This window comes from Melanotaenia boesemani, chromosome 10 (assembly GCF_017639745.1).
Source record: "Melanotaenia boesemani isolate fMelBoe1 chromosome 10, fMelBoe1.pri, whole genome shotgun sequence".
In the NCBI taxonomy this organism is placed as follows: Eukaryota; Metazoa; Chordata; class Actinopteri; order Atheriniformes; family Melanotaeniidae; genus Melanotaenia; species Melanotaenia boesemani.
The window spans coordinates 15,182,101-15,470,458 of record NC_055691.1 but is presented as its reverse complement, the minus strand read 5'-3'; the positions used below and the strand labels follow the sequence as shown (position 1 = coordinate 15,470,458).

Sequence of the window (288,358 nt, the reverse complement as noted above, 5' to 3'; positions counted from 1 at the left end):
ATGTATCCAGTCAACTCACCCTGCTACTTATTCTCCAGCACCACACTCACTCCCTGTTGGACTCCTCTTTCCCTTCCCTGCTCCGTGGCTCCAGGAAAGATCTGCCTACTCCTTCAAGTCTACCAGTAATAAGACCATGCCTACTGTGTTTCCTAGTTTGTTAATCCTTTTCCAGTCTCCGAGTGGTCCTCAACGTAACACTTAAATGAACAAGTGAAATGTAAAAAGTTGTTAAATGGCTACCCTAAATGTTTACAAAACTGTATCCATGTTGTTCTTCAATAAATACCTATCGATTAGATCTATCCTTAGATTTTTATAATCAGGCAAAATCATGAAAAATGTCACTGAATTAAAATTCTTAGGGGGTCACACTGGAGACAAACCTTTGTTTTAAAAGTATTATTAAAAAAAAAGAAAAAAAATTGTCAGTGTATTGAAATTTAATCTATAAATTTATTAGACATTCTTTGACTCATGATGGTTCCAGCATGTTTTTTATGCATGTTTGTTTGTATTGCATAACATGCTGATCTCAGGCATGTCAAACATCTCTTAAAACTCTGGAATCATACAAGAGAGCACTCAAAATCTTTGACAAAAATCCTAGACTGTATCATCACTTTTACATCCTAAAAAGCATAACATTCTGAGTTGTGAAATATAACATATTTCAACAGTGATCTTGAATATAAAAATTATTTATAACTCTGCTGCTCCTGCTTTAAGCAAATTTTTATCTCTCACATCAGAGAAAACATGTAGAATGACGCGATCAGCGGCAAGAGGTGGATGTAGTGTGTGGAACACTCTTCCCACAGAATTAATTACATTCACTAAAGTAAAGATATTTTTATGCCTGACTAAAAAGCAGTGGCTGTCCAAACAAACCTGTACACACCGTTTTATTTGTTTTTTGTGTGTGTGTGTGTGTGTGTGAATGTCTGTGTGTAGTGTGTATTTAAGTGTGTTTTGGACATTTTAGTCGTAACTTTTTTTTTTTTGGTTTTGTTTTGTTTGTCTGAAATTGTTTTAAATTTTAGTGCATGTTTTAACAACTACCTTTCTAGGGACTGCAGGTGGAAATTAGCAGCTTTGCTAAAGCCTGGTGTAACCTTGGTTACAAAACCCTGTTAATATAAAAGCCTGTTAATAAAACAGTCGTTAAAGAAATGCATTGTAAGCCATAAATAGATAAAAGAAAAGAAACAAAAAAAAAAATAACTAAAACGGTGAGCAATGCTTTATTTCATGATGTAATCTTTAAAATGAGTTTAAAACCCTGAAGAAAGTGGTTAAAATGTGTGAATTCATGTTATTACTTCTTTTTCTTATTATTTAAAATAGCTAAAAAAAAAAAGGGTGTTGAGACTCTTATTTTGAAGGGCCGAATGGCAGCGTGACTCATGTGCGTCACTGCCAACCAGATTTGTTTAGTTTTACTTCCTGTTTTTTTTCTGAACGAGGAAGATGGGCAGACGGTTGTTACAGAGCTGCAAAAAGAAAAAACCACGGAGAAGAACAGAAAAAATCATCTACTTAAAGTTGTTTCCGCACTCTGAGAGGAGTCAGTTGTTTTTTTTCATCCTGTCCGTGACTTGGTGACGTTTCACACTGTGTTTGTGGCCGGACGGGACTCGGCTATTAAGGTTGGCCTGGAAATTCTGAGCGAGCACCGGAGTGGGATTCCATGTTCGAGATACAAGATGGCGAGCCACCCAAAGACTCCGTGAACCGTGCATCATACAGAAGCCAAGCGCCTCTCCTGGACATTGCGTGGTTTTCATCAGGAACTGGTAGGATTTATCCAAATCTTTATGCAGAGCCGCAGTGGATTCACAGACATTGGATTAACCGTTCGGGATATTCAAAGGATTGACAGTTAATGGGACAAAGACTATTACTTGTGATAAACAAGGTTATTCAGTCTTTTACTGAATCATTTTGAGTTTTGTAAATTTTATTTACTGTTGTTTTGTTAATCATATCTGTTAATGCTGTAATGGTGTTATCTGAGTTGTGATTATAAGCAGTTCTTTTGTTGGGTACCACAAAAGAAAAATATTGAGAATGGTTGAAATTTAAAGAAAGAGTTTAACTAGAACTTGAAACTAAAACTAAAACTTTATCCAGAATAAAGCTGAGTAACTTAGAGAAAAGACAGAACGTGCACTTAGTGCAAACAAGAAAAAACCTAGGTTGGAAAGAAATTATCCTTTAAACCAGAGAAAAAATAGGTTTAAATTAAACAGGATTGACAAACTAAATCACTTGGAAAGAAAGGGAAAAGTTCGCTTGAAAGAGAAGTGGATTGAAATTGTGTGTCAGCTGTATGTCAGAGTGTTGTTATACATTTTCTGTGTTCAATTAATATAATAAGCCGGCAGTTCAAACTTATTTCCTGGTCTGTGGTTATTAACGCACTACATACTTATTATTGCTCCAGTAGTCGAACCTTACACTGAGCCCAGTAAGCCGTAGACGATCTATAGGTGTTACAAAAAGTGGCGAGCCAGCCAGGAGCAGTAATTGAACCCCCAACGTTTATTTTCAACCCAGACCTGATAAATAGGCCAAGCCAAGAAAAAATGGACGTAGTTGACAGAGAAAATGTTAAGATTCCGAACTCAGTTATCATCAGTGGGATTACTGACACAGCTGCTGAGGAAGATTTAACTGACTTCCTGAACAGGTATGGGCGAACTGCGAGAACCATTAAAATAGATGACCCCCAGTCTCCCTACCACAAAAATGCCATTGTGGAATATGAGAGTGGAGCTGCTTTGGCAGCACTTGAACCCTTATTGCCCTATACACTCGAGAGTTCGAATGATGTCACTTATGAAATCAGAGCCCTGTCAACTGAGTATGCCTCTGCGGCTACTAACAGCGCCACCCACAGTTTTTTCAGTGAACTGCGGAAAATCGCCAGATTAAGTGGCAAATCTTTTGAAGCTGTTCTGCATGAGCACCTTTCTGAATGTGCCCAGTCAGTCGCAAGCAGCCCAGAACAATCTGGAATTTCGGGTTCAACCCAAGAGACACAGAGTGAACCCACAACTCCAGTCGCTAGCCCAGCCCAGACAACTCAACAACTTTCCCAAAATGAAACTGTAGAACCAATTGCAACTGATGTAAGCATCAGTGTTTCAAAATCAGTCAGCCAACCACAATCTGCTCTACCATCAAACGTACCAATGAGCTTTGTAACTCCTCCTGAGGTGCAAAGGGTCGTAGTGGAGCATATAGTCCGAAGTGAAGCTCCGGTGTCTCAAGTCAATGCCTCTTTCCGTCTAAGACAGTTCTCAGGCAAATTACCTTGTCCTAGTCATGAGGTGGATTTCGATTCCTGGCGCCACAGTGTTGAGCTTATACTTCAAGACCCTGATATGTCGGACCTGCAACGCTCACGGAAGATCTTGGACAGCCTGGTGCCACCTGCTGCAAACATGGTGAGACCTTTAGGTCCTCAAGCCTTGCCATCTGCTTATATCGAATTGCTCAATTCAGCTTTCGGCACAGTGGAAGACGGCGATGAGCTTTTCGCTAAGTTCCTTAACACCCTCCAAGACGCAGGTGAGAAGCCCTCACATTATCTCCACCGCTTGCAAGTAGCTCTCTCCAAAGCTTTGAAAAGAGGTGGTGTTGTAGCTGGTGAAGTAGACCGACACCTCCTGCGTCAGTTCTGTCGGGGTTGTTGGGACAATGCTCTTTTAGCAGATCTCCAGCTCGAAAGGAAGAAGGATAATCCACCCTCATTCACTGAGCTACTGCTGCAGTTGAGAGTAGAAGAGGACAAACATACTGCAAAGGAAAGCAGAATGAAAAAACACTTCGCTGCTACCAGACCAAAAGTAGCCTCACATGTTATTGCTGTAGACACTGGAAACTCCGAACCCAAAATGCAAGACGATTTCACTCAGATGCGAACACAGATAACTGAGCTACAAGGTCAGCTGACGCGAATGAAGTCCCAAAGGGTAGACCCACCTGCAGCTTCTCCAAATGATTTGGTCACAGAATTAAAAACACAGGTCGCTGAACTTCAGAGCCATCTGGCTAGACTAAAGCCACCAAACCCTAAAAAGAAAACTAAACTACTAAAAGCTAACGCTAATACCCACCCTAGGGTACCTGAGCAAGTTCCCTTGACAAACCAAGCTGCAAAGAGTAGGCCAAAGCCTTGGTACTGCTTCCAATGCGGCGAAGACGGCCATATCATTTCTGCTTGTTCCAATGACCCAAACCCATCTTTGGTCGCTGATAAAAGAAAACAGTTGAAAGAGAGGCAGTTACTGTGGGACAAGCAAAACAATCAAACACAGTCTTTAAACTGAAGCAAGCTCTCATTGTGGGACAAATGAGTGCTACTAATGAAGCTAGTCCCAGTGAACCTTCACATAAATCCAAAAAACGGGCTTTGCCCAACAAATCGGCTAATGTGAAAATACCCAAAGGCTTAGTTGGAGCTAAGTACACTGCTCAGGTACAAATTAATGGACAAGATTGCAATTGCCTTCTTGATACCGGATCACAAGTGAGCACCGTGTCCCAGTCATTTTATGAAAACAATCTCTCACACCTGGAAATTCATCCAATACAGGACCTGCTGGAAGTTGAGGCCGCAAACGGTCAAAATGTTCCATATTCAGGCTATATTGGTGTTGACATTACCTTTCCTAAGAACTGTTTTGGAACTGAACTTACTGTGTCCTCCCTTGCATTAGTTGTTCCAGACACGCGTTCTGGTGTTCAGTCCTCTCCCTTAATCGGCACTAACACTCTTGACATCCTCTTTGGCCGTCTCTCCTTGAACGATGCCGAGCTCAGTTCTTTACCATATGGTTACAGAGTGGTGCTGAGTGTATTGCGACAGAGAGACAAGCAGAAGGAGGATGGCCGAATTGGTCTTGTCAGACTGATAGGGAAAGAGCCTGAAACCATTCCCGCAGGCCAAAGTCGAGTATTGGAAGGGTCAATTCATGTGAACACCAAACCCTCCGACAAGTGGGTAGTAGTTGAGTCCCCCTCCATATCCTCCTTGCCAGGCGGTATCTTAGTCACCAGCTGTTTAGTTACCCTTCCAGAGGAACTCTCGAAAAAGCTTCCAGTGGTCCTGCGTAATGAAAGCAACCATGACATAACTATCCCTGCCAAGAGTGTCATTGCTGAAATACAGGCCATACAGGAATTATTGCCCAAATGCCAGAACCCACAGCAGTCTGAGCATGTTCTCAGTTCAGAGACTGCTAAGCTCAACCTCAACTTTGCTGATTCTCCGGCTCCTGCTGAGTGGAAGGAGCGGATCATGCAGAGATTGAGTGCGATGCCAGAGGTTTTTGCACTGCATGAGACAGACTTTGGTTGTACTGATAAAGTAAAACACCAAATCAAACTGAGTGATGAAACCCCTTTCAAACACCGACCTCGTCCCATTCGACCCGAGGATCTCGATGCTGTACGCAGGCATTTACAGGAACTCAGTGAGGCAGGAGTAATCCACGAGTCTGAGTCACCGTTCTCTTCTCCCATAGTGGTGGTAAGGAAGAAGAATGGGGACATAAGGCTCTGCGTTGATTTCCGTAAGTTGAACCTGCACACAATCAAAGATGCGTACGCACTTCCTAATCTGGAAGAGGCGTTCTCGGCTCTCACAGGATCGAAATGGTTTTCGGTCCTTGACCTCAAAAGTGGGTACTATCAGATTGAGGTTGACGAGGCCGACAGGCACAAGACAGCCTTTGTATGTCCGATGGGGTTCTTCGAGTTTAACAGGATGCCTCAGGGTATAACAAACGCCCCCAGTACATTTCAAAGGTTGATGGAGAAGTGTATGTGCGACATCAACCTTAAGGAAGTCCTGGTCTTCCTGGACGACCTTATAGTTTTCTCCGACACTCTTGAACAACACGAGACCCGACTTCTCCATGTGATTAGTCGTCTCAAAGAGTACGGTCTGAAGCTATCGCTTGACAAATGCAAGTTTTTGCAGACATCCGTACGGTATTTAGGACACATTGTATCAGAGCACGGGGTTGAAACAGACCCAGAAAAAATAGCTGCCTTAAAAACATGGCCAAGCCCCAAAAACCTGAAAGAGCTCCGATCCTTCTTAGGATTTGCGGGTTACTATAGAAGGTTTATCAAGGACTTTTCCAAAATAGTCAAACCCCTTACCAGCCTGACTGCGGGATACCCCCCGCTTAGAAGGAACCGTAGCCCTAAGTCAACCAATGTTCAGTACTTTCAGCCAAAAGCTCCTTTCGGGGAGAGGTGGACAGAAAGTTGCCAGCAAGCTTTCGAGGCTATAATAGACAAGCTGACTACTGCCCCCGTGTTGGGTTTTGCCAATCACAAGTTACCTTATGTGCTACATACAGATGCTAGTACGACAGGATTAGGAGCTGCCCTTTATCAAGAGCAAAAGGGAGAGATGAGGGTAATCGCGTACGCAAGTAGGGGACTATCAAAAAGCGAAAGCCGTTACCCTGCTCACAAGCTCGAGTTCCTTGCTCTTAAGTGGGCGGTGACCGAAAAGTTTTGCGATTACTTATATGGCAGTCCTTTCACAGTGATGACTGACAGTAACCCTTTAACTTACCTTTTGACCACCGCTAAGTTAGATGCGACAAGTTATCGCTGGTTGTCGGCCCTGTCCTCGTTTGAGTTCCAGCTCCGATACCGAGCGGGTAGACAAAATGTGGACGCAGATGGCTTATCCCGCCGTCCACATCCCGAGCCAGTAAATGATCGGGTCTCTCTGAAGGAACAAGAGCGGATCTGCCAGTTTGTACAACATCACTTACCTGGCACAGATCCTTTTACTCATGTTTCTCCTCAGGCTGTCAGTGCAATCTGTGAAAAGCACCTAGTCCTCCAGTCTCTTGATGCAGACCATATTACACTTACCTGCCCACTCATAACGTCTCTGTCCATGTCTGCAAATGCTCTTCCCGACAGTTTTGAAGAGTGCAACGCTTCTTCTGTCGTTCCGAGCATGTCAGAAGAGGAGTTGAGACAGAGTCAAAGGAATGATCCTGTTATGAGTGAAATCATACGCCAGCTTGAAACGGGAGAAATCATATCCCAGACAGTACGGCGAGAAATTCCTCATCTTTCCATATTTTTGCGTGAATTGAACAAACTTGAGCTTCAGAATGGGATTTTGTACCGAAAGAGGCTGGTAGGTGAAGGAACCCAGTATCAACTCGTTCTCCCTGAAAGCCTAAGACCTTTGGTGTTGAAAAGCCTTCACGATGACATGGGTCATCTCGGTTTTGATAGGACTCTTGACTTAGTCAGAGCCAGATTTTTCTGGCCAAAAATGGCTTCAGACATTGAGCAAAAGATCAAAAGTTGTAACAGGTGCGTTTGCAGAAAAACTCTGCCAGAGAAGGCAGCGCCCCTAGTAAATATACAAGTCACCAGACCACTCGAGTTAGTTTGTATTGACTTTTTGACTATCGAACCAGACTGCAGTAATACAAAAGATGTTCTTGTCATCACAGACTACTTTACAAAGTACGCTGTAGCGACTCCTACTCCAAACCAAAAGGCTCGAACTGTAGCCAAGGCCTTGTGGGAAAATTTCATCATCCACTATGGTTTTCCAGAGAAGTTGCACAGCGATCAAGGAGCGGACTTTGAATCAAAAACCATCAAAGAGCTGTGTGAGGTAGCTGGAATAAAGAAGGTCAGAACTTCACCTTACCACCCCAGGGGAAACCCTGTAGAGAGGTTTAACAGGACCTTGCTAAACATGCTAGGCACACTCACTGATGACAACAAGAGACATTGGCGGGACTTTGTTAAGCCACTTGTACACGCCTATAACTGCACCAAACATGAAAGTACTGGGTTTACGCCTTATGAGTTAATGTTTGGAAGGCAGCCTAGACTACCAATAGACCTAGTTTTCAATATCCCGCTGAACCATTGTCAGCAGCAGTTCCACTCGCAGTACGTTAAAGCCCTCAAATCTCACCTCCAAATGAGTTACCAACTGGCTACCAAAAATGCTGCTAGAGTTGCTGAACGGAACAAAATCAGATATGACAAGCATGTGACTGAATCTGTCCTGGAGGTAGGCGATCGTGTGCTTGTGAAGAACGTCAGGATTAGGGGAAAGCACAAGTTGGCCGATAAGTGGGAATCCACTGTTTATGTGGTTGTCAGTCACAGGGACCACCTACCAGTGTATACAGTCAGACCTGAGCACCACAGTGGTCCCACTAGAACTCTTCACCGAGATCTCTTGCTGCCATGCGGGTTGTTGCCAACTGTCCCTGAAACTTCCCCCACGGTTCCAGAAAGACCACGCCGGCCAAGCACACGTCAACAACCCCTAACTGATCTCAACGAAGCGGAACATGGGTGTAGTTCTGAGGAGGAGGATAATTACCCTCTGTATTATCTTTCAAGTCCTTCCAGAGAGATCTCCAGGTCCTTTGAAGAATATACAGTATTGATTCCTCCCAAAACTCATTCAGATCCTGCTATTGAGCAACCCAAATCAGACAATGCTCAAGCCTCGGAACCTGCTAGACTACCTGAACTGTATGGTGCTCCTAGAGAGGCTGGTTTTGAGAGATCTGCCAGTCAGGATGCAATGAGACAAGAGGGGGATTGTGATGTGTTGGATCATGCGACATTGCCTGATGATGTCCTGGAGGATACGGATATAATGGAAATGGCAAAGTCACCGGAAACAGAGAATGTATCTGAACCAGCAAGGGAAGGAGAACTGAAACCCCAAGGAGCTGAAATAGACAATGCACCAGTTTCAACTGAGGAAAGCAGTCAAACTCACATTGAAATGAACCAAGACCCACCTGTGAACACTGACAACCAAGAAGATGACCCTGAGACGGAACAAGCTCTGAGGCGATCTTCGAGAGAGAGAGTAAAACCCAAACTCTTGACCTACCCTCAATTAGGGAACCCTCTTGTTAGGATAGTTCAGTCCTTGTTCCAAAGCTTAAGTGAAGCTGTAACTAACTCTATTGAAGTTTCTGAGGGCAAAGTAGTCTAAATTATGCATTATGCAAAGGGACTTGCAAGGATTTTAGCAGGGAGGGTGTAACCTTGGTTACAAAACCCTGTTAATATAAAAGCCTGTTAATAAAACAGTCGTTAAAGAAATGCATTGTAAGCCATAAATAGATAAAAGAAAAGAAACAAAAAAAAAAATAACTAAAACGGTGAGCAATGCTTTATTTCATGATGTAATCTTTAAAATGAGTTTAAAACCCTGAAGAAAGTGGTTAAAATGTGTGAATTCATGTTATTACTTCTTTTTCTTATTATTTAAAATAGCTAAAAAAAAAAAGGGTGTTGAGACTCTTATTTTGAAGGGCCGAATGGCAGCGTGACTCATGTGCGTCACTGCCAACCAGATTTGTTTAGTTTTACTTCCTGTTTTTTTTCTGAACGAGGAAGATGGGCAGACGGTTGTTACAGAGCTGCAAAAAGAAAAAACCACGGAGAAGAACAGAAAAAATCATCTACTTAAAGTTGTTTCCGCACTCTGAGAGGAGTCAGTTGTTTTTTTTCATCCTGTCCGTGACTTGGTGACGTTTCACACTGTGTTTGTGGCCGGACGGGACTCGGCTATTAAGGTTGGCCTGGAAATTCTGAGCGAGCACCGGAGTGGGATTCCATGTTCGAGATACAAGATGGCGAGCCACCCAAAGACTCCGTGAACCGTGCATCATACAGAAGCCAAGCGCCTCTCCTGGACATTGCGTGGTTTTCATCAGGAACTGGTAGGATTTATCCAAATCTTTATGCAGAGCCGCAGTGGATTCACAGACATTGGATTAACCGTTCGGGATATTCAAAGGATTGACAGTTAATGGGACAAAGACTATTACTTGTGATAAACAAGGTTATTCAGTCTTTTACTGAATCATTTTGAGTTTTGTAAATTTTATTTACTGTTGTTTTGTTAATCATATCTGTTAATGCTGTAATGGTGTTATCTGAGTTGTGATTATAAGCAGTTCTTTTGTTGGGTACCACAAAAGAAAAATATTGAGAATGGTTGAAATTTAAAGAAAGAGTTTAACTAGAACTTGAAACTAAAACTAAAACTTTATCCAGAATAAAGCTGAGTAACTTAGAGAAAAGACAGAACGTGCACTTAGTGCAAACAAGAAAAAACCTAGGTTGGAAAGAAATTATCCTTTAAACCAGAGAAAAAATAGGTTTAAATTAAACAGGATTGACAAACTAAATCACTTGGAAAGAAAGGGAAAAGTTCGCTTGAAAGAGAAGTGGATTGAAATTGTGTGTCAGCTGTATGTCAGAGTGTTGTTATACATTTTCTGTGTTCAATTAATATAATAAGCCGGCAGTTCAAACTTATTTCCTGGTCTGTGGTTATTAACGCACTACATACTTATTATTGCTCCAGTAGTCGAACCTTACACTGAGCCCAGTAAGCCGTAGACGATCTATAGGTGTTACACTGGCACAAAACACGTTTCCCTTTAAGGTTAATGTAATGCTGTGCTTGTCTCTGTCAAATAAAACAACTCATTCAAGTGTGAAGGGTGAGCTCTGACCAAATGTCCCTAAATAGGTACAGCCTGGGTTTTTTAACAGAGGGTTTGTTAGTGTATATTTAATCGCTGAATTGTCTGGTTTTAACTTTTTTTCGGGCGCATTTTTCAAACCTGTAATTTTAACTTTAAATACTTTGTGTCAAGGGTGCGAGGCGGAGGTGAGAACCCATATGCAGACTAACAAGGTGGGAGGCAGACAGGTGCAGAATAAAGGTTTTGACCAGAGGACGCACAACAGTAACATGACATGAGGACTACAATGAACTGGCAAGGAGAAAAGGAAACCAAGGGGTATATATACACAGATGGACTAACCAGGAACAAGTGAAGTGAATAAGCAAATCAAACCAGGTGAAATAATGAACAGGAAATAGAAATTAAAACTGAATATGCAAGGGAAAGAACTAAAAAATAAGACAAAGAAACCAGACAAGAAAATGAACCCACAGGAACGTAAAACCAAACCAAAAACACAGATCATGACACTGGGAGAGAAACTCCTCCAGTTGGTGTGTCTTCCCTAAATTCCTTTGCTTTCGCCACATTGGAAAGAGTTTAATACAATGAGGATTCTCATTTGGCAAATTCAGACTAAATGCAAGTATTGCACATGAAGTTCATGCTGCTGGTAATAATACCATAAGACTATAACTACAGTTAACATATTCTCACTCTCAACACATACTGTCATTGGTTCAAGAGCTCGTCACATCAGTTACACTCAGTGAAGCTTTCATTAGTATTAAAAGTGTTATTAGTATTCCCCTTGTTGTAACTTAGAGAAGCTAAACTATGCAATCAAACAAGCCAAAATCAAGAGCACACTTGATAAATGGCTCCCTCAGTACTCAGGGTCCAGATGGTCAATCTCTTTTTAATGCATCATATTAGTCGGGTCACAAAGATGGGGGGAAAAAACATAAAGACACATAGTCTCACATAAAGGACAAGGCAGGCTTGTGACTGCTCGTCTGAATGGCTTGCATTTTAGATTTCTTCTAGCTATTTGGGGTAATGAGGAACCTATATATTGTATATTTGTATTTTCTTTCTTATCTTATAATTTCTGTAAAACACTTTGAGTTAAAAAAATGTATGACACGTCCTATGTAATTTAAGTCTGAATGAAAAATTTAATGAACTTTATTTCTATCAGAACTGATACTGATCAACTGAAAATGATTTAGAATCCTAATATGGGAAAAGGAAGCACTGTTACTGCACCCTGTGGGGAGGGGGAACTTTGGTCTCACTGAGGTGTTAATTACTCATGTAAATGTTCATGTAAATTATTCAAACGCTATTTCTTCTAGACTACTATGCTGCATATCAACACATGCAGTGATATAAGACATTTTCTTATTTCTGTCAAAATAAAAAAAACTGTCACAAACTGTCTTTGTTCTGTGAAGGGTACGGTATGTGCCAGCGTCTGATGAGCACTGTTGAGTCCAACACATGAACACCATCCCCAGGGACACATACTCACACAAACACTACATTTTGTGCATCATCTGTCAGTTGTCACATTTCATGACACTAACAACCTTATGAGCACATTTCTGTCACAGAAGAGCATATAGGCTGTTCCTCCTTTCTGTCATATGATTAAAATGGCTTTAATGTTGAGTGGCATTTGATTAGTATTTTTATGTCAGTAATTTAGCTGTTATTATTAAGGACTTAAAAGCATGCAACGGTAGAATAAGCCTCCATTCTGAGATCATCAAAGTTACCAGGGAGGGAAGAGTTAAGGCTGAGCTGCTCTGGCATTTTTGAATCCCTATAATAACCATAAATAATAGCAGGGAGGTACAAGGGAATGAAACAGGCTGATATGAAAGAATGGGGACAATGGATTATACATCCTACTGCTATCTTGTAAATTGCATGACAGAGATAAAGCAACAATCACAGTAAAAAAAAAAAGGGAGATTGACAGGATTATGTTTTTCCATGAGTTGTGCATCAGTTTAGAGAGCAGAGACAGCAATGACAAAGCAGCACAGCTAAAAAGACTTCAACTACCCCTCACAGCATGTTCGATTTCAATAACTGTCAAAGCAAAAGTGGACTGTTAACCCCTTACCACCTGAATTTACTTACAATTTAAAAAATAAATAAATAAATTAGGAAAAATAATAATAAGGGGAGAAAAAAAAGAAAAAGACTGGAATAAAATTTAAACAATTTAATATTGATTAAATCCATAACAATTAATAGATACAGATTAATAATAAAGAAATTATATTAAAATAAATACATAAATAAGAGTGAATATAAGCAAATAAATAAAATCAAATAGAATAACTAGATATAAAGAAATAAAATAAACAAATGCCACAAGTGATTTGATGGAAATTTGGAACACCAGGGGTTAAGTCTGAAAAAGTGGATGAAAAATAATGTTTCCCTGTAAGAAGACCAAGCTGTTTTTTTTCTTCACTGTATCCATGTTGAACTGTTGAATTTTTATTCAGTTTTAGTGTTTATCTGTAAATTTGCAGAATTTTTTTGCCTTTAAATGTATATAACAAACTGCACACACACACACACACACGCTTATGTACATATATATATATATATATACATACATATATGTAGCTAACTTTTGGTTAGAAAATCTAAGCAAAAAACCATCATCTGTTTTCACACACACACAACTAGGATGTGCAGACAACTGGTCCAGACTTTTTCTGCATTTGCTCTCCAGAAATGCAATTCACAACAGGTGCATCATCCAAGCACATATCTTTAAGTACATATTGTGTACATATCCATCTCGCATTTGGAAATTTTTCTAAACTGGCTGTGAAAATCTCCACAAGCACCTTTCGTACTATTCTAGATATTTTCAAGACTGCAGTGCATGTGTGAAAATTACTCAAGCTATGTTTAACTAACTTATCTTTGCCCCTTGATATCTTCCCTCATAACATATGAGTATTTGTAACAATATCACACAACTTAATTGTTGAAAGACATAGTACCATATGGGTTGCTTGTGTCAAAGTTGTTTGACTCAATCATCAGCATCCAATCTGTCTGCAAAAACCCAAAAATGGTCTACAACCCATGTACATTGGTGTTTCTGTTTGGCTGTATGAAGCCAAACCAACCATATACCAAAATAATAACAGAATAAATATATTCAGAAGTTAAATTTAAACATTAATAGATGAAGTAGGATTGGTCGCCTGTGAGGGGACAATCATGCTTTAGAACAAGGTTAGAAATGCCAATCTTACTACCATGCAACAAAGTGAGTATAGACCAGTAGGGTGTTTTATATTTTTTTATTCTCTTTTTGGTGGTCGGGCACTAACAGTGCCTCAGGTGGTGGAGCAAGTCATCCAAAAACCGGAAGGTTAGTGGTTCAAATCCTTGTCAGTCTGGTGATGTGACCCTGGCCAAGACCCTTCACCCTCCTTGGCTCCTGTGTTGGTATTGAAGGTGTATGAATGTTTGATGGTCAGGGAGTCATTGGGTGGATTGGCTTATGCCTAATCTGTTATAGACTACATTTTATAGATAGAGTCCACCCACAACAATCATTGCCTGGCCTGTTACTATCTCTGGATGCTGCTATTAGACAATGCTAAAAGACTGAACATCTGAGATGCTGGACCCCAGGCTAGCTACAGAAACCAACACCTAAGTTAGAAGAAACATTTGCAGATCCAGGAACAGTCCTCTGAAACAGAAGATATGAAGAACTCTGAGAATGGAAAGACAAGCTAATGGTGGGCCAGGTAAGCTGTCTCTAGAACTGAGGGTGAGTCAGCTGATTTCTCCACTTCCAAGCAGAAGGATAAACATCATCAGCCTCCTCGGGAGCAGGATGAGAGGCACTGATTGCTGAATTACTGAGATGTCAGATCATTGTTTGAGGAAAGGCAATGCCAGCCTTAGGATGAACAGAATGAGCACTGACAAAGTGAATGTTAGGGAAGGACTGCAGTCATTTACGGCATACAGCAGTAAATGGTAGATATATGTTTTTTTGTTTTTTTCACCAAGCGTGTACGCTATTTATGACATAACTAGTGAGCCTGTAGATGTGTACACAGGGTGCAGAGTGGAGAGGGCAGGTAGCAGCAGGTGGTGTTTTGAACAAATCACTTTGTTATTATAGTCCTCACATCCAACATCCTTAACATCAGAAAAACAGAGACGCATCTGCATGCGCAATCAAATCCATGGCAACATATCTGTTGCTGTAGCAACACTGTAACTTGTGGGTAGGCTATTACAGACTTATTAAAAGAGACAAATAAAAAATCAGCAAACTCCAAAGTCTGAGATATAAAAATTTATGATGCTGGATCCACCACATCCACCATCATAAACCTTAAAACACATGGAGAGGTTAGTCACTGTAATATGAAAGCTTAATATTAGCATCTATGTTAGCAACGAGCTTAGCGTCACAGTGGTGTAAACGTTGGCTTGTTACTACTGTTGTAATGAAATAATATTAATTCCACCAGATTGGTTCCACTGAATGTGTTCAGAAAAAAAATTGAGACATTTACTGAACATATTTTCCATAAACTGGGATCAGGGTTAATTTAAGAACAGATGTTGCTGATTTAGGAATGTAAAGAATATTTTTTGCCCCTGCAAGTATTGGATGTAAATTAATTGAAATATTGAGTTCTTTTTAAATCACATTTTAAAAAATTTAAGATGAATATTTTCAGTACTCATCTCACAGAGTTATTTCAAGCCCTTTAAGGAAATTACTAAGATTTTTCTGAGGCACTAGTGCAGGGATCACTAACTGTGGATGTCTTGAGCCACTGTCCTGCAGGTTATACATGTTTACCTGCTGCAATACACTTGAGTCAAATTATTAATGGGTGATTAAGAGGCCTGTGCAGAACTTGACAACAAGCTGTCAGGTGGATCAGGTGTGTTGCAGCAGGGAAATGTCTAAAACCTGTAGGACAATTGGTAATTCTGCACTAAAGTGCAGCAAGCTGGCAATCCTCTCTACATTGAGGGAAAAAATTACCACTGCACTGTTATTTTTGAACATTCTCTGTGGGTGCAGATGGATTTTTGTAGGAATTAAAAGCTCTCTGACAAGTTAGGTTAAGAGCATATTTGCAAATCTGAATTAATTTCCATGTTCATCTCCAGGTTTTCTACATTCAGTAAAGCAAAGAAAGACGGCAAGCAACGCATGGTGCAATTAATCATTACAACTAAAAGTAGGGATGGGCCGATACCGACACTAGCATCGAAAATACTCGCCGATCCTACCAAAAGTAAGGGGATTGGTATTTCTGTCTAAACACCATTCGATACCATAGAAACGGAATGATAATTCTTTATTTCCTGCCCAACATGACCACACACAGACACAGGAAGTTACACAGTCTTGCGTGACCATTGTTTTGAGTTGCTAGGTGGAGAAGCAGCTGCATTGTTGTGCTAACACTTAGCATTAATGGTATTGTAGTGATCCTCCAGTGATGTTCCTGCTAATGTTACATGTTAAAATGTTCTATGGGGTTTGGCAGACTGCAATACTGAGTGTGTGGGGGGTTAAGAGAAATATGTGGTTGGATCAGAAAGTAAAGGGGTGGGGTAGCAAGAGTCGGCAAAGGAGCCAGCTAGACAGAGTTGACGTTGTCACCTGGTTGTTTTTCCTGATGCTAGTTGTTCGCCGTGGTTACGACCAAGAGTAACCATTACTTGTTCAATAAAGCAGCTGTTCTCAGAATAACTCCACATCCATTCATCAACACGTTCTGCTGGACACTACAGTAATTAGGCATCATTACTCATTAGAAAATCTTGCTAGCAAAACATGCCTAATATGCAGGGCTGAAGTTTCCATAGGCGAATGCTTTATAAACCACTTTGGTTGAAATCACATGAAATAGCACAAGTTTATTGCCTTAAAAGAAATCCGCAACTAACCACAGCATTAACAAAACTTTGACAAATGCTTTTAAAACACATGAGGAATTTATAGAAGAAAGCCAGAAAGCCACAATAACAGATGTCTTAGAATTTATTGTCCTGGATTAACAACCCCTGTTCTTTGTGGAAAACGGTCACTGTACATCCAATCTCAAGATAGTTTTTAATACAAATTCTTTGGTCTGAGTTTATTTACTCAATAATTAAAACAGTTCTGTGGCCATTATGGATTTCATGTGTTAATAAAACATGAATTATATAAATAAATATTAAGGCTGCCAAAAATAACGCATTCACAGCAGTAACTAATGTATGTAATTAATTGCGTTAATGTTTTAACTGAAATCAACACTCCCTCATCCACCACACCTTTCTCGGTGAGAGGGTTCAACTCTTTCATTTGAAGAAAAAAAGAAAAGAAAACAATGTTTTTGCAGTTCTGTACTAATATGCCTTCTCCTCCTCCGCTTCTACTCCTCCTCTCTCTCCTGTTGTTCCGTGACTGGCTGTCGGTGATCAGCTGATTGGCTTCTCTGGTGCTAGCACCGTCTTTTCATCTTCTTGTTTATTATTCATCTGAGAAGGAGGAAACTATTATTGTTATTGGACGCACTAGCAATAGCAAAGATTTATCAGTCTCATGTCAATCACATCACGTGTAGCTGAAGAATGAAATAGAATTTATAGACCTCTTAATAAAACAACACTGGTATCAGATCCGTACTCTGTATCAGCAGAAACCTAAACCCCAGGTATTGGAATCGGTATTGGACAAAAAAACATGGCTTCGGAACTTACCTTACTAAAAGTGACTTGGGACTTGATGACTTGAAATTGCAAAAAAGGACTTGTAAATATCTCTGGTTAGTGTACATGTTGTTAATTTCGAAGGCATACTAAGTACATAATTCATGTATATGTAAATCTGCTCAATCACGTCTGCAATGTAGAAGCATGTTGTGTATATTACTATGTCACTCATCTGCTGGCAATTCCCTTTTTTCTTCTCATTTTATGATGTTCAGGGCTGCAATCTTAGGGTAAAAAGCATAATAATAGGTAAAAAAAAAAACAGGAAACAGAAATATTCTGCATAGCCTTCTTTTAACAATACACAAGGGTGTTGGCAGGTAACATTTTGGCCCGCGAGCAGGGAAAAACATGAATTACTGTAAACAAATAAAGTATACCTCAATGGTATACATTCAGATTCCTGTAGCAAAACTTGGGTCTATGCTCGTTGCAGCTGTGCAACCACTTTTTATAGTGCAGACCCTACCCAATCTATCCATTAACTGTTTAGAGCGGCTTTGGAAAAATGAATAGGATAATATGAATGGCACCCAACAGTTTCTGCCTGCACTTAGTGGACAGCCTGGGGTGTTAATCTTTTCTCTCCGTTTCCAGATGTTAGCTACTTTTTCAATCTATAGGCTACTTCTTACTTTGCTCAGATTGTCAGAACCTGTCTGCTGTCTTCCTACACCACACTTTTGAGTACATTAAGTGCTCAAATCTGACTAATCTATCATTATTTGTTGACCTTTATGGATTAAGGACAGCAGGATCAGAGGCATAATGCTACCTTCTCCAATTCAAAGAAAACTGGTCAGTATTATATACAGCATTTCATTGCGCTTCCTGAATTGAATATTCTAAAGCGATCTAAAGATGCATCAAGATGTGGAAGTGAACAATTTGGAATAGAGGAACGCAAAAGATTGAACTTAAAATCGAAGTGCAACACCCGGACAGAATATGGTGTACCCATAACAGACACAATGGCTGAGCATTAGAAGCCGTCATGTGGGAGTACTTTAGCTTCTATGGGTGGAGTTGTTTGCTCAGAATGTCCAGTTTGTTTGGGGAGGTGTGAATGCAAACTCACCTACAGAGTCAGATTAAAAATGCAGAGACCCTAGGCATAGAGTGGTGAAAGCCCCCACCCCCCCATCACAACCTGAAAAACATTGTGTACATTGTCCATCATACAGGATTTACACCACATTTCTTTATGTCTATGTTCCCTTCTCCTGTTTCTGTGTCTTAGGGCTCTTGTCTCTATCCTCCTCGCCTGACTCCTGATTTACATTTAAGCTTCTAGTTCTTATAACAAACCTGGTCATGTGTTGAGGGACTGTGCCAAGGAGCTCAAAGGTGTCTTCAGGGACATGTTTAACATCTCGCTGAGCCAGGCCGTCAACTTTGCCCTTGTCTTTTTAGTATTTTGTTTTACAGTATTTAGTTAGTATTTTTGTGTTTATTTTGTTTATTAGTTCATTTTTGTATTTCATCACACCTAGGTTTGAGGGAACCATAATTTCAATTCTGTTTGTCTTGTACATGCTGCAGAATTGACAGTAAACCAAACTTTGACTTTGACTCTTCAGCTTTCCTAGGCTCGCTCGCTTTGTCTGTTCATTTCCCCTCAACTTCTCTCTGTCACGGCTAGGGTTTAGCTGTCAGAATAATGGTAAGGACAGAAAAGCAGGCATGAGAGCTGAAAAAACAGACCAAGTTTATTTGTTCATAGGTGGTAGAGCAGTCAGAACATGGGGGGTCCATGTATTCGGATCTCTGGGAGGAGAGGGGAATAGTTAGTGGTAGTTCCGGTGAAGCAGAAATATCCAACAATCCAATCTCTAATGGGTGGCTTACTGTAACCTGGTGAAAATCTAGAATGGAGGGGGAGGTAGCTACTGTGGTTCCTGAGCAGGTAGTGGGGCGAGCAGGCAGGCAAATGAGGGTTGCAGAGATGAATGGCAGGTGGATAAAATCTGGGAGCTGAGGTGAAGTCAACAAAATCCCAGAGTAGCAAGGCAATGGAGAATGGAGAAAAATGCACGATAAGGCAAGCTGCTTGAAGCACAAAAGATCACTGGTTGAAAGCCTGATTTACCACAGAAACAGTGAAACAATCTGGCGAGGTTTGGTTACTCCTATAGTCCTCATAAAGGAAGTCTCGATGAGGGCAAAACAGCTGTGGAAGCAAGAGCAGACCGGACTCTGCCCAAAGCTTCCAGAAACCTGCTCTGCCCCACCTAAAGCTCAGGAAAAAGAAACACAAGCAGCAGAATTGTGACACTCTCCTCTTGCTGTGATAAAAAGGACAAACAGCACAGTTCAGTTTAACTAAAACTTTGATGTACCTCATGCTGAATGCTGAAAACAATGTAAAGCTGCCTGAGGTTTGTTTTCTCTTTAAATAGGACAATAAAACTGCTTTGTGTTGTTTGTTCTTGCATACCTCTGTAACCTCTCATGTTTCAACTCGGAAAGTAGTAGTAGTCGTCATACAAGAAAAAAAAGCATAAATAATTGTTTTATAATTGCATCACAGAGTTTGGGCATAGTTCTTTGGTCCACACAACCTCCACGAGATGGAGTATAGGCTGGAGGTTCAGGAGCTGAGGTGTGGTGCGAGGACAACAACCTGATCCTTAACATCCAGAAGACAGAGGATATGGTGGTGGACTTCCACTAATCTAGCACCACCCCTTCTCCTCTCTACATAGAGGGAGTAGCTGCGGAGATGGTTCCCTCCATTAAGTACCTTGGGGTTGATCTGACCAACACCCTCACGTGAAACATCAACACAAACGCTGTTAAGATAGCCCACTAGCGACTCTTCTTTCTGAAGAAGCTAAAGAGAGCAGGACTGAATGCTGACATCTTCAAGTTCTTCTACACCTATGCAGTGGGGTGTTTTCTGTCCTACTGCCTCACAGTTTGTTATGGAAACTGAACTGTGGCAGAGAAGGACATGCTCCAGAAAGTGGTAAAGCCCCTACAGAGGACTATCACATGCAGCTTACCAGCTACCGGGGACATCTACACCAACGGACACAGTTAAAGAGCCACCTGCATCCTCCTTGACCCCACCCATCCTGCACACAAACTGTTCACACCCTTACTTCTCTGAAAGGAGACCTTACTGCATCAGAGCAAAACCATCCAGATTAAAAAACAGTTTTAACCAGAATGCAGTCAGACTGCTAAACTGCCCCACCCCCAAAATACTGAACTCTTTGGTCTCTTAAAGCTTGTTATAATGCTACAATTTATTTACTTGCACTTTTGCACTATACACTGTTACTACTCTCTTTATTATATTGGACAATGCTGTACATTGCTCTATTCTATGATATTTCTATGTTCTGTGTTAATTTATTCTGGTTCTTTTAGCAGAAATACTATGAACAGAGTTTCTTTTTTTTTTTTTTATGAGTTTTGTCAAGAGCTTTGAATGACAGTGAAGCTGAGTCTGAGAGAAGTGCCTAACACTGTGAAGTGCCTGCTAAAAATGTCTTTTTTAAACAATCAAAGATGTTGAATATTTACGTTTATCTGTATTATCGTGAGGATTTTTGTTTTAGGAAAAATAATGTGTATGTAAACACAAAAAGATAGAAGAAGGCATTTAAAGAATGCTGTAATTATCAGAAAAATCTACGGTTGTTTTTGTGTGTGTGTGTGTGTATGTGTGTGTGTGTGTGTGTAGACAGAGGATCTCTTGTTGTCATCTCTTCTCTCTTGAAAACTGGTTTTAGAAAATCTGTTTGGAAAATGGGAAGCTTCAGTTTGACATGAACGCCAGAAAGTAGAAGGCTGCTTCCTTTATGTGTGTGCATGATAAATGCACAACAGTTGGCATTGATGTGGATGAAAGGGTGTTGTGCTGGGATTGTAATATGTTGTATTGTTTGTCGGCTTTCTTTGTACAGAAATTTGAAGGCTGCCACGTGAGATTAAATAAGCTTGTTTAAAGTCAACATCTGTGTATGTGACAAACATGTTTTCTCTACAGAAATGAAAATAGAAGTAATTAAGTTCCGAATCATCATCATGAAGCAGGTAATTGTCATTGACCTTATGAGACTTGTCCTCGGCGAAGTCACATTGTTGCACATTGACAGCTACATTGTTCACCAAATAAGTTACCATGCATCATTAAGCAGGAGTACAATGCAACATAATGACAGCCATTTCAGAACTGACACAAGCATTTGGACTTAATTTATCATAATAAACTTGTGGACAGATGGTTTTAAAAAAAAAGTGTCTCAGGTACAACAGCAAACATGCACAAGTCTGCACATGTTAATTTTAGGCAGTCTAACATTTGGCCAGTGGAAGTCATGAACAAAATAGATAAAAATATTCTACAATCAAGCAGTCATATTATCTCTATTTTGTCATTTTCGTTATTATTCCATCCCTTTCTGCTTTATAAAAGGTCAGATGTAGAAAGAAAACAGGTATTAAAGGATGTGTGTGTGAGTGGCACACCTCCCTTCACTGACTATTTTATTGTAATGGGTTTCCAGAGATAAAGGGACATTTTTGGGTGGGTGGGAGACCAACAAATCTGCCCCTTGGCAACTAACATGGGAGATTAATTATTACAATAAAATGTACTGCTTTACAAGAGATCCGTGAAGTGTAAAATGAATTCTCACACTGCAGAGATAGTAAAAAAGTTATTTTTACAAGGTATTCTGCCATTGGATATTAGATGTTGTAGTGAGGAAATTAATAATAAATAGTCCATTTTATATCTTTCAGGGTTTATACATCATAAATTCTATATCATATGGGAAACCAACGAGGTCACCATATAAAATTCACTTGCTATTAATACTGTGTGTCTTTATACTGCAAGCTGGTTAAGTAACCAACTGATTGCATTTTGTACAGAAATTTATCAGGCTACCTTCCCATGACTGCAGCTCCCATTCACATTAACACTTCAACATTTTATGGTTCCCTGACCTAAAAAAAAAGGCTGGTTTTATCTGAGTCCAGTTAGACCCAGATCAAAGTTTAGTTTTGTCCCCAGTTCTTGACTTTGTTGTGCATTAGTTCTCAAACAGAAATAAATGGAGCTTTTAAATGGATGATCCCCAATTTCCTATTTGGGGAGTTTTTTTCCTCCCCATTAAATCACGGTTCATTTTGACAGCAAATATTAATTTAGTTTTAGTCATTCTTCAGATAAATAATTGATTAGTTTTGGGTGTAATTTAGTCATCTGAATCATCTCAGTTTTAGTCAAATAGAATAATATTATAGAAGATTTAGGGCGCCTTTAGCGCTCTGTTTGATCTGCTTTAAACGAAACCTGGTCCACTTACACAGTTAGTACCGTCTGTTTGAAGCAGTGTAGATGCTCATTTGCACCATGGTGTGAACAAGAGACGTTACCTCTGATCCGTTTAAAAACTAGGGGTCTCGGTTCATTGTAGTTGATTCCTGGTGCGTTCACTTACAGTGTGAAAGCAAGCGGACCATTTAGTGAACTAAGGCAGGAAATTATGTAGATCAGTGGTTCCCAACTTATTTTCTTTGGGGCCTCTCTTGCAAATACTAAAAAGCAATGGACCCTCTGTCCTACCCTGTGCTGAAACCATGTTTGGTTTTATGCTTCAGAAGTGAGATTCTCATCATACATAATGTATTCTGGCTGAGTCCTGTCCTTCCATTAGAGCCTAAGTTAAAACAACAACATACAAGCTTACTTTTTTTTTCTTAAAATAGGGACAACGTGTGGAGATTAATCACAATGGCTTTGAATGTTCAAAGCTTCGGGGGACCTCTGTGCTCTTTGGGTGTCCCGGATCCCAGGTTGGAAACCACTGATGTAGATCATGTCATAGAGCAACATGCTAACTTGCTGCCTCTCCTGTGATTTCACTGGAAGGCTTGTGAAAATCTCATTAGGTTTAATCAAAAGCAGAAACCCCAAGACCGCATAACTTTATTATTGCTCTATTATTTTCTTGTGGTGAACAAGCTGTCTTCAGTCCTGTCCAATAGATGAGCTGGTTTCTCTTCTTTTTCATGCTTTTTATTTACTTGGTCACTGATCAATTTGGGGAATATCACCCCTAGTAGATGTTGTAACTGTGTGACATCAAGGTGGTTTGATTCGCTTATGTGAAATGCGAAAGCAAACCAAAGTAAGGTACAAAATTTCTTGGCATTCCCAGACCATCCTGGTGTAAATGGGCCCTTACTCGACTACTTCTTTTGTATGCTTAATTCTGAATAGATTTCAGCCAAATGTGTTTTGTTTTCACCAATGATGTTTCCTCCACATAGTGTCTTTTTGCTTAGATCAAATGTCAAATATGTCCGTATGTATGTATGTATGTATGTTTGTTGACATTTTGATGCATTAGTTTCAAGACATAATATCAAAGCTTATATTACATTAAATATATAAACCACTTCTCAACTCATCCCACACGACTGAATGTAATGTGGTTGGACCTTGTCGCTGCCAAGTATTCCGGTCTTGTTTTTATTTGTGGAGGAAAGTATCAATACGTATCATCGTTTTTGTCCTTGTACTTTAGGTTTCTTTTAGTTATTGCCTCATTTTTATCAGAAATGGTTGTTGATAATGCAAACTATTAGTCAACAAATTTATCTCTGCATTTAATGTCAGGAAGATGCAACTAATACTTAGCTGTTTGTTATCAAATGTTAAAGGAACATTTATGTCCATGTGGAAAACAAAGTACTCCCTCTTTAAATTCTAAAAATTTTTTATGTCAGGACATAATGAATCATCTGGTCCTTTGTCAGGTAAATACAACCTCAAATGAACAGCAACATATTTCAGGACAATAACCCTACACACTGAAAAAAATTACTCCAAAGAGTAATCAGTCATACCAATGTGACCCTGAGGACTCATACAGTATTTGTTAGTGACAAGTCAAAGGTTACACCTCCTTCACAGGAAATGAGGTCAGCTGAATAGAGTTAGTGAAAGGGACAGTCTGAAAATGAAATGAAATGAAATGAAATGAAAAATACTTTATTAATCCCAAAGGGAAATTCAATATTGTAGTAGTAGTAATTTTTAGTAAAACAATCACATTAATTAATTAAGGGCTTTGTTCTTCAGCCTGATAGCTGCTGGAAGGAAGGATCTTCTGTATCTCTCTGTCTTGCATCGGACTTGAACAAGCCTCCCACTGAACACACTCTGTTGTTTCGTCACGGCGTTGTGTAGAGGGTGTGAAGGATCTTCCATTATCTTCGTCAGCTTGTACAGTTGTAAAATCAGTCTGAGGGAAAAATGGTGCTGATAAGTAATGTGTGTAGTCTTTTAAAAAAGCAAAGTAAGGAGATAACATGGTAGATAGACTGCTGTAAACAAATGTGACAGAGGATAGAATGAATAGAAGTAACTTAAGTTACCTACTTTTGAAACTATCTAAAGTATGATTTAAATGGTATGTTTATTTTTTGTTTTTCAACCCAAAAAGATATGTGCTTTGTCCTGTTAACTTGATATCAACGTTAGATGGAGATGGAGAGAAAGAGTTATCAAAGACAACATGAAAACAACTCAGAACAAAGATTAAGATTAATAAGTGAAAGGAAGACTACAAGAAAAAAATTAGAAAGTCAGCTCCAGCAAAACAATGTGAGGGATGTGTGAATGAAAAACCAGCTTCAAGTTAAAGGGGGATCAGACTGATGGAGCTCTGGACAGAGCTAATGAGCTGAACATGTTCTTCAGTAGGTTCAATTCACCTCCTGCCTCCAGCCCAACAAACCACAGCTTTCCTGCCACACCTCTACTTTGTCACCCTGCAGCTCAGTCATGGACCTTAACAACCTCATCTCCCTCCACATCAGAACATACTGAGACCTCCTCTCCTTCAGTCTCTTCGAGCATGTCAAACAACTGGAGAAACTGAACTGGAACAAGGCTGCAGGTCCTGATAGTGTCAGCCCCAGGGTTCTGAAAACCTGCTTGGAACAATGTTGGATTCTTCAGCACCTTTTCAACACCAGTCTGAGTCAAAAAAGAGCTCCTGTGCTGTGGGAAACATCCTGCCTTGTTGTAGTACCTAAAAATCCCAACCATCCAAACCAAATGACAACAGATGTTGCCCTAACAGTTCACAAAATGAAAGTCTTTGAGAGGCTGTTATTGGCTCACCTCAATAAGCAGGTGAACACCTTTCAGGACCCATTACAGTTTGCTTTTTGTAATGGGCTTGGGGTTAAAGATGCCATCATCTGTTTTAGAGAGCCCACTCTCATCTGGAGCAATCAGGCAGCACTTCGTGTTCTTTGATTTGTTAACGGCTTTTAGTACAGTCCAGCTGCTCTGTTATGGGAGAAGCTCCATAAAATCCAGGTAGATGCCTCCACCGCCACATGGTTTTATGACTGGCTAACAAACAGAACAGTTTATTAAACTGAAAGGTTTAAGGTTTAATGAGATGGTGGTCAGCAACACAGGAGCACCACAAGGGACTGTACTCTTATCATTTCATTTCTCCTTACACTGTATACCTCAGACTTCCAATACAACTCTGAGTCCTGTCATCTGCAGAAATACTCTGATTTCTTTGCAGTTGTGGGGTGTATCAGGGATGGACAAGAAGCTGAGTACAGAGAACTGGTCAGTCAGTTTGTGAGATGTTGCAGAAACAATCACCTCATCTTAAATCCAAAAAAACAAAATAAATGACTGTTGACTTCAGACGAAACAGGAGTAAACAAAACTATTTACATCCTTGGAGAAGAGGTGGAGGTGGTTAAGGAATGCAATTCCCTTAGAGTTCAACTAGACAACAGACTAAACTGGAAATGCAACACAGAAGCATCTACGAGAAAGGACAGAACAGACTCTACTTCTTAATAAAGCTGAGATCAATCAATGTCAGCACCAAGATGTTGCATATCTTCTAGAAGTCTGTTGTAGAAGGTGAAATCAGCTTTGCAGCCATCTGCTGGGGCAGCAGCATCAGAGCCAGAGACCTAAAGAGACTGAACAAACTGATCCAGAAAGCTGGTTCTGTGTGGTGATAACTCTGGAGGTGCTGTGGCTGATTGTCCGGGACAGAATGCTGCACAAGCTGCTGAAGGTAATGGACCATTCTTAACATCCTTTACAAAACACAGAGGGAAAAAATGAACTGTGTTTATTGAGAGACTTCTTCAAGTTCACCACATTACCTTAAGGAATTTTCATCTAATTAAATATTATTGTTTTTGATTATAAAAAGAAAAAAAAATAATTAAAAAGAAAACCACATACAACACTGCAAATTCCCTCTGGGACTGACAAAGTATTTTTCATTTAATTAATTCATAAACATATATTTTTTCACTTGAAGCATGCAACATATTCCGGGTGAAAAACAAAGGCTGGAAGGATGATAGTAATTTTGGTTGGGTAATAAAACATGTTATTTAAAACAGATGATGTCAAAAGGTGTAATTATGAGTTGGTAGAAAAGCTGAGTGGACAAATGGATGACAAAATTAGTATTGACTTAAAAGCAGAGTTTCTCAAAGAAAGACTGGAGTGGGTTTGCATTTTCCTTCAGGGATGTGCACAGACATTTTGCCCTTTTTTCATAGTTAAAATCTGCCACAACCTTGACATACTGTCTTATATAGCGTGATTCAGCAGTTGCATGTGTCTCAGGTGTGTTTTAGGGGAGCTCATCTGCTTTTCAGGGAAGCTGCTTCCCCTTAAACTCCCCTGTAATTTTAGCCATGGTTATAGTGGCGGCCACAAAGCATTTTTAAACGAGCAGGAGTATGAAGGAGTATGGGGTCATGACAACATTGTGTTGCTGTGTTACCAGATTTCAGTTGATCCACAATAACAATGCTCTAAACTGAAATAAGACTAGTTTTTCTCAGATTATATGTCAGACCTATCCATTACCAAGAAGTGTAAATGTAGAATCAATAGTGAATTATGTGCTGGAATAGAAGTCATACCACCTGCCTTCATGGCAAACTATCATGCTATGGAGTTGAGAGCAGAGCCATCTAATGAAACAAAAGATTATAAAACACTGTATTGTATCATTCTGGTCACACCAAAAAACACCTCAGTCACCAACACTGGTGTGTTCCTTCTCACTGCAAGGTTAACTTTCAGTATCCAATAATCAACACCAGACCATGACCAGTGAGCATTTATGAAGGGCAGTTTGAAGCAGTCGTGCATTCGGGGGTGTCCCAGCCTCACACTTTCAAAGACAGACTGCTCTGATTCTCACCTGTCAGGAGGTAGTATGTGGTGATTTATGACTCTGCGCTGAGCGAGAGCAGGTAGAGGGGATTTCATTCCAGTGAGCTATATGGCGTCTGCCTTTAAACTAATTTCTGCATACTGAGGTACTTTCACTTCCTGCACTTGTGTCATTTTTCTTAATGACTGTTAAGGGGAGGCTGGGTGAGGTAGGCAAACAGGCACTGCTCCACCACAGGACCGCTGAAAAGAATATAATTAAGATGAGGGGAAGAGGAAGGGTTGGGCGAAAGACTTCAGTAGGTATCTGAATATTCATTGTAACCACACTAAACAGCTTGATGATTAATTGCATGGCTGAGGTGATTAAAATATAACTGACTGTGTGTAAAATACAGAACTTAGTCAAAGGTGGCTGATTCAAGTCAATTAACAAATGATAATCCTTCTGTTGAGCAGACGGAAACTATTTGAGTTTTTTATTTTGATTTGAGGAAGTCTGGGTTTGATACTGGCGAGAAAAAGAAAATTTCACTCACAGGCAAAACAGAAATAAATCATTTGCTTGTATAATTTGTCACTTTTGTGGTAAGTCACAATCTGTAATTGACCTGTAGAAATGCGATCAGGGTAACTGGATGCAGGAATAGCTTTCTACTGATGCCTGATTGCCCAGGGCATTATGTCTCGACCTAGTTGTGCAGCCTACCAACCTGTAGCGGTGCCCCACTTTCTGGCCTAATCTGTCACATTGAGACTCCTGGAGATTCATTTCCTATGAATCCCATTTATTTTTCCTGGGCCATTATCCCATGATCAAAGACTTACCTGTTACATCATGCTGGTAGGAGGCAGGCTGCATTTTAATGTTTCATTATGATATGATGATGCTTAACATATGATGGCAGTTAAAATTCATACAGACTTTGGATGGAGCTCAATTTTTTTAGCCTGATCACAAAGACCTGACACTGAGATAATTAACCTCAAAAGTTATCTGTCTGGCAAGCGTCTGACTCAGTCAATCTCAGCAAATACAAAGAAAACCTCTCATCTGCGTCCTATATATTACACAGAAATAATAACAAGAAAATATGACACAGATGGCCTTCATCTATTTCACACAGGCAGTAAAAACCTCCAAGAGGAATATCTTTCATCCTTGACTCCAAGTGGGAGAACCTGTGTTAATTTCCCTTCCTCTCCAAATTGATTAGTGGATCAGAGGGCTAATTCAGCCCTAGAGGAGCTACATACAGACACAAGCTTCCCACGAGCCCAAGAAGAAGTCATCCATAAACCTCACGTCAGCCCTGTTGCTCGCTAACTCCCCATCTCACACCGGTGAGCTCACAATCCTATCCTCAATGTCTGTTGCTAAGGTGCTGCACTTCTTTTCCCCTCAGTAATTTAAAAGTAATTGGATAGGGAGGCTTGCTTGAAATGGAGGAAGAGCAGCTGAGGATATAGCAATCCAACTGGAGTCCATCTGGCATTATGGCAACTAGGAAGTCATCAGTTTGCTTGTCTACACTGTTTGACAGATTCAAAGAAGAGAGGGCTGCTGTCAGAAATCATCACTAGTGAGTAAATCATCAGGAGGGTTCTGGAGACAAGCAGCTGAGCAGACTCCGTGTAGAAACGTATTATATACATCGATCAGCCATGAGATTAAAACCACTGACAGGTGATGTGAGTAACACTGTTAAACTTATATGCTGGGAAACTCCACATGGTAACAGTTCTCCTCTGCAGTACAATACCCCACCAGGGCCCCACAAAAACATCTTCAAGGGGCTCACGGGTTTTCACCATACTCCCCAAGATCAGTTAGGACCAGATGTCATCTGTTGCAAGTGAGCCCAATGGAAAAAAAAAACAACCCACAGGGCCCACAGGATCTACCATAGTTGTTCAGGTAATCCATGAGTCTATGGCAGTCTAGAATCTTTAATTAAATAAATGTGGATGTGTCTGGTAGTTATTCTGCTTTTGCAGTTGTAAATAGGATCATAAAAAAATAATCCTTCATATTTTGAACATATTGTACAGCCAAACCATCAGTTACTCAGTAGCTAAATGATCTGTGGTGAGAAATGTGAAATGCCGGTGTATTAAAGACATATAGCCAAAGCATTCTGTAAATGACAGATTTTACAAGGCTGTGCTTGTGAACAGAAGCAGACAATAGCAAGACGAAAAATATGAGCTTGGAAACTCTGGTTAGGATGAATCCCGGACACCACACTGATGAGTTGTTCCAGGAATGACCCACTGGGAGGAGGGTTCCGGGAAAACCGTGGACATGCTGGAGGGACAGCGTTGTGTGGGAACGCCTCAGGATCCCCCTGAATGAGCCGTGGCCAGGGAAAGAGAAAGCCTGGGCTTCCATTTAGAGACCTGCAATGGGCGGGGACCCACCACAAATGTTGCAGGATTGGGTGAGATTTACACAGCCTCGTGCGGGGGGAGACAGTCAGACCAAAACACATTGGATCCTGCCTCCTGCACACATCTCAACTGACTTATAGATGACAATTTATGTTGTTATTTACTGTCCAGGAGAAAAGCTAGCCCTGAGTCAAATTGTAGCCTCTTTAGCTCTCCAAAAGATTATAGTAAACACAAATAAGTATTTTAATAATAATATAGTAATGTTAAATATAGCACAACACAATTTAACAATTTAAATTATAAACGTAAAACAATGTGTTTTTTAAATGTTGAAAGATTGGAGGCAAGATGGGTGAAGTTTCTTGTCCAAGGACAGATGACTCATCAACTCCCTTTCAGGTTCAAGCTATTCCTTACCAATCAACATTCAACTTGAAGGCAACACACTGTTTGCCTTTTAAAACCTATAATCCTTTTCAGAATCCCTTCTAATAATGCTTAGAGGGGAGCTCAGCAGACCACCATAAACCCAAGACTGTGCAGCAGGGGGAGTTTTAGCACAACTCTGGCAGAGCGCAGAGTGAGGAAGAAATAGGTGTTCCTCAGTCAGCTAGATTTTACAAAAAAAAGTCATTATGGCTATGCCATAATAATAAAGGCATTTAAGTGACATGGAGATTTTTGTGAGAGCTAGTCCTCTCTATTCTATCCAAATAACTTCTCAGAAAAGAACCAATGAATCCAGGAAGCACTCCTACACAAACAATTGTTGGAAATATTTCCAAGGTGTTCCTTTTTGCTCACCGAACAAAAACCTGCACAAGCTAAGACTTAAATGAACTTGTAGTGATGAAGTTTTCTTCCAACTGAAACTTGAGATCATGCCCTTTAGGTATATTTCTGTAAGACCAGAACATGAACTGAGGTCATCCAAGGCCAAGAAGAGTGACAATGTCAAAAATGTGTCCAACAATTAACCATCCCTTATACCAGTTATCCCAAACCCTGGTCCTCAAGGCCTGCAGGTATTAGGACTGGGGTAAACTTGCTATGTATGCGAACATGCACGTCAACATTCTGCACCATCTGCGTACTTGATGCAGCACGACAGCAGCACAACTCAGCCAATATGATCAGTATACTGGATGTCAATACTAGGGTCAGTACAATGTTCCACCTGGCGCGAACAATGCGATCCCGCATCAATTTCAAATTCTATTGGCAAGTCTCTGCATCAACCCTCAAAATGATTTCAATCTCTTACCAACTGTTAAGGCAGGAGTGTTTGTCACAGTGCAACGGGGAGGAAAAATCATGACGATGCTTGTAGTTGTGGACAAAATCCGAAAGGCGGTCTTTACAACCACTCTCCGTTGTGTTTACCTGTGTCCGTGTGTCCATGCTCTTATTCCCATGACTGCCTCAAGCCAATATTGCAACTTGCACATGCAACACGTTACCTCATGTCAACACGAGTGGCCTATGTGCCAAACAAATGCTGCAGCCATGATACGTACATGGATGTACTGCTAACAACTAGTATATCCCAGCCCTTGGATGTTTCCCAGTTGCAACACACCTGATTCAAATGGAATGGATCTCTGACAAGGTCTGTAAATATCTGCTATTAAAGGGACATTGTGTAACATTTTCTGTTGTTTACTGGCCAAAATCGATGTCTGCATGTATATATGAGTTATTATTTGTGTATTATGACCTCCGCTAATGAGCTGACAATTTCAAGTAAGCAAAGAATTTTAGATTTGTTCATACACCTGACAGGTAAGCTGGTAGGCAGCGCCATGACGGTCTGCCATCTTGAAACTACAGCTGTCAGCAAGCTACGGATAGCCCCAACTATGCCTTTTCCCTGCATTGATTGAGACATGGGAGGAAAAGATAAACAAAAGGCTTAGTACCCTGGCAAGTTAGAAAATCCATTAAATTGTTATTCACAAAAATGCATGTGCGTACATATGCATCAACAGAAGGGAGCTGTTTTCACCATCACCAAAAAAATGCAATATAGGGGACCTAAAAGGCTACAGGATCAGACGATATAAAAGGGAGGATTACCATCGAACCAGCTAGCCTTCACCAGGTGGAAAGAGCTCAAGTTGCCAGCTTTGTCATCGACAAGTCCATGGTACTATTAGTCCATGCCTAAATCAGCCTAAAGCTAACTTTTTTCATTCGGTTTTGTTAGACAGTGTTGCTTGTTACCATGGGCAGCATAACAGTAGTTTCTGCTAAAATACACCAGCCTCGTTGGTACAGAAGTATGTCTCTTGGGTTTCAGTTGCTTTCATAGACACAGTAAACACCGGCTTTCAGTTGCGGTAATCCCGGACTAAAAGCCGGTGGCACGGCTTTGTAAGCTGGCTTTTACTATGACAAAAAGCCAGTGTTGTGTCGGCAATTTCTCCATTGAGATCCGTTCCTCCTGTGAGAACCATTCTTCCTTTTAAAAACAGAGGAATGATATCTGACAGTAAATTTCCATCCACCAGATGATTTCCCCATGATCCAGAGGAAACTTCTTCACCTGACTGTATTAAGTTAGAAATACAGTAACCCTGTTACTGGTTAATACATAACTTCTCTGTTCGTTTCATGGTGGTCACATACTGTTAACATACTGTTATTGTGACGAGGGAGGAAGTCTGGTTGCTGGTATTAGGTAGTAGGCAAACTGCATTGTTATGTATATGGCAGCTGTGAATAATGTTAATGTTTGATTTCAGAAGTGAGTCCTTTGTGTGTAACAGAGTAAACTCTATTAAATATTGGATGATGTGCAACAAGGATCTGTGTTGTTGAGGCGTTTTGACAGATGGTGACTACTGTAGTTGCGATACATGTTTGAGAAAGTGAGAATGCACTATATGTTAGAACGCAATACACAATTCCAGCGTTAGGTGGCAGTAATTCTTACACAATGTCCCTTTAAGCGATTAATTTGAGTTAGGATTTTGTTCCTTCACAAAGCAAATGCTTCTAAAAATTTCCTGAGCATTTGCTTTTGAATAATCCCAAGACACCCTGCACTTGTGTAAGAGATGCTTTTTATTTTTCTTTATTTATTTTCTTTGTTGGTTACAGCAAACTGCTAAAGTTCCAATTCACAAAGTCATCTCAAGGCACTGTTACAGATACAATCTAATTCAGCCCAATTAATTGTAATCCAGTCATAACCAAAATAAAAGCAAAAACTGTATGACACAACATTAATCCAATTTGTAATAACTGAGTTCACATAAGCCAGTTAATTAAAACTAAAGACACCAATGGATTGTATTAAATCTTTAGTTCTTTTTAATCTTCCATCCTGAGCGTGTATTGGGCAGGCAGCAACAATGAAAGAAAAAAACAAAAAAAAAAAAAACTCCCTTTTAACAGGAAGGCAAATCTCCAGCAGACCAGATTTGGGTAGGGCAGCCATCTGCCTTGATCATTTGAAAAGGGCAGGAAAGAGGGGTCAATAAGGACCCCAACTCATAGCCAGGTATACCTGCAACAAATTAATTACAATGCCATATAGTTAGAGGATAAAGAGATAGGAGAGAAAAGTGTGGGGAAGAGCTTGGTGCACCATTGGATGTCCCCCACTAACATAAGCCGGTAAAGGTATAACTAAAGGGATGACTAAGGGTCACCCAAGTAAGCCTAAACTGTAAGCTTTATCAAAGAGGAACGTTTCCAACCTAATCTTAAAGGTAATGAAGGTGTCTGCTTCCTGAACAAAACTGGGAGCTGAGTCCATCAGAGAGGGCCCTGATAACTCAAAGGTTTGCTTGCCATTTTACTTTTAGAAACTCTAGGAACTACAGGTAAACCTGCAGTCTCACAGCGAAGTGCTCTGTTGGGAAAATATGGAACTATAGGATCTTAAAAAATCCAACAGAGCTTGGTCACTAAGTGCTTTATATGCGAGGAGAGACATTTCAAATTCTACCTTGGATTTTCCAGCGCAGAGTCAGGCCTATTGATTATGACATGTCTGATTTACTCACTCCGAAGGTCCAGATGTAGCATTTTGGGACATCGCATTAATGCTCTGAACTGAAATGCTAACAGTGGAGGAAAATAAATAAAACTAAATAGAAGTTGATAAATGAGTTGCTCAGTAATCCCAGAGACCTCAAATACTTAGTCCCATATAAGTGGTACACATATTATTTAATTAGTAAGGATAACAGAACTGGCAAGGTTTTGAAATAACTTTTTTGCTTAATGTCTAACTTTAACCCACTGTGTATTACGTTTGTTTACTTAGGGTGAGATTACACAGGTAGGATTTCTAGCCCAGGCTCATTGTGATCAGTATTCAAATATGTCTCACTTTGAGCCTTCTTTTTATTACCAAATGTCTCAGTATGCCATATATCTACTAGTTTATTATTACCAGTAAATGGAGTAAACCATTTAGTGCCTCACACCTCCTGTATTTTTGCCTCCAGTGAGAAGCGCAGACATTAACCCACAGAGTAAGTCCTGGCTTCCATTTCATTATCCACTGATTTACACACATCTCTCTGCATTAGCAGTGCAGAGCCAGTGCATAAAAATCACAAATACTGACTCCCAAGAATAGTGATGGTTTGGGAGGATAAGGTGGGGGGATGGCAAGGAATGTGTGTAGATGTTACTACACAGCAATGTCACAGTTTCTGGGTTGTGGGGAGATAGCATGACTGCAAAGGTAGATGTTGCAGCAGGTGATTTGGGGTGCTTAATGACCCAGGAGTTGCATGATTAATGGAGGGGTTTAGACGATATTTCTCCGACTTCAGGGCCAAGCACAAACAGAAAGCCTGGGCGTGTCATCTTTTAAGAGCCACCAGCTCAAGGTCGGTTGAGCCTGGAAGAGAGCCCACAGAGACAACAGGGCTATTAGTGGAGTTTCCATCCTGGACCACTCATGCACACACACACACACTTACACACACATATGAAAAACCTGCATGTGCACAGCGTGAAGTGCACGCACATAAATAAGCATGCATGCACACATGCCCACCGCACATCCCTGCACATGCATTTACACTAGGGACCACCCTAGCATTGCAGGGACTGCTGGGATTGCTGTAACCTGCTTTGAAGAAGCAGATTTTGGATCACTTGTGAGGAGCTAAGTGCTAGAGGATGATCAAGTGCAACACAACCCGATTAGGCTGCATCCCAGCATTCCTTACTTGTTTCTTGCCATGAAATGTCCTGTAATTTTACACTTATGGTTTGGTTTTCTGAATAGGATCACAAACAAAGCGACTGATTCCTGATTAAAAACAACATGTGCAAGGTCACATCCCAACTGGACGACTTCTCTGACATATCTTTCATTGACAGAATTTACAAAACTTGAAAGCAATGGCAAATGTTGGCCTAAATCTCCCCTTTGGATTTGAGTAAGCTATACATGATGGCAGTTTTTACTTTAAGAGATAGGTTTAAAGGTATAAGGGAGTCGAAAGTGAGGCAAGAGTTTCTTTAGTCGGACACAAATGAAGATTATAAAAGAAGTATTTAGTAAATATGATGTCTGAACCAAACTTTAATGAGCAACACCCCTCCCTGGTTAGAGAAAGAAAGGTTTAAATCCAGACTGCAGTATTGGACATTTGTGTAACTCCATAATTTGTTTGGTAGGCAACAAATTTGGGTGACAGTTTTCACATTTCTTGAAATGTTTTTTTCAGTAACTGAAAAAGAAGTTTGGTTGTTTGATATTATTCAACTGAACAGGTTCAGTTTCTAAAAATCTGAAATATTAACAAAGACTATCTCTGATGCTAAAGTTTCCCTGCCTTTTAAAATCTCCAAAGAGCAGTTTAATAACTTTTCTAGGAACATGTAAGCAATTTTGTTGGTGCAAGGAGGTTTATTGCAAATACAAATTCTCATTAAATGACTGGTAGGTTCTACATGAAAGAGAAAAAAATGCTGCCTTGAGTAAGTTAATTACATTTTAAAGCAGCCAGGAATGAAAATAATTCATTAGTTATTCAAGCAAACAAAAATAACCTCATTGTGTACCCACTGACTTGTGGTCTATAAGGGAATGCAGATAAATCAGATGGAATTTCATACTAATTTGATTCACACAAGTCAGGATGAATTTTCTGCTACTATTACACATAATTATGTAAATGAATATGAATTAGCATACGGTGGTAAGACTAAATTAATTTAATCTTTGCATTAAGATGTTATGAAAATGTATACTCACCTGCCACTTTACACCTTGCTAGTACCGTGTTGGACCCCTTTTACCTTCAGGACTGCCTTAATCCTTGGTGTCATATTCAACAATGTCTTGGAAACATTCCTCGGAGGTTTTGCTCCATATTGACAGCATCACACAGTTGTTGCAGAGTTCTCAGCTGCACATCCATGATGAGAATCGCCCGTTCCACCATCCCAAAGCTGCTCCACTGAATTGAGATCTGGTAACTGGAGGCCTTTGGAGTCCAGTGAACTCATTGTCATGTTCAAGAAACCAGTTGGAGATTATTTGAGCTTTGTGACATGCTGCATTATCCTGCTGGAAGTAGCCACCAGAAGATGTTACACTGTGGTCATAAAGGGATGGACATGGTCAGCAACTATACTCTTGTAGGCTGTGGTGTTTAAACCATTCTCAATTAGTAGCAAGGGGTCCAAAGTGTGCCAAGAAAATGTCCCCCAAACCTACACCACCAGCAGCATGAACAGTTGATACAAGGCAGGATGGATTCACATTTTCATGTGGTGTCCATGAATTTCTGACCCTACCAACTGAATGTTGCAGCTGAAATGGAGACTCATCAGACCAGGCAAGGTTTTTCCATTTTCTATTGTCCAGTCTTGGCGAATTTATGTAAATTGTAGCTTCAGTTTCCTGTTCTTAGCTGACAGAAGGGGCACCCGGTGTGGTCTTCTACTGATCTAGTCCATCTGATTCAAGGTTGGATGTGTTGGACACGTATGATTTTCAGACCATTCTCTGTAAACCCTAGAGATGGTTGGGTGTGAAAATCCTAGTAGATCAGCAGTTTTTAAAACCATATCTATATGACTAAATGCACTGAGATGCTGCTATGTGATTGGCTGATTAGATATTTGTGTTAACAAAGCAGATGAACAAGTGTAATTTGTGTAATCAAGGGTATGTTCATGTGGTGATACCTACATAATTAATATGCAATATGTTTTCTTTTAGTTCTAAAACATTTGAAATCAATGACAGTTGTGTTTTTCAGTGCTTCGAACAAATATTAGATCAACTTAGAACTTGGATGTTTTAGGAAAAAAAATATCTACACTCATTTATTTGTGCAGCTTGTGTGTGTGCATGAGTGCAGCGATAGGTTTGACCTTTATTATGAAGATGGAAATGAAGATAATAATTCTCATCAGGAAACCCAGAGTGGAGATCAAGACTTCCTTTTACTTCATGCATAATCACATCTCTGCTCACATGGAAATTAGACTGAATGCAGTCGACTGTAGCAAGTTGGTGTACTAAAGCTAAACTTTTAAAATGAATAAAACAATAGCTGAAATAAGTTAACTGAGAACATGAACTGCTGCCAAACAGCAATGAAGTCGGAGCCTAGAGTTCCAACATATGAAGAAATCTTACCTGATCTTCACTGCTCTAAAAATTAATTTAAACAGTTAACGAAATGTTGCCATTGAAAGGAGAAAATGCTGAGATTGGTAGGTGGATGTAAGCAGATACTCTGACTCTAAAGAAGCAAGAAAATGTATGAGCCACATTTTTGCAGAGGTGAAAAAAGTATGAAAAGTATGCAAATAATGAGTAATAAATTACTATATAGTCATATTCAGTAAAGTGCTGTCATAAGGCAAAATCCTGCTTATTATGCTAACCCCTTTCATAAAAGAGGGTTAGATATACATGTTTCAATTGTCTCACAACACAAATGACTAATCATATTGCTACTGTTACTACTTCTATAGAAGGCAGGAATTTAATGCATTGACAAGGTCAAGATGACTTGCTGAAGTTCAAACTGAGCATCACAACAGGGAAGAAAGTGGATTTAAGTGAATTTGTATGTGGCATTATTTTTGGTGCTAGATGGGCTGGTCTGTTTATTTCAGAAACTGCTGATCTACTGGGATTTTGACACACAACCATCCCTAGGGTTTACAGAGGATGGTCTGAAAAGGGAAAATATCCCGTGAGCAGCAGTCATCTGGTTGAAAATGCCTTTTGTTATTTCCAAAAGAAATGATCCAGAAACCAGTGTCAAAGTAAAAACAGTACATTAGTGGGTTTAGTATTAATCAAATCTTAGTTTCCAAAAATACCCAGTTTGATCTGTCTGATCCACCTGTAATGCACTTCCTTTTTACAAATACACCCAGCAATCATCATCAATATTAAAAGCGCTATTTGGACCTCTTCTGCTCCCACAGATTTTTCAGTGCAACGTTTTCCACCCCTGTTGCCTCGACCACATCCAGAAACTCTTCTTTTTATTTGAATTCTGCCTCCCCAACTTCGGTTAGGTAAAGCCTCACAGTTACATTAGCTGCTTCAGGTACGTTATTATTGTGAATGGATGCTCCGTCATTTCCAATAGAGCCATCACTTTCACAGTCACTAGATGACCAGTCATCATCCTCAGGAGGCACATTCCCCTCTAGAATCAGAGACGGTTAATAGCTGAGAAAGTACATTACAATATGTTACATGTTTTCTCTGTAATCCACTCTGCATCACTGACTGAGCGCTTCCTCACCAGCTGCTTATGGTGTTTTTCAAATGTGATTTTCTCACAAACTTTGAATAGATCCCCCACCCTCCCCGCACATACCCATTGTGTTACATTGAAGAGTCACATGTCTGCCATCTAGTGGTGGAAAGTGGTAACAGGTTTAAGAGCTCTTTCTTAAGATATCGCAGTTGCTTGTCGTTATGTTAAACTTTTATTTAACCAGATTTTCTTTATATTTAAGGATTTTTTAAAGTTCACAGAATGGTTTAGAACTACTAGTTTATTACTAAGAGCCCGTAGTGATAATAACAGAAGAGATGGAGAGGGCCAGTTATGTAAACAGTACAAGCCTCTGTTTTTTTGTTTTGGTTTGTTTTTTGTTTTTGTCCTTTTTTTCCACATTACTTCAGCATCAGATGCTTCTATTTTTGGTGTCATTACAACTAGTGGGAACACGTGTGAAATTATCACCATGCTTGATTCTAAGTTTAATGAATGTGTAGACTTACACAATTAGATTGCTACATACCCTATGCTAAATGTTGTGGTTTGGTACATGATGCAGGATCCAAAACAAAAAAACAGTCAGACTGCAAATTAAAAGGGATTTATTGAGTGAATAGAGCCAAAGTTGCTGGGGCTGTGGATGCTCACATAGGAAGGAAGGGATTCCGGCAGACACCGGTGGAGAAAATGAAGCTGGTGAATCCACAGGTGAGTACTGGGATATTGATCCGAAGTGAAATGAGATTTCTGACCATGAGGGTTTTCCTGAGGCACATGAAATAAAACCTTCTAGGCAGGTGACTGTGGCAGTGCAGAGAGACAAGAGGATAGAAGCTCACAAAGCTGACTGATGATAGTGGATGATTTCCACTAACTTGAAAGGGTACAAAAATCCAAACTGAAGAGCTGGAACAGGCAAGGGGAGACAAACAAGATCAACAATTTAAACTTCTTTTAAAACCAGAGCAATTTAGTTTGGTTCTACGAGGGACTGATTTAAGTCCTGCAGTTTTCGATGTTTCTCTTCTGCAACACACTTGAGCCATTGTGCATAATTTCATATGCACAATGGCCTTATTTCATAGGCTGTGATCCATTTATTTGGCTCTGGATGCTTCTGTGTCTTTTTGGTGCATAGTTTGGTATGTTTATGTTTCAGAAAGCTTGTGGATGCATAGCCTGACGTAGCAAATGGAACAAGACCACCTGAAACCATAGAGGCAGCTTTGCCAGCGTATAGTTTATAGCAGTGTAAATAACAGCCGCACAGAACACCACCATCTGCTGCTGTGCCTCTTTTCATGTCTCTGAGAATGCACATCTCTCTCTTTCATTATTACAAGCTCCTCCACTGTCGCTATGTTTGTTATAGTCTGAAACTGACGTCAGAACTTGGACATGAACTCTGCACTGCCCTCTAGTGGATGTATTTCCAAACAACCATGCCATCATAAAGGGCCCGTGGGAGTATGTGGGCAGTGACGTTTGGCAGTTTGAAACGGGCGTACTGTTTTACAATTACAAAAGGAGCGTATATAAGTTTGCATTTTGGTATTTTTATAGCTTCATTGCTGTGTGTTTAGTGTGAACAAACCACAAATGACCATTTCTCTATCATGGCCTAGATTCTTCGTAGGAGCCCAGTATTTGTCCTCTTCATAAAAGAAAAATGCTATGACATCCTGATAAATGAAGCAAAGACTCAAGTTGAAAGTAGCTTAGCTTGCACGCTGTCCTCTGCTCCTTGTTTAGCAGTTGCATTATTGATAAGTAAAATATAAAAGCAGTTGCAACTTTTATCGCCCTATGTTTGAATTTACCCTCAAAATCCCGGCCAGTTAGCAAGCTTTGACTTGTCTCCTTTTGATTCAAGCAAAAAGTTCTCAAGCAGCTTGTCTTGTTGTCTTTTCATAGTCTTTGGCTCACTGTCCATTTTTATGACTTCAACACCAAAACTCACAAACCTACACAGAAATGCAGGAAAATGTATGAAGTTCAAAGAGAAAGACAAGACTACCCCTAAATGAGTTTGAAAGCAGAACCCAACAGATGACCCCGAAAGAGAATATCATCTTTAAAAAATTAGAGGCTTTAAAGCTGTTTTTCTTATTATTATTATTTCCTCCTTCCTCATGGGCATCAGTATAAACTCCTTTTATACCTTAAATTCAAGTTTGTGACATGGTAGTAGAGAATCATGTGGCAGGGATTTTTTTTTATTTATTTATTTTTTTCTTTAAAACTGAGCTGGTATGTCAGGAAGATAGTTTCTACCAGCGATGGCAAGGACCTCCTGTGGTGATGTTCAGTTTTACATAAATGGTTGTAAGAATCATTCATGGCTTTTTGCAATGTGACATTGCACAGCCATGCTGGAGGAATATCTTGTTAATTGTAATGCACACTAACCTGCAACCAGCAGCTCAAACTACTCCAGGGAAAATTACAAAGCCCAATCAATAGAAATGTGTCCTACAAAGTTAAAATACCAGCTCGCCTGATAAACAGCCACTTCTCCCTGTCACACTGAGCAAAAGCAATCTGGCACTGCAAGCTGTTCAGAGGGGCAGAAGGGGGGCAAGTCTTCATGCAAGGAAAATTATGAACAATTGGGGCCTTTTTTAATTTTTTTGAAAATGTAGCACTTCAGAGTTTTCCTGTCTGACTCATATACCACCCACATTGCTCATTTGATTTGATGTAGCAGTGGGTCATTTAGGCAATTTTGTAACTTAATTTGATGACTGATCTGTACTAAAAATATATAGTTACAGAGCTTTTCTGGCTTTTGGAAGGGAAGGATTACATCCTGAGCAATTGTCAGGGGGTAACAGGGAATTTGATAGACCCCCTTTTTTGTGGTAGAAATGTTTTAAATGAAAGCCTATACTGACATAGATCAGTCTCTCAAGCAGGAAAAAAGAGATGAAAAATAAAAAAGCTCTCAGTCGCTCATGAGTGGCAGACCAGTGGGGGATGTGGTTGTCAAAACACCCACACTTTTCATGGTAAAGGCCAATTTATGCTTGTTCCAGAAGAAGGATATGCAGATGAACGAACACTTTCGTCTGTCATCTGCATCGGTAATGCCTCTAATTTGATCTATTTTCAGAGAGCTTAGCTATCCTTCGTTTGAAGCAGAAGACGGAGCAATACCAGCAACTAGGGAAAGAAACAAACCAGAAGAATGAAAACGAATACAACAAATTGTGCAAACTTTTGAAGAAAGACTGTATGCGAGAGTTTAGGACTTGTTGGACAGTTGGAAACAACTTTATAGTGATACATTACTGCTGCCAAACGGTGTCTGAAACTGACGTCAGCTCGCGGGAGTGAACTCTGAACTTAGCATTGCCTGCTAGTGGAGGAATTGACCAGGCAAAGGAAAAGATGCATGGAAGTATGAGGATAGCAACGTATGACATTTGAAAGGGATATCAGTATTATTTACTGCCAGACTACCACCTGTCCACCATTTGTACGTTCTTTTGTTACACTATCTCATACCCCTATAGTGGGTCGTAACATTTACATATGTAAGTGAGCATAAATGGGCCCTAAGAGGGTCCAACACCCACACTTTTTTTTTTTTTTTTTTGCTGCTCCAGTCGTTTTGCGTCTCTATGCTACATGACTTTCCCTTCCCTCTCTTGTTGCTCCTTAAATCATGATGTGACTGTCAGTGATCAGCTGATCAGCTTTTTTGCCCCAGCACCTTCTCTTGTGTTGTTTGTTTATCATTAGGCTCGTGCTGAGGAGGAGGAAACTAGGAGGATGTTGATGTAGAATGGTAGCCCGTTTTAATTAGATAGCCTTTTGTAGAGGTTGAGGTTTGCATGTGACACAGCTGTAAAATCTGTTGGTCATGATACAGCCAGATGGATCAGGTTCAGTATCTAGCACAGGGCCTCCCAAACTTTTCCAAGCCAAGACACCCCAAACTGCATTAGCCTCTGGCCGGGGAACCACAAACCCACAGACAATGTTTCAAAATATGTAAAGACATAACTTTTAGAATGTATTGTCTTACTTTTATTCACTATTCAATTATATTCAATTTGTTTAGCATAAGAAAATCAATCTGGGCCATTTTTCTATATGGCTGTAAAGCCATACCTAATGTGTATTTTAGGATCTTAGTTGGCCATTAATTCATAGGATTTTTTGTACCAGAGTCCTCCACGGCAGGGCTGTTGGTCTGCTCCTTTGGTCGGTTTGTTGTCAAAAACTTGTCCATTTTGCGTTAGCTAGCCACACACTACCTTGAGGTGCAGAGCAGCAGTACGTAATCCTGAACTTGCTGCTAAACTTAGTTTTTTTTTTCTTTCTTTTTTTTTAGCCTCCCTCTAATTTTCTGAAGCCTGCAACACTGGCAGGTTGGATAAGCAGGTTTACCTTTTAGAAGCCACGAATGTGGTCAAGGAGAAATTATGAACAGGTTCTGGAATATAAATCAGAGCAGAACCCTTCTCTAACCACATGGTTGACAGGTGAAAGAAATGATTTCTATTTACATATGCAGGGGTGGTTCTAGAAAAGTTTTGATGAAAAATAAAATAAAAAAAAAAAAATAAAAAAAAGAAAAGTTTTGATGAGGAGGCCTGGCACGAGTACTGACCAGGAAAAGGTGGACACAAATGAGATTTTTTACAAATAATTAGTCATCAAATGTTAAAATTGGAAAGTGATATTTTTCAGTGTTGATGTAGAACAGGGGTGAATGACATGCAGATGAGGGAATTCAGCTGTTTGATTCAGGTGTTTTGGAAGGGTTGCATCTAAAGATTGCTCGAGGCCTGGACTTGGGCACCCCTCATGTAGAACAATATATAGAAATGCATTACATGCTGCATTCACTGACACTTGAGACATTGGAAGTTTGCCTAAGTGAAAGTTAGTTTACACTTAATATTTGTTGGCAATTCATAACTTCCAATCATGCCTTTCTATTCGGATACACAGCCCTGTGATGGGGAAATTGGTATTTTGCTCATTTATTACCCCCAAGCCATAGTTATGGTTCAGAAAGAAATCCAGACTGGAAGCTACTGAAAGTAGCTGAAAACACAAGATCTTTTTTTTTTTTGTCTTCCACCACAATGTTGCACATAATGCAAAATAATTTACTTCCACTTCATGCAGAACTCTGGGAAAGTGTCATGCATGGTCCTTACTAGTGATTTCTGACATCAAATGTAACACATCTCCCTTGCACATTTGCATGTACTGTGTAAAATCCAGAAGAAGGCTGTGACTTGTCAAAGTTGCATTAAAGTTTCTGTGATTGAACAAAATTGCAATGACATGCAGAATTTATGAAGATTGGCTGAATTTAGATTAACAGTTGTGACTATAAAAATGACTTTATTCGTAGAGGGACTGAAAAGAGAAAGTGACACTATACTAAGAAGTATAATAGTTATTTAGATTAAATGTAATATTCACATTTTATTCACTAAGTACCTTATCAAATATTGATCAGTGAGTGTTGAGTTATGGAGTGTGATAGCCACCGGCAGGAAAGATTTCCTGTGGCATCCAGTGGTGCCTCATGGTGGAATGTCCCCGTTGTTGAACAAGCTCCCGAGGCTGATCATATCATGGAGTGGGTGTGAGGTGATGTCCAGTGCAGTTCTTTACTTGGACAACATCCTCCTCTCTGACACCATTATGAGTTCTGCTTCAACCCCACAACATTGCAAGTCTTGCAAATCAGTTTATTAAACTTGTTGGCATCTTGTCTCAGAATGCTGTCAGTGTTTTCTCATCACATTAACATAAGTATATACATTAGTTTTATTAGAACAAAGCAAATGTAAACAATTCTGCATGTTCTTTCTGAGTTATGTTGCTAACAGACAGACATACTAACACTACGAAATACATGACCTCTGCCAAGGTGTTGGAAACATTCCTCAGAGATTTTGTTCCATATTGACATGACATCACACAGTTGCTGTAGATAGCAGTGAAATCATTGTCATGTTCAAGAAACCAGTTGGAGATGATTTGAGCTTTGTGACATGGTGCATTAAATAGCCATCAGAAGATGCTACACTTAGGTCATAAAGGGATGGACATGGCCAGCAACAATCCTCAGGTAGGCTGTGGTGTTTAAACCATGCTCAATTAGTGCTAAGATCCCAAAGTGTGCAAAAAAACCCAAAAAACAACAACAACAAAAAAAAAAAAAAAAAAAAAAATCCAGGCCATTACACCACCAGCAGCCTGAACCTCTGATACAAGTCAGGTTGGATTCATGCTTTCATGTTGTTTTGAACAAATTCTGACCCTACCATCTGAATGTTGCAGCTGAAATGCAAACTCAGAACAGGCAACATTTTCCATCTTCTATTTTCCAGTTTTGGTGAGTCTGTGTGAATTGTAGCCTCAGTTCCCTGTTCTTAGCTGACAAGAAGAGTTGGTCCTCTGCTGCTGCAGCCATCTTGGATGCTTGTTGGAGGCAACATTAGAAGCAAGCTGCAATAGAACAAATAACCCTGCAGTCTTTTTCCACTGGTCTGGATCAAGCAATGGAGTGCTGTGCACAAACACTAGAAAGACACGCCTGTTTGTTAATAGCTCACTCCAAAAGTCCAAACCCATTGCAGGACAATAAACAGATTTTAATAGTCCTCTCAGATCAAGACTGAAGATGAATAAAGGTGAAAAAAATATATATTTCTGTTAGTATTTGGGCGGAAATATGAAGGTGAAACAAAATCACTTAAGTCTTCAACTGAAAAATACATCTGATCTCTGTGTTTTGGGCTGCTAGTTGGTGTAATGCTGAAGGTTAGAAACAGGAGCTAGGGGGGCTAGCAAGGCCATGCATGTGAAAGCATCAATAAGTGTCAGGTCAGTTGTGCCCCCTGGGTGTGAGATTGGCCGTATTGATTTGTCTCTGAAGATTATATCCTGCCTTTCGCAAAACTCAGAAATTCAGCTACTTAAAACATTCGATTCTTCCTGAGGGAAAAACACATTCATTGAAAAACAGACACCTCAGAAACTACATCTCCTGCTTGTCACTGCGTTAGAGAAAGGTTCAATTTCCATAAGAAATAAAAAAATAAATGAAAAAATACTGGAAGAGGTTTTGATGTTGGTCAGAGATGTGCATGTATATGTGTGTTCCAGACTGTGGTGGGTGGGAGGGGTAGTTTGACAGAGGTGAAATACACTGCTGAGTATTGGAGTATCGATTGGAGACCATGTGATTCTCTTCTCCTCCCAGTGGACTCTGCTCCCTCACCGTCTGTATTCAACCACATCGATTGGCTGGCACAGGCAGACTCGACCTGCCCAGCGCCATGGTCACCCAGACGGCTGCTGCAGAGAAGTCTTCCCACTTAGCCTTTAACCCTTATTGGTATGTTTCCAGTTTTATTCTCAGCCATTAGTGCCCTGACTGGTGCATTCAGTGGATGCACAGTTTGTCAAATGCTGCTTTGTAAGTGTTGTTTATTTCACTCAGACTGGTTTGTTGCTTTAATAAAACTAAATCTCACCCTGAGAGTTGCATGTTTAATGCAATAAGTTTGCTCTTTAGTGTGATAATTGATACTGGCTTTTAAAAACTTAGTGATATAAAACTTTTTAAAGAATCAATAATCTCTTTTTCTGGATTTCATAAATTTATCATTCAGTCTCATAAACATCTTAGTTTGTTTTGTTTTCATCGATTGGAGGGCAGTAAAGGTAAAAGTCTTTATTGATCACAAAGGCAAATATAAATTTTGAGAGGTTGTACTCACCACATAACACAGTCATTTTGTATAAACTCAACAATGATCTGAAATACGTGACACAGAGCTTTCATGTTGTCTATGAAACTTCTTTCCTCGCTGTCAGTTGCAGTCTAAACATTTAGATATTTCCACAAAAGATGGAGGGAAATGCTCCTTTCCCCACCTATTTAAACTCTCAAGTCAGTATGTCCCTTCTGGGAAAATTAATGCAAGTCTAATTTCTTCCCAGACTGTGTTTCAAGATGCAGCGCAGAAATACCACACTGATCATTGAGCTTGTCATTCTGTTTTTCAGCCTCATCCATGCAGGCTGTTTCACTGCCTTTAGCTCTGAATTCAAAGGAAGTTTCCACTCATCATGCTTCTTTCTGGAAGCGTTTAGTGATTGACAAAGAAGATAAGCAGTCATCGTGTCGTTTTTTTCTCATATTGATATTTTTTGTGTTAATACAGCTGAATTCTCAGTAGTCTTGTCTTGCAATAGCTGTCATCAGATCATTCCTGCCATCAGCACTGGGAAATGAAACTTCAATTTATGTTTTTATTTTTAACCTTATTTCCAACTGCAGACACCTCCAAACTGGAAGGTTTATAAAACCTTTTTTCTATTTGCATAACGACCATGGAACACTTTTTTTTCAAGAAAGAAAAAAAAGAAAAAACCTATTTCTTTTCAACAGTGTATAATTTCATGTAATTTATTTGCTTTTGTCTCAGTGCTTCAACATGAGAGGAGCAGTCAGTGAGGTGGGCAGGACAGTTAGCTTAATGGCATTTGGTTGTGCATTTGTGATATTCAGCTCAATACCACAACACCAGATTACATGTTATTATTGCATAAATCCAACCAAAACTGGACTTTTAATATGCATGTAACTGTGTTAGTTTGATCTAAAACATACAAAAACGTTCTCAAAACTGACACACTGAGATCATGCAGTTGGAACTCAAATAACTCTTAACTAGACTGAAACTGGCCTTGGCACAATGCATATGCCTTTAAAGTTACATATTTCTGGATTGTTTTCCATAACTCCGGTCCTCGAGAGCTATTGTCCTTTTCAATCCAGTGTGTTGCAACAGGGAAACATCTAAAAATTCCCAGTGAGAAAAGAAAAGAAAAACAAAGAAAAACAAAGAAATTTGCTCCAAATATGGTCCACATGCATAGTTTAGTTTGGCCCATATTCTGCCTTGACTTACAACGTTAACTCCATGGCCACATAACCACAAAATGTGACCTATAAGGAAATTGCTGTTATCTATGTCCAGGCCAGCTCCTCCTATTTGGACCACTTCTGGTCTAATCAATACTTGTTGTAATCCATTTTCAAACTGACATCTGGACCACACAACACTTGCCAGTGCAGTAACTGAGCCATGAGTACCAGAAGTAGTCCAGATTAGGCTCAAACAAATCTCAGTTGGAGTTGTAGCAGAAATCCCAATATAACTGCAAATTATAACTGCTGTTTAGAAGAAGGCGACTGCTGGTGCCTCATGATTTAGAAAAACTTATAATTTGTTTTTAATTGGCTTGACTACTCTAATGGAGTTTTTACAAGTCTCTCTAAAACATTACCAAGACAGTTGCAACTAACCTGGAATGCTGCTGCTCATGTCCTCCTAAAGACCAGAGAAAGGAAACATATCACTCTGGTTCTCAGATTGTTACACTGGCCAAATAACTGATTTAAAATGGCGCTGAGCTGAAATATTTATCTGATTTGCTGATGACATATGAGCCACCAGGACTTCTAAGATCATCTGGGGAAAGTTTGCTTTCCATCCAGAGAGTTAAGACTGAACAAGGACCATTTGGTTTTTATGGTCCTAATATCTGCCATGTTGGGTTCCCTTATGTATAACGAATAAAAAATTTGCCTTCTCTTGACCTACAGTAACTGAAAAGCATTGCATTAGAACATTTCATGCTCTCCATTGGTCAGTTATTTTGCATAACTGTCCTCTGGATTTAACTGAAATTACCTGTGCTAGAATACAAAGAAATTCAGAAAATAAATCCTGTTTTATTCTGCCCTGCTTCTTAGCTTTTGTGCCAGGGTCCTGCCTGGTTGATGTTTGGGTTTCACACTAAGGCTGTTACTTCTATTGTAGCCCCAACATAACACACTACTTAAAAATAAGCTGTCTATGTGTGATTGCGTTGGGCAGGAAACAAAGAATTATGATTCTGTTGCATCAGATAGTTGTTTAGACAGAAATACTCAGCAATACCGATCCCCTTACATTTGGCAGGATCAGCAAGTATTTCTGATGCTAGTATTGGTGTCGTCCCAACCGTAGCAAGAACCACCAACAACGAAAGATGAACCTACTGTCTCATGTTGCTTACATGTCACAAAATTAGCACTTGAACACATCGCAAAGAAAACCATATAGGACTAATGAGCAAACTGAGCCTGGGAGGACATAACTGCAGTACAGAGGACAGCAGAGGACTTGTGTGCACTTTTTTTAAATAAGAGAAGCAAAATGAATGTGATAAAATAAAGTGCATTGCTATCTAAACTAACATATATAGATGTTTTCCTCTATTTATAATTTTGAAGACATTTTTTAGCTTTATGAAAATTTACAGTTGATGTCACATTAGCATATAAAGTTCTTTCGCTACACTGACCAATCCAAAAATCTCTCTTTTACTGATGGAGGTGACACTGAACACCAACAGTGCATCACATATCAGCAGATGTTGGTTTGGTTTGTCTTAAAACCGTTTCTGAACAGAACAATCAAGCAGGAAAGTTGTCCTTCTGTTAAAGCCATGCTGAAAGTACAACACAGACCAGCTTCTAAAAGCAGAATGGCTGAAACGGGCGGCTTTTTTAAACGTTCAAACTTGCAACAGGTATATACACTGAAGATCTTCCATGTAATTAATAATTAAAGTTGCCATGTTGTTAGTTTTCAGGAGTTACTTTGGTAAATGGACCGAATATTTAGGACTTGTCAAGGCTTAGTGGCCACTCATAGCACTTTACGGTACATCGCTTTCACCCACACAGCACTTTCCAATTATAAGCAGCTCTTTTTTGGTCATACACACATTTACACACTGGTGGCATGTTGGGCATGTAAGGATTTAGCATCTTACTCAAAATATTAATATGATAGCGTCACACAGTTGCTGCAGATTAGAAAATTGGGGGGGGGGGGGGGGGGGGGGGGGCATATAGCAAATGAAGTTTTAATTCTTAAGGGGCCAAATTCTAGATTAATAATTCACTATTAGGTATAGAATACCACTGAAGTATGGTATTTCCTTGACTTAATTTTTTAATATTGAAAAAAATTTTCAATAAAAATCTAAAATTAAAAATTTTTGCCAACAGCCTTTGGATACAGCTGATATCAGCAGTGGCCAACAGATATAACAGAAAATTTAACACTTCATTCATGAATAGCAGAGTCAGTCTAGTAATCTCAACCAATAATCAGACTTTATAAATAAACAACAGACTGTCTCAGGCTGAGATCAGTTAATTAAAGAACCTAAACAGTGATATTATGAGATACGTTCAGCACCATGGATCACAGTTCACAGAGAACACAGATGCTCAGCACAGATGTTTTCATCATGCTCTTTCCACTCAACAAACTCCTACATCCAGTCAAAGAGGAAACATGGAGGATCACTCAGTAACTAACCTGTACAGGTATAAGTCCATAATTTTAGAGAAAGGCTCCTTTTCCTCCATGTTTAATCATATGACAGTACTGGCATCATTAACGTATTTCTCCTCTTCTTCTGTCCTCTCCACCCCAGCAGGTTGAGGCAGATGGCCGCCCTCCGTAAGCCGGTTCTGCCAGAGGTTTTTCCTTCCTGTTAAAATTCAACAAGTCATGATCATGTCATGGCTAAATGCGCTGAGTTGCTACCATGTGATTTGCTGATTAGATATTTGTGTTAACATACAAATAAATAGGCGGGCCTAATGAAATGGTCAGGCACAACCAACTGAATTGATGACTGATGCAAAAAAAAGAAGAAAAAGAAAACATTCAAATTACAATCACACACTCATTTATCCAAATACTAGCAGAACATCATTTATTGGTCTACCTGAACTGTCAAGCTATGCAACAATGTGCTGTAATTCTTCTGCCCTCAGCTAAATGTGATTATTCAGCCTATGCAGCGAGCTAAACGGTTCCAGTAACCACTCAGGAGACGAGCTGCTTCTTCGTAGCTTTTCCTGTTGAACCACATTACTTTCTTCAGTTTTGTAAAACTGCAATACAAAAAATGAATAAAGGACATTCTGTCACTATACAAGTGCATAAAGAGAGGCATCAAATATAAAGACCATGTAAGAGATAGATCCAAAATCGTGTTAGCAACCAGAAAACATAACATTTACCCAAGGAGAAAGCAAATGCTAACATACAGCATGCTATCCGATACAACAGGGTAATAGCTTTCATCAATTAAGTACAAACCATATTTACCAAAAGAAATTTACAATGGTAACTTCCCTATGTTAACCTAACACACACTAACAATCAGACAGACTTACTGACTATGCTCTTTCCATGGGCATTGGCAGCAAGGACTGACAGAAAACAACATACATCTGCTCGCTCTGCGTTACCGTACGCAGTTTAGCAGTAGGAGGCAGTGTTAAACCATCAAACAGATTAAATCTATTATGTTTCTTATTAAAAACACATGCTCAATGTGATAGAACAAAAATGGCTTTCAACTCTACTTTAACTACCTTAAATTGCTAAATACAATGACAGGACATATCTGAGGGCAGAAAAGTAATCATAAGACAAAACATTTGCATTCCATCTGAAACCCATCTAAGAGCTGACCTTGGTTTAATTCGTTACCCAGCTTTTATCTGAAGATGCAGAAAAAAATGCAAACATTTTTACCGTTTTAAAAAATACTGATTATACGACTTTATCTGTAGTGTGATTTGCATTCATAAGAAGCACAACATCATTTGTACAGCATTACACAGCAGCCTCTGAAACAGTCTTGTGTTGCCTTCTGATAACCTGCACTGCTTCACTGAAAGAGGGATTAGCATGTTTTATTAACATTTTGCTATGTACACTGTCCAAGAATTGGCAAAACAATAACAATAAATCTATAGTATTTGCATTTAAAGAGGGAGAGGGAAGCTTATCTCACATGTAGTAAAATTAAAGGCTATTAGGTTGTTTAAGTAGCACAAGGAAACAAAATTAGTTGCTGCAGGATACTTTCTCATGTGTCATTATTTCCTTGGACCAGTGAAACTCAATGTGATCCTATTTTCTCCCAGATTGTAGAACCTCCAGGATGTTCCGGTTGGGAAGAACTGTCCACTTCATTTATGCCTTCCATTTGTTAAGACTGTTATGAAAGTCACGCACCATCTGCATGAAAACACGTCTGGTAACTTCTCCACATGAGTATCCTTGCTCCTGCAAAACGTCCACTGCTCAAGCTGCTGAATGGGATTCAGATTGTAGTTTTATGCTGTCTGTAAGACCTCTAATGGGGTTTATGGCAAAGGTCAAAGTTAACAAGTTCTCATTCATTCTAAAAAATGCATGTAGCATGTGTGGAGGTGTGCAGGCTGGGACAGCCTGTGGGTCATGTCTCTATTTTCTGAGAATGCTTTCATACTTTGTGTTTCAGCTCAGCAAGAAATTAGCTGCCAGTGCTGGAGGTCTTTATCTTCTCTGGATTTGATTTGTGTATCACACTCTGAAAGACTTCAGCAACCTGAAAAAAAAAGATGTTAAACAAGTTATTCCAAACAGTTACCTGTGATCTCCATTCAGGCTGTATGAGAATACAGGAAGCGATAGACTCCTGAATAATCTACCTGTGGAGTAAGCCAACGGCAACGAAGTGGTGTGAAGTAAAAAGGTTGACCTCCTGTATCTGAAGTTAGGCTGTAGTAATTTAATGTGCATTTATGGTGAGCCACTTAAAAGGTTATTTTACAGCTCGTTTAACTCATCAACCACAATGACCTCACAAGGAAATGACTTCTTTAAACTGCTGCCTTTCTACAAAATATTTAAACATCAAGCAGCGTAGCTCATGAAAGCCAGACAAACTTTTTCTCTGACTTTAACAAAGTGTCACGTTAACCTTCTGCGGTCCTGTGTCCAGTGACATTTTATGTGAGAACAGTCATGAAGGTGTGAATTGTCCTCGCATCATGTATTTTCTCAGCAATTCACACTTCAAATCACGTGACTAACAGGAGACATCACACGTTTTCAATGTGACCTCAACAACCCACAGGCATGAAGCAACCACAGAGGGTAGGAAAACTTGGTCTTTGTCAACTACAATCAAACCACAATATCTTAGGGACATGGGTATAATTTGCTTCTTCAAAGGTAATGAACTGTCACATCTTTGTCTCTTTCATTGTCAGGATGAAATTTAATCAGTTGGGTCAAAGTTAATCAAAGAGCAAGACGAATTTAATTTGAGCACGCTGAGGAAATGCAGCCGAGGCGATGAGTGCAGACTCCTGTGCGTGGATCTTCTGATGTATACCTTTTATTTTAACTCAGTACTTTTATGCAACACCAGAAATAAAAAATAAAATGATTAAGGTAGACTAAATCTGGACTTTTAAAATGCATTTAAGCAACTTAGTTTGAGTGAAATCATACGAACACACCCAGAAAACAGGTTTGTTAATCACAACTATAATTACTTCCTTTACTATAATTATTTATAAATTGTATTTACCCTGATTGTTACTATATTACACTTTTTATGTTGTACATTTTTACTCATCATGCTTTAAGTCACTTTTAAGGTTTATTCTCTTCATGTACATGCTCTGTTAAAAGTTCACTACAAGGGTAAGATGACCTTTATCTGGTCCTTCCTCAGACCCTTAGTCCGACTGGTTCTGGTGGAGACACAACTATGTGAGGTTGTTTTGACACCAGCTCTTGGAGTTGTGTGTTCACCCAAGGTCTTCAGGAAGGAGGATTCTTCCTACAGAAATGTATAACTATTGTTTTTTTCCTCTTGCCTCCCCAGAGTCTCTCTTGACTTCACGCGAGTCGGGACGACCACTCTCATTACTTGCAAGTAATTCAATACTTCTCCTGTAAATAAACCTTATATACTTTTACTCGTTCCAGACTCTTGGTAATTTTTCTACATCACTGAGTAACTCTGAAATAATAAACTCAAGTTGGCCCAGGAGCTCCGTATTTGCTCCAAAGTTACATTTTTTGGCATCGTTTTGTAAAAACAGTTCAGTATAATTGTGTACTAATGAGCCAAATTGTTAATAAATGTTTCATTTGCATATATTTGTTTTTCTGTCAGGCTGCTAAACACATTAAAAACTGATTAAAAAGTATTCCCATTTCAACTTGCTGCAACTTAAACCATCGCCACTGCCAGTCTACGCAAATAAGATCCTGATTTCATAATTGCAGTCTTTGATCAAATAAAATTTCAAGGTGGCTTAGATGTCTGTGCAGTGAGTTAACCTGTACGTACATGCACAATGATCTCCCACAGAGAAAGTTAATGAATATGCAGTCTCTCGTGGTGACCAAAAAGGGAAGCTCTCACTTTACCAGTGGAGCTACGTTCCTACCCTCACCGATGGTCTCGAGCTGTGGGTAATGACCAAAAGAACAAGATTTCAAATGCAAGGAGGTAAAAGAGTTTTCTCTGCAGGGCAGCTGGGCTCTCTCTTAGAGATAGGGTGAGAAGCTCGGTGATCTAGAAGTGGTTCGGAGAAGAACTGCTGCTACTCCACATTGAGAAGAGCCAGATGAGATGGACGTCTGCCTGGAGAGCTTTTCTGGGTGTGTCCCATTGGGAGGAGGTCCTGGAGAAGACCCAGATGGAGGGAATAAGTGCCTGGGAATGGCATGGGATTCCTCCGAGGGAACTGGAAGAAATGGTTTAAGAGACGGAAGTCTGGGCTTATCTGCTTAGGCTACTTCCCCGTGACCTGACCCTGAATAAGCAGTGGAAAATGCATGTATGGATGGAAAGTCTGTGTTATCAACTGATCAACAGCAGAAGGTGGGTAGAGAAGCCAAAAAATGTGCTCTGATCTAATTTTAGAAATGCTGTAAGACAGACAACTTATCAAAACCATCTTAGACATTTATAATTTGTATAGTTAGCTGACTCTAATTCACTCTACCATAGAAAACGTACAGTGGTCTGCAGTATTTAATGAAATGCTTACAAACACTAACAGGGTCTATATAAAACATTCCTTTTTAACACTGGGATTCTGCAACCTAACAAGTCTAGCATCCACTTTCGTTAATACTTACAGGCACATGTGTCCTCAGGTTAGACGTTAAATTCTTGCATGCTGAGACATTGGCGTGTTTAGTGAGACAGGAAAGACACTACTTCATGTAGCTGTTCTTTTGTTGTGTGAGTAAAACATGCTTTCTCTGAGGCCAGTTCATCTTATCTGCTAGGTGTAAAGAGTGTGTGGTCATGTGACCGCATGGTTAGGTTTGACTGGTGGACTAATGTGATAATTGTTATTACATGTAATTGTTGAAATTGGTTCCCCTTTTTCTGGGAAAAATAAAGCATATCTGAATAAATAAATGGTGAAGAGAAAAGAAGAGAAAATAATTAATCAAATGTTGCCCATTGTAGAGTAGCATTTCTTCTTTACAAATTTGAGAAAACAAATATAATTAATTTTAATTAACAAAACTTAATTCAAGTAAATGAAACAGAGTGAAAGTAACACTAACCACCTCTGGTGCTCGTGATCTGATGCAGAATCAGTCAAAATGGAAGTGAGAACATATTGTAATCCAATATAATGATATAAAAACAGGTGTTGCTTTTCTTTTGCTAACGATATGGCAACAATAACAATCACAATAATAAGAAGATGAAAAAAGATTTTTTTTCCTGGACTGAAGAGTTCCAGGAAATACTTTAATATTCTATTAAACACAAATAACTGATACACATTAAATTAAAAATGTTTCTGGAAACTTGATGGAGTGAGCTTTTGTGTTTATCTCCATTTATCTATGCAAACTGTGCCTTCACAACATGTATCTGAAATGAGACATCAGAGAGATCTGACATCAAGTCTGTAAAGACGATGCTGCAGAAGTAATACTGTGGCATGTTTGTGGCTTAACATAACAGCATTCCTTTTTGTTGACACTGAGCGAGTCTTCATCTGCCTTCAGACATGTCAACCTTTGTCATGTCTCTTGCTGCTATTTCACATAGCATGCTGCTCCTCACTTTTTCCACTCAGACTCAACAGGAACTCAGCTTCATGATCTCCGGAGGTCTCTCGTTCTCTCTGCAGTGCTCTGCACATTCTGCTGCAGGGATGCTGTGTTACATGAGCTCAGCCGGATGCAGGTGTGGCATAAGATCTGACACCACCGAGGAGGAAACACTGACAGCAGAGGGGAACCTTTAGGGCCCTTTAGGCACTTGACTAGAGGTCAAATAAATTACAGTGTCAAATGTTATGTTTATTTTATTTCATTAAATAATTATTCACTTCCATTTCTAATTTTGTGTGCTTTCTATAGATGTTGCTTCTTGGATGAAAAGGTTACCTTCTTGAAACATTAAAACTTCACAAAGAAAAGTTGGAAGATGATAAATCAGAGAAAAGATTAGAGCTTGCTCAGACACAGACTACTGAACGCTTTACAGCTGCACTGATCTACGGGTGGAATTTTATTCAAGGTTGTAGATCAATCAACTCTCAGGGAATATGAATTATAGTAATGAGAACCCACACAATATGACAGAGTAAAATATAAATGTACATTTAAATAAACTACTAAATAAACAGTTCCTCTGAGAGGTAACATTTACACATAACACTTATAAGCTTCATAAGTCTGTGTTGGAATGCTGATAAATAGAAAATTATCATGGTGATGAATACTGGAAATACTGACAAAAAGATGAGAAAAATAAATCAGACAAAAGAAAATCAAAGACTCACGGCTAAGAAAACACTAGAAATGACAAGAAAGAGCAGTCAAGATTGCAGATGTAAGGAGTCAAAACAGAGAAAAATCTTACCAAAATTATGTTATAATTATTGTTATTAGTTATTATTTATTTTTAACCTGTCCTGTCCAGCATCATGACAGCAGAATAATGGGCTGGCTGCCGTATTGTGCTGAACAAATTTACTCTGCCAAGAAGAGCCTTTTGGATATGAGGCTCCCCTTTGAATCATAGATGTTTTTTTTTTTTATTATTTTAACAAAATGGTTTTTCCCAATTCTGCTTTTAACCGCTGGACCAGACCAGGGAAACCACAGAAGGAAAAAGTTGGGTAAAGGAGAAACAGGAAGAGAAAAGATAGAAAAGGGAGAACCTAAACATCCTAAACAGAGAAACTCAGCAGCTGCTACATCTGTAAAGAAACAGTAAACATCCTAAAGGCTTCAACGCCTGATAGCATCACTGTTCGGGAGCTCTTCAAAGACTTTTTTCAGACAAATGAGGGAAGAGTTTCTTGGTAGGATGCTATCACACAACGAGGCAGATTGCATTGAAAGCTGAACAGAACTGCTCAACAAATACCTGCATTCTCTGATTATTTCCCAAACACATTAGTTATTGTCCTTTAATATTATGGTGCAATAAAATCAATTCTGAAAAATCAAATGCCTCTGTTATGCTCATTCACAGTGCAGAAGACAGATTTAATCCTTCTGAGTAATTACGGACTTTTGTCCTTTGTTGTCTTTCCTAGAAAGTTTGGCTGTACTATTTCATTAAAAAACTTTTTGTAATTTTCTTTTGTAAAGTGTTATTGTGCCATATTGTAATTCTAGGATCTAGCAAGTAATAAAAATGTGCATAAGGTTTCTATCAATGTTTTATATATATATATATATATATATATATATATATATATATATATATATATATATATATATATTAGTGCTGGGCACGTTAACGCGTTAATCGCGCGTTAATGCAACGCTTAATTAACGCAGTTAATTATTTTAATGGCGCGTTACTTTTTTTTTTTTTTCTGGCCGCTGGCTTTGATGACAGAAACATGGCGTCCATGTCTCCCTTCCCTGCTGCAGTGGTGCGTCTGACGTGTTTGGGAGAGAGCGGGTTTATTACAATAAAGAGATGTTTTCTGTCTGGAACAGGAAGAAGAAAAAAAGAACCAACGTTTCTCTTTGTCAAAGTACATGCAGATGGACAGAACATCGTAATTTTTGGACGGGAAACTTTTTTATTGTTATTTTTTTTAATATATGCAGTTTTAATTTATGTAAGACAGCAAAGGTAAGACATGCTTTCTGATTTTTACAAACGTGAAGCATAAATCGGGTCTTCTTCTACCTCTGGTTCGGTGAATCTTGGTCATAGCGAGATGAAACTTCCAGCTGTGGAATCTGTGAGATGTGAGCTTTCAGTGGTGGACACGGGGAGACATAATTTGTGTTTACATATTTTTCGGACTTTGTGTAGCTGCTCTTTAAATAATTTGTTGTCTTAACTGTGTTTGTTGGTGATTGAAATGGTTTTACTGAGCTGGTAGCTGAGATTCTGAAAGGCTGAAAATGAAAGTTTAGAGAAATTATAGGCCAGAAACCTGGATAATGAAACACTGAAGGTGCATGGATGGACGTTATTGTGCATATTGTGAATATTTCTCTCTCCTCACCATCTAGAAGCTGTAAGATTCTAATCCTGCTTTCTGTCTGTTCACCTGATGCTGATATTCATCACATATTGTTCCTTCTGTGTTTAGAAGGAAGCAGCTTCACAGCTTTAAATTCATCCTGCTGACTTTTTACCTTTTAGTTAGTAAATCCTGAACATTTCATCCTTCTTTGTCATAAATATTTGATTTTATAAATATATGAAGAAATATTTTATCTGAAAATAGCTGCTAAACCTGTTTATGTGTTTAGTGCAGGGGTCTGCAACCTTTCCAATCCAAAGAGCCATTTTTCCCTCAGCCAGCTAAATAAAACTCCTTTAGAGACGCAAATGTTACGAGACTTTTCACAAAGGCAAGTTAATATATATTTTTAATGAAGGGCCACCATAGGATATTTGTTATTTTTGAAGAACCACATTTTTAACGTTTTAAAATAAAGAAAAACATAAAACCTTTATTTAAAAAAAAAAAGATAGACAGACTTTCTGCTAAGGAATCTAGATATTTCTGGAAAATGATGTTAAAGAAAGGAGAAAAAAGCCCATGGTTTCCAACCTAACAACAAGAAAGATAGATTTAAAAAAAATATTTTAGCCACGTATTTAGAGGCATTGTGGAAGGTCCAGAGAGACACTTGGAGCTCCAGAGTTGCAGGTTGGAGACCCCTAATGTTGTGTTTGTAAACCAAAAGTTACTGCATTTTCTTTTTATAGCTGTAGGCCTTTTTTTAAAGGAAAGAGACATTTTGCGCGTAACGATGCAATTAATCGCGATTAATCGCATGACATGCTGCGATTAATCTCGATTAAAAATTTTAATCGTTGCCCAGTACTAATATATATATATATATATATATATATATAAGTGCACAGCAAACCAAAGTATATTAGGAAAACAAATTCACACGAACAAAGACAAATATATTCAACAAAGAAACAGATTAGGAAAGCATCCCTGTGCAAAAAGGCAGACAGGGTAGCATCACTATCTGAACCTCTTGGAAAAGTTTATTGGTTTGTGCTTCGGGTAGCTCCTGAAGCCGTTAACGTGGAGAATCTGTTTTTCTTTGTCTCCGTGTCTCTCATCTCAGCCAATCTCTCCAAAAGGACAGCGTCCACAGGATCTGGTTTATTGGTGCGCTTCCTCTTCCTTGTGAGACATTGGGTAGTGGCTTGTGGTATTGAACACTGGGGGTACGCCACAGCCGTGAAAGAGGGCTCGGAGGCGTATAGACTAAAGGTCACCTCTTCATTTTCCTCATTCCGTGACTACAACACAGAAGCTAGGAGCAACTGGCTAGCAGTGTGAAAAAAGCACAGTATGGTATGTGTCCAGCTTATTTACCAAAAAACATGTTGCATGAGAAACTCACCATATCATCACTGCGGTAATTCTTTTCTGTTAGTTGTTGGTTTATAAATGTTTTGAGCCAGCCAAGACAACGGAGGATAGGTTACTCTAAAGAGCCATCGGCTGCATCACCACTCCGTTTGCATGTGGCTTTGTTGTGTGCATGTACAAATTTGTTCCGGACACACCTCAATTTTTTCTTTGGCATCTCTGGAATCACTCCCAACTCTCAAGCAATTTCTTCCCAGTTATTATTTAACATATGCTTGTCCCTGTGCACTGGCGGCGTGACATCATAAATATGGCTGTAGTTTCGGACACACTCACACAGCTTCTCTTGAAATCCTCCAGCCATGTCTACAGTTGTGTCTATTGTGTCTCAAGTTGTTCGTCTTCGTCGTCTGCGTCTTCTTCTCCTTTGGGTGCTTTTTATTTGTTGGTTCTGAATAATTTTCTTCCTGTTCCTCTTCTTCTTCTCTAGTTTGTCCCTTTCGCTGGTTGTGTGTTGGCTCAATACTACCCCCACGATTTCCAGTGGTATTGCTACGTCTTCTGCAGCAAGCAACAGATAGATAAGCTCCCCGAAAATGAACCAAATTACATGCATAACCGACACAGAAGACCAGTGAAACTGCCCGTCAGTCTGCGTCAAGCATAAATGGGCCTCAAGAGAACACAACAGGCAATTTATAGAGGCACCTGTGAGAAGAAAAACTGTAAAAACCATGAACAGCAATGAACACAACAGCAGCTAGTGTGTGTGTGTTAGTGTGTATGTAGGTGTGCATACTGAACATTGTTGTGTTAAGTAAGTAAGAAATAGTAACATATTTTATGTTAATGACTTTTGTTAATGACTAAAAGATAAACAAAGCAGGTGAACTGCTGCTGGGCTCAGGTGTACAGCTAGCTTTTCCCGTCAAAAAATAAATAAATAAATAAAATTAATAATAATAATAAAGGTATATCCGTGTCGTGGGATTTTATTTTACAGACTGCTTGCTGACCCTGAATGATGGGTTACAACAGATTTTTGATTTGTAAAGATTTGTTGTGAGTCCATTGACAATGTGTCCAGACAGCAAGAGAGCAACAAATAAACATCGTCCTGCCTGAAACAACAAGAAAATAATTCATTTCAAAAGTAGGAAGAAAACAGCAGTCCAGACCACCTCATTAACCATGAAATCTTGTGTCATGAAATGTAATTAATACAAATAGCTGCTGATTGGCAGTTCAGTAACACTCCACGAATCACAGCTCAAGGCAGAAGACTTTAGATATAATGATGTATTTTTTAAACTCATGTGTCACTGAAACACTGTAACACTAAATGCACAATGCAAAAATGTCATAAAGATGATTGAATACAGACAGACACTTTTTGACTCCCAGTTCAAATGATTGACAGCGTGTAAGCAAATGGATACAATACAAAATCATTTCTTTGCCTACTACTTCCCAAGCCATGTGCTAGAGTACACATTTATCTCATGTTAACTTGATGAATGAAAAAACTTAAGTAAGCTATAACCCTGTCTGGCCTCCACCTACTCTACAGAAAAACCTCTGGCAGCATGAGTACACCACCAGCTAATTAACTGTAAATAAATCAAGAATGTAATAATAGAAATACTCTCAATAGAGGAATGAGAACTGTTGTGTTACATTAGCGTTCTTTTACAATATTCAACTTTTTGGGACATGAGGATACTACTACTTAGAGTTTTGCAAGAGGAAGCTGGACTGGGAGTCTGGATTTCAGCTGCTCAGCAATCTATAGTCACAGCCATCTGTTTCTTCTCTTCACAACGGTATCTTTACATATGTCATCAGTATTATGGACACCCCAACCCCTTCCCAAGGTATTCCACAGCCCATAGGTCAATGATGATATTACATTTGTTATGCAGCACTACAACCTTATGTTCACTTATTTTACATGCTTGTTTTCAGGAGGATCTGTTTTTACCATATTTTGTATGTTTATATGTTCATATGTATCTCAATGAATATTTTCAAAGTCTAATGCACCTAAAAACATTAAACGACAACATTATAAACATTAGTTCTATACAACTTTACTTTTGAAAATTAATCTTTGGAACAGATCAATGGTTCTTTGATCAAGTTTGGTACAAAATGGTAAGGTATACCTAATTCTTGCTTAGAAAAATTGATCCTTTGGTGGATGTGCCTTACCTTACCCTTACCTGTAACCAAATAATCAGCTGATTATAAAATCTTACTAAATGCTGTCACTTGCTATTCTATAAATATTTCCAGCTGTGCTTCTTTTCTCCGACCTTTTTTTTAAGTGTGTGACTGGGATCAAATTGTAGATGTTTTTTTTTTTTTAATACAGTGAAGTTGGTCTGTGAAACTAAAGATTAAATCTGTTACATTTTCAGAAAACTTACCACCTTTCCTGGGAATTCTGTGTTTTGTATTGCAGGGTAGCAACTTGGAAACCAGATGTTTTTTTTCTTTTGTTTTTTGTGCTGCATCTAGGTGTGCCTGAGCTGTTTGTAGTTGTTTTTGAGTGGCAGATAATAATGATGAAACTATAACAACTCAAAGCTTATTTGTACAGCACAAATATAACAAGCCCTTGGTGGACTCACCAATGACGATCTCCAGCACTCTGCAGACACTTCATTTCTAAGAATCCCTCTGGAATCCATTATGTTGGCTTCCATTGTGCCGCCAGGTTTGCAAGCACAGAGTTGAAACGCTTCTTGCCCAGGCAAACAATAAAAACCACAGAGAAAATGTCATTTATTTACTATTCTGTCTGCAGGTGAAGAGTCTGACATCTGTGTTGACAGGGTTTATTAAACTGGAAATGTTTACTTGCAACTGCTAAAATGAAATCCAAGATACAAAGATTGTGAATAATGAATGAAAAACAACTCAGCCTCAAGTTCTGCAGGGTTTCTATTAACAAATGCAGCAACCAACAGTTTCTTATCAGATATCACATAATCAAAGTTAATCACAAACACAATCAAACAACGATTCCTGAAGGCGAGCAGCGTGTCATTAAACCAGTTTAGCTAATTTCCCCTTCTATCAAACATTTTAATGTCCAATAGAAGTGTTTAATTTCCTGTGTTGTTTTAGAGGATTAATTGCACATTAGTCTCATTCAGTCTGAATTAAAACATGTCTTTCAGAGCTTCCCCAGAGGTCAAGTTGTGTTTGAGCAGCAGGCTGGCGGTTATCTAACAATACGGTTGTGATAGCCGTTGGAAGAGAATAATACTCTTTGCACAAACAAACAAACTAAACAGAAAAGCAATGAATAAAGAGGAGCAGAGCATGTTTGTTCAGACGTTGGGATAATCTGAGCGCCTGCTTCTGTGTGATTTGTGGTTGATCTAGGAAGCTAACATATTTGTTTGTGTTGATTTCTCATTTGCATGGTGAGATGTGTGCTTTGCTCCCCGAATGAACATCTGAGGACATCATTAAAGGCAGAAAGGCACAGTCATAAATAAACAGTACCCTTTTTATGTTGCCTTGGTTTGTATACTTTTTGAGAGATTTCTTATCGTGGTCTCACATTGGTAATATACAAGTCACTCGGATAAGTCTTTGTCCATGAGGACTTAACATAGAGCAGATGGAGCAAAGTAGGAACGAGGCATTGAATGAAACAAAAGTTATCAAGCACAGCTTATTTATTGCTGCTAATGAAGAAATCAGGTATCATCCTTGAACTCTCCTCAGCTATTATGAATCGCAAATACTGAAGCTCACTTCATTCAAGGACATTCCAGGTACATTTTATAAGTGCTTTTCTGAATTGCTTATTATGACTGAACAACATAATCCAGAGAGGTGATGGGAAATAGCACATTTTCAGGTTCTATTAAAGACAAAAAAAAACTACTCAGGCCATTTTGAATATTTATGTGTGAAAGTTTGTCTCTCCGAAGTTAAAAGCTCTGGTTGGTGACAGATTTCTATGCTGCTGCTTCAAAGACGTGAGTGACAATAAGTTAATGAATAAAACTGGCTCTATAGGAAGTTATTAAATAATGAGCAGGGATCACTCTTAATGAAACTTTTGCATAAAAAAATGAAGACAAGATTTGTTGTATAAACTGAGTCAGTACACAGAGCGGCAGAGCTTTGAAAAGAAGAAATAATATACCAACATACATGTATACCAGAATTCCAAGTAGACCAGTCACTGTTTTTGTGGTTCGTGTCTGTTTGGCATCCTGTAAGAGGTGAATGTCAGGCTGCTGAAAGCTGCAAAGTCAGTTTAAAGGTCTGATTTCTGAAAGTTTTAATTAGTCAATAAAAGCTATTGTTTTGTCACATACCTCGCTCTGCAATCAGCTCTAGCACATCATACCCGGTATTCCAGTCATCTGCTCTTCACAGTGATTGCTGCACCAGTTACTAAATATTGGTCAGAGGCATTTCCTGCCAGCCCCCACCTGTCTTATTTGCAGAGGTTTTATTATAAGCTATTTGTTTTTTAACTTTGTCATATATCTAGTAATACTTGTTAATCTCATCTGGTGTTCTTGTGGCATTGCCAACTGCCTTTACAGTTTAGCAAATACTCTTCCATATTAAAGTCCTTCTGGAGACATTTAGATTTCTTTGCTGGGACGCGTCAATATTTATATCTATATCTCAATTTTTTGAGTTTGCGACCTTCCTGCTGTGCTTCTAAGCTCTCCATGGCAATACAGCAACACAAATTAAATCCTCATTTGAAAAATGCTGTTTGTGCTTGTTATCAATTGCGTCAACATTCTTGGATGATTACCAGCGCATCATAAAAAAAAAAAAAAAAAACAGACAAGCAATCTATTTGCGTATGTAGGCAATTTTGCACTCTTTTTCAGGAATCTTAATAAATCAGGTCCCAAATGTTTACTTTTTTAAGCAGCACTTTACTACAGGAATTCATTGGTTCAACATTTCCTGGGCATTATAAAGCAGCATCTAGCTGTTTCCCCTTCCCCTTTGTTTCGTTTGTTTGTTTGTTTGTAGTTTGTTTTTTTCTTTTTTTGGCCTGTTATTATCCCATTCCCCTTTAACTTTAAGCCTGCATTTCTCCACTCCACTAAAGTGTCCAATATGAATGGCAATCTTTTCCCAAGACATTTTCTTTTTCAGTTTGACTTTGGTTCTTGTAAACAAAAGTTCTTTAAAAGAACAGTCATTCCATCTAAAATCTGAAAAAAGTTACATAGGCCTCTTGATTTGCTAGCTGGAAACAACACTTAATCTGCACTTGTGCCTATTCTTAAAAATTTACCATGTGCACTGGGACTCTGCTGCTGAGCAGGCGAACCAGGGTAGATCGGCTCATTGTCCATATAGGAGGTACAAAGTTCTGGGCCTACTAGAATGGTAGCAAACGAGCTGTTAGATAGCATTTGTCCTTAGGAAACAAAGAAAATGTGCCTTTCACAAATGTGTGTTCTGAACACATAATCTGTTATTTCAAGAACTGCAAAATGTATAACTCTGAAAGTCTCAAAAAGGTAGAACTAAAGGTAATGTTATGTTAATTATAAATCTCTCAAAAAAGTTTTAAGGCGCTATTTGTTCCTTTAGTCAGTCAAATCAGTTTTAGTCAAAATGCAACAAGTGAGGTCACAAAACTCGGCTAAAAAAATAGGTACAGAACAGGACTAACTCAAACATAATGACCTAACAAAATGAGACCAAGGGGAAATTAAATACTGGCTGATCAGCCCACAGAATGAGCGAAACACAAAAATGTAACCAAAACTAACACAAGCTAAGCCCATGGGCGTCGTTAGGCCTATTTAAGGGGGTCTTGAGTCACCCTAAAATGTTCTTTTTTTTTTTTTTTTTTTTTTTTTAACCTGTCTTGTCCACCATTGTTGCAAACAGAATGATTGTCTGGCTGCCGTCTGATGCTGGGCAATTTTACTCTATCAAGCAGGGATTTATACTACATGTATAAAGTCCCTCTTGATGACATGAAAAACTTTATTAAATCAGACTCTTAATGCTGGACTCGACCGGAGGGGACAGAGAGAGAGAGAGAGAGACAAGAAAGTAGAGAGAAGAGGGAGGGGAGAGAGAGGGACAGAAAGGGTGTGGGGAGTGCGGGTGGGGACTTGAAACATCATACAGAAGACCATGTAATCCATACTACTTACAACATATATAGCTAAGATCATCCTAGCCAGTAGGTCATTACACAGCTAGTTGGTAATAGTAACAATAATAATAATAAGAGTAAGAGTAATAATAATAATAAGAACAGAAATAATAAAAAAAAGAAAAAAAAATATGATAATAGATATAAGTGAAACTGCTGTATTCAAGAACACGCGCAGAGAAACCTGTGTGGATGTGTTGGAGAACTCGGCCACACGGCGACGCAAAGACTGTGTGGAGACGTTCAGGAAGGAGTGACCATGCAGAGTGATCATGCAGATGCCACCTCACTTGAACAGAGGCCAGAGTCAGGCCAGCGGTCCCGAGACCCAGGCCACCAGCCCCCCCGCAGGCAACAGATCCCGACCGGTCCACAGAGACGACCACTCGCCCGCCCAGGAAGGCAGCAGCAGGAGACCCCAGCAGGAGCCGCCCCGCGGACACAGGGCACCGGCCCCGGCGGGCCGAGGCCAGCAGTCCCCGACCCCCCCGGGCACCGGCCGCCCGGGACAGACGGGGCAGAGGGCCCGGGCCCAGGAGCGCAGGGACACCCCCCCCCCACAGGCCGAGGGCCAGCACGCCACCCGGGGGGACCCGGCCCGCCCAGACGGCCACCACCAGAGGCCAGCCCCACACCCCAGCGCCCAGCCGCACACCCCGAGAACCAGTCCTGCCCCCCCCCAGACCAACACACACACACACAAACACACACACTCTCCTTCCACTCCTCCATTCATCCTCCCACGCATACACCATTCAACCCTCACATACTCTGTTCTCCCACACACACACACCATCCTTCCACCATCCATCCTTCCACACACACACCATCCTTCCTCCCACACACTCACCATCCTTCCACCATACACTCTCCCACACCTACCCCATCCTCCCACACACACATCATCCCTCCACCACTCATCCTCCCACACATACACCATCCTCCCTCTCATACACCATTCATCTACCTTCACACCTCCGACACACACACACACACACACCATCCTTCCACTACCCATCCTCCCACACATACATCATTCTCCTACACATACATCATCCCTCCACCATTCATCCTCCCACACCCACACCACCCCCCCCTCCCACACACCACGCATCCACCTCCACACACCCCACCCTCCCACACACCATCCCTCCACCACCCATCCCCCCACACCCACACCACTCTCCCACCCACACACCACCCCCCCCCCCCAACACACACACACACAAACACCATCCCCCCACCACCATCCTCCCGCCACCCCACGCCGCGGGGGGACAGCCCCAGCCAGGAGGCGAGGAGACAAGGGGCCACTTTGCTCTTTCTGAGTGGGAGGGGGGCGAGGCAAAGGAAGGGAACCCCAGGCCCACGCCCCCAACACCCGGCCAGGGCGCCCCCCAGAGGACACGTCCTAACCCCCTGCAAACGCACACATACTCTTTTTTTTTTTTTTTTTTTTTTTTTTTTTTTTCCCCCCCCAGCCACTCACACACCCTCTCACACACCTCTATACACCAACACCTCAATACGTGCACATACCTCCACACACACACTTCACGCACATACCTATAAACACACACACCGGTGCCCACATACACACACACTCTCATACCCCTCCATACACATACACCACTACATACGCACTCACATACATACCTGCATATACACACAAGCACCTCCATACATACTCACGCCTCCACCCACTCCTTCACTCCTCCACACACACCTCGACCTCCACGTGCACACACTCATCTATACACACCTTCACACACACCCACACACACCTCCCACATAGACCTCCACACACACACCCGCACACCACTCACACACACATACACGCACACACATCCCTCTACACCCACCCACACACCAGCATACCTACAGACACACACACACACACACCCACCTATATACAAACACACCCCCACCCAGGTTCCGGGGCTGCGACCAAGCACCAGGGCACGGACCAACCCCCGGCACGGCACATCCGGACGGGCCCAGCCCCCCCCAGCAGCGGCAGACCCCCCACCCCCAGGAGCGGGGGGAGACCCGACACCCCAGAGCCCGGGGCCCCCACCTGGCCCACCCCGGGCCCGACCGGCCACCCGGCCAGGGGCCGACGGACACCGACCCAGGCACCCCGGCAGCCACCCCCCCACCGCCACGAGGCAGCCCCACCCTGGGGCCCACCCAATGCCGCCCGCCCAGACCGGAACCCCCAGCCGACCCAGCAGCGGAGCGGCCGAGATCCCCACCCAGGAGACAACCGGAGACCCGAAGCCACCAGGGACCCCCCACCCATATCCACCCCCATCCCAGCGAAGCCGCAGTCCTCCACCTACATTAGGTGATGTAGCCAGTCACAGGGGACCAGAGGGAATGAAAGTCATCTGATTGGTTCCTGGAGGAGGCAGACATTGTCTCAATGCTGATGTGATCTAACAGGAGATTTCTAAACTGCTGGATAGACAAATTATTCTTATCTTTCCAGTTCACAAGAATAGTTTTCTTTGCGATGCATAAGACTGCGAGGACCAAGTTTATGGAGTGTATTCCTATTTTAGGTCACCCTAAAATGTTCTCAAGCCTCCCTAAAAAAATGATAATTACCAGACTCAAATGAAAAGGATCAACAGCTTGTTGTCAAGTTCTACACAAGTCTGTTAATGACCCATTAATCTGAGTCAGGGAAACGTCAAAACCTGCAGGACAGTAGTTCATGAGGACCAGAGTTGGAGATCTCTGCTGTAACCCATCAGACTTCATACCCTGCGTTGCTCAGTTTAATCACATAAAGTCCCAACATTATCACAATCCTAACATTCAGCCTTAATGCTCACTGAGAGGGACGACAATCTAAACTGAGTGTAAGCGAGCAGCATGTCTCACTGATCTGTATTACTTGTATTGAAACTTTGCTCGTCTCTTTCAAAGCAGCAAAGTGATCAATAACTCTCTCAATGAAGTCTGGCAGGCTCCTGACTAGTTCCCTCTCCATGGAAAGCATGACCAGTGCATTTAGATGCAGCCTGTTGCATTTTGTAGGAATGTCTGGATGTTGAGAAAAACCTCACTGCTTCAGCTGTTGTTATGGGAGTGGTCACCAGGATGTTCAACAGAGCCACAGTCTCAGAAAATGTGTCCTGGAGGTTGTATCTCAGTAGAACCTGGTACAATACTAGAGCACCACAGCAGCCTCTAAACTTGGGATCCTCATAAATTAGAGACGGTCCTGTCTTGAGCTTTTGCTTGTTCAACATGGGGTATGTCCTCACAGTGGCATTCAGATCCTTGATGGGAAATGTGCAGCAATGCTGCTCAAACATCTGTGCTTCCAGCAGTGTGGCACTCACAAGGTGGTCGGTGAAGGAGAAGCTCTCTCTGGTGTGAGTCAGGATTGTATCACAGACTTCTTTACAGAGTCTCTGCTTCTCTTCTTCTCCCAAGGCTCCTTGGTCTTGTGGTTCCTGTAGCTTCTTGCTTCTGCATCTGAGATGAATCTCATACCAACTATTTCTGTCAGTACATCAAATATCAAAGCGTATCATATCAGAAATAAGAAAATGTGGTTGTATTTTCCTTGCAATAAAGTTGTTTTTCAACAATACTGTTATAGCTCTATTGTTTTTATCATTATGAGAAAGTGTTCTATTGAGAAGAATTATCGTGATCTGATCTTCCCTTATTGCCTGCACACTGCTTGTGAGGCTCTGGAGAGCATGTTTGATGAAGACTTTGTCTTTAAATCCTAGAGATGTCCCTGGCTAAGCCCCCCCCCCCCCCCCCATCCACAACTGCACAGCCACATTGAACACCAGCGACACTGTCAACTTTGCTGATGACATGGAGGTGGAAAATCTGGTACGGTGATGCGGTGCACAAAATGCCCGTCTCAGTCCAAGATTTGTTTCCAAGGATGATAGCTGAAGAAGTTTTCATTATGTTCAGCAGCTTGCGCAGCATTCTTACGCAGGCAATCAGCTCTAGTTATCCCCAGCACAGAACCAGCCTTCATGATGAGTTTATTCTCTGGCTCTGATGCTGCTGCCTCAACAGATGGCTGCAAAGCTGATGGCTCTTTCCACAACAGACTCATAGGAAATATACAACATCTTTGCATCTTTGAGTGGTGCAGGCATTGAATGATTTCAGCTGTGTTAAGAAGTAGAGTCTGCTCTGTCTTTTCTTGTAGATGCTTCTGTGTTGCATTTCCAGTCTAGTCTGTTGCTCAGCTGAACTCCAGGGGCCAACTGTGGTTCAGGGGAAGAGAGGTTGTCTGTCATTTGGAAGGTTGAGGATCCTTGGCCAAGATACTGAACCTCAACTTGCCTCTGATGTGCTCATCAATGTGTGAATGTGTGTGATTATGGAAAAAAAAAAAAAAAAAAAAAAAAAAAAAAATTAATAGACAACTGCTAGGGAGTGCTCTGTGAGTATGGATTAATGTGCCTTGCAGTTTTAATATAGTAGTACTGGCAGCTCTGTGTTTCAGCTAGTGAGTCTCACAAGATGAGGAAAACCACAACAATGTGTAAAAGCCAGTAAGTCATTTATCACACCACAAACACAATGTTAGAACATGAAAAGTGACATTTCTGCTGCTTTGTCTAAAATAAGCTTCTTTTTGTTTTTTAACCAAGATGTCGATTTACTGGTCGTAAAGTATACGGTACCGTAATGTACCATCAGCGCAAAGCTGCACTTCTCAGCATTCAGAATCCATTTGAATTACGTCAGTAGCGGAAACGGTCAAAGAGTTATAGTATTTCAGAATGAAGGTAACGTAACGTTGATAAAGAGATCCAGATTTTGAAATGTACATAAGTATTTTTAGTTTGATGCCAGATCATTTATTATTTTCTGTAGGCTTTGATTTATCGCCATGACTTGGATGTTGGCAGATATCTCATTTCTTTTAAAGTCAAAGATCTGCGCTCCAAAACACAAAGTAGTCTAAGTAGAGAGGCCACAGTAAAATCAAGGCATTGAGATAAAGATGTCTATAAGAACAGAATGAAATGCTTATGAAAATGTTTCATAGAGAAATTTTTTCACTCTACTGAAAAGCACAATGTAAGCACAGTAAATTTACTCACATTCCTCCTCCACCTCTACCAGGATGTAAACAAAGCTTTTACTTGTGTTCCTCCTGAAGTCCATGATCACTTTTGTTTTGTTTCTCTTCAAGATGAGGTGATTGTCCGATAAACTGACTGATCAGTTCCCTGTACTCATTTTCTTGTCCATTACTGATACACCCTACAGCTGCAGATCACATCTGCAGCTCCACTGACACACAGCCTTACCTCGTGGTTTAGGAATGGCAAGGAAATGAGATAATACCAGCTCAGCAGTACAATGAAAACTGCCAGTAAGACTGTCGGTGCGCCCCTCCCCTTTCTGGAGATCTTTGACCATTGCTGTCAGCATCATCAAAGACTGTCAGCAGCCTCCATGCAAAGTCAACCAATGATGCTTTTTTTTCTCCACAGGCAATGAGAACTGTAAATAGACTGTACCCACTTCTACTGCCATTCCACTCACCACAAAACTTGGATCGTGTCCTGTGTTATTAGTAGAATTTTTTATAGAAGTATTTTATTATAATATAGTTCTTCTAGACCTTTTTGCCTTTTGCACAGTTTGTGTTTATATATATATATATATATATATCATTTTATTATCATACACAGCATCTAAACTTTTTTAGAATTGGGATTCTATAATGAAGCTTTGCTGTTATTTCAGATATTAATACTATTAACTTACTGACTCTAGAAGATGAATAGATATTTGACATAATACATCAGATACCATCAACCATCAGCCATATCTAGAGTAAAAGCTAACATTTCTAACTTTGCTTTATACACCATATGACTGCATCATAATCTGATGACTTTGTCCAATTTTCTTTTTTAATTACTTGATTGCATTCAGCATGTCAGGAAAAATGTTCTTCATACTCATCTATCTTGTGTTTAAACAACTTTAAAGTTTAATCCTGAAAGGTATTCATCACAGAGAGCCATGGGGTAATTCATTAGTTCAGAAAATCACAAAAATGAGGAAAGGCAGGCCTAAACACAAGATGGAGTCATTGTTATTATCAGTTTTTGCTCCACTGTTAATGTACACTAGTCAGATTACAAACCATGAGCTGGAATACTAACAAAAAAGGCAAAACCCTGGGAAATAACATTAAACCCAATTCTTTCTCTGAAGCTAATTTGAATATAAATAAAAAGAAGAGATTTTGGTGTCTGGCTCTTACACATTATTCACTGTGTTGTGGTGGTCGTCCAACTAAATTTCAACAAGTGAATTTATTTTCCTAATGAGAATATATGGTCACCGAAATAATGACATGCAGCCTACAGCTGTCTCATTTTATCAACCAAAGACTTTTTCAGAAATCCTTGAAAATGCTAATATAATGCACCTTACACTCACAAACTCTTCATTTCCCCCCCAGAAATGCCACACAGGTTCATTGTCATTGAGGAGCAAGAAAGGGCTGAGGCTCAAATACAGTATGACACTAACTCCACAGCTTGCAGTGTTTCATCCACAGAGCTGTCCTGCCTATTAGCCGTATGCCTGCTGGAGCACCAACGCTGTGAGGACTTGACAGGCTTTCCGCAGAACCTCAAATTAACTTAATTTGGGTTTGGATCTCATCCTTCACAAAGCTGCCTCGCTGTTTCTTAGTCATAACCTCTGACTGCTACACGTCTTGATGCCCAGTCAGTAAAGGAACACCACGTTTCCTCGAGCCAGGGAGGGCTTTTTAATGAGGGAGACAACCGGCCCTGAGCAGTGGTGCTGTAATTAGCTGCAATTCCACTGTCTCCTTCGTTTTCACAGCGAGAAAATATTTATGGATGTTTCTGATTTCTTATGTTAGGTTGCCTACAAAGCTTTACACAGGACAAATGATGGGGTGTGGTAATGGACTTGGTGTAAAATCATCAGAGGGGCTGAAACAGGGGGTGTTTGAGGGCAAATTTGTGGAGCTACAGAAATGAAAGAAATATGTTATCTTTTCATTACATTGAAATTTGAATAGAGCAAACATTAACCACTTCACTGATACAACAAGAGAGACCTCATAACTTCATTTTACTCTCTTCCTGTGAATACACAGATAGCCCACTACGTTATTATATATATTTTAATAATTATATTATAAATTAGGTCTTGATGATGTCAGAGTAGAATGGGCAGACTGGTAGACAGGCAGCAAAATCTTAAAAAATCATTGGTTACAACCAAGGTATGGAGAATACTATCTCTCAATCTCCAACACATCCAACCTTAAAGAAGCAGAAGACCAGACCAGGTGCTGCTGCTGGAGGAAAGGAAACTAAGGCTATAATTAACACAGTATCACCAAAACATGCCAATAAAAGATGGAAAAGCATTGCTTAGCCTCCATTTCAGCTCCACATTCAGATAACAGAGCCAGATTTAAGTGGAAACAACATAAATACATGGATCCATCCTGCCTATTATCAACGGTTCAGGATATTGATGGTGTAATGATGTGGGGGATATTTTCTACTAAGGGGATTTGGGTCCCTTAGTACCAACTGATTATGGTTTAAACACCACAGCCTCCCTAAATATGTCCATCCCTTTATGACCACAATGTACTATCTTCTGATGCTACCTCAGCAGGATAATGCACCATGTCACCAAGTTCAAAACATCTCCAACTGGTGTCTTAAAAATGACGCTGAGTTCACTGTAGTCCAATGGCCTCCACAGTCACCAGATCTCAGTCCCTACCTTAATATACATGGACCCCAATATACCTTGTTGACCAGGATTCATATTAGCAGTTTTTAGCTGGATTTTTTAAATTTATAGAAGAAACGTTATATATAAATGTTGCCAAGTGTTTTCATATTAGTAGCTATCTTTTCACTGATCCTCAGCAGAAATGAAGAATACACCACCAATATGGGTTTACTTGATCTAAGAGCTTTTTTTCAGTTGTTATTTTGTTTCTGAGATAAGAACATGTGTTTGTTTGTTGAACAGCCAGCTTCAAAGGACCAGACCGCTTCAGCCCATTTGTACTAACTATAAGTTCTGATACATAACCATATGCATCATGAATACTTAACAAATTTCTTTCTACTTAATATAAACACTCAACTGAAAAAAAGGGAGGGGGGGGGGGTTCATACCACAGGCAATATTTGTATCTATCAAAGAGGAAGACATTCTCCATCTGAAATAAACTGGAATGCTCAAAGTGAGGAACCCAACCCATGGGACCAGGTTTCTTTGAACATTTTTACTTAATGGAGCTCGTATTGATTTTGTTTTGAACTAGAGAGAAGTTTGAATAGGAAGTGCTAATATTTTAATCCTGCGTTCCCAAGATACAAAGATATACAAACAAACAGGACTGCCTTTTAGGAGTAAAAAAGTTTTTAAATAAGAATCTTTTTATTTAGGTTTTCTTCAACACCGTACAGTGAGAAAAGTCATGTACAAATGTGCATACACACACAGGACCATGAGGACAATAAAGAAGGAAACAAAATAACAACAAATAAATAAATAAATAAAAACACCTTCCATTCTCTGTCATTTCCATCAATCCGTAGGTATGTAGGTATATACAGATACGTGATACAAATGAAAACTGTGCAGGCTATCATTAGCTTGGGACATTATGAAGCTGCCCTATACCCTTCTCCCATATGTTATGGACCGTATTTAAGAAAAGGCCCGGCATCTTCTGAAACCTCCTGCTCTTCAACTGGAGTGAATATCTGATCTTGTCAAGTTTTTAACAAGACATAATGTCTGCCAACCACTGTTTATGAGTTGGTGGGACAGTGTCCCTGCATAAATGGAGGGACACTGGCCCGTCTAGCCAAGAGGGAAGCAAAGAACAGGGTACAACATCTTTCTGGAGGCAGGGACATTCCCTTTTTAGTGACACCAAACAGAATGGCTGTAGTCTAACTTTTTATATCAGGGATCAAGTGGAAAAAAACCTTGGTCCAAAACTTGAAAAAGTTGGGTAGGATATGAGCTGTACACATGGTTGAGTGTGACTTCAGCAGGTTATACTTATCTCAATAAGCACTGATGTTAAGATAAATGATGATAAATGTGTGACCTTTGTACTACTTTAAACCGGATTAAGTATGAAGTAGTGGATCAAAAGTTTTTCATTATTGGTTTAATTATTTGTGAGAAAGGGGAAGATAATATAAGATTTTCTTCTTTCTGCTCCTTTTCATTTAGGTGTTGATATTTTGTTGTTTTGATTTGTTTTTGTTTTGTTTGTTTTTTTTGTTTGTTTGTTTTTTTTCTTGGTAGGAATGAAATAAATATTTAATTTTTTTTTTTTTTTTTTTTTTTTTTTTTTTTTTTTTATATGAAATAAATATTTAATAAAAAAATTGAATTCTAGGTTTCTCATGAAAGGGACATAGATCCTCCTGCAAGGCTGCTCTGAGCCAGGTCACAGGGGGAGAGTTTGGATTTGACAACAGGCTATAGAGGACTGAAATGAGTCTTCGCTGGGATGTGTCTGAACAAAAGAACTGTTTTTACACTTGTTTAGTCTGATAGAGTAATAAGACCGGGCTTAAAGACACACTCTGTGACTTTTTAACCTTAAAACTCTGCATTCCGTACTTGTTTGATGGCGCAGCAACATTTATTATGTGTATTTCTGAAGCCACCGCTGCCCAGCAGCGTCCTGTGGCTGAGAAATCGGACTATGCAACTTTTTCATTCAGGCTGCATGACATTGCAGATGAGTTTTGCTTTGCACACGCTAGCAAGCAGATGCAAACAACCTGGTCATTTTGAACATGCACTGTCGTTGATTCAGCAAAGAAACATTAGAAGACATTATCAGAAAAAGAGAAAAACAAAAGAGAGCCAGAGAGAGAGCTAGAGCTAAGACATAAGTCAACATAAGAAGGTTTTTACTGTCTGGAGAGAGCATATAGAACAGGTAGGATGTAAGATGGATAACGAATTAGCCGTTGATAGAGGGGCGTGTGACTGAAAAAAAGGCAAAAGTTAAGTAGTGCATTTTTAAAGGAGCACACATAGGGTCTTGCTTACAGGTATCTGAAAAATAAAAACATTTTGGAAGACCAAATGTTCTGCCTAACTGTTCAAATGAAGCCAAGCTAGTGTATATTAATAGATCTTTGAAACTTATGATTCTCTTCTTGTGCCATTCCATTGTCATGGAGAGAGGGTTTAAAAAGATGGCTGATGGAAAAATTTTGTATTGACTGTATTGATGAGGTAGTTACCATCTGTGAGAGACACAGCCAGTCAAGAATGATTGTGATCAGAACTGTTTTTACAGGAGTGTTATCTTTAGGGCCCCTGAGAGTGAATAAAGTTGTAGAAAAACATCAAAAGACTTGCATTCTTCTGTGGTCGGTCAACGTGAACTTCACTCCAGGGGTCCAGCACCAGAGGAAGAGAGATGCAACTGTTCCCAGGGAGGGTTGGGTTATGTGTCCTGAGCTGAAGAAATCAGTTCTAACATTGTTAGTAAACAGCTGCGTCTTCTCATGGATCTATGTGTCAATCCTTGAGAGAATTTTCCTAACAATGGTTCAGTGCAATGGACAAACCAAACAATTTCCAGAACTAAGCCTATATTCTTAGGGAGTATTTAACCACTGGCTTGTGTATAAATGCAATGGAGGGGTGAGCAATTGAGGAACCAAGCAGTGCAGGAATAGAGATGTTTTTCCACAAGTGTACCTGCAACACTACTCAATCAGGACAGCCAGATCGGTCAGCAGAGAAAGACCAGAACATCAAACTATGTAAGCACGCAGCTCAACAAAAGAGACAGAAATTTGGGGGCGCAAAGCCACAGGTGTACTTACTCTTTTGAAGGGTCTTACTAAGATGGGAATGCTTTGCCTGCCAAATGTAAGAGGACACAATCAAGAAAAAGGTTATCTCTTTCTCTATGAAGTTTTACAAAGTTCTTATCTGACAGTAAGGTTGGCTTGAACCGCCAGCATCAGTTGCTCCGTGGTATTCCAGGGAGGGATAAACTCAGAACAATGAGAGCATGGTCTGAGATGATGATGCTCTGATAGGTACAGGACTGGACCAATGACTGGTTACCAATAAAAAAAAAACCAATTCTAGAATAGGCGTGGTGGACATACGAGAAGAATGACTAATCCCTATCATTTGGATGTAAAGAGTGTCACACGTAACAGATGCTGCCAGAAAAGCTTGAATAAGGGTTTTAAGGATAAGAGTGGATGGCAGGAAGCTCACAGAAATGAGGAGATGAAGATATAAGTAAAAGAGGTTTAACAACAATAAAAATATGGGCTGGAGTTCTCCAAAAGGCAGAAGATCTAGGGGCTGAATCCAGGAAAAACAAAGTCATGCAGTCTGACTTAACCCATAAAGGCCCGACCCATGAAAAAATGGTAAGAAAAGTCCAATTTTTTACATATGAGGTCTTTATTTGGCCCTTTTAACTTTTTTTTTTTTGGGGGGGGGGGGGGGGGGGGGGGGGGTCTACCATTTATTACTATGTGATAGTTTAAAAATATTATGATGTGGTTTTCTGCTTCTGGGTATCTATTAGGGGACAGAAGACAAGTATGAGATTGTGTTCAACAGGATTTTAAGCAAAATTTATACCATAAATTGAAGCAAAATGTCTCAGAAACTGTATGTGATAAATATGTCACGCCTGGCTCTTATGGGTGAAGCTGAAGGGAGGGACAAAAACAAATAGGACCACTAGAAAGTCAAGACAGGGAATAAAACTCAACTGACTGTTAGATGGCCGTACAATACTGCTGGTAAGCAGACGAAGGAATGAAGAACAATCCGAGGCCTTTATGGTGGAGCCATATCAGGATCAGCTGTGTCCAGTAATCAGCCACACAGGAGAGCTAGGAGGATGGAGGAGGAGCAAAAACACAAAATCCTAACAAAGGAAAGCTGATCTACTTATTGTGCTGGTGTTGCTTGAGAAGCGATCCTGGATCGGGTCTAGCCAACAGTTTTAATCACCTTCAAATATAAGAGTGTACATATTAAGGTCTAGCAATACATGTAGTGAAAATAATCGTTTGAAAAACCTACATCGTCTGAGTTTTGAACATTTACAATCACAAATACAATCGGTGTGTTGAACAATTTACCAGAGACAATAACATATCTACCAAATTCATCAGAGTTTGCAGCATGAGGCTCGAAAGTGATATTGTGGCTAATTTGGATTGAAACTCCCCTGGCCTTGGTCTAAAAAGGAGATGGAAATGCTGCCCCCTCCAGCCTGTTGAGAGATGTTCTTTATCTGAACAACTATCTTGCAGAAAAGCTATCTCTGTTTTAAGTTGTTTAAGGTGTGAAAGGACCTTTTTTTCTCTTAATGAGGTGGTTTAAACCTTTAACAGTCCAGTTAAAAAAAAGTGTATGTTTTTGTCCAGCAATATTAACTGAAATTCAAGTGGCTTGGCTACAACAATCCTGTACTCCATCTGCTGGTTTAAGACTTCAGGGCTGAAGTCCTCTATGCCAGGAATGGGTTTGCCTCGGAATTCAAGTTTCGCTCGAATAGGCAATGCGCCCAGTTGGGTCTGGCTGGGTTGGTAGTATCTTCTTCCTGAACACCTTACACAGCAGATCCAAAAAGAATTTTGTGGAAGATCTGCTTTCAGTTTATTGCGGTAAGCGCAGGATGCAGATGTTCTGGCATCTGCTCTGACCCTCCAGGTCAGTAACTTTGGCCTTGAGCTAAACATTGACTTTAAGCAGGTATCTTCCTTTAACCACTGGCTCAGGTCCTCTGAAGTCAGCTCCTGAGACAAGACACGCTGGCCGTGGTCCTCCACTGTGAGACGTGTTTGGTCTAACTTCGAGTCAAACAGGTTAAAGGAGGTTTTAAACTCTGTGGCTAATGCCTCGGTGTTTTTGAGCAAGGTGGTGAAAGCTTCCAGTGTTAAGCTTGCTTCTTCTTTTTTCACCGACTAGGTGTTTTTACAAGTAAAGTACGAGTATACTACACTTGGTCAATTTAGTGGATTTAAATTAAAGTGAGGGCTTTGTCTTGCCAATGTTGAAGAGAACTAGATGAAAAAGAAAATTAAGAAATCAGTCAGAGCCCTCGCAATGTATATCTACTCTATTAACCTCTCAACCAGAAGTCTAGAGTAAAAAATGTAAGAAGTTCCAGAGCCACACATAGAAAGCTTACTTTAGGGATGTGTGATTTAAAGGGTTATTCATGCTGGAGTTATTTTCCTGCCCACAATCCTGGGTATGTACTCCCTTGTTGTCTTAACTTGTCTCGACTGTGACATGTAGCTGACACTCTGACAAGTGATCAATTGTTCCACTTAGTTTGTGGAAAAGTCATTCCAACATATCACTTTCTCGTGATGAAGCTGAAATTGACTGGGGGTTTGCAAACATAGACTCATATTGGTTTTCATATAAAGAGTTAATTATTTCAGCCGTGTCTCTCAAATTTGATTAGAAGTCATTTTGCTTACAGTTCTCTAATTTATACAGGCAGCCAGAAACCTACAAAGAGTGATAACACTTGCCAAAGGCCACTCCAACTGTAATGCATTACCCTAGATTAGCCTGAAAGGTACAATTTAATTGACTGGAGAGATTAAAAAGAAGATATCACAGTGCATTATTGATTCACACGTGAGGGGAGGGGGTCACATGTAGCCCAGTTTATCACTGGTTTGACAGACAGCCTGGGAGTTGGAAACTTTTTGTAAAATCCTCTGGGAGCAAGAGACAATAATTAAAAGGTTGCACATGGTCAGTTGTTTTAAAGCTTTCAAGTCGTGCCTATTACCATAACTACATTTACTGATGCTTTAATTGAAAAGAGGAAGTCTTGTACAATACTCAGTTTAAATTATGGTGAAGAAGAGAAGATAACAGTGACAGTGGCCTCAAATGTGCATGAGACCACTTGTAAGTGAAAGGTTGCTAAACTGAATATTAAATTTGACAATTAAAATGTCAATCATCAAGAAAGTGAAAGCGAAAGGAAGGAAGAAAAAGAGCAGAGTCTAAAAGGACTGCAGGCGAAACAGCAGTAAAGGTTGTATTTAATCACAAAGGTACTTTGAGAGAAATGCTGATAGCTTGAACATAATGACACACTAACATGAAAATGTCAGGAAGGTCATGCTGAGATAGCATGCTGTTGTTTGGAGAAAGATCTAAAATCAAATCAATATATATATGTATATATATATATATATTCTTCTTTTTTTTAATTGCCATTTAAAAAGTTACATTTTTGGGAGTTTTACCACCGGTTAGTGCTGCTGCTGCTGATATTGCTGCTACATGTGTGTGTGTGTCTAACATTACCTGCCCACGGTAATGTTAGACCTGCTCACATAAATACCTTCAGGATGGAAACAGATTTTGATTTTTTGATAATGGTATATAATAGCTGTGTAAATCAATAAAAATACCAACAGTGCATTTGTTTACTGCTACCTTGGTTATTTTTCTACCATTTCATTTACCAGTATATTGAAGTTCTCTCAATATTTTATATTTGCCAATAAAGATATCCAACTGTTGAAATTTGTAAAATTTTCTAATACAGGGGGAGAAGAGACGTTATACAGACATAAACACTGTGTAGTGTTTGTTGTCATTTGTAAATATGGGTTTTATCTTTGCTAGTTTCATATAATCAGAAAAAAGACCCCTGAAAAAAATGAGCACGTATATTTCAGTCAACGACTTTTATTACAATTTTCCACTCATGGGAATTTATTTAAGTTCATCTAATGTTTTTAAAGTTGAACCATTTTAATTATATAAGCTTCATTTAATCCACAAAAACAACTGTTGGTTTGTTTGACAAAAATAAATCCAAGAAGAACAAAGCAGTCGTCAAACTCTTCAACAATACTTTCTATACTTTAGTACACTTTACTTCAATATGGCTCAAAATAATATGGAATTGCATGAAATCTGTTTTGAATACTATTAATTTCGATGTATTTTTATTAATTCTACTTTGTTCTAGTATTCTATCCCAGTGTTCCTTCTTTTGTAACCTTATCATAGAAATTTCTCTTTTACACCTTTTCTTGACTTTTGCTTGTTCCCTGTTTTCATGTAAACATTTTTTTTTAATATTTTGCAGTCCTTTAGATATCCATGGCTTTTATTGAGATTTTGTCAGGTCACACTGCGCATCATTCTGAGTTATGCTGAATTTTTGGGCTTTATTTCTTTTGAGGTTTCCTTGTTATTACAAAAAAAAGCATTTAATCCTAATTAAACTGTGTTATCTTTGATGTATGTTGTAGATCTAAAGAAATATAAACAAACTGTGTGACTTTGCAACTAGATGCTAATAGCAAAGTTTAGCCTAAAGGGATTACAAGACAGGATGGCTTCTGGAAAGCAAAATATTACGAAATTAGAGGCATCTCAAGACTTTTGCTCACTATTTCACATGAGCAGCAGCCTCACAGTAAAGATGTTATTTCTCAGGTAACCCTGGGGTTCATGACACTCTGTCCAGGGGTTGCTAACTTGTTTCAGTACAATTCACACACACTCATTGAAATCTTCTGCTGCTATGCACCATCAAGCAGGATTATTCAATGTTTTCTAGGATTTGCTTTGGATGAGCCACCTAAATGCATTGCCAACTCATTTCTCTGCTTCTGTCAGCCTTTCCAAAATACCCTTCAACCGTCCTTAGATATGTGGTGTGAAGTTGTGTGGGCAGAGGGAGATAGCAGAGTTTTGCCTGTAAACAACAAACACAAGTCATACCCGTCAGTCAGAGCACATTTTCTCTGTTTTTTAGGACATTGCTGTTTTATGGTGTTACTGTAAATTAGTGCGTGCAACTCTTCCACTACAATGGGTTCCTCCTTGTGGGATAATTGGACATCATTGCAAAAAAGAGTGGATAGTCAAAAACTTGAGGTTTAACTGAACATTTTTAGCTATTGCACAGCATTTAGCCGTTAATGACTGCTAAAATAAATAAAAACATAAGAAATTGGACAATTCTGCTGCAAGACATGGAAACAAATATTTGTTTTCAGTCAAGTTATGCAGATTTCTGTTTTGCTAGTCATCTCTGACCAACAGTAGGAGACCCCATCAGCACCTCCTGTGTAGCAGTGCGGCTCAAAATGAGCATGCAGAGCTGAAGAAACAGCACACAGCCTGCTGAGAAAAGCTTTCTTGGATACATAGGGACTCCATAAATGTGTAAAAACAAAAAGGTCATATCTCCAGGGAGGAAGAAAACTGTTTTGTTCGTATTTGAATGTTCTCTGAAGTCTTGTATAAATGCACTCAAGAGTAGATGAAAGGTGAAGTTGGTACAAACAGCTAATGTAAAACATGAACTTGTAAGTACCAAACTATTAATCATACTAGAACAATGATAACTGCACACTGTTTTTATTCATGTAACCTCACAACCACATTGTTGGTTGGGTTTACATGGATTGGTGGTCAACTCGGCTCATTGTAAACCACAGCATTTGAGGAAAACATGTCCTTGATTGCTTGAAAACGTTTCCATCATTTTTGGATATTCCAGGGAGAGTGAGGCAACGATTCTATGAAAAGACATTGAGAAAAGTAGATTGTGAACCTCCCACTTGATTACACCAAAACAGGTAGCAATGGCACTGTTAAAACAAAAAAATCACCAGAATGTGAAATTAGACTGGCTGAAAAGATGAAGGATTTGTCATGAAGAGGTTTAATCTCAACTGTTTTCACCCATCCACACTCCAAGCTACAGGCTTCTCCATGCTTTTATCTGCTTGTTTGAAGCACTAAATTATCACAAGGCAGGATTCAGGACCCATAGCAGACAGAACATACATCCATTTTCTAAATCCGCTCATTCAAATGCAAGGTTGCAAGGGAACAGGAGCCTTTCCCAGCAGCAACCAGGCAAGAGGCAGGGTACATCCTGGACCAGTCAGACAGACAGAACTGGGAGCAAAAACTTTCAATAAGGTGTTATAATTAACAGGATTGAGCCAAAGCTGTTAAAGGTAGCCCAACTGAACTCTGCAGGGTTAGTGGGTTTATAAGCAGGCAGGTGAGGGAACAGCACTGAGGGGTCAAAAGTCAAGAGAAGAAGGTTCTGGGTGTGTCCAGGGGGCTGTTGTGAGTGTGAGTATGGTTAGATGGTTAATAGTCAAAGGAAGGTTTTATATCAGTCCCACATCTGGATTCTGAAGTGCAACTATGGCTTCAACAAGATTCCTGGAGGACGAATAGACATCCAATTAGAAGGGCCGGATAAGTTTAACAAGAAACTAGGACTGTATGGCTGAATGCAACACTGTGGAATACACAATGATCTGGGGCTGAGTGAAGGTAGGACTGTTATACATGTACTGCAGGGCTGATGAACCAATGAGGAACAGCTGCACCTGAGGAAGCAGCAGAGAGACAACCATGCCCACACCCATGAAAGACAATATTAACCATACACATAAGAGGGAAAAGGGAAGCGAAACAGAAGGGTAAGTCAACTGAATCCAGAGGCTTGTGACTCAGTTCATTTGAGATATCAGCAAGCTGAAGTGAGGGGTTTTTCTCCAGTTCAAAGCTAAAAACTTTCTTGGATCTTGCATCTTCTTTGCAGAACGTTAGCCATTTTAGTTTGTCCGCCACTTCCTTCATCAGCAGTACATGAGTCTACAACAGCCATGTAAATTAAACCCAGTCTTCTGGTCCTTCCTCACATTTCTATGGAAATTATAAATACAAAAAAAAAGAAAAGACATTTACAGATAAAACTATAAAACTTCTTTCATATAACCATGAAACAGAAGAATAGACAACTGGATCCAAAAATTCAAATCATTTGAGATGTCATTCATGGAACTTTGAAAGAGGTTTTAAGTGGACTGTCTTTATTTTTCTGTATTCGTTCTTTGACTTCACTACACAAATAGACCTATTCTCTTGAGCTGACATAAACAAACAACTGTATAGCTCAGTTTGCAGAGCATCCGTCTTCCATGCAGGAGACCAGAGTTCCAAGCCCCAAGGGGACAAATTAACACCTTCCCTTCCAGTTGGGTCCTAAGGCAAGCCCGGTAATGCTACTGCCTAACCACTGTCAGTCGCTTTGGACAAAAAGCTAAATTACTGTAATGTAAGAAAGAAAACCATGCGATGGCTGTGACTGAGTGATAAGTGCATCTTTTGAAAAGGTCACTTTTTTTTTTTTTTTTTTTTTTTTTTTTTTTTCCTTTTTTAAGCACTAGCCTTCATCAGAGATCTTTGAATATATCTTTTCATTCAAATCCTCCTTTTAAAAATAAAATCCTGTCAAAAGAAACTAATAAAAGCAAATGTTGATGTTTATAAGTGAAAGGTTTCCTTTGACTTTCAGACTGAGGACTCCACTTTTTATTGCGTTTACTCTTAATAGAGGTTTTACTTTGCTACATGGTGAGCTCTCTTGGTACCTTTTATTTATGACTGCAGAAATCTTTATATAAAAGCAGCAAATTGTGTTAAAATAGAACAAAGCATGAAAGAGGAGATGCTACCATGCTTCTTATTCTTTTTCCATTTGTTTTGCAAAAAGATGGTAAAGTCGTAATGGAAGTACAAGTTTTAAGATACATGCTTTCACAGTTTTATCTGTGCCATCAAGTACCCTCATAAGTGTATGTCTATGGCCTCAAAGATTTACAAAAATTTCAGCATGAATATAGAGGTCTGAGTCAATTAAATGTGTAATCACTGTCAACACACAAGCAGGGAATGAAGCTTCTGTCGGGTCAGCTGGTGCTGTAAATGAGGTCCTGTGGGCTGTTATGCAATAAAGAGAAATTGGTTCAGAGATCTTGAATGGAGCGAAGGGTTCGTTCACACCTGAAAGATGAAAGTTTTCCTGTAGGAAGCTATTATAACAAAGAGAGAGATTGAAGAAGTTAGAGAGAACAACATAATATTGTTGTCAAGAGCTGAGTGTTTTATTTTTTCAGCAAAGCTTGAAGTCAGTGGTTATAATGGCAGGAAATAGGTTTCAGAGGGGATCTGAAGTGAAAGTGCATCCTATTGGAGGAACTGGAAGCCAGAGCAGCTGAAGTGAGTCCTTTTTCATGCCTTTCATTGCCAATGGTGGGCTCTTACTGCCCTCTAGTGGACAGCTGAATGAACTAAATACAATAATCATGCCTGCCTCACACACGAATTGTCTTACGGTTTAATAGTCAGTGTTTCTAAAAGTAAGTATACTGTGTTTTGAAGCTTTGTCTCAAGCATATCAGCCTCCATTTTAAGCTGTGATTTAACTATTTTAGTCATGCTTTTGGGTTTACTATTGGATGTTTCATTCAACATCACAACAACAAAACCACACAACATGCAGCACAATTATATGCATTATTGATATAATAATGCTGATAAATTGCTTCTGTTATGCAGCTATGTGCTACAGCTGCTTCTAATGGACTGACACCAGGCCCTGGTGACTGAAGGGGGGCCTGTGTAGATTGTATGGGATCAAGAAAGTCTGCTCTCTGAGGGTGTAATGCTCACTTACTCACTCTAAATAGCAAGTTTCCTTACTAAATGATAAGATCAGGCCTCTACTGTAAGGGGGGAGTCTGATTTAAGGGAGATTGGACTTTCAAAAGGCCAGCACTCTCCCACAGGTCTGTGAGGTGGCCTGAAGCAGCAGTCAGGAATGTGAGCTGGGATCATGGCAGAACATACACAATACATGCAATTTCATGAGATCCTGTGTGGCTGTTATGCAATAACCATGGATATCATGAATCTATGATAAAAATTTTACACAGGGCACCAGGATTCTTATTTTCAGAACTGTCTTAATTCTTGGTGTCTAGATTCAACAAGGTGTTGAAAACATTCCTCAGAGATTTTGCCATGTGATTGACATGACAGCATCACACAGTTGCTGCAGGTTTGTTGGCTGCACATCCATGATGAGAATCTCTGGTTCCACCACATCCCAAAGCTGCTCTACTGGATTTAGATCTGGTGACTGTGGAGGCTGTTGGAGTCCAGTGTCATGTTCAAGAAACCAGTTACATGGGGTGCATTATCCTGCTGAAGTAGCCATCTGTGGTCATAAAAGGATGGACATGGTCAGCAACTATACTCCGGTAGGCTGTAGTGTTTAAACCATGATCAGTTGGTACTACAGGCCCAAAGTGTGCCAAGAAAATATCCCCCACACCATTACAAGGCAGGATGGGTTCATGCTTTTCATGTTGTTTCCACTAAATTCTGAGCCTACCATCTGAATGTTGCAGCTGAAATGGAGACTCATCAGGAAACATTTTTCCAGTTTCAATGAGTCTGTGTGAATTGTAGCCTCAGTTTCCTATTCTTAGCTGACAGGAGTGACACCTGGTGTGGTCTTCTGCTGCTGTAGCCCATCTGCTTCAAGGTTGGACGTTTTGTGTTATCAGAGATGTTATTCTGCATACCTTAGTTTGAACCAGTGCTTATTTGACTTCCTGTTGCCTTTCTATCATCTCTAACCAGTCTGCCCATTCTCCTCTGACCTTTGACTTTAAGACATTTTGGTCCAGACAACTGCTGCTCACTGGATATTTTCTCGTCTTCAGACCGTTCTCTTTAAACCCTAGAGATGGTTGTGTGTGAAAATCCCCGTAGATCAGCAGTTTCTGATATACTCAGACCTGCCTGTCTGGCACCAACATCCATGCTACATTTTAAGTCACTTAAATCCATTTTCTCCCCCATTCTGGTGCTCTGTTTGAACTTACCTAATAAAGAGGGCCCATTAAGTGTAGAAAGTAACTGTAAAAGAACTCAGTTGACCCTGTTGACACTGTCCAGGCTGCCTTGGCATCCCCACCTGGACCTCTTCATCCCTGGAGGCCATAATACCTTCAACTAAGACTGTACTGTACTCTCATGGTGTGCAGAATTTTGAATAATCTCACCAACATAACCATGTAAATTTTAGTCTTTGTTCTGATTTTGATTCCAGTGTAGATAGATGCAGTCCAATTCTTGTATGTTTGACAGTTATATGATGGAGCTATAGAGCTGCAAAGGGTCCTAATTTCTTCTTTTTTTTTTTTTTTTTTTTTTTGAGTGTGTGTGAAATGATTTTCTAAATCAACATCTTTTTCACTTTTTAGAGTTTGAAATTACTGCATGCACACACAGCAACACAGACAAATAAATTGCTCTTGGTGAAATTTGAGGAGGGCACAAAGTTTAGATCTCATGAAACAGATGAATGATTTAATAAAAAAGAAGAAAAAAAAAAAGGGAAAAAAGCTCCAAGACACTTTTAAAAATAATGTTTAAAAAAAACTAATCTAACATGATCACATGGACTAATAGTGTGAAGTGATTTATTCTGGTTCTTACTGCAGCAGATCTGGAGACTGAAAACACACTAATGTGTTGCACAGCGGGTGTGTGGTGTCCATCATGTTGACCAGCTTGTGCAAAATTGTTCTTTCACCAGAGCAGTCAGCTCTGTAGCAGCAGCAGATTCATTCTCAGAGTAAAAAGCCAGACTTCTTTATCAGTTTGTTAATTTTCTGTCTGTTACTGGAAAGTGTTACTGGGAGTATATTACAATACTTTAAAATGTTGTTACTTGTTTCTGAAATAACATAAGTTCTAAAGTAGTAAGTATTCAGTACTAAAGGTTTCTTCTCTTTATTTATTGAAGAACAATCTCAATTAAGTATCTGGGATGTAGCCTGATCTTTGATGATTGGTTAGAAGAAATTTGTGGGGTTCTGTGATTTCATGGAGTAGCATGCAGAAGTATTTTCTATGTTCAGTGAAGTGACCAAATATGATTCCTTGTCTGATAAAGGGTTATGGTTTTTAATTTTATGGATTGAATTGTTTTATTGAGGTGGCTCCAAAGAAACCTTTTTTCTTATTCTTTTTCTTCTTCTTCTTGCTTCTTGTCTTCTCTTAGATGGATGTTGTCCTGGCAACTGCTGCAAAAAAGGTGAAAAGGTGGAAGATTGATTACCGGGAAATACCAGGGGGAGTTTGGGGGTGTCAAGGGTGATGGAGGTCCCCAATTATTTTCCTGGCTGCAAGGAAAGGAGGAGGTTGTGACCCATGGCCTTTTCAGCAGAATAAGACTTTGCAACAGTTTGCCCTTGGCCTGGACCTACAGTACACTGCTTTATATCTGGTAACACTGGATGAGGAGAGAATAAAAACAGTTTGAACTGTTTGCAACTGGCATGTGATAAAAATAGACAACCAGATTTTTCTCAGCAGTTACAGAAGTAGCAGGGTAAATAAGCTCCTAATCATGAAGATATTAGTCCAAGTCATAGATCCATCCAAGAAGTTAGACCTGTACCCAACTATTTAATGTCTCATTGACTTTCATTGTGTACACATAATGCCAGCAGTAAAGCAATTAAAAAGTCAGGCATCAAAGATTATACTACTTGCCACAAGTTGACCTACTGAGAAAAAGAAGGTAAAAAAAAAAAAAAACTTTTAGTCTGTCAGTGCAGTTTTTTGTACAGTGCACTACCTTCCATAACCTATTCAATTTAATTTTTACTAAACAATTTAATAACAGTGTCTATTGTCTTTTTAAAAATCGATAAATAAGACAATAAAATATTTCTTAAATTCAAGCCGTAAACTTTTTTGTTCTTTTTGTTCATTTTAATGTCAATCAACCAAAGAGGCGGATTCATTTGCGTGAAAATACCCGTGATTGAATGTCTTGTGCTTGAAGGAAACGCCCCTAAAGCATATATTTGCTGTGATTGGCTAGAATTGACATGGCAACAAAGTGTACGACCAATGCAATTCGCTGACTTCTCTGCCCCCATAAGGCTGGAAGCTTTGGAGCTTTTCACTAGCCAGCTAATGCAAACAAACCAGGCAGCAAGTACATGGTTGATGTGTGTATTTGTGCGGACATCTGTTTGCCTTTTTTCTCTTCTGATAACTGTTGCTTATCCCTTCTCTCTTCTATTATCGTCATATTTCTTCTTTGGTAGACACACAACAAAACAAAACTGAAGTTGCTTTGGTAAAGGTAAGGTATATTTCTCTCCCTTACAAAACCGCACCGGTTCACCCAAAATGGCTTCTGCTAGCAAGTCTTAACATCCAATTGCTTAAGCTAACTATAGCATATTAGCTTAGGAGCCGGCAGATAACCTAGCTTGCTGGTGGTTCAGTTGATTTATATTCTCATAGAAAATGGCGTCGTCGCCTAGCTACAGTTATTTATTTATTTTACAAATAAATACGTCGATATGTTTTTATTTTAGTTTATTTATTAATTTATTTTTTATTGTTAACGGAATTCTGCTCTGTCATATGGATTTTTCCCAGAGTTACTTCAAATCTGGCCTTAGACACATACGTTTGTCCTCATCCCATCTATAGGATGACACTATAAGAACCGTCGACTGGTAACGTTAGCGGCCAACCACGCTGCCCTTCCCCATGCCACTGCACCACAGAGTCACGTTAACGTCAGGTTTCCAGAATAGCCATGTTTTCGATCCATGGTGGCAAATCAATATAAAGCACCTCAGCATTAGACTGTAGCAGTAATGCAGTGCATCTGCAAAGATTTTTGTACATGATGTAACGCATTACAATCCAGTTGGTGTTTCTGTGTTATGGGAAACATTTTACTAATGTTGTATGGTAGCTAATTTCAAGATTTAGCAACAAAGCGACCTGGCTAATTAGTTAGCGATTCGCGTTAGCCTGTTAGCTGACACATCTTTGTTTTGGTATAGCAAATAGAAAAGTAACGACATGTACAGATCCGTTCTTGTTTCATTAAAATTATGTCATTGTGCAAACCGTACAGTCAGTACTCAACTAGCAGTTTTTGATGGATGAGCTAACGTGTTAGCAGCGTATTTAAGTATGGAGGTCGTTTTTTTTTTTTTTTTTTTTTTTTTTTTTTTTTTTCTTTCTTTGCAAGTTGTTAGACCAGTGACAAAGACATGGATACTAAATGGTTGATCAGGCTTATTTGGCAAAAAATGAAAAGGAAAAGACGTTGTCATTGTATAACATTGGATAATTCAGGGCCCCCTTTAATGATCGTTTGATAACATCGTAGCATATCATGCAGTATGTGAATGTCTTGTTTTTACCCAACCCCCACGGATATACTAATTGCATTCCTTTTTTGCTCCCTTCTCTTCCACAGCACCGTTTTCCCCATCCCCTCCTATTATTCTTATTCTTTTGAGTATTCTTCATTGTCAAGCCGCCAAAGTGGAGAGTGTGATTGCAGAAGGGGGTGCTTCTCGTTTCAGGTAATAAACAAGAGCTTTCATAGAAAACACTAACATGGAAATCACTTTAACTTTTTCCAGGGTTGTTTAGTCTGCTGCCATCATTTTGGGCTGGAACTTCCTGCCTTTACAACAATACAGGATATGGGTACGCTCAAAATGGCTGTCAGACCCTTCTCTTTGTAAGATCTCTTAGAGAAATAAAGAGGTGTGTGTGTATATATATATATATATATATATATATATATATACACACACACACACAGCTTTGGAAGGGTCTCTGTCTGTACATCGTGTACATGATCACAAATGTCTACTATTTCTTCAGGTTCTCTTGGATGTTAAAAACAGAAGTATATGAGGGGCTTTTAGACAGCAGTTTTATGGTGCAGATGTTAGGCTACATAACACACGTCATGCTGGTGGAAATATTAAAAAATGTCTTTCATGCGATTGCACAAAGTTTGTAGATATCGTGAATATAAAGATGATCAGTTTAATTCAATCAAAATGTGAGCTGATGATTGAGTGCATATTGGTGGAGCACATAGTTTAAGTGGTGGCAGCAGAACAGTCTTTGAAAAATAATTCAACATTTTCTCTTGCTTGTCAAACATGAACCTTTTAATTTTAGGGTCTTACATTTCACTACAGCAGGGAAAAAAATAATTGACTTATTGAACAGAAAACTTATAGTACTAGATAGATAGATAGATAGATAGAAATATAGATTTATATTCAGAGTTGAAGTTGTGTTCTTAGATTCATTATTTCATCTCTGAATCAGTCCAGGTGTGTTTTATCTGCACGTCTGCAAGTTTTTATGTTTTAGTCTGTTCTGAATTATTTTACACATTTATGGTGACTGAACATCAAGCTCTGTTATTACAATGCAGGCGATCAACAATCTGAACTATGCATGAACAAATACTTTATACACGACATGTAGAACTGGAGCTTTTCTTGTTGTTTTGCTACTGAAATGTTCCTGCTGGATGTTACCTGTGTAAATGTGGCAGGTTAATAATGGTTACAATGTCAGGACATAGTCTGTTAAACAGCTGCAAGCCTCTGATCTGGATGTTTAAGTATGATAGGCCGCAAACATAATTAATTGAAATTGTCTATTCAAGAAGCAGCTTGAAAATGAAAAATCTTTTCCACCAGTAAAGCTGCTGCTCCTAAGTGAAACGTTTAGGACGGGGTAGGCAAGTTCTTTCCTAAAGAGCTGCAGGTGTTCTGAAACAGGGAAACAGAAAACCTGCAGGAGTGCGGCTCTCTAGGACCAATGTTACCTACCCCTGGTTTAGGACATTAAGCAGCAGAGGATAAAATTACTCCAGGATTTACATTTTACGTAACTTCCTGATATTTTCTTTTTTTCATCCTGATACAGCTTTTAGTGACTAATGTATAGAAATGCCAGCCTGCCAGCTTGGTGTAAGAGAGACGGCACATGAATGTATCCATTTATTTTAAACATTTATTCAAAATAGACCAAAAGGCATTTATATAAAATTGTCCATTTTAAATCCTCAAACGTGTCAGTATGCAGTGATGATGAGAAAACATGAATTGGTGACATTGCTTGTTGATTGAATTTGACATTTGTCACTGTTAATGGTCAGCTCTCATGCTGTGTTTCTGAAAATCAGATTTACTTTAATAGTTTTTCACTTTTTTTTTCCTGCCAATTAAATTTGACCTGTGAATTTCTAAGGAGAATCCTTCAGATTTTACTAAACTATAGGAATTTGTCATTTTGGTGTTTGTTGTGATGCCTGAATTTAACATTGTACTGGTTGCACCTCCATCGTTGCATCTGTCCACAACTAACAATACAAAGAAAACGTAGATCCATTTGTAAAACACATCTATTCAAGATGATGTATCATAAAACCTACTTATGGAAAATAGTTGTCATGTATCAGGTAGGACAGTTATGTAACTGACTAAACTGATGTGGTTCTGACATTGTCGTCAGAACTCTGCCCCTGTGAGTCGTCCCTTTTGATCAAAGTGACCATGACCATGTTAAACCAAAACTAGACTTTTAGAATATGTGTTGGTGAAATCGAACCTCTCAAGACTTTAGTAAATACCCAGAAAATGCAGCTGGAGGCTGAGTTACTCCAACATGTTTACACTTAACACTAGAATAAAGTTGGATTAGGAGCTCTGAATATGTAGTTTCTTACTGGACTCTGACCTGTTGGAACAAGAACGTTGTAAAAAAGAAAAAGACCAAAAAAGTCAGGAAAATGTACAGAGCTGTTTTTGTGTCAACTTCTGGATGTGGTAACAAATTGGGCAACTAGAATAAAACAAGAAGCTAGCCATTAGCCAAAGAGCTAAACGTAGACCACGCAGGTGAACTACAGATAAAGTATTAATGTGTGTAACGGCACAGAATGAAAAGTCTTTGTTTTATCTCTACAAGCATGTTTGATCAAATGCATGCCTCGTGGAGAACTGCCTCAGCTTTGTTCCTCTCAGTTGGCTGAATGGCTCTTTATTTAACACACATCCTCCTCACATGCACTGCATTAGCTTTGAAAATGGAAGCATCTTTTCCAAGTTGCATTTCTGGATATTAAATGAATGTTTGTGACATTCATTTGAAAACATGCAATATTAATTCATAATGACACAGATGAAGTTTAGCAATTTCCATAAGAGGGTCAGGATCCTTAATTTGTTTATAGATGTGCAGTTTAGATTGTTTTCCTTTAAACTTTATAGAATATTGACAAATGATTTGTATTAATGCTGTTATAGTTGATGTGCATCAGACTACGTGTACCTACAAGTAGAAGGAAAGATGCTTCCTGTGGGTTACAGTCTGCTGCATGAACCTGACGCATCCCCCTCCTCATGTTTGTCTCTGCAGTGCTTCTTCGGGGGGAGGAGGTGGTAGGGGTGCACCTCAGCACTATCCCAAGACTGTCGGCAACAGGTTAATTTTCTTTATTTCCCAGAGCACTGTTAATGCATAGTGGATTTTATTGTTAATTATAAAATGGCACTTTTAGCTATTTTTAGTAGTTTCTCCACTGCAGAACAATGAGGGGAGATGGTTTTGTTGATTAGAGAGCAGAATCCCAGGAAACCAATTTGAATTTCCAGAAATCCTGTAATATGATTTCTGTTAGCTGCAGATCACCAGTTAATGTTCACACACCATTAGCGTAGCCTTGGATCATTCAATCAGGAAGGCTGAAAATGGAAGAAACTGTACATTTGGAAGAGTTTAAAAGCAAGAACTATTTATTCTAACTGCTGTCTAAACTGAATTTAGGTAAATGTTAGATGAGGGCAGAGCAATGTTTGTGTGTTAGCTTTAAGGTTTTGTTCTGGAACAGTGACTATTTGCAGGGGCTTTGGTGTACCAGTGTGTGCCAGCCACAGCGTTTTCAGTGTTTTCTCTGTGTCTGCAGCGAGTTCCTGGGGAAAACCCCAGGGCAAAGCGTTCAGAGATGGGTTCCTTCACGAAGCACTAGACGAGATGTCAACTCCAGCAATGAAAAAGAGCGACATGATGCAATCTTCAGGAAAGTGAGGGGGTAAGTTGTCCCCTGGTCGATGTTTAAGCAGTTTTCATGTCTATTGATGATCCCCATCCAAGGCAACAGGACTTGAAAGTGAGATGCATTTTTAGAAAATACCCAGCAGCTGTTAGATTCCATTTTAATGTAAACTTTAATGTTTTGATGCTGAAGCTGCTTAAAACAAGGCTGAAGGGTTACAACGTCTAGTGCATGTGTCTCTGCTGCTCATGTGTTTACTAAACAGACAGATCGGGCTGCAGTCATTAAGATGGCATGTGCTTTGCTAAAGGCACTTAAATCCTGTTTTCTTCTGAATGAGGTGATGTTTGAGAACAAAAGTTGAAGACATGACAGTTTGCTTCAGGAATGTAGTTTATCATCAGACTGAATATGGAGCCTGAGCTGAGCAAAACATATATATATATATATATATATATATATATATATATATATATATATATATATATATATATATATATATATATATATATATATATATATATATATATATATATATATATATATATATAATTAGTGTGTAATTCCCTTGTTGCCTCCCTTATTTCCCACCTCCTCTCTCGTTTCACTAGCATACTCAACAAACTCACGCCTGAGAAGTTTGACAAGCTATGCCTTGAGCTCCTGAATGTGGGCGTAGATTCAAAACTCGTCCTTAAAGGAATCATCTTGCTGGTAAGCAACACTTTTATCTTCCTAGCTCTGCTAAATGGAAGCGTATTCATCCATTCTTGGCAGGCTGTTCTCAGTGACTCATACCCACTTATTTTAACAACTGTGATCCTGCTCTGGTTTGTCCCTCCTGGCTTGGTGCTCAGATTGTAGACAAAGCCCTAGAAGAGCCGAAGTATAGCTCGCTCTATGCTCAGCTATGTCTGCGCTTGGCAGAGGACGCACCAAACTTTGATGGCCCTTCATCTGAGATCCAAACATCCCAAAAGCAGAGCACAGTAAGTGACCAGTAGGAATATGAATGCACTTTTTATCTGTAATTGGTGCAACAATGTTGGTATTTTTTGTGATTGTAGACCTTCAGAAGACTGCTGATTTCCAAGCTTCAAGATGAATTTGAAAACCGCACCAGAAATGTTGAAAGTAAGTGTCTGTTGTTATAAGTCTTCTGCTAACCTCCCAGCCTCCGCTAACCTGATGCCGCTCTTCTCCCCACAGTCTATGACAAACATGACAACCCTCTTACTTCTGAGGAGGAGGAGCAGCGTGCCATTGCCAAGATCAAGATGCTTGGCAACATTAAATTCATCGGGGAACTTGGCAAACTCGACCTCATCCATGAATCTATCCTTCATAAGTGCATCAAAACAGTACGCCCACCCTTTATTTTGTGTTCTTGGTGAACTTCATGAAGTTAGTTTGTAATTTCTAAGACTGCACAGCTTCATTAAACCAAACTAATGCACATCTCCTGTAATGCCTTTTTTGTGAAGCTTCTGGAAAAGAAGAAGAGAGTCCAGCTCAAGGATATGGGGGAGGATCTGGAATGCCTCTGTCAGATAATGAGAACAGTGGGGCCGAGACTCGACCATGAGAAAGCAAAGGTAATGGCTCTCAAATGGATGCCATCTGGGGCAGCTCTATGTGGCTTTAATGTAGACCCCAGGATGGCATTTTGAATTCCTCAAAAAATTTCCCACAAAACATCTGCACAACATCAATGGGTTACTGGAGAAGTAAAATTCCTGTATACAATCGGGAGGTCATTTTGAACTTGTTTGCTACCTTTTCCCCTTCCCTGCCACCTCTTTTCTCCCCGTCATGCTCTTGTCCAGGTCAATCTTGTCACTTTGAGACCCGGCTTGGCTCACCATCTGGCCTCACCTAATGCCCGACTTGGCTCACAGCTGTCATCTTTAGTCCTGCTTTTACACAATTTCCTCCGGGATTAATAAAGTATTCTGATTTTAAAATTGTATGTCAAAGTGCAGTTTGTCACTCTTTCCGTCCTTTCACCAGTCTTTAATGGATCAGTACTTTGGCCGTATGCGATCCTTAATGAACAACAAGGAGTTGCCTGCCAGGATCCGCTTCCTGCTGCAAGATACAGTGGAACTGCGTGAAAACAACTGGATCCCCCGCAAGGCCTTCATCGACAACGGACCAAAGACGATTAACCAGATCCGTCAGGATGCAGTGAAAGTGAGTGCAGTGTTTTCTGTTTTTTAAATATACTTCAGAGAAGCAGTTGGTGTGCATCCAGATGTTGTGTGAGCTTTATGGTTTTAATGTTTTGTGATTTTAATATCAAAGTCAAATATAACATCTGCCACCAGGCTTTTAAATGATGATTATCAGACCCTAGTCACTATTCAAATTTACTTATCTATTTGTATCTATTTATTTCTCAGCTATTAATGCTGTGGTTATCGTGACATTCTTTGTTTTTTCTTTTTAAACTTTTTATGACTTTAAAAATTGAGATTTTGGGATGTTTTTGTTGTTGGATAATTTGTTGGAGCTCTGTTTGTTTGTTAGGATTTGGGTGTTTTCATCCCAGCACCCATGTCTCAGGGGATGAGGATGGACTTCTTCCTGGAAAGCCCTTTCATGCCCAACAGAATGAAACTGGACAGGGAGACTCTGGGGGGACTGGCTGACATGTTTGGACAGATGCCAGGTGTGCCATGTTTTCATTTCATTTCCCAAGTTAAAACACATATTTCTGTAAATTTTATCAAAAGGTCTTTCTTTTTTGGTGTGTATATATTCTACTGTCTGTGGTATTTGAACCCGGATCATCTTTTCTTCCTCAGGCAGTGGGATTGGAACCGGCCCAGGGGTTATTCAGGACAGGTACTCGCCCACTATGGGACGCCATCGCACCAACCCACTCTTCAATGGCCACAGTGGCCACATCGCCCCTCCTCCACAGTCACAGTTTGACATGGGGCCCAAGTCTTTTGTTAAGTCCAACCAGGTAATCCTGCTGAAAGTGGACATGAATATTAATCTGACAGAGGTTTGCCCACAGCTTTTAGAGAAAAGTACAAATATGTTCATATCATTCTTAAATAGGTTCAGAACCAGCATTTCCTCAACCAGAACCAGAACCACATGGCCCAACAGCAAGTCCAATCCAAGGACATGCCTCCACGTTTCAGCAAGAAAGGACAGCTCAATGCAGATGAGGTAACTGGACTTTTTGCTCCAGCTCCTTTTAACAGGAGGCTCCATGATGCAGCAAGCCAGACACTGTACATGAGTCCACTGCAGTAATGGCTGCATCCTGCTCTGCTTTTTTGCCCGGTGATTATAAAAAGACGCGTTATTCTGAGGAACACAACCTGCTATCAGTTTCTCCTTCTCTGTTTGCTCTGTCTTTAATCTCCTCTATCTTTCCTCTCCCTCCTCCACCTCTCCTCTTTTCCTCACACTGGCAGCAGGTCCACTGACTGCGATTATGAGATATGAGGGCATTTTATGTCACTTAAAATGCAGGTTTTGAGTCTTGTGGAAAGTAAGGTTAATACTCCTGTCTGTGCTGCCTCATGCTCCCCAGATCAGCCTCAGGCCTGCCCAGTCATTCCTCCTCAACAAGAACCAGGTGCCCAAGCTCCAGCCTCAAATCCCTACCATGATGCCTCCCAGTACCCAGCCCCCACGCACTCAAACCCCCCCTCTGGGACAGGTAAGGCAGTTACTTGGGGTCACTAATCAGTTCACAGACTGACAACATAAATTAGTTGGAGATTAAGTCGTTTAAGTTTTGGGAAAACATTGGCTTTGTTTAAGCACCTTATTGTTATAACAACACAACCTTTTGCCTCAGCCTCCACAGCTTGGACTGAAGACCAACCCCCCTCCCATTCAAGAGAAACCTCAGAAGACAAGCAAGAAACCACCTCCTGCCAAGGAGGAACTGCTAAAAACCACGGTATGCAAAGCCGTTGCAAAAATCATTTGAGGGATGTTTATATCTGGATGGAGGCATCAGAAAACTCAGCTGTTTATAATCTGTAGCTACACTCATCTGAAAGTGGATTTGTTCTAATCTTAAGTGCTTGAAAGCCCTGAAATCTGGTCTGCCACAAGACAAATGGTACTCAAAGACTGAACCTACTTGGCTTGTAAATACAGAGTAGACACACAAACAAGATGTGTCCTGCCTGGAGAGTAGGCTTCTGCTCATTCCTGTGCTCTCGTCTCCTCTTCAGGAGGCGATAATGACGGAGTACTTGAACACTAAGAACCTGACTGAGGCTGTGAACGGTGTGCGGGAGATGAAGGCACCAAAGCATTTCCTCCCTGAGATGCTCAGTAAGATTGTCGTGTGTTCCTTGGATCGCCCTGATGAGGACAAGGAGCATGCCAGCACTCTGATCCACACACTCCGCACTGAGGGTCTCATCACTGGGGAGAACTTCATGCAGGTAAAGATCAAACCAGAACATGTTGAGTATGAAGACGGTGCAATAAAGCAGTGTTGACTTTTTTTTTTTTTTTTTTTTCCTCTTCTTTTCAAATTCGCCCACAACCTCAGGCTTTCCTTAGCGTCCTGGACCAGTGCCCCAAGATCGAGTTGGACGTGCCACTGGTAAAGTCCTACCTGGCCCAGTTTGCAGCCCGGGCCATCAACGCAGAGCTGGTGAGCGTGGCAGAGCTGGCTCACCCACTGGAGAACGGCACCCACTTCCCCCTCTTCCTGCTTTGCCTGCAGCAGACAGCCAAGCTGAAGGACCGCGAGTGGCTCACGGACCTCTTCACGCAGAGCAAGGTTAACATGCAGAAGATGCTTCCGGGTGAGAGCTCCCCTGGTTCTTATCTCATGTATCTGGGTGTGTAACAGATCAACCCATAAGGGAGAGATATACACCCCCTGTGACCCCATTCCCCAACTTCTCATGACAGAGATCGATCAGAACAAGGACCGCATGCTGGAGATTCTGGAGGGGAAAGGTCTGAGCTTCCTCTTCCCGCTGCTGAAGCTGGAGAAGGAGCTGCTGAAGCAGATAAAGGCAGACCCATCTCCACAGTCCATCTACAAGTGGATTAAAGACAATATCTCGCCCAAGCTTCACACTGACAAAGGCTTTGTCAACATCCTCATGACAAGGTGAATCCTTGTTTCCTCTGAAATTAACCTCTTCCTCTGAGATCTGTGCAGTACAATTTTAGCACACGCTAGAAAGCACCAATCCCAACATGTAGCATACGAAAATGACAGGTACGGAATCAGCTAAAAGACTACTGAGCATTGCCATCTAGACAAAACACAATTCAAATTCCAAGCAAGCATGTATGGAAAAACATGAAAACAGCCCACGTTCACTTTACAGCTTCTGTTAATTTCACCACTTCAAGCAAATCACAGAAACAAGGTACCATATGAAATTACAAAGATATCCGTCTCATCACCGAACAAAGAAAGCTCCGTCAGCTAGCAGCTAAAGAGTAGCAAAAAGAGCATATGACCTAACCGTCACCTTTGCTGTTATATTCCAGTTTTTAAAACTCTTTGTGTTGTCCTTTGTCAGCTTGAAATGAATCACAAAAGTAACGGTTGTTTAGAAAAGGTTTTACAGTGAAGTGTGCTTTCTTCATACAATATCTAAACTTTGCGGTTACTTCTTATTGGTGTGTCTATGGGGAAAACCATTATTATCCCTTATTACCCTTCTTATCCCTTAATTCTCTGGACTGATTGGTCAATAGAGAAAGTCAACCAGTGGGTTCTGCTTTTTTGTTTTCTTTAGGCTGAGATAAAAATGTTTATTTTCAGTGTTCCAAATGGATTTACTCAGACACATTAACACATCTTTTTTCTAACTTCTGTAGTAAGCTCATGTGTCAGCTTTCTTTTGAGACCAAGGTTATATATACAACCGTTGTAGTTGAGAAGATAAACCTCGGGCATGTCATGTCAGACAGGAGGCAGAAAAAGTAGGCCTCATGGTGAAGACGTTAAATGGTGCAAGACTTGAATGTCATCACTGAGATTCCTCTTTAGGGGGCTTAATTTTGTAATGTAATAAATGTGACTTGGTTGGTAGATTTTCTTGTATAAATGCAAAGGAAAATATTAGTTACCTTGAACTAGGGCTGGGCGATTAATCGATAAAATCGATAAATCGAATTTTCCATTTCTGGAGATTAATTTTTTTGAAAATCTGGATTTTTTTCCATAGTTAGTTAGCAGCAGACTTAGCCCTCCCTCCACACCAGAACGGTGTTTGTCTGACAGATTTTCAGTAAAGTGACCTTTTACTCACGCCTGGGATTTAGCTGTGCGTATAACTGCAGTGAGAAATGCTGCGCTCTATGAGATGCAGAAATCAACTTAACGCACAAACACTAGTTAGGAGACAACCTTCATCAGGGGAATTATTTCTGCAGTGGATCCTGTATGATAAGGATCCAGATGGAAAGAGATCACGGATGCATTGTGTCGCATATTTCAATGTAAGATATGAAGTCCTTTATATGGTGGAAGAGCTATGACATTATATGCTTTATTTTTGCTAGCATTCATCTATATAAACAAATGAATGTTTTTAATAAGTTTATTTATGTTTTGTAAAAGAAAAGGAAAAAAAATCGATTAAAATCGGAAATCGGATTTGGTTATAAAAAAATCGGAGATTTTATTTTTAGGCCATATCGCCCAGCCCTACCTTGAACTGAGCTCGAAGACTTTGCGTTTAACCAGACAGTGATGTGGTCTCTTCTCAGTTTCCTGCAGTACATCTCCCAGGAGCTGTGCATGGCGGAGGGCGACGATCAGCTGGCGGCCCCCTCCAAAGAGCAGCTGGAGCGGGAGAAGCAGCTGCTGCTGGCCTTCAAGCCCGTCATGCAGAAGTTCCTGCACGACCACACTGAGCTGCAGGTCAGCGCCCTCTACGCGCTGCAGGTGCACTGCAACGCCAGCGCGTTCCCTAAAGGTACAGTGGCCTCGTGTTTGCTCATTTAATAGTCAGCTGTAATATAGAATAGTAAGTGATTTTTGTATTAAACTTAAAATAATTTAATGTCGAATCATTTGCTGTGTTTTCTAAACAGGCATGCTGCTGCGCTACTTTGTCCATTTCTACGACATGGAGATCATTGAAGAAGAAGCCTTCCTTGCATGGAAAGAAGACATTACCCAAGAATTCCCTGGAAAAGGAAAAGCTTTATTCCAGGTACAGTAATCATGTACAGAAGAGGAGGACTGGAGCAATGAACCCACAAGATTTAATTTGGTGTCAGACTGACAGATTTTTTTTGCCCCGTCAGGTAAACCAGTGGCTCACCTGGCTGGAGACAGCTGAGGAGGAGGAGTCCGAGGATGAAGCAGATTGAGAAAGAAGCCGAAGCTTCACGGCATAGATTGAATTTCTCATCTTATTAGACTCGCCTTTCCTTTTTTCTCAAACACCGTGCTTGATTTAACCACTACCACGTGGCACTCTGCTGCTTGTCTTGCTAATCTAAACCGAAAGCTTGTTACCTGTGGTGGGGGGAGGGGCTTGTGTGCGACCAGCCGCACCGTTTCACCGCGCTGAGAAGAATCAATTGATCCGTTGCCTCATGGGTGTTTTTTAATCTATCCTGATCGACTCCATGAATTCTTTAAGTCTAGAGTGGCTCAACTATATTTCCTTCTTCTTTTGATTGTGTTAAGTTTGTTACTCTCACTTTTAATGCATGTTTTTTTTTTTTTTTTTTTCTTTTCCATTCAGTTTTAACTCACTTCAACCTTTCTCTCATAAACAGCTTTATTTCTTGGATTTCCTTTGGAAGGGCTACGTGAAATTGGTGATTGTCACTAATAGAAGTTAAAGATAAAACCGCTCACCAGACGGCTTGTCAGTGAGCTGCTTGTAACCTGCTGTAAGGGTCCATCATGTCATCACACCCAGACGCCATATTTAGCAACAGCAGAGTGGATTCGCAGCGGTCCAGAGAAAAGCCAGACCTGGTGACGCTTTACATGGCCCACTGAAGCGGAAATGAAGTATAAACTGGCTAAACATTTAATAACTAATAAAGGTGTGTTTAGACAACCCATGCTCATTTAAAAAACTTTTTTCTCCCTCCCCTTTTAGGTTAAAAAAAAAAAAGTGAGCGTCTTTAGACCTTTTCCCTCACTAGGAAGACGTCTTTTTATAATCTTTTCCAGTTAGTCGTCGACTACATGAGTGGTTGCAATACTCACCCTCCAAATGTTACAATATTTTAAACCGGTGTAATCATTGGTGTGCCGCCGTAATGTATCGAAGTTGCCTGTGTTTCTACCTCTTAGTTAGATGGGCTTTTTTGGTGTTTGTGCTGGGATAATAATGTAAACGAAGAATCTCAAGCCCAAACAAGTATTTCATTTGGACCCAGCATAATTGCACAATTTATGGAAGCATTTCCAAGGAAGCTTCCCTCGTTTACAAGTATTGATTATTTAAGTGCAAACGAGAAGCTTCTTGGCATCTTCGCAGAAATGGACCCATGAAAATAATTTTGAGCTTTGTCTCTTCCCTCCCCCCCACCTGGAGTTTGGAATGACTGCAATAAAGTGGCCTGTTTTTTCATTTTGAGGCTTGAAAACAAGACGAGCGATACTGAAATTGGCTAAATTAAAGTTAGACAGGTTGTAACCGATTGTTTCATTTAGTGTAAGAAATAAAACATTTTACCCAAGAATTGTGCTCACAAGCCATGTGTATGTATAGGGCAAAGGATTTGGATCTTATTGTAAGGTATTCATAATTATTGTGCACCTCTGTTGCTTTAATGTCAATAAAGTCCAGTACATGAGCACCAGAACCATCTGACTCTTATTTAGTTTTCTTTCTTTATTTAATCAATGCATGAGAATTTTTGACAGTATGAAACATCATCCTAAGCTCCTGTTGAAATGTGAGCTTGATGAATTACATGGATCATCACTCCTGGTCTGTGGGAATCCAGAAGTATTCCACCACCTTCCTGCTTCTGCGTGGGGGGGCAGAGTCGGGTCGCTCCCCTCCAAAGGCAGGTAGATCATCAAAATGACTTGGCCCCACATCCCTCCCTGTGTGTGGGGCAGAGATCCTGAACATGGTCCTGAAAGGAAAAATGCACTCAGTAGTACTATGAATATATCATTAGTCTTTGTTTTGTTATTCCCATAGCAAGAAATGTTTAAGGAAAATCAGCTGCATGTGTGGTCATCCCCAAAACTTGTTTTAAGAGTTACTGACATGTAGTGGTAAAGAAGGGAATAGAAGCTTGTGACGACAGTGTTGTGCAAGTTCAGCTCCTTTCAGTTTTAAGTTATAACAGAATAACTGTAACCAAGTAACTTTTACTGGGAAGGCATATCCTTGAGGGCTGCAGGCAGTTTGATCTGGGTCGTTTGGGGCTGCTCGTAGGGGACTTGCTCTTTCCTAATGGCTTCAGACTGTATGTAGTACATAAAGCATGTGATGCGCACGCTGTGTCTGCAGCTTTTCACCTATGCCTGCCATTTTAGAGCGGGACTGTGCCGACACTGCCATGTTGCTAGAGTACGCAATGCATGGTGGGTTGTTGTGAAGAAGTTGACAAAAATCTGTTGGATCCATTTGAATTGAAGGTATGTTGGAGCAGGTAAATAACAGATAACATTTGTGTTCTAGAGGGTTAAAGCTGATAAGGAACACTTTAAAGCAACGTTTCTCAAACCAGGTCCATAGAACCCACTGCCCTGCGTGTTTTAGATGTATTCCTACTCCAACACACCTGATTCAGATTAATGAACTTCCTCTTCATGGTCTTTGCAAGCTCGTTAAACACTGATCTGTAGGACATCCTACAACAGCTGTTGGCCTTGGGTCATCCTCATCCTTCCTCCTTCATCCGTCTTTTTATGGTCTTTTCTATCACCCATTCATCCTCTCTCCCTCTCGCTCATTCATCCATACATCTTTCCCTGCCTCACCTATCCTTACATCCTCCCTGATTTATTTATCCTTCTGCTGTCTTTCCTGTCTCTCATCCATCCTCCCTCCCTTATGCATCCATGAACCCTTCTATCGTCTTTCTACCCTCTGAAAGGATTCATTTATCCTTTCATTCTTCCTCATGTACTGCGTTAGTGCAGGTTACTGACAAGCTGTGATGAGTAACACTGAGTCCAGAAAAGCATGTTGTCCATTGAGCTTATAGATGTCCAGCAGTCAGAACAAAGCCCCCCTTTCTCTTTGGAACCAGAGGTCAGTTCATGTGGCCTCCAGTGTAAAGGAGGCTACGTCTTTCAGATCTGGAGGCATGCTGCTGCAGCGTTGCAGTTTGAACAGAATGCTGCGTATTTGTTTAGTGGTGATTAAACTGTATGAGCTGCAGTACTTTCATGTAAAAATTTAGAAGCACGAGAGCAAGAAAAGTCAGATTGTAAAACATGTTCCAACATAGGTTGAGCTCAATCAACTGGAGATGATTTGATTTCAAAGCTGTTCATTACAGATGGGAGTTGAACGGAGGAGTTGAGGATGTTTAAAGTGGGAAAGGGGATCAGGTTTCTGTTTACCTGGATGAACTTCTCTCAGGCTCAGCCGGACTGGACTCAGGAGTGGAGATGTATACGGGGTCTCCCTCCTTCAACATAACATGAGAGGAAGTGATGTCGCTGTGTTACTGTGTGAATAACATCAGCTATACAGTTAAACATTGAACTCTCATCTGCATATTTACGACTTGAGGACTGCTTCAAGAACTCATGAAGTATCATCTCACCGTAAAGTTTCTCAGGTTGCCATCTGGATTTTTAAGGATTTTAACCCTCTGGTCGCTTTCGGTCATGCACAGAAAGTAGCTCTTGATGTTGGCTTGGCACTGTTTTAGAAAAATGGGTGTAAAACTTAACTGAAGATCTTTTCAACACAAGCAGAAAATGACTTTTTTTTGAGTATGAGGACTGTTTTGTACAATCCTGTTTTGAATAAAGTTGGGAGATTGTAAAACACCAAGAAAATGCAACAATATTCAAATCATTTACATTAGAAAATACAACCTGAGCTCCAGAAACGCTGGTACACTATGTAAGATATGAAGAAAAGTAAATATTTGCAAATATTTTGAACCAAAATATAGTGACAGTAGAACATAGAAACACAAGATATAGAAATTGGGATATTTGACTATTTTATTAACAAGAATACTGTCCTTTTACATTTTTGGTGCACCAAATATTTTCATTTGGGGAAATATTTGGACTGCAGACAGGCCTGGATGTAGTATATGGTTTAGCATTGTTTTGCTGAAATACTCAAGACTTTCTCTAAGAGATGCATCATCTACAAGGGAGAATATTTCGCTGGACGACCTGTAAAAATCTTTCAGGGTTGATGGTGCCTTTCCAGGTGTGCTAATTGTCAGTTTCATCAACACTAAGGCTGCCCCATATAATCACAGATGCAGGCTTTTGAATTGAGTACTGGAAAAAAAAACTGCATAGTCCCTCCCCTCTTAATTCTGGGGGTCATAGTAACGGTGGGTAAAAAGAATTTCCACCTTGCCTCAGACCATTTTAAATGAACTTTTTGGTCCATAGAAGATGGTTTCTGGATCCTGGCGTCATCTTTGCAGCTTTAACCTGGATTTCACAGTGAACTTAGTTCACAGACAAGGATTTCTGGAAGTGTTTCTGAGCCCATGCAGTGATTTTCACGTCAGAATCAGGTCTGTTGTTAATGCACCTGAAAGGTCGCAGGTACTGGCTGTGTCCCCTGCACATAGAAAGGAGTCCAGATTCTCAGACCCCTTTGATGATGTCATGTTCTACAGATGATGGCACATTTGAAGGTTTTGAGAAACATTATCCTGGAAATACTCCCCAATTTATAGATGCAGTTATTCAATTTATTTTTATTTTACATCATAAATGTGTCTGCAACTTTTCATGGAACTGAAGAAACCTGCTACAAAAAGTAAATTTCAGCACTGAATCTTTCCTTCTTTAGGACCTTATTTGCAATATTTTTTCTATTATGTATCAAATGTTTTCAGTCGGTCAGTCAGACTACAGGGAGGCCATCTTTACTGAGAAGCCATGCAGAACGTGGTTCAGCATCGTCTGAAATAAGCAAAGCTTTGGCTGAAAAAGGTGGAAGACAGTATGAAACCATAATGATATTGTTTGCAGTTTCACTCCGTGTGTTTACATCTTCAGGTTGCTCTTAATATCCAGCTAAAAGTTTCCATTCTTTTGTAGCTTCCTTGGAACATATGGTTATGTGGCATATTTTAAATTTGTATATAGTTTTACATTCCTATGTTCTAAAGGGATTTAAATTTCTACTATATACAACATCTCAACTTTTTTATGTTTTAATTGCCTAATGGTTTATTGTCAGTGACTCTCATTGAGTTTATGTTAAATATTAATTCTTATTTAAATAAAAAAAAAGGATCCTTTACATAATACTTTCATTCTGTGTTTTACATACAGTAACACCAGTACGTGATCTTTGGTAGTGAAATATGAGGGAAAACTGCGGCAGTGATGGAGAACTCTTACAGCTTTGCTTTGCCTCTGAGCCTTCAGGTCCTCCTGAGCTCGGACAATGTCGGCCAGCTCCTGGTGCTTCTCCCTCCAGCTGAGGCACTCAGCCGTCCTCCCATCCTTCTCCTTCTCTGCCAGGCGCCTCATATCCTCGGCCTCCTGTTGGGCCTGATTGGCCCTTTTGCTCTCCTCTTCAGATGCCATTGCTCTATGCCTTGAATTCAACTCACTGCAAACAGACTGCTGGAGTTAAATTATGACACATCACAGAAAAATAAGTAGTCATTTCTTTTTCAGCTGAAAGAAAAATATATAAGAGATATTAAAAGGGAAAAATCGATCTTTTAGCTGTCACCCAGCCAGGTACAATATGTTTGGACAAGTGTAGGCTAACTGCACATCTGGAATCAGGTTATTACTCCAATAATTCTTTGAAGAACCATTGAATTTTGTGGATGCTTCATGGAGAGCATCTGTGCTAATGTCCATATTAAGCTGAACAAATGTAATTTAATGGTTCTTGATCAAAAGAATAGTCTTTTAAGATTCACTGTGTGGCTTATACACTCTCTGACTTCCATACTTCAGTTTTGTTCTCGCCTCACATCTTGGTGGAACAAATAAAGTGGACAGTAAGTGCATAGCTTTTTTATTTATTTATTTTTATTTTATTATTATTATTAATGTGTCCATGTATTTTAACATAACTTTTAAAAAAAAAACAGTCTTTTACCAACTTTCTCAGTTGGCTTGTGGTCTGATTTTGACTTGTTACAAAATCTAAGAAAAAATCCTTCAATGGCTCTTTGTCATCATGCAGCATCTTTATGTGTGTTAAGCTGAACATTGCAGCTAGCTCCCAACACATTTTTCTAAATATCATGATTATCATCAGGACCAGTATATCACAGCACTTATAATTAACACTAGATTTGCTGATGGCATTTGGTCTTCCAGTGTAGAAGAAGTAATCATTCCTACTCTCGGTTTTTTTTTTAAGTTCTCTGAAGATTAACACTTGAACTCTGAATGCAAAATTAGACAATGAAGACTTTTTAGTAGGGCCTGGATGGAAAAAAAAAGCTTTAGTAAATAGTCAGGTAAAGGGAGACACCTCTCTCTAAGCTGGGCGTTTTCTTGTGTTACTTGTCTCAGTTTGAGTTGCAGCTCGTCTCTGTCTCCCTCCAGGCTCTTGCTCTCCTGCAGCAGGGCTTGTTTCTCGCCCGACACCCGGTCTAGCTTCAGCTTCGTCTCAAAGTAGCTCTTCTCCGTTTGTGCCAATAAGAGCTGCAGATCAGTATGCTGCAGGACGGGAAGAGAAAAGTCAGATTAAATGTTGCGAAGATGTGGAAGCAAACAACACCTCTCTCCCCCATCCTGAGTCTGGTTCTCCTGGAGGTTTTCCTCTCCATTGTCGCCCGAATCCTTGTGCAGCTCAGGATGGAGGATTGAATCAAAGAGAAGGTGTAGGCAAGGTTATCCTTGCAGCAGAGAACTTTATCTCAGTGGGATTTTACTCTGGCTAATAAAGGTTTAGTTGTTCTTATAATTTGGACTAATGTAATGTTTGTTTTAAATGGATTATTACTATTATTAAATTTATTGGATTGAATTGGTGTGTATCTGTTAAAGTGCATTGGCATCACTTTGTTGTGAATTGGTGTGATACAAATAAAGCTAAATTGAACTGAATTAACTTTAAGCTGTGAAAGCATTTGCTTTTGATCACAGCCAAACCATGCTAGAAAAGACAAGTTAAGAAAAAAAGGGGGGGATAAACCACAATGTTTATTGCCGCAAACAGCTGTTATCAGACATCAATGTGTTTTAAACGGTTTCTGTGTAAGGAATGATACCCAACTGCTGCTTTTTTTCTGGGATGTGTTGACAAAAGCTAAATACAAAACACCACAGACTGTACTGACTTCATTAGTTGGTACTACAGAGACTTTCATTAAACTGAGCCACAGTGTAACAATCATACTGTAATCTGTGCTTTTAAAAATGACTGATCTAAAGTTGTGAATTTTGGTCGTCCTAACAGGTGCCTGTAGTCATCTCTGTTCTGCTGGCTATTATTGCCGACAGAACCGATTATCTAACAGGTTAAAGGTCCTTTACCTCCTTTTTAAGCTGCTGCAGCTCTTCACTCAGGCGTCCTCTGTCGGCCTCAGCTGATTCCTTGTCCCGCTGACAACCGAGGGCCCGAGCCTCAGCCAGGGCCCTGCTCTTCTCTGCCTCCCCTCTAGACTCCTCAGCCTCATCTGCAGCTCGTGAGCACAACGTCGCCCTCTGCTGGCTCTGACACAGCTTCTGTTTCAGCTGATGGAGAGCAGAAGAGTGGTGGATGTACATTGGCTTGGTCAGGAAACATTAGAAGCCTGCTTTTGTCTCTAGATGTAATATAACCCAGAACACTGAGACAAATAAGGGTCTGTTTTTATATCAGCATGAAGAGATGTGAGACAAAGATAAGACATGGAACGCTTTCACAAATTTCACTACATTTCTAGTGAGACCAGATCTGAGGTTTTCTGCATCAATGAGCCTCACAAGTCGTTCTTTTCTTATAAAAACTATAAATGTCTGTAACCAGAGCATAGTTCAGCACAATGAAAAGTCACATAGCATCATGTAAGGTCATAATTTGATTTAACTTGCCTTATAAAGAGTTTTGCAACATTTTTGAGGTCTTTAAAGTAATAAAAATCCTGGACAGAAAGCATTCTGCTCTCTGATTGGACTACTTGATGTGTCATCATTCAGTCAGACAGAAGTGTAAAGATGGGACCAGAAATCTGCTTCTGCAACTTCAGTCTTGCATGCAGGTTTTTGCTTTGCCCCCATGAACAGATGTTTATGCAAAAGCACTAGTATTTTTCTCTATAAATACAAATCTGACTTTTAAATCCATGCACAATCATATCTACGCATTCACAAACTTGAATGTCTCAGGCAGATTTTTTTTTCAGAATGATAAATTTTGATTAACAAATACAAACTGTAAAATTATTTGCAAACATTAATTTATAGCAGCAAAATCTTTATTCTTTTATATTGAGCCCATATATTTCTTGTTCCTGAACTTAAAGGGGTAGTGCACCCAAAAAATTTGTTTTTTGAGCTGTAAACAACACAGTGTTACTTCATTGTGATGAAAACAACATAAACTGTTGATAAAATTTGTATTCTTTAAATTTAAATGAATTTTTTGGGGGGTAAAAAATGGCTCTGAATGCCCCCTACAGGGTAAAATCATGTTTTGTTTTTTGTGATGTAGAGCTGTCTCGAAGTCATGCACACGCTACCACCTGGAGAGAAATAAAGGATTCTACCAAGCTCTGACATCTAAATGACACACAGTTCAAACCACAAGCAGTTACATGGGAATGTAACAAAAACATGAAAACACCACTGTCCATTTTAGAGCCTCTGCTACTTTCTCCACTTCAAGCAAACTCCACAAACAAAGTGTCACATTAAAGCAGAGACTGCTGATTACAGTGATGTCTGTCTCATCGGTGTGTGACAAAAACTCCCTGAGCTAGAAGCCAAAGATTAGTAAAGAGAGAAAAAAAGTACATTGCTCATGTACTCCACTTCAAACAACTATGCTAATGTTTTCTCTGTCTGAAATGAATCATGAAGGTTTTTATTAAAAATGAACTCCTATGGCAAAGTATTCACTCTTCCTATCTTGGGGTTCACTTTTCTCTAGATCCTCATTGTTTTTAAGGTGAATTTGAGAGCAATCTCTATGCTCCTGACTCTGACCATTGATAGAGGTGATTGTCAAAGTTGGGTGGTGGGTTCTTGAGATATTTACCCGAATCTTAAAACATCTGTAAACCTGCTCAGATTAACTTTTTGTAGCTTCCTCATTTTGCACAGTTCCCCATCAGACCTTATTATTCTTAGATGAACTGGGCTGCTATCCTCCGGCTTCACTGCAAGTAATGTGATTTTCTTTTAGGAGGAAATAATCATTAAAACTTTTTACTGAGTTCCAGGTGAATTTACAGTAACAGATATTGTGATTCTGACACATCCTCACATCTCAGCTTTCTTTAAGACCAAGATTATACATACAGCCCTTGTAGTTGTGAAGGTAAACTGCCATTTTGAACAAGAGGCAGTGAAATAGATTTTGTGAAGAAGAACACACAGGTCTAAACACAACCCATCAACTTCTGTCCTCTGCTGTAGACATTCTGTTTCCTCCTTTTACTATAAATCAGGCTAGGTTACACTCTAAGGAGGACATTCTGGACATTCTGGATACCATGCATAGATGATTGTGACACTTGCAGTTCTCCTCCCTTTAAGGTGTCTGCAATAGGAACAAGCACATTTTATGATAAAAAGAAAGAAAAGTGAAATATTTCATACATTTTGTTTATTAGAGCAGGAACAGCTTATGGTAGCTGTCATACTTTTTGTACTTGTCAACTGTAATGGACACTGAGACTTACCTAATGAGGTAACAATGTTATAGCAGGCAGGGCTGTCTCAGAGAGCACACAGCTACAAAATATCTGAGGGAGATTCAGATTTGTATCTCGTGTTGCTGAAGTGTTACTACAGGATCCAAAAAGGGAATGAGCATCATCAAAAATTTATTTATTTAGCAAGGTGAGTCAGTTGGAAACCTGTTCTCATTTACAATGACAAACTGGCCAAGAGGCAGCAGAAAAAGGCAACACAGAAACAATAATAACAGAAAAACACAAGAAAAACAAAATTACATCACAGACAATATCAAATGAAAATAGCAAAACTAATAAAAAATAATAAGTTAGTGACTAAAAACAAGTGCAATGGTTTTGTAAAAATGCACCTTGCACAACCAGAGCCAACAGTGCAGGACTAAAAGCTTCCAATGGCCTTGTTGGTCGGCTCACACCCTGACTATGTGTGCACACATACCTTAACTTTTTAAAATAATTTTAAATCTAAATGGAAAGACCTGGAAGATGCATTCACTGACCTGTCACTGCTTTTCGCTCTTTTTTCATGTTGGTTAAATTCTTAGTTTTATGTTCTCTGTTGTTGTAACTATGCTTTTAACTGTGACTGTCTGTTGTTTGTACGTGTTTCTGCTTTTTCTTGGCCAGGAGTCCTTTGAAAAAGATGATAAATATTGGCTTAATCAAGGAGCAAGACACATGTCAGAGATGGTGGAAATCAACCCAGCAGAGCGACGCTGAAATACAAGTTTAAGGTCAGTTATCAACAGGTTTCTCCCTTGGAAACCAGACAGAATCCTTTTTATCTGTTTTTAATGAAGATCTGTTCCCTTCTTTTTAACCAAATCAAGAGATACACTTTTTTTTTTTATCTCTTGAATGATTTGCTGTTAGGAACTATGTCCAGTTTTTGAATGTACCTCTTTGACTTGAGCCTGCAGCTCCTGGTTCAGGTTCCTGAGGTTCCTCATGGTCAGCTCATTCTCTGTGCGCATCATGATCCGCTCCATGTGGATCTCATTTAATAAATACTTGTTTTCCTTCCTCAGATCCTCACATTCCTGAAAAAGTGTACGTTATTAGTGATGTGCCATGAAGAACAAAAGCTGCACAGCTTAGTTCTTGACAGTAAAAATGATAAATATAATCATCGCAAGGACTTGTCACCTCTTTGTAGATCAAAGTTTGATTTCAATATTCATCATTCAGCAGTAACTTCCTGCTTCACTCTCCTGGCTGCAAATTCTCTCTATCACTCTTAATATATCAGGTTCAGTCATTCATTCATGTTATTTTTTAGGATTTCTTTTTCTCACGCACATCCAAAAAGCCAGAATGATAAGGTCAAACTGGGGAATGTTATAAAGAACATAATTTGTTTTGGGGTTCTTCTTGACTCCTTGGAAATGTTTTGCTGATGAGTGGATTCACCTTCTTTAACACAGGAACACAGAATGATTGCCATGTTTGGACAGGGAGTGGTTTGAAACAGCTTATTCACAGATAATCATTTAAAACTTCTTATCAATGACATTTTCTAAGATGGAGAAGATTTGGATTAAAACAGCAAGTTTAAAAGGTATTTTCAACCATCAGGCTGTGTTGACAACAACAGTAAAGGTATTAATTTCCTCGTTTATGTCCCACAAGTTACATGTTACTCCAGCAGTGAGAGGTCAGCAGTGAAATCTTAAAAAGGTTTTTTTAAAGCTCTCTAAAGGGTTAGATTTATTTCATTCGCTTTGCTCACACTTCCTATGTCCTTACCTTCCTCTTTCTGACCAGCTCTCCTTGCAGGTGATTAATCTGGAGGAAAGAGCCACTGGAGCTGACGGCGCTGACCGGCCTGACTGCCCGTACAGGCCTCCTGGTCGCTCTGGAGAGAACTTTGATCTCTTCCGTCACCCCATTCCCAAACTGGCCGCCTCTGTTAATGTTGCTGCTGCTCATGGAGAAAGATTTATAGAAGCTGTCATCTAATGAGGACTTCCCAGCTGTCTGCAGGTCTGCGTGGGACTTGGCTCTTATCGACATTTCAAATGTGCAGTCGTACAAAAATGTCTCAGTAAATTAGTATTGTGATGGTGCTCGAAGAGAAGACAAGGGCTCTGGGTTTGCTATTAGAACACGGGTCAGCAACCTGAATGAACGTCTCAGTTTCATGCGGAGTTTACTGGGTGTAACCTATCACCAAAGAAACATCATTCATCATTTATTGGGTAATGTGATAGGATAAACCTGAATGGGACAGAGAAAAACAGCTTCTGTGTTAAGGCATGAGGACATGTATCTCTTTTGGGAAGTCAAATTCAAATTTAACTATAATAATTTAACTATTTAAGTATAACACCAGGATTTTCTGCATCTGCCTACAATGGGAAAGCAGTTGAATCTGGTGGAATGACATAAAATTGTGAAATATCTCTACTTTTTTCAAATGAAATGCAAAATTAAAGAATGAATAGTTTTAAAGTGTAATGACAGTGAGATTAAAATATGTATGTTTAATGGAAGTCAATAGGACACTTTTGCAAGTGCAAGAATCATAAAAACAATAGAGTGAAACAAAAGATAACAGCAGGCAAAACAAACAAAACAGAAATTCCACTTCTCTGCCAATTCCGTCACTCCAAGAATATATGCAGACATGGTTATACATCATGAAGTTTGTTGGTCCATTAGCTCATGCTGGAGACATTATGAAGCTGCCCTAGCAACCCTGCTCCCATGTCTTATGGTATGTATTTAAGAAAGGTCCCTATGTCTGCTGAAACTTCCTGCTGTCATGCTGGAGTGGAAATCTGATCTTGACTTTTAAACAGGACGTCATGCCTGATTGTTTCTATGAGTTGGTGGGACAGTGTCCCTCCATTTAAGTAAAAAAGAATATCTAGCCAAGGGGGGCAATATTTTTCTGGAGAAAGGGCCAGGGATGGAAGTTATTTAAATGATTTATGGAAGAAAAAAAAAAAAAAGAAGAAGTAGAAAAAATATTGATGTGTGAAGATTTTATTGCAGTTTTTCTATGGACAATTTGGACAAGCGTTAAGGACACTGTAGGGCAATATCAGTGATTTAAACTTGACAAAGAGGACTGTCTGTATTGTTAATTTCCTTAAAAGATTAATTGTTAAGGATTTCTAAATTAAAACAGTTACAAACATGCAAATATTAGGTAAACGTATCACAGTAAAAGAGGAAGAAATAATAGCTAATATGTTAGCGTGCTAACTACCGTAATCTGTAGGCTAAATAGAATGCACTTCTGTAGCCTATAGCCTTAAAAAAAAACTAGGTTAACCTAGGTAGGTTAACATTTATCTAGGTTAGAAATGTTTGTTTCTCAGCTATCATTCATTTCTCAATTTCTCTCCAAAAAGGTTGACACTAAGATAATTGGAAGAGCACAAAAACATAAAGGCCCCAAGTGCATAATGCAGAAGACGGATACGCAGACGGACGAACAGTTATGTCCGTATTCTGCATCGGCTACCCGCGTAATTTGGTCTGCTTTCATGGAGCTATCCGTCGCTTGACGCAGAAGACAGAACAATACAAGTGGAAATTGCGGGGGCAGTGATGAGCAGAATAGCTGCCATGCGACCAGCGAAAGAAACAAACCCAAGAACAAGAAGAGGAAAGGGAAGGGAACAAAAAAACAGAAGAAGAATAAAGACACAGACAACTATCAAAATTGTGCAAGCTTTTAAAGAAAGAGTATATGCAAGTGTTTAGGGCGTGTTGGACAGTTGGAAACAACTTAATAGCGATGCATTACCGCTGCTGTCTGGAACTGACGTCCGCTCGTGGGGGTGAACTCTGAACCTAGCACTGCCCACTAGTGGAGGAATAGACTTAACAACGATTGCAACACAAAAGACACATGGAAGTATGAGGACGACAATGAATGACGTTTGAAATGGACTTTGCTATTTATATACATAAGGGAGAATAAATGGGCCTTAAGTGAATGAGGTCTTGTTTACCTGAGCCACCTGTAACATCCCTTACACATCTGTGAACCTAAGATGAAAAAGTGGGTGAATTCAACATGGGAAGAACAATAACTGCTGCTTGGGATTGTATGTTTTTCATGTTTAGGGATGCTGTAGGACCACATCGGTTATTTAAACTTGGCAAAGAAATATTTGAAAACAAAGATATTATGTTAGCATGCTAACTAGCTTATACTGATCTGTAAATAAAACACATTTTTTAAGCTTACAGCCTATTTTTAAACTTAGCTGGATTGTAGAAATGTTTAATGTATCTTATACACACAGACAAATTCAAACAAAATTTTATTTCTTTATCATACGCTCACATACCAAGCACATTAGGAAAAATGTGGACACCAAAATTTGAAAGGCACAAACATGAGAGGAAGATCTCTCTTTTACTGTAATCTGTATACCTCATGATAAAAACACGAGTGATTACAACAAGGGAGACCCATGAAAGGTTGCTGCTCAGTGGTTGTATATTTTTGCATATCAGTGATTTCAACTACTGGTCAATCACATTGAAGCACCAGGAGTCAGTGACTGAAACAAATAATTGCATAATAAGGCCACTGGAGGGCAGGATGACTGAGTTTGGTTTAGCCATAGAAAAAAAAAAAAAACAAACATTTGAAGCATCCTCACACACTCCCCCTCTCTTGGTCCTCACGACAAACCAAGATTACTTTTGCTTTTTCATTTCTAAGATTACCAGAATTTTCTGAACCCTTCTCTGATACTATTTTCTACACATTTATCCGTAACTATAACCACAAACTTTTTAAGCACTATAAAGTACTCTTGTGACAAAACTTCAAACATTTGTAATTTGATGACCCTGTCTCTTTTGGTTGCTGGGTTGGCTCTTTGACCTTGTCTTTGTGTTTTTTATTGCAGGTACCCAGTGGGCGTGGTTTGGTTAGTGTATTTTGAGAACATCTAAGCCAGTATACCCAGTGTAAAAGGACTCTCCATACATTTCGTGATGGGCTCATGAAACTAAACTGTTGCCTTTACTCCTCACGTTTTTTCCACACACCACCTCATCAACTATGCTGACTTTCATGTTAACATGTAAGAGTTACTGATTAACTGACTGACACATATTGGGTTGAATTTAATTGCAAATAAATGTATTTTTCTAGCTTTTACTTTTTGAATTGGCTCCTGTTCTTTGTAATGGTTTTGAGTTGGTCATCATGACAGTGACCACTGATAAACTTTTTGTACCGACAAGTATGTTTTCAAAGAAAAGTAAACATGACACCTACTCTGTCTTCATACCGCTGACACAAGGGACACAAGTCCCAATGAGGAAGACATTTAAGCAGGAAGTGCCTTAGTTTGTAAAAGCTTCAAGGCAAGAACTTTAGTATTCATCCATGAGTTAATGTAATAATTTAATTAATTAACTGGTCTATACTTTAAAATTTTTTAAACCAGACTTTGAAGACATTTACATCTTTTTAAAACCCCGACTGAGGAAAAAAGCTTGTAATTGGCTTTGAATTGGTGGCCTAAGAAAACTTTCAGTTCTAATCACTTCTCCTCCCCCAGTGGAGAAATTGTCGCACTGTTATCACCACATTATGCTTTTCTCTCAAGGTGGATGAAGTGAGACTTTCACTTCTCCCAAACCAGGCCAGTGTGACCAAATTACAGCTGCAGCCTGAAGCTGACAGTAAGTGCTATCATGCATCTGGTATACAGTGAGCCGTGAAAGTAGGACACAATAAACTCTCTCACTGCTTGTGAATTAAGACATCCATAGTGTCACCAAGTGGTGATAAAGCAGTTGTAAAAACAACAGTGAAGATTGCCTCTTGTGCTAACACACCTATGCTGGATCAAACCTATGTTCTTATGTTTTCTGACACCACCTTCCACAGATTAAAGAAGATTGGAGTCTTTAGACAAAAGGTAGCCTGTTTGAACCACTGCAATGAAAATATTGTTGAAAATGTTTAGCCCTAATTGAGCTTCTGTCAGAAAATATTAATCTGTAGTGCAGCTTTGTTGCCAAGAAGCTGTACAAATTGCATTTCTTATCCCACAAATCAATTTAGCTCTTCATAATTCAGTCCACAAAATATGATAGAGACCAGTGAAAGCTCATAAACCTGCACAGATAAAGGCACAGCATGGCAATTTGTGAGCATTAAAGGTAATGGAGGGAGGATTTTGTTTTCTTTTGGATGGAGCAAAGCAGGCCTTTCAGTCTTTGGGCCCAGATAAGATAACTGACTGCAGGCTGTATAACTTTATATTCAACAGAAAGGAATGTACTATTAATCTTTAATCGATATCAGTCCACAAGGTGAGCATTCATTATTATTTAAACAGGAGATTTTTCACAAAAGTAAAAATGGATAAGCATCCTCTCTAGTGGGATTTAAACATGTATGAATTTCTGTCATGAGTAGTTATACACTGGGATCCAAGCTGGCTCAGATATAAGGGTCATGAGTTTAACAGCTTTAGTCGAAACATGTCAGGTTTAATAGTTAATACAATTTAAGATTATTGACTAAATGTACAACCCCAATTACAAAGACGTTAGGATGACATGTAAAAACAGAATGAAATTATTTTAAAAGTTAGAACAGGGTGGTGTGTAACGAAGGCCACACATGGATGTATTGTTTTCACTCTTTGCTGATTTACTTACTTGAAGGATGTGTGTAGTGTGCAGTCCTGAGATACACTTGCAAAAATCTAAATATGACATCCTTTCCCACATTATCTTAAAACTAATCTAGTGCTAGCATAGAAGTAGATTAGCACTGCTATGTAGTTTCAGGTAAAAATGACTTCAAACTGATGTATTGACACTGGTGATCCATGTGTGTCTGGAAAGTTTTTTCTGACCTCTATTTCTGTGACATGTCAAGCCCCTAAGGTGGCATCTAGGGTGTTCAATCAGATTTCAGAAGGGGCCAGTGCCACTCTGGCCACCCCCTCTAGCTCCGCCACTGGTTTAAAGACAGATGAGCTGGTAAAAAAAAGTTCCTAATTTACCTGGTGGAGCACCTTCTAGTTCTCACCAATGGTCACAAAATTTTGTTGGTGACCACAAGTATGGTGTTGCCAATAGCAGGAGCTGAAACAAGTTTTATCATATGGTGACGGGTTTCAGCCTCATTGTGCCTTAAGACTTTAAACAAACCCTGGTCCGCTTCCACGGATAGTACAGTTTGTTTGAAGCACTGTGACCAAAGTAGTGAACTCTTGTTAGTGGTTGTTTCAAGAATATCACCCTCTAATGAACAGTTGTTGTAACTTAATGACATTGTCCAGGCAGTTTGGTCCGCTTCAATAAAGAGCAGTGTGAAAGCAAACCAAAGGAAGGTGCAAAATTTTGCATAATTCCCTGCCCAACAGAACTGAGCCCCCAGATTATACTGGTGTGAATGTGCCCTTAGAGATAGGTTAAGGAACACAGACACTGAGGGGGACTTTGTAGTAGAGCTGCTGCTCCCTTGCTTGAAAAGCGGCCAGAACGTACTTTGGACAGCTGAAGTCTCCTTGGAGTTTAATGAGAGGAGGCAACTACCTAAAATTTGCAGGACATATAATTTGTGCCATGTCTCTCAAGTGCTTTGGGACTGTCTTTGGATCTCCAAAAAGGAACTACAAAGGGGCCTGACCTTGGACAAGTTAAAGAAAATGGAGGATAGAAGGATATAACCTCTATAATTATAAATGAGTTTAACATAAATATAAGTATTAGAGCTTTATAAGATAGTATGCTGTAAATTCTGTTCATGTTTAGATAAATAATTCAGAAACTGAATGTGTGCAAAAGTTGGGGATTTAGGTTCTTGTCCTTTATAAATCAAAAGGACATCTAAAATGATCACAGAGAGGAGGAGAGCAAGTGATTATATTTGAAAGAAAAAAAGCAAATGGTGTAAAGGAACAATGTGGAGGAAGTTTCCTTTCCGACTGGCCTGATAGAGCAAACAGTGTTAGAGGAGATGCTGACAAAGCGGAAAAGTCTGCACAACAAAAGTACAATATTCTAAAATGCTGCTTCACCCAAATCTAACAGAGAAAATAGTTTAAAAGTTTTAAAACAATTAGCAAACATGTCTCATCACCTGAGTCATCCATTCATCTCTTGTTATTTTTTTATTTCTTTGGAACACTAAACACTTCCTACCACTCTGCTTTGATATTTCCAGGAAATCCTCTATTAATCTATTCTAACTCAGCCCAGTGTCATATTTATTATGTTTACCATGCATCTGTAATTGGATGACCATAACAATGCTTGATTCAAACGCATTGAGAGCTGCTGTGGATGTGTGAATTATCTACTTACAGGCCATCAAGCAGATTTGACCTTTGCTTTCCTGTTTCCTCCTCATCACATTCATTTTAGGGCTTCCACTCTGTGTTCAGTGTATTTGCTTCTTAACCGTCATCCGCTTCACTTATGTTTAAAAACAAAAAAACATGGTGCGACTTTTCCTTTTTCTGACATTTTTACTTTCAATGTTTTTTGCATTGTTTAATCCTTCTGAATCTGGCCTAATCAAAGGTAAGATTTCTGTCCGTTTATGGTGAAAATGATTGACTTTTATATTTGCATGATGGGAAACTGAATGTTTTTGAATATTATTTTGATGTGATAGTAAAATATCAGGCACATTTACATATATTTGGGGCCTAATGGTGTATGAAGTGTAGTGTCTGTTATATGGATAACATTTACCCAGACTAAGAACAGCCTAAGAGCAATTTTCTCTTATTTTATTTAAAGTTGCATATCTCTTTCAAATATGAGCATATGAAACTAGAATAAAGTACTCATCAATCCTGAATTATTGTTTGAGAAAGCATGTAGAGTTTAACCTCAGGTTTTATATCACTTCTATACCATGAAACAAAACAACATTAATGTGACAAAAGCTTTTATCATGATCACAGTCACCAAACACTGTCTTCACAGTTACAGAGCTTCATAAAAACTGATTATTGATGTTATTGCAAAATTAACTTAACAGTAAAAAAAAAAAAAAAAAAAAAAAAAAAAAAACGAAGAAAGTATACTTTCCTTTTATGCTGAGGTTTTGCGGCTCAGGACATAAAAAACTCCCACTTAGTCTTAGAATTAGGTCGAAACGTTCTCAGATGAACTACAGTACATAACGTATTACACAGTGCCTTTACTGAGTGAATGAAAACAACAGGAGATGCTGAAGTTGCATGTAAAAGATTAAATCCGCCATTACTGGTTCAAAATAAAGAATGCAGTAGCCAGGTGCTACTATTTATATTTGCTTCTATAATATAAAAACAGACATTTTGGCAGTTTACAGGTAATAGGACATTCAAATGTGTGCTAACAATACACGGAGGAAAGACATCAGTAATGATTTTAAAAAGCTATATTTCTGCTGATCAGTTTGGAAAGGTTATAAAGTCACCACTTGGATTCAACTAGGGAAATAGGAAGCAGCCTCTCATTAGATAATTACTGCACGGATGATTATCTTTCAGCTAGCAACCTGTTATTTAACCCCAACTGATGCAACAAGCAATCTCTCATTTCTTAAACAACCATATCGGAAGACATGTCCTGCTGTTGTGGAGACGATGTTTATCTGTTTCAAATGGATCAAATCAGTGGCGTTATGCAAAGAAAGCATCTAAGGAGATTACAAAAACTACTTAAATTAGGTTAAGAACTGTCCAACACATTTTTAAAAACTGGAAGGATAGTGGGAAATCATTATTTTCCAGGAAGAAATGTGGTGAAAATTAGTAATCACCTAAGTGGCTGGTGAAATGAAATCATAAAACAACAACAGTAGAACTCAGGGCTTTATTTGATAGTCAAAGTTAGAGCATTTCCACACGTGCAGTGTGAAGGGAACTCAAGGGATTGGGACTGAACAGCTGTGTAGCCATAAGAAAACCACTAATAACCACTAAGGATAATGAGAAAAAATGCTTCAGTTTGCTAGGAAGCATAAAGATTGGACTCTGGAGCAATAGAAGGTTGTGTGTTCTGTATAGACCAGATTTACCCGGTTCCAGAGTGATGGGAGCAGGTTATTCCATCAGTGGTTTCTTATCCTTGGTGGCATGGCCATACTCCAGAAGGGGCTCAAAGTAGAACCTCAGCTCCTCCACATCGAGAGGAACCAGATGAGGTGGCTCTGGCATGTGGTAGGAATTCCTCCTGGACGCCTCTCTGGTGAGGTGTTCCTGGCATGTCCCATGGGGAGGAGGCCCTGTGGAAGACCCAGGACAAGCTGGAGGGACTACCTTTTTTGGCTGGCCTGAGAATCCCTCAGTTTTTCCCAAATGAGCTTGACTAAGTGTCCGGGGAGAGGAAGTCTAAAGCCAGCAAGACAAGCTGATCACACACAGTAGTGTCCTGCAGCCTAAAGACTAAAGATAACAAAACATGTTAAATGCCTCACAACATGGAAAACTGGCAGCCTAAATAAATTCAAAAAGCAGCAACAAAACTACAGCAGATGCAGTCTCCTTTATCAATGCAACTTTGTAAACATGAAATTTTCCATCATTTCAGTCGTCCCTCTGAGTCACGAATCCGCCGGAGTCTTCCTGCTCATCGAAGGAGGACAGTACACCTTAAACTTCTCTGCTGCTAGAGCTGCCTGCCTGTCACTGAATGTCACCATGGCAACCAGAGCCCAGATGGAGGAAGCAGTACATCATGGACTGGAGACATGCAAGTACGCTGAAATAATTCAAGGATGGTAGCCAAAGATCTTTGTTCAGATTACACTATATTATATATGTTTACTGTGAGCATGTAGGTTTTTTTTTTTGTTTTTTGGTAAATTGGGCAGTCACTGATTTAATATATTTATTTCAATCGATGTTAACAGATTTGGTTGGATAGCTGAGAAGACTGGAGTCATCCCACGACTTTATTCTGATAAAAACTGTGGAAAAGGGAAAACTGGGGTGGTGACATGGTATGCATCAGAAGATACAAAGTTTGGTGTCTTCTGCTTCAATACTTCAGGTACAGTTCATTCACAGCACCGTACATCCTGATTCTTCACACAAGAGCTTGGTTCTGGTGCATGACGATAGTGATGGCCAGATGAGGCCTCGTGAAGCACTGAAGCTTTCCAGCAAATTAGTCCAGAAAACGGATCATTTTTCATGTGCACACGGAGCCACCTGCTGGCTAAAGTGTATAAAACAGGGGCAGCTTTGACATGATCCGTGACAGACTGCATTTTGTGTCAGTAAAGACTGTTCCATTGCCACTTAGACTCAATATCATAAGAGCATGAGGAGTAATCGTGCTCTGTATCACTGGTGGAAAACGGGATTAGTTTAATCAGGCAGAAGACGGTGAGAACAGTCTCATTTAAAACAGCACATTGGTCTACAGTTGATGGGATTTTATTTATTTTTATTAAGAAATAATATTTTTTCCAACTGTGTTAGAATTGAGTCAGTTTTTCTCTCTTTTTTTGTGAGGTAGGGACAACTTCCCCAGCCTTTAAAAACACTTTGTCAGAGATGAGGTTTGCTGCAAATCTGACCCTCTTAGACGGGTAGAGAAGCTTGGGATGTAATTAATGACATCATTACTCTGAAATGATACAAGTTCTGATACGCGCTGCGAGCAAATACTTCTGGGATTACTCGACACATGTTTCAGGGCCTTGGTGCAGTACGTCTGATCACTGCATGTTCTTTCTGTTGTTTTGAGCAGAGTGTGTGTGTGTGTGTGCTGACTCACTGCATTGTAACAATAAACCACTGTCATTTGATACTGACTAAATGTAATGTTGTATCCTCAGCAGCTGCATATCTGGATAAAAAGCAGAAAACAACCACGGTCAGCCTTCACTCCTCCACATCCTCCACCCCAGTGACAGCTCTGACTCCAACCTCAACACCTACTGCTCCTTTGATCAGATCAACAATCAAGTCTCCATCTTCAACAAAAATGCCAATAACATCCAAATCCCCTGAGCAGACATTGTCAACTTCAGCTTCTGCTCCCCTGGTTGGGACGTCGCTCTCGTCTAGGATTTCCTCCTTGGTTTTCCCTTCTCACCACACCACTGCTTCTCCTCATCACCTGATCACCTCAAAACCGTCTGTTATCAATATGGCCGTTACTACTTCTGCTCAGATGTTCAGCTCAGATCTTCTGCAGACCTCAGTAAGCTCTGCAAAGCCACCTCTCAAAGGTAATACAATTATTGTATTAATTTGGATCTAATTAACGTTTTTTTTTAAGCTTTTTTAAATGATATCTTAACATGATAACAGATATTAGAGGTGAGACATGTAAATATGTAAATAATTTTTACTATAGATGTCTGAATGCCTGATATGTAATAACATGGCTATTTAATCATTTTGCTAAAAAATTATGTGCAACATAATGAAAAGAATCACAGTGTTAAGCGTAATTAGAAGGAGGGAGAGAAGACAACGTTATCTTCAGGGATGCTTATAAACTCTTACTCTGAGCAAAGGTATTAAAGCTGTAACAAATTGTGTTTTTTTTATAGCCACAAGGGGGTAGTAAAACACCAAATCAAACTGAGGTGTGGCCCCAAACTTCAAAACCTAAGATTCATTTAGATTTAATTTAATTTAAATGATGAAAGTCCATTACTATGTAATGATTCAGTTTATAGTGAAAATCACAACAACTCAATACAGTGCATGAAAGAATAAAATAAAACCAATAACACTAAAATAATCTGCAAATTTACCACCCATTACAAAGTCTTTTAGACCAGTATGGATTTAAACTGATTCATTTCATCATATGTAGTCTGTTTACTTAATGCTTACTTCACCGTGTATTTTTCCCTCCCAGCCATAGCTACAGCACTCACCCTTCTTGGCATCGTTGTCCTGCTTCTGATGGCAGCAGGTGCTGCGTGGCGCTACCAGTTGTAAGTCTTTGCTACTTCAGTTTTCTGTTTTCAGATTATTTGGTTCTCTTACAACATTTCTGAATAATCTTTCACACATCAAATGCATCTCAAAATGAATCTAAAACAGAAGTTGCTCCTCAAGTTGGAAATGCTGGAAAGTAAAATGAAGTACCATTTTCTTTGCATGTATAAAATCGAGATTTTTTATTAACTTTAAAGCCAAAACCAATTTAGAAAGCTGATACTGTAAGTTTTAAAGCCACAGCTTTTTGTATAATTATCCTAATCCAGACTGTGAATTATAATGTGCATTTCTGCTTATTTTTTTGGAAAAGGAAAACTTCCTGTTGGTGTCAGACACAGCAGGACGACTTGGAGACAGAGATGTGGAAGCAAACTTACAGTGAGACAGGCCTACACGATGAACACGGACCAGAGGAAGACCATGATGAAGAAGACCTGGACATAAACTCCTCTTGCGATACCACGCCTTGTGTGAATCCACATATCAGCGCAAACAAGTAGTTGATGGTGGTGGTGTTTTACCATAAGCACAAAGTTATCATTATGTGGTTAAAGTTCCATTTATGATACAATAAATGCAGAATAAATAACAAAAAGATCTGTTTGTAAATAACATGTTGGATGGCATTTATAACATCCACAGAAGCGACACTGAAACTCCGCTAACACTTGCTAAATATTTACATATTTTAAACCTCCTGCTCTTAGATGGTTTGTATTCAAGACAGAAACCATTAAAAAGCCTCTTTATATTGGTTTTTTACTCCTAGCTGCTGATCAGACTGTCATGTCAGAGCTGATTAAAGCTTAAACGTGTATATTTATAGGTGGTGCTGTTTGATGGCTGAAGCAATGGATTGTTTATGGTTATTAATGAAACAGGGCAATGCTAGGCTAATTATAGCTTTGCTAGTTAATACTAGGGCTTTCACTTTTTCCAAAGACTGAATGGAAACATATGGAAGCATATTGCATTCACTTAAAAAAAAGAAGAAAGTTTTTTTTCTTAAAAACATAAGAGAAGCAGAATTATTAAGGTACTTTTTACATACATTTTGTTCCTGCTATGTTTTTCTGAATTATCAGGATAGTTTTTCTATTTAAAGAAAAAAATCATCTTTTTTTTCTTTTCTTTCTTGCGGAACAATTTTTTGTAAAACGAAACTAAATTATATTTTTTCAGCTGAAACATGGCCACCATGATGAGTTGGGGGGACTGCAGTACTGGAGGCTGCTGCTTTTGGACCAAAGTTTCAGAGCCTTCAGTTTTCACAATAGCTACATTGTAGAAGTACAGATGATCAAAAGTTAGAATAATAAAGACATCATGTTATGTACTATGAGAGAATGACAACCCTGTCCTGTACGTTTACCCTAAATCTAACCACTTTGGCATGCTTGCCTTCGGTACTGCAGAAACATGGCTAGTGGTCGTTAGCGTTTTTACATCAATATCACATTAATCTGAGCTGCAACTGGAGACCAGGAAAAAGATCAGTAGAAAAGAAAATGAAGCAGCAACTCCTACCAGCACACACACTCAGTTAAACTGCTTAGTGGCAGAAAAATTTTTACACATTAATCTCACCCACCACGTCCCTGAGATTTTACTTCAGGGACATTTGTGTGCTCATATGCCACCACTCAGGAGCATTTATATAACATTTCAGTGTTCAAGTGAATGTATGAAACATAGAAGATGGACGCTCTGTGACGTCACTCGTAGGATTCTGAAGAGCCAAAGTGAAGCTTGTTGGGTGGTTCTTACCGTCGCCATCTTGGCAGCGTCACGCCTACCGTCACTCCCAGAAAATACAAAAATGGGCAAAGTGGCGGAGCTGAGAGGGGGGCTGTGAGCGTGGGGGTGGATGACTGATGTCCATCAAACTCCAAGCTGCCGGTAGCTGAGAGCTAACTAGGCCAACTCGGATCTAATGTGAGCTAACCTGCTAATGAAGGTAGATGGGCTAAAGTTAAGGCGCACTGTTAGCCGGCTAAAAACCGCGTTTGTGCTTCGTTCTTGCTGCTGATATTGGATTCCTGTCAATTAAAAGGACATGCCCATAAACATGCCGAATTTCAGGATTAAATAACATCCAAAACAGATGAGTTAGAAAAAAATTCACTCTCCTCACTGTTGTCATGAAGGTAAACTTGACCTATTAATCCTAAAATGGATTTTTGTACCAGGCTTTAAACATGTTTGTTTCTGCTGTGAAGTTGGTCTTGTTAACATGGGAGTCTATGGGGATTTGCTGTGTTTTGGAGCCAGCCCCTAGCGGATGAGGGGTGAAATGCAATTTTTTGCACTTCCACATAGGCTTTACATTTTACCGCCGGAGGTTGCCGCTTGGTATGAAAGCAGCGTGTTTTGACTTAGCTGCCTCACATCAGTTACAAGCTAGCATGCAAGTCTGTATATGTGTTATAGAGTAAGACAGCTGCTTTATACACAGTTAGCTAAACATTATTTACAATGCAAAAGCCAGAAACTTAAATGTCTCAGACTATTTGGTACTATAACTGTCTTCATTGGCTCAAGAGTTTCCTCCCTCCCCCTTTTTTTTAAATAATATTAGCTCATTTTAATGAGGGGCCCCAGAGGTTCTGATCATATGTGTGTGTGCGACATTGTTATTATCTGTGGTAAATTATCAGGTCAAACTAAAACTGGATGCAAAGCTTCAGGTGGCACAATTCATTCAAATTCATGCATTTAACACTTAAAAGTACTTCTGAAAAAAGTTCTATTTTTTTCTAAAAAAAAAGTGAGCAGGCACGTCACGATCCACACAGTCACAACTCAGGTGTCGTCGGCTTTTCTCACACAATGATTTTTGGTCGTAAATATTGAACAAGTTTAGTATTTGCAATTGTTGGCCACCACCTGTTTCTGAGCCGATTGTTGGGACGAATTCACTCTTAACTCACCTCATAAGATTTTCCTATAAAATTATCAATTGATCTAAGACTTTAGATAATCAGGTGTTTGCCATCCTTGGTTGAGAAGGAGGAAAATTTGGAGAAAAACAATCTGCTAATCTTTATACATGCACCGAGCTTAACAGCAGATTCCTGTCAAAGTTGTTTTTGTGGTTCACTCAATTGATAATTTACCACAGATAATAACAATGTCAGACCCATTTCATAGTTCTCGTACATACACATATTAGGATCAAAACCCCTGCTTGTATAACTTGGCATTGTATTTAGGTTCCAAAAACAGGTAGCTTTTGCCAGGTTAGAATAAAATAGCATAGGTTATGCTGACCGAGCTCAGCCAAAATGTCCTTTAATAACCAAAACTTACAGATTTTTAAGGGAATATCATGTTTCTAGTTACCTAGTATGGGCATTTCTAAACAGTCGTTTTGAATCTCTAAATGAGCTTAACAAATGGGGCAATGTGGCATCGCAGATTACTTCCATGAGTCTGTAACACTTTTGCAGGACTATTATTATTTTATTTTTTTTTATCACAATCCATAATTAGTGGGACTCTTTGAAAATAAATAAATCCAATTTATTTCACAGGTTAATTTTTATTATAGACATCTATGGTTCTCCCTCCACCCGCAGGGTGGCGCTACTGAGTCTCACTAAGTGTCAATAATTACTCCAAAGAAGACTCGCATCATAAAAACTGTACATCCATGCTAACACATTGCCCGCTGTTTAAAATTTTCTCCTCGGTGTTAATTTTATGTGTTATCAGAGTAAACAAGACAGCAGCTGTTAAAGACTGAAAATGCGCCGCCTGGGCTCCGTTCAGCAGAAGATACCGTGTGTTTTTCTAACCGACGTGAGGGAAGAACAGTCCAGAAAACGGGACTGTCAGGTGGGTGTAGCTGCAAACACAGCTTTACTCTGCTGCCACCAGCATAGAAACCACCGACACGATGTTTACTAAATAAACAACTCTTCCAGTGAACTTAATCTGAATAAGGGTGACGGTTTTAAAATGCTTGCTTATGATTTAGGCGTATTTTCTTCTTGTTAGTAGCGTTAACTTGATGTATATGTGAGGCCATCCTAAGAGGTGTGTGCACCAGTGGTGCATCAGCTATAATGTCTCAGTGATTTGGCTAATATAATATCTGCTTACATTCAGCAATTTCAAGTGATTGCCACAGAAAATGTGAATCCTCTCGCTCTGGAAGCCAACATATATTGTTCACTTGCCACAGAAAAACTGGATGGTACCTGCTGCTATGTTTCACCATATGGAGGTGAGTGAATGTAAAACCAGCTAGCTGCTAATTCTCAGAGTTAGTTTGGATTATGATGGCCAGTTTCTGCTTAATAAGTTTTAAAACGATCTGTTTACTTCAGGTCAACCTTACCTCTGGGCTAGACTTGATAGGAAACCTAACAAACAGACAGAGAAGAGGTTCAAGAAGCATCAGTATTCTCACAAGAGCTGTAAAGGTATCTCAGCTTTAGTTTGGCTTTAACTTCTTCACAATAGCAGGGGGAATATTTGTAAGCACGCTGTACCTGTTGATTTATTTCTGTTTTAGGTTTCACATGGAACCCGGAGGAAGATTTTAAAACGGTGCCTGAGGCGTGGATCCCCGCTCACAAAGTCAAACATCACAACGACCATCCGATGCCAGATGAGCATGGACATATTCCAGGTTCTCTAAAAGTTCTGTCCTATTTGTGCAATAACAAGGCTTTTGTAATTACATGTGATAAAATTACATTATAGTGGAAGATCTGATTCAGTGCACATAAAAGCTTTTGGGTTACAAGTCAAGCAGGCATCATTTCTCACATGGAAACCATCAAGCATGGTGGGATTGCTGATTATGTCCTTGTAAACCCTCTAGGCTGGATTCCAGTGGAGAAGAGCAACAAGCAGTACTGTTGGCACTCCTCTGTTGTGGATTACAAAGCTGGAGCGGCTCTTGTTCTCAGGCCCTGCTCTGATGATGAAGACATGTTAGAAATCACAGCGGTACCGTTGGCTGACCTCCAGGAACAAACGCTGGAACTCATCGGAACCAACATCAATGGAAACCCTTATGGCAAGATGATCTCTGGTTTATTTTTGCAGAGGGAGAAAACAACCTGCTGCTCTGACACAAACCTGCCATAACTATTTATTTTAAAATGGAGTCTTTGTTTTCTGGGTGGGCAGAACATAAAAATGCTTCGGATGAGTCAAAGATCCACTTTGACAGTCGAAGGATGTCCAGTATTAAATATTTAACTGCTAAAAAATGCAGACGATGCGGCTTTTTTCAGAAATGCTAGAGAAATATGTGTTTTATCATTACGCTCTTAGGATACATTCATATCGACCCTTCTGAACTGAATCTTAGTTCATTTGCTTGGAAAGTCCAGTTTCCTCCCCTAATGAATCAGCCACAGTGCATGTTCAAAACAACCAGTGTGTTGATATCCAGTTGCTGGTGTGTGACATGGTGCTATATAAAAAAGTTGTGAAGTTTGGTTGCTCGGTCTTGGGATGCTGCAGAGTAAAAATGGCTCTGAGAATGTACATAATGAATGTCGAGTACCAAAACAAGCCAGAAGCAAAGAGATTTAAGGCAGGAAAGTTATCTAGCGTTACTTTGAACTGAAGTTGTGATATTGTTCCAACAGGACTGGGGAATAAGAAGCAGCCTGTTCACTGCCTGGTGCCACATGGGAGCATTCCCATCAGAAACCCTCCACCTGTGGACTTCCAGCAGCTCTGTTCCTGGTTCCAAGAGAATCCAGAGGGCCGAGTTGAGGGCATCGTGTGGCACTGCAATGACGGGACTCTTGTTAAAGTAAGTAGACTAGATGCCGTCAAGCCTGACAGTGTGGGTTTGAGAGAATTTACAGAAAGGTGTGGTTACAGAGAACTCACTAAAAGACGAGCGTGCACCTGTTGTGTTTGCAGGTTCATCGTCATCACCTGGGACTGAGGTGGCCGGATGGGTACACCCACCTTGCTGACAGGCCTGTAGTCATTCGTGTTGATGGGATGGTCGATGTTTACGACAACAGGCAGGGCCTGTTTGCATCCCTCTTCACTTTAAATGGACACAGCTTCAGCCGGCTCCAGGACGTGCAGTTTGAGCCGTAAAAACAAGCGTCGATGACTCGGCTCCTTGTCTTTACAGCTGCCAGATAACTTCTCATCCTTTAAAACTTTTAACATCTGAAAGTCTTAATAAGAGTCAAGATTGTTGCACCAAAGCGTAAAAGTGAGGTGCATAAAAGCCTGACGACAGTTTTCAGAAATGTGTACAGCTTACATGTGAAGGATACAAATGATATACTGTAAATAGTGTACATTCAGCTCTCGGTGTGTGAAGAGAATAAATTAAGTTTTCAATAATTTAAATCATTAAAATGACAAGTTTTTTTTATTGGCAAAATAGAAAGCTTATAAATATGCTACATAATAAAATTACATTACAAATCTAAAGCTTAATATTAACATAGTAATAAAAACAATCTGGGGGGAAAAAGGACACCACTGCTAAAAGGTTAACTTTTGCACTTTTTTCAAATAGTAAAAATCTAAGTAACATTACAAACCACATTGGTGTGCCTCTGAAAGTTTCAACAGTAGTTTAGACTGTTGTCGGTCCAGTAAAAGACACAGTAACTCTGAGTTAACTGACGGACACGCTGGGCATTTCAGCCTTTACACCAAAGCGATCACACACCTTCTTCAGCTGCTCCTCCAGCAGGATGTTCTTCTTCACCTCTAAATCGTAGTTGTACTTCAAGTCCTCAAGTTCTTCAAAAAATGTCGGGTCAAAGTTCTCCAGCTCCTTCTTCAGCTTTCTGACCTCCACCTGAAGTTTGCTTTTCTCCCTTTCTGCAGCCTGCAGGAGGTTTGCAAGTTTCCCGTGATCTGAGAGTCATCAGAGATATTCAGTAGTTTGTAAATTAAACATAAAAATAAAGTCATATTGAGCAGTTTCATTCAAATGAAACTCTGTTAATGGACCACATAATGCACACAGAGACCAAAACGATTGTGTGTGTATAGCTTAAAACCCTTTTAATGTGAATATGACTTAAAAAAAAAACACCTAAATCTGCCACAGCTTCTTGTCTGAGAAACACCAGTGTGCAGTGAAGTCTCACCCAGTTTCGAGGATGCTTCGCCGTATCGCTCGGCGTACTCGTTGAGCTTCTGCGTCAGTTCAGCGTTCTGCTTCTCCAGCTCTGTGTTCGCCGTCCTGCATTCACACAACAGTCATATCGGTGGCATCGTCCACGCCAAGCAAGTCCGATCAGACTGGAAACTAATTCTAGTTTTGGATCTGTCAGACTCTGAATGTGTGACGCTCTATTCTACTGTGAAAGTCGGTGTGGTTTACAAATAAACTGTGAAACAACAATTTCTTCTCCAGCCGCTGCAGTGTGTCATTACAACTCAAAAATCACTGTACCTAAAAAAAAAAAAAACCCCACAAACTGAGTTTAAATGTGTTGTAATACTTATGTGGCTGTGTCAAAGACAGATTTCTGTCACCGACTAAGGACAGACTAAGTTTATCTATTCTAATCCATTTCATACATCATATTTCCACCGTGTATGAACAAGCATGATTTGCATGAGCATACCTGACTGCCTGGAGCTCCTTGGGACGTCCGGCATTCGTCTTTGCAGATTCGGGAAACTTTTTTAACATGTCAACCTAAGAAATGGCAAGTTCATACGTTCCAAACATAAGAATGTTAATACACAAAAACAATGGCAGAGTTCAAATTTCTTTTCTAATGTTAATTATTAAAATTAAGGACTTAAATCCATTCAATATTAAATGCATATCTATTTATGAATGTAGAATAGTCAATGAAAAAATAGACTTTGGAAAAATGCTTTGAGTAGTCGGTTGTGGAAAGATTTACGTGATTTTCTAAAGCAAAATTTATAATACCACAGTGTAGAGTACTGAAAGTGGTCAAAATATATTTAAAAAAACCTAAGATTATACACATTAAGTACAACCCCAGTTTCCAAAAAGTTGGGGCGCTGTGTGAATTGGAAATAAAAAAACAATGAAATGATTTTTAAAAGTGTAGTTTTTTTTTTTGCCATTTCATGGAAAATTATGACCTCATTTTGAATTTGATGGCAGCAACATATCTGTAAAAAGTAGCTCCAGGGGGATGTTTAGCATGAGGTAGCATCTCTTCTTGTAACACCTGTCTGTAAACGTCTGGGAAGTGAGGACACCAGTAACCAGGAATGTTGTCCCATTCTGTTCTGATGGAGGTTTCTAGCTGCTCAACAGTCTACTGGTCAAAGGTCTGGACTGCAGACAGGCCAGTTCAGCTCCCGGACTCTTCTCCTGTGAAGCCATGCTGTTGTGATGGATGCAGTATGTGGTTTAGTACCATCTTGCTGAAATCTGAAAGGCCTTCTGTGGAAAGATGTCTGGATGGGAGCAGAAGTTGCTCTGAAACATCAGCGTAGTTTTCAACGTTGATGGAGCCTTTACAGATGTGTAAACTGCCCGTGCTGTAGGATCTAATTCATCTCCATACCATCAGAAAAAAACTGTAACAAGCTGGATGCTTCCTCTCCTCGGCATCCATGGGTACCAAAAAGAATTTCACATTTTGATTCAGCAGACCAGAAAACAGTTTTCCATTTTGCATCAGAATATTTTAAAAGATCTCAGCATTTCTGGATCCTGTTCACATGTGGCTTGTATTTGAATGATAACAGCTTGAACCTGTATTTGTGGATTTCACTATGAATCGTGTTCAGAGATGGGGATTTCTGGAAATGTTCCTGAGCCCAGTCATTTCCAGTAGAAAATCAAGCCTGTTCTTAATGCAGTGCTGCCTGAGGGCCAGGAAATCACCAGCATCTAGTTTTGACCTTCAGCCTTGTCCCATTCACACAGAGATTCCTCCTAATTCTCTAAATCTTTTGATAGTATTATACACTGTTCAAGGTGAAATCTTTAAATTCTTCACAACTTTACATTAAGAGACATTTTTTTTCTGAAATTGTTCCACAATATTAAGATATAGTTAATGTTACGAGTGAACCTTTGGTCATATTTACATCTGAATGACTTCTCTGAAATGCTCCTTTTCCCCAGTCATGTTACAAACCTGTTGCCAGTTAACATATTCAGCTATCAAATGCTCCTCCAGTTGTTTTTGATTCATGACGATTATTTTTCCTGCCTTTTATTGCCACTGTTCCTTCTTTTTAAAGATGTGTTGCTGCCATAAAATTGTTGAGTCAAACTTCATTTGAGGGGAACAAAAAAGCTGATTCATTTTGGTAGATAAAGCCTTTTTATGTCGTCATGTGTGCCACAGCTGTGAGCAACAGGTGACAATCAGTCAGGATGAGCAGCCATGAGAGAATCCACTGAAGCTTTTGCCAAACCTTACAGGAAAAGACACCTGCAGAGACTGGAGCGCCAGCCGGTAAGAGAAGACGCTTTATGCTGCTTTTGAAGAGATTCGTGCTGTGACAGCGATTACAGCTTTCTATCACTATAAATGCTTTGACACAACCTTTTTTTTTTCTTTTTTTGGGGGGTAATATCTGCAGATTGAGTGTATGTTTGTTTGGCTGGTACCTGGCTGTTTTATAACAGTAATGCTAACAAGTTAAAGGTGCTATGTGTAGAATATATTCCCTGTAGGCTTATATTAGGTTCTACTTTTCAACTAAAATGTGATAAATCAATTTAGCCATTTATGCTTTACACATTTGAACCTGTTATTACATTAAGCTTATTTAAACATTGTTTGAAAATATGCCTACAATAGACAAATTTGTTTCTAAATTTAAGGTTTTCCTGATAATGGCAAAGAAAAAACCTGTGAAAATCTAAAAAAAAGAAGAAGAAATAGGAAAAACGGAAAAATAAAAAAAAGGAGTCCAGTGAAGTCCAGTTTGAAATTTCAAGTAAATGTCTTTTTCAAGTTTGGGGAAACTGCAAAACCCCAAAGAAACTTGACACAAAATAACCTAATATTTTCCTTAAAATCCTCAAATGTCTCAGTTTCAGCATCAGATATGTTGTTTATGTTCTACTGGGAATAAAATATGGGTTTCTGAGATATGCAAGTCATTGCATTCTGTTTTTATTTGCATTTTACCCTTAGAGAATCTGGGGTGTAGAATCATTCATTTCAGAGTAGTGGACATACTGTTTTAATGATCTATAATTATTGATTTATGAATACAAAACTTTAATAAAGCAGCTGGAGATATTTATTCTATATACTACAGTTTATGTTGATTTTTTTATAACATTACAATGCTCTAAATGAGCTCAATTTAAAGCATTGTAATACAGATTTATACATATTTGTTTAAGTGCATATAGAGCACCATTTGCTCCAAAGATAAAGAGGAAAAACGCAGAAAACAGTCATCCAAGAAGCTTACATCAGGTTTACATACAGTGTGTCTCTGTCTTATTTTAGTAGACTGTGAATCCAGTTTGTGTAACTGCACCATGTCTAGAACGGAGCATGCAGATCCCTTTTGAAACAATCCCAGAAATAAACAATATCTGTAAACAGCTTGACAGAAAAATCAAACACAGTCTCTTTTAATCAGCTGACCAGGATGCTGTTTCCGGTTAAATGTTTTCAGAAGCCACATTGACCCATCTAGCTGTAAATCCTTACATTTGACCCCAACCTGAAGCCAAACCACAAATCTAAAGCATTTCAGTCCCTCATGAGGCCCACAGCCTGAAAGCAGTTCAGCTCTGCTTGATGTAGTGTAAGATTCAAGAGTGAGTAATGCTTATTCCTGTTATTGCAATAATCTGTTAATTAGCCTGTACCTGGTCTTCCAGCTGTCGGATGATAGTCTGAGCTCGTTCCTCGCGCTCCTTCACCTCCCTCAGCTGCTGTTTGAGTTCAGAGAGGCTGGAGGTCTTCTGGGAAAGCTCCTTCTCCAACTCTTTCATCTTGTTCTCGAACATTCTGAACATGAAAATCAAACACTAATTCAGTCTGATATTAATGGAACTTACTGTATAACCAGAAGGCTACTGCATTTATTTAAGGCTTGCGTTTTGCTGACCTGGTTACTACGGTTCCCTTCCAGGCCTTACTGTCTCCGCCCTCTGTAATGGGTCTGGACAGAGCTGCTTGCAGTTTCTGCTTGGTTTCTTCCAGCTCTGCTTCCATCTTCTCAATGGTCACTTCCAAACTTATCTTGGCCATCTTCATCCTCTCTGAAGCCTCCATTTCCTGTTAAAACAGAAATTTAGCGACTAATGAAATAAACACACAAAAAAAAAACTCATTTTGTGTGCCAAGGCCAAAGGCATTAAGGCACACAAATTACTATCAGCTGCACTTACGCAGCTTATTCATTCAAATTCCTCTGTTTCAGTCACAGGCTTTGACTCAAGTCAGACACCTTTGAGAAAACCCAGAAAAATGTGCAGCTCCATCTGCAGAGGAATACAGTAATACTTCTACACCTCCGTAATTAAGTCCATCCTCACCACCTCCGTCATCCCCTGGTAATCAGCTGCCAAGGACAAAGGCGGGCTGCAGCCTATCATCAGGTTAGCTGACAGCGATCGGCTGCACTCTGCCCTCTCTCAAGGACCTCTACACCTCCAGGTCGAACGCATGCAGAAAAGATTATGGCATAAACTCTTCATTCCTCTCCCCTCTGGCAGGAAGCAGCAATCCATCAAGACCAAAATCTCACGCCACAGGAACAGCTTCTTCCCATATTCAGCTGGCCTCATATGTGGCCTGATTTATTCCCTGTTATACATGTGTAACGTTTTATACTTTACTATACAAATTCCTTGTGTGTGCAAACTTTCTCTGCAATAAAGTCTCATTTTGATTCTAATAGCAGTAATTCATTACATGTTGTTAATGAAAACTGCAATTTTCTTCCCTACTTTAGCCAGTAAGATGAAATCTTGAAGAAAAAAAAAATAAAAACATGAAGGAAAACATGGCTTGATTGAGATAACATGGCTTGATTGAGATAGGTGTGTTATGACTTTTTATGTGGCAATTTGTCGCATGAGGTTTATGAAAGTTGCAAAAAAATAAATAACAGACTAATTTCTTCTCATGGATTTCTGAGAAAACCCATCTCAAAAATCCACATCAAACTATTTGGTTTGATCAGAAGTGTGTGATAACCTTTGGTAGCAGCTAATTGTGTCATTTCTGTGTCAGAAAATTAAATGAAAATGCAGGATTTTTAAAATGCTGCTCTTAAAAATAAAAGAAATAGTGCTAAAATGACATCAAAATGTGTGGCTGGAGTGGAAGAATTGTGTAATGACTTCTGGCGGTGATTCATTGCATTGTGTAGACAAAGATGGTGAAAAACTACAAATTATCACACTAAAAATGAACAAGATTCTCTTGAAACAATAGAAAAAGCATCTCCACTTTGGAGCAACATAACTAAGGCCGATTTACGCTCGACGTGAAGACAGATATGCAGACGGACAGTCTCCAGTTACGTTCTGGTTACGAACATAATTTGGTCCATTTTCAGGGAGCTTAGCGATCCGTCGCTTGACGCAGAAGATGGAGCAATACCACCAAAAATCGTGGGGGCAGTGCTGAGCAGAACAGCTGGCATGCACCAGGGAGAGAAATAAACCAGAGAAGAAGAAGAGGATCAGGAATGGAAACAAAAAATCAGAAGAACAAAGAGGAGGACAACAGCTGTAGAAACTATGAGTGTTTGAATAAAGACTATATGCGAATGTTTGGGTGTGCTGGGGTTGGTTGGAAACAAACGGTGGCTGAAACTGACGTCGGCTTCTGGGAGTAAACTCTGGACCTAGCACTGCCCGCTAGCAGAGGAACGGACTTAACAACCATGGCAACGCAAAAGACGCATGACGTTCGAAACGGATGCCGTAAGGGAGCATAAACGGGCCTTTTGGTGTCATGTTGAAACTTTAGTCCAAGTTTGAACAAATTACAAGATAAAACTTTTACTGTTAAAAAGGGCATTTTGATATCTTTCATGGTTTCGACACAGTGGTAGTTTAAGTTGAATTAAATTTTGGGATTTTGTGATCAAATGTTAATGCTTGTGTGATATCACGCACTCAGACCACTGGCTCTAAAAAATCATTAAGAAAAATTTAAAAAACACATTTCTTTCACACCAATAGTTTCTCCTGTACATATATAAGTTATTCATCTTATACATTTTTTCACTCAATGGAACAATCATCCCGACAAGCCTTACAGACAGTATTGCGTGAAGCACTCTACCCCTCATTCATTAGAACAGGGGTGCCCAAAATCGGTCCCCGAGGGCTGCTGTCCTGCAGACTTTCCAATGTTTCCTGCTTCAACACACCTGACTCAAATGAAATAGATCCAACAGCCTATTAAGTTTTGCACAGTGACTCATCAATTTGAGTCAGGTGGTTTTGGAGCAGGGACACATCAAAAACCTGCAGGATTACTGCCCTTGAGGACTGGAGCTGGGCACCCTTGCATTAGAACATGCTGGCATCACCATAGCAACCAGTTACACAACTGCTCCTTCTTTCTAACTGAAAGTGGTCACACCCATAGAACATTTCCTATAGCAGCCATAGTTTCATCCATGCAAACAAGTCTCTCACTGGGCAGCAGCTGTATTGGCACACCTCCGGCTCGGAGACATGTTTATTATTATTGTGGATCACCCCCCCACCCTGGCCCGCCCCTGCTCCATTAGGTACAGCTTATTGCTGTTGCTATTCTTCTTGGGGTCCAAGGCAATAGCCTTTACAAAAAATTACACCAATAATGTAAATTATCCAAAAACAATTGATGGAACACAAAATAGACTATAAATGACATCATTAGATCATAAGGAAAGTGTAGATACCCTCTTAATCTCCTTTCGCAGGCGTTCATTTTCAATCACTATCTTTTCCAGTCCTTTAGTTTTTGACTCAAGTTTTGAACTCAGCTCAGCTGTGCTTTGATGTTTCAGTATCTCATAGTCGGCCTGTAAGAAAAGAAAATGTATGTCCATGTGAAAAAAAAAAACCAAGAACAAAACAACACAAAAAACCCAAAAACAAAACAAATGCTGAGGACACAGAGGAGGTGATGCTGGTAACCTTTAGTTTTTCATTCTCCTTCTCCAAAGCAGAGACTTTGTCTTGATTTGCAGCTGTGCTGGACTTCTTCAGCGTTTCATTTTCCCTCTGCACTCGCTCCACCACCTTCTTCATCAACCCAATGGTCTTCTCAAGTTCAGGCACTGTTTTACCACTGTAACCTGCCTGATGAGGGACACATCAACAATCATGTAGTGGAGAAAGAGGTTGATAGAAAATGTCAATGATCAGCCTCAATGGCCTCAAGATTTTATTATTATGATAAATTTTGTTACCCGATATGTACTTAGGAACAGTTCAGTGATTTCTGGGAAAATACAGGAATGTAACATAACATAACCAGATTCCTCAGGGAAGACTTACTCCACGTATATGCACCAGCTTTTTCTCTACTTCTGTCTTTTCCTTTTTCAGAGCGCTGCACATCTCCTTAAGGTCAGCAACCTGATTCTGTGATGAAAAAACAAAGACAGGCAGGATATAAAACACTCCTGGCAAGAACAAAAGTAACTCTTGTCAAAATCCTTTTTCATTCATCATCTGTACCGCTTTATCCATCACGGGTCGCGGGTAAGCTGGAGACTATCCCAGCATTTTAACAGGTGAGGTGCAGGGTACAACCCGGACAGGTCACCAGTCCATCGCAGGGCCAACAGAGAGAGACAAACTACCATTCACACACAAACTCACTCCTAGGGAGAATTTAGAGTGACTAATTAAGCTAACATGCAAGTCTTATCCAAATCATTTTAATAATTTATTTAATAATATCAGATTTTGCTGTTTGATCTTAACTTTTCTTATGTGCATTTAAAAAAATTGATGGAAACTTATACAGTGACATGCTTCGTCAGTGTATCCTCCCTCTGCTGGGGCTCTATTCATTAAAATTCCCTCCTGACAACAATAAGACCAAGCTAAAAAAAACATTTGGAAGAATATTCAGATACACCTCTGAGGCTCCATTACCAGGATGGAGAGAAGTTCCAGAGAGACAGAAAAGATGTAAGTGGTAATGTTTATAAAATCAACATTAGGGGAGTTGCTTCTGTTTGGGTTGTACCTTGAGTCTTGGTAAATCTTTGTTGCTCTGCTCCAGCTGAAAGCGCAGCTCCAAGTTCTCAGAGGCCAACCTGAGGTTTTCTTTAGAAAGGTCCTGATCTCTCTGTGATGGAGTACCAGTGCCTCGTCCTGAAGTCTGCAGAGCAGCGAAAGCACACACTGAGTTCAAAATTGCCAGAAAACTGCTAAAGAGCACTAAATGAGAGAAATAAATGATCCGGGGAGTCATGAAACAGTTTCTATCAGCACAAAGCCAACAGAAATCTGGAGTCCATGATGGACGATGCAGAGGAGTTGAACAGCTACACACTAACAAGCCACCCTGGCACTGCCACTTCTAATCCTAACACAGCACTACTATCTTAGCAGGGTGACTAAAGAAGCCTTTTGTACCTTCAGATATCTAAGAGATCTGCTCTCTTGTTTTTGTGCCCGATTGTCCCATTTTCTGCTGATCAACCTCTCTGGGTTTTCGCTCAGTTTGGTGCTGGAGTCAGCTAGGCAGGACTGATCCTGATCATTCTCTTCTGTAGCCTCACTTTTACTCTCATCTTCCTCTTCTTTCTGCTCAGCATTCCCTTCATCAGCATTGTGTGGCATCTCTGATTTGACTCCATCATCACAATCTGGGTCACAAACGTCTTCATTTGCTGTTTCACTTATTTCACCCGTTTCTGCCTTGGATGCAGCGGAAGATGCAACTGATCCCGGCCTCTCCGGTTTAGGCTCGCCTCTTTTTGCAGTTTGTGGTTCTTCTTGTTCTTCAAGAACAGAAACTTCAGAACCACTTGGGATGTCTGATGCACCTTCTAAGGCGTTCACTTCTGTTTGGCTCACCTCTTCTTCATTGTGACAATTACCGACATCTGCTTCTATGGTCGCATCTGTTTTGTCAGCTGCTTCATTTCCTGCCACATCGGGGCTTGATTGCTCTTGATCGATGCAAACATCCTTGGCTCCCACGAAGCTGGTTTGGCTTTCTCTGTCTGCACGACTTCGCTTTGGCGCTCCCTGTAGGCCAAACGTGTCATCGACTGCTTCGGGGTTAACAAAGCGGCTGCAGGGCTCGACTGGAAGGCCTGCGGCATTCCCTTCGCATGACTCATCCTCAACATCAAAGGTGACAGAACAAATCCCTCTAAGCGTCTGGGAGGAGATGCTTCTCTCCTTCACAGGCAGTAAATCAGATTAAATCCAGTGATGAAGGTGAGACATAAAGAAAGAGAGTAAAGACTGATGAATGCACAATTAAACATCTTCGAAGAGATCAGGGGTGAAGTCATACATCTCGATGTGAATAGAGGGTCTCACCATAGCTCCACCATGACTTAAGATAATTGCTCCTCTATCAGTCAATCACTGCATTTAATGCCTTAATTCAAATAAATCCAGTTAATAATGAATCTTTTTTTTTAATTTTGTCAATTTCTTTTATTTTTATTTTTATTAACAATCAACTCATTACTCACAGAGGGTCTTGACAGGGGCTCTTTGGCTATCTGGCCCTCTAAGGAGTGGAGTCTCTCCTCCAGGAAGTTGTTCCTCAGCATCAGATTCTCCACGGCATCATCACGGGGTAAAGCTTGCTGTTGTCTGCAAGATCAACAAGAAAACAGAAGTATTGGTTTGCATTAAATAACAGTGAAGCATCAGAATTAAACTATGAGAGAACTGGGAGGGGAACTGGAAGTGTTGGAACAGTTGTAGTTTTGCACGAGTAATTAGTTTCAGATTTCAGCGATTTTAGCTGTATCTGTGCATATGAACAAGTTATTTGTAAAATTATATATCACACAGCTACACTTGAGTCTGTTGTGCTAACATTTAACATTAGCGTTATGTCAGCAATTTGGCATTATTACTCATTAGAAAATCTCACTAGCAAAAGTGAGATGCCTAATATGCTGGGCCAAAGTTTCCAGAATGCTGCCAAATTTAACACCAGCAACTGTAAAAGTTTTAGTGGCCATGGTACTACTACAGTAATGTGTAAATTGGCACTGTGCTGCACTTCTCAAGCTTTCAGAATATGTTGGAATTATGTTGATAGTGTTAACAGTGGGAGAGTTACGGTATTTCAAAGAATGTTCTTCTCTTCTCAGAGTAGCATGACTTAGATGTCTCACCAGAGAGCCCTGCTTGCTGGGCAAAGTGAGAAGAGGTGCTTACCTTGAATGGAGCTGTGTCATAGAACAGGCTACTTAAAGGTAGAGTGACGTGTGCGTCACGATCACCAGCCGATCAGGAATGGTAGTAATGAGATGCTTCTGAGGAATACTCAGAGGGGCGTATTCCATAGTCAGACATCTCACTCGTGCTACTCTGAGAACTGGGCTACACAAGTAACCTAAAGTTTTTTGCACCTTTCTCTGATCAGAGTCTGGATGGTCCCTTTCATCTTTGTCACGTAGAATCAGGTAACAGTTCTTCACAAAAGGAGTTGAAAAGTGGACTAATCTGACCAGAGGTCATGCATCTTCCTGTGCATCTCAGATGAGTTGATATATGGTTTCCTCCTTTTGAAATACTGTTTCAGGTTACATTTCAGGCCTGTGTTGAGTGACAAGATTTTCCAAGAAACTCCTGAGAGTTTTTTTTTTATTGATTTCAGTGGTTTAAAGGCCTCTCATGCAAGTTCACCTGCATCTTATGGTGAATTTTTAACACTCAGTTTAACCGTGATTATTTGAGCCATCCTCATCAGACATGTTTATGTGATCATTTTAGTCCAGATATGATCCGTTTATTCATTTTCTTTTTAGGCACTGATATTACTGCTGGCCTCAAAACTTAAACTTAGCAGCAATAACATTAAAAAAGAGGGTGAAATTCCAATGTGAGTAAACGAAACTTTCTCATTTCTCAGTAAATTATCCCACAAGTCCACAAATGATGATAAAATAATGTAATATATTGCAAACAATCATTAGCAACATTTCAAGAAATTCAGACACAAAGTAAAAAAAGAATATAGTCTTTAGTCAAAGAAAGGTTCACACAGATTACTTGGATAAGCCAGTGAGATTGAATTTTTTGTTGATAATCTTCATTTAAGAGCCAGACATCTGCTAATAAAGGTTTAGAGATAATCATTTTACGTATCCTCATTTATCCTCTGTGGATCTGGAACTGTTAAACACATGACTGAGCTGCAAGCCTCATGATTTCAGATGCTACTAAATCTTCATAACTAACCTAAAACAGAGGTTGAAGATTTACTCTGGAATTCCTGAACATGATTAGTTTAGCAGAATGGGTCACAAAGATAACGCTCAGGTCACAAACCTTTTAAAGGTGCAGCGTGTAAGAAAATCAAAAGTCAAAGACAGAAAAATTTCATATAATTAAAAACTGTGTTTCTATTGGTATCGAATGACTTTACTAAAATAATTGTTTTTAATTTCTTAGAAAGAGACATTTATATCTACTTAGGATGCAAAAGTGTTTTTTCTTTATTTTGATTGTCTTTTATTTGAACAAAAATCCTGAAGACTCCCAAAATATGAAATAAGACACATACACACATGGGGTAAACAACTAAGTGTTTAAAGACAGTTAAAAGCACTGTATATAAAATGTATAAGACAGTCTATATGAAGTCTTTACAAGGTTAAAGTGGTAGACACATCATTGTTACCACTATATGAATCACTATGTAATGCGGCAGAAACTTCAGTTGAAAACTGTTAGGATCAATTTATTTATTTAGTCTTTTTGGCACGTTTGTTTCCAATATTTGTCTTTGTCACGTGTAAATCATGATTTAGATATATGAATGTTTTCACTATGAAATGTAATCATCCAGGAAACATTTTGCTGACATGATACGAGTATGTGATCAGTATCTTGTGATATAAGACAGCGCTGTACAAGGCAAGTCTGTCTGCTGAAGGGGTGTTGTGTTCCAAATGTCACGTTGGCGTAAATAAGTAGCTGCAAGGGTGGTCCAGCAGCGTTCAAGCCACACCTGACACCTGGTTTGGTTTTGGGTTCTTTTATGATAATAATAATAAATTTTTTGACTTTATTAATCCCAATTGGGAAATTCAGCTCTGCATTTAACCCATCTTCAGATGTACTACACAACAGGAGGTTGCCATGTTTCAGCACCAGGAGCCATCTCTGTAACCACTAGGCTGCCACTCCTCTCACATTTAGTGCGAGTAGCATTCGTTTTTCTAGAGAACTACAAATCATGTCGTACCCAGGAAATATTTTAACTACTAAAAGAGATGAAACACTGCATAGGTGACCTAGTCTCCACAATCACACAACCTTATTCTATCCAAGATGGTTTGGGATGAGTTAAGACTGCAGAGTCATACAAAAGCAGCAAACCAGTGTCAAACACATGTGGAAACTCCTCCGAGACTTTAAGAAAGCATTCCATGTGGTTAATTTATGACAAGAGTGTGCAAAGCTGCCATTAAAAACAGAGTGAGAGAGAGAGAGAAAGAGCGAGCAGAGGTTTTACATACTTTATGGTGATGATCTGCATCTCCAGCTCAGAGTTCTTCTTCTTGAGCTCCTCTATCTCCTGCTCCATCTCAGTTGATCGCACCCCCACCACCTGATCAGCAGTCACACTTCGAACCTTCAGTTTTTTCTGCAGTGCACCCTTCTCTTGTTCTAATCTGTGCACACAGACAAAAAGGTGAATTTATAGGTGTAAGCAACTCAAAGTTTTAGTTAAAAATATTTAAAAATATAATTAATTTTCTTTTTTTTAATAGATTAATTTATTTATCTATGTATTTATTTATTTATTCCCCTACCTTCTAATATGTCTGGTGGGACAGTAGTTGAGCACAGTGAGCCTTATTCACCAACAGTTCATAAGAATAGATTTGTTATGTCTGACTAGTACTTTATTTTATTAAGATTAGGGCATTCACACGACATATCTTATCCAGGATTTATTGTTGGGTAAAAACAAATCCTACAAATACATTTAACACTACTCTTATGCACATTTGACAGCTGGCATTTTTTAACAAAATCAGCATTTGGTATTATGTTCTGTTGTGTAGTTCATTAAAATAAAAAGTAAAATGATTTGTTTTATGATATTTGGTCATTTACAGAGCATTTTGTTATTGTAAAATAAATTAAGTACACCAAACACTTTAATTTACATCAAGTCAATTGGAAAACGTGCCGTCAATTAGTAGTTTCACAAAATGCCATATTTGCTGCAAGATATTGCAGCTGGCCCCTACAAATCTTTCATGACCTGCAGATTTATTTCAGAGAACGACTTGTTTGGATACTTTAAGCTATGGTGAGCTGTTCTCATTGACCTTTGCAATCAGAGACAGGGTGCAGGGAGTAATCACAGCTGTCCATCTGTCATGCTCTCCCGCAAGTAGTGCATGCAATAAATGAGCTAACCACACAAAACATCGCAGTTACCCTGACAACTGCGAGCAATATACCTCCATAAATGTCTGATTTGACAGAGACACAAGGTTCATTGGTATGTAGTATTTAATAATCAAAAATTTCTACAGCAGTAGGAAAGTTTTTACGATTATATGATTTATTAGGAGAGTGAGGGTATGACCTGATATTCTGGTTCATAACACCACTGACCTTTTCCTTGTCTCTGTCTCACCTCTGTCTGTGTCTGAACACGAGCCTTCAGCCCTTTTATGGGCATTTGCCTGTAAACTAGAGACAGCTGGTACATCCTTTTAATATACAAGGAAACTAGGAGTCATCAGTCTAAGAGCAAAGATGTAAAGTAAAGTAAAGAATCTGACATAGTTTTCATAAAAAAGAAAGTTCTTGAGAAAATATTCATGAACAAGGTCCAGTATTTTCCTGTCCATATCATGTTAACTGTTCTCTGATCTGCACTTCCTTTTCTATATTTATTATGTAAAACAGATTTTGTTAGAAAAAAACATGGACCGTGGTTCCATGCTGACATATGTACAGTTGTACGTTAGCATCTTATTGTATAGACTGAGCAAAATCTAAAAAAGCTGTGCAAACCAGCTGGAATGATGCATTCACTGACCTGCTATAAAGATCTTTAAGAGTGCTGAGGTGTTTTGACAAAGATTCATTCTCTCGCTCCTTCTCCTTCAGTGAATTCTTCACCTTCTCCATCCTGGCCTGCCATTTCTTACTCTCCTCCCAACGAACTCTCTCTTCTCTAGTCTGTTAGGAAGTAAAGTTATAGATCAACTCAACAGTAATAAATAATAGTAATAGTAGCACATGAATGATATGAACAGCCTTGTTTAATTCCGGCAACAAATACAAGACAGTTGGCCGGAGGTGTGTTGGGGATCTTGACGCACACCTGCTATTCTGCTTTTGAGAATTTATAGCAGCACAAAGAGCAAAAACAGCTCCCTGAAATGGAAAACTGATGCTGGCTGGATGTTGTGATTATTAAATACACTCGCATTTCAAGTCGTTGTAAACCAGTTGTTCCGGCCACACTGACAGCAGCAGCTCCACGAATAAAATAACAACAAATACAAACCAGCTTCTTTGAGAAATTATACCGTATTGTTGTGGGGATGTTGCTGGGAATCACAGGAGGCTGCAAAGGTTCACTGAACTACAAGAGAAAGCCTTAAAATATAGTACACCACAGTACTCTTGATACTAATATTAATTTATATATTAATATTTATTTATTCTTAGAAAAAGAGAAATTGCTCAAAAAATCTAATCCTTACATTATTTTTTAATTATTTAAGCATTTCCTCTGTATAAGAAAGTATTACTTCCTTCTTCACACTTGATGCAACATGATGTTACTGGCTGGTAGGAGCCTCAGATAATTAATGAGATAACAGAATTAGGTTCTCTACTAATACAAAATTAGTATCCAAAATGTTAAATGTTGACCCAACCTTTCCATGATCATCTCTGACGCATTTCAAATCGTCTTTTTTCTGCAAATCAGACTCCAGCCTCCTGATCTTCTTCTGCAGATTCTCAATGATTGGCCTCTTCCCATCTGGTTCAAGTGGATTCTGAACAACAAACACAAAGATACAGGCCTCGTTTTTCTCAGAAAGATACAATTTGATATATCCTGTTTATTTAAATTCTAAAGAGAAGGCTGAAATGACTTAAAGACATGAGATAGAGGGATACGGTCCTAAGAAACCTCTAATACGCAACTACTAAGTGGCACTAATAGACAAGAATACCTGAATAATTAAATCAAGTCAGATATTTCCTGGAGTTTATCTTAAGACTAAGAAGAATGTGAGATTCCATTCTTGATGCATTCCTCAGTTGTTTTTTTTCTTTTTTCATTTGCTGTGGAGGTGCCTAAAGAGGGTTTGCATGTCTAACATCCCAGTGTTTTATCATATTTCAAGGTCTTAATGTTGAGTTTGAGTCAGAAGATTCTAATCACTTGTCCACATGATGTTACAGTGATAGTTGCTGGGTCATGTGGCTGTTGTTGAACATATCACTTTATAGCATGTGCTACAAAACAAAAGCAATTAGAGTATTCTCCAGGCACTGAGTGTGTGACTTCACACACAAACACTAACCTGCATGGCGCTGGTGAGCCTTTTTATTTGCTCCTTCAGCTCCTGGATTTCTTGTTCTCGCTCCTCTTTTTCAGCCTGCAGACGTCTCTGGACTTTCTGGGATTTCTGGATATCTTGGTTCAGTCCGTCCACTTCCTCTTTCAGGACGTTCTCCCGGCTTTTGGCAGTTCTGGCAGACTCCTTGGCAGCTTGTAGTTCTTGATTAAGTTCTTGCACCCGAGCCTTTGTAAAAGAAGTTTTTAAGGTTTGTTTACAATGTAAATGAGAAGTTGAGATTCATCATCTGTTATGCTGAGTTCTCCAAAACCATAAAAACAAACATACATTCTGTATCTTCACAGCTTCATATGTCTTATTCCTCGTGATAATGCACCCTGCATTAAATAAAATTCTAAATGAAACTGAATTAACCTGACTGGGTATAAAAGGGGCACCTTAGAGAGGCAGAGTCTCTCAGAAGAAACGGTGGGCAAACATGTATTAATCTGCAGAAAAACTCTAGTCTACATATTGTGGAGGAATTTCAGAATGTTCCAAACTTTGGAAAAACTTGGAATAACTCATGAATTACAGAAACTAATATCAAAAGATTTTAAGAATCTGGAGACATCTCTGTGTACCATAGACAGAGCCAACAATGAATACTGGATGCTCGGGATCTTCACACCCTCAAGTGGTTCTACATTAAAACGGGCCTGATTCTCTACGAGAAAGCGTTGCATGGGCTCAGGAACACTTCCATAGATCACTGTCCATGAACAAAGTTCACTGTGTAATCCACAAATGCAGGTTTCAGCTCCATCGCGCAAAGAAGAAGTTAGATGTGAATAGATCTCCTCTACAGTCAATTTTAACTAATTTGAAGCAAAGTGGAAAACCTCTGTGGTGAGATGAACAGAAATCTAAAATTCTTTTATGTCCTCTGGGCCAAGGAGGAGCGGGACTGTAATTGTCTAAAGACAGTGGTTCCCAACCTGGCGTCGGGACCAAAGGACACAGGGGGTCCATGAAGCTTTGAACATTCATAGCCACTGTGATTAATTTGCACACATTTTCCCTATTTTGGGAAAAAAAGAGTAAAGTTATATGTTCTTAATTTAACTTTGGCTTTATCTATGGACAGGACTCAGCCAGAATACATTACTTATGGTGAGAATCTCACTTTTGAAATCATGAAACCAAGCATGTTTCAGCACAGAGTGGGGAAGGGGATCCATGGCTTTTTAGTATTTGCATGAAGGGGGTCCTCAAGGAAAATAGGTTGGGAACCACTGAGCTAAGAGACAGGCTGACAAAGAATTGTGTACTTGTTAGATTGTGCGACTGAGTTCTTGAAATATTAAAATATACTAAGATGATTAAAAAATTATGACTATGTATTTTACTGTCTAAAATCTGACAGTAAAATAGTTTTTTAAAATGCATCAAACAGCTTTACTTTATACTTAGTGTAATGGGTCATGTGACCAGTTTACCAAAGACACGACCTGTGGCATTGTGGGTTAGATTCAACATGGATGCAGAGGAAGGCCACTCATTTCATTCTAAGTTAATCTGCAAGCGGTCCATCCATTATTATTTCACTGCATGCAATACATATTTTTTGGGACAATTTAACACTTTTAAGGTTTCTTTTCTTTATTTAATTCCTGTGACACTATTGTGTTTGAACCTGCTTCAAAGAGAGACATTAGCATGAAGCTAAAAGAGACTGGAGATGCATTGTGTGAACTGGAATGTTCTTCATTTTGTAGTTTTCATGGTGTCCACTGAAGAGAGACAAAAGAGTAAAATAAAACTTCAAAAGACATCAGTACAAAGTGTGCCATTATGTCTTTGAACCTGTGCAGCTACAGGGACCATCCAGGTTTTTATCAGTAGGTCAAAAGTCTGCCTCTCTGATAACATGAGGTTGTATTATTGTGAACATAACTAGCAACTTATACATCAAAAACGGCACCGTCAATGCTGAAAAGTATATACTGGTTTTGGAAAATCATACTCCTTCCTAGATGGTGTCTTTTTCAGGGAAGACCTTACACACTTCTGCAAAACAATGCTAAACCACATCTGTTCTAACAACACCTTTTATTGATGAAAAACAATTGATGCAGTACAGGACATTTTGCCATCATAGTCAAAACAAGGAAATTTTCATAAAAGAGTAAAATCTAGGTTTTCTGTGTTCTACTGTGAATAAAATGTTGGGTTATGAGATTTGCAAATAATTTTCACACTATGTTTTTATTTACATTTTACACGTATTGACTTTTTGGAATTTGGCTTATATTTCAAGAGGCACAGATGCTTTTTGATAAGGAGCCAGTGACTGGCAGCCAGCAGTAATACTAACTTTTATAGGGACTTCTGTGCCCACCTAATTTCTGAACAAGTCCATCTTGTTATACAGGATGGGGGATAATTCATGTAAATATCTTTTAAGGCCAGTATCCTCTTTTGTGTCCTCAACTACAGACTGTTTGCAGACCACACAGTTAAAGGCAAAGTGTTCTACATAGTGGGGAAGGCTCGGACTCCTCTAGTTTTTAAGTTAGATCGAGGAACGTCCATGACTTTTCCAAGGTCTCTTTTGCTTAGATAAAGCTTGAATTTGGCAATGAGCCTTAGCTTGAAGAAGCTAGACATTACCACAAAGCTGACCTGTTTGTCCAGCTTAAAAGCATCATCCATAACCACACCAAGATTCCTTGCATGGGATCCTCTGTGAGCTGCTAGTTACCCAAGAGAACTGGCAAGAACCTGAAGTGAACAAATCCATGTTTTAATGTCAGTTGTGCAATTTAGCGAGTCTTTGGAAGGAACCTTCAGCAGCAGATACACCTGCACATCTTCAGCAAAGCAATGGAAGGCAATATCATGCTTCCTAATTATCATCCCCATGGGTAACATATAAAGAGAACAACAGACCCAAAATCGACCCCTTGGGGACCCAGCAGGTCAGACAGGCCAGTGAGGAAGAAATCTGCTCCATCTGAAGGAGAAGGATTCAAACAACTTTACACAGGGCTCTAGGCACCATAAAAAAGTTTTTATGGTCCACTGTGTTAAAAGCTGCTGTCAAGTCCAAGAGAATTAAAATTTCACAATTACCAGAATTAAGGTTCAGTAAAAGATCAGTAAAAACTTTGAACGATGTAGGAGTGTGATGTCTTTATGTCGTCCAAATCATAGCATGAACTCATCTTTAATGGTAAAACCTCTGTTGAATTACATGATGACTAATGAACGGAGGGCGGGCCATCTAAAGTCAGCCAGATGGCATTCATGTTCTTTGTTTAAAAAGGTGGATGCTGGCAGCATGTTCACTCGCTTTACTTCAAGGTTGGCTAGTATTTATATGGATGCTATGGCAGAGCCAAAAACATCCGACTGTAAATAAATACAAACCAGAAACATTTACTGCATGTTGCTGGCAAGTATAGAAGCACAGGTAAATTAAGTTTTTGTTGCTTTGTAGCTTTTTAATAATGTTTCTGCTTGTCTCTAAATGCCCTGACTGAGCTGTCTTTGTACTGACTGATTACCTCAACAATAATTAAAATATGACATATGCATGAAAACCAAGTATGTTGGGTTCTTACCTTCAGGTCTTTGGTGTGTCTGTCAACCAGCGTCTGTACGTTAAGACTCTCTTCTTTTTGTGCAGCGCTAGCTATGACCTGCTGTTCTGCAGCAGACGTCATTTCTGCCCGCAGCTCCAGCAGAGCTTTGCTGAGAGCCTGACAGTAAAGGGACGTTGGTTATGACAAATACTATCATTTTAATGAAAAATCAGACCTGATTTTACATTTAATGCCATCGTTATCTTTTTGGCAAAGCAGAAGTAACAGGATAAAAAACAATAAAATGGCAACAATGTGTAGACATAAAATCTTTGTAGCTCTGTAAAACACAAAATAAAAACAGAAATGTAGAACACTGAAAAACCTTGAGCTGTTTGTCTCTCTGGGCAAGTTGTGCTTTCAGTCGCTCCACCAGGTTCTTCATGGTGTTGCTGGGAGAGCGGACATTGGCCTCTTTCTGGGCCTCCAGTTCCGTACGGAGGTAGTTCATTTCCTTCTCCATCTGACCCATCTGACTCCTCTGATCTTCAGCCTCAGCAGTAAAAGCTGTCACCTGGGCGACGTAGTTTTCCTCCAGCCTGCAACAAATCCTCCATGTCAGGTTTATAGCAACCAGTTTGTTCTAAAGCAGCATTATTTCATCCAACATTCTCTTAAAAGAACGTATGACTTTTTGCAGACACGTGTTATGAACTGGATGCTTTACCAAAACTTAAGTTTATGGGTATAGAGACCAACATTTGTTTATTATATTTCATTCAGTAGAGCCAAAGGCATGATTTAGATCTCATTTTGAAAAACAGGGTCATACTGGTTTCAAACAGGCTGATATTTCTGGGAGAGTTTTGGAAATCTTGCAGTTTGTCCTCCAGTCTGAACATATTTATGACATGTCTGCTGTAACAAAGTACAGCTAAGCGTTCTTACTGATTTACAAAACAAGTGATGTTAATTTTTTGTTTTTTTTAAATCAGACCAGCAGATTCAAACCCCCCAAATCCTGACTAAAGTGGCTGATAAAGCACAGATACATCCCTAAGAAAAACCTGAGCAGTTTACAGTAACTGAAGTTTTCGAGGCTTTTCAGGTTCAGTTTTTCTACAACTCAAAGGGTGTGAGCTTTACATGTACGTCACATTCACCTATTCACACACACATTCACACACTGATGGCGGAAGCTGCCATGCAAGGCGCTCAACCACGACCCATCAGGAGCAAGTAGGGGTTCAGTGTCTTGCTCAGGGACACCTCGACATGAGTTCTCCAGGCCGGGATCGAACCGGCAACCCCTGGGCTACAGGACGACCACTCTAGCATAGAGCCATGCCACCCCAATGTATACATGATCGAGGACTCATTATATTCATATTTAAAATCAGAATAAACCAGCCACTTCTGATTTAATTTTAATTTAGAATGGCCATTTTTATTCTGAATTATGTGTTTACATGCTCTCTGAATTAAAGGGGAATTAAAACTCTCATGTAAATGTAGCTGTAATCTATGCTGCTGCTTTATTGTTCTACTTTACGGACACCCCTTTATTGTTCTACAACAGCAGCAAAACAAAGTCCTACTTTATTGTATTTTTAAAGTATTTTTAAGATTGCCTCTCCTTTCATTCCCTTGGGTTTGCTTCCTCTATGGTTGAGATGCCTATGTCCCAGTGAACTGTTGAACTTTTGAAAACCCCTCTTTAATCTGATTTTCTTTTAACTTCTTAAAATCTCATTTCCTTTAATTTACCCTAAGTAACTGTTTTGTTGCCAGAATCTCCTTAATTCTCCAAGTCTGACAGTATTGACTTGTTCCTTGTCTTTGATGGAGCCAAAGTCTGTGTAAGAAAGGATTATCCAGAGTTTAAGGGAGAGACATCAACTGTTATACCAGCATCTCTGTGTATCATTGTCCTTATTTAGTAATTAATGTATTTTCTTTTTGCATAACCCAATTACTTTTAGATCTAATAAAGTTATATCTTTAATACAACAGAGAATCAAAACATACACACACACACACACACACACACACACACACACACACACACACACACACACACACACACACACACACACACATACATACATACATACATGTCAGTTAACACTAATGAGAAATCTGGACATTTCAAAGGGAACTTCTCTTTTTCTAGCAATTAAATTTTGATTCTCTGTTGTACCACATCATCCTCTTTATGCATGTTGTTCTGCTCCAACCGGTACAGGCTTGAAAGCCTACTACCAATTAAGCATATCAGGTGATGTGCATCTCTGTAATGAGAAGGGGTGTGGTCTAATGACATCAACACCCTATATCAGGTGTGCATAATTATTAGGCAACTTCCATTCCTTTGGCAAAATGGGTCAGAAGAGAGAGTTGACAGACTCTGAAAAGTCAAAAATAGTGAGATGTCTTGCAGAGGGATTCAGCACTCTTAAAATTGCCAAGCTTTTGAGGCGTGATCATCGAACAATTAAGCGTTTCATTCAAAATAGTCAACAGGGTCACAAGACGCGTGTTGAAAAAACAAGGCGCAAAATAACTGCCCATGAACTGAGGAAAATCAAGCGTGAAGCTGCCAAGATGCCATTGGCCACCAGTTTTGGCATATTTCAGAGCTGCAACATCACTGGAGTGTCAAGAAGCACACGGTGTGCAATACTCAGGGACATGGCCAAGGTAAGGACGGCTGAAAAACGACCACCACTGAACAAGACACACAAGATAAAACGTCAAGACTAGGCCAAGAAATATCATAAGACTGATTCTTCTAAGGTTTTATGGACTGATGAAATGAGAGTGAGTCTTGATGGGCCCGTGGCTGCATCAGTACAGGGCAGAGAGCTCCACTCCAACTCAGACGCCAGCAAGGTGGAGGTGGGATACTGGTATGGGCTGGTATCATCAAAGATGTGCTTATGGGACCTTTTCGGGTTGAGGATGGAGTCAAGCTCAACTCCCAGTCCTACTGCCAGTTTCTGGAAGACACCTTCTTCAAGCAGTGGTACAGGAAGAAGTCAGCATCGTTCAAGAAAAACATGATTTTCATGCAGGACAATGCTCCATCACACGCATCCAAGTACTCCACTGCGTGGCTGGCCAGAAAAGGTCTAAAAGAAGAAAAAATAATGACATGGCCTCCATGTTCACCTGATCTTAACCCCATAGAGAATCTGTGGTCCCTCATCAAATGTGAGATCTACAGGGAGGGAAAACAGTACACCTCTCTGAACAGTGTCTGGGAGGCTGTGGTTGCTGCTGCACGCAATGTTGATCGTGAACAGATCAAGACACTGACAGAATCTATGGATGGCAGGCTTTTGAGTGTCCTGGCAAAGAAAGGTGGTTATATTGGTCACTGATTTGTTTTTGTTTTGTTTTTGAATGCCAGAAATGTATATTTGTAAATTTTGAGTTGTTATATTGGTTTCCCTGTTGAAAATAAATAGGTGAAATGGGTATATATTTGGTTTTTGTTAAGTTGCCTAATAATTATGCACAGTAATAGTCACCTGCACACACAGATATCCTCCTAAGATACTAAAACTAAAAAGAACTCCAACTTCCAAAAATATTCAGCTTTGATATTTATGAGTCTTTTGTGTTCATTGCGAACATAATTGTTGTTCAATAATAAAATTAATCCTCAAAAATACAACTTGCTTAATAATTCTGCACACCCTGTATGTTAGAGGGGTGACTCAATTTTTTAGATTTTATTGAATCAAATAATAAACACAGACATTAATATTGTAAACTCAAGTTCTAATGATCGCTGGAAAAATGCATTTAATTGAATTTCAATTCAAAACAGTAGAAAAAGAAATAGAAAATATCCCTGGCCAAAAAAGAAAGTTAAAGTTTAATTTTAAGTACTTTAACTAACAGTTCTGGCTGTTCTCTAATAAGGAATCTATACTTTGTTATAGTACTTTTAGCTTTTTTAATTTATTTTTGTCCACACTCTTCATTAATAGGCATTAATATCTGAGAGTAAGCTAAGGCGGGATCAACCAGCAGCAGCTTTGCACATTTCATTTTCAGTCTGGCGCATCTACCAGAGGTAAATGTCTCCAATCACTAGTCACTTCTTTGAAATAGTGACTATATGGGTCCGAAAACTGGCTAAATATAGCGCCAAGATAGTTAAATTTAGCAACGTTGTTTGCGTCGCTCTAATCGGTGCACAGATAAACGTTCCATGATGTTTGGAAAGCAATTAAATGCCTTCATTTTTGTAACACGTTATATTTTTTGTAGTGCTGGAAAATTGTTAAAAATTTTCGCTATTAATCGTATGAAATGTTGCGATTAATCGCAAGAAATGTTGGAATTAATAGCGATTACATTGTTACCCAAAAAATGTTTTCCTTTACAAAAAAAAAAAAATAATAAAAATAAACAGGCCTACTGCTATATAAAGAAAATTTTGGTTTACAATCACTAAGGAGTCTTCAACCTGTGGCTCCAGGGCAGCAAGTGGACATAGATAAAAATGCTAAATTTTTTTGAATATAGATATAATAACAAATGCAGGATTTCAGCACTTTTTTTTATGAAATAATTTCATTGAATTTCCTCAACATAATGCCACCATGCAAACAGGAATAACGTTTGGACTTTTGGATGGGAACAGCTCCCAAAAGACAACGATGTATTAGGAGCCACTGTGGAAGGTCCAGTGAATCACTTGCAGCTCTGGAGTCGCAGGTTGGAGACTCCTGATTTAGTGTTTGTAAACCAAAATTTACTGCATTTTCTTCATATCGCAGTAAGCCTTCTTTTTAAAGGAAAATTACATTTTCATGCGATTAATCACGACTAAAACTTCTAATCGTTGCCCAGCACTAATTAAGACAGTTATGAGGTCAGTCTTCACTTTAAAAACATGTCAAGGATTAAAGTACTTTTGTCTCAGAAGTATTTAGAACAACTTGTTCATGCATTTATCTTCAGTAGACAAGACTACTGCAATGCTGTTCTTACAGTCCATCAGACAGCTGCAGTTAGTTCAGAACGCTGGTAACTAAGACCAAGAAAGTGGATCATATAACTCCAGTCCTCAGATCTTTACACTGGCTTCCTGTCTGTCGAAGAATTGACTTCAAAATCCTGCTGTTAGTTTACAAAGCACTGAATGGTTTTGGACCAAAATACATTCAGGATCTTCTGGTTCGTTATGAACCAACCAGATCCCTCAGGTCATCAGGGTCAAATCTACTTTCAGATCCCAGAGTCAGAACTAAACACGGAGAAGCAGCGTTCAGCTTTTATGCTCCTCACATGTGGAACAAACTCCCAGAAAACTGCAGGTCTGTTGAAACTCTCAGCAGTTTTAAACCAGGGTTAAAAACTTTTTCATGGTTCATCACCGTTTCAAAAACATTAATGAGGTAATCACTTTGCCATCTCATCAGTGTGTTTCTTAGCCTGCATCTCCATGTTGGCCCTCTGTCGCTCCAACTCAGCCTTGGTCAGCTTCAGCTTCTCTGTGATGGAGCTGAGAGAAATGTCCTGCTCGGCCACCGTCTGCTCCAACTCAGCCAGACGCTCCAGATGCTTAGAGGTCGGCACCGTGAGTGTCGGCTTCTTCATCAGCTCCTGAGCAAAGGAAAGAGGGAGTTTTAACAAACATTATTACCACAAGAACCAAAGCACAGCTTAAAATTTCAACAAGTGCTTCCCATGAATAATTACAATTCCCTATAAGAGTTTGTACGACTTTCTAAGTGTGGAGTCACGTGTACCATTGCAGTCTGTTTGAAGCGATCCAGGGAGGTGTCGGTGTGCAAGTCCAGCTTCTGATGCAACATCCTCAGCTCCTCCTGGTGCCTTTTTATCATTTCCTCCTGATCCTGGAAGCAACGATGTATAGTTGAACGAAAAGAATGAAGAATATTTCTGTTTAACCACCAGCTTTACAACAGACTGCTCCAACTAATAGCTGATGAAATGTCCCCAACATCAAGACTCTTCTTTTGTTTCTCCTCTACCTGTCTGACTTGAGCCAGTTGTTTCTGGTATTTCTTTAGCACGTCTTCTTTTTTGTCGAGCCGACCCTGGAGGTCTTTGATAGTCTGGTGGGCCAGCTTGAGGCCAGGTTGATTGTCTGAACGTCCTTCTTCGTGCTTGGTGAGGTCTGCTAGCAAACGCTCTCTGTTGGCGGTGGCTGGCAGCCGGAGACGCAGCTCGTTGATCACTTTATCTCTGGACAAGATGTTCTGCTCTGCCTTCCACAGAGCTTCTTCCTTCTCTTTCAACTTCTGCACACAGGGAAATTGTTGTATTATTATAAAAAAAACAAACAAACAAAAAAAAAAACCCAATAAAGTTGATGCATTGCATTTGACTACATGTAAAAATGCATGAACTGAGACTGAAAACTTTACCTTGTCTAAGCTTTTGCAAGTGGCCTGAGTGTCCAAAATGGTGCGGACTTGTTCTCTTACTTTACCCAAAGCAAACTCTAACTGATGAGCGAGTGGTAGCGTTGGGTCCGGGAGGGATCCAGTACCTTCCTCAAACTGAAACAATATTGCAGAGATTTAACTGTTTTCAGGACAAAAATGTTTCAACTATGGAGAAAAAAAATTAACTCAGTATCATTGTGCATGTGTAATACATGATTTGTAAACTGTGTAAACTATTTTGTGAGTAACTTTGGGTACAGACAAATAACAAGAAATTTGCATACACGCAAATTACAAAACTGCCCAAACCTTATATTTTACACAAAATCTTTTTCCTTTAACGTCACAAATTTAACAATTTCATGTTGAAAAAGGTTGCTACACATACAAATTGTTAAAAACATATACACAGATTGCAGTTTCCGAGTGCACAAAAACCCGGAAGCTACGGCTGCTGTTGGAAAACCAGATGAAGCTCTTAGTTGTTCTGCTAAATGCCGCAATGTTTGTGTTTAATTTAAGTGTGGATATGTTATATTCAGTAGTTATATGTAATTTTGTTAGAGTAACAGGGAAATAAACGAAAAACAGATAGTATGTTTTCATATAAATTTGATCCATATCATAAATGCTTTACCTTTCGAGCACCACTAAGAATCTCATTCTGATGCGTTTCATAGTGATCCAGCTGACGCTCCAACTCCACTTCTCGCTGATCCCAGGCAAGCTGTCGTTCTTCTTGAAGCTTAACACAATAAAACAAGGGAGGTTTTGATAATTTAAGGTCTTGACAACAACCTTCCTCTCCGCTCTTTGTAATGATTTAATCAGCAACAACACTTGGGCACACAATTGGTCCTTTTTCCCACTACCCAGTTAGCTTAGCCTGACGCCACCCATCCCCATTTCTAGGTGTTGCCATTAGGATTTTTCCAGGGCGAGTAGATATATTTGCAGCACCTACTCCTTCGGGGTTCTGAAGGTGCAGAGCCATGATCATGACAAGATAGTAGGTCACTACTGGCCAGAATTTGAGGTCAAGGGATGAGTTATGAGGACGACTCCAGACCCGCTAACTTTACAAACTGTGACTGTGGAGAACAACATTGGCATTAAACCAAGCAGCACGTAAATCACAAGCTTAACGTCCTCCAGACGCCTTGCTACGCCTACCCCACCCGCACTGAACGTGGCTTCAGTTGCCCTCTATTGCAATGGGAACAATCGAAATGGGGCGGTGTGGTGTTGGCTGAATTCAGGTAGGGCTAAGTGGGTACTAGTGGGAAAGGGACAAATGGTATTTCCGAGTACATCAGCAAAGTTATGAGCATCTTTCTGGGTCTAAATTAAAAGACTTCCAGGTATTTTCTCTCACAGTGTTTAGCTGCACAATATCCTCCTCCAGTGAGCAGACTGTTCGGTCCTGCTCCTCCACAAGCTTCTTCAAGTAATTGATCTCCTCCTTCTGAACTGCGAGCTCCCTGCCCTTCCTCAGCTCTTGCAGGCGAGCCTCCTCCATCCTCTTGTGCCACTCTGTTACCTGTTTCACATCATGCACAGAGGAACCCCCCCCCAAAAATAATTAATGATTACTTGTAGGAATATTCATATAGCATATTTTCCCTCCGCTGACCTTCTGAGCCCCTTTCACATCCTTCAGAGTTGAGATGAGCTCTTCCAGGCCTCGAAGCCTCAGCTCTAGCTCTTCGGCCCTTCCCTCTGCCCTTCGCCTCTCCTCCTCTGCCTTCCTTCTCTCTTCCTGGGCTTTTTCTCTGTCTTCCTGGAGCCTCACCATGGTCACAGAGAACTTCTCCTGCTGGGGAAGTGGCAGCGCCCCGGCAAACTGCCTACGCAGCGACTGGATGGTCTGCCGAAGGTGCATGGAGCGGCTTCTGCCCTCCTGGCGGGCGAGAAACAGAGCGCGCTCACTGGCGTCCAGCCGTTGTTCGGCACGCAGCTTGTAGGCCTCCAGCTGCTGGATATGAGCGGTGGCTGCCTCCAGCTTTCCCAGAGATGCTGACTCGCTGAGCTGCAGAGCAACAATGTGCTGGTGGAGCTTCGCAATGAGGGCCTTCTCATCTGATTGGGACTGAGGAAAAAGAGCATTGGCATTAAGACCAAACACAGTTCAAACTTCAAGCAATCGTTTGGAAATGTAACAAAAACATGAGAACAGAACTGTCCACTTTAGCGCTTCTGCTAATTTCTCCACTTCAACCAAACCACACAAACTAGGTGTCATACGTATAAAAGCAGTCTGCTGACTACAGGGATGTCTCTCTCATTACTGTAGGACAAAAACACTGAGTTAGAAGCACCAGAATCATAAATCATGTTTTACTTTTGCTGTTTTGTTGTCACAAGTTTTATTACACCTAAAAATAAAAAAAAAATAAAAAAAACCTCTGCTATTGTATTCTCCTCTGACTTTCCCTTAGTTTGAAATAAATCATGAAGATTCAGGTAGTTTCCATAAAATCAAATGGAACTTTTCTGGTTAAAGTACTTTTCATATAAAATCAGTGCAAAGTGCTTTACATGATAAAAACAAATTTCAAATAAGTCTATATGTAAAATCTTCACACAGTCAAGTGTAAAACATCAAGGTTCAGTGTTTCCAACAGACCAGGTAGCAATCTGTGGTGCTCCCCTGGTGCCGGTGAGGGACTGGAGTATACGGGGTCACGGTGGTCGGTGGAGTTGGTCATCGAGGTGGATGCAAAGTGTGTGCAGCAGGCGGCATTCAAACACACACTTTCTGAGCTGCCATATTAAATATAGACCTGTGTGCTTATCTATTGTTCTTCGATGCAGAGACAGTTTTAAAGAAAGAACCAATGCTTACACGTATTTACTGTTAACTGGCATTCCTTTGGGCAAATGTCAAACGTCCAAGGGTCAGTAAATGCAGCATGTAATGTACTTCGGCACTTCTGCATCATCTCTACCATGTTCTGGATTATAATGCAGTATTCATATATCATCATCTTACCAAACGTCTCCATGGTGATACTATCTGTCATAAAACCACCAGATGTGACGACTGAAGCTAAACACACATTTTTCTTTATACCACTGAAGTGTGAGTGTTTGTGCAGCAGTGACAAAAATCTGTGGCGCTGCACCACACATTAGTTTATGTGTAGGAAACCCTGCAGGTTTAATAACACACACCTGGTAATTCTCTCTTTTACATACACACATCATCACACTCACACAATGCACATGTACAACCCCCACTCCTATTTGCAAAAAACTTATACTCTGACTTCATGTTTTTGTCTCTTTAACTTAAAAAGTAATATAAAAATATAACTGGAAATACAATTTTGAAGAATGAGGAGGTTTTAGTGAAGTGCTTACTCTTCCTATCATATACTATCATGAGCTTCACTCCTTTCTGGATCCTCATAGTGTTTCTAATGTGGGGGCTATCCCTCAATACTCTTGTCCCTGACCATTGATAAAGGTGTCAGTCATTAACATCAGCTGATGAATTCCTAAGATATTTACCTGTGTAACACTTCTAGTAAAACATCTGTAAAATGGCTCTGGTTAACATTTTTTAAATTTTATTTGATTTAACTTTTACCTAAACAGGAAAAGCCTCTTTGACATTTAAAATCAACTTTCCAAGAGTGTTTAAAACAGCAGCACACAAGCAACAGACACACAAACTAAGATAAAAACAAATTAATGTCCCCAAATTAAACAGAACATCTACAAACAGATGTGACTGTCTCCGAATCATCCAGCATTTTCTTAAAAGTGTTCAGAGACTGTGTCATGAAGCTTCAAGTCTTTTTGCAGTTCATTCCAGGCAAAGGGAGCAATATAAAAAAAAAAAGTCCCCTTAAATACTATAAGACTATAAGGCGCTGAACTCAGGTTCAGGGATGGAAGCAGACCAAGAATCCAAGTCAATGTCTTGGCTTTCGTATAAGCATAAAACATTTTTGGCTTCTATTTTTGCACAGCTCCTCATCAGACATTATTTTACTCTTTCTTAGATTAATCGGGCTGTTTTCCTGCTATCCTTAAATGAAAGTAATGTAACTGTGTTCCAGGTGTATTTACTCTGACACAGTAACACATGTCTTGATTTGGACTCTTTTGTAGTAATCTCACATTTTTCAGCTTTCTTTTGAGACCAAGATTATGCACTTAACTCTTGGAGCTCAGAAAGTATACTTCATTTATTTTGGGTCTGTCATTTTGGACAAGAGGTAGAAAAAAATAAGCCTTGTGATGAAGAGGTTAGTCAAAGTTGGGTCACAGAGGCAACCGGTTCAAGAGGAAGACCCTGACATCCCTCTCCACAACGACACTCTCCGGTTGCTGCTGGAGGCCAGAAAGGACATATAATCCCTCCAGCAGGTCCTCAGTATGTTCCAGGGTCTCCTTTAAGTAGTAGGGGCCTGCTGAGTGAGACAACCAGGAGGCATTCTAATCAGATGCCCAAACCACCTCTACTGTCTCTCCCCGATATGAAGGAGCAGCAGCTCCACAGCAGGACGAGCTCTTCACCCGAGATCTGGAGCTGACATTGACCACTTTTTGAAGGAATTTAATTTCAGCTGCTTGCAACCACATTCTCATTCTGTCGGTCACAACCTAAATTTCCTAACCATTAGTGATGACAAAAAAATCAATTCTCAGATACTAATCGATTCTAAAACTTAGTATCTAGTTAGGTATTAATTAGCACAGGTATCAATACTTATCAATACTGGTTCACGGAAAGAATTAGCCATTTCTACCCATTTTAAACAGGCACTACAACGGGCAGCCTCGCTCCTACAGCGTCTCCATTAGCGAGTTTTATAGACCTCTAGTGGCACTTATTAAAAAAAAAGCTACAAATTTAGTGACTTTTTCTGATGTAACTGGAGACATGAAAACACTTATTGTTTACTCTTCCCAGTGAGTAGCGGATCGTACTGCAGGCCCCTCCCCGTCCAGAAGCGCTCACAAAGGCTCGTCTTCGAGCTGTAGGAAGAGCAGGAGATGAAAGAGGAAGAGAAGGAGACTTCTGCTCCAGAACCAGCCTGAAAATAAACTGCGCAAAGCTGCTACTGGCTGATCACACCCTGGCTCAGTCAGATATTTAAAATATTATCTTATTAAATATTTTTAAAATAATTTAGTTTTAGAAATTAGATAGTCTTAACTAGTTTGTTTGTTCTATTATTTGCTTGACCTCACCTCAAGTATTGTGAATAAAAAGACACTTATGTACATAAGTACACTAACTAGTGGTTGGAGTGGTTTTATAGGTATGACTATGATATAATAGACTGTATGAAGACTATCTCTGCACAAACTAATAGAGCTGTTTAAGCTGTTAATGTCTTTTCTTATATTTTAATATATTTTTGTTTTATCTTTTGGCTTGTGTTATTTTTATGGTGTTCTCGCCTTGATAAAAAAATGAATAATTCTTCCCCCTCTATAATATTGAAAATAGTATCGAGTATCGAGCACCATCTTTAGTATTGGTATTGACTTTGAAATTTTAGCATCGTGACAGCCCTACTAACCATACATGACGGTTGTACTGCAGATAGATCAGTAAATTAAGAGCCGGGCCGTTTAGCTCAGCTTTCTCTTAAACACATTAGACCAGCGCAGCGCCCTCATTACTGCTCATGAAGCCCCCCCTCCATCTGTCCATCTCTTGCTCCATCCTACCAATACAGGATCCTTAGAGATCATACCATCACAAACCCTCCATTTGAGACAACAATCATTCCCAAAGCAGAGGGAACACTCTACTCTTTTCCTGTTGAGAAGCAGGGCTTCAGACATAGAGGCACTGACTTTCATCCCGACCGCTTCACACTCAGCTGTGAACCAACCCGGTAAAAGCTGAAGATCTTGTACTAAGAAAAACCGATAAAACCACATCATCCGTAAAAAGCACTTCTTTAAGGATCAGCCTTGGACACAGCTTTTGCTTTGGTCATATAGGTACCTAACAGGTAGCTGTTTGGCTAATTTCTGCATGAAAAAAAAAAATGTAATTACCTGATAGTCTAGTATTTGCCTCCGTAAAGCTTCTACTTCTTTATCTTTGAACTTCTGTCTGGCCTGTAGAGATGAAACTTGTGTCATGGCCACATCAGACACTTCTTGAAGCCTGCAGAAACAAACACACACAAAATAATGGACAAGACAGAAAGAAAGGAAGTGCCAATGCAAAATATTTTTACTCTGATGCACTTATTTTTAAAAGAAAGTAAAACCTTATTTAACATTAGAACTTTTACATGTGACGACAGGAAACTGAGAAAAATACTGGTTTTTACATGTCTTAAAGTAAATTTCTAAATGTTATCAGTCCTTCACATCCATGTGCAAAACTTTTGGCCCACTTTTCTTGACACTTCAGTTCACTGAAGTTTGTGAGTATTTATTCATGCACGGCTCTCTTCTGATCCCACTTCAGCATTGAAGTTGAGTTGAGGTCCTTACTATGAACCATTACATCACCTCAGTTATTTTCTTTTTCTGTTGTATATTTGCTGCTGTGTTTGCGATCATTGTCCTGTTGCATGAGCAAGTTTTAGCTGTCAGACAGATGGCGTCACATATGACTCTATAATCCTTTGAAATACAGAAGAGTTTAAGGTCCACTCAATGACTGCAGGGTATCCAGGTCTTGTGGCTGCAAAACAAGTCTAAATCATTACCGATTTAGTGTTAGAGCCGATTTGCTGTTCGGATATTGCTAAACAATCTCCAAACAGCAAAGCAGCTGTTGTGGCAACCCTTCTAAACAAGCCACACAAAGTTTTATTTTCTCAGTTCCTTTGAGCATTGCATAAATTATGTGGCAATAATCCTATAACTTGTCCAAGATTAATGGACAGCAGTAATTCCTTCTCTAAAATCTTCACTGATGACTTTCCACCTCGAAATTGTGTTAATACGCAAACCGGCCAAACCTTTTGCTTTTATGGAGATGGTCACACTGATGATGATCAGTTAACCCTCTGGGGTCGACCGACGGCCGGTGCGTCCTGATCACATATCCGATTTAAGATGATCTAGCAGCAAGATGCAGCCACATAGTCTCCACATAGTGGGAGGAAGCCGGAGAACCCGGAGAGAACCCACGTGTGCACGTGGAGAACATGCAAACTCCACTCAGAAAGGCCACTGACCCCCAGGTTCAAATCTTCCCCCCCAAGGCTCGAACCAGTGACCTTCTTGCTGTGAGGCTGCGATGCTAACCACCACACTACAGTCCAGTTTGTGTTTGTTGTGTGTGTGTTTTTATACTTTAGGTCAACATGAAAAAATACATTCACACAGGTGAAATTATTCTGAAAATAATGATACCAAACATGGCAGGTTTAAGGATTTTTTTAAAGGTGAAATCTAAGCATAAAATCAAAAGTAGTAAAAAACGGCCATTTATACCCTCGTCCTCAAGTGTATTTTATTACCGCCTCTGGCTGCTTTTCACACTCTTGATTTTTGCTGGAAGCAGCAAGGGTGGATTTAGTATTTCGTACTCTGCTTATGCACTTTGGCTCAGTTTTTAACTTGATTTAACAATTAAATCATGTAATATGGCTTGCCTTGTTGTTTATCTGAGGTTTGAATTTACATGGTTTAAAAATATGAGGACAAGATCATTTTTACTAAAAAAAAAAACAAAAAAAAAAACAACTAATGTGCTTTCATTTTTACATGACTGTGTATAGTCAGTTCTGATGCACTAAGAGGTTATAACATCGACATACAGTTATAATAATAATAAAAATAATAAAAATAATGTTTATATATATATATATATATATATATATATATATATAGTTATTTACACACACACACACACACATTATAACATTTGAAGGTAGTTATAATAGTTGAACTAGTTAAATTAGCACAATCAACCTGAACTATTGAAAGCAGGACTCGTTTAGTTTCAGAACATTACATAAATTATTATTGATGAAGCATCATTTCATCAAATAAGAAAAACCATTTTAATGAATCATTTTTATCATTTTTGATTTCTGCCCAAGTTATATTTCTCAGTTTTTCCCACTGCAGCTGCAATCAGGATAAACTTGTTTTTCTTATGACTTTAAAACCATGTTTAGTTTACAATCTCTTCCAAAAGTAATGTTTTTATCCAAACCTAGTTTTCAAGAACACTGTCATCCTAACGGCATGAGTGATTCATTTGATGCCAAGATGCTATCAAACGTACTTAGAAACTTCAACACGCAGCTCGGCCTCCGCCTTCTCCAGCTCTGCGATCCTGGTTCTGTCAGAGTCGCTCACAGCTTTGCTTACACTGTCCGCCAGCTCGTCTCTTAGCTCCCGCTCCACCCGTTGGGCCTCTGCATTCATCTTGGTCAACTTGATGTAAACAAGATAATAAAACTATATGATAAAATTCAAAGAACCATTTTAAGAAAAGAAAGCTTTCTAAGCTGTACTGTGGTATTCAGCAGTCATAAAACATAATGTGACACAAGAAATAAACATCTATCCATTCAGCATCTGTAGACTTTAAGAACCTGTGCTGCGCTTTATATAAAACAATTCTGTATCTGACATTTGCCTTTTATCTCCTTAAAGCGTTTATTTGAACTCAGTGATGTGGACAGGAGGACTGATTGCCTGTTTTTATGGTCTCTTACCTCTGCAAACTTGGACTCCAGTTCTAAATTGCGCTCCTCCACCTGTCTGAGGGAGTTCCTCGTGTGTTCATACATTTTGTGGGCATGCTCAGCTTTCTGTCTCTCATTTAACTCCTTCATCTCCAAAGTAGTGATTCGTCTTGCAGTAGATAGCATGTCAATGTTGACTGTAGCCTTGTCTGCCTTATCCATGCCAGTTTCCACTCCTGATTTAAGAAAAACAAAATAACCTGTGAATGATCCATAAACTTGCTTAAACTTAAACTATGCTGATACACAAATTTAAACCAAAACAATCTCAAAGTAACTTAATCTAATTCAGATGTAATTGCTGTTTCGTGCAGCTGTAATTGTTCCTCTTGGGAGTTCGGTGCAGATTTTTGTTGCAGTGTTTGCCTAAATTCATCAGTTATGATGACATTTAACTTGACATCTTCTTTGTTAAGACAAGAATGTCAGAACCATGCTAGCTGCAGCTTAAATCAACTGAGTGATCATAATGGAGCTAAATCTACATAAGCTGTAAGATGAACATCTATTTTATCACGACAGTGTATGAATGCATGTAGGACACAAACGTAGAATAAAACTCAAAAAGAGAGCCTATAATAAAAGCTGATGTAAACATGGTAATTTAGGGCACTGTGAGAAGTCTGAGCTCTGGCTTGTGTTTTCTTAACATCTCTGCAGATGTTCTGCAGAGATGAGAAGGTTTGATGTTCACCTTGTGAATGGCTGAGCCTAAATCTGTGGCCAGATATTGTTTAGTCAGGACTGACTGTGTAAATTGTTCTGTTATATAAACAGTACTTTGTTTTCTAGTAATATTTAAATGTAAGAAAAGCCAACATGTTTACCGACTGACTTGACATTCTCCCATGCTTGTTCTAAGGTATTAAGTTTCTCCTTTGTGATTTCCAGCTCTTTGTTCATGGCAGAAAGTTGTGCTCGAAGAGACTCATTTTCGTTCTGAGAGACAAAATAAAATCATAAAACATGAAAACAAACATACAGTATTATGGTAATGCTGTCAACAACTAAAAATAAGACTGATATAAAAACATATTGGAAGTGTAATGAAAATATTTTATCAATGTTTTAATACCTCCAAGTGTTGAAGGTTGGTGGTCTTCTGAATGAGGCGGCTGTCCCTCTGTAGCATGTCTCTGTATCTGACTGTTAGCTCTGTGTACTGCTTGTTGGCCCTCTCCAGGTCTGATAAGGGCACGCTGTCATCCAAGGCTTTCTGCAGTGCAGCCATCTTATATGCAGCCATTTCCTTATGAAAAAAAACAAACAAAAACAAAACAAAAAAAAAAACAGACAATAAATGTAAATGATGAGATGATAATTATCTTTGCTCAGATAGCAACAGTTGTGATGCTAACAACATTGGAAAAAAATAAACAAACAATATAAAAACTAGATTTACGGTAGCATCTTATGCATTACTTAAGTTCTCCAGTGGCATTATGATGCCAGCTGACTAAAGGAAATGCAGAGTCTTGGTTTTGTCAGACTTTTCACTGTCTTTAGACACTGTCAACATTAATATCCTGATCAAAAGACTGTAGGATCTGGATGGCATGTGGCCTTTTACCAACCAGAAAGGTAGAAGTTTTAATGTTTGCGTAAACTAGATTGTTTCAGATCTTGCTGACTTGTCATGTGGAGCACCACAGGGCTCAGTCTTAAAGCCCCACTACTTAACTTTGGCAGATTTTTACACTAATTCTGCATCCGTCTTGAATCCTGCTTCTTTAAGGCCGTTGCACACTCCTCAAGAACAGAAAACGTGGTTCTCTTTCATAATATTCCGCTCAATGTCTCACTGTGGGATGCAAGCCTCTCTGCAGCCCTCAGAAGCATAAATCTCATTACGCCAACCCTGATTGGCTGATGAATGTGTGAACGTATCCGTCCGCATCACGTAGTGCCATCTGCCTTAAATAGCTCATGTGGAAGGACCAACTCATTCAAAAACGTCTTCTCACTTGGAGCATATCTCGCTTCCACGGCTAGCTAGCTTAACTGTTCACAGACTGATCCTTGGTTTCGGTCGCCGAACGCTACCTAGCATGGACTCTTGGCTCTTTTGGTCACACCAGACCATAGTGCTTCCTTGCCCCTCCACGGTTCGGTCGCACTATCCTTGTCGCCCTACCATGGCATTTCGAGCACCAAGTGTTAGCACACCAGCTAATTTCTCGGCCTCCCCACGGTTAGCACACCAGCTAGCTGCCTCAACTCCCTGCCTGCACACCAGCTCGCGAGGAATGGAGGCTAAAACCAGTCATACCAGAGGGCTCGGAGACTCTGGGGCTCGTCCCTGTCGCTGCGGGAACAAAATATCAAGCAGAGACCCACACCAGGTCTGCTCGAGTTGCCTGGGGCTGGAACACGCCCGACTGGCTATCAATGTTCTTGGCTCGTGTCAACACTGTTCGGTGTTCACCGTGAAGAGTCTCCGCAGACGGCTAGCCCGCCAGGTTAGCCTGTCTGGACAGGACCCCTATCTCCCCTCCGCCGGTGCTGAGGTCGAAGAGAAGGAGAAGAAGGGAGCTGCTGCAGTGGTGGTACCGGAGGCTGCGCCAGCTAGGGCTTCCAGCTCGACATAGCCACGGATCTCCCGCCGGAGGAAGACGTCCTGGACTTGGACTACGAGGAAGCCGAAGATGTCGCCTCAAACCTCCTCATTTCGGAGGATGAAGAGGAGGACGACGTTTTCATCACTCATACCCATGCTGCACAGCATGCTGCCTCCGTTGCTTCTCGGGATGGAGACGAGAGTGGCATACCAGCTTCTCGCCTCCCCAGCTCGGACATGGGGAGAGGAACGGACATTTGTCAACAGAGGTTTTGGCGGTTGCCCCTCTCAAACGTCCACAAGCACTCACACACACATTATGTTGGAAAAAATTAAAATGTGTTCCGCTGCAGCATCCAGGCCAAAGGCCGAGGGAGCAGCTAATAAAAAACGCCAAAATCATGAACAGCTCAGTGGCGACACCTGGTGCTTCCCGGTGGAGGGCGGTTGTCTCTTCCGGGACAGTGGCAGCGGTGCACCCGTCGCTGTGCTGTCATCTCGGACGTGGATGCACAGTGCAGTCTGGAAACCATTACGCTGTTTTGCCGAGGGAGGGCGCTACCGCATCACGGATAGAGCCTCCTATGGTGGACGGGCTGCAGAGTTCGCCTCCTCCCTCTCTCAGGTGGGAGAGGTGGGCCGCACACGCAGCCCCACCCTGGGTGTTAAGGACGATTTCGAGGGGATACAGGTTGCAGTTTGCCACCGTTCCCCCTCGTTTCGCTGGCATTTTGCATTCCCAGGCTCGAGGGGAGTCAGCTCATGTTTTACAGGGGGAATTCAGCTCCCTGTTAAACAAGGGAGCAATTTCGGGAGATATCCCCCGAAATACAAATTCACGATGCTCACACACGCATTCCTGTTGCGTCTTGTGCGACAGAACGATTGGTTCACTTCTGTCGACCTGAAGGATGCGTATTTCCACATCCCTTTCTACCCTCCTCACAGAAAATACCTGAGATTCGCTTTCCAGGGGATTTGCTATGAGTACCGAGTGCTTCCTTTCGGTCTCTCTCTGAGTCCGCGGAAGCGGCAATAGTTCTGCTGAGGCGCCAGGGCATCCGCTTGGCCACATACCTGGACGACTGGCTGCTGCTGGCACAGTCGGAGCAGGAGGCCAGGGCGCACACGCATGTTCTCGTGGGCCACCTGTCAGACCTGGGTTTTGTGATAAACACGGAAAAGAGCATGCTGTCCCCAGCACAGAGCATGATTTTTCTGGGCCTGTCTCTAGACTCGCGGTCTTTCACAGCGCGCTTCTCGGTGGAACGCGTGAATGTTTTCAGGTCCAATTCAGGCTGTGTCTTCGATTGCTCGGACTGAGGGTGTCCACCATTCTCGTTGTCCGGCTCGGTCGCCTCCACATAAGGGATTTTCAGCTTTGGGTGGCCTCATGCGGACTGGACCCCGTGCATCATGGGGCACGCAGGGTGTGGATCACCGCTGCGTGTGCCAGGACACTGCGTCGCTGGCGGATCCCGGCCTGTCTGACGCAGGGAGTCCCTATGGGCCCCATCCTGTCCAGAAAGGTGGTCACTACGGATGCGAGCCTGACGGGCTGGGGTGGGATCCACGAGGGCCATACTGTGAGGGGCCAATGGAGCGTCAGTCTCCAGCGGTCCGACACAAACTTTCTTGAGCTTTCGGCGGTATTCCTCACCCTGAAGCATTTCCTCCCGTCCCTCGTGGGCCATCATGTCCTGGTAAGGACAGACAATACAACGACGGTGGCGTACATCAACCGTCAAGGGGGTTTGCGCTCCTGCCAGTTACACATGCTGGCACTCAGACTGATCCTCTAGGGCATCAATCGCATCCTCTTGCTGAGGGCAACGCACGTCCCGGGAGTCCTGAATACGGGTGTGGACCTATTGTCCAGAGGCACACCTGTAAACGGGGAATGGACTCTGCGTCCAGAGGTTGTGGGACAGATTTAGACCCGTTACGGTCGGGCCACAGTGGATCTGTTTGCATCAAGAGAAAATGCGCACTGCGCTCTGTTTTATTCTCTGCGCAGCATGGATGCTCCCCTGGGCGTAGACGCACTAGCGCACGTTTGGCCACCCAGGCTTCTTTACGTGTTCCCTCCCCTGGCGTTGATACCCCCCACTCTGGCCAGAGTGAGGGAGCACGGCCACACACTGATATTGATAGCTCCACTTTGGCCTGCCATGCATTGGCTGGCGGAGATATATCGGTTGCTGTGCACTCAGCCTTGGCAGCTCCAGCTGCGCAGGGACCTGTTACTTCAGGGGAGGGGGACTGTCTTCCACCCACACCCTGAACGCCTGGCGCTGTGGGCTTTGCCCCTGAGTGGCTCAGTCTGTCAGCTGTGGGACTCCCACAGCGGGTGATTTCCACTATACAGGGTACTCGAGCCACCGCCACTAGATCTCTGTATGGCTCTAAGTGGGGGGTCTTCGTGGAGTGGTGTCATAGACACGGCCAAGTTCCTTTTCAGTGGGCATGATTTTGTCATTCTTGCAGGACCTGATTGACAGGAAGAAAGCCTTCTCCACGGTAATAGTGTACTTGGCAGCTATTGCTGCCTGTCACGTGGGGTTTGGGAAGCAAACAGCGAGTCAGCGCCCGTTGGTCTGCCGCTTTATGAAGGGAGCACGCAGGCTTCTTCCTGTGTCCAGACCGCTGGTACCACTGTGGGAACTGGCTGTGGTTCTGGAGGGGCTTAAGGGCCCTCCCTTTGAGCCACTGGAGGGGGCATGTTTAAAACATGTTTCCCTCAAGACGGTGTTGTTGCTAGCTCTGGCGTCAGCTAAGCGGGTCAGCGACATCCATGCGCTTTCGGTGCACTCGACATGCGTCCAGTTTTTCCCGGGTGGTGTGAGAACGATTTTCAGGCCCAACCCGGCTTTTGTGCCTAAGGTGGTGGGCTCATGTTCTCCTAATGATCTTGTGGATTTCCTGCCTCGTTAGGGGAATCACAGTCACATGCCTTGTGTCCAGTGCGCGCGGTGCATGCTTACGTGGATGGGACTTGGGTTCTCAGGCGGAGCGATCAGTTGTTCGTCTCCTGGTCTGGTCCTCATAAGGAAAAACCTGTCACAAAGCCTGTCACACTGGGTGGTGTAGGCGATTGCTTTGGCCTATACGAGTCGGGGTTTGCAGCCTCCTGGGGACTTGCGGGTACATTCGACTCGGGGCATGGCCACTTCCTGGGCCCTATTCAGAAGGGTCTCTGTTCAGGACATCTGTGCGGCGGCGAGCTGGTCTTCGCCTCTCACCTTTGTCCGTTTCTATATGCTGACGTCTCGCTCCGTGCGTGGCACGCGCAGTTTTGCTGTCCTGACCGGATCAGAGTTTTTTTCCCGGTGGTTGGTGGACGCTAGATAAGCTTGTCTGGCAATACGGGAGCTACTACATCCCATAGTGAGACATCGAGCAGAATATTATGAAAGAGAACTTTAGATTATGTATATAATCTAAAGTAATATGAGCGAGATGTCTCACCAGACAGCCCTTCTTGCTGGGGCGAGTGAGATGAGGTGCTTATCTTGAATGAGTTGGTCTGTTCGCATGAGCTATTTAAGGCAGATGGCACTACGTGATGTGGACGGATACGTTCACACGTTCATCAGCCAATCAGGGTTGGCGTAATGAGATTAATGCTTCTGAGGGCTGCAGAGAGGCTTGAATCCCATAGTAAGACATCTCGTTCATATTATTCAGAGAACCAGGGTTATGTAAATAACCTAAAGTTATTGTTCTTAAGGCTGCAAAAACAAAATTCTGTTTTTCTGTTAAAGGCCTGATTTGGGAATTCCTGCAGCTTGTATTTATTATTTACTTTTTTATTGTGGAAAGTCCAAGAACTATTGTGTGATTGTTCAGAATTTGAAGTGACTGTGGTTAATGCGGAAAAGCACATATAGTATATGAGCAGATATTATGTACAGCATTAGTCTTTGTAAAACCTCACAGTGTTCTCCAAGTTCTTTCTCTTCAGTTCATTTTGAAAATGTGCTCCTGTTTTTTTTACTACATGACTTCTGTTTCAAGTGAAATTCTCTCTCACACACACACAAGTATTCCTTCCACATATACTAGTGAAATGTGATTTCAGAAATTTCACTATAGTGTGTGAATGATTTCGGTATTATGTATGAGAACAGGTAGGTATCGTATATGAGAAGAAATTTCAATATAGTATATAAGAGGCAGTTTCAGTATAGTGTATGAGAGGTTTCACTATGACGTGTGAATATATAGTAGAATGTGTAAATGACTTAAATTTCATGTGTATGTGAGAGGGTAATTCTGAATGTATTTCAAATGGCCTCTCATACACAACCCTGCCCACACACACACACACACACACACTTGTTGCTGTTGTGCTCGTTGTTCAAGGTTTTTAAAGTTTTCTTCCTGCAGGTGTTTCTGATGATTGATGTGTTTTCTTAGAGGCCTGAAGATGTTTACTGTTTCCGTACAGGAGTAGCAGATGGTTGTCTGGTTATTCCGTTTAGGTTGTCTTTTTTTCCTTTTGTTTCACTCTCCCTTTTATTTTTACCTTTTTTCTTCCCTTCTCTCTTCTGTCCACCTTCTGTTGTTACTCCAGTCTAGTCAAGCAATTATGAGTAAAATTGATAACATTTAAAAGAAAAAGCTAAAATAAAATAATAAAGGATAACATGTAAGATTCAAGGGGAACCCCATATCCAACAGACTCCTCTTGGCAAAGTAAATTAGTTTGGCACAATACGACAGCCAGACCATCATTCTGCTGCCAGGATGCTGGACAGGAGAGGTCAAAAAGAAAAAAAAAACTTAACAGATATACCTAATGAAGTGTCCAGTGAGTGCGTATTGTTTATGTAGATATAGAAGATTTTCCCACTGACGTATTGAGAAGAAAATGCAGCAATTCAATGCACAAATTTGAAGAGCAGGATGATTTACTGTGATTTACTGACACTCTTCAAGTTTGAAAAAGAGAGAGAATATTTTGAGGCTACCTTGTATCTCTGCAGGTAACCTATCCTCTGGATGACACAAGTCTGCATGTGGCTGCTTTCATCCCTCAGCTTGCCGTTTTCCTTGCGGAGGTGCTGTTCTTGCTCCAGCAGGGTGATGTAGCGTCGCGTGAGTTTCTTCTCATTAACCTTCAGGATTGTTAGCTTGCGAAACGCTTCGCTCAACTGCCCCCTGGTTTCCTCCGGATCTTTCTGAAGAGTGTCCAGCAGGTCCTGATGGGCGAAAAAAGTTCAAATAAAACTGCACAACCCCCTCCCCGTCACAAAATATGCATCTTTTGTTTTATGTTTTCATTTTTTTAACTTCAGATCTGGAGCTGATACACATGTTGGAAATGTTGGGTTACTTAACATAATCCCTGGTTCTTTGATAACTGAATGAGGTGTTACACTATGGTAAATGCCAGGAAGTGACCAACTATGGAAGCTTCAATAAAAAATCTGTTGAGCCATGCTCAGGGCTCTGTCTCCCCTTACTGCCATGGCCTACTGACTCTTCTTAACTCATTCTGGACAAGTTTCTTTCCATATCCATGCAAGAAGGTATGGTTTAGGTGAAACACCTAAATCTGTTATCAAAAACCCAGGGATTACGTTAAGTAACCCAATGTTCTTTTTCTAACTTCACTCAGGTTTTTTATAAGGGAGATATAGCCCACTCCCGGACTGCATAAACAACCCCTCAGCCGCGAGCAGTACAAGACAGGGAAGACACGAGGTAGGACCTAACTCCCCTACCCTCAATACTGCGTGGGCCAGCAATAGCTGATGCCACATCTAACCTGTAAAACCACACAAATATGTTTAGTGTGGCCCAACTGCAATGTCCTGAACGGACACCACTTTAAGCAAGGCCCATGACATGCCTATACTCCTGGTAGAAAGAGCCCTCAGACCAGCAGGTGGCTGAGCACTTCGACACCTGTAAGACAGACCTATAGCCTCAACGATCCAGTGGGATAACCTTTGACGAGACACAGGTTTGCCTCCATGGGAAGTGACTCGGGAAACAAACAGCTGGTTGGACCTCCTAATGCTAACCATTCTGTCCACATAAACCCTTGGTGCTCACACAGAGAATAAGGTGTTTAGCCTCTGCTCCTCCACTGAGGAGAAAGAAGGGGGGTGGAAAACCCAGAGCTCTGCTGAGGAACACCTATATGATGGCCCCATAACTTTAGGCACAAAAGCAGGATTGGACTGCAGACACATCCGAGTGAACCCTGGAGGCTTGCAGATCACTCACTCATTTAGCTGTAGTTAAACCCAAAAGCGATGCTGTTTTTAATGAGAGAAACTTCAAACCTATTCCCCTCAAGTGATTCAAGAGGATGTCAAGAGAGGGCATCAAAAACTACAGACAACTCCCATAACTGAATGAGAGGTTTGGAGACATGCAGCTTACGACGTGCACCCCTCATGAAGCTACACAGCAGAGGGCAATGACCCCAAACCCGACATGGCAGGCTGACATTGCTGCCAGATAAACCTTGATGGTGGAAAAGCCTTCCCTTTTCCAACAAATTCTGTAGAAAACAGAGCGAATCTGCAACAGGACGGGAAGATTGCTCTTGTAAGGGCTTGACCAGAAATTACCTGAAATTTCTTTCATTACCACTAACAGTTGGTAACAGTTGTTTGCTGGTGACAGGGGTGGTGGGAGCCACTTGCCATCATACAGATTGCGTTCTGCTCCTTCCGGATCCTGAGCTGCCAGCAATGGGACGCCAAGCTTTGCGGATGCTTGTTTGCAGATGTTGCATAAACTGTTGTCCATTGGAAAGACCACTTCAGCCCTGCTGGGTGGCCGTAGTGGTTGGGCCGGTAAGGTGGAATCATCCTCTTCTATATCATTCATGCTGAGGTCAGAGATAGCATCGCACTCTGCAACTCGCAACTCTCCTCTGTGATCAGGTCGAGCTCTCCATCATCAAGGATTCCCTTGAAAAGTGGGGGCATGACCGGGGACACCCCGTCCATCATGTCAGCGCAGCTCATGATGGCTCATGGCTGATGGATGTCGCCAGCTGTGGCTCCAAAAAAGGAGGGGTCCTGAATGTTTGCTACTGCTACTCTCAGCCTTCTTTTGAGGACTTTTTCAGGCATAGAGGAGCAGTGCAAGCATTCCTGCGGCAGGGGTGGCAGCCGTAGTCATAGCAGGAATTTTAGAAGAAAATGTAACTCGTCTTAACACCTTAGCCTTTTCGTTGCTAGCGGTAGCAACAGGGTTAATTCTGGGCTTGCAAATATATGTCCGAGTCAGCTCGTCGTGAAACGTTTTGCTAATAAGTTAATGCTAGGCTAAATCCAACTGTCCCTGACATGTTAGCCTGAATCACACAGATGCCCAAAACACTGCTTGTGAAAGTGGATTAGAGACAGCTTGCCCTTACACGGTTGCTGTTTCAGATGACTGAAAACTGACTTCTTACGAAGGACTTACTCAGGTGACGTGCTCCTTGATGGGACACCTGAGAACTGTTAAACAGTCAACCGAGCTAGCCTGACCTCACTGGAGGGGCTTTGCTGTAGTTCCACATGGGAAGAAAGCAAGAATAAGTTGGAAAAGGGTCAGTTGGCCATTGGAGTAAGGGGAGGCGGAGCCCTGAGCAACCAGTCTGTCATAGACAGACATTGTGTTATTAGCTCTGGTAGTTAGTCAAGCCCAGGTGATTCCCATAGTGAAACTGAGCAGAGTAAAAAAAAAAAAAAAAAAAGAACTTCACTGTCCAAGATTCTCAGTGGTCTTCCACAACATGAGTAGTCTGTTTTCCCTTTATGTGCTTTACATTTACTGAGGAAAAGCAAAAGTGTCCTGCTGAGATTCCTCTGTAATATATATATTGTTCAGTTTTGCTTGGTTCGTCACACCATGTATGACCATAAAAACCATGTATGTGTGAGGGTGGGAGAAAAATAGAGCCACATTATAAAGCAAGTTGGGTAAAAGTGGTGAATAATACTGTGCATCTTGTAGCAATTAACCATCATAAACATTTCAAGCATTTTACTTTCTGGACTTACATTCATCTGTTGGATTTTGATATCGTCCACTTGCTTTTGTTCCTCCAACCTGTTCTTCATATCTGTGAATGTCTCCTTCTCCTTTTCCCATGCTGCCTTCTCACTAAGAAAAACAAACTATATTAAAACTTTTTTCCTTTTGTTTACTTTGATTTTTGTAAATCACCTACTATACCTTAGATATTCCTTATAGAGGAGTCCCTGTTGGTGACTGATGACAGCAAACTTGTCTTTATATTCCTCTAAAGATCCAACGAGCTTCTTGCCTTTTTCCTCCTTGTTTTTGAGCTCCTAAATGAAAGCAGCATTGTGAGATTTCTTTTTTTGTAAAATTGACATGCTGCTGATTTACAGTTATTTCAGTCAGTCTTCTTAGTGCAGCGACACTGACCTGAAGCAGTCGAACAGCATACTCATTCAGGGAGCTGATGACCTCAGTGCTGCTGGGGCCCAGGCCCTCGGGGAGGGTCAGGGGTCGGGGGGCGACTCCACTGCTGCCTGATTTCCTGAGCAGCTCCAATTCACCTTCCAGCTGGCTCACCTGACAGGCACAGGTGATGAAAGTCCAAAACAAACCAATCTGTCAAGCCTTTTTAAACACCACCTCCTTCAGTGTCATTACAAACAATTCTGGTAGAAAAAAAAATTCCCTGCTTTGTTCGCCTCAATGGGACAATTTGTCACTCATGAAAAGAAGAATTTTACAGTGATTGTGGTTGGAGCTAGAAACATGGCACATATATTTAGTATCACACAAAATATGCTGACAGACTGAGACAAGAGAGGAATTACCTGGTCTAAAGAAATTAATCACACTAAAACAAAAGAGCAGAAAAAATGTAGTAAAAAGGCTCATATTCAGGATAATGTCCCCTCTTTTAAGCAAACACATCTAACAATAATTTTGCTAACTGTGTTATAGGATAAATGAGTGCCTCTGGCATAGTGCAAACTCTCTTTAGGTGCAAAAATATTACAGTTGGTATTGAAGACAGAAGAGGAGAATGTTAATTTGTCAGATCATATTACAGGGAACAAAGCAAAATTAGTCCTCTGCTTTTGAACCATCACTAGTTACAGTCACCAGGACTTATGGGCAGCCATGTGCCATGACTGGGGAGCAGTTTTGGTATTAAGGGCCTTGTTCAGGGGACCATAACCCCCTATTTTCACCGAGGGAATTGGCTAAGGACACAATGGTTTAATTCAATGAACCCTGATCTTTGTTGCATTTCCACAACCAACTGTACTCTTACTGGGGAGCGACAGATGCTTCAGCTATGTAAAAGAGTGACGTCATAACGGCACATCACCTTCCTTGAATTATAGCGAAGAAACAAAGAAGGAGGAGAATGGTGAACATCCAGCAGTTAGTGTTTTCTCTCGGCACTGTTGCCACGTTGACCTCGGTGGCCTAGTGGTTAGAGAGAGGCTGAAGAACCCAGGTTCAAGTCCAAGGACTGGCAAAGAAGCTGTGAAACCACAGTTGGCCCCTGAGCTACTCTATGGGCAGCCCACTGCACATAGTGTAACTAGGATGGGTAAAATTCAGGAAAATAATTACCCAATTGAGATGAATAAAGTATACATTAAATTAAACTAGAATCAAACCTGGATAAATAAAAGGTTAAATAAAAAAAAGTAAGCACAACTTTATGTCCTCTTTCTTGTTAAGTAAAAATTGAAGAAATGCACTAAAAGAATGATCATCTGTAACCCTGACAGAGTTCAGATCCTTCATTCTGGAAATTCTACATTTCTGCATTTATCACAATGATCATTTTTTTTATCAGAAAAACCTTCTGATGATTTGAAAAAGGGACACTAGAAAATATCCCCTTGAAAAACCAAAATTTAATAACCGTCTGACAACTTGAGAACTCCCACTGCTTCGCTTCCTTGCAAAAAAGGAAAACATGAAGAGCAAAAAAGTATATTAAAACAAAACAACTATCAAGCCGTCTGTCATTACTAGTCCATCGGTGTATCTTTTCATCTCGACATACTATCCGAACTCCACAAAAGTTGGAATGTACTTTAAATTTGAATAAAATGAAAAGTGAAAGGCCGTCAAATCACATAAACCATTATTTTATTCACAACAGAACATACATAACATTACAAATGTCCAAACTAAGAATTTTGTGCACAAAATGAGCTTTTGTCAAATGTGATGCTTGCTATGGGTATCAAAATAGTTAGTACAGAGGCATGTTTACCACCACCGTGTAGCATCTCCTCTTCTCTTCCGAACAGTCTGAAGACAACTGGGCATTGGGGTTATGAGTTCCTGTAGTTGTGGTGTTGGAATTCATTTCCATTCTTGCCTGATTTAGGTTTCCAGCTGCTGAAAAGTTTGTGGTCGTCTTTGAAGTATTTTTCATTTTATGATGCGCCAAATGTTCTTTATAGGTGAAAGATCTGCACTGCAGGCAGGCCATTTCAACACCAGGACTCTTCTCCGACAAAGCCACGCTGTTGTAATCGCTGCAGTATGTGGTTTTGCATTGTCCTGCTGAAATACACAAGGCCTTCCCTGAACTACATGTCTTCTGAACAAGAGCATATGTTGCTCTACAACTTGTATATACTTCTCAGAATTAATAGTTTCTTCCAAACATGTAAGTTGATGATAACAATACAATTACATAATTATTATTGTTAGCGAAGTGCTAACCTAATTTTTAAGCTCCGCCGCTGCACTTTATCAATCTTTATGAAATTTTGTACAAATATTCTACATGCTCAGGCAAACAAAAAAGCCTCCTGAAGCAATGCCCTAAACCCAACAAGAAAACGGCCATTTTGTGTCAAATTTGCCATTTTGCCGTTTTATTGACGTTGCATTTGAACAAACTCCTAGAGATTCCATCGTACTGCCATCAAAATATTCAGAAGGCATGTGTGATTAAAAGTTCAAAACCTTTCTCAAAGGAGTTGGTGTATAGAACGGGTGGGGACTCAAAGTTTGATGTCTTGCCATGAAAAACAAAATTGATTTAGCTCCCACATAAAACAACATATATGAACCAAAATGCCTGTGTATGCTGCCAGTCCCATCCTGAACACATCTACATGTCAATAACTGGAATACGAATTGGCCACGCCCCCTGGTTACAGGAAGTGATGTTTTTTACTCGACGACCCAGTTATTTGATGTTTTTGCCATGATGTAATAAATCTATATAAATCCCTCAAATGTCATCCAATCAAACTTACAGTGATTAATTAGGGTCCGGTTCTGAATAGGTCCATATGACCACTTCTGGTCTAGGCTTAAGCTCCGCCCACTTGCAACAGGAAGTGCTTTTTTTCATACGCCCAGGAAAACACCTGAAAGTGCTTCACAACTTGTCAAATCCTTTCATGATACCATAGTACAAAACTCAAGTTCCTTCGCCAAACATAACCATGGTGAATATTGGTCCAACACCATGAAACAGGAAGTCGTTGTAACTGACCCACTGTAACATCGATATCCACCAAACTCAGCAGGGACGACCACGGTCAGGCCTGGAACTCAGTCAAATTGACATATGCTGGAAAAGTTGCAATATCGCACAATAGCGCCTCCTACAATCATTTAGTCGCTCAGCTTCACCTAATACAGTGTTTCTCAATCCTGGTCCTCGGAAACCACTGCCCTGCACGTTTTAGAGGTATTCATCTTTAACACACCTGACTCAAATTAATGGCTCATTAGCAGGCTTGCATAGAACTTGACAAGCAGTTCAATTAATCTGCATCAGGTGTGCAGGAGTTGGGAAAGAACTAAAACATGCAGGGCAGTGGTTCCTGAGGACCAGGATTGAGAAACACTGACCAAATACATTAACCGACATGGATGAATCTCAGGATATCGTTAGAACATGCCAGGACGAACAAAAAAGGGGTCATTTTTGCCCATATCTTTGCCTTGCATTTTAATGAACTCCTACAGATTTTAACATATTGACCTCAAAATCGGTCTAAACACTCTACAGGTATGTGTGATCAGAAGTTATCAAAAACTTTCTCAAAGGAGTTGGCGCTCAGCTGTGGTGGCTTCTCGAAGTTTGACGTTTTGCCAGTTAAGCAAGGAATTCACTGTCTCATACATACAACGCCCAATCTGCACTAAACTGAACATATTTCACTGCAGTTCCATGCTGACCACACCTACAAGTCCAGATGTTGTCAACACCATCACCCTGTCCGGTGGAAACAGTCTTTTTTAACCCTTTATTACCAATTCAAACTCATTATTATTATTCTTTATGAAGTCAGGATTGAAAATATGACTGACTTCTGGCTTGCTGTGAGATTTTAATTCGCCTTGAAACAGGAAGTTGCTTTAACTCAACACTCAGCTGACCAAAGCGTGTGATAATTTGTCCTATCCTGAACATGTTTGTACATGAATACTGCCTTAAGGTCACAGCGCCACCTAGTGGCCACATAGTTACCCTGGTGTGAAAATAATCCTTTCATTTGGATGAACATAACACAGACACACCCTACCCTATCAGACACAATGCACTGGTATATACTGTCAAAATTTGCAACAAAAAACAAAGAAACATACAAGCTGCCCATGCCATATGCTATTATGTACCCCAATACCATCAGACATGCTGGATTTTGAATTGAATGCTGATAACATGCTGGAAGGTTTGCCTCCTCTTTAGCCCAGAGGATGCAGCATCTGTGATTACCAAAAAGAAAGTCAAATCTGGACTCAAAGAACACTTCCCCATTTTGCAACAGTCCATTTCAAATTAGTCTTGGCCCACAGGACACGACACCGCTTCTGGACCATGTTCAAATATAGTTTCCGCTTTGCATGACAGAGCTTAAGTTGGCATCAGCAGATGGCATGGCGGATTGTGATAACTGGCACTGGTTTCTGGAAGTTTTCCTGGGCCACTTAGAAATGACACAATGTCAGTGACACAGTCATGCCAATGAGTGATGCAGTTTCGTCTGAGGGCCCAAAGACCATGGGCATCTAGTAAAAGTCTTCGGCCATGTCCCTTATGCAGAGACATCTCTAGTTGCTGAATCTTCCGGTGATGTTATGCACTGTAGATGACGAGAGTTGTAAAACCTTCGCAATTTCAAATTTAGGAACATTGTTTTTGAAGTATTCCACAAACTTTTCATACACGTTTTCAGAAAATGGAGAGCCTTCCCCACCTTTACTTCAGAGAGGCTCTGCTTCTCAAGGATATCCCTTGCATAGCGAATCATGTTACAGACCTGATATTGACTTAATCATTTGATCTCCCAGGTGAATCTTTTTAAAATTTCTTGCTTTTTTAAATTTACTGCCCCGGTGCCAACTATTTTGAAACCTGTAGAAAGCATCACATTTGACATGCATTTATTATGTGCATAAAATATGCTAACTTCTCAGTTTAGATATTTGTTGTGTTTTTTCTGTTGTGAATAAAATATTGGCTCAGTTTTCTTTCTGTTCAAATTTGAAGAAGGTCCCCCTTTTCTGGAACTGGGGTTGTGTATGAATGTACCTTCTCCTTGGCTGTGGCAAACTGACTGAAGCTGCTAGTTGCCTCCTTGCGAGCCAATTTCAGTTCCCGCCTCAGTTCTTCATTTCTTCCCACCAGCTGGTGTATTTGGGACTTGAGGTCTGCTTCAGATTGCCCACCAAGACTACTGATGTCTATACCCTGTGACAAGAAGGAAAGAGTAGGAATTACCTACTTTAAACACATACTAAAAAACAAAGGATGATAAATAACAGACACACTCTCTGAGACAGTTTTACCAGATGACTGTGAAAACTGACTTCTTACGAAGGACTTACTCAGCACGAGTCGGGGAAATGTGTTTGGTGACGTGTTTGGTAGATTATGACCATTAAAGTAATTCAACATTTTCCTTTAAAACCCAACTTCTGACATTATCACTTATCTTACTCATATTAGTGATTGCTTGTCAGTTTGAATGTGTGGTGGTACTGGATACTTCCTGATAATGCCTCCTATCAAGTTGTCTCTTGCTGATAAGCAGCAAAAGCTGCTGAGATGTACGTGATGTGTCAATAAATAACACTATCAAAAGCTGTAAAGTAAGATCAAAAGGTTTAATCTCCTCAATTTTCTTTTTTTTACCCCAGCAGCTCAATGCTTTTTTTGTGCATTTAGTTGGAAAGTGACAAGCAATTTTTCATTCAGCAATTCATAAGAAATTGTGAAAACTGAGACAGTAGAAACATATTTCTATAGGAATTTAAACACACTGCATGATATATTACAGCCTGGGTTTGAACCTCAACTGTCAATTTAAATCAGGCTAAATGCACATCTGCAACTTAATAAAATATTTAAGGTATTATGAAATAGCCAAAGAAATGAAAATATGTGATGCTGACTTGTTCGTTGCATCTTGAAATCTGATAAGAGTTAAGAACAGGGTTAAGCTTGTGGCTTCCCAGAAACTTTCCGAAACTCATCAGATCTTTGAACATAAAGTTAAATTGGCTTGACTTGAATGTGAAAATAAACACAAAAACACAGTAAAGTACACTACTGTATATAAAAAAAAAGCTTAGTTTAGACATTCTGCTATGAATGAAAAACAAGTAAAAACATTTTGAATGTTTGCTTTAAGTAAACATCATAACTTAATTATAACATGATTTATATAATATGGAGACAGGGTCAAGTTAAAAGACTCAACGACTCAAAGGGGATTCCTTGAGACTATAGTCTTAAACATAACTTAAAAGGAAACAACCAGGAACAAAGTCATGGATAGGACTCGTGCTACTCTCTGCAAAATAAGCAACTTCATCTGCACCTCATCTGCATTTACAACCACTGACTGCTAGAAGGATGGGAACATCTGAGCCTGAGTAAACTCAGCTGTCAGTAAACACAAAAACACTTTTTTTTTTTTAAGGAATCTGTACTTTTATTTTATGTTCTGTACACCCACATGAAAGTTCTTAAAAAATTTTTTGTGCATAGTTCAACAACATTGACAGGATGTGTTTATGATGTTTGTGCTGCTATCTCAGCCAGAAAACAGATATGCTCAATTTAAGAGAGGAACTTGTCCAAGTTAAATGAAGTTGCATGGACCAGAGTTTGAGTATCCATCACAATTTGACCATCTGGCTGGATAAATAAAAGGAAATCAAAATTCCATCATAGTCATGACAAGAGAGGAGATGCTGCATCAATCGGATGTAATGTTTCCAAGATACTTACATTCGCCAAATTTTTCAAACTGGGAATGAAGACGTTATCACCACACTGTGCGGCCTCTTGATTAATCCTCAGGGCTTGAAGGGCGTCTCTTAGCGCACACTCCAGATCGTTCTTTACTTTGGACATTTCTTCCACTATGAGTGCATCACAGGAAGGAATGGTAACCACAAGCAATTCTGTCATAAATGATTGAGTTTAAAAAGAACACCATGATAGTAAATTTATCATTAAACACCGCCCAGCTTGGAACTCCTAACAAACACATCAAAGGTTCGTTTGGCTGTAAAAACATCCAGTATGGTTCTCTTTGAGGTGAACAGAATGTTCTGCTAACTGACACAGACACACACATCTAAAAGCATGAAAATACTACATAATCACACACCTGAAAGAAACTCTTTCATATAAAATACTGGAAATTCTCACACACACACACAACTAAAAACATGCACACACACACAATGCAAGACATCTGCACCTGTTCGAATGAGTGATAACTACTGTATGTTAGAGGTTATACAGGTGGATGTGTCAAGGTGTGAAAACAGGGATGGACTAGAATTTTCAAGTTCAAAATTGTCCCATGGTTTGTTTGTTTGTTTGTGTTTTCTTAATAAAAAGACTGTTATTAAGTTTGGGTTTTAATTGCTTTCTTTAACTGTGCTCATGAAGTGGGACAAGTCTGTAGCCTAACGGCCAAATGACTGGAGCTCACACTTGACCTGCCCCTGCAGCAGGTGATCAGGGCCCATTTAAAACACCTGTGGTAGAAAAGGCCACAGAGAGAGGCTAAAATGGAGAGCGGCTAAGTAAGGGTGAAACTCTCCAGATGGCACCATGGGAGCTGGAAAAAAGAAGATGTGAAATGAAGGACAATCACCAGGACAGAGAAGTGGGAGACTCCTCTGGTGGTGCTGTCAGAAAGAATGCGTAGATGGATAGATGGATGAAATAATGGAGTTCAGACACAGCAGGCAGACGAAGAAGTGGCCCAGGTCCAGGCAATGACAGCAGCAACAGAGGTGTAAAGTGCAGGGTCTGACAGAGAGGCAAGGACACTGGGGGCCAGCCGACAGCAATGTGCCACGAGCCAAACCGGGTGGGAGCCACAATTAAAGCAGCTGAAGATCAGGGAGGCAATGGAGTAAGGTCATTTAAGGTCAGCAGCATGGATGCTGAGACTTTAAGAAAACGCTGCCCTCCTCCACCCTGAAGACTTTAAAGATTGTCTGACCTGAACTGTTTTTAAAAGCTTTTTTAGCCTCCATTTATTTTGATGACTTCTTCATTTCTTTTACACATTTTTTCTTTTAAATATTTATGAACTGATAGTATGAATGAGAGTTTATACAGGTACATGGGCCGATACTGGTTCAAAAGAGAAGCTGATACCGGTGTGTGAGAGGTAATGTTGAGTACATTAATGTTGAGTACATTGACCCTTCTTGTTATCAGGGATGAGCATTTTAAGTGATTTTTGGAGCCGACTAGTCGGGTCAATTAAAACCAGCTAGTCATCATGACGTCATCAATAATGAAATGAAAAATTTTTGATCTCTAAAGGGAAATTGTAAAAAGTGTGTCGTGCACATCCCAACTTGTTTTACAGTTTTCATCTTTACATGCAAGATGTCACTCTTGTATGAGTGTGTTAGTTGGCTTTAAGTGATAGCACTCTGTCCTATATGGCACCTCATCGTTCTCACCTTTAGTGCAAATCATACTTACATCTGAGATGAAACTCCGTCTTGTGACGCTCCAGCTCTCTCTCCTTAATGCTCAGCTGTTTTTCAAGGTACTCATTCTGCAATGACAAGTTAAAAATAAAACCATAAAAAAGGTTACTTAGCCTGGGCTGAACATGATTCATAGCATGAAACATGCTTAAGTGATGACTTACCTTCAGTTTAAGCAGTTTTCTTTTTAAATAACGGCTGACTTGTTTCACGTTTTCAATGTGACAAAGCATCGTTGCATCATACCAGCACTAACTGTTGCCATATAAAGAAACTGACATGAATCACATGATGAGGTGATGTTTTTGCTGAGCAGTGATGGAACCGGACAAAATGGGATTGAACTGGTTTATCATTCATTGGACTTAATTGGATCAAATTGGGTTACAATGAATTAGACTAATTGTGAAATTAGATGATTTGGATTTTAATTAATTGGACTAAAAAGGACTGATTTGGATTATTCTGATTTATTCTAAAATGAACTGTTAATGAATTGATAGTTGGACATAAATGGATTCCAATAAATCGGATTCAATTGGACTGAACATATTTATAATGAACTGAATATGATTATAGTGAATTTGGCTGCATTGGGTTTCACTGAATTGGATTTATTAGGGATTATCATTAATGAAATCCCAATTTGACTATACTGAAATAAGTAAACTTTATTTTTAACTTTATCTGTAAAGTACCTTAATATTACTGTTTGTTTTACTGGGTTTAAATAAATAACTTCAATCTAATATGTGCTTAGATTCAGGAAGTTAAGAAAGAGAAAACGAACCAGCAGAACCAGACGTAAGAGGGGCAATCGTCTGTCTTGAAACTCAGAAATGTCTTTTTAGGATGCAAAAGGCGATATTATTGCTGAGGTTTACCTTCCGTCTGATCTCTTCATCGGTGTAACTGCTGTCCTGTTTGAGGGACACCGGTTCCTGTCTGCTTGGCCGGACTTCTTCCTCCAACTGCAGGCTTGATAGTGGGATCCCTGTTGACACAGCTCATTAACAACAAAATTCTATGAAATCATATTACACCTGAAGCTCCTCAAGGCTTCAAGTAAAAAAACATTTACCCAAATCTGATCCACCACAGAGCTGTTTCAATAGATTTGCTGAATACAAAAGAATTTTAATTAGCACCTCCCTCACAGGTCAGATGTGATGAGAAATAACCTTTTTTAAGTTACAAAGTTTGAAGTCTGAAGGTTTAGCAATTTCCTCTTTTCAGACATGCAACATTTTCCATTAATCCAATGGCAGTTTGACATATTTGACAAGTGTCAGGTCTGAAATGATCTACCTTGCATTTATTTTCCAGATCTGCTTATTTCAATATAAAAACAAAAGCAGCTACACAATCAGGAGGAATATTCACATTTAGTTTGAATGCCTTTAAATTAAAGGTATTGAGAAAGTTTTTCCTCAATTAAATCACAAACCACTACAAATGAGACTTCCTCACACTGCAGATAGATTTGTATGTGAAATACAGGGAAAAAATAGCATCATTGCTAAATCAACATCAGTACTTCAAAAGACTACTTGTACTGCAATAAACGGCAGACTATAAACCTCTAATATGACGTACAAAATGTGTATGCAGAACAAAAACGCATTAAATACAGTGTCTTCCCCCCAAAGCCAAACGGCAGTAAAACAATGTTCAAATCCATTAATTCACCTCGTTCCTTCACCATGCGCCTGATTTGTTTCTTTAACTCCAGTCGCTCCTCTTCTAGCCGTTCAATCTAGAAATAAATCAAGAACTTGGCCAGTGAGTTGAAAAGAAATCAGTTCAGTAGTTATAAAAGCAACAGTTATGGCCTCTGCCACCGCATTTTACCTCTTTTGTAAGAACTTGGTTTTCTGCTTTGTACTGACGTTGTCTCAGATCTTTGGCACGCCTGAATTCAGTCAGATCCACTTCCTGCTTTGGTTCCAGACCTGATCAAGACCAAAGTACAGAGAAGTATTTATTTAGACTTCTGCTCTAGATAAGTCCGTGCTCTCTTAACAGACTGAGAAATGAGAACATGCAGTCTTTGAAGAAGTCTGACCCAGTTTTTCTCGGAAATCCTCGTTTTCGTCCATGAGGTCATTGATTCTCAGCTCGAGCTGGTTGATCTCTTTGGTCATGGCCTCCGCCTCACGATCTCTCACTCTAATTTGATAGTTACACTCTTTGATCTCCGCAACGGCTTCTTCCAGGCCATAAGTTCCCTGCGATACAGAAGCAGGGCTGTAATTACTAATGCATAAAAAAGAATGTCTTGTCTAACTTTCTTTATTTTCCTTTTTTGTTTTGTTTGTTTTTTCTTGTCTCATACGCTTTTTGGGGGAGTGAGGGTGAGATTAGTTTTAGTGAAAAACACACACTACACTTGTTGATCACACCCTAGTCACGTTGCCATTTAAACATCCCTATTAAAGGCGAGGATGGATAACGGGGGAAAAAAAATCACAAGCCCCACTTCTTGGAAATTAAGAGTCAGCTAATTCGACATGGATGAAAACAAGTCTTGGGAGTCAACGTTGAACACGGAGGAAAAAAAGAGAGTGTTTGTAGACTTACAGACTCATACTGGCTCAAGCGGTTTGTTGTCTCAATGAGTGCTTTGTCTTTTTCCTCAGCATGCGCTTCGGCCATCTTTAATGCCCGCTCTGCTTCCACCGCTCTGGTCTCTGCAGCGTTCAGCTTGGATGTCAGTTCCTCCATCTTCTTCTGCGTTGTTAAAGGTAGACCTGGGACATGAAAAACTAACGATTACTTCAGCTGCTCACAAAAGTGACACGTCATTGCTAAGAGAAATTAGAAATTCATTCTTATATAAACTTAGAAACAAAATTGATAATTTACTAACAAGAAATGCTTTATTCATACGTCAGCTTAGCAAAAGAAAAAGGAACACATCCCTGATATTATGATCACCGTTTACTTAAGAAGTGAAAAGTCTGTACTGGTATCATCACTGTGACATTTTCTCACTTCATAAAGCTGATGTGCTACTCCTGGCAAAGATCCCTGAAATATCCAGCCTTGGAATAAAATCAATTCTGCGTTTTCTTTTGTTAAAAAAAAAAAAAAAAAACATAAAATAACAACTAAATAGTTAGAAAAAAAATTCAAGATAATAACGTAAAATATATACAATTGCTGGAAAATTTAGCTTTTCTGGGGAAGAATAGAAAAAAATATGGGGTACCAAACAGTAAAGCTGGCAGTTAAAGGACTAAGGAAACAAAAAATCAACTCAGTGATATTAAAAACTGGTCCGTGACGAGGCTTCATCCTCCAAGACTGATGGAGGGAAAAAAATATGACACCAATTTCCAACCAGAACGTTGGATCCTGTCAGCTCTTATGCTTCCTACGTACCTCTGAGGAAACATCTCAAACCGACAAAAAGTCGATCCGCTCAGCGAGACGCTAAAACTGCAGCTTGTAACGTTGACTTATCCTGTTCAAATTTCATTTGTAAAAGAAAAAAAGGATTCTTAATACAGATTTTCTAACCCTTTGAAGATCATTAAGTTTCTTTTACTCATCAGCCCAACATGATTTTTAAAGATTGCCTCTCCGACTGGTCATCATTTTCCAGCACCGATTCAAATCTTTTCTTTATATTGGTTTCTTTCTGGAACCTAATGTTTAGAACTAAAAAAATAAACAGTCTTCAACTAATAGAAAGAAATCCCCTTTCAACACATCAAGTGTCTATATGTGAATACATTTCATTAAAACCCACCTCTATCTTTGTTTGTGGATGTTTTGAGCTCCTCAATTAGCCGGGCGTGCTTCTCCATCTCTCCCGTGTACTGCTCCACCTGCTCACTCAGCATCTTGATTTGATTATCTCGCTCTTGGACGGCCTTTGGAATATTCACCAACATTTAAAAAAAATGAGAATTTATGTGCAATACAACGCACAGCTGTTGCACTCTTCATTATTGGCATTTTTAACAGGAAGACAGTTTATGAAATGAAAACAAGAAGAGGCTGAAGATAAGAGCCAGATGACAGATGAAACTTACACCGCAGAGCTCATATATGACCTGGCCCGCAGCAGCGATAGAAATGGAAGGGAGGACAGGTTGATAAGAAATGATGAGGAAAAAATGAAAATGCCAAAGAAGAAAAACAACTAATAGATATGTAGATGGAACAACATGAAAGGATAGCCACCCCTAAGATAGGAATACCCTGCTTCAACGCCTAAATCAAGTACCATTTCCTATTATGACATATTTAAACTTGCATATTTAATCTTAAAGGATGTTTTAAGGCTACGGTTAACCACATTATATGACATGATTTAACGAAAAGAATATATTGAGAATTCATCCTAACAGCCTTCAGGTAACATTGTGATTAAAAACAAAATCTACTTTATCACAATGTAAGAAATTACAAAAAATAATAGTTTTTAACTACAAATACTTTAATAAGATGTCAAGAAGGACGGTTATTTCTATTATTACGCTTGTAGAGGTGGCTGAAGAGTCTTTATGGGCTTAGCTGCCTATAGTTTACACCTGCGTGCAGTAGTACTAAGTTATTAATTGCATGGAAATTTTGCACTTCAGCTAAGTGCTACTTATTATTTTCTTAAATAAGCAACAACTAGCTTCTAACATTGCTAAAGCTGCCACTCCGAGATGCTACCAACACCCAGTCGTCATCTTTCGTTAAGATCATTTATATAAATCAAATCAAGCTAAAAACACTGAGCCACACATGCTCGGTATTTTATTTTATTTGTAAACACAATAAAGTGCTGTAAAGGGAAAACTGTGTCAGTCAGTCTTGTTATCAGCCTGCAGAACTTCAGATTAAACTACATAAAACACATTATGTGATGTAATGACAGTGCTTTCAAAGGTGGATGCTGGTATAACCAAAGTACATAAAAAGCTGCTGGTATGTGTGTAGTTGTTTCCAGGAATGACTACTCAACATCGTCTGCCAAGGTTTGGATAAAAGACGTGTCTGGTGAGGTTTGAAGGGAGTTCCCGTGTGTTCCCGTCACGCAGCGGGAACACACTGCTCAGTTTGGCAATTTTCATAGTTTTTTTTGGTCATTTTCTATTTTTTTTTAATTTGTAATCAATCATGTGGCACATCCACTGAGCTGTAACGCCAATAATAAAATAGTTGTCTGTTATAGTTAATAAGTGGAACTAAACGCATAACATTTCCATCTTCAGTTTGTAATAAACATAACATTGAACAATGGTCAAAATAAAAATAGTTGTTATTTTTATTATAAGAAGTTCTAATTAACTGAACTGCTTCTATAATCATGTCTCTTCTGGAACATTTTCTGTTCTCAGAATCTGACTTAACAAAGAGGACCAACACATAACACAATGATAGAAAATAATACGTGAGTAAAAAGCATCCCTATAATGCAGAGGATGCATTCCTTTGCTATTTTGGGACCCACCTGCTGCAACGCAATAATGTTGCTCTTGTCCAAGTCTAGCTGGGCTGAACGCAGCTTTTCCCTCAGGTCACGGATCATCTGCTGGTACACCAAAATTTCATCATCCTTTCCAGAGAGAACTCTCTGCAGAAGGAAGAGATCATGTCACTAAAAAAAGCTGGCTCAGGTAGGTTCATCAGAACGATCCAACTAAGCACAAAAGTCAGTGACGATAGTAATGAAGAATTTGATTTTTTTTTTTTCATTTCCATGAGCTAATAAGCCCCAAAACATAAATCAACAGGTATATCCCTTATGAATGATGTTACTTTGCGCATTGTTCTGTCTCTTGAGTAGTGTGAAGTTTCCAAAGAAACTGGGAGGTAGCGTAAAAATAAAAAAAAAAGAGAAAAAGTGGTAAAAACATAAATAATTTACAAATTAGTTGAAACAAGTATGAAATGTGGAAACTGAGAAATCCCTGCTTCAGCAGAGCAGAAACTTAACTGGGAAGCTAAATATTTTCTTCCAGACTGCAGAGACATTTTATTCTTTAATGAAAGAAAGTGTCTGCAGCACTGGGAGGCCCTGACATCTAGAATCATCTGGAAATGAGCAGACACTCAAACTAAGACCTAGAAACATCTGCATGAATACAAGCTGACACGTGGTAATGATGATGGTGGTGAGGATTATAATTATTGCTAGTATTGGCATTATTATTGGTACTATTATTTATAGTAACAGTTGTTAATATTAATATATTAATATCATGAATATTGATACGTTGGTGATAACGACTTTACATTTGGATTTGTCTTTGGTATAATGACAAGAGAAAGCTCTAAACCAATTTTTTAAAAAGTGAATGAAATAAAAAAAAATAAATAAATAAATAAAATATTACTACAAGTACAGTAACGTGAAACCAAATCTTTTCTAGACTGTCTTCAAACGTCTATAAAGAAAACTGCAACATCTAAAACAGAAAAAGCTAAACTTGGTCAGTAAGTACATTAAAGTTGAAGAAAATGGAATATATAATTAAAACTGCTTCTATTGGTAGCTCATCCCTTAAAAACAATTGTAATGTTTTAGTTCTCCTGGAATTAGCCATTTCTCTTGAGAAGGAACATTTCTATGCCCATCTTTACCAGTAAATGCTAGAAATTCTCACTAACTACCGTTAAACTAAGCATTTTGTGCTGTGGAGAAAAAGAATTCATTGTGCCTGGGATTCCCTTACATCTTCCTTTGGAACATGTTTCTGTCCCTTATCATCCCTCCATCTCTAACTGAATCAGGGATATTAGTGTGTTGAAGCTGTTTTTATTCATGCAAGAAAAATAAATGCAGTGTGTATATCATCAGTGACATATTGCAGGTGTTCATATGACATTAGTTGTGAACCGTCAGCCTTAGTCATTGTGGACCAGAGTGTACGGAGTACCAGGCACTGCAGTTTCCGGACCCTCATTTTTCAAAACAGCTACTTCGTAGGAATACAGATTTGTAAAACTAATAGTAATAACAAGCTCAAGCTACGTACTGTGAGAAAATGCCAACCTCACACTGTCCTTTTACCCTAACTAACAATTTTGGAAAGTTAACTGAAATAAGATGGGAGAAAAAAAACAAACAAAGAAAACACAAAAATGTGTTCAAATGGCATGTGAAAAGTACGGAAGCCAAGAGCGGCCGTTATCGGCTATTATTCTTCTTGTAAACTTTATCTCGAGATAAGGAGTTAATTTTCTCATTATCTCGAGATAATGAGCAGCTCCAGCCCCCTCTCAACTCTGCATTTGCATTATCCGTTATCTCAAGATATACCAAGAAAAATGATCCCGTTATCACGAGAAAACGGGGTTTAAAGAAATATACGAGCCCAGCCGCTGAAAAGACGTTGAAAACGAGGGTTCTGAAATTGCTGTCCTGAGACCATGTTTGTGTTGTTTTCTGCTGTTCCCTTAGTCCAGATAAAGAAACCGGCTATATATTTTATTTATATATATATATAATATATATAATAAAAAAGGGTTCTTAGGAAAGACCCTTAACGCTACTGCCTACCCACACACAGGAAGAACAAGTCGGGGATTTCTCAAGAAAAGTGGCTTGATTATAAATGAGTAGCTTGAAACCTGGCAGGATGGCTTTTACTAAACTTACAAGAACAGTACAGCTAGTTTGTAGACTTTTGTGGTACCATTAAGTATTTATTTAGTGAACAGTACAATGACTCATCCAGAAAACCAGCCTTCAAATATAAAATTTTCATCATGGTTTTGGTACAAAATTTATTTACCTGAAGCCATTTTAAGGAACCAAGTCTAAAGCAAACTACTGAGCCTGCATTTGATGTAGTGCACCTACTAATGTGTTACATCAAATGCAACCGACAAACAGTCTTTATGGTTCTGTGGTTTAAAAGGGAGCTCCATAGTCTCCTTTTACTCCAAGGAAGTTCTGAGAACATTTTGCTCTCGACGTGCCCGTTGAAATTTTAGCTTGCATGGTTAGACACAAAGTAAAGTTTCTGAGTTGGTAACAGGTTTTCCATGTTCCCCTGCGAGTTTCTTGCAAGCCTTTCTCAAAGACGCTATAATGATCTCTGTAAGTTTTGAGAACAGTCCCTGCTGCTTTACTATAAAAAAATATCTTCAGTATATCAAGGAAAAAGACAACAAATTATTGCCTTCTTAGTGGTACCAACATTTACACCCACCTTCCACTCCTCCACTTTGGTGTTGACTGCTACCATAATTGGGTCATCCTCTTCAGTCATGTTATGAATCTTGTCAGTTAACTCTCTGACCTGCAGATTAAACAAACACAAGTAGGTCTGCTTCAGTACCTTGCACACAAGCATTACATTATCCCGTTAAAAGAAAAAAATCCAGACAGATTTAGCATAACAGCTTTTGTTATGATAACCCACTTGGTCTATACTGCAGCCTTGCGGAGAAGATTAATGTTATCAGATAACTCATCTCAGCATGAAAATATATTTCAAAAACCACCCACAGCTTCAGGATGGAGTCAGAATACAGACTTTAAAAAAGCGGTGGTTGTGAGAGGTGTCTTTACTTGAAGCTTCGCGTGATCCCTCTCTTTCCTGAGCTGGTCCATTATCGAGTCAGTCTGCTGCACAACAATCTTCATCTTGTTGTACTCATCCGTCATCTTCTCCATCTCCTTCACAGACTCCTCCAGGCTTTTCTGCATCTGCTCATTCTGAGTCTTTAGGTGTGTGCTTTCTTCCTCGGCTCGCTGTTGAATGCAAAATAACATCAAAGTAAAAACAAAGTAGATATGTGATGTATACCTTGAAACTCTTACACGTGCTGCAAATCAGAGCAGGCCATAACGCTGATGAAAACTGTAAAAATAAGTTGTAAAACGTTCAGTTATTAACTGGAAAAAAAAAACTTTCTTGCACGTTTTGGTTGTGTGCGTGTATATCTAAAGACATTTCTTCTCTAAAAGGTCTTGAATGTTTGGCATCTCTCACCCCGAATAATTAGCATTTACCTCATTTACACAATATTATAGCAAACAAACAGAGTTCCTAGAACCTGCAGTTCTTCCAAGTACTGGTAAAGCTGGCGGTTGGCCAGGTTGAGCTTCCGCTGAGTCTCAGCGCTCTCGTCTCTGGATGAGAGGGGCTCTCTCTGGTCCAGCTCTCCACGATAGAAGTCCACATCCTGCTGGAGCTGCTCATTCTGATGAGGCACAGGAAGGACAGAATTTGTGTCAGGATGAAAAGCTGAATCAAATTCACTGTGATCATGAACAAACGTTAAAATGTTTGTTTGTTTTACGAAGCTTTTGAAACATGAGAGTTCCCCACACTTTCAGACTTGTGTGGTCTTATTAAGGACTTGTATCACTTTCCATCTTCAACATCAAGAAACAATGTATATGTTTTTCAGAAATTGAGAAAACAATAAGCAAGTCACCGTCTTGCTTGAGTTCAGCGCAAGGAAACTATGTTCAAGCCAAAACTGACAGATGACTGAATGCTTGGAGAACTTTATTATGTTAAGGATCACATACTTCTTTTTATTTACTTATCTAGTTAATTTAATTTCTCCTTAATTTAAAAAGATAAGAACTTCATTGAGATTATAAATCTCTTTATAATGAGTGACCTGGCCAAGAAGGCAGCACAGCCATTAAAACTAACTGGTAAGTTTGAAGTTAATGAACATCAGTACAAAAAAAAGATAAAAGAACAATGTCAACATGTTGGATTATAGCAAAAACACTCATTTCCGTAGTCCCAAGGCAGGTAAGCAGACATGATAAAAACATAAAACCATACAAGCAATGACAAAACTATAGATTACATACAACAGTATATTAAATAGAACAGCAACAAAACCTGCAGCATCTGTGACTTGTATGGTTCCAATATTCTTAGAGGTTTTTATTAATGTCAACACGTTATCTGAGATCTGAACTCTATGTATTTTAAGAGCGACTCCACTCAGTAAAACAATGTTTATTTAATTCATCAGGACGTTTCTATTTTCTGTCCTCTGTTGTCTCAGCGTTTCAGTCATGTATGAATTCACAGCTGAGTGCAGCTGTCACGTGATGTTTCATGTGGCTAAACATGCAGCCTAGCTCGTCTTTGCCTCATCTTATCAAAGTGTTGAACCCTCTCACTGGGAAAAGTTTGATGGGCTTCACATACCCCACAGGCCCATCAGAGGATATGAGGAGGCAGAGTAACTGGCACTTTCTCTGCAGTTTTGCACAAACACCCAGTTACTCTGTCCTCTCTGTGCTGCAGCTGCCTCCCCCTCCTTCTCACTGGTGGAGAACAGAACAACGCAAATCTGATATAAACATATTTTAGGCTCAGATAAAGCAGAATCACTCTCAAGAAGACCCTCCTGTCGGACAAGAAAGATGACAGGAAATTCGTCTGAAGCGAGTGGATTTGTAAAACTATGGATGCTGCAGGTTTGAAACCTGAATCTCTTTTCTTTGCAATCTGCTAATCGCAATGTCTTAAATTGAGATTTCAATTTAAAAACCAATAATCGTTCAGTCCTAGAAGCTACAGTTGGTAAATGTGTTTGTAAAGAAAAAGCTAACTGTTCCCACTGTGGGAGCCAGAGCCCAGCATCTTCTGGGAAAACTAGCTTGTGCACCCAAGTGTTGTGTTTCTATCAACGCCGGCTGGAGCCACAGCTGGAAGATAGCTGCTATACTAATATCCTACTGCAGTCATTTGACATGTGATTGTAAATTCAAATTAAAAACTTTCCTATTGCACTCAAATAACCTTACTTTCTTATATGAGATACACAAAAGAAATAAGAATTTGGTGAAAGGGAGTCTATGCACATTCAAGGGGAATCTCAAACTTTTACAAGTCTATAAAAAACTAACACTTTCTCTAACTAAAATCTAATTTTACTTCCTACATTTCTTACCTTCTTCTTAATTTTTTTTAACTATACAACAGAAAAAAATAAAAGAAAAGATGAGCAGATGAAGGTAAAGCACACGAAATGACAGTTCTTTTAAAATACAACACTAATTAAGGAAAATTGGAACTAATCTGTGCGATGTCTCGCCAGCTGTTGCATACCTCTCTTTTCAGCTTTTTCACCTCGTCCTCGGCTCCCTCTAATCGCACGATTAACTAGGAAACAACACAAAGTAAAAAGTGCACAATTATCATGTTCATTACAAATAAAAAAAAAAAAAAAAAGAGAGAAAGAAAAAAAAGAAAACACACGCTAAATTCTTATATTATTTGCACATGGCCACAGTTTGGCCACAGAATTAATCAATGGGAAGTCTGGAAGCTTAGAGCAAACAATGACTAATCGGATTGGCATAGCTGGAGATTATTAGTAAAAGAATTTAAATATGTAATAATGTTTTTGTTTGAGTATTTGAGGTATTATTTTGCAAGATTAAGTCAAAATACAATCGTACGCTGTTCAAAACAAACTCTGACTAATTTTTTTTTAAAGGGCTGAAAATTTCTCGTCACCACCAACGCTTTACACGACCCACTGACATGTACTGATCAACCACAGAGCCTGAAGCCTTACTCCTGTGTGACGGCACTGTGGGTGGCACACTCATACCTCTTCATTGGTTTTCTTTTCCTTGCCCATTTCTTTCTTTAACTGGGTCAATTCCTTCTCCCTTTGCTCCAGCTGGGCCTCGAGCTGCCGAATCTCATCTCTAAGGAAGCGGGTGTCTGGCCCACTGCCTAGCTGCTGAGCCGCAATGACCGGAAACAAGACACACACACATGGAAAAAAAAAGAATCAACCCCCACAAGGAAACTTCTTAGCCTTTCTACACCTCCATCTGTTTACAAAGCAAACATATATGCTAGTTGTCATCAATAAGTTGATAAGCAAGGATTAATTCTTCTTCTTTGGGGGATGAACATTTCTCATTCCGTACTGACTTCAAAACCAAAACAATAATCTAGTTGCAACTGGATGGAAATGGTGGGAACGTGCATGGAATTAGCTGTAATCTTCTTAGGTGCCGTCTTTCAGTGGCCACTACAGCCAATCCCATTGTGGCCAGGGTCACGCTCAATAATTGGCTGAAAGATCTGGCACTGTTGCCGGAAGCAAACAAGCATGAAAAGTGATTTCAAGTGACACGCATTATTTTTCTTTTTTATAGTAAGAGTGGTCACATTCATAACAGTGATTAAAAGAAGGGAAATTCCATTGGTTTTATAATTTAACATACATTTCACATGCTGTGTATAAGTAAGCAAGCAGCACATTACCAAACACACACACACTGTGTGCTCAAAAGCCTTACCTTGCTTTCTTGTTCCAGCTTTGACACCTTTGCAAGGAGTTCCTTCTCTATAGTACAGAGAAATATAAAAATAAATAAATAAATAAATAAATAAATATATATATATATATATATATATAAATATAAACATGTATTGACATTATCTGACTCCTTACCAGTTTTGGCATGTTGTATACCGATATTATCAATGAAGTTTTCAGCAAGAGTAACTTCTCGATCTTTAATCTAACAGGCAGAAAAAGACAGGAGACTTACATCTAAAACAGACTAAGTTGGGCCAAGGGCAAGATCAGAGGCAGCATATGCTCCAGCAAGCATTAATGTCACATGTATGGTTATACATAAAACTTTCTTCTCTCTTAAAATACATTACGCTTGTGAGGTACTCAACAGATGTGCATAAGAGAGATCAGAGTGTAGAAATAATAAAACCTGACACCTTCAGCAGGGCCTGACACACTCTCAGGACTTGAATAATGTTCTCTGGAGCTTTATCCTTCACTTCCCATTCTTCTGCCTGTGTGGAAAAAATGTTTTCACTTGAAAATCTGTCAACAGTGCAGTCATTTTAGCTCATAATAACAGTGTTCGGAAACAGCAAAAGATGGAACCGAAACAATGTATATTTATATACTGAAGAGCACTGCTACGTGGAGAATTTTCTTCTCAAAATGATCAAAGCTGGACAACAGTGCTCACGCTTAATCGCTGAATGACTGCTTTTGCAGATGTTGGCCTGCTATGTGAGACTCCCAGTGGCATGAGCAGGTACGGACAATCAAAACAATTTAATAGGAAAATTTAGTTGACGAAGCCAATCTGCTGAATATCAGATTAGCAGCACAGTAGTCTCTCTATATTTCAGTGCTTGAGTAAATGTTTTGACATACTTGATCTTTAGTCTTTTCCATTCTAAACCCTAATACTCTTCATCCACTTTGTTATAGAGGGAAATATCTGACTCTCAGAAAGTAGAAGACATTGTAAAAGATCAGACCACCAAATGCTGGTATTTCACTCTCACCAACAGCTTACAGAAAAGTCTGATAAGTTTCTCTGTGAACTTGTTCAATTCTATTTTCTCTCTTTGTATTGTTTATCTTAAGATTCTCCATGTTTATGTTTTCCCTAAATATAAAAACTAGCACCAGCATAGCAGCAAGACCCTGCTTATAAACTGAGTGCAAAAAAGGAAAGAAATTTGTGTTTGATGGATTTTTTCATAGTTCCTCATAAAAAAAATCTTAGACCATTAGAAATCATGTTCATTTCCCTTTTAAATGGGGCCACATTTGTAAAGAAAATGCATTTGTGAGATGACCAGAAGAATTAAGTATGAGGGTTGTGCCCATGAAAAACATGTCTGCCAGTGCCAAACAGCTTAATCTGCTATTAACTCTTGTTTTAAGCTTTTGGTACCCCAGGTGCTAACAATCAGGTACTTGATTAGCAGCATCTGTGAACATGGACCCTGCTACAGCCGTCAGTTGGGATAGTAGGGTCAAAGAGTGAAGACTGCTGCAACAATAGGGTAACAGCTTTTGGCGCATGCAGTGTGATGGTGTGGGGGTGCACATACCTCACTGGAGGTTCTGCAACCAACCAGTGGCGATCATATATCTCCACAGCCTGGCACTGAACTTTATCTTCCAAGATGACAACACTTGCCCCCTTAAAGCAAGGTTTATCATAGACAACTTATAAATAACCTGCCTGCAGTCCTGACCTCAACCCAACTGAACACTTGTGGGATTAACTTGGGCATGGTGTTGGTGCCACAGTGACCACCACAACCACAGTGGCTGACTGGTGACAAATGCTGGTTGAAGAATGGGGTGTTGTCCCACAGCAGTGTGTGACCAGGCATGTGATTATAATGAGGAGGAGGCACCAGGCTGATGTGGTTGTGTATGGTTCTTCCACATGCTGCTGAGGTTCTTGTTTGTTAAAGAAATTCTTTCTTCTGACTTCAATCATCCAATCCAATAAACACCAAACAAGAATCAATAGCAGATTAAGCTGTTTTGCACTGGCAGAGTAGATTTGGCAAGTTTTCCATGGGCACAACCCACATACTTAACTCTACTGCTCATCCCATAAATGCTTTCTCCCAACAAACGTGGCTTTACTTAAAAGGGAAATTAGTCTAAGTGTATATGATTTGTTGCCAAGAAGCATTGTAACAAAGAAACAATTCACTAAACACAAAATTTCTTTACTTTTTCTAAATATAATTGGCAGCTCACTACTTTCCCTTTAACTGCTTATCACAATTATGTGTTTACTTTTAGTAGGAGTCTTCATCCATAACTTTTACCTTTTGTTGGGTGAATTTAAAAGATTGTTTCAAAACCACTGAGCAGTTAAAGTAAAACTAACTGCCATACAAATTTGCGATTTTAACCATCAGGGATGCGTCCTGCTGACCCTGGTGGTGTAGCTGTAGATAAAAAATGTGGACAGTTACCGAAACAAACATGCCAACAACCTGGTCCACTTCGTCTTTTTCACGTTCATGAAGGGTGTGTGGGTCAATTCTTGACACTTTATCCCACTCAAGACCAGCTGGCATCTTGGCCACAGAGTGTTAGCAAAGATTTAGCAAGCCAAGAAAAAGCGGACGACGCAGTGTTAATTAACAGTTTGCTAGCTAACTTGCTGAGACTTAGATGCTAGGCTAAATCTAGCTCAGCCTTTCCAATTAACCCTGATATTTTGTGAAGACGTTCGAGTGCAGCACAAAGGAAAACTAAAGCAAACACGCTCATCTTCACTTATATGTTGAAAACTTATCGTTTAAACTAAATAGTCTTTTATCATTTAACTTAATAAGACACGAGGATCTACACACAAACTATAGGTTACTGGTAAATTACAGTAACAGTAAACAGCCATCCTAATGTTTCCATGTTGTGGTGTTTTGGCTGCTAGGTTACAGATCACAACATCTGTCTGTCCACAAGAAAATAAAACTAGAAAGAACAATAAACTGTTGAAGAGTTAACCAAACCGTATCGAAACTACGAATAAATAATTGTTTTAAGGCATCATGGCAAACGCTTTGCACTCGCCGCATATACACCAGTCCGTCAAAAACCTTCACATTTGCTTCGCTAATGTTTAACTTGCGCGGTCACCTCTGCACCGGAAGTGATAACAGCAATGCTTTTCTGCTAGTTGGCACAAATGGAAAGCTGTTTAATGAAATTTTCACTCCGAATGTGCGATATCATCCCAAGTTTTTGATATTTTAGCCCTGCCATCACTATCGTCTGCCCTTTTATAGACTCGGTAAGTCGGACCTCAAATATGTTTACGCATACTTTATCCATAATAAAGACTGGAAACAAGATAGTTAGCATTAGCTGCTAAAATAGCTCAAGCGTTAGCTAGTGTTGCCTTCCAGCAGCCTGGGATTATTTGAGTAAACCATTAGCGATTTTTTTTGTCTTTCAGTGCGTATGCAAATTATGTATAATGATGTTTGATTTGTTCATTTAATCAACACTTGCGTCGAACTGCTGTTAAAGCGCTACCTAATTTGCTTTTGCCCTTTTAATGTCAGTTATCACAGCACCGGTTGCAAGATTATTTGTTTGAGCATGATAACCAAAAATCCCACTCGTGATTCTCACTTTTGAGTTGTAATTCAGCTGTCATATTCTCAGTTTCGAGTCTCGATGAATCAGAGACCCGCTGCAGTTCCATAAGGGACTGAGTTTAAATGGTAGTCTGAGCGTCTAACAGAGAGAGAGCTCTGCCATCGTTTATTAGGTTGAGATTAGATGCCATTCACGACTCTTTACAAACCTTTGCTTTATGAGGTCGTCCTTTGTAAAGATTTACTATTAATATTTTGGTTTGCTTTTAAGGTGTAAGTCTAATCAGGTTGTTACTCTGAATGACAAGCTTATCATTGTAGCTTAACTATGATAAATGTCAAATCTGTTTTCCTGCACAGTGATCAATGACGGCTTTGGTCAGCAATGGCTGTCGTGTCATGGAAGGAGATTTTACTTCTGACTGGACTGGTGGTGGGATGTTACTGGAACAGTCTGTCATGTGGATTTGTGTTTGATGATGTCTCGGCAATCCTGGACAACAAGGACCTCCGACCCTCAACCCCTATCCGTAACCTGTTCCTCAATGACTTTTGGGGAACGCCAATGGCTGAGGTAAGTCATGGTACACTGTGTAAGATAAATAAAAAAATATATATTTTTGTATTGGCTCTTATTGAGCAGTCTGAACTGTATCTGACAGCATAACCATATGTTCTGGTACAGGAGCGGAGCCACAAATCTTACAGACCCCTGACGGTCCTCACATTCCGACTAAACTACCTCTTCAGTGAGCTCAGCGCAGCTTCCTACCATCTGCTCAATGTCATTTTACATGCCGTCGTGTGTGTGCTTTTCCTGCGGGTGTGCCGGTTGTTCCTGGACAGGACGTCAAGCTTGGTGGCAGCATTGCTGTTTGCTGTGCACCCCATCCACACCGAGGCTGTAAGTGTGCAATTGATTGGTAAGAAGATGTTATATAACATGCGTTGCCTATGCCATGCTGCAGAAAAATGGATTCTTCTTAATTAAATATTAGAGGAACAACACGGCCCATGCCTTTAAATTAGAGCAATTCACATATAGTTGGTGACAATGCATAAGATATTATACCGTGTTCTTATTTACTAAGCCAACATGTGGAAGCAGTGTGTGTGAAACTTAAATACACCACATAATTCAATAGCTTGTAGAATCAATAAACAATAACTTTGTTTTCTGTTTGACATTAGAATTCTTTCACATCACTTAGGAGGAAGTTTGGGCAATTTTTCTTTATAACGTTCTTTAACTTTATTGAGTTTTGTAGGCATTTATTTGTACACAGTTTTTCAGCGTCGGGATGCTGCAGGGCAACAACAAGGCCAGGATTGTACATAATGTCACTGTGCCATTAAAACAAGTCATAAACACATATTTTTAAGGTCAGAAAGGTACACAGTGCTACTTTAACGTCCAAACAATATTTCAACTGGGTTGAAGTTGGAAAGTTATTTGGGCCATTGCAACACTTTGATCCTTTTCTCTCTCAGATGTTTTGCTAGATTTGCTGGTGTGCGTGGGATCATTGTCCTGTTGCATGACCAAGTTTTGGTAGCTCTGGTAGCTGTACAGAGGATTTCGTGGATGACTCACTAACTCTGCCACCATGCTTGATCAAAGCCTCTGTTTACATGACGATGTTGAGACACTAAAACACAATAGTTTTCAATGTGACATGTTTTCGCCTTTCATTTACTTGGTTTCAGAGTTTTGGGTGGATGAAAACTGCAAAGACTTGAGGATGGGCTCCAGACTGAAACTTTCTTGAAACGCAAAGTAATTCCTGTCTGCGTAAACGTGAACTGGCATCTTTTTGTGACGACGACGTCTGTCACATCATCTAGCACTTGCACACCCTGTTTACACCCATAAAAAGCACAATAACAATGGTGGACCTCCATGTTCCATTTGTGTTGAATATTTTTAAGTCATTTGGTCTTTTAAAGTAAAACCTGCCTCTCATGCAACATTTATGCCATAAACAAGCTTTAATAGATTACATGCACCAGATAATTAATACTATTGCACACACGGGGTGTGTCTTTGTAAAGCTTCACTTCAAACTACAAGCCTAGCATTCACACTGCATAAATTCCAGTCCTGTTGGTGTTTTCTGTCTGCATGGCCACAGGTGTAGTTTTTATTCCACTGTTGGTTAAATTCAATTGTTTTCTGTTCACAAGGTGAAAAGTTTGGGGGTTTGCATGGAAATATTGTGTGAACAGGGCCACGGTTATACAGTGTTTGTTCATATATGTTGTGATTCCTCATCCTCACTAAACGTCAGGGCTTGAATTACACAGGAATTTTCACTTAACATATATATTAGTGCACGGCAGCGCGGTCAAAAACATGGTTCTAAAAACATTCAGCTACTACTGTATGCAGCAGATTAAATCAAAAACACTTTAAGATCTCAATCTTTAAGATTAAGAGAAAGAAACATCTCATAGAGAAATGGAAAGTTGTTTTAACAACCACAAAAAGCATCATATTAAGTGATCTCTGGCCAGCTCTCAGCACAAGACAAACAATGCTGCTGTCTATGGTGATGAAAGAACTTTGCAGCAAGGAAACATCTAAGACCTGCAGGACAGTGGGCCTTAAGGACCAGGGTTGGGGACCTCTGCCATAGAGCACAGGGTGTCCCCGAGGCTTTAACCATTCAGAGCCATTGTGATTAAAAATTAAGACCATGTCCACACAGAGATGAGTTGAAGTGTTTCGGTCAAGTGTTTTTTTTTTTTCTTTTTAATCTGGGCAATTTGTTCACATAGAAATGGCATTTTGGGGAAAGTAGAGCTGTATGTTATTTACCTTTGGCTTAAATGAAGGACAGGACTCAGCCAGAATACATTATTTATGGTGAGAATCTTGCTAATTAAAGCATAAAACCAAGCATTGAGACGGCAGTGGTTCAGGCAGCAGAGCGGGTCATCCAATGACTGAAAGGTTGGCGGTTCGATTCCCACTCCCCCAGTCATTTGTTGTTGCGTCCTTGGGCAAGACACAGCACCCTCTTTGCCTCCAGTGTTAGCATCGCTGGTGAATGAATGTGGATGAATGTTCGGTGATGGTTGGAGAGGCCGAAGGCGCGGATTGGCAGCCATGTTTCCGTCAGCCTGCCTCAGGGCAGCTGTGGCTACACAAGTAGTTTACCATCACCAGGTATGAGTGAGGACTGGATGAATAATGGATACAATGTAAAGTGCTTTGGGTGCCTTGAAAAGCACTATATAAATCTAATCCATTATTGTTTAAGCACGAGGCGGGGCAGGAGGTCCATGGCTTTTTAGTATTTACATGAAGCGGGTCCCCAAAATAAAATGGATTGGGAATCACTGCCTAAAGCTGGATTTATACTCATGCGGCGTCTGCATAAGGTCGGTTACGGCGTCACCGCTGTATGCACCATGTAGGTCTGTGGAGGCTCGACACACACCTCTTCCAAACCTGACGTGCACCCCTGCTTGCAGCGCAGTTATGCAGAAGTACTCCCTTGTGATTGGTTGGTTTGTGATTACCTGTTTTTGGATTTCTGGAGCTTCTTGCTGAATTTGTTTGGTTACTGCAGAAGAGAAACTGTAACACAACGGCGTAACCATTTACCCGAGTGCGAGAGCACATTTCACTGGTGTCAGCTGCGCTGACCCTACCATGTGCATAAATCCAGCTTTAAAGCATTCATCTAAATGTCATAAAGTGAGCTCACCTGCTTTTCAGGGGAGCCAAGCTCCCCTTAGCTCCCCAATAATCCATACCCTGCTAAACATCTTCACCTCTGGTTATTTTTCCAGGAGTCCTGTGATTTGTACCAGTACACCTTTTGTAAACTTAGGAACTTGGGAGCAGAGCTTATTTCTTCTGGCAGCCTTTGCAAAAAGCAAGCAATATTATTGCAAGCAAACTATACTAATTCAGTCTTTTTTTTCTAATTGTTTTGTCATGAACTTTTAAATTTAAGATGCAAACCGAGCCCTGAAGAGGCCTGGAGAGTCTAGTCATTGGTCATTTGCAGTTTCTCTAAACCTTGGAGGATCATTCACTCACTTGTGACCTACACACTGTTTTGAAAAGGCCTTATAATGTATCCCAGATTGGTGGACAGCAATGATTATTTTCCCTAAGATCACTGGTGATGTCTGTCCTCCTCATTTACTTTACTTCATTTACTTCATTTTAATAACTGGAAAAGACCAGCTAACACTTGTAATGTCATGAAATATAAAACACTTACACTGAAGGAGGGTGTGTTTATTTTATTTTAATTATAATTAATATACTTTGTTCAGACATAAGATTGTTTACAGACTTACAGACAAGAATAGAAAAGATTGAATTCCTTGTAGCTCATTAACAAGAAATGCATTGTGTACAAGCCCCAGAGCGTAAAAGATGCTGTTATAGGCCCTGCGTACGTGTTTGACATGCATGAACATTAGAGGAGGGGATTAAGCTTACTGCTTTGGCTTTGCTGGGACATGCCCACCCGTTCTTCTTCTTTTTTTTTTTTCTTCGGGGTGGGGCATCAAAGACACTTACTGTCTCATTTCTGGCTGCAAGTATATTTATGTCCTGAACCAGAATGTGGAGTTTATCCACTAGATTGTCTGCTGAAAAAGCTGAATGTTAGTTAGCAAATGATTTAAAAAAAAAAGGAATTATGTAACAATAAACAGACGATGTATTAACAGTTAAGTTATTAAATCCTCTCTGTCATGCCAAGCTCAATATGGGATTATACCTTATCCAGGACATCCCCTTCTCTTTGTGGACTGTGTTTATGTAAGCCGCTCAATAAAACTAAAATGAGTGAAAACTGTTTTAATGTATATTTAGCAATAATTATCGCCGCTTTTGTTGTGTTGTTCCTGTCATTACTTTCTACCAGTTTTCTTGGAAGTTGCCGCTACCAAACTTTAAGCTTATTGGTTGTAATTTAAGCTTAGTTTCATTTGCCTTCCTTAGGCGCTTCTTTCCCAATTAAACCTAGTTATTCATCTTGTTCAGTACAGCTAAGCTGGAGACCAGACAAGCACTGACCAGAGCAGAATGACAAGGGAAACATTCTGCTTTGCGGGGGTGGAGTGCTACTGTTACACAGCTTGAAGCATTGCTCAAATCTTCCTCCTGGTGTCCTCTAATCTATGCAGAGTCTCTCAGACTTCTTGAATGGAAACAATTTGCCTCACAAATGAGCCCTTAGAATTAGTCCACCAAATGCCCTTCATGTTATCGCCGTCTGGAATCTCCTTCTGAACGGATCATTTGTTTTTGAGCAATGTTCCAAGCACTGAAGGTCCCTTCATGATAAGTGTGTACAAAGAGTCCCTGTGTATCCCCATGTCTTTCTGGTGATGCCTTTTTTTTTTCTTCTTGAATGGAGAATTTCTTTTCACTCAGTCTTTAAGTATCTCCAAAATACAAATTGTTTTAAAGTGTAAAATGGCTTTTGGGGGGGGGGGCAGACAGACACACAGAAGATAGGATTTGTGGTCCTTGGGCTCAGCTAATTTGTGCTAACTGTAGCCAGCCTGTCTACCATTTTGATGAATTGCCTTTGATGAGCTGACTTTATGCACTGGATGCAACTACATTATTTTTTACTTCCTCCACCAGTTTATAAATAGGTCAGTCTTGGAGCGAATCACATGATTGCTTTGAATCCTGATGTTAATCCCTTTTTGTGGAAAGCTACAACCCTCTTAATAAAATTCTTAAGGGCCACATACACCAGACACAATACTCTTGGAAAGCACTTTGTAGGACCATGTGTGGGACCTTGTGTGTGGTTTCAGGGTTTCCATTTCTAATAACGAAGGTCTTTCAGTTGGAATTGAGAGTTTTGTTTCTTCCACACGAGGGCAGTCATCATTTACATAAATGACAGTTGTTGCTGCTGTCAGAAAGGCTCTTTTAAAGATGTGGGGAGCATTTCCTGTTTGTTGACATGAGTTACCCGAGTACACTTGCTTTTACAGCTAGACCAAGGGTTCAGATCAGTGGGCTCTCGCTTTTCTCTATGTTCACAAATACTGTTATTCTGTGTAATAATGTAGATTGTGTTTATCTCCCACATATCAACAAATAGCATATTACAGTGTTTCTTTCAAGCAGACTTGTTTTCTCTGTTCTTTAACTGATGGACTCTTGTCCATTTAATATGTTTTATTTAAAAAGCTGTTATACAGAAGTGGTACTGATCACTGCAACTGTTTCCACCAGGTCACCGGTGTGGTTGGTAGAGCTGAACTTCTTTCTTCAATTTTCCTCCTGGCTGCATTCCTGGCGTACACAAAATCAACAAGCACAGACCAGTCCATCGGTAAGTCCAGTGCACTTCACCAGCGTCATAAGTTTTTGTGTTCCTTGCACCCGTCTGTTGAGCTATAAGTAGAAAAATATATGTGGGTCCCAAGGGTCTGTGTTTTTATTGTTTACTTTTGGTCAGAGTAGCAGCCATATTTAAGCTGCAAAGATAGGGGTTGTCAAGAAATCTTGAGAAATAACTTTAAAGTTCCTTAATAACAATAAAGAGGCAAAAAAAAGGATTTTATATAATGAAGTAAAAAACACCCTAATGTGTCCCAGACACCATTATCAGCATCCTATTACATGAATAAACTTCCTAAAACAAAATAGCTAAACAAATTTCACTCACCTGCACTTAATTTTAAGTTTAAACAGAAACTTTAATGAATCGGCTGGTGTCCAGTTTCCAACATGAAAAGGCTGACAGCTGGAAGTTTCAATACCTGTCTGACAAAACAAATAACAGACGTTCATTAAACACTTCAAAGCGATTGCACAATGTGTGTTTATTTCTGAGTCATCAGTTTGTGATGTTTTCAACAAGTGTCAGGGTCATAAAATTTGAGATGCACCAATCCACTTTTTTGGGAATTCTAATATCTGAAATTTGGATATCAGTTTACATAATTATGATTATTGTCATTATTGCTAATGTTGTTATTGTGTCAGGTTTCATTAGGTTTATAGTAAACTACACATCACTTCTTAATAAGAGATCAACAGAAACTAAATTAATCCAGTTTAAATGTTTTCCAAAATTATAAAACCTTCTAAAGTAAATCAAAGACAATATCTGCAGTTGCTTTATAATAATAATAAAAAATTAGCAGTAGTAACTGAGTTTTTAAAAAAAATTTAAGGTCCAAGAAAATGTGTTGCGCAACTTAACCCGTTAAGGCCTGACCCATGAAAAAAATGGTAAGAAATGTCCAATTTTTTAAATATGAGGTTTTTTTTTGGCCCTTTAACAAAATTTAACTGGGGGGTGGGGATCTACCATTTATTACCAAGTGATATATTAAATATAATATGGTTTTCTGCTTCTGGGAATCTATTAGGGGACAGAAGATGAGTATCAGATTGTGTTCAACAGGATTTTGAAGAAAGTTTATACCATAAATTAAAGCAAAATATCTCAGAAACTGTATGTGATAAATGTGTCACGTCGGCTCTTATGGGTTAAGAAAAGGAACCAGGATATATGTGAGCACTAGATAATTTGAGGACTCTGCAGACAGATTTGCTGCAGTATCGGCTCAGCGGGCTCGTTTCTGCTGAAGAGGACTTCTGATCATAGAAACTACTGTTTGGTCTACTGGAATGTCTTCATGGAGCCGATTTGCAAGAACTTTTAGTTCAGTTTGATGATCCTACAAACAGGACTGTGCTAGTTTTGCATGTTTAAAATGCTCCACAGTTTTGTGTGGAGTGAAAGCATCGCTAACGCTATGCTGTGAAATAAGTCTGTCACGCTCAGCAAGCTACAGCGTAGCTGTAAAACCCAAGCTGGAGATTCCTACGTCTTCCTTCACCTTCTTCATGTGAGGCACATTGTCCCGCAGGATTGCAGCATTTTAGCTAGCAGACTTTTCTAGAATCATTGACAGATAGAGGTTGATTTTTCATGAACTGATTCTGCGTCAGCATATTTTGTTTGGCTTAAACCTGCATAACATTTATTTTTAAAACACGGGACCACCAGAGGTCCCTCTGTGGATCAGTGAAGTGGATCGTGGAATTCTGCCCGATATCCTATCCGTCAATCACGTCAATATTGGAGCCTGATACTGAAATTGGATCAGACTGGCCCCAACCCTACAAACAATCATGATGGTGCATTCAGGGGTAAAGTTGCAGTATATGCAATAATGTTTCCTTGGCAGTAAAAAAAAAATCAAAGTAGCACCATTTGGTTTCAATTTAGCATGAAAGAATGATTTTAATAAGGCCTGCAAGGAGAAGAATATACAAACTGCAGTGATACATGGTGGTGATTGTGTTATGCTGTGGGCCTGCCATGCCACCAGTATTATTGTTATTGGAGGCATCTAATGTATCCGAGGCATCATAACAAATTCATTTAAGCAGACATCAGTCTCTTGCTTTTCAACCTGATCGCACCTAGTTTACAACTGAACTGTCATTTAAAGTTTTAAAGTTGCCTGAAAGTTTTCAGAGTTCAGGAATCAGTTCAGGAATTTACAACCGAGAGCTCGAACGCACAGCAGTGAATACGATCATTCACACCAGGAATGTCTGGGGGACTCGGTTGGATTGGAGTTCTGAAAAATATTGCACCTTAGTTTAGTTTGGTTTGCTTTGCTTTTACGCTGCAGTTTACTCAAGTGGACCAAACCACCTGGAAAACATCACGCAGTTACAACAGCTGCTTACTAGGGGCAGTTTTCTCAAAACGACTATTTACTGAAGAAGAAGAAAACCCGCCTCAACAATTGACAAGGACTGAAAACAGAAATCCTTTCCTTTCAGCCACCTTGTCCAGACAAATAAACAATGGAGCAAAAATAAATGTGCGCCATCTTGGTTTTTCTGTTTTTTACGGTGGTGGTCAAACATAATGCAGTTTTCACCAGCATCTGTCCAGCAGGAGAGGCAGCGAGATATCCAGCATGTTACTCTGTCACTTCCTCTCTTTGTTTCACTGGATGGTCCAATTGCTTTCACCCTTTTTTCTTTAGATTTAACCTGCTTTTTGCCTGTAAATGAACTCTGATTCATGTTCTGTATTGTTAGAGTTGTCTGTAACAGTAACTAAATGTCTTGTCTGTTCAAAACAGGTCTCTCTTGTAAAAGTGACTGTGTGTCTCAATGGGACTACCTGTATAAATAAAGGTTAAATAAAATAAAATATTGCAAGCAAACCACATCAGGATTTACTTGCAATTGCAAGTCCCCCGGTTTTCAAGCAGACCAGAGTTTGCTTCTTTGGTCCGCTACTCCAAATGAATTGTACTATCCATTGAAGCTGATCAGGGTCCATTTAAAGCAGACCAAACAATGTCAGTGTGAAAGCAAATTAAAAGATATTACCAGCAGAAAAGTGCAAGAAACATCTAAATTTAGATGATTCTGTTAAATGTAAAGAGGTTCTCATTTCTGTTTCCTGTGCGTACAAATAATACAAATTCAGGATGTAGAGGTTTTGTTCAAATGGCTGATTAATTACTACCTTTGGAGATATTGGACATAATTTGAAAGCCCTGATGAGAAGCTGCTTTTGATGTACTGCTTTGACAGAATGTCCGTCCTATGTGTATAATATGTATATATAATGACTGACTGTACATTATTGTGTGCAATTTTCCTACATCTTTGTTTTTCTCTCTTTTTAAGTTTGGGCTCCCATTGCACTCACTGTGGTTTTGGTGGCTGTCGCAACGCTGTGCAAGGAGCAAGGAATCACCGTGGTCGGCATCTGTTGTGTCTACGAGGTGTTTGTTGCACAAGGGGTACAGTTGTGAAACCTTTTTTATCATTCTCTGATGAACGTGACTTTTTAATCCATCTGTGTATTCTCCTTTGTTTTTTTTTTTAGTCCCTTATTTAGTCTGAAAGATCCCACTGAGATACCAGGTCTCTTCCTGCAGGAAGTTCTGGTTAAGATGGCAGCACAAAGCAATTTTAAACATTTAAGCATATAGAATCCATAAAAGTCACACACAGGCCAAAGTAAGGAAAAAAAAAAAGAGACATTTAGGTCTTGCCAAATATATTATAGTCATATTATGTAAAATGGCAATAGGTTTCCTTTAGGGGGCTCTGTATAAGACCTTTAAAGGTATTTAATAAAGGAAATGTGTCCAAGCCACTTGTGTTTTGCAGCTTATTTGGTGTCAAGGTAGCATGAGGAAGGAGTTTAATCAGTTCCGAGTGCACCTTGGTGAAGGATCGTGCTGGTGCGATGGAATGTAAAGCAAGAAATGTACATAGCTAGTTAACCTTTCAGTGTCTTGGCAACATGCATCTTTTTGTTGTCTGGCACACAGAGTACCATCATAAAGATTGTTAAGTGTGTGGAAGCCTACCATGTGTTTTTACAACACATATTGCGGCATGACATGGAGTGCAGTCTATTTTTAAGATAGGAAAATGATGCACTCATATAAATCAAATCCATGTACTGTGACAGAGAGGCTTGCACATTGTCCTTTCTGGCTACAAATACATTTTTCTTGAACAAGGAAAAACAACTGATGACCAAAATGCAAAGTTAAATCCGATCATATCATTACATTTAGTGTCATCACTGATTTATAATAGGAATGTTGTGTTAATAGATTTTCTTGGTACAATTGTCAGAGAAATAATCATAATTTTACAGTTGTCATGATTATTATACTTTAACGTCACAACACTAAATGTGTAAAATCACATGAACACTCCTGATATGTCTTTTAAGTTTCATTTATTTATATCTTTTGATGTCAACAAAATATTATAGCAACAAAACAAAGTAACTGAATCCCTTCTGCTCTGTAAACAATGAGTGAATTCTACATATTACCTCTGGATTTCTCTCTTAAGTTTTTTTTGTCTTGTTTTTTTTTTTCCACATTTATGTCATGTAATGGTCAGTCAATGCTTAACTTGTAACACTGTCAGTGTAAGCCCAACCGGAGTCGCGCACAATTAAAAATGACCCATTTAATTGTTGTAATATTAAATAAACATTGACGTCATTTAACCTACTGACTGAGCATTCACCTTCACTGTAGCCTACAAAGCTGGTTTTTATCTTGAAGGTGGTGAGACATATTTGATGTGTTTCCTAATGTTACTGCGGCTGTTTTATGACATGCTTCATATGCTCACTAAGGCAGGTTTGTTCTAAGTATGCCTTCAGAGATGGTCCTGACAAATGAGAACAGTAAAGAGTGTTGATCTGACCCTTTCTCTTCCTGTTTTTCCTTCCACTTGCAGTTTACCCTGCCCATGCTGCTGGACACTTTGCGCCAGGTCATGCAGGGTAAAGAAGGTTTCCCGTATGCTGTCCTGCAAACTCTGCTAAAGCTCATCGTCCTCGTCATCAGCACCCTTTTGCTCGTCATCATAAGGGTTCAAGTCATCCAGTCCCAGCTGCCTGTCTTCACCAGGTATTTTGAGGGTCACAGGGAAGCTGGAGCTTATCCCAGGCGAGATGCAGGTTACACCCTCGATGGGTTACCAGTCCATTGCAGGGCCAACACAGAGAAACAAACAACCACTCACACTCACTCCTAGAGAGAATCAAGAGTGACCATTTAATATATATATATATATATATATATATATATATATATATATATATATATATATATATATATATATATATATACACTGCAGATAATATATGTGGGTGAAAAATGAAATTTTACTTCATTGTGTTTTCATTGACTCTTTAAGGTGGGTCAGTTTTAGAAACAAACTTAGTTTCAGAAGACTGTTGTCTTCTATTCATATAGGAAATGTGTTTACAGATACTTAAGGACTCGCAGTGGAACACAGTAGAAGTCGTGATTCAAATGTAAATGGATTTCAGGATTATATAAATCCATTATACTAGTGTGGTTCATTATTTCAGATTGCATAATAGATTACATAATGTCTTTATTGGATTAAAGGTGAAAGTTTTCCTCGCTGCTTCTGATTTCTGCAGTTGATGTTGGATATGGCTAACAAGCTCTCATTTTTATGTCTTTTCATTTGAGAATGAATGAGATTTCCACTGGTATTCTAATTATTTATTCCAGCTTTAATTCAGTTGTCAATTGTTTAAAACTCACCATTTATCAGGAAATAAATGACCAATGCTAACCTAATAACAACTTTAAAAACATTCACTTTAATTACCTTACATGAGAAGGAATCCAATAAGTCACATTAATCATTATTAACTGGAGGAGATTCTGGCATTTTGTTTGTGTCCCTTGGATAAAATATTTAATTTAAGTAACTGACGGATTAGCAGCTGATGTTATGTCACACTCCCAACTCAGGGTAGACTTTTCCAGCCTCCTCATCTTTATTGACAGAATTCCAACTTTAAATCACCCTAGAGTTTCTGTGGAAACTTGGTCTTTTATACTCTGTCCATATGTAAATGTTTTACATCCTCACAAGGAAATCTGTCTTCTAATGAGCATTCTTTAAAGGGGCAATAAGCGGAATTTAATCTTTTCTATATTGGTGGAATAAAAAATGGCTATGTGAAGAACTAGAAGTGTAATTTCATCTGGCGTATAGCATGGCGTATAGCATGGCGTCACACACCGTCTCTCTGAGTTAATCTTCAGCCCTGTTTACCAGCCGGTCCAGCCGCGCGTTCATGTATGTTCATGTCTCGCTGCCTCCTCCCTTCTCTCGGAGCCCTCGGTCCTCCCTCCCTATTAAAGGCTTCAGCCAGCAAACAATAGCAGCGCATATTTTCGAAGCAAAATGGTGGAGAGCGGACCGAAACGTTGACCAGAAGACGACCAGGAACCGACATTACCTTTTGCAATGTACTTAGATCGACACGTCTGAAAAACCACCTCATTAAGTGTAAAACCTTTTGGCGATATTTGAGTTTTTTATTTTTTTTTATTTTAGGTGTTTCCATTACCAGTTTTTATTGCAGTATTTAGGTTTTGCACAATTCTAGGTGTAATGGAAACGTAGCTACTGATGAGAGTTTTGAGTCTTTTCATAGATTTGTCTCTGTTAGATAAGTCAGCTCTTCCAGATCCCAAATGTGTATTCCTTTAAAATTGCCCTGAGCTTCTGTTTTAGCTTGATTTAGCAACTCTAAATTTAGCCAAACGCTGCTGCTTTTTCAGTTGTAACTAATTTCTTCACTTTTTGCTCAATGTACTTGCGTTATATCCGGCCGCTCTGTGAGCCTTTGTACTAGGGCTGCAACAATTAGTCGACGTTGTCGACAATAGTCGACAATAAAAATAGTCGACAACGAATTTAGCTGTCGACTATTGTCGGCCAAAAAAAAACTACAGTGTGAAACATCGTCTTCTAATCCTGTCTCTGCTGAGAGTTGCACATGCGCAAAGAGAGGGAAAAAAAATACAGAGTGAGACATCGTCTTCATTTTTAATCTCTGCTGAGAGTTGCACATGTGCAGTAAAGTCCGCCAGGGGAAAAATGTGGTAGCGGACTAGGGAAGAAAACGGCGGCGGAAAACGTTAAAAGTCTGGGATAACTTCACGTTAAACTTACAAAATAAATTAAATACATGTGAGATTTGTAAAGCGGACCTTGTGTACCACGGAAGTACGTCTGCAATGCTCGAACATTTAAAGAGGAGGCATGTCAGACTTAACAACCTTATGCAAAATTTCAGCTGAAAGTGAAATAAGATCCATTTATAATTATCATGATACATAATCCGATTGGTCAACTAGTCGTTTTAATAGTCGGTGACTAATCGACTATCAGAATAGTCATTAGTTGCAGCCCTACTTTGTACCACTACACTGTCTTCGGATTGTCTGCCACTCTACCTTCTTTTACATAATGGCATGACCCCAGTCATCCTTGCATGTGATTGGCTGCGTGGTGTTCCTATCTAAATAATGTCCCACCCCTGCTTCCTGAGCAGCAGCGGCTGAAGATTCAGCTCTCCGATGGGAGTCGGCTCTTCTCATTCGCTTAAAAAGTCATCACTAATTCATCACCTGCTAAAGTGGCGAGTAAATCGTGAGTTATACCCTCCAAACTAAATATTAAGCCACATTTGCACATTTGGTGGGGGTTTTAATTCAGAGGCTTGCTGGTGACAGCAAATTCGATTTGTTGTAAATGTCTTTGGATTAGGCTTAGAAAAGAAAAAAAAAAAAAAACTAAAATTGGAACTTAAGTGGTTATAGAAATAATTCAGAGCGAGTAATTTAGCATTTAGTTGTAGATGAACTAGGTGACCCCAGAGAACACTACACCCAGTGTTCAAATGTTAATAGTTGTGCTGGCTTAGGTATTTATTGAGTCTAATCTATTTTAAAACTGTCTGCACAAGATTCAACTTAGAAATTTGAGCATGAAGATAAAATTCCTGGATGGCCTAATCCTCCAGCTGTAATCCTAAAGCTGTCTCCGGATTGTCTGCATGGATTTCTGTGTTCAAGCCATAACAATCCCACATATATTACTATCACCTCCCCAGTTGTGATTAGTGCCCACAGAGGTGATCCTGTAAAACAAGTTCGTACTGAGCCATACCAGAGCAGTTTAAATACCAACAGAAGTTTGAGGTTTCTAACTAAAACAACAAATGGAGACTGATCATGAGTTAAGGATGTGGGGATATCACAAGAAGCTATATAAACAAAATAGGTCCATTCTAACCCAGAATTAACTCCATCTTTAGTCACATTTTTAGGTCGATTGTTTCTATTTTTGCCACACTCTCCGTACGGGTTATAGATGTCAGATGCCTCAGTAGTTGTAGGGTTTTTAGATTAAAAACATATGTATGTATAGGGGCTCACCAGAAAGACAGTACCTGTGTCAGATATAAGAGGAAAAGATGTTAACAATAAAATGCATCAGTCTGTCACATTGAACATAAAAAATGTGGGGGCTTTTTCAACATCTCCTAAAAATTTAAATTGCTGTCTTGTTTTCCTTGCCCACATAGAAAGATAGTGCACTCAAATAAATTTAAATTAACCCAATAATCATAATACACTACCTAGCCCCAAAACAAGTTTCCATATCAGTTTAAATAAACAAGTGGAGCAACATTTGCCATCCCAAAAAGATCTTTAGTGGTTAATAATGTATGTTTTAGCTTTCAACAGTTTGTTTGACCCTAACTGACACACAGAGGTCCAAATAAACTCTTAAGTTGTCTTAACCAACTGTCTTAACCATGTTGTAAGACACTTCCTGTGTTTGTGGAAAAGAAGTTACTCTGTTTTCAGATGTCAAATTATTAGTATGCACTAAGCAAAACAAGAAAAAGAATAAAGACAAATACAAAACAAAGGTTATCCTCCAATGAGCATTGTTTATATGTTTCTTGAAGGAGGGAAACGAAGCACAACGCACAAGTACTAATGATTGCGCCCTCTCGAGACCAACCTTTCAACACGCTTTTAAAGACCAGTGAGACTGCTGCAGTTCAGGGAGGTCCTGCCCTCCCAAGGGTATGAAAGTCACTACAAAATCTCATTTTGTTTATCTGTACTGCACTTCACAGAGCTTTTTCCACAGTGAGGACCTGATCAGTGTTTACTCATTTGCTTCCCTCAGGGAACACTCCACTATTCTCTATTTCAGGACATCGGACTGTTAGTTAAACTAAACAAGTTCTCATCAGTTGTGCTGAATAGTGTTGGAAAAACCAATTAGAAAGCTAGACAAGCTAAACTGCTAAACATTCTTCATTAGCTGAAGAATCGTTGAGCGGTTGCAGCGGAAACATCACTACAAAACTGTGATCACCAGGTAACTGCATTTAAGGCTAAAAGTGAAACACTAGAGAAATGCACCACATCGCTAATGGCTAAGACTGAGGGCCGTCAATCGAGGAGCAGGCATGAGAACTTGTATGTGTTTGGATATCCCAGAGAACTCAGATTGCAACCTTCTTGATTGCCTTCTTTGCCGAGACCCTGGCGATGGATATTCCAGATGGCCCAGAGATGTTAAGGCAGATTTATATTCGTGCTGCATCTGCGCCACTGCCGTAGGCGCTGCGTAGCTCCCCAGAGGCCCGACACGCACCTTTTTCACACCTAACGTCCACCCCAGCTACGCAGACAATTACGCAGAAGTACTCCCTTATGATTGGTCAATTTGGGATTACGAATTTCTGGATTTCTGGATCTTCTCGCTGAATTTGTGTAGTAACCGCCATTTTTAAAAACAACAGCCAACGGATCAAGTTGATGAGAGACCGATCAAATTATTTCTTTGTTTTCTTCCACAAGCTAATAAAGACATTGAACCATACTGGATGCCATTGTTGTTTTAAAACAGAAAATACCTGTTGAACTGAAGTAAACCATCAAAATAACTCCAACCTGGTGAGTTTACCAGCCAATACCACCCCTGCTGCCACCTTCAGATTAGGAGGAGAAACTGCAACATGACACCAAAATGATGCATACCCACTGCGCTCGAGTGCAAGAGCACACTCACCATCGTCAGCTACGCCATAATCAACCACACGCAGACGCCACGTCATAATAAATCCACCTTTAGACCGGGCACATTATCTTGCTTCTCGGCCCAGCCTTAGTCTAAATGTACCACCTAGATCAAGGGTCGGCAACTACATTTGGCCTGAGGCCAAATTTTTTCTGACTAACTGAATGGCGGGCCAAAATTTTATATAACTACTACTAAAACATTATTCAAACATACAAGGGTGATGGTGAATCATCTTTGAGGAAGAATTCTGCTTGAAAGCAAATCGTGAATGAGGGTCTTAAATGTTGGTGAAATCAAATCAAAGAAAATCAACCGTATAGCTCACAGCAGCGTTTGATAGTGGAAGTAAAAACATTTCTACAACCACAACACAAAGATAACTCAAAGTTTTGGGACTAAACAGCTAAGTAGCCTCAAGAAAGCACTAATCAGTGTGAAAACTTGAAGATTGAACTTTGCAGCAGCAGAAAAGGGTCATGTTTTCTGATGATCCAGATTTACCCTGTTCCAGACTGAATCATGTCAAGGTAACAAGAGCAGCAAATGAAGTGCTGCACCCATGATGCCTAATATCTACTGTACAAGGCAGTGTAATGACCTGGGTGTTGCTTAAGGTGGTCAGGTCAGCAAGATTGTAGACTGTAGATCTGAATCTGAATGTTTGACAGTAGTTGGAAGTTTTGCTAAACAAACCAGGAATTGAATAGCCTTAGGCACATGCTCACCATTCCCCAGTCATTTCCCTATTAAGATGTCTACAACTGATGATCAAGACATAATGCTGGCAGCAGGTGTATAACCGCATGATCAGTGTACTTCCTCATTTTATTCATTCAGTCATTATCTATACCACATAAGAGTCATGGGGAAGCTGGAGCTTCCTCATTTTGCCTCGTTTCAAGACACTGAGTCATTCCAACTCATTGTATTAATTTGGTTAGGCATATTAGTGTATGTCAGATATACTAATTGTGAAATAAAAATCGTAGTTTGCAACCATGCAGAATGTTTGTCAGTACACGGTTTCCGATACACCGATTAAATTGATGGACCTAATTAATTTGTCTATTGAATTCGTCATGGCACCTCGGTTTCTAATACATTAAATGTGCGGGTCAGACTGTTAAAATATATATATATACAGTACAGACCAAAAGTTTGGACACACCTTCTCATTCAAAGAGTTTTCTTTATTTTCATGACTATGAACATTGTAGATTCACACTGAAGGCATCCAAACTATGAATTAACACATGTGGAAGTATAGTACATAACCAAAAAGTGTGAAACAACTGAAAATATGTCATATTCTAGGTTCTTCAAAGTAGCCACCTTTTGCTTTGATTACTGCTTTGCACACTCTTGGCATTCTCTTGATGAGCTTCAAGAGGTAGTCATCTGAAATGGTTTTCACTTCACAGGTGTGCCCTGTCAGGTTTAATAAGTGGGATTTCTTGCCTTATAAATGGGGTTGGGACCATCAGTTGCATTGTGGAGAAGTCAGGTGGATACACAGCTGATAGTCCTACTGAATAGACTGTTAGAATTTGTATTATGGCAAGAAAAAAGCAGCTAAGTAAAGAAAAACGAGTGGCCATCATTACTTTAAGAAATGAAGGTCAGTCAGTCCGAAAAATTGGGAAAACTTTGAAAGTGTCCCCAAGTGCAGTCTCAAAAACCATCAAACGCTACAAAGAAACTGGCTCACATGCGGACCGCCCCAGGAAAGGAAGACCAAGAGTCACCTCTGCTGCGGAGGATAAGTTCATCCGAGTCACCAGCCTCAGAAATCGCAGGTTAACAGCAGCTCAGATTAGAGACCAGGTCAATGCCACACAGAGTTCTAGCAGCAGACACATCTGTCGAACAACTGTTAAGAGGAGACTGTGTGAATCAGGCCTTCATGGTAGAATATCTGCTAGGAAACCACTGCTAAGGACAGGCAACAAGCAGAAGAGACTTGTTTGGGCTAAAGAACACAAGGAATGGACATTAGACCAGTGGAAATCTGTGCTTTGGTCTGATGAGTCCAAATTTGAGATTTTTGGTTCCAACCACCGTGTCTTTGTGCGACGCAGAAAAGGTGAACGGATGGTCTCTACATGCCTGGTTCCCACCGTGAAGCATGGAGGAGGAGGTGTGATGGTGTGGGGGTGCTTTGCTGGTGACACTGTTGGGGATTTATTCAGAATTGAAGGCATACTGAACCAGCATGGCTACCACAGCATCTTGCAGCGGCATGCTATTCCATCCGGTTTGCGTTTAGTTGGACCATCATTTATTTTTCAACAGGACAATGACCCCAAACACACCTCCAGGCTGTGTAAGGGCTATTTGACCAGGAAGGAGAGTGATGGGGTGCTGCGCCAGATGACCTGGCCTCCACAGTCACCAGACCTGAACCCAATCGAGATGGTTTGGGGTGAGCTGGACCGCAGAGTGAAGGCAAAAGGGCCAACAAGTGCTAAGCATCTCTGGGAACTCCTTCAAGACTGTTGGAAGAGCATTTCAGATGACTACCTCTTGAAGCTCATCAAGAGAATGCCAAGAGTGTGCAAAGCAGTAATCAAAGCAAAAGGTGGCTACTTTGAAGAACCTAGAATATGACATATTTTCAGTTGTTTCACACTTTTTGGTTATGTACTATACTTCCACATGTGTTAATTCATAGTTTGGATGCCTTCAGTGTGAATCTACAATGTTCATAGTCATGAAAATAAAGAAAACTCTTTGAATGAGAAGGTGTGTCCAAACTTTTGGTCTGTACTGTATATATATATATAGAGAGAGAGAGAGAGAGAGAGAGAGAACATCTAATCACTTGTTCCTCATTCAATTTCTGAGATTTCCTGAAAATGTCATCAAAATCCAGTCATAACTTTGAGTTATGTTGGTAAATACATAACCTCCACCTTGATGGTGGAATAATAAATATAAAGGAAAATGAGAAAGCGCTCTGCTTTCTCGTTTAAATTTAAAGTTAAATTAAGTGATCAGAGTGTTGTCCATTTATATTCATGTAACTCAGGGGTGTCAAACTCATTTTAGCTCAGGGGCCACATGGAGGAAAATCTATTCCCAAGTGGGACGGACCGGTAAAATCATGGTTTATATAACTTAAAAACAACCGCTTCAGATTGTTTTCTTTGTTTTAATACGATCAACATAAAACATAAAGCTAGAGCCTGAGGACAATGTGTTCACAATAGTACAAGCACAACATCACTATTAATCGTAAAACACCACAAGTTATTTGAAAATTCTGAGGACAAAGAACACACAATGCCTTAGTGATTCACAGAAGTAGATCACAGATCACAGAACTCTATCAGAGTGCCTCATTCAGCACTTTAAAGTAGGGCTGCATAGTCTATTTGACTCCTGATACCTGGCATCTTTTAGCTTTCACCAGCTTATCAATATCAGGCATCACATCCTGAGTGGCAGCCAGCTTCAGGATGTGTTTCAAGTTCTTGTGCGTGAGCCAAACATGCACCACAGATTTGCAGCAAGGGCTGCTAAGTTGGGGTAACCTGGCAAGATATTCTGATAAAAGGTGTCCAAGCCAGCTGCCCTTCAAATGCGAGTCACACTGCAAGTCTATTATTTCAAGTTGGATGCTGACGGGCAGATGAGAGGGATTCACCGTGAATGGCAAGCCAAAAATTTTGAAGTCTTTCTCCAGCTCACCAAAAATCTCAAAGTGTTGCTCAAACTCCTGTAACGGTCCCGTTATTTTATCTTTGAACCGCTTCATGTTTGCCACATGTTGGGTTGCACACACATTTTTCAGACAGGGGAAGTGAGCTGGATCACCACCGGCGAGTTGCGTCTCCCACAGTAACAGCTTCAACTTGAAAGAACATATGCTGTCATAATACTGCGTGGCAACTTTGTTGCGCTCTTGCAGCTGTTTGTTCAATGTATTCAGGTGCTCTGTAACATCCACCATAAATTCAAGGGACTGCATCCATTCTGCGGAATGAAGTTCTAAAACTGATTTGCCCTTTTTTTTATTTTATTATTTTTTTTTATTATTTATTTATTTCAAAGGGACAATGCATGAACATATAAATGTAAAAATGCCAGAATTAGCCTGAAGGCTACTTTATATCTGTAGTCCCTGGCAGGTCAAAGAGATAAAAACAAATGACATTACAACTTCTCATAATATACATATTCAAATCAAATTATCAATGACAATTCATAAGACATGGGAAAAACAACACAATAAAACACAATCATGACATACAACAGTAACATTTACATAAGAGCACAACATCAATGATCACAAATCTGGTTCCCCTTGAGCCGTCGTTTCAAATTAATTTTAAAAGTATTGAAAGTGGTAGAGACTCTTATTGCAGCTGGGATATTATTCCAGATTTCTGAACCCTTGACTGATAACACCTGCTAGCTGAAAGTAGTGCGTCTATAGGGTATTACACAATCACCTCTGGTAGAGGCTCTTGTTACCCTACCGCTAGTACTGGTTTTGACCATAATGAACTCACCCAAGGGTGGTGGAGCGAGTCCATTTAAAACCTTATAAACTGAGCAGGCTAGTTTAAAATTTCTAAAATTAGCAAAACTTAAAATACTATATTTCTGTAGTATGAGACAATGATGGACAGATAACGATTTTCTATCAAGTACTTTTAAAGCTTTTTTTAAAAAAGTGATTCAATTGTCTTTAAGGTTGTCGTACTTGTCAGTGACCAGTTATTCAATGTGAGAAAAAATCATGCTATGCAGAAACTTTTTGATATATGTTTTACATGTTTTTTAAAAGATAAAGTAGTGTCCTAGATAACTCCAACATAGTTAAATTCACGTAGACATTTGGAAAATAGCATGCAGACAGTTCTTTTTGGAATTTAGTAAGAGACTTGATTTGGTCAGCCACATATCTACACAGGTAATTGCTGATGTTAACTTCCGTGAGGTTTCTAAAACAGATTTTGCTTTAGTAAAGATAACAGCATCATCAGCATATAGCACAATATTAAGATTGCTACAAACATTTGGCAAATCATTAATATATAATGAAAGTAAAATAGAGTATGGAGCCTTGTGGTACTCCAACCTGACAATCAAGATATGGGGATTTGATACCGCTGACAGACACACAACACACTTCCATTAACTGTTGAATTTCTTCTCCTAAATCAAAGAAACGCCTCAGCATAGCACCTCGGCTTAACCATCTTACCTCAGTGTGGTATGGCAGGCCATAGATGTGGCCTTTCTCTCTGAGAAGGCTGTCAAACTGACGGTGATTCAGGCTTCTGGATCAGATGAAATTAACAGTTTGGATGACCACCTTCATGACGTTATCCATCTTTAATGACTTTCAACACGAAGCCTCTTGGTGTAAAATGCAGTGAAAAGTCCAAAAATCACATCCTCCATTTGCAGATTGCAGTTTCTCTCTGGACTTTGACACGATGTCTGCTTTTTTGGCCAATCACTGATGGTGCACCATCTGTAGCCAGGCTGACAGCGCGGGACCAGTATACTCCGACCCTGTCCAGCGCGCCGATTAGTGCCTTGAAAATATCAGCTTATGTTGTCATATCTGTCATCAGCACCAACTCCACAAACTCCTCGGTGACGGTCAATGTGTCATCAACTCCTGAATGAAAATGGCCAGTTGTGCTACATCTGTAATGTCCATGCTTTCAACAATTGCAACTAAAAACGCAATAAGTGACTTTACTTTTTGCTTCAGCTGGCTGTCCAAATCCACTGAAAGTTCAGAAATCCTGTCTGCCACTGTGTTTCTTGTCAGACTGACATTCTTTCAGCACTGCAACATGCTGTGAACACACCAAACATGCAGCTTTCCCGTTCACTTTCGTGAATAAATAGGAGGTTGACCATTTTTCTTGGAACACTCTGCACTCTGCGTCCACTTTTCTCTTTTTGACAGAGACATATTAGGGTAATGGGGGCAAAACAAAGTAGCTCATCCGGACTGGCTGCACTTGCTTGACCTACTTGCTCTGCCCCGGTATAAACAGTTTGCTTGCTTAACACAATTGCTATTGCGCCATCCAGTAGACACAATTGGAACAGCAGTTTCTTTGATTGAAAAATTACAGCTCATTTTTATACTTTACAAAATCATCTTGCGGGCCAGATTGGACCTGTTTGCGGGTTTGATCCGGCCTGCGGGCCATACGTTTGACACCCTGTAACTAAAATTGTATAATCTCAAAAATTTACGCAGTAACAGAGGCAATTTTCTGGCAGCATTTCTTCATGGCTGGTGACAGAAAAAGTACTATTACCACTCATTTTGGAAGAAGTGATGCAGTCAATAGTAATTTAGTACATATGGTTTTATGGTCTGTGTACATACATGTATTATTATTTTTTTTTTAATCTGGTTCAATTCTTCCTTTTTTCTCTTTCTTTTTTCTTGCATCCACAAACTTTTACTCTCCTGTATTTCTATTTAGAATTAGAACAGAATGTTTTATTTACACTAATTGTTTTTTCTAATCGGCCAATATATTTTTGATAGCAAAATTAATCCTTTAAATTTTGTCCTAGGTATGACAACTTCTCCCTGCTCTATGCATAGCTCGCCAAATTACATTTACTATTTTCTGTCCTCTTGTAGATTTGATAACCCGGCAGCAGTCAGTCCCACTCCCACCAGACAGCTGACTTTCAACTACCTGCTTCCTGTGAATGCATGGCTTCTGTTGAATCCTTCAGAACTGTGCTGCGACTGGACTATGGGTACCATCCCCCTGGTGGAGTCCCTTATAGACCTTCGTAACCTGGCCACACTGGTGTTCTACGTATTTCTGGGACTCCTTGCCCACCACAGCCTGCGCTACAGACACAGCTCTGCCAAGACTGTCATCATGGTGAGAGGAAGTTTGCTCAAATTATTTAAAAGCACTCAAACATTGGTCATCCCACTGCAGTACTAATCTTAGTTTTTCTTGGTGCAAATTAGAGGGTGCAGTATGTTTTTAAAGAAAGAAGTCCTACTTGGTCAAAGTGAAGTCTATTTCAGTGCAGGGGTCCAATTTAGTGGCTTAACACCCTCAGACTTGGGTATATCCCTTCACCATGATTCATTGGGATTCACTTGAATGTTTTCAGACATGCTGTTATATTACACACACAAGTCTAAAATCTCTTAAGTTTATTGAAAATCTTTCCCGTAATCCACTTTGAAATGCTGGTGCTTCTTAGCTCATCCCAACCTCTTGGGCTTGTTTTCCCCTCTGATAGTCTTCTTTTGTCGAGACAGATTCCATATCTGTATTGAGGTTGCTTTTGCATCTATCCTGATCAAAGTTTGATTTCAGTCGCCTGAAGGTGTGCTGGATCGTGCTTTACAGCTGATCTAGTTTAGCTGCAATTTAATAAAAAATAAGAAAAATTAACTTTTGCTTAAAATAATCTTGTTTTGACACTTTATGTTACCCATACTAGTAATGCTAGTACACAATGTTTTGTAGGAAACTTGAGGTGCATTCAAATCAGTCACAGACTGACTTAAACAGACCTTTGATTAGTAGATCAAATCTACCTGTGTGGCATCTGAAAAAACACTAATTGCAACAGATTAAATACCACCAACCTAGCCTATTATCTTATCTTATCTTATCTTAATTCTTGGTATCAAAGATTCAACAAGTTGTTGGAAATGTTCGTCGGAGAGTTTGGTCCCTATTGACATGACAGCATCACACAGTTGCCACACATCATTACACCACAAGCAGCAGCAGCATGAGTACAAGGCAAGATGGATCCATGCTTTCATGTTGTTTCCATCACATTCTGACCCTACTGCCTGAATGTAGCAGCTTAAATGGAGACTCATCAGACCAGGCAAGGTTTTTCCATCTCCTATTGTCCAGTTTTGGTAAGTCGGTATGAAATGAATCCTCAGTTTCCTGTTCTTAGCTGGCAGAAAAGTGTAGTTTTCTGCTGTAGTCAATCTGCTTCAAGTTTGGACATGTTGTGTGTTCAGAGATGGTATTCTGCAAACCTTGGTTGAATCCAGTGGTTATTTGACTTCCTGTTGCCTTTCTATAATCTCCAGCCAGTCTGACCATTCTCCTCTGACCTTTGACATCAACAAGGCATTTTAGTCCAGACAAATGCTGCTTGCTGGATATTTTCTCTTTTTCAGACCATTCTCTGTAAACCCTACAGATGGTTGTGTGTGAAAATCCCAGTATATCAGTACTTTCTGAAATGCTTAGACCAACAACCATGCCATGTTTAAAGTCACTTAAATCCCCTTTCTTCATCATTCTGATGCTGAGTTTGAACTTAAAGCATGTCACCGTGAGCATGTCTACTGTTACTTTTTTCCCACAATGAAATAGATTATTTTCAATCAGTCGTTTTATCGGTATGAATCAGTCACAAATGGAAGCAGGTGAAACTTGATTTAACATGTAGATTCCAATGTACTTTCCGGGTAACTGACTCAAATGACTCAAAAACCTGATTCGCTTTGGTGAGTGACTCATTCAAACTCGATTCAGTAAAAAGAATTGAGTTTACCATCATTATCATATTGGATTTATTTTGAAATATGTACATGCATGGTGACATCACTTCCTGTTGTCAACGGTGGTGCCTGCAGTCTTAGCATTGGCTGCTAATCTGAGCGGTAATAACGCTGAAAAATACTTTAGAGGTGAATGTAATGCACACTGGTGAATGAAAACATCGTAATTTGACATCATCTCTGCAAAAGAATGCTCATTTTGGACTCAGACAACACAGGAAAACAGCTGTGTGTGTTTATGCGAAGATATTATTTTTTTTTACAAGCCCTTCTCCCACTTAAAGCTTATCTATCCTGGGAACACTAAGTAAGGCTGCGCTCTACAGAGAAAAAATTTAAGATAAGGCACTATGGAGCCATGCCATTAGGGGCAGTAAACATGATGAATATTTTGAATTCTATATATACAATATAATTCTATTGTAAATTTTAAAAGTCGATCAAATGTTACTGCTAAGCATAGAGCATTGCTGTGGCTCATTATTAACCCGACCACAGTATTAATGGGAAACTGAGTTATTTCTATCTTTTTCTATTAATGTATAATATGTGCATCTGGCCTGTACAAGCCTTTGTTGTACATTTATATGTACATTCTTCAGACATAATGGAATAGTATTTTCCTATTTGTTTTCTCAGTATTTGTTTTAAATCATGACATTTTATGCTGTGTACCAAGTAAACTTTTATAAACCAACAGTTTTTCTTTTTTGGTACTGTGTCAAGAGTGGGTGTAGAGACACAGTAACTCACAGAACTCAGTAATTGCTAATAAAGAGTTCGATAAAAAGTTAAAGAACTCCTGATGTTGTTCTTTTACGCAACATGCCATTTGAGGACAAGAAACTTTGTAAAAGTGGTTCTTTGTATTCAACATCCTCTGCTGAATAGAGACTGCAGACAATCCTACTTTATCCTGCTAAATTTAAGCTAAAACCCACCATTGTTTGCCACATACTAATTGTATTACCCTACTGGATACTGTTGTTTTGCATACCCATCTATAGATGCTCTGATTTTATGTCATGGGATTATACCAGTGATGCTTTCTATGTGACGTGGTTGCATTAGTAAACGAGACCAAAACAAAAATAAAAGGCATAATATGAAAAAGAAAGCGAATAAATTGCCCATGATATATGACCAATAAAAACATGGGTTCTTGTTTAAGTTTGAAAGGAAAACATGGGTGCCAATGGTTTACCGATGGATACCGAAACAAATAGCATCTGTTGCGCAAAGGCAGTTCGGGCTTTTAGTCAGTTAACTTCCTAGAAAGGGCAACACAAATAAACAAAAAATACACTCAATTATGAGCTTTGTTTACTCTGGTTGCTAAGATTATTTTGTTGCATAACAATATACCACATCAACCCACTTAGCATCGTTACCAGGCTGTCTCACATGGAGCATGAGACTATTAAATAGCTTTAGATTACAGCTGCCTACTGAGAAACCCTGCTATGCAGGGCATTTTTCCACTTGCCGTAGTTGTTGTTTTTGCTTTAAAATTGCACTGCTATGTGTTTCTTTAGTTGGGGAAAACATCCATGTTTGTGGAGAAAAAGATTAATTCTTAGAATTTTTTTGTCTTGTGTAGCACGCATGCCAAAACTGAAAGATTCCCCGGTGATTGTCAAACAGGAGAAAGAAAAATGAAGATAAAACGTCTCTACTACTATTATTAATAACAGTTGTTAATTAATGAAGAACCTGAAAGGTTTACTCATAACCTAAGATTATCGTGGTACATAAAGCTATTTTTTCTACTAGCAGGGATCTTATACTCTACTTATGCACCAGTTATACTCACACTGAGATTATCAGTCAGTTTCTTAGAAAAACCTATTAACACTGATGAATGATAAATTTCCATTTACTTTTTCTATCCTCTTTTCAATTTAGTAAACTCTTATACCCCTGCATAACAGAATAAGGAATAAAATTTCTACTTTTTAATGCCTCTTCTACATCCCGGTTTAATGTTCTTAATCTTCTTTCAAGCACGTTGAAATAATCTTGTGCATGACATGTACTATACAAATAAATCGGCCTTACTATTTTATAAGCAAACACTTATTTGTGAACATGGGATACTCAAAATCTGACTTTCTTATGCTTCACAAAACTTTTTTTTTGTTATTGTGGTTTTAGTTTCTCAAGTGAGAAGAAATAAAACCTCTACAACAAATATGTGTTCAAAATGTCACTTAACTTTGATGCTTCCCAGCAGTTTCACCTGAAAATGTTTTTACTTCTACACAGCCCATCAGACATAATTTTTTAGTGATCTTTTGCTCATATTTTTTTATTTAATCTTTTTTTTAAAGTGCATTGTTTTGCTGTTTTAGGAACCTACTAACATTGTCAACCCTTTTTTGTGATTGACAGATCAGATATTGGACTAAATTCCCCAGTCCACCTCACCGATCCACAGAGGGACCTTTTGTGGTTCTTTGTTTACAAATTATAATTATTATGCAGGTGTAATCAAAAAAAAAAAAAAAAAAAAGTTTTGACACACAAACAGTTAATGAAATATTTCCAATCGAACTCGTGTTTATATAAATAATTTTGTGCTTGGCAAGGATTTAAATCTTTAATCGTGATTAATTATATTATGTGCAAAATGTCCTTTTCCTTTAAAAGAAGGCCTCCAGCTTTATGAGAAAAATACAGTAAATTTTGGTTTAGAAACACTAACAAATAAACAGATTTAGCAGCAGTTTTCTTTTTAAAGAGCAGCAGTTAAAATATTTATTAATATATATAAAATAAAATATTCATGACAAAGAAGGATGAAATGTTCAGGATTTACTAATTAAAAGGTAAAAAGTCAGCAGGATGAATTTAAAGCTGTGAAGCTGCTTTCTTCTAAACACAGAAGGAACAATATGTGATGAATATCAGCATCAGGTGAACAGACAGAAAGCAGGATTAGAATCTCACAGCTTCTAGATGGTGAGGAGAGAGAAATATTCACAATATGCACAAAAACTTCCATCCATGCACCTTCAGTGCAAATTTCTGGCCTATAAATTCTCTAACTTTGCATTCTTAGCTTGACTGTTTAGCTTCACCTCTGCACCTGCACCCTCAGGTACTGGGAGTTAAGGGGTTTAATGGGTCTAACGTCAGGTCCGTAAATGTAACAGTAAACATGTGGTATCCACAGAAAGTCCAGAATTTCATCTAACAGCTCAGTAAAACCATTTCTATCACCACCAAACAGTGAAGACAACAAACAATTAAAAGGCCAGGTGCACAAAGTCCGAAAAGTATTTAAGCACAAATTATGGCTCCCCATGTTCACCCGACGGCATGAACACGGACAAACGGCTCCTTTACTGAAAGCTCCCATCTCACCGATTGCAAAACTGTTTCATCTCACTATGACCAAGATTTACCAAACCAGAGGCAAAAGAAGGCCCAATTTATTCTTCATGTTTGTAAAACATAGTTATAAAATGTCTTACCTTTGCTGTCTTGCCTCAAAACTTATATCCACCAGGATAAAACCGCATTTAATAAAAAAAAAAAAAAAAAAAACATTTCTCATTGTCTTTTGGGAGCTCTTTCCCAGTTTCCCACAATTTTCTGCCCATTTGCTTAGTTTTTGACTTTATTTTTATTCTCTTATGAGCTAAATCTCCTTTATATGGCTCCACATGCGTTACAGCTGCCATATTTACACAAACTACTGTGTGTGTGAAATGATAGCTCTTGAGTTTTAAAACTACAATACCAGCTTTGTTTGATAGGTCTTCGAGCACCGTTTGGAATAAGTAACACTTTAAAAAGCACAAAGAAGATGACAGTACACATGTACACAATTCTGAAGTATTTACCTGTAGAGCTGTCATCATTGTACCTGATGCCACTGGATCCACTTGCAGATGAAAACATGTTTTTTTTTTTGTTTTTTTTTTCCCCCTGAAAGAATTTTGACAACTCTCCATTCACAACTGTGCTTGGCATTTGAAGTCATTGTTATGTTCATCTTTATTACTGGATGTCAGTAAGTTTTAGTATACCCTTTTAAAGAAAATAATTCCTTTCTTCTTTTCCACTGCAGAAACTAGAGGCTAAGCAGAGTCCCAGAGGGAAAAAAATTTAAAGACAAACACATAAATGGACAGTGTTGTCCAAACATTTCTGATCGATCATGTATTGTCAACATTTCATTTAAAATTTTCCATCTCAGACATCTCACTTTTAAATACTAAAAATTAATTATGCTCCTTTTCATTTACCAAAAAACTGGAACTCACCATGTGAGTGAGAGAGAGAGAGAGAAGCCCGAATTCCAGCATTTAAAACGTAATAATTTCTGATTGTTTCACGGTGGTACACAAACCGGTAAAACATGAACAGAGTTTGAGTGAGTATAGCAGAAGCAAAGACAAAAAGTAAACAAGCTCTGTTGGTTGAAACACATCTATTTAACCCTTGCAGCAATTTTAGCTGGTCTTGTATGTAGATGCTTATTAGAATTTCTCTTTTGTGAAGACCAAATTTCCATTATTATTATTGTTGTTGTTGTTAATATTCTTTGTTTGATAAACATCTTGAATCAAGATTTCTGCACTAATCTTTTTTTTGTTTTGTTTTGTTTTTTTCTTCCTCAGGCTTTGTCTTTGATCGTACTGCCTTTTATTCCAGCGTCCAACCTCTTCTTCCCTGTGGGTTTTGTTGTGGCAGAGAGAGTACTTTATGTTCCCAGTATGGGATTTTGTGTTCTTGTAGCACATGGATTCAAGCTTGTTTCGCATAAAGGGTGAGTTTTTGTCAATAAAACATGTCATCTTTCTTTTAAATGAATCAATGAAAAGACTTTACTCACATCCCTCTTTCCCTAGAAAACCTGAACAATGGAAGACACATTCTGTAAATACAGTCCTTTCTCCCATTACTAGAAGCAAAGCGATTACCCACTGCTACCACACATTCTAAATTTTTTTCTTTATAGCACTCTGGGACAACCAGAAATCATCCGACAAGCCTAAAGGTTGTGGTGGGCCACAATCCCTTTCTAGCTCAACTTTCTGAGGAAACTAAATCTTTTAACTGTATACTCTTTTCATATGAGAAGCTCTCTACTAAGGCTGGGCGATATGGCCTAAAACTAATATCGCAATATTTTTAGCTTTATTGTGATACACAATATATATGTCAATATTTTAAAATCTCCTCTAAAAATATAAATGTTGAATTTATTAATAATGATAGGTAAGGCAAGTTTATTTGTTGTAACACATTTCATGTTAACATGTGTCATGTTGAAGACAATTCAAAGTGCTTTACATGAAACATTAAAAGCATTACAGTGGGTTGCAGGAAGCAATTCAAAACGTACATTAAAAACAAACTTTACAAAGAAATAAAAAAAAAAAATTAAATGAACTAATAAAAAGCTAAAATAAAATAAATAAAATGCGAGAAATAAAAGTTGATAAAAGGAAGCAAATATAAATGTTTTTAAACCTGACTCAAAACTGCTGAGAGCTTCAGCAGACCTGCAGTTTTCTGGGAGTTTGTTCCACATGTGAGCATAAAAGCTGAACGTTGCCTCTCCACATTTCTGTTCCCAAAGTCGGAACTAAAGTAGATTTGACCCTGATGACTTGAGAGATCTGGTTGGTTCATAACAAACCAGAAGATCCTGGATGTAACTTGACCCTAATCCATTCAGTGCTTTGTAAACTAACAGCAGGGTTTCACTTCTTTGACAGACAGGAAGCCAGTGTAAAGATCTGAGGACTGGACTTATATGATCTACTTTCTTGGTCTTAGTGAGGACTTGAGCAGCAATGTTCTGGACTAACTGCCACTGTGTGACGCAACCTTTTTCTCAACCTGCTTTTCTTGGTCTTGTGGTCTTGAGAAGTTCTTACTTCTCATGGTTTATGTGGCAATTACTCCGCTCTATCGCCGCTGCCACCACTCTTGAACGAGCCACAGTAGAACCGGACAGGAAAAGGAGACTTGTTCATTTTTTAGAATTAAGTTATTAGCAGAGTAGTGTTAGATTTCCTGAGTACAGTTTCACCCTTAATATGTGTAAATGTGCGGATATATAGACTTTATGTTCATATGGATCCATTCGTAGAATATAATTTACATTTGTAATTCAAAATTCTGAAGGCATGCCGGCTTTTATTTTGCCATGGCGGTGCACCACGATCATTTACATGAACCAGAAAACCTGGTCTTATATAACTGCTAAAATTCAGGTCTGAGTTCATGACAACTCCCCGATTTCTGGCTTGGTTCTTAGTTTTGAACTTAGCTGTTCGAAGCTGAGTGCTGACTTTTAATCATTCTTCCTTGGCTCAAAAAACTGTTATTTCTGTCTTTTCTTCATTTAACTGAAAAAAGTTCTGACACATTCAATCTTTAATTTGATCGATGAGGTTGATCTGTGTTTTGATCGGACATTAGTCTCCTGTTGAGATGGTTATGCAGATTTGTGTGTCATCAGCATAACTGTGTTATGATATTTAGCTGTTTTTCATAATTTAAGCGAGTGGCAGCATGTAGATGTTGAACAGCAGTGGCCCCAGGATAGAGCTTTAGGGAACTTCACAGGTTATTTTGGTTTGCTCAGATTTATAGTTACCTATAGTATAGCGCTGGATAAATACATTTTATTTATATAGCGCTTTTCAAAAACCCAAAGATGCTTTACAAATAAAAGAACAGGCTAAGAACAAAAATACAAGAGTAAAACAACACAAAGAAGTTAATTAAAAACTCAAAAAGTTTATGTGCGAAAAGCTGAGCAAAACAGGTGAGTTTTTTTATTTGGATTTGAAGGTGGTAGGGTCTGTGGTGTCTCAGATGTGTTGTGGTAGAGAGTTCCAAAGGTTGGGGGCGACGACAGAAAAGGCTCCTTCACCCAAGGTTGGGTGTTTGGTCCTGGGAACGATCAGGAGTTCGACGGAGCAGAGAATACAGAAAGAGGTGTAGGGGTGGAGCGTATCCTTTAGGTAAGGGGGGGCCTGGTTATGGAGTGCATAATGGCTGAGCAATAGGATTTTGAATTTGATGCGGTATGGGATAAGATGCCATTGAATGTTTTGCAGGATGGGAGTGATGTGGTTTTGGGAACAACTGTGGGTGAGGAGGCAGGCGGCAGAGTTTTGAATGTACTCTCGATAAGGTTTGAGAAACACTGATCTAGAGTGACAAATTGAATCACACCTGTGATCTTTTCTACTCTATTTCAATCCGGCAGAAACTTGTCTGTTTTCTATAGTTACCTCCAGTGTGCACTGATGATTGGCTCCTGATTCTGTGTTTCTGTTATAAATTGAGAGCCAGCTTTAGCATAATTCTTTAATGGAGATTTAGCCTGAGTTAGCTGAGTTAGGTTTCTAATCAAATTGATAGTATTAACCAGATCTCTGTTACTACCACCTCATTATGTGAAAGTGTGGAATATTAGACATTAAAAGCAGCCCTTGGACTCCGAACATAAATATTTCCACATGAAAGATATGCCGGCACTATTCTGCAACAATTCTTACACCCAATTTACACCAGCTGTGTGTGCACCGCGTACCAGCTGTGTCACAGTTTCGTTCTGACTTCAGTGGCGGGTCAGTTCACACCAGGAGCGTTTCAGATACGGAGCGCCAGTGGGTGCAATCCGCCTAGCTGGACCCGCGAGATCACGTAGTCACAGGATAATTGGATAATTTAGCGATTTTCCGCTTTTAAGATAAACATCTTGTCGTCCATGATGGAGGGAAAAAAAAAAAAAAACAAACACTGAGACCCCCTGACCGATTAATGATGTAATGTTTGCATAGTGAGTGCAAATCTACATGGGGAGCTTTTATTTAGAAAATTACCAGAAGCTTTTATACTGCTCGTTTGTCTGATTTCCTGTCTGCCCCTATCTGAACTGCTGAGCTTGATGTGTTTTGGAAGCGTGCTCAGTCAAAAATAGACTCAGCGCATATGTTTAGTGGAGAGCTGCGACAAGGCACTTAGTTTGAACCAAACCATTAACTAAAATAGCCACAAATAGCTCCGGAGGCTGTGGCGTACACACACCTGGTGGAAATTGGCCTTTAAGTCCAGCTGCATTATGGCATGGCTAACATAAAACAGAACAGAGTTGGTGTTTACTCAGTAACCCTGATACCTATGAACTCTCTGATCCAACAGATTTAAATAATTCCCACTGCAAAATTCATTTAGAAGTTGTAAAATTAGGCAATGAATCTGAATATGATGTAGCACAAGGATAAAAGAAGGAAAAAGCACCAGGAAACACAATCTGGAGTTACACTGAGTAGGTGAGGCCATCCACTTTAAAACTTCCTGTTACATGCTGCTAATCGCTCTTCACTGACTTTCAGTTGCAGGGCATCACATTCAAAGCTTCTGGCTTACAAAACAATAACCCAAACATCTCCTGTCTACCTCCATCCCTTAATCCAGAGCTACACTCCCTCTCAGCAGTTACGCTGTGCCAGTAAAAGACGCCTAGTGCTCCCACCACAAGGTGGCACCACATCAGTAGCTAGACTCTTTTCCTCTGTTGTTCCCCGGTGGTGGAACGATCTACCTAACTCCGTCCGATTCGCAGAGTCCTTATCCACTTACCTGTTTAACAAGCATTTCTGCACTTAGCTTAACTCTTGTACTCGTCTGAATGAGATAGAAAGATTTGTCCAGCTCTTTGGCACAACTCAGCACTGAATAAGCTGCGTGCACTTGCGCTCAAGATGTTATTGTGGGATGAAATCTTGATTTTGTTCTTAAACAAAGGAAAATTATAGAAAAGAAAAAACAGCACTGCCTCTAGCACCACATGACAGCACTTGGGTTCAAGTGGACTCACAGCAGTCTGACTACCACTTAATTATGATGTCCCATCTTGTTTGAATTCTTGCTTGTGTTGTACTTACTCTGAGATAGGGCTGGGCGATATGAATTAAATCTTATATTTCAATATTTTTTACCTGAATCACGATATACGATATATATCTCGATATATTTTTTGGGTCAAGTAACCAAAGAGACAGCTCTAATTTACAGCCTTCAGTGCTAAATACACTTTTATTAAGGATTGGCAGCACATGTACATTAAAACAGTTGACTGAAATTAAAGTAGCTTTATATTAAACTAAATGCTCCTAAAACAAAATAAATGAAAAATACTTTTCAATGACCATAACAAAAATACAGCTGTGCAAAATGCAAAAGAAAATATTATTTTAACTGAAAATAAGCTATCTCGATATAAACGATATTCCCTCCTTCTATTTTGCGTTTGATAAAGTTTCAATATATTTGAAAATCTCGATATATTGCCCAGCTAAATGACTGTAGAATAGAAAAGAACAAAATAGACTACATTGTGTAAAGTTTGAGAAAGTTTCCTTCAATGTAATGTCAAATTGCGTCTTTCTTCACCACATCTCTGTGTCTGGTTGATTGTCCAAATCAGCTTAATCTCAAAGTCTTTAAACTATTTCTGTAGAAATCTAAAGAAGATTTCCTGGCTGATGATTGGAGTTCTGTTAACTACACATGCAGTGAAGACTTTCAACAGGAACTGGGACTGGGAGTCAGAGTACACCTTGTTTACATCTGCCCTGAAGGTATTATGGCAGTTTTACAGTTTCTAACAAATGATTGATCATCTTATGATAAAAAGTTTTAATGAGATTTATCTTTGATTAAAGAACCTTTAACAAACAGAAACAGGTGAGTAATCATGTTTAATTGGCGTCTGTCATTTCAGGTTAATAAGAATAATGCAAAGCTGTGGAACAATGTTGGTCATGCTCTAGAGAATCAGAGCAATTATGCGAAGGCTCTGCAGTATTTTCTGCAAGCCACTCACGTCCAACCAGGTAAGACCCATCAGTCTGACATCAGAGTGTTTGTAAATCATAGCCAGGTGATGGAAATGATACTGTTGCTTGTCAGATTTTAATTTTAATGATTAAAGAAACATTGTTGAAAAATGTCACATATGTTGTTATTTGAACACAGACTGTTTGGATATTCTTGCATGTATTAGAGTTGGGCCGATACCAATATTAGCATCGGAAATACTGGCCGATCCTGCCAAATGTAAAGGGATCTTACATATGCATGGGTTCTCTCTGGGTACTATGGCTTCCTCTTACAGTCAAAACGATGGAGGTTAGGTTGACTGGTCACTCTAAATTCTCCCAAGGAATGAGTGTGAGCATGAATGGCTGTTTGTATCTCTATGAGTGCCTTTCCAATACTCCTAGAATTGTGCAAAACCTAAATATCGCAATGAAAAACCGTTAATGAAAACACCTAAATTTCGAAAAACCTTTCAAATATCGCTAAAAAGTTCTTATGCTGTCATGAAGTGGTTTTTCAGACATGTTGAAGTATATCGCAAAAGTGTAATGGATAGGCCTGTCGCGATAAGCAATAAGTCAATTAATTGAACGATAAGAAAATAAGAGCACGATAAGTTTGCCGGCCGCGATAATTTTTTTTCGTCCCCCCTTTACCATAGACTGTGTATGACAATAGGTTTCACTATGGAGTATTTCGACTAAACGCTCTGGTTTCTTGCGGAGTGATCTCTCTAGTGTCACACTTGACTGCAGCATGTTGCAGCACGAGCCGGTAAGCCGCATTTGTTTTGCACGGCTGCCAACACGCAATGGCCGTGAGACTTGCGTATTTAAGTGGCTTCTCACGCTCTCGCGCTAAACCTCCGATTCTCATGCTGAAATATGTAAATAATAGATGCAAGCATCTCCTCTTTTATTGTTTCGCTGCTTCCCACATGTAAGCAGAACACACACATTCTAGCTTACGACGTCAGTACAAAGCCCCCACTTCCTGGTCTACCGTAATAACCCCTGTAATCCGCAGGCACATTACGCAAATAGAATCAGCCTATATACTACCGTATATGACAAAATACACATTAAGAGCAATGCCGGCTAATCGAGAGGTTTGGGAGGATTCCCAGTGGGCCGCATAACTTTTGGGCCGGTGTCCCGGCGTATGTGAATGTGGTATCCCAGCTAACTGCTGGGTTGTAGTTACTTATAAGGCCAACAGAGGGCAGAATGACTTTGTTTCACAAGCAGTAGATTTTGAAGAGCAGAAGAAGAACACGGGTTTTTGTTCGATGTAAAGTGCTGAAGTTTGGTTCGTCATTAAAACCGGCATGCTTGTCTACTTGTCTGGAGTTTATTTGAAGATGCAACAGTGAAAAAGGCGCTTTTATTTATTTAGTTTATTGACCTTTGAAAATGTGTACTTGCATTATTACGGCATATGTCACTATATTAGTTGAGAATGGTCTCAAAATGACACATTAGCGCTCTGCGCAATATTATCGTTTATCGCGATAATTTCTGAGAAAATTTATCGTACAGCTAAATTTGTTATCGTGACAGGCCTAGTAATGGAAACACTTTTTTTGCATGTATACGTCCTCGGACATGACGTGGGGGTCACGTGACCAGTTTATTTTAAGTAAAGATGGTGTGGTATGAGTAGACGCAGGAAGAGACAGAAATCTGTTTACAATAATTAAAGAAAAAAATATAAGTGCCATTCTTGATAGCAAACAAACGCAAAATGTAGAGACTTACAAAAAATTTTAAATCTTCATCCTCCTCAAAGTGGACTCTCACAGGATGAGATTTTACGAGAATAACGGCTAATGCGCTAAACACCATTCAATGGAAACACCTGCAAATCGCAATTGTAATTTTAGAAAATATCGCTTTTATTTTGTAAAAAACACTAATGGAATTGCAGCTTGTGTTGGCCCTGCGATGGAGTGGCTACCTGTCCAAGGTGTACCCTGCCTCACCTGTGAATTGCTGGGATAGGCTCCAGCTTCCCTTTGACACTGAATTTTAATTAGCGGTATAGAGAATGGATGGAACGAACGAGGGAAGGTCGGTTTAATTAGCCAAATTCAAAATAAATTTAAATTGCCCATCTCCAGCCTAGATTATAATCCCAGTGACCATATTTGGGATCATGCAGTCTTACTCCATTCATCAATACATAATCAATTAAAAAAAAAAAAGAAAAAACACAACTTAATTTGAGATTGTTGCATAAGCCGAGTTGAATCCTTGCCATAATCAAATCTAAAGGTGGTTCAACAATAAGATCTTATTGCCTCACAATTGTATGGATGGATTGTTCTAACAACAGACTGTTTTCACTGCAGCTGCTAGAATATAAACGTAACATGTCAGAGGGGTTTTTTATGCAATGAGGGTTAAATTGAATGAGTTCACTAGAGATAATGAAAGGGATGACTGTTGGAGCACTGAATGCTTCCATAGGTCTTCTCTCCACATATGCTTAAAAGCCTGTTGTTATTGAGACCATCCATTTATATTTCATAATCTCATGACTGCAGTTAAAACAGACCTCAACTAAATTTTTAGCTCATTTTATTCCAGAAACCTTTTTTAGATTCTTTTAATTCATCAGGTCTCAGGAAACTTGTCATCAGATGAGGCATCGGTGCTTTTGTCGGTTCGCCACCCATGAGTGTTTCCCTGAGATTAACAATGTAAACACATTCACCCAGTGAGAATTTCCTGCTGTACTTATCAGGCCTCAGTTCTGCTTGTCCAAATGGACCCAGCAGAATTTCTTTTGGTTCAAGCCTTTTTGCAATAAAATTATTTCTAAAATAATCAGTATTTTTCAGATCATGAAAAATAGTATGGAGTTGAGACTGGTAAATGTGTTAGTGGAGATTAGCTTGTAAAAATGGTAAACTTGTGTTCTCTGTCATCTTCTTTGCACAATGTTACAGCAGATGACATTGGGGCTCACATGAACGTTGGAAGAACCTACAAGAACTTGAACAGGTCCAAAGAGGCAGAGGATGCTTACTTGGTTGCCAAATCTCTGATGCCACAGGTATGTCGTCATGGCATATACCTGCTGCCTGATGCAAGCAGACTCTGCAAAGCCAGACTGTCTGCTGTCAGTGTGCATCATGAAACTTATTGTTGGCACAGTTTACAGCATGATGGCGGCAGATCGGGTGGATTATTTCTTTCTTTTTTGAACAATTTTATGATTTTTTTTTTTGTCTTTCTTGTTAGAAAAATTGGAATACTTAAATTTATTTATTTTATTATTTTAGTTTTTTTGTTTTTCATTTTTTTGTTTTTACATTAGTTCTGTCCAGTCTGAACACAATAATCAGCTCCCTCTTGGTTTAATTCCCACACAAGCTGCAACCCCCTCATCAGTCTGTTTACCAGTGTAAGCAGCAGAGTCTGACGTCAGCATCCAGCTGTCACCAGATGCCACAACCAGTGAGCCTGCATCTAGATTTAGATCACTGATTGTCAGGAAAATGAGTTACAAACACAAATTATCCATTACGCTGAGTCAAAATATCATCACAATCTGGTCTCCTAGAAAAAAATTATTGTCTCTCAGATGCTACAAATGCGCCCAAGACTGATAATTTATCTGTTGAATGCTCATCAGGTTATTCCAGGTAAGAAGTATGCGACACGCGTGGCCCCCAATCATCTCAATGTCTACATAAACTTAGCAAATCTGATCCGGGCCAATGACTCACGACTGGAGGAAGCTGACCAGCTCTACAGACAAGCCATCAGCATGAGGCCAGACTTCAAACAAGCCTACATCAGCAGGCAAGACGTTATGAACTTTGCAACAATCTAATTCCCGTCTTTTTCAAAATGCCACATAGCACACAAATTCCTTCCTTATCAGGATGACCTTTTAATAATAATCAATTTATACTGCAAAACATTTCAGTAAAGGAGGGTCATCTTTTGATTGTCAATCTCATTCTATAATTCTAGTTTGTAAAATGTGCCACGTTTTCTAGATTTTAGTTTTAGTTATTAGGTACAAGACGGCGTCATTAAAAATGTTACGTTATATGATTTGTTTTAGCTTTAAAAAAAAAAGTTGGATTTATTGCCATATTCATCCACTACAATTACTGTGCTTTTTCTTTCCCTAGAGGCGAGCTACTGCTGAAGATGAACAAGCTGACAGAAGCCCGTGACGCCTACCTCCGAGCCTTGGAGCTGGATCGCACCAATGCCGACCTGTGGTACAACCTAGCCATCGTTAACATCGAGATGAAAGACCCATCAGAGGCCCTGAAAAACTTCAACCACGCTCTGGAGCTCAATCCACGCCACAAGCTAGCACTCTTCAACTCGGCACTTCTCATGCAGGAATCAGGTGAGTTTTATGGAAGTGTAAAGGCCCATTTATCACCAATTTCCACTGCATGCGTGTGCACCGTGTTCCGGCTGCACCTCAGTTTCGTTCCGACCTCCACAGCGGGTCAATTCATACCAGGAGCGTGTCAAATGCGAGGCACCCACAAATGCAGCCCGTCTAGCTGGATCCGCACGATCACGAAATCACAGGAGAATCTTGTGATTTTCCACCTTCAAGATAAACGTCTCATCCTCCATGATAAAAAAAAAGCAAAAAAAAAAACCACAGACATCCTGACCGATTAATGCCGTAATGTTTACATGTTTACATGGTTCAGCGAGCACAAATCTTCGCATGTCAGACCTCAAACAGCCTGAGTCTGTGTAAGAAATCAAACCTTTGAGCCCGTCTACAGCACAGATAGTTAACATGGGCACTCCATAACAGGGTTTAGTAGTATATTCAGTTTGTCACTGACAACTTGGAAAACTTTATTTTTAGATATTAAAGGCATTACATGTGTGAGGACTGTATTGTAGTTACATGGAGTATATATGTGTGTGTAAAACCCAAATCTGGCTCTGCCAAAGAACAGGTCACACTAATTTTTAAAATAATCTCTTGCACATTTTAGAAGTGTGTACATTTTTTGCTTGTAAGCAATTTAGAAAAGAATGTTTTTATTTTAGAAATAGTCATTGATTCAACGGGACGTTATTATGGAAAAAGGTGTAATGTGTTCTGTGCAATGATATTGTGCTGAAATTTGAGAACAGTTATAGAGGTTGATCAGGATTTTTATTTTATTTATTTATTTTTTTTTTTGCCATCACTCCTGTGAGAGCATAAAAACTTTTTAGCGATATTTTTTTTTTTTTAAATGTGGGTGTTTCCATTGCCAGTTTTTTATTGTGATATTTAGGATTTGCACAATTCTAGGGGAATTGGAGCCCAAGTTGATGCAGAGTGAATTTCCTGCTATCTATATGTACAAGAATCAGCTTTAACCATGCATCCATTTCCTTATGTGAAGCAACACTTCTACATTTTAAAGCCCCTGTCATGTCAGCAAGGACAAACAAAGGAAACTCCCATTATATTACCTTTAGGGTGTGAACAGGTTCTTAAGAATTGACCGTTATGTTAGAAGGAAGCCTGCATGCTCTCACTCTGTGTTGGTGGCCAAGTTTCTGTCAGGTCATGCTTGAGCAATGGCATGTAAAAAAAAAAAAGAAAAACTTTTAATAAGCAGTTTAACTTGCAGCAGGTTTGACTGGAAGTTAAGCAGTTTATGTTAGCTTTACCCGCGTGTAGAAACCTGCCAGTGAGCCCAAGCTCTCTGTAAAATGTAAAAGTGTGCGTGTTTATTTGATTTTATGTCCGTTGCTTCACAGAATAATAACAAAAGGTGTGCAGTTAAGGTGGCAGCAGGGTGTAGTTTTATTTGTTTTTCTTCAGTTCTCATCTGATGCATCTGTAGTGTTTATTTTTCTTCTCATTAATGTTTCTCTACCATCCAGTTCTTTGCATGAAGGACAACCTTATTTGTGCAGTTGAAGGCAAACTACATATCTTAAATGTCACATGTGCAGGATTGATTGTGCAGTCCCACTTTGCTTCAGCTAGTTGATTTAGTCAGCTTTCTCAGAAGTCAAACTGACAAAGCAGCGTGCTAGAAGGAGAATGAACAAACTTGACTTGAACTCGGAAATGCTACACAAAGTCTCAGGGTTGGGTTTCTTGTGAGCTTGTTATTGATTTAGTAGTCTGGTTCAAACGACAGCAGCACCCCAAGCATGCCAAAAGTCGATGTCTTACCTGTCATTTTACATTCTTTCTTTGACTAGTTTCTGTCGTCGCTTGTAAATTTTTAATTTCCTGCTTTCTTTCAGGAGGTGGTCCGCTTTTGAACACCTTCACATTTGATGTCTGTGACTCATTTGGGTCAGCTTAACAAGATTTTTTAATGGTGATGACTGATAATTTAACCATCAATGACTGGTGCGTTACATGTGAACACATGAGTTGAACAGGTTTTACTTTTCCACTGAAGCTCTTGACTTTTTATTCTTTATAAGCATTTACATGGTTTGTGCATCATCATTAAAGATGGCTCCCCCAGTGTTTCACAGTTTCTGCAGCGCTCTTCAAGACCAGCTCCAAAGGGGGAGGGCATTAGTGGTTCCAAATAAACAAGCACCTTTCATGGTCTTTTAATAAAGTTTCCACTACAACAGCAAGTCATAACGTCGAGGGCAGAATGTGTCCAGAGAATACCAACAATAAGTGTGTTGGTTCCTACTCAGAAATTTAAGTATTTGGGCCTTGAAATAAATGCTGTTTCTTTTCAAGCTTTTTGTAGAGATCAAACATATTTCACCACCACCTTGCACTGTTTTGCAGAAAAAACACTGTCTCATTCAGAGCCTGCATGCGTCTTACGGGGCTGATGGCCCTCTATAATATCAGTCATTCCTTGGGGACTGCTGATGATGCAGGATTTTCAGCACTGCATGCGAGACGCCATCTCAGACCGGAGGGTGTGAGTTTGCCCTAAGTGTCTGCTGGTTCTGTGTTATTAGAGAAATCCAAAGGTGTTCTCAGCCAGTGTTATATTGGGAATGGTGGTTTTGAGGACAACCTATGTCATGCATTGGTCCAGACAGACAACACAACAGCAGTGGCTTAAATAAAATGGCAGGGGGGCACTCAGTCTGTGACTCTCCACAGGCTGACCCACCGCCTGATAATGTGGAGCGCCAGGCACCTGCTGTCAATACACATCCTCGTGTGTTGAGCAGTGGCAGGGGACTTGCTCTCCAGGGGAAATCCACTGTTTGGGGAGTGGAGGCTCAACTGCAGTGTTTCAGCTGGTGTCAGGGAGTCAGTCGTAGATCTCTTCATATCTTGCATCTCTATCCCACTAACGGCCGTCACACTGTATGCTGGAAGCTGTTTGGGATCACTTGCGTGTGCATTCCACAAGAGGTACTTCTACCGCGCGTACCTTGTTAAAAGGGGTTTTTGACAGATTTGGTGGTAATGGAGTTTCAGTGATTGGTCATGTCAAAGGGTGCTTGCCATTGTAAAATACCTCACTCAGTTTTCAGAGAACATGGGTCACAGTGGTAACTTAACGTTTTGCTTTATGGCACCACGTCACACGTTAGCATCTGAACTAACAATGCCACACATGCTAAAGCAAGCATGCATAGTCTTAATAGGAAATGTAGTTATTTGCTTCTTTCATCATCTGCTAAATTGGCAAGTAAGTTTTCACTCATACCCACCAAATTAAATTTTGGCAGGTGTTAACTTAGAGCTCTAAAATAAGGGTATTTCAGGAAGATGTTATATAATACTTGGGTAATATTATTGGCTGCACTGTGTATTTGTAATCTCGCACTGTATCTCTTCAAATGTAATGTTGAAGGAACTTTGACCTAAGTACACAAATAGATTTTAGGAAGCTAAAAAAAAAAAACTGATGGTGACAGGGCTCCAGACTGCAACCAAATGGTTGCACTTTGCGACTAAAATGTGAGACAGTGCGAGTAAAGTTTTCATCTACTCACACAGTGGCGACTGATACATTTGCCGGCCTTTTTCTTGTATTAGTTATAATTTAATTTAGTTTGTCGCTAACAAACTTCTGCTCCCCTCTCATCTAGCGATTTTTTCTGGTAGTATTGGAGACTTTTGGAGACTGACGTGAATGAATGAATGTAGTTTATGAGGACCGGGTACAGAGCAGACGACGTTCACCTCTGTTTCATGACCAGGCTGAAAATAAAATGTACAAAGCTGCTGCTGGATGATCCTGCCCTGGCTTCCCATCAGAGTAATGTCTATTAATGAAGAGTGTGGACAAAAATATTTAAAAAGTTGCGTGTTGTGTGTGACATGTTCCAGACTCCTAATTAAAAAACAAAATACACTTAAAAAACTGAACTAAAAAATAAAGAAAATATTGACAGAATTATTATTTTATTTATTTATTGCGGTTCTAAACATTTTTAGGTTGTCTTTATCAATTTTTTTTTATCCCCACTACATCCCTCTTTATGGCAGCATCCATTACAACTATACGTACTAGGCTGATTATGCTAACTAGCGACTTCTAGCCACTTTTAAGACAGCCAATAGCTACTTTTCCCTGTCAGTCCCTGAAGCTGTTTATTGCCAGGAACTCCATGGACAAGTCATACCATGCCCTGCGGGGGATGGTGGTGACAAAGTTGCCGTTCTGCTTCGACTACAAAGTAAATATCAAATAAAATCTGATTTGATTTGACAAGTTCCATGTCTACTTGTTTTGTATTAGGGCAGCCAGTACGATGGGTTTTTTTTTAAGTTAACTGCTGCACAAAAATATGTGAATTGTAAACACTGTACTTTCTGAATTTATTGTTCAAGTATTTTTCACTAATACAGTGAAAATGAGAGGAAATGTAAAGGTTTGTTTTGCAAGGCGGTATAGAGTACACCCGTAAATTTTCTGCTTGTGCTCCTAAAAATTTAGGGTTAGGGGCCACTGTGCTCCTCGTAAAAGTTAGTCTGGAGCCCTGGGTGATTTAAAATTCTTACAAATAGTTTTCATGGAAGGGGCTGCATCCCACTGAACTGAACTTTAGAATGAGACAAAGCTACGGAAAACTGTGATATTTATAAACCTCTATGGCAACAAAGGTCCTTATCTATTTTTTGCTATAGATATGCATATGTACAGCCATAAATGTAGACTTTAATCAAATAAATGTAGAGCTCATCTTCAGAGTTCATCACCACAGTCCCTTCAAAAACAACCTTTTTTTTTTTTTTTTTTAAATCACTCAGTAATTTGAGTGGTGTGTTGCAGCAGGACATCACCTAAAACCTGCAGGACCATGGCCTTCAAAGACCAGAACTGGGCATCCCTGGCTTAGTTTATTTAATTTGTGTTTTGTAGGGGTGCACGGATACCACATTTTTAAATACAGAGTAGAAGTGCAAATACTTACATTTAAGTACTTGCTGATACAGAGTTTATTTAACCTTTCTTTAACCAGGTAAAAAAAATGTTTGAGAACCAGTTCTCATTTACAAACATGACCTGGCCAAGAGACCCCAGCAGGAATAAATAACGTACATACATACAAACATACAACTGTGCATACACAGGACCACAATGCAACAATACAATACAAATTAAAAAAGCGCAGAGTAAGTACAAATATATAAAACTGAAAGGGGGAAAGGGAGTAGAACACAGTATATAAGACGGATCTATGCGAGAGAAAAAGTAGTGGAGAAATGTTTGTATCTAAGGGAGAGTCAGCATCGTCAGTAGGAAGAGTACCAATACGAATATTAATAAATCCCATTACAGTTCATTGGAGGAGTGTGGACCAGACGCTTTACACACTGCAACCCACTGATTGGTGGAAAGAATCATTACCTGTCATAAAGAAGAACAAAGCGGCACCATGTTTAACTAATCCATGGATTAGTTAATACCACAAAGAAAATACTCAAACTTCTGGATGTTCGACATTTGCTCCTTTGTTTCTTTGCCGTGCTGTTCTTTATTATAATTTTAAAAAGTTGCTGTGCTGCTGTAACATCACGCCTTTACGCAGCGAACACATCTATCACTATCTGGCTTATACCCCACCTACCAGGTAATATTTACCAGGTTTACCAAACCAAACCTTTTCAAACTATCCCATCCAAGCCATACCCCTTGGTGGAAATGGGCCTTATGACTTGAAGGAAGTCCAAAAGACAAACACTTTATAAGTGTATTTCCAGTGTACTTGTGTCATTCAGCTTGTATGGACTGAGCTTGTCTGTAAATGGGTTTTCTTTCAGTAGTTTGTTCTTCCATTTGTGTTTTGTGCTCATATACTATCTCTGCCTCCAGGTGAGCCGAAGTTCTGGCCTGAAGCCAACCGCCGTTTCCTCACCTATGTAGAGGAAGAGCCTGACGACGCAAATGGCTACTTTAACCTTGGCATGCTGGCCATGGACGCCAACAAAAACTTGGCCGCCGAGCGCTGGATGCGCAAAGCCATCAGTTTGCAGACCGGCTTCCGGAGTGCCTTGTTTAACCTGGCGCTGCTGTACTCTCAGTCCAAACGTGAGACGGACGCACTGCCTGTGCTCGACGAGCTGCTGCACCACCACCCAGAGCACATTAAAGGCCTCATTCTGAAGGGCGACATTCTCATGAACCACATGAAGGACACACGTGGCGCCAAAGCTTGTTTTGAACAAATTTTGCGCATGGACCCCACCAACGTCCAAGGCAAACACAACTTGTGCGTGGTCTACTTCGAAGAGCGGGACCTGCCGCGAGCCGAGCGCTGCCTTGAGGAAACACTGGCACTGGCACCAAACGAGGAGTATGTGCGCCGTCACTTGAGTATCGTGCGTAGTAAAATGGCTGCCATGAGTGCAGCGGGGCAGCCTTTTTCTGCGGGGGAGGCAGCCACCACCTCAGCTGAAGTGGGAAAGCCGCAGGGAGTAAAGGAAGGAGGAGACGTTGCTGTGGGTGAGAAGGAAGGGAGGGGTCCCAATGCTGTTGCAAAGGGGGCTGGCAGCGAGAAGAATGTGCGGAAATCCTCTGCAGAAAGCCTCGGAGGTGGAGGGGAAGACCAGTCTGAATCTTTAGACAGTAGCCAGCTTGGCAAACGGACTAAGGGGAAGTCCACTAAAGAGATGAAAGATATAGAGGAGAAAAGGGCCGCCGCTCTAAAGAGACTAGAGGAGATTGAGCGTATATTAAGTGGTGATTGACGTCATTATCATTTTATAGCTGGACTACTTTTGCAGAGCTCTTCAGTCCTCCAGAGTAAGACTGCAACCCCCTCCCTCTCCCCTTAAGAAAATTGTATTCTTAACCATTCAAGCATTTTTGTGTCTGGTCTTTTCACATTCAACAGGCCGCTCAGCAAGCTCCTGTTTACCACTAATCACATAAAGAAGGGAAATGTTCTGCACATGAAATTCATGTAACAATAAGCACAAAGCCAATTCGGGATAATCTATTTAAATATTATGGGTGTGTGTGTGTCTGAGAGCTTAATCTGAATGTGATTTTACAAAGATTTTTGTTCTATGTGTAGTCACTGTTTATCACTGGATTTTTTTTTTCTTTTTTTCAAAAGATGTAAGTCATTCATCTGTTATTGTTTTTAAAAACACAATGATTGTATCGTGGACAATTAAAGGAAATGACGCCTTCCCCAGATTTCCTCAAGCCAGAGTGATATCCTCACACTTCGAGGCTCAAAATAAACCACACTGAGCAAAATAGGCCCTGAACTCCCCCACACTTCAGCATCAACAAGCCTATGCTCCACTGCAGCAGCTAAACTTTATTGATCTCACCTTGCACTTCCTGCCCTTACATCATCATCCTCATACTAGCAGCTGCCTTCGCCTCAGAATTTCATTGTGAACCCATCTAAAGAGCATTATCTCATTCCTTTTTGTCACATTACTCCCACAAGCACGTCTCCATGCCTGTCTCCTGTCCGTAGACACAGCCTCATTAGATGTGGATGTTTTTCTGTAAAGTGCCCCATGGATATCACTTTTAAATGGACAACACCCATTTTATGTGACGGACAACAGTGACGCACACTCCTCCATAGCACCATGTTTTTTTCATTTTCCAAAGCAACTTCCACCTCATAGAGGAGAGGGTGGAAATTTTTTCAGGACAGTTGCAGAAGTTAATCTCTTACGTCTTCCTCCACAGTTAATACGATGATGATGATTAAATAACTCATGGCAGCTAAAGCCCCATATTTTTCTGGTTTTAGTAAAACATTTTCACTTATCTGCCTTCAATTCCAACATTTACTGCAAAACTTAAAAACTTGAAGTTAGAAAATGCAAAAATTTCGCCTGCTCCTGTTTTCTCAGAAAAGGAAAAGAAAAAAAAAATCACCTGATTGGCTACTTTCCAAGAGGTCTGATGATTCTTCTAATTTTCTGCTCCGACAGCAAAGAAGCAAGCCGACTAAAAACAATTGAGCTTCATAATCATCAATAGGAGCGCTGTTAGCCACAACCTTAACATGATCAGCCATGTAATTGTGGCTGTGAGGCAGTAAGGTCAACTTAAATTCATTGCATTCTTTAAGGTAAATTAGACAAATCTGTATTTTTTTTTCCCCCTTTGCAAGTTAATTATGTCTTTGCAGCTCTCATGATGTTCCTGTTGTCTCTCCACAGTGCTGACATTTGTTTCAGCACAATGATTGCTCGTTGCAGTGACATTACACAGAGGAAGACTGATTACTGTAGGTTAGGAGCAGTATTGCGGTACTAAGTAGCTTTGCTATGCATTGACCTTGGCGACCTGAAATATCTTTTTACAATAATTTTCAGGGTTCTGTAACCAGTATTATTTATTACTTTTATACTTCATGCACTACCAGTTCTGTAGTTTTTTTTTTTTTTTTTTTTTTTTGGTGCTTAAGTTTGTTACCACTAATTTTCAGTGTCATATGTTAAGGCATTCATGATTTTTACAGATTCCCATGTCAGTGTTAAACGCTGACAAAATAATCACCTGCCTGCCCCCACAGAAATAAGGTACAGCTTTGGACGTGGAAGCATCCATTTAGCTAATTGTTTTGTTTAAGAAATTTCTTTTTTTTTTTTTTTTTTTTTTATGCCTTGGTGGTGGTAGGTCTCTGTTATTAAATAAAGTAAAATAAAAATAACTGCTAAATGTCTCTGTAACATGTCTGTTGACTCACTGACCACTTTATTGGGTACACTTGTGTTGGGTACTTGCTTGTTTACACAAATATTAAATCAGCCAATCGCATGTGTGTATTCACCATACATCATTTTATTTCTAAAGCACTTTAAAAAGAACATAACAGCTGCATATTAAATAGTTGTGTAGACACGGTCAAAATGACTTTCTCTGAGAGTGGTTGAAGATGATGGAAAGTAACCAGGGACTCGAATAACCACTGGTTCCTACCAAGGAATGCAGAATACCGTCTCTGTCTAGGGTGGTGCTGGCACTGTCAAAAATATGGACATTTGAGTGAACACATGCAGCCTTAAAGCAGAGGGGCAGAAGACCACACCAGGTGCCACTCCTGTCAGCTAAGAAAAGAAAACAGGCTACAATTCACACAGACTCACCAAGATAAATGTTGCCTGGTCTGATGAGTCCATTTCAGCTGCAACATTCATGGTAGGGTCAGAATTTGGTGGGAAAAAAAAACATGAAATGTTAAGTGTCCAGTTTTCATCTTTCCTTGTATCAGTAGCTAAACTGGAGATGGTGTGGGGCAGGGGTGCCCACACTTTTTCAGCTAGTCAATTACTTATAACTAAGGCAGAACTATTTACCTACAATAAAAATAAGTATTTTCTGTTGTTTAAATTATTTCAAATAGATTTTTTATTTACATTTAGGATAAAGTTCTTTTTAATTTGAATTTTATCTACAGCACATGTTGGTGTATTTTACAGTTACATGCAGTATTACTGCAAGAACCCACGTTGCACAACACAACTCCACATTTTTTGACCTTACCTTACTTAGATGACTTCCACTGAATGACATCAGCCAAGGATGCATAGTCCAGACAGTAACTGCTGATAGCCAGCCACAAGCGTGCCTCCAGATGTTCATCAGTCATGGTAGAACGGTATTTGGACTTAATAATCTTCATGTGGGAAAAGGCTGACTCGCATAAATAAGTGGAACCGAATAATGCAGTCAAGAAGGTAACACATTTCCTTATGTTGGGGTACTTTTCCTCTGAGTGACTTCCAGAGCTGACCATAAGCCCTGGACTTCAGCTCAATGTCAGCTTGTAGAGTCAAAATTTCCGCCTCCACTCCAGACAAGTTCAGATGAAATTGCACTGCAATTTTTGATGCAGTGAATCAACCTCAGCATCTTCTTGAAAAAGGTAACACATGAGTGTAGCAACTGGCTCCAGTAAAGAAAAGTCTTGAAAGCGTCTGTCAAACGCTGACAGATGCTCTGTGTTTCATGCAGTGTCAAGTGAATCGTGCTGGACTACAGGAGACAACAGGCAAAGGTAGACCTCATCTACAACTCCAAAAAGGTTAAGGTGCTGTGTAAAATGTAGCACACACTCACATACACTGATATAACTGTTGTCACATTAGAGAGACAAGAGAAATAAAAAATCCTTACATGGAAATCTCTGCAACTGGTTGTTTTAAAGCGCAATATGGGGCTTTACCTTTTCATGCCTTGGCTCTACTTTAAAATCAACGAGCAGCTTTGCTAACCTGTTAAACTGGATCATGTAGCTCTTGCTTAGTCAGTGCTAACTAACTTATATACTGAGGTATTCTTTGAACATCTTGATAGTGATTATTGGCTCCAGTGTGAAAATCTTGATTAAATTGTCACAGGTGTGTGTGCACCTTGCCCCTCCCTCCATGTGAGATTAAAAAGATCAGAATCACCTGTGTGGGAAAACAAGAGGAGAGGGATTGGCTTGTGAGTTTTTTCTTTTTTTTTTTTTTTGTTGTTTGACTTTTCTAAGGGAGGTGCACATGCAAACACACACACACCTGTGACTAAATGAGTTGATGTGTAGTCCCTAAATACACTCACTCAAAACTAAATATGCTTTGCAATGTTTCCCCACATTATCTAAAAACTTATCTATGTCATGATCTGTGGTGTGTGGCTCAGTTTTTCCAGCCGCCCTGAACGCCTCAGCTCCACCAGCTCTTGATTAGGGCTGATGCGCTTCACCTGTCCCAAGCCCTATTTATACAGCTCTGCAACATTCCTCCAGTGCCAGATCGTCTTGGTTCTTCCCTGCACGTATCCCGCCTGAATTATCCTGCCTACCTGCCCGCCCGACGCTGATCTGACTTTGGACCTGGATTCTGATTCTGCCTGCCCCCTGTCTGGTACTCTGCTTTGGTTGTTGTTTTGGATTACTTGGCTTACTGACCCCTGGCTTGTCTAACAGGATTGGATTTCGGATCACGGACTTATTTATCTGCCCCTTCAAGGATCATTCACATCCTGCTTCTGCGGCCCCCTCATTCAAGCGCTCCTGCCAGCCACCTGTATTCCCCCATTAACCTCTCCTCTGTTCAGCAGCTCTTCTTCCTCAGTCTTCCTCCTGGCGGCCCTTCTCCAGTCACTGGTTTCAACACTCTGCGCTCCGTTGGATACCCACTGCTGGTACGTGGATTCTCAGTCCCTCTCAGAGTACTCATCAGCTGCCTGCCTCCTAACTCCCTTCTTGTGTGTCCACAGACCTCTGAGCGGAGAAAGACCGGATTGCACAATCACATAATTCCACTCTGTACAATAAAGATCTTATACCTATCCCTGGGAAACTGAGTATCTTTTGAGTCCACGCATCTGAATCATGACAATCTAGGGCAAGCATTCAACTAGATAAGCACTGCTATGTAGCTTCAGGCTAACATTAGGCTAACAGCCTTACATACCATTAGTATTTCAGGGAAAAACCATCTTGCACTCTTGAGAAAACAAAGATCGTTATCATGTGATAACCAAGTTACAACAGGTGGCTGTCTCGAGAAAAAGACAATTTCTTAAAACAATGAGAAAAATTAACTTATCAAAGGAAAATGAGCCCAGTGATGTTGAGATAACAGAATAATTCACTCTTGAGCTTGAATTTAAAATTGAACTGATTTTGAAATTTCCCTCTGGGATAAATAGAGTGTTTTCCATTTTGTTTAATTTCCAATAATGACATCAGGAAAGGTCTCTCTTGGCTTCCGTATCTCAGGAATAAAAATTGGCAAAGCTTTGGCAAACTGCAAAACAAAAGAATCCATCAATCAATTTCAGAATGTTTCTCAATGTAAAAATTCTATTATCGACACTGAGTCACATCATCAAATGTTCTGAGAGTCTAGAAATATTTCTACAAGGAAGAGACAAAGATTAAATGAAAACTGTATGTTTGTGATGTTTGGTTCCTCAGGCCAGGCCACATTAAAAACAGGCATGATTGTGTCATGGACTCAGAGAAAACGATTTACCATGTCCTTCATAAACGCTGCTTCAAGTTCTGTCATGCAAAGATGTAATCATATGTGAATATGTTCCAGAAATCCTGCTGTCTTCTTGGGGCCAAAGATAATTTAAGATGGACTGAGGAAAAGTAGAAAATTGTTCTGTGGTCAGAGGATATTTTACATGCAGGTTTGCATGGTGGCATTCATGCACAACTGCAGACATTCCACATCAGTCTTTTCTTTATAGTCTACAAGTGCACTAAAAAGAGATACCTGAAAGGCTGCAGCAAATCGCAGATGGGAACTCTTCTGCCAAGAGCTAGCAATCAAAGCAGTGGAAGCAGAATATTATTAATAGCAGCATTTTCCTGGATGCCTGGGATATTTTTGTCATCTCTGCAGGTTACGAAGCATGAAGAACATCAGCCAATCAACAGACCAATAAGCCAAAAATTTTCTCAACTCTTTGCCTTTTGCTGCCCTGTTTATTTTATTGTCCTCATATTTTTTTCTCAATCTGAAAAGTTTTCAATGTCAGTTTATAGGCAAATGCAAATACTTTGTGTTGCACTATTAGTCTGATTTGAATTTACTTTGTCTGGTTTTAATGTTCCACTAACTAGCATATTTCTTTTATTAATTTATTAATTTTTCTGGTTTACTTCTTTTGATTGTTAAATAATTATTTTAAAACATTAGAATTATTAGGGTGGGATACGTTATTATACTTTTTCTTTTTTTGCACCCAACATACAAAGATGAGTGAATATCAGCTGAACTGTACAAGCACAGTTGAGGAGAAGATGGAAGGAAAACAAGAAACTGAGCTGATATAAAGCTTTATTAGTTAATTTGACTGGAACAGAGCATTACTGTCATGCTGTTAGTCAAAATGTGGCTTTTGTGTACTGTGATGTGCTGTTGGGCCCTAAAGCTTTATGCTGACACACCTGCCGTTTGATGATGACATATGGCTCACCAAGATGTAGATAGTGATGCTTTCAGATAAAGCTTTGACGACCTCGGGGCGGTTTCACTAAGAACTTGACATATATCCACAAGGATGAAAGAAGAAAAAAAAATGGTAAAGTTTTCTTAATTTTTTCTTTGCTGAGGTAAGGTTATGTTTAAATGAGGCTTTAATCGCTGAAAGAAAAGGGGAATCGTACCTCTCAAGTGGCCTGGGCCAAGAAGATTTAGGACTGGCCTTCATAGTCCAAAGAAGTTGGTACTTTTAAAAGAATCTGAAAAACTGATGCAAGTTCATTTATTTCATAGTCACTTCAAATTTCTATAAGCATATTCCAATTTTCAACTATTTATTCTATAAAATGAGCTGTAGCTGTACTTCTAAATGAGACTTTGAAATCTCAGAGGTCTGGTGGGTGTATCTGATTGTCTTTGTGGATTATTTCAAGCTGGTGACAAACCTTTTCACTCCCATACACAGTAACTAAACGTAGTTTATATAACATGCCAGTACACACTGAGACCATATGTTTAACCCTCCCTACAGAGCACAGTCTCAGAGAAACATGCTCAAATTCTCAAGGCTGTGAGCTATATATAGTACATATTTTCACTGAGATACATTGTTTGAATAAGCATGTAAACGCTGTAAGACGCTCGATGATTACATTACAAAACAAATCCTTCTTTTAGGATAAAAAAGGGCAGAACATTGTGCATTTTTCAATAAGGCCATAATTTCCTGGCCTTTTCCTATCCTAAAATTCTATCTATCTATCTATCTATCTATCTATCTATCTATCTATCTATCTATCTATCTATCTATCTATCTATCTATCTATCTATCTATCTATCTATCTATCTGTCTATCTGTCTGTCTGTCTGTCTGTCTGTCTGTCTGTCTACACTCACACACACATATATAATTATATATATATATATAAAAATAAATTGTCCCCTCGCCCTCCGTGGGCTGTCTCTAATCCATCCAAGCTCGGGTCCTCTACCAGAGGCCTGGGAGCTTGAGGGTTCTGTGCAGTATCTTTGCTGTTCCTAGGACTGCATTCTTCTGGACCGAGATGTCTGAGGTTTGTCCTGGGATCTGCTGTAGCCACTCTTCCAGTTTGGGGGTTACTGCCCCGAGTGCTTCGATGACCACGGGCACCACTGTTGTCTTCACTTTCCAGGCCTTCTAAAGTTCTTCTTTCAGTTCTTGGTATTTCTCCAGTTTCTCATGTTCCTTTTTCCTGATGTTGCAAACGCTTGGTATTGCGATGTCAACCACAACGGCTTTCCTCTGCTGTTTGTCCATTACCACAATGTCCGGCTGGTTTGCCATTACCATTTTGTCGGTCTGGATCTGGAAGTCCCACAGGATCTTAGCCCGGGTTTTCTCTACCACCTTCAGAGGTGTTTCCCACCTTGACCTCGGGGCTTCCAGTCTGTACCCCCCCCCCCCCCCCCCCCCCGTGTATAAATATATATATATATATATTAATACTACACAGAGAATTTTTCATAATAAGAACCAATGACATGGTTTTGACTACAAGTAATGTTGAAGCAGCCAGTAAAGTAAGGACTGTTTTGTGCCACATATCTTAGTTTCTTTGTAAGCACTGGGGTACATGTGATGGTGGGATTGGGGAGTGGGGACTTGACATTTTTTTCAATTAAAAGGGGGCACTGAAGAAAAAGTTGGGAACCACTGGTCTATAATAATAAGCTTTGTTGATCTCTTAGTCCTATTTGTGTGCACATACACTTGCACGAGTGTGAGCATATGCATGCAGGATATGAGTTGGGATGGCCTGACTGAGTGTATGACTCTCAGCCTGACTTTGTGTCCCAGTCTGGCCCTGAATAAAATGATATAAATATTCTTTCATGTCATATTTTTTTCCTCTCAATAAATCCCTAATTTGTTAGTGGTTCTGACACAACCATTGTTTTAGCAAAATACACTAGGCTAAGAGAAACACCGCACCTCTTTTCCCCTGACCAGGAGTGGGACATGAGGGTTGACCTCGACAAGCAACTCCAGTTCCCCACAGAGATTCCACCACAGGCCAGTTACAGTCGGTCAGAATACTGCATTTTGTACACGCAAGTGTTTGGTGGTGCTAAATTGAGCCCTTGTTGTGTTGTCGTTGTATATGTTTAGTTCTTAGTCAGATTTTCTATTTTATTATATGTAAAGTTTTTCTTTCCTTTTTTTTTCTTTTTATCTTTATACATAGGCCTGTCTTAATGTGTATATTTTGTCTGTACTGTACTAAAACTGGGACCTCAGGTACCAAATTTTGTGCCATCTCATGCATAAGTAAGTGCTGGTATGGCAATAAAGTTCTTTGAATCCTTGAATCCTCATTGAACTCACAATCCCACATGAGGAAGGGATGGAGGATGCCTTTGAGGACAAGAAGGCCTACCGAGTGTCAGGAGGCTGGCTGGAAGACCACCATCTACCCTGCTGAGATGGGTTGCCGAGGCTTTGTGGGGCTGTCAACTATGCTCCTCTTAAGGGATGTAGGAGTGACAAGGGGGAAACTGAAGAAAGCTGGGAAAGAACTGGCAGAGGAGGCAGGAAAAGGCAGCTTTTGGCTCTGGCTGAAGAGGAAAGACAGGTTCTGGGAAAAGAACAACTGATCTCAACAACAGCCACAGGGGGTATCACCTATCAGCTGCAGGGAGTGACAGAGAGATGTCTCTACCACTGGCCAGCCACCAGGAGACATTTCATGATTAAAGGGGTGAAATGTTGAAGAATGATGGTTCCTGGCTGGCGACCTTGCAGCTTATGACCCTGCGGCTAATCCCATGGGGACTGGAGGAGGTGCGACAGGCAGAGAAGCCCAGCAGGTACGTTAACTGAATGTGTCAACCCTGTGACCACCAGTCCTCCATCTCCTTACAGGTTTTAGTTTTTGGTGTTTCATTTTGATCATTTTGCAACATTGATCAAATATTTATCTTACTACTAAATTTTACCCCTTCCTTACTTTTGTTAGATTTCTTGTTAATATGCAGGTAAAACATTACCACATGGAGTCAAACCTAATTCAATTCAGGTGGAAGGAAGCAGATGAATGCATGTGGGGTGGTGCTGTAAAAATAGCCAGATGGTCACCTAAATACTATGACATAACCTTACATGTTCAATTAACTTTTTTCTGAGTTACATAAACCAGTCTACAAACAGTGGAAGTTGCTTCAGCCAGCTTTGGTTTACCACACACATCATCTGCAGTCCCGCAGGGACTAAATCAGGGCTGAAGGCCGTTGCTCCTTAAATTTGGAACAGCTTCTTGTATAAGCTCACAACAGCCAAATACCATGATCAGATCTTCCCTCTATGATTGTTGCTTACTTACAGTGAATTTACTGTGCAATGCAATTTTGTGCAAAGTCCAGGAAAAGACCACCTATAAAGGACAACATGACATCAGCTTGCAGAAAATACAACACTGTTTAAAATAGATATAGATATAGTGAGACATATTAATTTATCAACGGGATCAATAGGATTATAAATTGATTTATGTTCTGGTGCAGTGGTTGTTGTTGGTCCCTTGACAATATGGCACATTGCCATATGCACACATGCCAAGTAAAACCGGATCAGAGGTCATAAGTGCTTAAGAGGAAGCAAAAGGACTTCCTTTTAGATCTCATCTGACTGGCATCTTAAGTTCTGACTAACTGAAGTGTTAAGTTGATGTACGAGAGATAATAGTTTCAGGAAAAAGTAAAAGAAGCAGGCACTTGCACAGTGCAGGTTCCTGAGGATAAATTTGAACCGGCTGGTGGAAACTTGTTGCCAGCTGGAAAATACATACAATAATTATCCGATAGGAGGCTCATACCTACTTGCTTAGTTCAATCCAGGTGGCAACTTTATTTTGGTCAGGCAGTGTATTTGTCTATACACAGTCAAATCTGCCCATTTTGCAGGATCATCCACATATCCAAAGCCAGAAAACCTGGTTTTCATTCAAACTATTTCAAACCAACCATTGCACTTCACACAAATAGCTAATCAGCCAATCACATGGCAGCTCAACTCAATGCATTTAATCATGTCGACATGATCAAGACTGCTTGCTAAAGTTAAAAGTGAGCATCAGAATGAGAAAAGAAATAGGATTTAAATTACTTTGAAAGTAGAATAGTTGTTGGTACCAGATGAGCTAGTCCAGGTATTTCAGAAACTGCTGATCTACTGGGATTTTCTTTCACAACCATCTCTTGGGTTTACAAAGTCAAAGTCAAAGTCACTTTATTTGTCAATTCTGCAGTATGTACAAGACATACAGAGGATCGAAATTGCGTTTCACTCAGACCCAAGGTGCAGACAATAAACATAAACATTTAACATACATAGAATGGTCTGAAGAAGAGAAAATATCCAGTGAGCAGAAGTTTTTCTGGACTAAAATGTCTTGTTGATGTCAGAGGTTAGTGGAGAATGGGGAGACTGGATGTTGATGACCGAAAGGCAACAGGAACTCAAAAGACCACTGGTTCCACAGATGTGGAACACGAGATTCTCATCAGCCAACAAATCTGCAGAAATATCTGCAAACATGTTTTGACTAAATAATGGGTGTAAGAAACCTGGTGGACTCACTGCAGATTAGAGAATCAAACTAAAAGCAGTTCTCTGCTGAAAGTCTTGTGTTCAGTCTCCTAGCAACCATCAAACATCAGTTCGGCTGAGTGGTGAAAGGTTGTCCCTGTCACCTCTGTTTATTTACTCGGCCTGGATCCGCTGACCCCTGCACATTTGTTGCTCATTGATGAGGTGTAGAGCAAACAGGGCAGAAGTCGTTCCAGCGTCAGAAAACTGTTTCCAACTATGAAGACTTTTAAGTCCTTGAGCAAATGTGACCCTTCACCTTTACCTCTTTTAAAGCCCAGTTTGCCACCTGGGTGCTCAACTATATCTCACCCTATGTGGTAAACCTCACACCGCAATGCAAAGATTTGTAAACAAGCTGGATAAAACGCAGCATCTTCCTGCCTTCTTGTTTGAGATATAAAAACTTAAAAATTAAGTTTTATAATAATAAAAATAGTAACATATATAAGTTTTCATTTTTATTTTATTGATTTAATTTATTGCAGTTACAATTATTAAAGTCAGATCTTTTTGTTTCGTTATAAAACATGTGCTACACAAAAATGCTGGTTTATTAGGCAAACCATCTATAAAATTAAGTTATATACATTCCATAATTACTCTGCACATTATCAATATATTATTTAATTACTAAAATATAACAGGGAAAAATGCCAGAATCCAAATATAGATAATAAAATTGTTTATTTTTAAAGAATGCCTTAACTTAATCAAACAGTGAATATATTACTGTATATATAACAGCAGTGTTTGCCTTGAAGCTGCTTAAAACAATTGTTATATTGTTGACACTATTTTATTTTATTTTTTTTTTACTGTTTACAACATTGTTTTTCTCTAATTGTTGTTCACTGAATTATTTCAAAACATCAGAGCAGAAAATTGGATTGTTCCCACTTTAATCCAGGAAACAATGTGATTTTCCTGTCTTAGCTGAAGCCCAAAGGAATGACCTCAAACAATATCTCCCTTTCCTGCAAACCTTTGCGAAAGATGTCAGATGACTTTTCAGCATAAACAAAACTTTATCTTCAACAAACAGATTGCCACACTTTAAGCTTTTGGACAGTGTTTATAACGTATTTTGGATCAAACATACACATTTTCCTGCCACCTTTTCTTTGGCCTTCATATGGGATAGTAGCTATGAGCTGCAAATATTTTCATGCTAATGTTAACTCCTCAGTCACACTGTGAGGATGACCTCACGTATGTTAGCACTTTGGGAAAACTGAGCCGTGGAACATCTTTCCCTGACGACGTGACTTTTCCTTGTGTCACAAGTGCTCGAGTCTTTGGAATGTCAGTGAATACAAATGGTGCCTAATAGTCTGAGTCACTGAATCACATGAAACTGTTACCAATGCAACTGACACACTTTCAATTTTAGAGAGATTTATTTTTAACCAAAGGCCAATGAGGCGTAGAGATGCTGTTTGCACAAACAGACAAGGATTTAAAATGGAGCTCCAAGGAGAAATGTCATACAGCTGCACTTTCTTTAATCTTATTCATAATCCTTTCATTACATGCTCAGCATGCTGTAAACTCAGCTGTTGTGTCTGACTGCTATCCTCTCTTTATGACCCCTTTATGACTATGAAGTGGGAGAGTTTTCCTCAAAGGCCTATTTGAGCATTTCAACACTAGCTTCAGTGTTGGAGCGAATAAATTAGACTTGAGTAAATATTATGTTAATAGCTGGAGCTTTGTATGTGGATGATTAGGTTTTGAAGGGAGGAAAGACATTTAAGTAAAAATTATGAATTGGGGGTGACTCCTGATTTTTTTTTTTTTTTAAATCCACGTAATTTGGAGGACCAGATATAATGGGCAGTGGGCCTGTTTTGGCCCATGAACCACTAGTTGTCAACCACTGCTCTACGTCTTCCCTCCACCCACAACTCGCCTCATCTGCAAATGAAAGTGCAAACACACTGAGCAAAACAATATCACCATTTTGTGGAACATGTCGAAGCAGGAGAAAAGCTACTTCTGAGTTGAACTGTAGTCTCTTTAGTTCTCACAATGCTCTCCACTTTGGAAATACAAGACCAACGTTAATCTGGATTATGTCCCTTTTGTTTATCCAACAAATTCTTTGCCAAAGAATTTTTTTTTTTTTTTTTTGTGGTAATGTCGGATCCTGGTTGGCTGCAGGTGATTAGATCAGTCAGGGTTAAATAAATAGTTGCCAGTTAAAAGATAATCACCCATGTAGTAATTATCCAATAGGAAGCTTGTACCCATTTGCTTAGTTAAATCTAGGTGGCGACTTTATTTTGGCCGGGCCGTGTATTTTTCTTTATACACTTAACTCTGCCCATTTCACTTAATCATCCACATATGCAAAGTTAGAAAACCTGGTTTTACTGACTGAGTGAATAGCATCATCTTACCACTTAAAGGGATCCCCACTGTCTGGATTAGTTAAACCAGATCATTCCAAGAAACTCAAATATATTTAACCTGCTTCGTACAGGGCCCTTAAATAATTTAGAATTGGGAGAAAGTATCCCAGAGGACAAGAAGATCGTCATCCACTGAGCCCTCAGTTGCTTCCTATGGCAGATGAGCAGACGGCATGGTAGCTGCGTAGCTGCTGGGGGTGAATCTGTGAGAAAAACATTGTAAAGTGTTCAGCACTGGCTGAGGTTCAAAGGCGTTATATTGATGCAGACCTTTCATTACACCTATTTCAAACCAACCACTGCACTTTATTTTTTATGCACTCACCAGCCCATTTATTAGGTACATCCTGTTACTTGTTAACACAAACAGCTAATCAGCCAATCACATGGGAGCAACTCAATGCATTTAGTCATGTAGTCATTATGAAGACTACTTGCTAAAGTTAAAAGTGATGGTCGTAGTGAGGAAGAAAAGAGATTAAAGTGCAAAGTGTCTTAGCCTATTTGAGCCTTGTCGAGTGTATGTATTTGATGAATGTGCATCAGTGTTTGAGTTAGTCTGATTTTGAGAGCTTTGATTTTATATGATTTCAGTTGTACTAACATGTTATATAAACTTGCTTATTGTTTAAAGTAAATAAATGTCCTAATAGTTTCATTTTATATTATTATTTTATATTTCAGGGATTGTGGGATAAATATATATATATATATATATATATATTTTTTTTTTTTTTTTTTTTTCAGCATAGTGAAAGTAAATAAAACATATTACAGAAAGGAAAAGAAAAACAAAAAAAAAAAAAAAAGACCGAAAGGGTGTAGGCTGAAGCTAGTAGCTTATAAAATGCGTACCCATTACTAAAACAATGTTACCAATTTGCTATAATTTACTAAATTGACATTGAAAAAAGATTTACATCATTACCCCAATTTCTAATAAGAGCAACATGTAAAAAGAAAAAAAAAAAAAAAAAAATTTACCCACAAAATCTTTTGCATGTCATTTATCATGATACTTCATTATTATATCATTTATGTACTTTCTTTTAAGTGATTTCAAAGTAGAACTCATTTTAAGTCATTAGAACAATTGTTCCACAATTTGATACCAGTGACAGATATATATTGAGGACAACCAACGAGGAGCAGGTTTAGCGGATGAGCAAATCAAACCAGGTGTGCAAACAAACAGGAAGCGAAGCAAATACACACAAGGAAAAAAACTACAAAATAAAACAGGAAACAAGACAGAAACTTGACTACAGCTAAACTAACACAAACCCAAACCAGAAACCCACAAGGCATGATATTATACTTATCATTACATAATATTTAGCTTTATAGCACATAACTATCATGACTAACACAGCGATAGAGCCTCACCGTCCACGATGTGAGTCCAATGCTAAATTAACCACAAGCCTACAGGTTTGTTACCTGAATGCTCATCCTGCTCATTTAAACCCCAGGGACAGATTGAGGCATGCAGGCTTGTCTGGACCATCAGAAAGCCCCCAGGGAAGCTTGTTCTTTTAGAAGTAAGATTTCATGTCAGCTTCTGAGTATCTGAGTTGACTTCAGAGGAAGCCTTGTTAGACAAGCTTTCTAACACAGTTAGGTATGAAGGAGAGGACTGCTAGTATCATGCTAGTTCACTTAAGTTGTTGTAACACAGCAGGATGGTCAGATAAAGCTAAGCTAACCAGACAGAAAATATACTCAATATGATGATTTCTGCAGACAAAATTAAATTTATTAAAGATAGTTCACATGGCGTAAATCTAGCTATCAGTGATGGTTTTGTTACATAAAATGGGGCAAAATGCTTCCACTTTTTTCTTCATATTGGCAGAAAAAGGAGGGCTGCCTGAGAGCATCAGTAATGCTGAATAAATAAATAAACTTTTCCAGAGGATACTAGACAACAGCCAAAGACCCTGACATAACTGTAATATTTTAGAAAGTTATTAGGAAGTTTCACAGACTATAAAGCTGCTTTATAAGTATTTGAGTATTTGAGTTTGTGGTAGTGAAAGCAAAGCCAATAATAAATCTCAGAAGATTCATGAGGATTGTGAAACCCCTTAGACCTTTATGGTGGACTGGAGCCATTATGATTGATGGTTTCAGTCTGTACTCCTCACTGAATACAAAATCAAGCAGAGCCCCAAGGGCAACGGCAAAAGGTATAGACAACAACCAAAAGACAAAAAATAATGTCTTTAGCTGTTTTGCAGTGCGGTGTTATAGATATATAAATTAATCCATTTAAGCAGCACTAGTGAAGTGCACAAACCTTAAAACTGCATGTTTCTGACTCATTTAGAAGTATACTGACACTCATTGTGCATTTTCTATGACTAAAAACTGCCCTGAAGCACTCAGTGGCTAAGACACCACACATCAAATCTTTCATTTCCAGCCCGATGACTATTTTGTGGGGATTGTGTTTTGCTTTACAGTACTGCAGTGCATAAAGTCATGAGACACTTTTGCCAAAAAACAAAACAAGCACTGTCACCATAATAGACACAAACCACGGCAGATTAGGCAATGATACCTCAGACATCAACTTTGGAGAAAGTGAGAAAAAGAGATTGGTAAAAGATAAAATCAGATTGGCCTTTACTCAATTGAAATAGTTCAAAGGCTCAAAAAACACCTTGCAAGATGGACAGCAGCTTTACATCACTTATTTCTAACTGAAAAGTAACAACCATTCACTCATTTGCTCTGTGTTGTGCTTGCTTCATTTGACTGCACCTGTAAAGTTGCTTATGTTTTTGTTTCTAATCATGACAACATTACCATCTTTTCAACCGAATCACAATTAAATGTATTTGTTATTTTGGTAAACCTGTAAACCTACTATTTCACTGCACTGGTTTTACTTTCTGTCCAGAAAATCAAAGATTTCTAATTTATGTTTTAATGTTTTAGGCCAATATTAAATAAGCAGCAAATTGCATCTGGTTCAGTTATTATTATCATATTAGCATATTACCAATCTTTGAAAAAAATGTGCAAGTCAAACTCCCATATTTCAGCGTTTCTCTCTGAAGATAACTTAAATCTGTTCTTTAACTTAATGAGACTATAGGTAAGGCAAGGCAGTTTATTTGTATAGCACATTTTATGTACAGGACAATTCAAAGGGCTTTACATAAAACAAAGACATTACAGATATTTAGAATAGTAAAAGGCAGCAACACATAATCACAATAAAATAATAAATTACATTAAAATGATTAAAAGCAAGATAAGTTTAAAAAGTTAACATGCAGATTTCATGCATAGGCGCATGAGAAAAAAAATGTTTTTAACCTGGATTTAAAAAATGTCTACATTTGGTGAAAGTTTCATCTCCACTGGCAGTTTGTTCCACTTGTTTGCAGCATAACAGCTAAATGCTGCTTCTCCATGTTTAGTCTGGACTGAAAGGTAAGACTTTACACCTGGGCTCCTCAACTTTGTTCTTCCAGGGTGAAGTTGCTCCTCCTGCAGATTTTAAATGCTTCCTGGCTTCAACTCAGCTGACTTAAATTAATGGGTAATTTACTTGACAACAAGCTGTTAGATCAATTTAATTTGAATCAGGTGTATTAGAGCAGGGAAGCATCTCAAACCCGCAGAGCAGCTGCCTTTAAGCACTGGAGTTGAAGAGCCTTGCTTTGTGTGCCTTGTGGTGTATGGACAAAGTGACAAAAAAAAAAAGTAGTAACAGAAAGCAGACAAGCCTGAACACTGTGATGTTTGCACGTTAGCCTACAATTTAATTTTCAAGCTAACCTTAACATAATAGAAACCAGGCCCAATTATCTGCATCTGCAATAAACAAGGGTCTGTCTCCATTTTGCTTCCAACACCAGGTCAGCGTCAGCGACATTTATGAAGCTTATTAAGCCACAATGGTTGTAAAGTGACTTGCAGACAATATAGCAAAGGTAGGAAGGCTGCAGCATTTTCAAACATAGTGCTTTGAATGTGATTTAGAAATTGAATTGGTATATAGGAAAAGCAGCTAATGAATCAGCTGAAGTAGGTCAGTGTTTAGATCAGTTGATGTACCGAGATGTGGGTTGAAATGATTACAAGGCTTGTCTGAAATAAAACTGTGCTTCGTCCACCATGTGACAGCTATGGTTTTGCAGTCCATAACTGCGGTTGTAAAACACGTGAAAAGACCAGCAAGTGACTTTAGCCTTCAGAGAATGAGGACAGGCACTGAAGAAAAGACATGAGTTAAACAAGGCCACGGGTTGCCACGGGTGCAGGCGTAGCTTTGTTTATCTTTTAAAAAAAAAAAAAAAAACTTAATTTCTACAATGAACAATTTGACAAAACTCTAAACTAATAAAGCGAGACTAATGGTTAGTCAAAACCAATATTCTACATCCTGAAAAAGGCACACTGTCAAGAAAGAAAAAGAGAGAACATTAAAAAAAAAACACAAAAAGGAAGAAAAATGGATCTTTAGCACGAGGGGTTGTTGTTAAAAGAAACAACAAAGAAACAAAACAACAAAGAAACAGGCAACGAGCTGGGTGGAGGGAGTTTTCACTCTATTTAAACCAGGTGTCCAAAAAATGGTAAAAATGGTGTCCAGCATTGTAGCAAACAGAATGATAGTCTGGCTGCTGTGTTGTGCTGAACAAATTTGCACTGCCAAGAGGAGCTTTATGGGTATAAGGCTCCTCTTGATAATCTAAATTTTAATTAATTTATTTATTTAAATATATTGTTTTATCTTATTTATTTGGAATTATGGAATTCATGTAATCTTGCTGGACCTGACCGGAGCAGACAGAAGAAAAAAAAAAAGAAAAAAAAAAGTAATGAAGAGAAGTAAAGATGAAAGTGGAAAAAAGGAAAAGGAGACAAAGATACAACAGATAAAAGGAAACAACCCTTCAATCCAACCTAACAACAGCTGCACCTGCACACTACCTTTCACACACCACCAGGAGAAGCTGTCCTCCATGACCAGAACACACACGACCATAGCCAATGAGCTGTGCCACCAATCCCAAACGGCACCCCCCCATCACATGCCTAGGGAGGAAGGAGAGGAGGGGGAGTAGGACAGTGGGAGAGCCCAGATCCATGACCCCCACCCCCAGGCCCATCCAGGCCTCCCCCACTGGTGCAAGTGATCCCTCCCCACATACACACCTATGCCCTGCTCATCCTGACACATATACACGTATGCAGACATGCACGCACACACACACACCTACACACAAACCTCTCAGTCACACCCTTACCCATATCCCAGTGTCTCCCCCTACAATTCCATAAAGCCCCCTTTATGCCCCTACACCCCTCCTGCCCCTGGGCCATACCCTGAGTCTCGGTGCGACAACCAGATACCAGGGCATGCACCAGCCCACCCCATGGCAGCACACCCAGGCAAGCCCAGAACCTCCCCACGCCAACCGACATCACCACTCCCAAGAGAGGGAGCCGCCTCTGGGCACCATAGCCAAGAACCTGCACCCAAAAAAGGATAGTTTTCTTTGCGATGCATAAGATCGCAAGGAGCATGCATGCAGAGTTAATTACCATGTTAGTTTCACCCAAGTCACCTAGAAGGTACAGTGTCGGTTTTGCAGGAATATTACATTTAAACCACGTTGAGATGTCTTCACATACCTAAAGCCAGAACCTGCAGACAGGTGTGCAGGACCACAAGGCATGGAAGTAGTTGTCAGTCGTGTTGTCAGTGCAGGGTGCCAAATATTTGATTGTAACAGATCCATCCTAAACATTCTTTGTTCTGTATAACGAGTTCTGTGAAGAAGTTTGAATTGTATTAGTTGCATGTTTGAATTTTGTATTAATTGCAAAGGTGTTTAAGCATATTAGTGACTATTCATTTTTATTAAAGTTACTGGATAAGTCAGCTTCCCATTTTGAAGTTGGAAGAGAGATCAAGTCTTCTAGTTTAGATAATAGTCTGTATATTTTTGATAATAGCTTTGGGGCATTGAGATTCAAGAATTCTGCTACACTGATAGGTAGCTGCAAGTTACCTATCAGGAGATCAAAGATGCTAAATTCCAGGGGTAATCCATATGAATAACAGCCATGAAGATTCACATTGTAAGAGGACAGGTGAGCTTTGAGTTTGACAAGGACTCTTCCTCTCTTTCCATGTCTCCTACGATGCTTGTTGCACAGCAACACACAGCTAGGACATCATATATAGGCTGGCACAGACGCTAGGAAGGCTAGCGTTGTCATAGAATGTCCAATGTTAATATCTTGAATTCTTAATTATGTCAACAATCGTACATCAGTAACAAAGGCACACCATGAATGGCAAAGGACCAGAACACAAGTAACATTAACAAATTCAGGAGACAAAGACTGTGTTCCATCCACAACGGTGCCATCTTAGCTTTAGCATGTCCAATTACTTAACAAGCAAGCAAACAGGCACCAGCCAGCTGCACACATACCACCAACTGGTATGAAGTGTCGACCAGAATGTCAGAAGCGATGTCTGAGTGGTTAATTGTGTGAAAAATCAAATGGGTAATCCCATGGCCATCCCCTTAATGTAAGGCTTGAAAACTGTGAGAATTTTAAGAAATAAGAAGGATAAAGTGGTTTTCGTAGATTTTATTTACTGCTGTGACAAAGCACCTACATGCCCAAAATCGGCTTTTCTCCCCGAGATAATGACAAATTGAGATTTTTAATATAGCTGGAGTAGCAACTTTTTTTGGTTATACATTAATATGTTAAAAATAACAGTGGTAACTCCACAGATTAATCTCTTTGTATTAAGACATCAGTTTGGATTATGAAAGAATGAGCTAGAAACACCTGAAAAAACTTTCCTTAAGATGGTTGCTGGGCTTAGTTTTAGATACGGTAAGAAGCTTGAAAATCCAGGGAGGGTGGAAATGTGTAGAAATGTGACAAAACCAAATACAAAAACATGTTTGTTAAACTGTGGCATTAAAATTGTGTAGTATTTGATATTTGTTTACTTTTAAGGGGTTACTAAAGTGTCAACCAGCTAGAAAACAAATGATAGCCCCTGAGATAAATTTAAAAATGACATATGCATCAAAGCAAGATTAAAATGAGACATTTTGCCACAAAAAAATGCTTTTTAAGACAGAACTAACTCGACTGGTGTTAACGTTCACCAAAGTTACTATGATAAAAGTATAAAACATAGATCTAAAAAATACTATAAAGAGCAATGACTACTTCTCACTCCTAAATGTCTATCATGATATTTCATACTCGTCCCCAGACTCCCCACGAAATACCACTACTCTGCATTCAGGCAGATTGTCTGATGGATGTATGAACTTCTAGGCAGGCACATTTGACAACCCCTACCTGCTGGTGTTGTGTGCCATGAGGCAACAGTTTTCCAGAGGACAAATCCCAATCACAAAGTGTCTCTGTATAAAAGTCTGTTTAAAAAGTACAGATCAGTGGTGTCATTTATAAAACATTGCATAGAATCTATACTAAAAGTGTATATATGCCCAAAAGCCAAAAGTGGCATACAGCAAAAAATATCCAAACTTCTAAAACCATGCACACGCACACCTGCAACAATTTCTCCTTTATAAATCACTTGGAAAAGTGTGCACCTGAATCGGACTCATATCCCGCCCTGAACACGCCCAAACCAGCCATATATATGTATGGGCAACGCAAAGCTTTGCAAAAAAAAAAAGAAAGAAAAAGACTTGCCTCCCACCGCCAGAGTGTGTCTGCAACCGGAGGAAGAAGATCACACCCGAGTTCACACGCTTGATGAATAACTGGAGAAGGGAGCCACTGACTCGGCAGAGACCACAGATGAACCTGGTAAAGCTCTGTTACATATTTTATGTCATGGCAGTGTAAACTGTTTTATACACATGTAGAGAAAACATTAGGCTGATGTGCTGTGCCCTTCAGTTCTTCCACAGTCAGGGGCGGGAGATGGTGAGGATGAGGAGGTCCCGACCCGACGAGGGAGATGTGGTAGCTGAGCTCTGGCTGTCCCCAGCACAAGTGTGGTGCATCTGGAAGTGGTTGGGTACTGACCAAAGCTTTACTCCAAACATAACAGGACATTATCAGCACCATTAATGTCATCGCTGATGAACAAAAAGAAATTACAGCTGAGATGTGTGACGTATCAAATATAAATGATCTTTAAAAAATAACCTTTGCCCTGTTACCGTCTCTCACAGATTCTTACTCCTTTATGAAGCTTTCTTGTTGGGGAGGGGGCTGTGGGTCGCAGTCCTCATACTGGATGGGGGTAAGCCAGGGGGCAGACTGTTTGCTTCCCACTTTGGCAAAATCATTGTGTCAATCAGTGGTATAAGCTACAACCATGATGATAAATTTACCAGTTAGTTGTCACACAGACCGGCCCGTTTCTCTGCTCCAGGGTTTAAGATTTGAGTTGTTTCATATATTTTTTATTTTGAAAGATGTTTATGGTACTCACTACAAGCCGCAGTACAGATAACATTTCTGGTTATGATTTGTTCAGTTTGAAGTGAAATTAAATGTGTGAGATGAGTATAATGCAGTCTGACTGCAATTCTTCACCTCAACACCTGCATTGTTGATTTTCCCCGTCTCCAAAATCTCTGTACGCATAGATTAGAGTTTACATACAGGTGCACACATTTATCTCTAATGTTTGGTTTTATAGATCACAACTATTATTTTCACTGAGAATCACAAGATTCTCCAATTATCCTGTGACTATGTGAACTTGTGGATCCAGCCAGGTGGGCTGCACTTGTGCGTGCTCCGCACAGGAACGGAAACTGCGGAGAAAGTAGCCCCCCCTCTGAGATTTATCTGGAACCGCCACTGACGTTCACGTCCTTCTCTATATCTCAGACAGGTGAAATGTCATGCTCAGATTCACAGATTTAATTTGACACCTTTCTCAACTCTGACCTTTCTCAAGCTGTTACAGTTTGTCAGTCATTATTTAATCAATTCCCCTGTGCTCTTAGTACAAAACAGCAGCTGTTGAATGGGCGTCTCTTTCACTTTTACCACCTGGAGCAACAAAACATTTTTTTCAGTGTTAGGTATTTGCATGAGTCAGTCAGTGAGTCATGAGCAGGCAAACACAACATGACACAGACATCAAGTCACAGGGGACCAGGGTGTAGCCAGAAAGTTGAAACTCTAAATCCATCACTAACTGATCGTAAATCCTTTAATCTGCATGGGGATTATTCAAGATTAGACAAACACTGTCCTGTCAAGAAGTTGTTGAATAACTTGTAAAAAAAAATGTTGATGGCTGTGTTTCATTTGATAAAGCTCGCAACAACTCTTACTTACAAATAAGCAATTTGTAAACATCAATTCAGATGTTATTTTCAAAATGAATACAGATGTCAGATTCAGTGAGTCAGTGCATGTGAGAAAATAAATTCTCCAATAATGAAAAAATAACTAAACAGGTGTAAATATCTTCTCTTCTTTGTTTAGAATTGTGGCATTATGAGTCACTCTTCTCGTTTGAGTTCAATCTTTTGTTTACTTAATCCCTGATTCTTTGATAACAGATTGTAGTGTTTCACCAAAGTATCTACCTTAGCCAGGCTGCTCTCATGAACGGTTTAAGGACTTCTTACAAAAAACAAACAAAAAAAAAGCGCAGATATTTGTATATATTCCTACAAAATTCTGAGCCAGTTGGTGTCCATGTCACTGGAGGCGCTCTGTTGTGTGGTTTGCAGGACTTTTCTGTCCAGTTCAAAAACTATATGCAGGTGCCTTCTGTCGTTTTTTTTTTTTATTTAATTTTGACATTAAATGAAATGAGAATAATAAAAATCAAGTATGTTATTGGAAAGGTCTTCATCTGGAGAATAAGTAAGGGACAATGCCCTCTGAGGTGGCTTCGCATTGGACAGTTCACGCCTCCGCGTCGTCCATTAATTAATGATAATGCCCACCTCGGAGGGCATTATCCCGCTTATACCAAGGTCACTTACGAAAGAAATAAATATTAAATAAATTATTAATGCGTTAATGTTGTTTTTTACCGGTAAAATCCTAAGTTTTTCACAAGAAGCAGCTGAGTGGACTATTCCGTTGTGACGCGTTGCCAAGGCTCTAACACAGAACCTGCAGCTCATCGGCTGCAGTTAAGTTATATGACAAAAAGTCTCATTTCAGAGGGCGGGTGTAGCTCTTACAGCTTGTGTGTGTCCAGAGGAAGATGCGACATGTTTCAAACAGTCAAAGTCCACAGATAATTTCCTACATCATTCAATAAGCCTGCAGGCTGCTTTCATAGCGACGCCCCGTCACAGACGTGATTTGGCGTGTCTCCAGCAGCTACTCTTAACCGGCTCTAACACAGAACCTGCAGCTTGTCGGCCACAGTTAAGTTACATGACACAAAGTCTCATTTCAGAGGGCGGGTGCAGCTCTTATACCTTGTGTGTGTCCAGAGGATGATGCAACATTTTGTTTCAAACAGTCAAAGTCCACAGATATTTTCCAACATCGTTCAATAAGCCTACAGGCTGCTCTGATCTGGCGCGTCTACAGCCCAGCGTTTGAGTTTCTGTTGCCACGGTTACCAACTACCGTTTAATCAGTGCAATAACTTACAGCAATAAGGCTATTTGACCGGAACTTCTTTTATATAAGTGTCCATTATCACTTCTTAATGGACACCCTCCAGCCAATCAGAATCAAGTATTCACCAAGACCATGGTATAACGTACGAATACTCTACATTGCTCCTATGAAAAACTGAACTTTGAACCTTGACCTCAGTACACATTTGAAAGCTTGTATTTTAACAACAAAAGGGGCTAAAAACATGGGACCAGCTGTTATAGAGAGCTTTTGATCTGAGCTGTCATGTGATAACCAATGTGTTATACCCACTAACTGTAGGTGCTCAAATATGGATAAAACACATTTTTACCCATTTAACAATTAGATTGCCATGTGGCTATTTCTCAGGCTACCTCTTGCCCAATTGGACCCATGTTTAAGAATAAAGCGCTCGTGACCCATTTGGATTATGAACTAGGTCATTCTACCCACTGTTTCTGGACTTAAAAAATAAAGGATGTTGTGCAGTATCTGTTTGACCAGGGAGACAAATTTTTGACATGCTGTTGCAAAAGCTGGTGAAGGATGTGCTTTTCTAAGTGGACAGTGGCTTCTGAAGTTTATCATTATAAAGACCCAAAAATGAGTATGAATTATGTGTACCACTTTATGGATAGCAACAATGCTGATTTGGAGAGTGTGTGCCCACACAACATGAAGAGCATATTGACATGGGTTGGGCTAAAGAGTCTGGAAACAGTTTGTCTCTGGTCACACACATGAATCATTAGAGTATCCTGAAAACAGATTGTGTGAGAAGGAATATGAAATAGACCCAGAAAGTTACAGAAGCCTAAATAGAAACTTCCCAAAGATTGTTGATTATCTGAATCAGTACAATAAGATGTTTAATGTTATCACGGCTTGTAAAACTTGGTTATATGATGATGATGTAAATGCTTTTGGCGTGCAACGATATGATATGTTTTACAAATAATAGGACAAACAAAAAAGGGGGTGGAGTGGCCATTTATATTGAAGCATCTTTAAAATGTAAACAGGTGTTCTCCATGTCAAAAGAATGTGATGGATTATTTTAAAGAGTCACATCAGAGATAGACATGGGGAAAAGCAGAAATGTAATTATCAGCTGTGTGTACAGAGCTCCTGGGTCCTGTATAGATAAAACTAAGCATCAGCTTGTTTGTATGTTTGAGAAGCTGGTCATCAGAAAAAATGTTCTGTGTATATTTCAACATTGATATTCTGAATCCTCAAGGGCACAAAGGAACAACTGATTTCATTCACACAATGGACAGTTTGGGTTAATTCCCTGAGATTACTAAAACATGTAGAATTACAGTTTATAGTGCCACTCTAGTTGACAATATATTGTCTAATGTTACTGACACTTGTTCTTCTGAATGCACGCAAAAAGAAAAACACACTGTATAAAGCATTTTTACAAAATAGAACTGAAAATGCTAAGCTGAAATATAAGACTTATGAAAATAAATGAACACATACTTAGAATAAAGAAAGAGACATATTATAGAAAACGATTAGAGGAGCATACAGAGCCTAAAAGGCAAATGGAAAGTGATAAATGGTTTAATGAAAAATAAACATGTGGAGACTGCGTACCCTACATACATAACTAGAAGTAATAGTAAATGTATAGGCAAAAATAAAGATATTACTAATGAATTTAAATATATTTTGTGTTTATGTAGGGCCCAATCTAGCAAAGGATATTATGAAACTATCAGATAAAGAACAATTAGAAGGATTAATGGAGAATAATCTGCATACCATGTTTCTTAATGAGGTAAATAAATCTGAAGTTAGAGAAATAATTCAAAATTATAAGAATAAAAGATCAGTCAACTTTGATGGAATACAATCATTATCATGTTTTATGTTCTTGGTTTTGTCATGTTTAGTTCTGTTTCCTGTTTTGTTTTTGTAGCTCCTCCCCTTGTCTGTTCTGTGTTGCTTTCTGTTTCCTGCTCGCTTTTTCACCTGAGCTGATTGCTCACTCACTTCACCTGTTCCTGATTACTCTGCCATTGTATTTATACCCCATGGTTTTCAGTTTCCTTGGTCAGATCATTGTGGTCTACTCCCCATAGTGTGTAATTTTTTCCATTCCTTTGGTTCTGGTTATTCCTGAGTTTTGGTATTAAATTTTTTTTCCTGTATTACCTCTGCCTCCTGCATCTGAGATCTGCATTTTGGGTCCTCAGCTCATCCACACCATGACAGAAGAATCTGACCAGACATGGACCCAGACGAAATGATAATTCTCCGCCATATCTCCACTGAGAGGCAGCTAAGAGCTTCCCGACCAGTGTGGACCCAGACCCTGTGTCCCCCGAGCGTCCTCCCACAAGGTCCAGAAAGACGAGGCCGCCCAGAAGCATTACCTCAAGTGAACTGGTGTGAAGGCTCCTTGAGCTGGACACAGAGCCAGAGTTGCTGGTTTTTCCTGAGCAGTCATCTTTCATGGGAACCAGACTGGTTTATAGGACACCTCCACCCAGATGGCCCAGCTGTCATGCCTCTGTATGCACTGATTTAGCAGTCACCAAGGGGGTCCAGTTTGATGCCTCTCATGCAGCCTCCAAGGGGGTCAATCGGGGCACTCCTTCAAAGCCGCCAAAACAAAGGTGGAATGTGCCGGCCTTTTACCAGCTCCAAGGCCCACGTGTCCAGTGTGGCCTCCAGCTCTCCTCTGGGTTCCCTCCGCCCACCCAGCTTTGGCTTGGAAATTGCTTAAATATGGTCTCAGAGAAGTAGCTTACTCTTGGATTTCTTCATATGTAATTTATCGAGTGCAGTATGTTTTAGTTAATAGAAACTGTTTCCAATAAGTTGAAAATTTTATGTGAGGTAACACAAGGTTCCATTCTTGGACAAAAGTAGTCATTTTGTATTTAAATAATCTTTGTGAAGTGTCCAAATTACTAAAAAATATCCTATTTGCAGATGACATAAATTTGTTTTATTCTGGGAAGAACTTGCTAAATATTTTTAAAACTATTATATAAGAAATTAACCTTATGAAAAAGTGGTTTGACACTAGTAAGTTGTCCTTGAATACAAGGAAGACAAAATGTATGATGCGGAGGAACCCGAGTGGAAGTGATGTTAGAGTTAGAATTGGGGATTTAGGATATTGAAAGACTTTATGAAACAAAATTTGTGGATGCCACATCAGATAATAAATTGGGTTGGAAAAGGCATGCTAACTTTGTGAAATAGAAAAAATATCAATCAATAGCAATAATTAACAAGATCAAGAATTTGTTAAATAAGCAGGCATTGTAGTTGTAGTACTCTAATTGTTCAGTATATACACTGTTTGGAGATTTGGGTAAATGCATACAAGACCTATATCTGACCAATTTTCATTTTACAAAAACTGCAAAAGGAATTATTGCAAGATCAAAATATGGAAAACATATAAATAATTTATTTATGTTTAAAAGCACTCCAAATTTTACAACGTAGTGGATTACAAGATAGTACAGGTCATGTACAAAGCTTATAATTTTCTCCCAAATAAAATCTTATGTTTTAAAAAACTGATTGTTCATATAATCTAAAAGGAAGTAGCATTTTTTCAAATAGGAAAGTTAGAATAAATATTAGGACAATTTGTATAAAGGCGGTTAATTTATGGAACAATTTTACACCTGAGTTAAAAGTATATAAAACAGTCACTGCTTTTAAAAAGCTTCCAAAAGTAAGATGATAGAAGCGTACAGATAAAACTTTGTTTTTTTTGTATGTATGTATGTGTGTATATATATATATATATATATATATATATATATATATATATATATGTATATGTATATATATATATATATATATATATGTATATGTATATATATATATATATATATATATATATGTATATGTATATATATATATATATATATATATGTATATGTATATATGTATATGTGTGTATGTATGTATATAAAATCCAAACAACCAAGCAAACAAACACCAAAAAAAAAAACCCAAACAAACAAAAAAAACAAAACAAACAACAAAAAAAAAAAACAACAGATAGACATGAAACCATCTGAGCTTTAGTTGGTTATGCCGAGGTGATTCCATTTGTGAAACACTGAGTTAAATTAGAAACAGAACTGAGTAATCCTGTACACAATTTTATACTGTTAATATTTTCTCAGTAAGTCTCAAAACCATTTAAATGGACAAAAATAAAAACAACATAATTCATTCTTAAAGGTTTTTCAAGAAATTAGCAAAATTGTTTTGGTGTAAAGCAAGTTCAGAGTGATATCATGGTCATAACTGAAGGTCAAACTATGTAAGTGACATGAAATCTTATCTACCCTGCATTACACAGGTCACAGTTTCAAAATGACTAATGGATTGTAACAAATAACAGTTTCAGCAAGCAGAAATGGAGAAGCATAAGCAGGAAAGATCTGACAAAACAGATTTACTTTAGTTTCTGGCTTACCAATGGCCTATTATTAATTTAATCTTCAAGTTACAGTTATATGATGACAAGTAAAAAACAGGTTCTTAGCTTTGATATCACATTCATGCTATTGGAATGCTTAAGAAATTATAACTATTCAAAAGCCTCTTTATTTGTAGTTAGAAAACAGAAACAAATTTTTATTTCTTTTATGACTCCTGGGAATGTTTTTCCCAGAGCTGTTTTGATGATAAAACCTGTCTTTTTTTTTTTTTGTTCTTTTTGTTTTTTTGCTGCTGATCAGTGTACCTACAACACTAGTTTAACGCTATAAAATTCTGATTACCAGACAGCAATATTCTGAACTTATTCAGATGAGACATAGTGCAGACATAGAGGACTTAAAGTCATATTGCGGTTATTTTGAAGAAGGATTGTGTTAAGTATTTAATGATTTGTCAAAATTTACCTGCAGTACACAACAATCAGAATGCTCCCCATCTGTAGAATCAGGTGATTTTCTTGTGGAAGAGATAAACTTAAAAGTTACTTAGAATGGGATTTCCAGAAGAAGAACTTTTTATAAGAATATATTCATTGTTTTTGCATAATGGAATCATACATAGACACATAAACCGAATATGAAACATGAAAAAAAATCACGTCCATATTCCAGCCTTAAAAGAGAGCAATAATATACTAAAGAAAAAAACAAAAAACAAAACACACACACACTCACTCTCTCTCACACACACACACACACACACACATATATATATATGTATATATGTATATACACACATGAATGTAACCCCTTGGCTGACCATAAACTTTGGTTGTTCTACCTAACTGATCCTCATGGTGAGAAGCGCCGTGGCACAAGAACTTGAAGGTAGAACTGTGCGGGTGAGAACCAGACCATCCTCAAGGGGAGACTGGATACCAACGTTTAAGAGAAAAACCCTGGGAAAATCAGTGTTTCTGTAAAAGTGGGGAAGTGGAATTCCCTTCCCACCGATATCAGACGGTCTGGCAGCTTTGCACTGTTTAAAAACAACCTAAACTTTGGCTAAAATCCACACGACTGTAACCATGATTAAATGCGTCAGCTCACTTATTTTGCACTATTCAATCACATTCAGGGCTTGATCCTTTTAAAGATGCTGCTATAACTAAAGTAGGGCCTTTTAATATTGTTCACTACTTATGCTTTGTACAGTTTATAATTTTTACTCCTCTTATTTAGATTAAACTGTTATGCTGTATTTACAGCTTCTTACTGTCTTATCTGTATTTGTTTTCGTTTTTAAATATTTTGTATATTATTTTGTATAATGTACTGTTTTTCTATTCCCTATTTACTGTTGTTTGTTTACCTGCCCAGGGACTGCAGATGTAAATTATCTTTTAGCTAAATCTGGTGCAGTTGTGGAATTGTTCATTGTCCCTGCCAAATGACAAAAAACTAACCTTGAAATATATATAGAATAGAATAGAATAGAATACTTTATTAATCCCTTCAGAGAGCCCTCAGGGAAATTTGGGTACCAGTAGTAATACAACACCAACAGTAAAGCAGGACAAGCACAAGACACAATATATACAAGTACAAAGCAAAATAGAGGCAAATAGAATGCAATAAATATAACAATAATAATAAGATAAGTTAAATAAAACAATATAAACAAGCATTGCACACAGTAGAGGTGGTACAGATTCCCAGTTCACTATTGCACGTATAAGTTATTGCAACTGTTTGTATGGGTAAAAAATAATAAAGAACTTATTGTGCATGTGTTCTATATATATATATATATATATATATAAATTCTTGGATGTCTTTCAAGTCCAATACCTTTTGTCCAGTGCATCTAAGATACTGCCATTTAAATCCAACTGCAATAATAATCTATAAGAAAGGAGAAAAAGAAAACTAATAAAAACCACTTTATTAATTACAGATAAAAATATCAAAGAATTAAAAAATGGTCATGGTAAAACATTTGGTTAGAATTATACACACCATATTGTAACAGTGAGATAGAGCTTGGATATAGATTTGGATTTAATCCATGCCTGGATGCAGTTGGTGCATGTGGTCGCAGACGTAATACCTTTGAGACCAAATCTAGAACATCTCCTGATGTACTGGCCTTACTGGTTGAAAACACCTTTAGTCAGATGGTGTGTGTTCACCTGATTTCCCCTAAAGACATTTCCGAGGCACCATCCAACATATGAAAGCAAATCTAAAACCTACTACTCAAGGACTTATTTCCTGATAGGTTGATTTGGCTTGTGGCTCACTTTCTTTTGAGCATGCAATACAACTATTCATGAGTGAATGTAACATTAGTCGTTAAAGCAGGCAACATCACCAATGTAAAGATATTTATTAGGATTTTGATGTCTTCAATATGCAAAAAAAAAAAAAAAAATTGGACTGCCTCTGTGTTGTTGCCCTACAGATTGCTGTCTAAGGAACTATTAGACATGCCAAAATCAGGAATGAAAATATTATGCACACATCTGATTCAAAATGGCTGACTTCCTGTACCTTTTAGCCTATGCCTTCAGGAAACCTTTTTCCCCACTTCAGTTTGACGTGTAAAAATTTGCTTTTCCACCATACTCACCAGTCAAAGCAGTAAAGGATCATCATTGTTACTGTTTTTTAGACTTTTGTGTCAAGGATCTCAATTCCTGATATGCAAATATATTTTGTTTACTTCAGGTAATGCGTTCTTTTAAAATAGCTTGTTCACAACACTACATCTGATGCAACAATCCTTAGAGAGAAACACTTTTCTTTAAAGATTTTTCTTTTTTGGATGCCAGCGGCTTTAATTCAGCTACAGAGTAAGAGACGGGATGATGGACAGAAAAAGAGGTGCATAACGCTTAGAAGTTTGGTTTATTTTTCTCCCAACTAAACCCAACAACCTGCCTTTTAGACACAGTTCCGACATCACTTTTAAAAACATTTTGTGGTTTCTTTGAGTATGAGGTTTTAAATACTGTAAAATACTCTCTTCAGATTGGCATTTTCCTGTCTGCCTTTAAAACAGTAGTGGTGAAGCCCCTTCTGAAGTAATTTAGACCCCACTATTTTTATTAATTACAAACTGGTATCAAATTTACAGCTTAAGGTAATATTATAGAAAAAGTTGTTTTTATTCAGTTAAATGAATGCCTAAATAGAAACAATATATTAGAAAAATGTCAATATGGTTTGTGGACAAACTGCAGTACTGAGACAGCCTTTTTAAAGATTAATGACCTCAAATGTGGATGGAGTCAGTGACATCTGTACCAGGAAAGAAGACATGAATTTTGTTTTTGGTGGGTTCTCAGTTTCTGGAATGGTTCTGAGTAAGGGCCATCTTCTGGACCCAACAAGAGTCGAAGCCAATCAGTTTCTGTGCTTCCAAATGTAATTTGACAGGACAAAACCTCTCAGTCTTGCCTTTGATACAGCAGATCACTACATTTTAATAAACAGATTAAGAAGTTGGGGGGGCTCTCAGGTACTGTTTGAAAATGGTGTTATGTCTCCCTCAAAGATTGACATTTTTTTTATTTTCTTTTTTAAAGTATGATTAAATTCTCCTCAAGGACCTAGGAAATAAAATGTGGGGTTCTCCAAGGATTAATTTTAGGCCCAATACTTTTGTTGCCTCTTGGGGATGTTATCAGGAGGCAAGGTATTGATTTTACAGTTATGTTGATGATACACAGCTTTACATCACCATGTCTCCTGACGACCTAGAGCATTTTAAACTCTACTTTAGATAATAAATCATGGATACACACACACACACACACACACACACATATATATATATATATATGTGTGTGTGTGTGTGTATGTGTGCTGAGCAATGATTTGAATTTTTAATTACGATTAATCACATTGTTACGTTTAAAATGTCCTTTTCCTTTAAAAGAAGGTCTACTGTCATATAAAAAAAATGCACAAAATTTTAGTCTACAAACACTAAATCAGGGATCTGCAAATGGCTCTCTGGACTTTCCATAAAGGCTCTTAATACATGGCTAAAAATGCTAAAGAACAAATGTTTTTAAGTTTAGATATAATAACAAATGCAGATTTTAGCAATTTTTCATGGAATAATTGTATAGAACTTCCACAACATAATGACACTAAAAGTACCAGTAATAAATATATATATGTATATATATATATATATATATATATATATATATGTATATATATATATATATATATATAGTACATGTGTGATAACCACAAAAGGTCCAGAATCTCAGCTAACAGCTCAGTAAAACCATTTTTATGACCACCAAACACAGTTAAGACAACAAACAATGAAAAGACCAGGTACACAAAGTCAGAATAAATTTGTAAATACAAATTATGGCTCCCCTTGTCCAACCGGTGGCATGAACAAGAACAAACGACTCCTCTACTAAAAGCTCACATCTCACATAATCCAAACCTATAAGTTTCATCTCGCTATGAGCAAGATTAACCAAAAAAGAAGGCCCAATTTATGCTTCATCTATCTATCTATCTATCTATCTATCTATCTATCTATCTATCTATCTATCTATCTATCTATCTATCTATCTATCTATCTATCTGTCTGTCTGTCTGTCTGTCTGTCTGTCTGTCTGTCTGTCTGTCTGTCTGTCTATCTATCAGTATGCAGTGCAACACTTTGAAGGTCATAAGGAGAACACCTTTCTCAAAAGGCCTTATGCATATCTTAGGTACTTGGGATACTAAAGAAATTTGATGATTGACCATTCTATTTATAGAAAAGTGCATTAATAATGACATTCTGGTTTAAGGACAAATTTTTGGGTATTTCTGCCATAGGAAGGCATGTCAATAAAAGTGCAGCAGAAACTACCAGAAGACAGGAACAAGAAGTCTCTAGATGGCTACAGGATACAGGCTACATTTTTAATGTGCACAGTTTTGTTTCTGTGTTTTCCCATGTGTTGTCTGTGCTGACATATGTCTTTCTCTGACTGTTTGTCTGCAGTCCTGGTTTCTGTTGTTTTATTGTGTGTCTCATCAAATTTAACCTTCTGTCCTTGTTATTTTTTTTCTTGGTCAATCACCTCATTAGTTCCACATGTCTCTTGTTCCCTGTTCACTTCCCATTATAGTCCCAGTCCTCTTTTTCTTGACAGTGTATATGTGACTGATTTTTATGTTGTTGCCTATATTCCAGTGTTTGGGACTCTGTACTTTGGATTAGTTTTCCCCTTCCATGGACCCCAAACTTCCCCCTGAATGTAATTTTATAGCAGTTTTTTTTTTATGACTTTGGCAAATGCTGTTATTTTCCTCCCAAGAAGTAGCTAAATGACAAGGTTGACTGACTTGACTTTGAAAATTTAAAGCTACTTCTTGCTGATCAATTTTCTCTAAAGTATGTATCACATTTCATTTTTATTTTCAGTCATTCCCAAAGTTTTTTCTGCACTGCTGGGAATTTTATTATACCATTATTTTTGCCAAACATATGAAATGTTCTAGTCCTTCTGGTTTCCATCTGTTCACTGAAGATATTAATTTCTGAGTCCTTGTTATAAGGTTACCACATGAATTGTTAGAATTTTAGATGTTGAAAGATGTCTTAAAAGCAAAGGGAGCCCAGTGAAAGCAACACAAAATGCGTGACAATGACCACATGTTAGGTTAAGGTTTAAGTTTCTGTGACAGAAAACTACAGTTACTGCTCAGCATTGGAAGGCAGAGATACTGTAGCTGAGAATCTGTAAGTCACAAACAAAAAGCTGGTCAAAATGAAGATTAATACCCTTGAAAAAACTGGAACAGGCTTTAAAAGACAAAAACTCTCATTTGGAACACATCTGAAAACATTTCAGATGTTTTATTCTTACATTAGTCATGGGAAGAAGAAACAAAATAATTGTTTTCATACCCAGCTTTTAGGTGTAATGAAAACTAATGCCCACTAATGGTCTCATATAAATGGTCTTATTAAAATGGCTGTTTTGATCAAAACAAGTTTAGTGTTTAGGAGTAGACACACCTAGTACATTTCAGAAATTTTATGAGGTGAATTAGGGATGGACATTTATCCAGCAGATAAATTGCCCCATGGACTGTTATTAGTCTCCTCGAACACCCTGGATTTCATCTGCTTTCGCTATGCAGAAAAAGTAAAAATTCCAACATGTTGTTCCAAACAGGAATTTAGTAAGATCAATTGTTCATCTTTAAATACTAGTGTAGTTTATATAGCTGTCATACTTCTGATCATAAAATCATGAAAATCTTAAGTGAAAAGTTGGTTTTTATTTCCATCGTCTTCAAGGGAGAGGACTTTCTAGAGACAAAAAGTGGAAAATAGCATTAATTTTAAATCTTGAGAGGCAATAAATTTGGCGTACCCGTACAACATGGAAATATACATCGACTTGTCATGTAATATGTACAGGTCTCAAAATTGTATAGAACTGGAGTTTAGTGCTTCCAATTTGTAATTAGAATTCACTTTTAACGAAGTTTAAAACACAAGTCTAAATACATAAAGACAATAGTGGACTATGTTAAAGATAAAAACTATGGCTGTCAAAAATAACACTTTAATGCTGGTAACTAATTTATGGTAACGCATGTGCAGCATATGTCATTAATGTGCGGGACACATGGAGGTGTCCAGAGGCAATATGGAAAAAGATGAGTTAGATGGCTCTATGGATGGATCCATATCATATCATGTGAAGCTGAAGAATGAAAAATGTTGACAACAGCAGCCTATTTCATTTAGATATTGTTTGCCTTTATTTCTTATAACTTTTCACTATTAATGAGGTTTGCTAGTGAAACAGCTGTAAATTCTGCCAGTCATCAGACAGCCATGTACACATCTATGAAGACGGACAAGGTTCAGATATCTAGTGAGAGTGAAACAGTAAAAGGAAGCAAGAACAAGAACTTTAAAAGGAAAACCAAAACAATCAATACAACAAAACTTTCAAAAACCTGAATGAAAAGGAACAGAAAGAAGAAAATCTTAATCTGCCCCTCTCTCACAAAATAATTAAACCAATAATAGGTCATATTTATGTAATAATGAACATTTAACCAAAGCAGGCCAACATGCCGCTGATTTCTAACACACACTACAGATTTGACACTTTATTTATTATCTACAAAATACCATAGAACAAAACAGAACATAACAAATTAACCTCATTCGTTATATTTTCTTATGATAGAGTCTGTAACAGTCTCGTTAAACACAATAATTGATTTTGTTTCTCTGGTTTCTTTATCCAGATTGTTCCATAAACTGACTCTGTACACTGAAACACATCACTCCAACAGTTTATTTCTTTAAATCTTTTTTTTCCCTGTACTTTTAAATTCTAATGACTTTTTTTTTTTTTTTTTTTTTTAAATCTTTTTGTATATTGTTTGGCAAATATTCACTGTGAACTTTATACATTAGCTTCAAAATGTAGATCACCTAATTTCAATACTTGTAAGTTCCTAAAGTAAGACTGGATGGATCTCTATACCTACTTCAACCAATGATTCCTTTTGCTTTTTCCTGTAAAATGAAAACTGGATTAACCCAAAATCTTAACTTCTCTTACTCTAGCAATACTACTACCTTCTATATCCAATGTAATTTCAAAATTTGTATCTCTGTTACTAAATAACATGAAATGTGTTTTATCCAGATTTAGGGATAATGTATTTACATTAAACTAGTGTTTAATTTTTTTCATTTCTTTTTGGGCTACCTCTTTTGTCTGCTCTATATTGTTACCTGTATAAAAACACATCAGAGCAGGACTCTTCACTAACAACGTAACTGACAGCTCTAGAGAAGTTTTGATGTGGGGCCAGGTAAGGCAAGGCAAGTTTATTTGTATAGCACAATTCAGCGACATGGTGATTCAAAGTGCTTTATAGAAAATAAGTATATTTTGAACATTAAAAACAACAACAAAAAAAAAAAGAAAAAGAAAAGTATTAAAACATGATCAAGTTTAAAAATTCAAGCTTAAAAGACACAGATGCATAGTTGGACTGCTTTAAAAAAAAAAAAAAAAACTATTACAATGCAGCAGAGTACAGGCGGGTCTTTAACCTGGATTTAAATAAACTGAGTGTTTCAGATGATCTGAGGCTTTGTGGGAGTTTGTTCCGGATATGTGGAGCATATGTCTGGTTCTGACTCTGGGAATTGATAAGAAACCGGATCCAGAAAACCTGAAGGGTCCGGCAGGCTTATACTGGGTCAAGAGGTCACTGATGTATTTTGTGTCTAAACCATTCAGAGCTTTATAGACCAGCAGCAGAACTTTAAAGTTTATTCTCTGTTGAACAGGCAGCCAGCGTAAAGACCTCAGAGCTGGACTGTTGTGGTCCACTTTCTTGGTCTAAGTGAGGACTCGAGCAGCTGAGTTCTGAAAAAGCTACGCGTATCTAATTGATATTCTAGGTAGACCTAAAAAAAACTATTTAAATAATCAAGCCGGCTAAAGATGAAATCATGGACTAGTTTTTCCAGGTCTTGCTGAGACATCAGATCTTTTACCCTTGATACATTTTGAATGCGATTGTAGGCTGACCTTGTGATGGCCTTAATGTGTTTTTCAAAGTTTAGGTCTGAGTGCATCAATACACCCAGATTTCTGTCCTGGTTGGTGATTTTTTGATGTATAGACTGAAGCTCTGTGGTGAACTATAATCATTTGTCTTTGGCTCCAAAGACATTCAACTCAGTTTTGTTTTTGTTCAACTGAAGAGAGTTTAGAAGCATCCAATCATTAATCTCCTCAATGCATTTACCAAGAGCCTGTACAGTTCCTTTGTCTCTTGGTGACATTGTAATATATATCAGTGCGTAATCTGTGTAGCTATGGTAACTGATTTTGTTGTACCTGTGCCAGTGGGAGCATGTAGTTGTTAAATAGAAGAGGCCTCAGGATGGAACCTTGGGGAGGTAGGGGCACTGACCAGGAACAGGGTGACACAAATGAAATATATCTTTTTTAAGGTCTTAATTGTGTGTATTATTAAGCCAGGGTTATGGTTCGAACCGGGCAGAAATATTGAATTGGCATTAGAAAACAATTGTCTGGATTTACTTAAGAAATGTAGTAATAAGAGGCCCTGCAAAGGATTGGCAACCTGTCCAGGGTGCACCCTGCCTCTGGCCTGCTACTTGCTGGGAAAAGCTCCAGCTTTCCTGCGACTCTGAGTTGGAATAAGTGTTATACAAACTAAATAAATTAATGTAGTAAAAAGTCCCTTAAAGGTTTAGAGAAGGTGATTTTGCTGCTGACATGTGGGATCACAAAATTCATGAGCAGTTAGTCTGTTGCATTAGATAAACGCCTCAAGTCAACATTCACACACAATGACCAGCACATCCTAATTTATTGCATGAGCAGTGGATGGCCTGCTTACCTATGATAACTGGCCAATTACAATCAGTTGCATGTCAAGCCATCCCATTGTATGAGGTGGTCTCCCGGCCTAAGAAAATAAAATGTGATCACATCCAATGTTCGGGGCTCAGGATGACCAGTCCTCTGAGCCCAGATTTGCTTTACCTGTGACCCGAACTAGAATAAATCTTGGTTGAATATAAAGAGATCCTCTCATGTCTTTTTGTTCTCGAGCTTTCAACCAAAGAATCAGGTTCTAACACAGAAAAGATCAGCCACGCACATTGAAAGCCAGATTTCTTTAAAAACTTTTGGAAATTTGAGAATCGATTTTGCATTGGATGAACAACGGAGACCAACATCAATATCCGTATTGGTAAGGTGAGGGAAAACTGAGAAATTTTTTAAAACACCTCTTTAATGCAAACTGTTTCCTAGCCAAACCGGAGCTAGCATTTCATGGTAACAATGAGAAGACAAACTCCTCTAAACGGGGCAGCTATTTAGACTGGAAAGACGAGAGGCTAGCTAGACTTTTAGAAACTAAATGTTTTTAGATTAATTAAAAGAATTATTCTTTTTTTCTCATCCTTTGGATATGCAACCATTATTAAAATGTATTAAAGCACCAGAATTTAGAGTTTGAAAAATAATTTAAACTCCCCTGCAACGTTCCTGTAAACTCATCTGTTTATTACGTTGCTCTGTTTCTTATTGGTCCGGTTGAAAATCCCTCCAGCTGCCTCCAGCGTCACTCTGATCCGAGGTTGACTTGCTGCTCTTGTCTCCAGCAAGATTCACCTCCTCTGGCGCTGCTCGATTTTCTTGTACCCTGTTTCTGTACACCTTCTTTGTCTCCCTGTCCAGTTGCCTGTTTCTTTTTCTCCGTTCCACACCTCTCCTGCTTTAATCTAATAAACGCCCTGTCAGCATCTAGCAAGGGCGGATGCCAGGTGTCGCTAATCCCTAATCAGATGTCTTGACCATTTTCACACCCCAAAACTAAATCAAACATTTATTAATCCATTTCTGTTTTACACCTTGACAGCTCCTCTTCATCTTAGATGACTAACAATAACTGACCTGCAGGCCTGAGACAACGGAAGAGGCCATACTGTTGAAGCATATTGCTGCTGCTATATAAACATATATATATATATATATATATATATATATATATATATATATATATATATATATATATATATATATTAATTACTATTACTTACTACTTACTATTTTAATTGCAAACAAACACACACACATGGATTTGCACAATGGCTCCGACTTAGCATGCACAAGGTTCTGTCACGGACAGTTGCATGCACAAAACAGCTTGAACAGGATACTGATGGAACAAAACGCTGACCTTTGCAAAGAGTTTGTAATTTTTCTTTCAAAGACTTTAGTTTCTTCTTGTGTTTCATTCCAGTGAGGACAATGAAAAATATACAGTGGGGCAAAAGTTAAAGAAAAGTACAGGAGTCACTTCCGTTATGGGGAGTCCTGAATCATACACTTGAGAGTGCCAGACAAACACATACAGCAGGTTTTGCACATATACCAAACAGTATCATCAGTTTTAACGAACAACTCAAAGTGTGTTTAAAAGAGATTATGTTGTGGACCATCATGGCATGAATCCAGCTGGTGTGTGTTACTGTAGGTAACTTATTTAATGTTATTATTTGGCTGCACAACAGCTGCCTCAACATGTATCTACACACAATAAGTGTACAAACATGACCATGCTTGTGAGGGAACAAACTGTCAGATTCCAACACAGTCTCATTTAAAACAGCAGGGATTTATTGAGGCATGCACATTCACTTGCATTTTCAAAAAGTACAATGTTACCATGGCAATCATGCAATAATAATTGTTAAATGTTGATGAAATTAGGTGTTGGCTTGAACCTTAACACGAATAAAAAGATCCAATTTCATCACAAAGAAGTGTGAATACTACTTCTTTTTTTTTTACCTAGTGTGATCATATGACTAAGTATGGAGCCCCATAGGTGACAGGAATTTTTTTTTTCTTTTGCATTCCCACGCAATACTTTTGCAAAACTACAAATAAGATTTGTGTTACCATCTCAAAAAAGGGATTATCTGACAGACACTGATGACTATGAGAGCACACACATCCTGTTAAAGCCATTTTGCTTGGATTCTTTAGGAGTTTCTGGTCTACATCTGTCCCTCTCAACTTCAAGTAAACATAACACGTACAACATACACATGACAATGACATTATGTCCACGTTAACAGAGGAAGTTGTTGTAACATAGTGCTTTAACAGATTAATTACAAGTGCAGAGAAAGAGGTTTGCTACAATCAGAAATGGCTTGCTTTTAGACTTTAAAGTGCAAGTAATATGATTTATTGGTGATTTATTAAATAAACTCAAATTTCCATTCATTTTCATGACTGTGAATTATTAAATGCTCAGAGCTTATTATTAAGAAGATGTAAGGCTAATTGTGTTAAAAAAAATGCATAATTATACGTGATTCTGGGTTCTCTTCTGGCTCCTCTGGCTTATAAAGGATCATTTAATCTTCTTTCTTATACAGATCATTTCAGCTGCACTCTGCCTCAGCAGCATCATCTGACCGCTGTAACGTGACATTCATCAACTGTTATTCATAGACACATATAATAATTTAGTCATGAAAATGAATGGAAATTGGAGTTTATTTAATAAATCACCAATAAATCATATCAATTGCACTTTAAAGTCTAAAAGCAAGCCAAACTGTAAAGTAGCAACATTTAATTTCATGACTGTGTTTCCACTACCCCTAGACTTGTGCAAAACCTAAATATCGCAATAAAAAAATAGGTAATGGAAACACCTACATTTGAAAAACCTCTCAAATATCACTAAAAAGTTTTAACACTCTTAAGAGGTGGTTTTTCAGATGTGTCGATGTGGAAGTATATCGCAAAAGTGGAAACACTTTTTTTTTGCATTTACATGTCCCTGGACTTGATGTAGGGGTCACGTGACCAGTTCATTTTAAGTAAAGATGGCGCAGTATGAATAGACGCAGGAGGAGACGGAAATCTTTTTACAGACAATTAAAGAAAACATATAACTGCCATCCTCAATAGCAAACAACAGCGAAATGTAGGATTTTTACAAAAAAATTAGAAATCTCCATCCTCCTCAAAGTGGAGTCTTGAGGGACAAGATTTTACGCGAATGATGGCTAATGTGCTAAACACCATTCAATTGAAACCCCCCCCTTTTTTTCCCCTCATGAATGATGAGATGTTTATCCTGGAAGTGGAGAACTGGAGAATCACAGTTTCATGATCTCGCGGATCCAGCTAGGTGGACTTCACTCACCAGCTCTCTGCACCTGTAACGCTCCCGGTATGGCTTGACCCGCCACAGTGGTCAGAATGAAACCGCGGTGCACCCAGCGTAAATCTGAGGCTCAGGGTCTGTGAGGTTTTGGAATGTAAAAGCAGGTTTGAAAGATAGGAAGGCCCAGAACCATTAAGATATTTATAAACTAGTAACAGAATTTTAAAATGAATCCTGAAACACATGGGGATCCAATGCAGTGCCCTTTTTTTTAAAACCTGTCCTGTCCAGCATCATAGGAAGCAAAATGATATTCTGGTTGCTGTATCATACTGAACAAATTTGCTCTGCCAAGGGTAGGCTTATAGGTATAAGACTCCTCTTGATAATCTGATTTATTTATTTACTTTAAATCACAGAATCTATGTAATCTTGCTGGACCTGACCGGAAGGGACAGAAAAAGAAGGAAAATAGCAAAAAGAAGCAAAAGGGAAAGAAGACAAAAACATCACAGACAGAAGACAATGACCCTTCAATCCACACCATCACCAGACAACAAACTGTTAAACCTGTACATAAACACACCAGATAATTTCCTACAACTTTTACAGAAAAAACAGAGCTGCTAGTCATTAAGAGTTCTTAAATAATAACCAAATCAAAAAGACACATCATGAAAGTAGCACAACAACGACTCTTAGTATATAAATCCACTGGACAACTCAGTGACTGTGTCAGCATGCAGAGCTGCCTTCTAGTCTTTGTCAGGACACGTGCAGCTGAATTTTGTAGTAACTGAAGAACCAAAATACTTTTGGGAAGACCAGAAGGCAGGGCATTACAGTTGACAGTTTTCCACTTGCAAAGATGGATTTTAGGGACAATACAATCAGACAATGTAGTTTAGAAATGTGTTTCTCCGGCCTTAGGGCCGATGACAAAGACTTCAGTTTTGTTCAGGTTAAGCTGTAAAACATCTCCATCCAGGATTTAAGATCTGAAATGCAGTTAAATAGGGCATTCATTGGTCTGGTATCATCAGGAGACACTGAGATACAAAGTTGTGTGTCATCAGCATAACTGTGAAAACAAATTCCATGTCTCCAGATGACGCCACCAAGTGGGAGCATACAAATTGAAAAGAACAGAACTAGGTGGTGTACTTCAGGCCCTGAAGCACACCACATGTAATATCATGTATCATGGAGGAGCATGTGTCCAAACCTACAAGGAATTTTCTGTCTGTAAACCACTGAACCATTTTTTAACAGCACTGAGAGATGTTTAAGTCTTCTTAAAAGAATAGCCT

The 288,358-nt window shown here is 39.4% G+C and overlaps 6 protein-coding genes and 1 non-coding gene across 15 annotated transcripts; 5 read left to right on the top strand and 2 right to left on the bottom strand.

Annotated features, from left to right (window-relative positions):
* Window positions 1-89,808: 89,808 nt before the first annotated feature.
* eif4g2b (eukaryotic translation initiation factor 4, gamma 2b) lies at window positions 89,809-102,207 on the top strand. Its single transcript, XM_041996738.1, has 19 exons — window positions 89,809-89,913; window positions 93,330-93,455; window positions 94,031-94,133; window positions 94,277-94,408; window positions 94,487-94,553; window positions 94,629-94,780; window positions 94,904-95,014; window positions 95,430-95,612; window positions 95,949-96,090; window positions 96,227-96,390; window positions 96,489-96,602; window positions 96,973-97,101; window positions 97,243-97,347; window positions 97,628-97,843; window positions 97,954-98,212; window positions 98,322-98,526; window positions 100,143-100,351; window positions 100,470-100,591; window positions 100,686-102,207. The coding sequence occupies exons 6-19, from the start codon at window positions 94,697-94,699 to the stop codon at window positions 100,749-100,751; spliced, it is 2,109 nt and encodes a 702-aa protein (XP_041852672.1). The 5' UTR covers window positions 89,809-89,913; window positions 93,330-93,455; window positions 94,031-94,133; window positions 94,277-94,408; window positions 94,487-94,553; window positions 94,629-94,696; the 3' UTR covers window positions 100,752-102,207.
* On the top strand, window positions 96,713-96,890 carry LOC121648253. Its single transcript, XR_006011940.1, has one exon. It is a non-coding gene; the product is annotated as a small nucleolar RNA SNORD97 (small nucleolar RNA).
* A 19-nt stretch (window positions 102,208-102,226) lies between the features above and the next one.
* On the bottom strand, window positions 102,227-112,406 carry LOC121647546 (golgin subfamily A member 4). Its single transcript, XM_041997067.1, has 8 exons — window positions 112,140-112,406; window positions 111,293-111,433; window positions 108,028-108,228; window positions 107,021-107,208; window positions 105,922-106,135; window positions 104,139-104,237; window positions 103,933-104,000; window positions 102,227-102,488 (listed from the first exon to the last, which is right to left on the bottom strand). Exons 1-8 carry the CDS (start codon window positions 112,404-112,406, stop codon window positions 102,329-102,331), a joined length of 1,338 nt encoding a protein of 445 aa, XP_041853001.1. The 3' UTR covers window positions 102,227-102,328.
* Window positions 112,407-118,793: 6,387 nt separating this feature from the next.
* lyve1b (lymphatic vessel endothelial hyaluronic receptor 1b) lies at window positions 118,794-124,183 on the top strand. 2 transcript variants are annotated; one of them, XM_041997539.1, is made up of 6 exons: window positions 118,794-118,916; window positions 120,921-121,086; window positions 121,243-121,382; window positions 122,179-122,571; window positions 123,213-123,291; window positions 123,609-124,183. In XM_041997539.1, exons 1-6 carry the CDS (start codon window positions 118,832-118,834, stop codon window positions 123,796-123,798), a joined length of 1,053 nt encoding a protein of 350 aa, XP_041853473.1. In that variant the 5' UTR covers window positions 118,794-118,831; the 3' UTR covers window positions 123,799-124,183. The 2 variants fall into 2 exon arrangements, with proteins under 2 accessions (XP_041853473.1, XP_041853472.1); XM_041997538.1 differs by having other exon boundaries at window positions 122,176-122,571.
* A 2,731-nt stretch (window positions 124,184-126,914) lies between these two features.
* Window positions 126,915-130,701, top strand: c10h12orf29 (chromosome 10 C12orf29 homolog). Its single transcript, XM_041997805.1, has 7 exons — window positions 126,915-127,135; window positions 127,409-127,526; window positions 127,630-127,725; window positions 127,818-127,934; window positions 128,130-128,327; window positions 128,908-129,077; window positions 129,191-130,701. The coding sequence occupies exons 1-7, from the start codon at window positions 127,046-127,048 to the stop codon at window positions 129,374-129,376; spliced, it is 975 nt and encodes a 324-aa protein (XP_041853739.1). The 5' UTR covers window positions 126,915-127,045; the 3' UTR covers window positions 129,377-130,701.
* Window positions 129,912-199,431, bottom strand: cep290 (centrosomal protein 290). 3 transcript variants are annotated; one of them, XM_041997797.1, is made up of 51 exons: window positions 198,878-199,431; window positions 196,850-196,927; window positions 196,566-196,635; window positions 196,411-196,457; window positions 195,708-195,842; window positions 195,200-195,253; window positions 193,170-193,316; window positions 192,682-192,864; window positions 192,320-192,409; window positions 189,613-189,735; window positions 187,915-188,038; window positions 186,741-186,910; window positions 186,226-186,388; window positions 186,012-186,112; window positions 185,850-185,916; window positions 185,045-185,154; window positions 184,153-184,228; window positions 182,425-182,558; window positions 180,721-180,879; window positions 175,602-175,751; window positions 175,386-175,501; window positions 175,211-175,313; window positions 172,169-172,399; window positions 165,714-165,887; window positions 165,466-165,577; window positions 164,609-164,814; window positions 164,173-164,324; window positions 161,976-162,087; window positions 157,582-158,037; window positions 157,324-157,488; window positions 156,586-156,693; window positions 155,928-156,062; window positions 155,532-155,801; window positions 155,286-155,393; window positions 154,940-155,139; window positions 149,903-150,116; window positions 149,557-149,694; window positions 145,955-146,176; window positions 145,298-145,420; window positions 144,448-144,590; window positions 142,904-143,059; window positions 139,895-140,018; window positions 138,427-138,561; window positions 137,727-137,813; window positions 137,364-137,528; window positions 137,126-137,248; window positions 134,327-134,496; window positions 134,085-134,226; window positions 130,876-130,949; window positions 130,393-130,487; window positions 129,912-130,156 (listed from the first exon to the last, which is right to left on the bottom strand). In XM_041997797.1, the coding sequence occupies exons 1-51, from the start codon at window positions 198,980-198,982 to the stop codon at window positions 129,912-129,914; spliced, it is 7,290 nt and encodes a 2,429-aa protein (XP_041853731.1). In that variant the 5' UTR covers window positions 198,983-199,431. The 3 variants fall into 3 exon arrangements, with proteins under 3 accessions (XP_041853731.1, XP_041853732.1, XP_041853733.1); XM_041997798.1 differs by having other exon boundaries at window positions 195,708-195,839; XM_041997799.1 differs by lacking the exon at window positions 157,324-157,488.
* On the top strand, window positions 198,018-247,949 carry tmtc3 (transmembrane O-mannosyltransferase targeting cadherins 3). 6 transcript variants are annotated; one of them, XR_006011907.1, is made up of 15 exons: window positions 199,556-199,701; window positions 200,372-200,585; window positions 200,697-200,915; window positions 206,238-206,337; window positions 209,679-209,794; window positions 211,266-211,438; window positions 223,099-223,351; window positions 229,647-229,795; window positions 234,515-234,635; window positions 234,779-234,890; window positions 237,827-237,933; window positions 238,516-238,685; window positions 239,024-239,250; window positions 245,135-247,364; window positions 247,456-247,949. XR_006011907.1 is itself a non-coding variant. In XM_041997801.1 (14 exons), exons 2-14 carry the CDS (start codon window positions 200,397-200,399, stop codon window positions 246,007-246,009), a joined length of 2,811 nt encoding a protein of 936 aa, XP_041853735.1. In that variant the 5' UTR covers window positions 198,018-198,092; window positions 200,372-200,396; the 3' UTR covers window positions 246,010-247,949. The 6 variants fall into 6 exon arrangements, 5 of the variants coding, with proteins under 5 accessions (XP_041853735.1, XP_041853738.1, XP_041853737.1 ...); XM_041997801.1 differs by lacking the exon at window positions 199,556-199,701 and adding an exon at window positions 198,018-198,092 and having other exon boundaries at window positions 245,135-247,949; XM_041997804.1 differs by having other exon boundaries at window positions 199,555-199,701; window positions 209,679-209,776; window positions 245,135-247,949.
* The last annotated feature ends 40,409 nt before the right edge of the window (window positions 247,950-288,358 follow it).

Bases quoted from the DNA above. Each gene is read 5' to 3' on its own strand.
- eif4g2b (XM_041996738.1), top strand. From the start codon at position 94,697: ATGCTTGGCAACATTAAATTCATCGGGGAACTTGGCAAACTCGACCTC. The intron at 94,781-94,903 runs GTACGCCCACCC...TTTTTTGTGAAG, and splicing joins TTCATAAGTGCATCAAAACA to CTTCTGGAAAAGAAGAAGAG. The intron at 95,613-95,948 runs GTGAGTGCAGTG...TTTGTTTGTTAG, and splicing joins TCCGTCAGGATGCAGTGAAA to GATTTGGGTGTTTTCATCCC.
- LOC121647546 (XM_041997067.1), bottom strand. From the start codon at position 112,406: ATGTCGATAAGAGCCAAGTCCCACGCAGACCTGCAGACAGCTGGGAAG. The intron at 111,434-112,139 runs GTAAGGACATAG...ACACTTTTTCAG, and splicing joins AGCTGGTCAGAAAGAGGAAG to GAATGTGAGGATCTGAGGAA. The intron at 104,001-104,138 runs GTGAGATGATAC...GTTATGTTGAAG, and splicing joins GCAACCTGAGAAACTTTACG to GAGGGAGACCCCGTATACAT.
- lyve1b (XM_041997538.1), top strand. From the start codon at position 118,832: ATGGTGCGACTTTTCCTTTTTCTGACATTTTTACTTTCAATGTTTTTT. The intron at 121,087-121,242 runs GTACGCTGAAAT...CGATGTTAACAG, and splicing joins CATGGACTGGAGACATGCAA to ATTTGGTTGGATAGCTGAGA. The intron at 121,383-122,175 runs GTACAGTTCATT...TTGTATCCTCAG, and splicing joins CTTCTGCTTCAATACTTCAG to CAGCTGCATATCTGGATAAA.
- c10h12orf29 (XM_041997805.1), top strand. From the start codon at position 127,046: ATGCGCCGCCTGGGCTCCGTTCAGCAGAAGATACCGTGTGTTTTTCTA. The intron at 127,527-127,629 runs GTGAGTGAATGT...TGTTTACTTCAG, and splicing joins CTATGTTTCACCATATGGAG to GTCAACCTTACCTCTGGGCT. The intron at 127,935-128,129 runs GTTCTCTAAAAG...TAAACCCTCTAG, and splicing joins TGAGCATGGACATATTCCAG to GCTGGATTCCAGTGGAGAAG.
- cep290 (XM_041997797.1), bottom strand. From the start codon at position 198,982: ATGCCAGCTGGTCTTGAGTGGGATAAAGTGTCAAGAATTGACCCACAC. The intron at 172,400-175,210 runs GTAAGTCCAGAA...TTCGCCCATCAG, and splicing joins TCAAAATCCAACAGATGAAT to GACCTGCTGGACACTCTTCA. The intron at 146,177-149,556 runs GTAAGAACCCAA...TCTTTTACAAAG, and splicing joins GACACACCAAAGACCTGAAG to GCTCGGGTGCAAGAACTTAA.
- tmtc3 (XM_041997801.1), top strand. From the start codon at position 200,397: ATGGCTGTCGTGTCATGGAAGGAGATTTTACTTCTGACTGGACTGGTG. The intron at 209,795-211,265 runs GTACAGTTGTGA...TTCCACTTGCAG, and splicing joins AGGTGTTTGTTGCACAAGGG to TTTACCCTGCCCATGCTGCT. The intron at 234,891-237,826 runs GTAAGACCCATC...ACAATGTTACAG, and splicing joins AGCCACTCACGTCCAACCAG to CAGATGACATTGGGGCTCAC.